The sequence below is a fragment of the Lynx canadensis genome, chromosome A2 (assembly GCF_007474595.2).
Source record: "Lynx canadensis isolate LIC74 chromosome A2, mLynCan4.pri.v2, whole genome shotgun sequence".
Taxonomy (NCBI): Eukaryota; Metazoa; Chordata; class Mammalia; order Carnivora; family Felidae; genus Lynx; species Lynx canadensis.
Window position 1 is genome coordinate 54,160,607 of NC_044304.2, and position 288,358 is coordinate 54,448,964.

Sequence of the window (288,358 nt, forward strand, 5' to 3'; positions counted from 1 at the left end):
ATATCCCATAGTCCTCTGAGGGGGTATAGTTAGGCCCCATCCCCCATAGTCCTCTGAAGTGGGTATAGTTAGGCCCCATCCCCCATAGTCTTCTGAGGTGGGTGTAGTTAGGGCCCTTCCCCCATAGTCCTCTGAGGGGGGGGTGTAGTTAGGCCCCATCCCCCATAGTCTTCTGAGGGGGGTGTAGTTAGGCCCCATTCCCCATAGTCCTCTCAGGTGGTACACCCACCTTAGGCCCATCTGAGGGATGGGGACGCTGAAGCCCAAGCACTGTTCTGGTGGCTCCAGAAGAGGCAGGGGACCCCCAGGGCAGGCTTGGCCCCATGTAGGGCCTGGGTGCCTCCTCCTTCCCTCTTCTCTCCAGGGCTGACCTCGACAGCCCCTGGTTGGGCTTTTCCCAGAGCTGAAGCCGGAAGCACAGGTCCCGAGTGTTTGTTCAGGCCAGGCTGGGGCTCCGGGCAGGCGAGGCGGAAACGGCCGCAAGATGTTTGTCCAAGTGGGGGCTCAGGCTCTGTTGCCAGGAGGAAGGGCCAGAGAACCAGAAGGGCCAAGTCAGCATGCCCTGTGGCCTGGGCGCTTGCCTCCAGGCTTCGCCCTCCTCACCCACAGGGGCTGAGCTGCACCCGGTAGGCACTTGGTGGATAAGCAATCATGCCCGAAGCAGCTGGGGCCTCCTTCAGCCAGGGGCTTAGGCCCGCACCCCAGTCCCCCTCATCTCCTCTTCTCCCCCCACCTCCCCCATCTATCCCTCAAGAAATGTGCTGGCTCCACCTCCCAAACATATCGGGAGTCTGACCCCTGCCCACTTGTCCTACCACCAGTTTCTAGCCAGGACCCTGCAGCAGCTTCCTCCCCGGTGACCCCTTCTCCTCTGGAGTCTATTCTTCCCTTAGCCTTGGCGCCAGAGGGATCCTATTAACATGTAAATCAGATCTTGTCTGTTCTTGCTAATCGTGCCTCACCCAGGCCCCCATGTCCTTGGGAGCAAAAGCCATCTGTTCTGTGCCAAATTATGAGCCCCCAAAATTCATGTGCTGAAGTCCTAACCCCCACCACCTCAGAATATGACTGAAATTGGAGCGAGGGCTAATTCCAGAGGTGGTGACTGAGTGAAAATGAGGTCATATGGGTGGGCCCTACGCTGAGAGGACTAGTGTCCTCATAAGAAGAGATTAGGATACAAATGTGGCCGCACACAGAGGAAAGACCGTGTGAGGACAGAGCAAGAAGGTGGCCATCTGCAGGCCAAGCAGAGAGACCTCACAAGAAACCAAACCTGCCAACACATTGATCTTGGACTTCTGGCCTCCAGGACTGTGAGAAAAGAAATTTCTGTGGGTGAGCTGTGGTACTTTATTAGGGCAGCTGGAGCCGACTAAAACGCCATCCAACCCCCTTGCCCCCCCCCCCCCCCCCGCCCCCAGTTCCATCTCTTGCTCTCCCCTTTGCTCTCTGCTCCAGCAGCACCTGCCTTCTCACTGGTACTCGCGTGCACAGAGAGTGTTCCCACGCCTTAGCGGGCCTTAGCCTTCCTGTTCTGGCTGCCTGTGTGCCCTCTCTCCACACCTCCCCACGGACTCCATTCCCTGCTCAAACACCCCCTTCAAAGACGCCCTCCCCAACCAGAGGGCTCTCCTGCCATACTGTGACCTTCACCAGAGCAAGGGTTGTGTGCCCTGTGCCAGACAGTGCTCAACACACAGTAGGTGTGTTGTTGAAGGTGAGCAGGCGCCTTTTAGCAACACTGCCCCATCTTCCAAAATTCCGGTCACAAGGGGCATCAGAAGCAGAGCCAAGCCTGCAGATGCCCCATGGACTCAGGGGGTGGCCCCCAGTGGTCCAGCCATGAGAGGCCCTGCCAGGTGCGTGGGCTTCTAAACCCGGCACCTGTGTTCATTTGCCTCTTTCCCCATTCGTCTATCAATGATTCTTCCAGAGGCGCTGCCGTAGACTGAATGTGTCCACCGCAGGTTCATATGTTAGATCGTAACTCCCAATGTGATATAGGAGATAGGGCCTTTGAGATGTGATTAGCTCACGGAGGAGGAGCACTCATGAATAGGATTAGTGCCCTTATAAAAGAGACACTAGGGGCACCTGGGTGGCTAGGTCGGTTAAGCATCCAACTCTTGATTTCGGCTCAGGTCACGATCTGTTTTTCTCTGTCCCTCCCTGGCTTGTGCGTGCTCTTTCAGAATAAATAAATAAACTTAAAAAAAGAGAAAGATAGAGACACCAGAAAATGTCCTTGTCCCTTCTGCTCTGTGAAGGCACATTGAGAAGGCAGCCATGTATGAACTAGGAAGTAGGCTTTCACCAGACACCAAATCTTCCCAGCTTCCAGAACTAATGTCTGTTGTTCATAAGGCACATAGTCCATGGTATCCTGTTATAGCAGCCTGAGTGGACCAAGACAGGCTCTTTATTTGAAAGGGAGGCTGAATGGCCAAACAGGTAGGACTCAGGTTGAACCCCAGTCCCCTCTCTCTTGACCTGGGGTACCAGCTCCTTCCCCTGTGGGCTGGCAGTCTGGGAATGACTGGAACACAGGAAGGTTCAAGGACTGAGGGGACAGCCATCAGTCCACTAAGGTGTGCACGTGGGCTGACTCTGGCCCCAGGGCCCATACCTGTACCTAAACAGTACTTGGAAGGCTGGGAAACCATTGGGACTTCCTTTCATTGGGACATACTAAAGGTGAGGGGTGCTCTGGGTGTTTGCTCTTTTGTTTAGTCAATAAACACTCTCTTGAGGGGTGCCTGGGTAGCTCAGTTGGTTAAGCATCTGCCTCTTGATTTTGGCTCAGGTCATGATCTCATGGTTTGTGAGTTCAAGCCCACTTCTGGCTCTAAGCTGACATCATGGAGCCTGCTTGAGATTGTCTCTCACCCCCTTTCTCTGCCCCTCCCCCATCAAAATAAATAACTTTTAAAAACTAAAAAACATGATTAAGATGATTCCACACCCACTGGAATGGCTGAAATTTACGACTGACACCAAGAGATGACAAGGGCTGGTGCAATGGGAACTCTCCTACACGGCTGGAAGTCTATGTGTGTGTGAAATGGTGTGGCCCCTCTAAAAACCCACTCAGTAGTTTCTTAAAAAGTCAAAGTAGAACTTATGCAACCTAACACACATCCATACAAAAACCTGTACACAGGGGCGCCTGGGTGGCTCAGTCAGTTAAGCCTCTGACTTCAGCTCGGGTCATGATCTCATGGTTCACGAGTTTGATCTCTGTGCCGACGGCTCAGAGCCTGGAGCCTGCCTCAGATTCTGTGTGTGCCTCTCTCTGTCCCTCCCCTACTCACACTGCCTCTCTCTCACACACCAAAATAAACATTTAAAAAAACCCAAAACCTGTACACAAATGTTTATAACAGCTCTATTAATAATTGCCCTCAACTGGAAGCCATCCAGATGCCCTGCAACTGGTGAACAGACAAACCAATGGAAGTATAAGCCCTACAATGGAATAAAAAGAAACACACTACTGATGGACGCAATAACATGGGGTGAATCTCAAACCCTGTTTCAAGTCTCCACGCTGTGTGATTCCAATTATATGACATTCTAGAGAAAGCAAAGCTGTAGGGACCGAAAAAAAAAAAAAAGTATCAGTGGCTGCCAGGGTCTGGGGTTGGGGTCAGGGATTGACTGGGAAGGGGCACCAGGGAATTTTCTGGGAAGCTGGGAATGTTCTATCTTGTTCTGGGAGTTGGTTACAGGATATATACGTGTAAAAACTCATCAAACTTCACCTTTGAGATCTATTTCCCTCTGTATAAATTGTATCTTCATTTTAAAACAAAAGGGGTGGGTGAAAACCAGGCCTCCAGGCGGGCACCGCTGGGGGCGGAGTCGGGTCGCGGGTAGACCCCAGTACAACGCTGTGGGAGGGACCAAGGGCTCGTCCCAGGGGAGGGCACGGGCACCAGGCTTTCCGCTCCACACCAGAGCTCTGGCTCTCAGCCGGTCCGAGCCCGGGTAAGGGGAGGCCTGAAGCAGCGCCACCTCCGCGCCCCCCGCGCCCCGTCTGCGTCCCGCCCGCCCAGGCCGAGAAAGGCCGGACGCTGGCCGGCCAGGGTGGGCGGGGGTCCATTGTCCGCACGTCCGCTCCAGCTCGCCCTCTGCCATTGTCCCCGAGGTGGGACCGTCTGCACGAGCCGGGGTCTGGCCTGTGGACGCGGAAAGGAAGCGGGCTGGGGGTGGGGTCTTAGGCTGCGCGCGAAGACTTCTCCAGCCCGCATGGACCTTCCTAGCTTGGAAGGGGACCCAGGCCAGGCTCTGCGGCCCGCCAGCCAGGGGTCGTCGCGAGCCCCGCAGCGCCCCTCGCTCCGCTCTTCCGGCTGCGCGCGATTAGTGCAGCACGCTCCCTAGAGGGCGGGGCCACCATTGCTGCCCCCCCCCCCACCTTGCCTACCCCCATTTCCCCGTTCGGGGGCCTTGAGCTCCTCAGAAACCACAGCTTCGGGAAAGGACACTCCCTCGCGGACGGTCACCTGGGAGCAAAGCTGGGACGAGGGATAAAGGAACCAGACCCAAACATTCCTGCCCTCGCCAAAGGCCCCGCTCTGTGCCAGGCACAGTGGACACATTGGGAAACCAGACAGGTCCTGTCCACAGGAGCCCCCATTCCAGTGGGGGAGTGGGGTGCGCAGCCACAAGGCAACGACAAATAGATGAATGCAAACCTGGGGAGACTCGTGCGGGAGGACTCATGTTCTGGGGGTCGGGGCGGAGGGCCGCGTGGGCGAAAGACCCAAGATGAGAGAAGGCGCGCAGTGGGTTTGAGGCCAGCGGGCCGAGGCACGTGGGGAGTAGGAGGTGAGGTCAGCGCCTTGCGGGAACCCAGACTTTAGGGGCGTGGCCAGATTTGAGGGTCCAATCTAATGAGTGGACGGTGGGGCTTGAACCAGCCGCTTGCTGAGAAAAGCACCTTTTTTTCTAGTCGTGCTCTATCTCTTGCCCTCTCCGGGCTCAGTTTCTCTACTTGTAGAAAGCATCTGATCTGGGTTGGAAGCTCTGAAATTCCGACTTCTTTCAAACCTCAAAGATTAATGTGACTTCACATTGTTTCGCACAAGAAATATGCATGCAGCTGTTCACAGAGGCAGACGGACTTAAACATGCTGAGAAATCAAACCGGCACAGCCAGGGACGCCCTAGTTGGGAGGCTGTCGCTGGCGTGTGGCTGGACCCAGGGACATTAGGAGCCACTGCCCGAGGCGGGGAGTTTAAAGGACTCGGACACGAAGGGTGCGTTCCCCGAAAAAACAACCAGGCGGCGACAGAGACCAGGCTTGCTGCATCAGTTTGTTTTGAAATCCTTTCAGTTACAGAGAAGTTGTGAGAATAGTATGGAGGACTCTTGGACTCCCTTCGTAACCCTGATTCACCAAATTTTAGCATTCTTACCCACTCTCTGAATATTCAAGTCCCGCTCCAAGCACCGGAGAGTAAGTTCCAGACGTGACGCCCTTGAACCCTATAACCTTCAGTGACTTCTTCCCAAGAACAAGGGCATTCGGTTACACAACAGTTTTCAAGATCAGGTGATTTAATCATGGTGCAATTCCATTACTTAACCTGCAAAACCTTATTCAAATCTTGCCAATTGTCTCAAAGGGGTCTTTTATAGCATGCTCCCTCTCCTTGCCCCAACCATGATCAGGATCCATTCTAGGACCACATTTAGTTGTTTGCTTTTATTTTAATTGAAATTTATCCACTAAGCTTTCCTGGGCTGAAGTAATTTGAGAAGATGGATATAGAGAGTTCCAGCCTCACCATTCTTAAGTGAATGACCCTAGGCATTGGAAGTGCCAGGTTCCAGGCAAAGCTCATGGGAGAGGCTGGAGGGGAGCAAAGAATGCATTCTGAGACGGAATCTTTCTTTTGTCCTTCTTGGCCTGACCCATTTTCCCAGGCCCTTGGTCATAGGGATCATCATCGTCACCCCAACACAGTCTTCAAATGGACCACTGACTCTTTGAGAATGCAGTTTGTTGCTTTGGGAAGGAAAGGCAAATGCCCGCAACCGAGGCCAACAAAAGGCCAGTTGGAAGTCCTGTTCTCTGTCTGGAGAGGAAGAATGGCTCAAAGGGCTCCAAAGACTGGGAGAGAAAGGCTCTTGCCAGTCAAGTAGCCCCCATGTTTTGCTTGCAACAAAATTGCAGGAGGGCCCAATCCTCTAGTCGGCAAATAGAGATTAAGCATAATTTTTTTTAGCTTTTACTATGGGAAAAGGGAAACACACACAAAAACAGAGGAACCAGTATAATGAATGCGTATTTACCTATCACCTGGTTGCAACAAAAAATAAGGCCTGATGATGGATTACTATTAATGTTGGCATAAAACGCAAAAGGAAGTTAAAATAATTTTAGAGTTACGTTACTCCAATACTACTCCTTCTTTTCTGTCGCCTATTTATGTGACAAGACCTCTGAGTGTTTATACCTGTAAAAATGAGAACACGAAGAGATGAAGCTGAACACTGTCTCATCATAGATATAAGGAATATTTGTCCACTGGTACACAAAACCAGGGTGATCTAATCAGCTCATTAAAAATACATTCAAGTAACATTTTGCTTAATAAATATTTATCAACACATAGTGTTTTGATCAGCTGCATAGTAATAATATTTGTAATGTTAACTTTCTGAAATAACATGAAAAAAATTTTTAATTTTATTTTAGAGAGGGTGAGTGGGGAAGAGGGGCAGAGGGAGGGAGGGAGGGAGAGAGAGAGAGAGAGAGAGAGAGAATCTTAAGCAGGTGTCACACTTAGCACAGAGCCCGATGCTGGTCTCAATCCCATGACTCTGGGATTATGACCTGAGCTGAAATCAAGAGTTGGACGCTCAACCAACTGATCCACCCTGGCACTCCCAAAATAACATTTGTTAAACACTTATGGCCACAGAACATTTTATTTAAAAATTTTTTAAAATATTTATTTATTTTTGAGAGCGAGAGACAGAACATGAGCAGGGGAGGGGCAGAGAGAGGGAGACAGAATCCGAAGCAGGCTCTACGTTCTGAGCTGTTAGCCTAGAGCCTGACGCGAACCACGAGATCATGACCTGAGCCAAAGTTGGACGCTTAACCCACTGAGCCACCCAGGCACCCCCACAGAACATTTAAAATTTTTGAAACTTCACTTTACTTTACAAACTTTTGAAACTACTTTATTTTGTAGTTTTGGTACAGAGAAGTAGGATCATGTGATCAGGTATAAGACTATGTTACCCGAGGCTGAAACTTTGTGGGGACTGTGGAACTGAATTCAAGTTTCAAAATATTCATTATTTTGAATAGTCAACATATTCAAAAATAATGAGGTAAGGGACACCTGGCTGGCTCAGTGGGAAGAGCACACAACTCTTGATCTCAATGTCATGAGTTGGAGGCCATGTTGGATGTAGAGATTACTAAAAAAAAAAAGGATAAGAAATTTAAAAAATGTTTAAAGAACAATGAAGTAAATAAAACTTCATAAATAAAGAAGAGCTTATTCATGTACTTTTTATGTGGGTGATTTTGGGTATCCAATCAGTATGCTCTTTAGATTCACTGGAAATATTACCAATAGTGATGAAACTATTTAATGCCAATATTTAATATATCCTGGGGCACCTGTGTATCTCAGTCGGTTGAGCATCCAACACTTGATTTGGGCTGAGGTCATGATCCCAGGGTCGTGGGATCGAGCCCCATGTCCAGCTCTGCACTGAGCGTGGAGCCTGCTTAAGATTCTCTCTCTCTCCCTCTGTCCCTCTCCCCTGCTCACACTCTCTAAAAATAAAATACATACATACATACTTAAAAATTAAATATCCTGGAAAGCACATTCTTTACGTCTGATTAAACTTTAAAACATTGTAGATGTCAACTTTAAATTGTGTGAGAGGGTGCACAATGTTTCCAAATTCCTTTGGGGAGGCCACTGTAAGTCAGTTTGCAGTTCTCCGATGGATGGCACCAGGGAGCTGGGTCTGAAGTGTGGGAACCCATTGCATACTGGCCTCCCTCCAGACTCAATTTCCTCTCGTATTTGTGCCATAACTGGGAGATTTCTAGTTCAATCACTGACCATTTCACCCTAGATACCTCCTTTTCCGGAGCTGGCAGCATCCTGAAGTGCCCTCATGGGTATGTGTTGTAGGATCCTGGGGCCCCAGCCATCATCTATCCATCGAGGGGCTGTGGGGTCCCTGAGGAGAGGAACACAGCCCCTCCCTGTTCCCCTCATAGACTTGGGAGTGCTGACAGATGTGTAAATGCACCACCAAACTCACTGTGTAGCTGTTACAGAGGCCCAGCCTAGCTGGTGCTAGAATGGATACTTAGAAAAGGGACTGAAGACCACTTTGCTGGTCTGTATGGGGGAGGTGGTAAGAGGAGAAGCGTTGGTCAAGGAGGACTTCTGAGAAGAGGCACTCTTGAAGGAAGGCTAGAAATTTCCTAAGTGGACAGAGGGACAGAGAACCAGTGGGAACAACATGTGCAAAGTTGTGGAGGTGACAGCAGGTGGCTGTAGCAAGTGGGAGCAGGGCTTCCAAATAATAGCAACACTAGTTTACATGATCGAGCCTGTACTATGTGTCAGATTCTGTTCTGTTTACTTTGATGCATTAACTCATGAACCCCTCATCACCTCATGAGCCTGGTGTATTATTATCTCCATTTTCCAGCTGCATCGAAGAGGCAGTGAGAAATGAAGTGATTTGCCTGAGGTCACAGGGAGTCGGACTTGGGCAGAAGGCAGGCTGCGGGCTCTGCCCACACCAAGTGACTTCACAGAGACTTTTCCCCGGAGACCCTGCTTCTGTTCTCTGTGCTGACCACCAGGCTTTGCAGGATGAACCAGGCCTTGAGTGTGACCTGCTGCACACTCCCAGAGTGGCAGAGATGCTGTCACCAGTCTGGGCTGAGCCTTGTGGAAAGCAGTGAGATGGCCCCGTGGTGAACCTGTGGCAATTCCTTGTGGCCCTGGTGTGTCTGTTGCACCTCAGGGCCCTTGGCCACCTCTGCTGTCAGCTGCCCACTGAGCAGAAGGCAGACAGGCAGGGACTGTGGCTCTGTTATGTGGCTCTCCTCTCCTGTTTCTCTTCTCCTCACTCCCTCCTGCTATCTAAAAATCAAGGCCTCACTTTGCCCATTGATTCCACCGTTTTCTACCTGGCTTATGTTGGGCAAGACTCCAAAATCTCCCTTGCTTCATTAGCAAGATACCTTATATATTAGATTGGGCCACATGAAATTGCTGAGTTTGTTGGGCAAAACTCAGTTGAGTATTGGAAATTTCACATAGTTCTGTCTACTTGCATCTAATAGGAATACTGGGAGGATTAAACAAGATGATACAAATAATAACTTAGCTCCTAGAATGGGATAGCACTGGACAAAGTCAGCTGTGTGTCCATGCAGGTGTCCTAGCAAAATGCTGTGCTGGTGTTAAGGGCACAGAAGGAAATGAGACGTGGTGTGTGTGTATGTGTGTAAGCTTATTTATTTTGAGAGAGAGAGCGTGAGTTGGAGGTGGGGTGGGCAGAGAGAGAGGGAAAGAGAGAAATCCTAAGCAGGTTCCACACTGTCAGCACAGAGCCCGATGCAGGGCTCAAACTCACGAAACTGAGATCATGACCTGAGCCAAAACCAAGAGTCAGACGTTTAACTGACTGACCCATTCAGATGCCCCAGAAGTGGTTTGTGTTTTAAGGGGCTTGTGGGAGACACATGAATAGACAGGTTAGATCAGGCCAAAAGGGGGGATTAGTTGGAATTATATTGGCACATCTGACATGTCAGACCATGGCGAGGATAGCGTGTGTTGACCACAGGAACAGCTGGGGCCCACACCCTCAGTGCGGTGGTGTGTGTTGTCTCCCCTGTCCTTGCTGGCCTGGGGTCTCCCTGCCAACAGCTCTCCCTTATGAACTTCACACTTACCTTCTTCTATGACACCAAAGCTAGGACTAACCCTGTCTCAGGTCCCAAGCCTGACAGTCCCAGACTCAGAATAATGGTGATTCTCATGCATACTGCATGGCTGAATCAGGGAGGTGTGGTTCTGTAAAGGTATCAGCAGGCAATCCCTTCTGGGTCAACCATCACGTCTGTCTCCTGGCTGCAAGTAAGAAAACCCAACTCAAACAGCCTAGCAATAAAGGAAATTTAGCGGCTCATGCCATTGTGAGGTTCAAGAGATGAAATGGCTTTAAGCATGGCTGCATCCAGGAGTCAAACTGGTTTCATAAGGAACTTATCTCCTGTCTTCATGTCTTGGCTTTGCCTTCCTCCCTCTTGACCTCATGTTTGTTAGACAGGCTGTGCTGGGGCAACTCTGGGCACACAGAACTTGTGTGGGTAGCAAAGCTGGGGGAAGAGTCCTTCTTTCCCAACACAGCCAGCAAGAGCCTCAGGGCCGACTCTGAACAGCCTGACTAGATCACTTGTCCATCTCTTGGGCCAGGGGTCATGTGGGGTTAGTCTACTCTAACTATGGGGAGCGAGAATGGGGTGAGTGTTTCATGAAAGCAGATTCAGTCACCAGGAGAAGGGGAGTGGTATGGTAAAACCACACATAAACCAAGAGAAGCCATTCAGTGACGCAGGTGCTGCAACAGAGACAGCCACAAAGGCAGGGACATCTGAATGTACGAGGGGGAGTCAGGACAGGCTTCACAGAGGAGTGGTGGCTTAAGACTTGGAAAAGTTACACACAGAATTACCATATGACCCAGGAATTCTACTCGTAGGTGTAGACACCAAAAGAACTGAAAACAGATACCCAAATAAGTACATGTACATACACGTTTATAGCAGGATTCTGAACAGCCAAAAGGTGGAAAAAACCCAAGTGGTCATTGGCTGATGAATGGATAAACAAATTGTGGTCTATTCATACAGCAGAATGTTATTCAGGCATAAAAAGGAATGAAGTGATGACACATTCTACAACATGAACTTAAAAAAAAATTTTTTTTTTTTAATTTTAGAGGGAGAGTGAGCAGGGGAGGGACAGAGAGAGAGAGAGAGAGAGAGAGAGAGAGAGGATACCAAGCAGGTTAGCAAGGAGCCCGACAAGGAGCTCGACCCCATGACCCTGGGATCATGACCTGAGCCTAAATCAAGAGTTGGGATGCTCAACCAACTGAGCCACCCAAGTGCCTAGTGAATGAACTTTTTAAACATCATGCTAACTGAAAGTAGCCAGGCACAAAAAGTCGCCTATTGGATGATTCTATTTCACCCCCACCCCACTCTGGTGGTTTATTCATTGTCCTGATGATTCCAGTTTAAATGAAACATCCAGCATAGGTAAATCCATAGAGACAGAGCCCAGAATGTGATTAGCAGAGGGTGGAAGGGGAATGGAGAGCTAGTGCTGAATGGCTCTGGGCTTTCTTTTTGGGGTGGTGAAACTTTTCAAACCGGACAGAGACAGTGGTTCCACAATACTGCAAATGTACCAAATGACGTTGAGTTGTTCCCTTTAAAACTCTGGTTAATTTTACTATGTGAATGTAATCTTAATAAAAAAGGAGCATTTGATCAGGAAAAAAAAGTCAAAATGGACAAATAATGCCTGCTCTCTTGTATTTACCTCAAATGGATCCAGTTTGAGGGCTTGGGGAGTGGAGGGCAAGTACAGGTGAGCAAGACTGACCGCAAGTCGGTGATTGTTGACTTGGGTTCATTGTACTATTCATTGTTTGCCTGTCTTTGAAAGTTTTCTTAATAAAGTTAAATAAAAGAATAAGAACTTGCTAGGTGACAAACAAGGACGGGGATGGTCACTCCAAGAAGAGGGAAAAGTGCATGCAAAGGTGCAGATGAGTGAAGAGGCACCAGGCATGGCCTGACGGGTGGGGCACCTGTGTGAGGACCTGGGACAACCAAGTCCCAGGTCACACAGCCAGTGAAAAACCAAGCTGCCTGCCTGCTTCCTTTTTTCCTTTCTCTTTATCTCTCTCCCTTCCTTCCTTTCTCCTTTTTCCTTTTTAAGAATAAAGTCTTGGGGCACCTGGGTGGCTCAGTCAGTTGGGCATCCAATTTCAGCTCAGGTCATGACCTCACAGCTTGTGGGTTCAAGCCCAGTGTTGGGCTCTGTGCCAACAGCTCAGAGCCTGGAACCTGCTTCGGATTCTGTGTCTTCCCCTCTCTCTGCCCCTCCCCTGTTTATGCTTTGTCTCTCTCTTTTCAAAACTAAATAAAAACATAAAAAAAAAAAAGTCTTAGGGCGCCTGGGTGGCTTAGTCGGTTAAGTGTCCGACTTCGGCTCAGGTCACGATCTCACGGTTGGTGGGATTGAGCTCCACCCCACCAACCTCCCCTTCTGTAGTCTGCCTGGGATTCTCTTTCGCCCTTTCTCTCTGCCCCTCCCCTGCCAAATAAATAAATAAACATTAAAAAATAAAATAAAATCTTGGTTTTAAGCAGAAAGAGTCTCAAAGTTGCTAGGTCAGCAGTTGCAAAGCTCAAGCACATATCTTCTCTTATGGGTGGGGCCTCATTCAGAACCCATTTAATCATACTTTGGACATAATTTTGAGTTGGGATATACGGAATCCCACCCCATGGTAGATGAAAAGCAATTTTTCAGAGGGGAAATGGAAGTCTTTTCAGTAATGCAAGCACGTGGGAAATAATGAAATGTGATGGCGGCAGCCTGGGTTGGGAGGTTATAGATAGGAAAGCTAATGAAAAAAGGTTATTAGAATAAAAATAGTCATCAAGGAAATGTAAATCAAAACCACAATGAGATACCACTTTACACACAGAGGAGGGGTATAATTAAGAAGTCAGATAATAACAAGGGCTGGTGAGCATGTGGAGACTGCTCGTAGGGATGTAAAATGATTCAGCCACTTTGGAAACAATCTGATAGCTTCTCAAAAGGTTAAACATAGTTACTATATGACCCAGCAATTCCACTCCTAGGGAAATGAAAACATATGTTCATTCAAAAACTTAGGTCTGAATGTTCATAGAAGCACTACTATCCACCAACTGATGAATAAGAATGTCGCATATTCATACAATGCAATATTTTTCAGCAATAAAAGGAATAAGGTAAAGAAGCATCTCAAAGGACAACACATTGTAGAATTCCATTTATATGAAATGTCCCGAGTAGGCAGATCTGTAGATAGAAAGTAGATTAGTGGTTGCTTTGTGCTGGGAAGAATGTGAGAGGAGGGTGACAGCTAAGGGGGGGCAGGGTTCCTTCTGGAGGTGATGAAACTGTTCTGGAATCAGTGATGCTGGCATGCAACTCTGTGAATATACTAAACACTATTGAATGGGTGTTTAAAACATGTTAAATGAGTGAATTGTATGGTGGTGTGAGTTCTATCTCAGTACATTAAAAGAAACTATTAAAAAAAGGTATAAAGGTAGTCTAGGATGTTTTAAGGCAGGAGCAAGAGTGTCACAAGTGTGCTCCTCTGGGCTGACAACCTGGTCATGGCGATAAAATGAATTTCAGCAGGAAGTGTGTCATATGTTTTGGAAGATACCTACTGAAAATGAGTAAGAGGAAAAAAAAAATTCCAGTGTTTAAAGCAGTGTGAGTCAGGGTCTCTATTAAAAGGAGGCTGTCGGGGACCGCCTGGGAGGCAGAATGATGCTTCAGGGAGTTATAACACTTGTGGGTTAAGTTTTAACATGCACAGATTACACATACTCTTTAATTGACTGAGAAAAAGATTCATTGGCAAATTCAAATTTTATGTAGAAATATTTTGGGAAGCAAATAAAGCAGTCTTGAAATGAAAAACTGGACTATATTATGATAGGGCATTTATTTATTTTAGGGTGTGTGAAATGGATTAAAACTTTGTTGATGTTTGAAATGCTTACATTTTGTGCTTGAAACATCAACTGTTAAAAACACATGTTTTTTAGGGATGCCTGGGTGGCTCAGTCGGTTAAGCATCCGACATTTGATTTCGGTTCAGGTCGTGTTCTCATGGTTGTGATATTGGGCCCCATGTTGGGCTCTGCAATGAACATGGAGCCTGTTTAAGATTCTCTCTCTCTGCCCTTCTCCCCTGCTTGCTCTCTCTCCCTAAAATAAAAAAATACATTTTTTAAAGGACATGAGAAAATTTTAAGCTGCCTGCAACGATTTCTCTCATAGCCCATTGTAGGTATGAACCTTTAATCATTACAATAAATGAAAAACTAAACGTGATAGAACAGATGTTCTTTCTGTTGAACGCTGGTTCTTGAGATGTCCTGATGCACTAAGAATTCTGACCAGTTGAACACAACTTGCAAATCTCATAAAGAGCAGCACGCTTTGAACATTGGCCCAATTATCATTTTAACGCTCCCATCAGTGTGCTATAGGTCAACACCATGATACTTTACATTTAATGTTTCTTTTAGATCACAAAATGTTTCAAACAGTAAAAGAGAACAGAACACCCATGTACCCACTGTCATGCAGACATTTTGTTACATTTGCTTCAAACCCGTCCCCTGGCTTCCTGCTCCTACCCCTCCTCCCCTATGCACAATCCTATTACGGTCATACCCAGATCTCAGCTACAAATCCGCACTTCATCCTGTCCCAATATTTAACCCTTTGAGTGATTACGGCTAATGCTCTCTAAGGAGATCGTGAGCTGGGCAAAAAGTGCTAAGAGTATCATTTTATTGACGAAAAGTAGGGTGACTTTATAGTAAGGACATGAGGGTCCAAAAAAAGTAAGTTATTTGCCTTCTCAAGGTTATACAAAGTCTGAAATCCACAAATCTTGACTCCTTGTCCAGTAAAATTGAATAGTAGAACTAGCATAGGCTTTTTTTTTTTTTAAATGCTTATTTTTGAGAGAGCGAGCACGAGTAGGGGAGGGGCAGAGAGGGAGACACAGAACCCCAAGCTGGCTCCAGGCTCCGAGCTGTCAGCACAGAGCCCAACAAGGGGCTCAAACTCCCAAACTGTGAGATCATGACCTGAACGAAGTTGGATGCTTAACTGATTGAGCCACCCAGGCGCCCTGAAATAGCATAGGCTTTAGAGAGGCAGAATCAGCTGAGTTCAAATCGTGACTTTGCCATCGATGAAATGACCTATTATTGAGGAAAAATCCAAGCTTCTTTGTCGGCAGCATGGAAATTATATCAGCTCCTCTTCAGAGCAGGTCTAAGAATTGAAAGTAAAACAAGCAGCACTGGGCCCGGCACGGGATAGGGATTCAATAGTGATTTTTGAATTCCTACTATTAGGGTGCTGGGTGGCTCAGTCAGTTAAGCATCTGACTCTTGATTTCAACTCCGGTCCTGATCTCATAGTTTGTGGGTTTGAGCCCTGCATTGAGCTCCGCACTGACAGTGTGGAGACTACTTGGGGTTCTCTCTCCCTCTCTTTGCCCTGCTTGCACGCTCTCTCTGAAAATAAAAAAACTTAAAAAAAAAATTCCACCTTTTAATGAGCACCTGTTAAGTGTCAGGCATCATTCCTGGCATTGAGGATATAGCCATGAACATTACAATGTCCCTGCCACTGTACTGAATAAGAAACCACCAGTAAAATCATTAGCCAACTGTATGTGCATCCATTTGCAAGTTTTTGTTCCCTATGGCCATGTTCTCTTTTTTGTTTGGGTTTTCTTGACACATACGGACTTTTCTGTTTCCCAAACCAACTTCAGAGCAAGGGCTGGCCAGGGACAGCCCACCTTCTGGCTACTGGGCCCATCAGGTGAGGATGGGAGACAGGCTGTAAATATGATTATAAACATAAGTAAAATCTTAAGTAGGCTTCATGCCCAGTGCAGAGCCCAACGTGGGGCTTGAACTCATAACCCTGAGATCAAGACCTGAGCTGAGGATCAAGAGTTGGATGCTTAACTGACTGAGCCACCCAGGTACTCCATACTGAAGAGAGCCAGATGAAAGAGGTCCCTCTCTTCAAGGACTTCTTGGTCTATTAATGATATTAATAACTGAGACCATTTGTGGAGCACTGATTTTGAGGTCAGGTGCTGGGTGAAACATTTTAGTCTCACCCATCTAAGGAATAGTGTTTTTGTTTTTTTTAAAAAGTAATCTCTAAGCCCAATGTGGGGCTTGAACTCATGACCCCGAGATTGAGTCACATGTTCTACCAACCAAGCCAGCCAGGTGCTCCTGCTGTACCTTTTAATAGAGTCTCAATACCTGCTCAGATGTCATCTTCTAAAGGAAAATTCGACTGGACAGCTTAAACTCAAATTCATAAAGGCAGAAGAACTAGATTTTGCCAAGTCATCTTGCTCTAGGATGGAAGCATTCTAATTCCAAAGGTAACAAGGATTTTTTAAAAAATAATAATTGAAGTCTGAGCTTCTCATACCCCCAATTCTCATACATCAACTAAAGTTTTAAAGCTCCTCCTATTAGAGGATCAAAAGGCAAACAACCAAACACCTCAGGCAGCATTTCTCAATCACTGACAGACTTGGACTGGTGTTATGAAAAGGAGCCACTTGTTCCCTTTGAAAGGACAAGGCTGGGTCCCATTTCTCAGGACCTTTGATGGCTTCTCTTGAAACTTTAGCAGGCAAGGCAGTCTGGATTTCTTACAACCAGGCCACTGCCCCAGCCCAGCCCCTGCTGTTTTTAACTTTGTTGCTGATTCACATTGTTCTAGGGAGCCTATACGTCCTGCAAGGCTCACATTCATTGCTTGAACCACTCGCCTTGGCCTTTTTCACCTCCATGGTTTTAATGATGTTTCTTCAACTTGGAACACCCTTCTCACTCATCTCTACTCATCCAGAATCATCATCTGTCAGCCCAGATACCACTGCCTCTTCCACTGAACTTTTCCCAACTGCCCTGTCAGAACTGCTTCTTCCTCTCCACTCCCACACATGGCTTCTGACTCTATTACAACATGTATTTCATTCTACCATGTTCCTTTTCTCTTGATTTAGCACATCTCCTTAGTCCAGGCTTGCACACAGTGGCTCTCAAATGCTGTTGGATGAACGAAGGGCTGAGCTGAACAGGCTGTATCAGCTACTGAGGTCACATCCCCTCTGGCAGTGGGACATCCTTTTGACCACCAGACCTGGAAATCTAGGCTTCAGGAAAGCCCAGTAGGTGGTCCAAACTGGGTCCAGAGCTCCTTCTAGGACAATGCTAAAGCAGAAAATGATCTATTATAACCTGGTATCAGAAACATTATCCACTCTTCATTTCTCCACAATGGACCTATTATTTTCACTTTAAAAAGTTTTGATATTTTTAACTTAAAAATAGACAAATACATTTCACATTTAAGAGATTCACATTTTACAGAAGTCAAGCATGAAAGCACCCCGTTCCCTCTTCCAGAAGGGACTACCTGGGGACAGCTTAATGTTCAGTTTCTTCTGTACACTTACATACATACATTTACACAAACACGAATATTTTCACATAAACAGGAGACAGTATACTATCCCACAACTGGTTTTTTAATTTTTTTTTTCTTTTAGAGAGAGAGAGAGAGAGAGAGAGAGAGAGAGAGAGAGAGAGAGAGAGAGAAAATCTTAAGCAGGCTCCACGCTCAGTGTGGACCCTGGGATCACAACCTGAGCCAAAATCAAGAGTCGGATGCTCAACCAACTGAGCCACTGAGGCAGTCCTAAATTTTTCATTTTCATTTAATGCACTGATTTACATACTTAATTCTGAATGCTTACTGGCCATTCATTTTTCTGTGAACTACTTCATAACCTTTGCCTATTTTTCTACTGAGCTGTTTTCTTCTTGGTTCATATTAACTCTTATACTCACACGCTGTAAACATTCATCTTTTGTTAAATATGTTGCAGACTATTTTCCAACACAATCCTTTACCATTTCCTAACACTAGCTTTGGGCAAGCCATTTAACCCAGGTTTCAGTTTCCTTACCTAGACAATGAGGACACTGCCTGTGTAAGACCGTAGGGAGAAGTGAGAGCTGCATGCCCAGTGCTAAGCATTTTGCCCGGCATTCAGTAAGTACTCAAACATGTGAGCTACTCTTCACTACCTAGACTTGAGGTCACAAGCTGATTAGGTGTTTAGCTTAGCCCATAGAGTTTAAAAATAGTACATTTGAATCCTTTAGGTGAGACATACATTTTCTAGTTGGCCACACCCTCACCTGTCTCCCCAGTTTGTTTTCACAACAGCTTCTCAGATTTGTTACCAGGCTTCCACTCTCCTAAGTTTTTAATGAAAATAAAACAGGCTTTGAAATTATGCATTGTACATTATGTAATTATTATAATCAGGCTTGCTCTGTGTACCAGTTATGCACTGCACAACACTGATATGTTGTTCACAGTGTAACCCACAGTGGGCAATGTACAACGTGCACTTCTGTACATGGCAGCCCAGTCCACATTTCAAGAAGTTTAAGGCATTCTTGCAGCAATTTAAAAAGCTTTCACAAGAGGCACTCTTTACTTTTACAACACACACTAGGTAGGATCAAGGTGGGAATGATACCTCTAGCATTTAGATAGGATAGGCACAGAGCTAGTAAGCCGGAAACATGGGCCCAAATATCTTGACATTCAGATTGTGGCTATAAAGAACCAAGTCATCAGGTCCCTGCTTGATACCCTGTCAGAGGTAAGATGAGAGCTTCTCGATTTCCAGAGGCTTTTCAGTGATCAAAAAGAAACCATATTAAAAATTACTACCTCCAGGGGCACCTGGCTGGCTTAGTCGGTAGAGCATGTGTCTATTGATCTCAGGGTGGTGAGTTCAAGCCCCATGCTGGGCATAGAAATTACTTAAAAAAAAAAAATGCTACCCGTATAACAAAACCATAGATGGGATTTGGCTAGGTTATAACCCCTTACATATATATAAAACTTCAAATGTTACATGTTTCACAAAGTGTGTTTATACACCCATCACAACACTAACAGAGCCTACTGAAGAATGCACAGGGATTAGGGAAGATATTCAATGGTATTATAATAGTATTGTAGGGTGACAGTTGGTAGCTATACTTGTGAGCATATAGCATAATGTATACAGGTGTCAAATCACAATGCACCTAAAGCTAATGTAACACTGTGTGTCAGCTATACACACAACTTTTTTTCAATTAAAAAAAAAATGGACAGGAATTATTATACCTATCTGGTCATCACATGAATTTGAGGGAGGGCATACTGCCTCTAAAAAACTACCTCCAAATAACTAAAAGGCAGTCTTACCTACCAGTTGAAAGGAACTGTGTCAAAGTGACAGTCTAAAATGTATGTAAAGTCCTGGGAGACAGTGACAGCCACCCAGCTATCAGTTATGGTCTCATAACGCATGCGTGCGTACACATAGCTTCTAACCCACAAACTGGTGGAAAGTTTTCAAACTGACAAACTTGTCAATGGAAACTGTAATAAATATGCAAAAATAAAGACCAAAATAAACCCGAGTCCAACCACCTCGTTAATAGCTGAGGTCTTTATTTCAATTTGTATGTACAGTAAAAGTGCTGCTGAGAATATGCAGCAACCAGACAAAACATAAATGTAATTCTCTCTCAACAATTAGCAGCTTAAGATCTATCAACTACAGTGTTAACGTTCACGCGTTCACAAGTGTCATTTCTGTACTTTTCAAATCGTGCAAGTGAGTTTTTATTCTTACACACTTTGATAAAACACACAGTCTAGTAGTCAATCCTACTGAGGGTATCACCTAGCATACACAACACACAGACAGAAATGTTAACTCTTAGAGCCACATTCAAAATCCCCAGTTTCATTTGGGGGTGGGAACCATAATTTTGCCTGTGTCAATTTGCTGATTATAATATTTGGTTTTGTTTTGGATGAATATTTTCCAAAGCTGAAAGGCAACTCCTTGCTGGAGCTCACTTGGAATTCAGCATTTCATCTGACTGTATCTCAAAGGAATAGGAAGTCAGAAACAAAACCAAATGCAGTGAAGACCACATAAAAATATGCTCATTATTAGGGCATGGCTAGCAAGGAAGGCTTGATCGCAGTGTTCTTCTTGGTTATCAGATTTTCAACTCAACTGGGTGAAGGGGGTACAGGGAAGAAAGAAGACCCGGTCAATGAAGTGTAAAATTTAACCTACTTTTGCTTCTTAAGGAGCCTGTGGAGTAGAAAGCCTTCCTTGCTAGGATGCACGGAGTATATACCAAGGAACTGAAATTGGAGCAGACAGAAGTGCCCTTCAATTGAACCATAAAAAAGGAAAAATGTTAGTTATTCTACAGCCTGAACAGAGTCACCCAGGCTACCACAGCCAGCCTCAAGCACCAGCACTAACAAGTAATCCAGGAATGCTTCATTTCAAAGGGAATGCGTGTAGTCTTTAAAAGAGAAGAAGTGTTAAAGCAAGGGGAAATTTCCACTCACAGAACAATTGTTAAACAACCAATGGAGTCAGGTTATAGAAGGGCTCGGAATAGATGAGAATCCGGGAACAGCCACAGTGCAAAGAAACACAAAGGCAACAGGTGTGGGCAGCGGGAAGTGGGGGAAGGCATAAAAACAGATGCATGGTTACAAATAGCATTAAATGCAGCTAACTGTTGGGCCTGGTGAAGAAATCAAGGGACAACACAGCTAGAAAGCTGTTACTGTGCCTGACCTAGCCTGTAGCTCCTTCCTAAGACAGTTTGAGAGGATCGTGGGCAGTTAGCACAGGCCTGCTTGGCTGGGAGCTCAGGGGTCTGTCCACAGGCGAAAACCTTCCTTTGATAGAAACTGTCCCAACACAAATGGGAGCAATATCAATCCATCTATCACAGTGTCTTCCAGTGCCCACAAAAAACTTAGTAGCCTCTACACAGTTTAGGGGACTCAAAGGTTCTTACAAAAACTGGAGGATTGTGGCTAAAGCCTCTTTTTGATAGCTTTGTGGGGCTCTCTTCCCTACTCTGAGTGATAAGCTAAAGCAGAAAGTTAGCAGAAACTATGCTAGTTCGACAAGGTCATGGTGTCCTTTGGCACTCCTGCCTGAAGTCACTGCAATATTTTTAGGCAAAGTTAACATTTAAAATACATAGGCATGGGAACAATTTGTTTTTGGCCTGAACATGAATTGGTTCCAATTATTTTTTAATAGAAAAATCATCCCTGTGGTCCCTGCTCTGGGCACTAATTTTGAGAGGTCAACAGAGCTAACAGGTTGTACTACAATCATCTGGGGATGGAGTGAAGATTGGGGTACCTGAGTTAAAATATCAAAATGGTTATGGAAACAACATGCTGACTCTGAGAAGGCCAGCCTGCCAAAGCCACAGGAGGCTGGAGCTGTCATGTAAACCATCCTCTCAGACAGAGAAGGCAATGCTAATCTAGTTCCAAAAGAATTTCCTCGTATGGGAAGAATAGGCAAAGCATGCTTTGCTACTCTTTTCAGGGCATATTATGTGCCCCTTGCTCATCACTTGGTTGCACAGAACTGAGGCCAAGAGGGAACAGCATTTGCGATTCAATACTATGAAGAGATTAACCAAGCTTTCCAGATATGTTCTAAAGGCCCAGTCCCATCCTGGTGGAACTGGTTATAGCATGGGGAAGAAGGCTCAGTTCTTTCTTCTAAATTGTCTATAAAAGTCCACTGAGCACAAGTACGTTAGTAAGTCAGTCTAGAGGACTAGGAAGCTGACAACATTTTACACCACAAACTTGGGTCCTTCAAACCTGACAGATCCTTTTCTGTTCTTTAGGGAGAATCACCTTCAGTTGATTCTCTCAGGCAGACAGAATAAAGCTTTGAAATTAAGGATGCTGGGGCCAAAATGCAGACAGAAGGTTCCACATCACTTTGGTTTCAGTAATTAGGGGGTGTTAAGAATAAATTAAGGAAACACGAGGAATTACGTATGACTCTCACAATATAGTCTCGATTTTTCCTAAAGATAACCCCAGCCCAAAGTCACTGGGTGAACATTTTCTTGGGGCAAAAAAATCTCTACCCTATCATGCTGGTTTGTGGAAACAGCCTCCTCCTCTCCCTGCACACCCTTTTCCTCTCCAACCAAGCCAAACCCATGAAGTGGTGGGGTGGGGGTGGCAGGACACCAAAAAGCAGCAGCCAGAGGAGGAAGTCTAAGCTGCATCTCAAATCAAGGGCATCAGAGGGGAGCATTTATAGCAAGTCTTCCTTTACTCAAACTGTTTCAAGACAAGAGGGAGCAGCACACTTAAATATCCACACATTTCTTCATTTAAAAACATCACTTCTTTATTTCAAAGGAAAAATAAAAGACCCTCCCAACCCTTTCCAAAAAAACCCAATAATAATAATAACAATAATAAAAAATCCTATTAGAAACCATAAGGAAGCACTGAGAGTTTGAGTATTACATTCTTCAAGTATGCTGTTCGGATTTTTTTTTTAAAGTTGGTGACTATACACATATTTAAAAAAACCTTAAAAGTGCGGCCAAGGGATTTTGCTTAAAATTAAGTATTTAGAGGGCTACTTCAAAATACTGTAGTAGGGCTTTGCAGTGATCCTTTGGGGCATGATGCTCTCACTTTTGTATCCTAGTAAAGGTTAAGGGACCAGGTTCAAAAGTGATCATACTTCCAGGGTTAGCATGAGTGGCCAACTTGGGTGAGAAAGCCAGGGAGAGATCCATGTGTTCATCCAAGGACAAGGACAATCCACCCTGAATCCAAAAATTCAGACATGGAATGTGGTAGGATTTCACAGTAAAGTTAGTCTGGGAGGGGGAGAGGTGATGAGCCCAGACGAGGCAGGGTGTTAGGTTTAACTGGTTTCCCTAATCAGGTTTTTGCATCTTTTTAGTGGGTTTTAGTGCAGTCCTTCAAGCCACAATTTAGAATGCCCTTCAGTGTGCTCCAGATTGTTGGTTCATATTAAAGGACTGTTTAAGATTTGCATCCCAAGGAAAATCATGCTACATAAAAATGATCCAAGATTTTTGCCCAAAAAACTTCTTGGATAAAATCTAAAAAATACTATTGCAATTGCGTCTCTTGAAGAAAAAAACATTATTCTAAATGTAAACAGATTCACTCAACTCTTTTGTTGTTGTAGAAAACTTCAGAGTAGGTAAGTTGCTGTCTAATTCTTCGCTGCATGCACTCGCCAGAGGGTAGGGGAGCACTGCCTTCTTGTGCCAGCATCATCTGGGGGAAGAAAAGAACCGTTCCACATAGCTGAAGAGGGCATCCCAGTGCTTCCAGAGAAAGGCAATGAAAACCACAAGGAATAAAGTGCTGAACGTCCTGTTGCGAGTCTTCATGAGAGGAACCACGCAGTTGGCTACCGTGGAGACAAAGACCAAAAGGACCGCCATGACTGCCAGAAGGATATTGATGAGTTTACCCAGAAGGTTCCGGGCAGTGGCATTCTCCAGCCCTTCCAGCTGTACCACCTGCTGCTGCTGCTGCTGCAGCTCCATCTTGGAGATGCGGGTCTGGCATGCCTCCAGGGCCTCCTGTGGGCCAGAACAGGGAATAGTTAAGCCTTCTGCTCATACGTACTCCGAGTAGCTGACATGCCCTTTGAGCAAGCCAGATGCTTCTTGAGCTATGCCGGTGATTTTAAATATGTAAGTCATTATTCAAGCAACTCTTATTCACCTGAACTGCTCTCCATTGCATTCTTTGTGGGATGGCTCACAGGAAGTAGTAGCCACACTTAGATTTGGTTTTAAACATTAAAAAATTTTTTTTTAATATTTATTTTTGAGACACACACACACACACACACACACACACACACACACACACACACAGAGTGCTAGTGGGGGAGGATCAGAGAGAGAGGGAGACACAGAATCTGAAGCAGGTTCCAGGCTCTGAGCTGTCAAGAGAGCCCGACGTGGGGTTCGAATTCACAAACCATGAGATCATGACCAAAGCCAAAGTTGGATGCTTAACTGACTGAGCCACCTGGGTGTCCCTGGTCTTAAACATTAAAAAAAAATTTTTTTTTTAATGTCTATTTACTTTTGAGAGAGACAGAGACAGAATGCGAGTGGGTTAGGGGCAGAGAGAGAGGGAGACACAAATCTGAAGCAGGATCCAGGCTCTGAGCTGTCAGCACAGAGCCCAAATGCGGGGCTCGAACTCACGAGCTGTGAGATCATGACCTGAGCTAAAGTCGGCTGCTCAACTAGCTGAGCCACCCAGGCGCCCTAGTCTTAAACATTTTAATGACAAGACTTCAAATATAAAATTGGCGCTTTTTTTTCCATTTAAAAATCACAAATTTAAGTTGCATAGTTGTGCCACATAAAACATTTCAAATAGGATACATAGTTCCTCTTGATACTTTCCTCAAATCCAGGTCTTAGTCGTAAAGTAACACTGTCAATTTAATGTGTTCATCCTTTCACTTATGTTTAAATGCATACATATTTAAGCCTAGGGAAACGTATGGAATTATTTTTTGACTTTCTATCTTAATATAAATAGTATCACAGTATGGCAACTAATTCATAACTTGTTCTTTTACTCAACAGTGTGGGTCCTGGTGATCCTTTCCCTGTCAATGTGTAGAGATGTACCTCATTCTTTTTAACTGCTATGTAGCATTTTACAGTAGGGTAGGTATTTCATAGTTTATTCAGCCAGTTCCCAACTGGAGAGATTTAGGTTATTTCCAACTTTTCTACCGTAACAACTATAATGTGAACATCCTCTGAACATCCTTGTACACACTATCTGGTGTTTTCCAAGTTAAGCAAACCACAGACATCAGTGTAAAGGGCACTCTGATCCATCTCCCTAAAAAGAGTACACTTCCCCCCTTTTAGGTTGATCTCTTTAAAAGAGGGCACTATGCTCAAGCAGTAGACCAAATATCTTAAGTAAAAGGTTCCTTTCAAGCATGAGTTTACATGAAATTTACCCACAACGTTCAGAGGACAGAACCTATCTCCTTAGCTAAGGTCAGGTATCCTGTAAAGTTCAGTAATGGTGGGAGCCCGAGGTTTTTCTGGTCTTGGTTTCAGTGCGTCCTGGTTTCCCAGGACTTGAGGTGAAGGCTAGGCAACTTCAGGCTGAAGCAAGCTAGTGAATGGACAGTCAATGAATACTACCCAGCCCAGAATGATCATGGGAAAAAAACTAAAACATGAACAGAATTCTGAAGTCTGGAGAAGTGGCAGCTGGGCAAATGATCTAGACATTCTCTTGATTCGTTTGGGCTGTAAAAAAGATTCCTGGACCACTTCCCTTCTCTAAGACGAGCTTATTTCAAGATGCTTTCATATGAAATCAGCAACTGTTCCCCTAGAAATACCTCCCAAGATAAGAAAAAGTTACATATTCTATTTCTTCACAGCATACACTAGAGGGCTAGTAACCTTAAACATTACTGCCTCATGTGTTATTCTCACAAACTGCTTGGCAATGTGCCTGTAAAAGGCTTGGGTTTGGCAACTAGGACAAAAGCCCTTTTTATAGAAGAAGACAGACAAGATGGCCATGAATCTTGTCAGAGCAGCTCCTGAAGCAGGAGCCAACAGATGTAATAATGCATGTAATCTTCTATATACTGAGACCTCAGAACATTTCCTAAGAACTCAAGCAAGCATACCACCCCTAAATGGTATAGACTTTTGAGAAATGTACCTCATTTCAAGAATAGGTAAATTACAGTTAATATAACCTCCTCCTGATATTCTATGTTCTGCATCTTTTTTCCTGAACTTTTCAAATACTATGGTAAAATACACCTAACATTAAATTTATCATTTAATTTTAATCATTTTAAAGTGTACAATTCAGGGTCATTTAGTAAATTGATAATGTTGTACAACCATCACTACTATCAAATTCTAGAACATTTTCATCACCCCCAAAAGAAATCCCCTATCCCTGTTATTCCCTTTCCCCACTCCCTGTAGCCCCTGTCAACCACTGATCTACTTTCTGTCTCCATAGCCTATTCTGGACATTTCATGTAAATGGAATCACGTAATATGTGGCCTTTTGTGACTGGCTTTTTTTCCCACTGAACTTAATGTTTTCTACATTTATCCATCAGTATTTCATTCCTTTTTCTTCTTCTTTTTTTTTTTTTTATTGTGGTAAAAGACATAGAACATAAAATCTACCACCTTAACCATTTTTAAGGGTACAGCTGAATGGTAGTAAATCCATTCATAATGTCATGCTGCCATCACCACCATCCATCTCCATAGCTCTTTTCATCTATACTCATTACACAAGCACCCCTCATTTCCTTCAATCCCAGCCCCTGCCAACCACCATTCTACTTTTTGTTAGTCTTATGCTTTTACATGTGATCCTTCATGCTAACCTGGATGTCCCGGGCCCGTTCATAGGACTGATATGCGATTTTCTCTTCCATGCTGGCCAATTCCTGCTTCAAGTTTAAGATTTCATTCTGGTGGAGCTCTGTTAGGTCATTTAGTTGTTCTTCTAATCGTTCACATCTAAGAATGGGGGAAAAGTTAGAATTTTATGCATTCTGTATTTTTCCTGGTATTACTATCACATCCCATCCCCCAAATCCTTTCTGCAAAGGAAGAAAACAAAAGCACAGAAAAATTAAGTCAGTGGCCTGGGCTAACAAGGCATGCTAGTGGGTTCAGTTCTCAGTCCCTGGAATGGACAGCTTGTCACAAGGCCGTATCATAGCAGCAACATGGTTTTTCCACAATCTTCTCAACACACAGTATTTGCAGCGATGCCAGCAGCCCTGGTTAGCTTTGAGCATATTCATAATAAATGAGGCAGTTCTTACTCTGCTCTGAGCAGCAGAGGGGAGAGGCAAAAAATAGAGGACAATTAAGCAGGTCTCATCACAAGATAAACAGCCCATAAATGGAAAATGACCTTCTAGCAGTCACCAGTAGCTTATTCTGATACTGGGTAAGTCGCTCACCTGGATATTCATGATTCAGGACCTATCATCCCCATGGCCAAGCACAGCGTCTAGGTCATCTTAGTCAACAAATACTTACTGAGAGTCTGATGTGTACCAGGTATACTGTGGTAAGCAACACAGAATGCCTACCTTCAGTAATTTACATGCTAAGGTGTGTGGTGGGGGAGGGAGGTGAGGCAGAAAAAACAAGACAATTGCAGGTATGGGTAAGTAAAACGTAGTCAGTAGGGGTATACGACAGAGTGCCTGATGGTAGGTTAAGCTGGAATGTCAGAGAAGAACTCTTTCCTGCTCGGCACTCTCCAGCAATGAGAGGTGAAACTTGAATGATGATATGAATGGACTTATAAAGATGTGGGGGGAGGAGTATCTCAAAGCAGAAGGAATAGTAGGTATCAAGTTCTCAAGATGGGAACTAGCTTGGCAGGTTTGGGGGACACAAAGCAGGCCTGTGTGGCTACAGCTGAGAAAAAAACAGAATGGAGGGAGATGAGGTTCCTTGGGAACAGGTCCTTTTCTTCATCTTGTATCTCTAGCACTTAGGACTACCTATGAGAAGGTTATTTATATAAAGATGGAACCTGGGCTGGGCACCTAAGGACCAGTAGGATTGAAACATGTTTAAAGGACAAGATCAAAGATTTTAGGTGGAAAAAGAACATGGGTAAAGGGCAGGAGGTAGAAATGTACAGGATAATTGGAATGATGGATCTATGTTGGAGAGAAAAGGGAAATCTGGCCGTAAAAGGTAGGCATGGGAGTTGGAATTCTGGAACAGATAGTAAATGGGCCCAAAGCAGATTGCTGATTGGGGAAGGGTGACATGAACACAGTGTTTTAGGAAAATGGGTTATGTAGAGGTGAAGAGGACAGACTGGGGTAGGTTGTGTCTGAAAATCCCAGGAACCAAACAAAGAGCTACGTCGGTAGAAGGACAGTTGAAAACTAACCATTAAAAAAGACTTGAAAGGTAACAAGAAATACATTCTAGGTTATGGTGAATAAAATGTAAGCTTCTCTGATAGGCAGAGGGCTCAGCCCAACAGAATACACTACCCCTGAATGCTACTTGGGCAAGCACACACCCAACATTAGCATAGAAGCCTCAGAGGGCTTTGTATTAAAAAAATAAAAATGCCCGAACTCAGACACTTAAAACTACCTTGCCCTTTCCTTATTTTTAACCCCATATATAGTACACAAACTTTTAAGGAATACACAGAAGTTTTCAGTTTAAGGTAACTCATGTTGCAGCATCACTGATATTCTCCCTTCCAATAATCTGTATCATACATAATTACATCCTAAACTCCATTCTTTCTCTAAGAAATGAGGATTTTTTTAAAAAAGGCACAGCCAACACTTTTTATTACTTATTTTTTAATTTATTAGTTTTTCCCCTTTTTTACTTTTTTTTCACCCTTTATTACTTATTATTTTATTACCCTTTTTATTCAGTATTACTGAATCCTACTGAGTTCTCCTTTACCTTGGATAGGCATTTGTATTGCTTGCTTTCACACCAAAATTCTGTTACTAATGTGATGGGACAGATCAGAAAGTGTTTCCAACCTTTACCTGTAACTAGGGCCAACATTCTCTGTGACTGCCTTTTCACTTCATCTGCTGCCCAAGGCATGTTTTCAGAAACAGGCACCACCTCCAGAACTGATTTTCTACCATATTTTAAGTCCACCAAGGGCCATGAGATTACGTTGATATACTATTGCCTTTACAGGCTCATCTTATCTTAGTTCACTGCTCTGTAGTGTTTTTAGTGTTTGATTATTTCATCGTTCTCTCTCCTCACCAGAGATGGGAAAGAGACTTTATAAAAGGAGTGCTCCAGGGGCGTCTGGGTGGCTCAATCGGTAAGCGTCCGACTTTGGCTCAGGTCATGATCTCACAGTTCATGGGTTCAAGCCCTGCCATTAGGCTCTGTGCTGACAGCTCAGAACCTAGAGCCTGCTTTGGAATCTGTGTCTCTCTCTCTCTGCCCCTCCCCTGCTTGCACTCTCTGTCTCTCAAAAAATGTAAACAAACAAAAAAAGGATTGCTGCAAAGTTACCAGTCCTTTGAGATTTAAGGGAAGGGCTGGGCCTAGCAGCAAATAACCCTCCTAAGCCAAAGAATGATGTTGGGTGGCAGGGAGGGGAGCATGGCCGTGGTGGCAACAAGTCTGCTGATAAAAACAGACCCATGTGACATCTTTTGGCATGTGTTTCGTAATTGTATAGTTCTTTAGGCCTTTCAGGAATGTTGGAGAATCTTATTTGATATTAAACATGGCTCACACATACCATTAGAACAGAATAAAAAGTAACAGCAGCAGCTGCCATTTATTCAGTGCCTACTATATATCCAAATTCATTTGTAAAACCCAAGAAGGCAGTAGGTATTATCTTCACTTTACAGATAAGGAAACAAAGCTCAGAGAGGTAAAGTGACTTGCCTAAGGGAATACAGAAATTAAGTAGGGAGCAAAGATTCGAATCCATGTTCTTTGATTTTAAACCCAAGTTCTTAACCTTTTACACTGTGATGCCACTTCGAAATGACTCAAGAAGCCCAGATGAGCTAAACTCCCTTTGTAGGTAAGAAATCTGAGTCAGGTCTATAGCTGATCCAAATTACATTGCCATACAGGAGCTAGACTCAGCTACAATGACATGATTGTTTGGAGCCTGATGTCAAGGTGGAGTCAATGGAAAGAGGAGTGTAATAAAAACGCTATAAACCCAGAGTCAAAAGAGAATAACAACAAATGCTGGGGAGGATGTAGAGAAATCTGAACTCTCACAGAGCTGGTGGGAATGTAAATGGTGCATCAGCTTTGGAAAACAGTTTGGCAGTTCCTTAAAAAGTTAAACACAGAATTACCATAAGACCCAGCAATTCCACTCCAGGTATACACTGAAGAGAGATGAAAACCTATTTCTACCTTCCTAGGTATACACAAACATTCACAACAACATTATTCTTCATGGCCAAAAAGTAGAAAGAACAAAATGTCCATCAACTGAATGGATAAAATGTGGTGTAACCACACAATGGAGTATTATTTGGAAATAAAAATTAAGTAATGACACATGCTACAATATGGATGAGTCTTGAAAACATTATTCTAAGTCAAAGATGCCAGTTATAATAAACACTGGGGAAAAGTGATTACAGGTATGACAGCCAGGAAAACTTGGGTTTGAGTCTTAGGTCTGCATCTCATAAGCTATATGGTCCTAGTTAGGTTAGCTCACTTTTCTGAGCAAGTTCCTTCACCTATAAAATGATGGTAATAATCTTAATCTTTTATACTCATTTGAGCATGGAGAGGTCATTAAAAAATGTCCAGTTTTCTCCTTTCTGTCTTCACAGTTTTACCAAGGAATATAATGGCCTTTTTGAAAATGTTTCTACTTATTTTTTTAATGTTTATTTACTTATTTTGGGAGAGAGAGAGTAAGCAAGCAGGGCAGGGGCACAGAGAGAGGAAGAGAGAGACAATCCCAAGCAGGCTCTGCGCAGTCAGTGTGGAGCTCAATGCGGGGCTTGAATCCATGAACCATGAGATTATGACCTGAGCTGAAATCAAAAGTCTGATGCCTAACCGACTGAGCCACCCAGGCATCCCTGAAAATGTTTCTACTTATTAAAGAAGGCATCACTTGAAAACATGCTCCCTGAAAGGAATTCATGCATAATTTGAAAACCTTTTTAGCCAGCCAAATATTTCCTGTGGTGACTGATTCATGGCCTTAATCTCATTTTAGGCTCATTGCAGTCCACATCAATAAATATCTCACACTCAATGTTACATGTCTCTAAGATTATCACTATTTCATGTACCTCCCTACCCCTCTAGAGTTGTTGAAAGATAAAAATAGGTTACCTTACTAGAAAGAATCTTAAACTCTGGGGGTTAGAAAAGATCTTAGAAATCTAGTTAAATCTCTTTCAATTGAGGAATTATTTCTATAACATCCCTGACAAGCAATCTCTCCTTGAATACCTCCAGTAGCAGGGTTTCATTAATCTTAAGGCATTTTTTCCCATTAGAGAAGTTCTTTTTAAAACTGAGCCAAAACCCCTAGCTACTTGTAATTCTCACCCCACAGTCTTTAGAGTCGCAAAAAGCAAGCTACTCCCATACCTGTATTACCCCTGATACCTCCATTCAGCAAGAGGAAATAGTTCCCGATATATTTGTATAGAACAAATCCCTGGTAAAGTCTTGACTGCTCTTGTATCTGTCAGTATTATTTGGTGGTGGGGTGGCGGGGGGCGGGGGGGAGGCGGTGTAAAAAAGGGCTAGTTTAATTAAATACAAGGAAGAGGCTAAACAGGGCAAGGAAAGTAGGGGCATCACACGGAAAGCACAAGTCACTCGTCAGTATTGTTTTTTTTTTTTTTTTTAATTTTTTTAATGTTTATTTATTTTTGAGACAGAGAGAGACAGAGTGTGAAGGGGGAAAGGTCAGAGAGAGAGGGAGACACAGAATTTGAAGCAGGCTCCAGACTCTGAGCTGTCAGCACAGAGCCTGACGTGGGGCTCAAACTCATAAATGGTAAGATCAAACCTGAGCTGAAGTCAGATGCCTAACCGAATGAGCCACTCAGGCGCCCCAAGTATCATTTTTAATTCATTCCGCTGACAGTGGTTTCTGTCAGTGCTCTTTCTTTCCACATGCTATTTGTAAAGATATGCTTGTCTTCTACTATCTTAATTCTGGGTGAAGATACAGTGGCCAAGACAGGGCAAGGCCAAGCCAGAGCTCACAGACTGCTGCTAGAGAATATCCCAGCCCCAAACCTGGGAACTGTCCTTGCTAGGGCAACATACACTTTTTTGTACAATATAAAAGGTCAGGTGAGAAGATGAGGTAAGAATCATGAGAGCCTTCTGGCTCCTGTGAACAGTCGGCGGTAGGAAGGCCACGGTGGTGGATGAAGGTTTAAGTTAGCCTATTCAGTCATTTCATCTACTGTTTAGGAGCCCCATATCTACACACCTAGTTGAAAAGCAAAATGCATTCACATTTATGTTTTATTTATCCTAATGTTTCTGGGAGCACCCATCATTTTTTTTTCAATATATGAAATTTATTGTCAAATTGGTTTCCATACACCACCCAGTGCTCATCCCAAAAGGTGCCCTCCTCAATACCCATCACCCACCCTCCCCTCCCTCCCACCCCCCCATCAACCCTCAGTTTGTTCTCAGTTTTTAAGAGTCTCTTATGCTTTGGCTCTCTCCCACTCTAACCTCTTTTTTTTTCCCTCCCCCTCCCCCATGGGTTTCTGTTAAGTTTCTCAGGATCCACATAAGAGTGAAAACATATGGTATCTGTCTTTCTCTGTATGGCTTATTTCACTTAGCATCACACTCTCCAGTTCCATCCACGTTGCTACAAAGGGCCATATTTCATTCTTTCTCATTGCCACGTAGTACTCCATTGTGTATATAAACCACAATTTCTTTATCTATTCATCAGTTGATGGACATTTAGGCTCTTTCCGTAATTTGGCTATTGTTGAGAGTGCTACTATAAACATTGGGGTACAAGTGCCCCTATGCATCAGTACTCCTGTATCCCTTGGGTAAATTCCTAGCAGTGGGAGCACCCATCATTGATTGAAGGGGACAAAGATAAAGTAAACAGAAATTTGCCAAGGGGCAAGTGACAGGCAGATTAGGGTACAAAATGTTTCTTCCTTCAAAGTTTTAATACTTTTTTTAGCTTTTAAGTAATTTCTATACCCAATGTGGGGCTTGAACTCAACTCTGAGATCAAGAGTCGTGTGCTCCACAAACTGAGCCAGCCAGGCGCTCCAACACTCTTTAATATTCCTTTGAAATGCAACCCTTGCATCCCACATTCTTTTCCAGAATTTTAGATCCAAATTAATGTAAGAAATTTAGATTTTTTAGTGTATGTATGTATGTATATACATATATATATATAAATATAAATAAATATATATATATATATTTTTTTTAAAGTCTGTACTTAAATTAGTACATGCTTTACTGACTTCTTTCACCCATTGAGGTCCTTCCGCCCTTGAAGCATATCCTTTAGTATTTCTTTCAGCAAAGGTTTCTGTGAATGGTAATCTTTGTCTACACATGTCTGAAAGTGTCTTAATTTCACTTTCTTAAAAAATAAATTAGGTGGACAGCATTCTAAGATCACAGTTATTCTTCCCTAGCACTTTGAAGGTATTGTTGCATTGTTTTCTGCCAGTATAAGTCTCTTATTTGTTTGGTCCATTTCACACTGAGTTTCTTTCATAAACTGGATTTCCTTGTGCCATACGCAACTTTTGTTTCAAAGTATTTTATGGAGTTCCCTCCTGCATGTATCTCTTTCAGGTTCCTCTTTGGGCTGTATGATTGATGGCTTGGGTTGTGATAAAATAGGTTTTGGATACTTTCACTTGTGAATAGCTAAGATGATTTATTAATAACACCTTAGGCTGCCCCTCACATTTTTATCTGTATGTAAGATAGAAATTCTGTAATTATATAACACTATATATAAATATGTAATACTGTATGTGAATCATAGAGTATATGCAAAAGTCCTCAGCACTTGTTCCCGACACTCTTTTTTTAAAAACATTTATTTCTTTATTTTGTGAGAGAGAGCCAGTGAGACAGCACCAGTGGGAAAGGGGCAGAGAGAGAGGGAGGGAGAAAGAGAATCCTAAGCAGGCTCTGTGTTGTCAGCACAGAACCTGAGGCGGGATTCAATCCCACAAACTGTGAGATGATGACCTGAGCCGAAATCAGTAGTTGGATGCCAAACCAACTGAACTACCCAGGCGCCCCTACCAACACTCTTGAACATTATTATAAGCCAATGTTTATCATACAATGGTCACCAACATGTCAAAGGTTCTGGAAGCCATTTTCTGACTGGATTTGGTTCATCTCATATTATATCTGAAGGCTCTCTGTCTTCACTCCTCCCACTTTGTGCCCTCTGTGTACTTCTGTTTATATGCAATCTGTATGCAATTTGTACCAGCTGATGGATCTGCTCAGACTGGGTTTTGGATTCAAACCCCGGCTCTGCAACTCACCAGTGTGGAAGAGGCAACCTACCTACTCCAAAGGGCAACTGTGAAGACTGAACAAGAGTTAGAGGTCAAATGCCCTACACAAAAAAGGAGCTCTGTGGGAAAGATCACAGATATACATTTGGTTTCATTTTGGTCTTATAATCCTCCCAGCTCCCTCCAACAATTCCTAGTGAGGAAGTTCAACAGGACTGCTTGTTGATTGCCATGCAGTCTCTCTCAAGTGCTCTGTGGCTCTACTGTTCAAGGCTTCCTATTTCTGATTTTTTTCTCTCCTCTAACCCTCCATTTCTTCATCTATCAACACATTCTCAATTTACATTTTTAGAAGTTTTCACTGTTCCAGGATATTCAGAGTTTTTCCTATGACATCACACAAAAGGGATTCTGGGTACACATTCTGTCCTTTTCAAGAAGAAGAAGAGAGGCACACGCCTCTCTTATTTCATCATCAGGAGGGCCAGCACAAACATACAAATGTGTTCCTGCTATCTCCCTGACTCAAGTTTGCCAGATAACCAAGTCCATTCACTGGACTATTCCAAGCTTTCCTTTAAATTGATGAAACTGTCCTACCTATCTTTCTTTCAAGACATCTGTTTTGTACGTGTGAGAGGGAAAGTATCTCAAGTAAGTTTCAACTGATCTTTGCAAATCCCTAAAAAGAGTCGAGTAGAAATGGTTAATCCTCACCATAACCTTGTAAAAAATAAAGTCCTTCAGAGATGGAACAATTTACTCATGGTTACATGAGAAATTAATAGCAAGATCTCCTCAAGCTGAGAGTCTTCCCAAGTATGAAAATATACTACTGTTCCCACAGACAGTACTTTATTAACAATTAGTTAAATAGCAAAGTAGCATTTGGGTAAGTAGAATGAGCTCCATGTCCCCACAGATGAAAACAGAACAACCAACAGGTTAGGAGACTTGCCAAGGTGACACAAAGCTGCAGAATTCAAGGGTGAAGCAAGACCCACAATGGGTCCACTTGAAACAGCTGCATTAATTCACCAACTAATAACTACTAGCAGTTGCTTCCCTCTTCAAGTCATAATAATTACCTGGAGAATGAGGACTTTCTGAAAGAACAGAAAAGTCACAGCTGTTAATATGTGGCTGAAATCCTATTTACACTTACAGTTTTTTCTAATTAAAATTTTTTCATGTTATTTATTTTTAATAAGAAACCTTTATTTATTTATTTACTTACTTATTTTTGAGAGAGAGAGCATGTGTGAGGAGTAGAGAGAGAGAATCCCACAAAATGCAGAAAGAGAGGGAGACAGAGTGTGGAGCCAGGAGTGGGACTCGAGCTCACCCGAAGGAGGTTCAAGCTCACCTGATGCAGGGCTGAAACTCACAAACTGTGAGATCATGACCTGAGCCAAAGTCAGATGCTTAACCGACAGGGCCACCCAGGCCCCCCTCATGTTTGTTTATTTTTTGAGGGAGAGAGAGAACACATGAGCAGGGGAGGGGCAGGGAGAGAGAGAGGGAAAGAGAGAATCCCAAGCAGGCTCTTCACTGTTAGTGCAGAGCCCATGATGGGGTTTGATCCCACAAACCATGAGATCATGACCTGAGCAGAAATCAAGAGTTGGATGCTTAACTGACTAAGCCACCCAGGCACCCTGCACAATTTTTTTTTTAAAGTAGGCTCTATCCTCAACGTGGGGCTCAAACTCATGACCCTGAGATCATGAGTCACATGCTCTATTAAGCCAGCCAGGTGCCTTTACACTCACACAGTTGTGTTTGGGTTACCATAGTTAAGCACCTCCGATCTGCAGGAAACATCAGGGAGGAAACCAAGAAAGCCATAAACTCTGGGGCTTTTGTAAAATGCTATGAACAAAGAGGTTGGCAAGATGCCCTGGGTGTCTTGGAATGCAGGTCTCCTAGGTTGCTTCAGCACCTTGAAAGAACTTTAATGGGCCTGTCACTGCTAAAACACTTTTGCTGATTTGTTCACCCAGGTCATGGAAGTTTGTTCCTCAGCTTTTTTCACAACCTCACAACCCACAATTTGAAAGCACAAACCTGATCAGGCATAGTAATTTGCAGTCAAACATTTTTCAGTGCCATCAGTCATTTTTATGTGGCTTACATAACCTATATGTGAAATTATGGTCTGAAATCAGGCTAACACAAAGAGCCCAGGAAAGATGATGTGGTGTCATTTTGGGTGGAGGAGTGCAAGCAGGGGAGGAATTTAGGGTTCAGTCTACATCTAGTTAATCACTGTAAGCATCAAAACATCAAAACACTAGCACCAGTAATAACAATAACTACACACCTCCACCTCCCCATGCCTTTTTATGTGTGGCATCTGCCTCTGATTCATGAAGACATTTCTACCTTAATCCTTACCTCCTTTGTCCCTAGGAGGTACTTTAATTTGTAATTAAGGAATGGGAGACTGAGAAAGATGCAGTAACTTCCCCTTGTTAGGTTAGTGAGGTGTACTGAGAATCTGAACCACTCAGTTCATACTTCCTCTTTTTAGAGTTTACTGTTGCCTTTTAAAAAACTTATTGTTCCTATACGACTAATCAAATGCAAAATCTAAACAACAACAAAAGAAAACATCTATTACTACAGTTCCCACTACTCTCATTATTAATATTATAATCTCTTTTGCTTTACTTGCTAGTGTTTACTTCCTACCAAAATCCTAAAACAAGGAACTTGGATCTCTAGGGAATTCATAGAAAGAACACCTCTGTCCTTTAATTAAATACTAATATCAAAGACTGAGGTGGAGAGGGTAAGGGAAGGTAAACTGTGTACAGCCTTTTATAAATGTGATTTTTTTAAAATCAAGAACTCTCTGTAAGGGATTTTAACCTCTTGATATGACACCAGTTAGAGCTCTCTGGACATGAAAGGAGAGGCAATTCTTGATCCAAGTGTATGATTTTGACTGGCCTGTGTTTTCCATGAGACTTCAGTTTAAACACAAAGAATGAGATTAATAATCTCATTTTGAGACTTTTTACTCAAAAGTTCTTCTGAAATCATGACTACAACTCAAAGAAAATTTCAATACGGTTTGAGTTCAACTATTAGCAAACAGAAAGCCTTAAGACTGTAAGATCTTTTTAAAATGTAGGTTATGTCATATTTTGGCAGATGAAATCCACCTCCCCCTGAAGTAAAATCTGCTCTATTTACAAAATATAAAAAACACATGTAGATTTTGTTGTAGGTAAACAATAAATAATATATAAATTGATAAAGTATTTCAGCCATTGGATTAGTACACACAGTAGTCATCTTCTTAGATCAAAGATAACCTGGTGCTCTTTTGGGTCAAATTCCTGATGAATGAGGAACTGGATGAGTGTCAGGCTGGGAATGCTTCACCTAGTGCATCACTGTTTGGGTGTGGCTCAAAAGTTCAGAGCCATCTCTGAGAGCTAGTGGTGCTTCTCTAGTTGGGCAACAGGTCACTAGGACAGGATGGCTGAAAATCTTGTAGAGCAGGTATTAAGAGAAACAGGAAGAACGAGGTCCCGGTGCTAACACCAACAGGGACCTGAGGTAGCTGCTGCCAGTGTTTGACCAGAAAAGAGACACATAGGTAGGGTAAGGGTATGACCTGTAGTGGCAACTTGAATACATTCGTGGCTGAATTAGGGAAAGTAGATGTCTTGTCCTCACTTTTTGTTACCTCATTTGTGTTGAAGACTGAAAAGAGGCTAGGGAACACTGAACTAGTCTTTAGTTGGAAAGTAAAAAGCATAGAATTAGTCCCCCAAACTTTCAGGGTAGGCAGTGCATTATCTTAAAGACAAGAAACAGCAGATGCCTAAGCATATAGGGAATAAATATAAAAGCTGGTGGGGCGGAGGTGGGTTTCTAGGCAATTTGGAAACTTGGTAATGACAGCTTTCCAACATCCTGGCACACCACAGACTATACTAGGTGCTTCCACATACATTATCTCCTTTAATAATCTCAACAACCATGTACAATAGATATCATTACCTTGTTTTTTTTTTGTTTTTTTTTTTTTAAACGTTTTTTATTTATTTTTGAGACAGGGAGAGACAGAGCATGAACAGGGGAGGGTCAGAGAGAGGGAGACACAGAATCCGAAACAGGCTCCAGGCTCTGAGCTGTCAGCACAGAGCCCGACGCGGGGCTCGAACTCACGGAGCGTGAGATCGTGACCTGAGCCGAAGTCGGCCGCTCAACCGACTGAGCCACCCAGGTGCCCCTCATTACCTTGTTTTTATAGAGAAAACTAAGTCTCAGATGAGTTACATACTGTCACACAGCTAACTAGTGTCAGAACTGGCAAGTGAATTCAGGCTTGTCCAACCTCAATTAATTACTGAAGTAAAATAATTTTTCCCTCCCTCTCTTCCTCTCTCCTTCCCTCCTATTCTTCCTCTATGACCTCTTCAGTGGCTAAACTGGGAAGAGCAGCACATCTGTAAATCTCCTTTATGGAAGGTCTTATTCTTCATAAGGACATATTTTAATTGGGCTTTTTTTCTTTATAATAGCTAATTTGATCCAATATTCTCAGTTTCAATTTCAACTTACTGTTCAAACCTAGTCTACATATACTCTGGAGACTCTCAGATCAATTTACAGTTGATATTGAGCTAACACCTGGAATATTGGAGCTAAAATCGGTGTCTCTGGTCATATCTTTCTCATGTCTAGTGATGGTAAAATGAAATTATATTTAACTGACCACTTGTTTAGTTAAAACTCCAATAGCCTGTGCTAATTGGGTTAGCCTAGCTACCCATGGTTCCACTGCATGTGATGACTGCTCACGGCGACTGCCTTCTTCTGTATTTTTGCTCTTATGATTCAGGGCAATTTAAAATGTCCCTGGGCTTAATACAAAGAGTCTGAGAAGCCAGTTTCCAAAGGACAGTAATCCTCTTAAAATAGAAGCTTTCAAAATGGTATTACTGCTTGTGAACACGAGAAGGGTTTTTAGCCTGCCCTACATGACACTGCCACATACTGGCAGTAGCTGAGTAGGGTTGCAGGCCAGATCTCCTAAGGAAAAAACTACAAAAGGAACCTGTAAAACTGTCAATGAATGGTTTCCTGGTTCTCCCCTATTTTCAATGCATTTTGCCACGGATCAACTTTTTCCTATGGTGGCTTATTAATATATTACATCCACCAGGGGAACAGAGCTAGTCTTCCAGTTTTTAGCAGAGTAAAATATACGTTAAGCCATTTTAATGTGTGACCCGGCAAAAGTCACTTTATCTTTCTGGGTCTCAGTGTAGTCATGTGTAAAATGAGATTAAACTAGATATCTAAGGGCCCCTTCTGTTTCTGAAGTACTACATGAACCCAGGTTCCACTAACAAACCTGTGATAATACTTTAATGGGATGCACAGGCTATGTGGACAAGAAGAATCTGAAGTTAGTGTAATTCCATCACCAAAAAAAATGTCTAAACCTTGTATCCTACTTTCCCAAAGTATATGCTCTCACTGATATCTGAGAGCCCAATGCAAAACTCAAAGACTAAACACCTAATTCCTGATCAAAGGTTGATGCGGAGTTCATATCTAAGCTTTGTTACAGTAGCTTCCTGGGCTGAGTGCATGTGGGTGCTGAAGACATACTCAGCATGGCATAGTTATGTGGGTGAAGAGAGAGAGACTGTACTCCACAGGCGTTTGAATGTTTTTGATTATTTCACAGTAAGTAGATGGCCTTGGGTAAAAATCTTAACTTGGCGCTATTCACAGGTAGAGAGCAATGGGAAGCAATTAAGTGAGTGACAATATTGAGAAGGGACTCTGCAAAGGAGGAAATAAGGTTGGAAGTGAAAGTTTCCTTAGGCAGGTTTCCCCTATTACCTACACTGCTGTAGAAAACTTTGAAGAGCTTTTGTATTCACAGAATTTTATAAAATGTGTTAGAAACAGTGACTCAGCTTTTAGTGAAACACACACTTTGACCTGGAAAAGGCCCCCCATACCTGATGCAGTCAATGCTTCCAAGAGCTAGACTATAGGCTAGTCTTTTAATCATATAGGATTCAGGGTGAGCTTGGGGAAAAAAAGAAATTGTCCTGGAATGAAAACAAGCACTGGCTTTGGAGTCAAGTAAAACTGGGCATGATTCCTGGCTTTACCACTTAGTGAGTAACCTTTTGGCAAAATTTAAAACTCCACTGGGCCTCACTTTCCTCATCTATAAAATGAGGATAATACAACGCACCTGAAGGGCTATTGTGAAGATTAGCAAATATATATAAACCATCTGGCATTATGTACACCATAGGAATTCAGTAAATGCCGTCAGTGACAGTGTATTCCTCCTCATTTAAGTAACAAGCAACAACTGTACATGGCCTCCCTCCTGTCAACTCATATATGAATAAAATAAAATATAGAAAATAAACAGAAATGCATCTAGTGCAGCCATGTACACTTTAATTGGTCACAGAAGAGTCCCTTGGGGGGCAGGGAGGAAGAGTCCCTTACGTCCATCCCTAGATAGCCTACTTCCTTCCTAGATAAAAAGCCAAACCTACATACAACAGAGCTGAAGTAGAAATTAGTAAAGACAGGCTGTTGCAGGCAGCTCAGTAATAATGTAGAGATACAGAAAGGAAAAAAAAATTTTTTTTATAAGAAGTAGACGAAAGAACTTTAAAGAGCAAGCTGTCTAGGACTACTTACTGCAGAGGCACATAACCCTACCACTCTCACTGACCTGAGAGTATCACAGAGCTAGAACACTACTGTTCTAGCTATTTCCAATCAAGTTAAGGTTCGGTGTGTTATTCTGTTAAAAGAAGGTAGAAAAATTCTCCCCAAATGCTTAAAACATGAAAAGTTTTGATGCTTAAGAATAAGCTTCAATGTGTGGGGAAAATTGACCTACCAGAAATAGTTCAAAGATCAACAAAATTAAGTGTACTTACTGGTTAAAAACATGTAACAGAGGAGAAAATTTTAACTGCTCTATACATGGAAATAGTGGTGCAACAAAATAGTTGAGTGAAACAGTTGTGACATTTCTGCTGCCTTTCCCTGGGGAAAAAAACAGGCTTTCTTTCTTCAAGATTCTGTTCTAAGGGATGCCTGGATGGCTCAGTTGGGTAAGCATCTGACTCTTGGTTTCAGCTCAGGTCATGATCTCACAGTTCATGAGTTCAAGCCCCACATCAGGCTCTGTGCTGACAGTGAGGAACCTGCTTTAGATTATCTCTCTCTCCCTCCTTCTCTGCCCCCCCTTCTGCTCATGATCTCTCAAAATAAATAAACTTTAAATTAAAAAAATTAATGAAACATACCATTCATTTGTTTATATTCATTTAATCTTCCCTTTATATATATATACACACATATGTATATATATATATATATACACACACATACATACATATGCATATATACATACATACGCATATATATATATACATACATACAGTATATATGTATGTATATATATATACATTGTGTGTGTGTGTGTGTGTGTGTGTGTGTATGGATTCTGTTTTAAGGAAAGACCATTCTAAAGCTGAAGTGATATGACAAAAGTCAGATTATACATTATACTATGTCTTCCCCTGGCCCTCCAAGTTTTACCTCTGGTTTTGAAAATTCTTAAGTTTTCTTTATGCTCTCTTTATTCCATAAAACTAATCACTTACTAACTACAAAGAACCCAAAGTGCAATGAAAGAAATGCACTTCTCATTACCTCACAAGTGGTTTGGACTTGATTCTTACAATGAGGTGATAATGACCAGGTAAAGTTTTGTCCTGTCTGAATTATTTATTTACTTTTTTAAAACATTTTTTTAAAAGTTTATTTATTTATTTTGAGAAAGATAGAGAACAAGCAGGGGAGGGGCAGAGAGAGAGGGAGACAGAGGATCTGAAGCAAGCTCTATGCTGACTGCAGAGAGCCTGATGTTGGGCTTGAAACCAAGAACTGTGAGATCATGACCTGAGCCACCCAGGTGCCCTTGAATTATTTTAAATGGATACAAAACTGGGCCTTGGGAGACCTGTTTTTCCTCTCTGATTTTCTCAAATTGGCCTACATCTGACTTGAAGACATAACAAGCTCTGTATGACTTTTAAGCTCTGAAAGAATTTAAAACCAGGAATGTTTAACCATCTGTTCAAAATAAAGGGATCAAAGCAGGCAACTGTGTTTTTGAGCAACTGACTGTGGGATGCCCAGGTCTCAATGTTCAGAGGGGTCTATTTTATTTTATTTAAAGTTCATTTATTTTGAGAGACAGAGACAGTGTGAGTGGGGGAGGGGCAGAGAGCAAGGGAGAGAGAGAGAGAGAGAGAGAGAGAGAGAGAGAGAGAGAGAGAGAATCCCAAGCAGGTTCTGCGCTGTCACAGCAGAGTCCAACTCGGGGCTCAGACTCACAAAACTATGAGATCATGACCTGAGCAGAAACCTAGATTTGGGGAGCCACCCAGGTGCCCCAGAGGGATCTATTTCAATAGCAGCAGTAGCAACTGCCACCTAACATCAATCAAGCACTCAGGGGACCAGGCACTGAGTTATGTGCTTTACAGAAATTTTTCCATTTAAATGTCACAATAAGCATATGAAAGGCTGCTATTATTCCTATGTTACAGATGAGGAAACCAAGACTGAGAACTTTAGAAACTTGCCCAGTTTTCAAGGTTAGCAAGTGGCAGACCTAGAATTTGAACTTGGAAGTTAGGTTTCACACTGTATAGGAGATCAGGTGTTTTATTTTTAGAGTATATTTGATTGTTAGACTGCTCACTTTAGATATTGTCTTTTAAGTATACAAAAGAATATATAAAACACAAATAATAGTAACATACTTGCTTTTAGAACTTTATTTCTCTCTCCCACACTCACCTTTCTTCTCCCTTAAAGTCTCAAGTTAGAAGTCAAGGACAGAAGAGCAAAGATAAGAGGCAGGACTGAATTACTGAATAGTATTTTTACCACCTGAAACCACCCTCAGCTGTAACTCCTCTCAGAGCTAAGTGATGGACATGAACAATTTATTACAAGCCTTAAAATTTTCTCATAAAAGCAAACTTAAAAAAGACAAAAAAAAAAACAACTTCTTTTTTTTTTTAAGAGGTGAAATGGACCTTAAGAGATCGTCTGTTCAACCCTTGGTATTAGAGTGGAAGAAATGAGGATTCTCTTGAGTTAGTATCTGGGATAGAACCAAAACTCAGGTCTTTCAAGACCTCCCCTGACCTGTGGCTTCTGTAAGACTGGCCCTTAATCTGTATCAATGAGGTGGCCTGTCTCTGCCTGACAGACTTTGGATCTGAATGAGTACTCCATGGGGGATATTTCTCTTTGCATGTGATGGAAACAAGGGGGAAAAACACGTATTTAGAGAACTGAGAGTGGTCTAATATGAATATGGATTGCAATATGGAACAGAAGACCAGCTTTTACCTTTAGCACAGATTATGACTCGAAGCAGTTAGCCCTTTGAGAATTCGCTAACTACTGTAGAACCGTTTGATGTTTAAGTCCACACCCATTCAAACACTTGCCAATTCATAACAAAGGTAATGGATGTTGTTTATCTGGATATATTTTCAGTCTACTCTCTCCACACCAAATGCTTACATAAGTGCATTTAAGGCCAAATATCTACAATGTTCATTACATTTTAGGCAGGCTATATCTTAGATTTTTCTTAGATTTCTTAGAGTTCAGAGGGTTGTAGATCTTTTGAATTCAATGTAGTACAATTGTAGGTTGCAATGATTTGTGGTTCTGTGATTATAAATAGGTGAAATGTCTTAGAAAGTGCAGGCTTCATGTGAAAGTCCTAAACTGGAACAGAATACTAGAGAGCTACAGTAATTGTCATGCTCTGACCAAAATGCTTCATTGGTGTATGATCTTAGGAGTGTCATTTAACTTTGCTGTGTCTCTATTTTGCTCTCATAGGAACTATGTGGATGCCATAGGACATATCTAAAGTGCTCTGGACACTACAAAAAAAAAAAAAGACACCCTTCTCAGACCTTTTAAAGCCACTTCCCCATATCCAAAGGGAGGGGAACTGCAAACAGAAATAATTTAGGATTTTAATGCCATATAACTTACCTATATCGCTCCTCCTGTAAGGCCTGCATTATTAATGAATAGTCTCTCTGATAATGTTCCTTGAGGGTCTCAAAGGATTCCTCCAGTCTGGCCTGGGTTTCCCGGATCTCCTGGATCTCATGTAGTAGTGCATCAAATCCTGAGCTCTGCATGTCCAGAGTGTTTGTTTTGGAGCTGGATGCTCCTACAGCAATGCCTCCAGTGGTGCTATTGGCTCCCACTGAGCCTGAAGTGGCACTAGAACAATCTTCCTCACTACCATATTTTGGGCTTGATTGAAAGTTTGAAATCACCCCCAAAGCCTTCCCCCCATCATCCACTTGCCCTTCCTCTAAAGAGTCCTTCAGGTTAGGGATGTTGTCTGCACTGCCAAATTTATTCCGGATTAGTGAAGCAATCTCTCTGGGTTTTGAGACTACGGCCCCTGCTGCTGAATGGGTTGCCTGGGAGAAGCTAGAAAGTCCACCTTTGACACTGTCCACCACACCTTCACTGAAGCCAGTCACCTTTGCTCCCACATCCTTCAGACCCTGGTGCATGTCCCTGAAGACATCCTTCGGCTGCCGGGGAATCCCATTCTGCTCCACCTCTCGGAGCTTCCTGTGGTAGTGCTCAAGCTTCTTTTGTAGCTGGAGGATGGTTTGGGCAGATTTCTGGTTCTTCTTCTCAAAGACCTGCTTGATGCGGGCAGCCTGCTGCTTGTCTGCACTGTTGGCAAGCTTCAAGTACTCAGCAACGTTGTCATCCCGGGCTGTTTGTGCAATCTTGATCTGTTCTGTGAGCTTCAGGATCTTCTGCTGCAGATGAGCAATAGCAGCCTTTGTGCGCTGAGGGTCTGGTGTTCCATCCACAGAGTCTGTGTGGATACTGCCATCAGTGCTGGAGGCCACTGCACTGGAAGTCTGGGCGAGGCTGCTTACTTCCAAACGCTCAATCTAGTGTAAAAATAAGAAGTGGATGTTAGAAGGAGCCCAAGAGGACTACCTCTCCGGAATCAATGGGCCAAATGTATTGAAAATTTACATACTCCCAGATCTCAGCACAGATAGTTGACCAAAGTCCTCCTGTCCTATACAAGCCCCATCTCCCTCTTGGGTACTGTCCTTATACAAGTATAGTTTGCTTTACACAAAACGGACATATGAAAAAAGATATGCACAAGATGTAAACTGGGGGTGTCTTCCTTTGTTAGAGAATTTATCACAATATTCAAAGCTCCCCTAGTGGATTTAAAGCATGATTTAATTTACATTCTCCACACATACTTTTGTGAAACAAGGTACATCTGCATTTCAATTTAATTATATGAAAAGCATTTTAGTATTCAGACATCACTAATTCCAATCCACGCTCTCAGATTATGGTCATCCAAAATGCTGGTGACAACAGGTATTTTACTGGCTAGATATAAAAGTCCTATTTATCACAGTGTCTTTTTATCCAAAGTATGTCAAGGTGATGGAATTATTCTCTCTATTCTGATAGGGACCCTCAATTGGTAGCTGGAAACAGGTGGTGGTAAGAAAGAGAAGTTACTACCAAAAGTGCCAAGGATAAATGTGGTATCCTGTTAGAGTTAATATCCCAGATCACAAGTAACTGTGATAAACTTGGGCAAGAGAAAGTGAATACTCAGGGAGAGGGACAGTGAGAGGTAAGAAATTAATCAAGTCAACAACTAAGTTCAGGTCTTCTGGAGTTCAAACTTTGTGAATTCTATCCAGTAAAAGGTTTTTTATTAGACAAGGGATTCCAAAACACACACAAAAACTATCCTTCATATGGGTGAGCAACCACTCAAAGGAGATAAAGAAGAAGGCAAGCTGCTCAGATTTGAGAACTGAAACTATCCAATTTCAAAGCTGTTAGCCAAAGCTGGGAGAGGTCAGGTTTCCCTAACTCAGGACATAAAAACAAAAACAAAACAAAACAAAAAACCTTGGGTGTGGCTTGTGGTACAGTAAAGTAGGGCTCATGCAAAAAGTCCTTAGAAATTGCTCTCTACTGAGCAGGAACAGAAATAAATAATAAAAGAACCATTTCAGGGTAATAAAATTCCCAGTATGAGTGTCAAATTACAAATTACCATCTTGGAGGTTAACATCATAACCCTTTACTTGGTCCCCAGCCCTAATCTGTAACCAGCCAACAATTTGATAGAAAGAACTGTAGGCTACCCTCTTATACCAAATGTTAAATATTCGTGAAATGCTGATAATTAGCTTGTCAATCTTTGTTTTATCTTGGTTATATCTCCTCAGTTTGCCATCTGAGCAGGAATTATGGTGCTCTAGAACTCTAAAAATATTAGTTCATTACTGGAAAGTTCATTACTGGAATTAATTTTTACTACTGATATGAATAAAAACTATTTCCTTTTTAGATGAACAAATGAGAAATAATGTGCATTTAAATAGAATCAAAAGATAATTTAAAACTGAAATGAATAGCAAAATGACATTATGTTCCCCTAATAACAAAAATGTCCAGAATAGTTAGGGACTAGCAAATAATTATTTTGTGTAACTTCCTCCATCGGCCCCATTCATTTTTAGGTGCAAGCTAACGAGCAGTGAAAGGGCCAGAGGGAAGCAGCAGAAAGGAGAATGAGCCAGAGTCCCAGATAACCACGTTGAAAAAAGTTGAAAATGGAGCTTAGAAACTCTCTCTTCAGTTGCACAGGGTTTCCAATGCATGATTTTCTTTCTGAATGGGATTTCAGATCCCATAACTATAGTACGTAATAGACTCTGATTGTGTACTTATGTTTAATAGCTTAAATCTACCACAGGAAAAGGAAAGCAAATATGAAATACCACTGACCCAAGACTACAAGCTTATGCATTGTCTAGTTTTCTTAGGTTCTTTGTTATCGGAATATCACCTCACATGTAGTCTCTTGTGTAAAGAAGTGCAGGTACAGAAAACAAGTTTAACTATTACTCAGGGAGGATAAATATTGATCATACTGGTGAAAATATGGCTTTGGGAATAAAATCAAGGTTTTATTATATCTCTAAATTTGAAAAAAAAACACAGTAACATTTCAATATAATTATTTATAAAATAGATCACAGTTTGGTTGTGATTTTATTTCCCTACACAATAACTAAAGAGGTAGACCAGACTCTTTAATCTGACTTCTGTCCTGAGCTGTCTGGGGCCACACTGTATCTTTCCAGTATATGACTCCCACTCAGAATTATCAATATGCCTGTAAGAGTGTATCTGACAGAACCTACTGTCCTCAGCCTTCAAAGAAAACTAACTCCACAGCTTCTGCAGGAGGGAAGCATAACAGTTGAAAGTATGAATCACTCAGTAACTCTTCCCAATATTGGCAGGCACTATCCTTAAAAAGGAAGGAGAGAGAAGAGGGAGAAATTGTGACAGGTGGAGAGGGGAAAAAAGAGGGGAGAAGAGAAGAGGAATGGAGAAGGAAAGAAAAAGATAAACTATAGATTTACAGGACAGGGGGTGTGAGTACTCTCTTAGTATCTTTTGAGCTATGAACAAAAGCCCTCAGAGGTAAGAGTACTTAGCTGGGAGTCACAAAGGCACCAACTGAAAAAGTGGTTCTCTTTTTCAAAAGCCTTTGCTGGCATATCAGGTATCCATATATAACAACATAAAATTAGATTCCACCTCATTCCAGACAGACAATTAAAATGCAAATGTGAAAAGCAAATTCTATTTTTTAATTTTTATTTTTTTAATGTTTATTTATTTTGAGAGAGAGTGCATGTGGGAGCATGAGTGGGGGAGGGGCAGAGAGAGAGGGAGAGAAAGAAAATCCCAAGCAGGCTCCGCGCTGTCAGCACAGAGCCCAACATGGGCTCAATCTCACAAACTCTGAGATAATGACCTGAGCTGAAATCAAGAGTCAGATGCTTAACCAACTGAGCCACCCAGGTGTCTCTAAAAGCAAATTTTAAACCTTTGAGAAGGCGGTATTGGAAAATAGGGAAGGACTTTCTTAAACATACATGAAAAGACACAAATCAGAAAAACAAAGTTATTTAATTTGGCTACGTTTAGTATAGTAGTGAAGCATGGTTTCTGGCATAAAACTGCTTGGGTTCAAATCCAGCTTTGCTACTTACTACTCATGTGACCTGGGGCAAGTTGCTTAAACTCTGCATCCATTTCATCAACCGTAAAATGGGAATAATACTAAGGCCCACTTCAGAAGACTGTTTTGAGAATGAAATGGGTAAATAAACATAAAAGCGCTCAAAAACAGTCCTGGACACAGAGTAAACAGTTACTACTGGCTATTATTTTTTCTATCATTCTAAGTAGTTCTTTTAAAAAAATCAAGTATTAAAAGATTCTAGAATATACTTCCTTTTAAGATCTTTCACATTTCAGGCATGATCATGGAATATACAGAGTCTGAACCAAAGGAATAATGTAATTCAAGGTACTACAGTACAAGTATAGTCATCTTTCTTGACTGTTGGTCTTGTGGCTAGGCAGCTGGCTACCTAATCTTGCAAAGCTCACAACAGGCCTATAAAGTAGACAACGTTATTACTAATTTACAAATGAAGTGACTGTGAGGTACTTCTTATTACCTTATCAAGTGGCAAGATTATTTATTCAATAGGGCTTCATGTGACCATAGGCTGAAGGGCTTTCATGAGTGATCATACCTACCAGTGTAGCAAGTCCTGGACACTTATGGCTGGGGACAGTATTAACTTGTACAGAGAAAATCTAGGAGCAAAAACCAGTCTGTTAAATTTATTTTGACTACTTATTGGAAGCTGGGCAAAGTGCTACACAGCTAGAGGTATGGTCAAAGGCTACAATTCATGATCTTACTGTTGCTATAACAAATAGATATGCTGCTTTGTTTGCACTTCGTTTCTTACTATTAATGCATTTGCCAGGGCGCCTGGGTTGGTTAAGCATCGGACTTGATTTTAGCTTAGGTCACGATCTAGCAATTCGTGGGATTGAGCCCTGCATTGGGATCTGTGCTGACAGTATGGAGCCTGCTTGAAATTCTCTCTTTCCCTCTCTCTCTGCCCCTGCCCTGCTCATGCTGTCTCTCTCTTAAAAATAAACATTAAAAAAAAAAAAAAAAAAAAAAAAGAATTCATTTGCTAGGGGGTGCCTGGCTGGCCCAGTCAGTAAGCCATGTGACTCTTGATCCCAGGGCTGTGGGTGTGAGCCCATGCTGCGTGTAGAGATTACTTAAAAATAAAATCTTAAAAAAATTAATTTGCCACACTTAAATGATCTTTTAACAGATTTTAGTTAATTGATCCGAAAACAGTTCAAGAGAAAATTTAAACAGTGATGCCTCAAAAGACCAATTAGTCAGGGGCAGAGTAGAGCTATCTTGGGGAGAATATTTGATAAAAGTTTTATAATGGCTTGCAATATTCATTTGCAAATACATTACAGATCTATCTACTTTCTCTGAGTATATGGAAGTGTCAGAATATGGGAGGACCCAGCTTTGAGAACAATCATGTATGAAGGAACATGGTGGAAAGAGCAAGGAGTAGAAAGACCTAGGTTCACACCTGGCTTTGCCACCTTACTAGCTAGGTGTCTTTGGGCTACCTACTTGTTCTCTTTGAGTCTAAGTTTTCTTATCTATTCAATGGGGTTATCATTCTCTTGTGAGATTATCTGAAAAAATGTTAAATATATGTGAAATCAGATTATGCCTGCCAAACATCGTGAGCATTCAAAAAGTTACCTTTTTCTATTCCTTACCTGGTTCATTACTCAAAGGTACATATTTGTAACTAGAAAAGATTCAGAAATCCCTGACTTGACATCACTGCCTTCAATAAAAGCCAACAGCCCCATCCTGTCTACTTAGCGGAATGAAGTCTTTATAGACTTCATAGACTTTATATCTGTGCTTTATAGAATACTGGCTCTCTTTCAGGAAATTTCTGCACACTACACAATCGACATCATTTCTGAGAAAATTAAGCAGGCATTTTAGAGTAAAAGAAGAAGGGTGGGAAGTGGAGAAGTCTTTGTAATTAATCTGAAAACAAATAGAATCTGGACTATTTTGGTTTTTCTGAAAGTGGATCTTTTCCAAGGCCGATTTCATCGAATGGGTTGTGCAGTGTAGCCTTTGCAAATTGAATACTTAGGCACCTGCAGATGCAGCTCCATTATTCTTCCAAAATTTTTCTCACAGGTATTGGGGCCACGGCTCTGACCCAAAACTGGAGTGTGTGGCTCAATTCAAGTGCACTTATATTTAGTGGGGGCAACAGGATAGAATATTGGATTGTTGAGAGACTACCCCGCACCCCAAATCCAATATAAACTGTAATCCCTAGAGATTCATAATCTTGGTCTTAAGAACCAGACAGAAATCGATCTTCTAATCAATGATAAACACAAAGATACTCTGGTTCATCATATAAATTTTTCTTTTTCTGCCAGGCAGGTTGTGTTGAGAAGGTACAACAGAGGAAAGAGTCCTGCCTTAGGAGCTATTGAATTCTGTATCATTATCTCCTGGAGGCTTGCCTTTGCCAACACCCCCAACACCTTATCCTTAACAAAAAGAAAAGAAACCTCAAGTCAATTAGCACTTTGTGCAGCAAGTATATATTTATTACAGGAAGACTTTTCACCTATCTCCAGCGTCTCACTGTAGAAATGACATGCCCTTCCCTTCTCACAGTAAGCACAACTCTGTTCAGCAATTCTGACTGACATTTAGTCTGCTATGCAATGAAGAGGAAATCTCAAGTGGGAGTAGTAGAAAATAAAAATGAACTAAAGTTCCACCAAACCCATAGCCAGCAAGCTTTTTCTCTAAGCGTTCCATTTTTACCTTGGAGCTAAAATCAAGATTCAACTTACAGCCTTAAAAACAGGCCTTTTTACCTGACACAAAGTTTTTTTTCTCACTTGATAAATAATCCTTGTACACAATGGAGTTTTTCCTGTAAGTTCTAGGGATCACTTTTTCATATTTTTATACAGAACTTTGGTTATATGGAATAGTCCTAGGTTCTACAGAGATGTGTCTAGACTACCACAGAGGGGAATAGTGGAAGCAAGTGAGTAGGGTTCCTGGAGCCCTGATTACCACTGCTTTCATCTATGTTATATGGGTATTCTGGGACAAGTTTGCTTAGAAAAATAAAATAATGTTTTATTGCTTAATACTCATGATAATAATCCTGGCCACTTCTAAAGTTGGTACTGTAGTTTAGTTTGTCCCAAACTTCCTTTTTGTGCATTAAGAACCACTTAAGGCCCTATGTGCTTTTTTACAACCAGCACTTTTTAGATCCTTTTTCTATAAATAACGAAGTTTTAAAGTAACTTCATGGGGAATACCGTGTATGTGACAATGAGTAGAGGACATGCTCACTGAAATGTGAATTCTGGTGGAGTCTGCACACTAGTTTTGTGGCTAAGGATCCTACTACGTGCCTCAGCAAATGACAAAAAAAAAAAATGTATCATGGATCACTTGAAAACAATGGAAACCTTAAATTTAAATCCACATAGGCTTAGGATCACACCTGTATAATCTGGTTCTTCTGACATGGCATGCTGTTTCACACCTCTGGGCTTCTGGCCATATAGTCGAGGGCATGTTCTTTCCTTTTCTGGCTAACTTCTATTCATCCTTCAAGAACCACTTCAGATGTAACCTCTTCCAGGGTATCTTTCCCAACAAACTCCCTCTCCCAGCTGGATTAATGGCTTTCTTCATATTCCCATGTACCTATACATATACTTCTCTCAATGTCCTTATCACATTATGTTGAAATGATCGGGTGGCTTGCTTCTACTGACCTAAGTTCCTGAGGCCAGGAAACAAGTTATATTCATCTTTGTACCCCAAAAAGCTAACACAATTTTTTGTGCAAAAAATCTAGGAAATGTTTAATATAAATGCTCACCAGCACTGCCTTAACGTGCTTCTATCTCTCATATGTCATACAGTGACTAAGCTTATGTTACTACAAATGGAACAAATGCCAGGATTTTTGTAAGAAAAATAGTTTCCAATAGATGATACTCATCCCTCCAAGGCTGCTGAGGAAAAATCAACTGTGTTGAATATCAATTTAGATTATTAACATCCTATCTGGTCTACCCTGCTCTAACCCAACCGCAAAATATCCATTACAGGATCTAGGATTGCTGCTCAGAATTGCTATGTCACAGGAGCACTGGTTTCCTGGCTTACGTGAAAGGCATCATTGAGGATTAGCACTGCCAGGCCTGATGTTTGGACTTAATAGATTCATATAAGTCTGGTCAGATGATTTATTGTCATTTTAACAAAGCTTTGCAGAATGTTTCCTGTGCACAGGGCCTATGTTAGGCAGTGGAAGTACCAAAAAAACAAAGAAAACACACTTAAGGAGCCTGCAATCCTAGTAGTCAATAGTATGCTCCTTTGTGATGGTTAAATGTTATTTTTGTAAGTACAGGTGCTTTGAGCTCGGAAGGAACCTGAGAGGTCAAACAGTTAAGAAAATTTATTTTACAGGTGAGTAACAGATTGTGAGAGAAAGCTCTCTCCCCGATAACTAAAAGAAAAAATAACATACACTGAAAGTGAGAGGTTCAACTTAACCAGGGGGTTTCAAGTTTCAGTTCATGTATGCCACTGGAAGTACCCAAACAGAGACTTCATGCCTGAATGTTAAAAATGTCACATGAGGATATACTGATTGACATTTGCTATAGATGATCCAAGTTTCCTTCTGAGATTATGATTTATTAAAAAGAAATAGTGACTTGGGCTATGGATTATTCAAAAACTATTGTCACAAGACTTCAGAATGATTAGTCTGAAGCACACAACTCGGCTAAGGCTAAAATTAGTTTCTATTTTCTGAGCATTCACTAGCCAGCGAAAGAAGAAGGTGACACAGAAATGTTTTCACTGCTGAGGATTTAAAAATACATGTAAAATCCATGTGTGGATTAGCCAATTTGTAAAACTTGCCACCAATGAGTTCCCCATTACAAGGTAATTCCCTACAAATACTTTTATAACACAAGTTTCCTTAAAACAAAAGATTTCTAAGTCTCAGCTTAATCCTATTTATTTCACTCAATTTTGATAAAATGCTAAAGCAATGGAAGAATGTGGAAAACCCCATAGGGTGTGTGATAACTGGGCTATCACTGAACTTTTCAGGCTTGTTCAGTAGCTTAAAGAATGGAGGCTCTAAGGAGGGGGTGTCCAAACCACACATCCCTAATCCCATTTCAGGGCTTAAATACTCTTCTTTCTCTTAAAATGGTCTTAAATACCATTTATTTGTTGACGAGTTCCAAATGTATGCCTTCAGCCCATACTGTGCTTAACTCTAGATCCAACTACCTACTTAATATCTCTTCTTGGATGTCTAATGGTCATTTCAAATTTACTATGTACAAAACTGAATTCCTGATATCCCCCAAAACCTGCTCTTCCTGCAGTCTTTCCCATCTCAGCCAATGGCTACTTCATTGATCCATATGCTCAGATCCAAAGCCTTGGAGTCAACTTTAAGTCCTCTTTCTCTCACATACTCTATCCAGTTAACAGCAACATTAATAATCATAGTTGCTAATACATAAAGTATTTACTATATGCCAGGCAAGGTTCTAAATCCTTTGTATGTTCAGTAAATTGTATAGTTCTTACAATGACACCACTATAGTTTAAAGCTAAGAAAACTAAAGCATAAAGCATAAATAATTTAAGTTGTTCAAGATCACAAAGTAAAGAAGGGGAAAAGCCAAATGTTTAAGCCCAGACAGTCTGGTTCCAGAGTCTAAGTTGTTACCCCCTACGTATATTACATTTCTCCAGCAAATGTTTTGGGCTCTACTTGCTAAAGAGACATAAAATCTCACCACATCTCACTGAATCTCCACTGCCACCACTCTGGTATAAGCCACAATTAACTCTCACCTGGACTATTGCAGTAAGTCTCTTAACTATCACTAGATTAATATTTTTATAATCAATAATCTGTACAGCAACTAGAGTGATCCTTTAAAAACATATCAGGTCATGGGACGCCTGGGTGGTTCAGTTGGGTACATGTCTGACTCTTGATTTCAGCTCAGGTCATGATCTCATGGTTCATGGAATTGAGCCCCGCATCAGGCTCTGCACTGAAAGACAGTATGGAGCTTGCTTGGGATTTTCTCCCTCTCTCTCTGTCTGCCCCTCTTCTGCTTACACACGTGCACACATACTCTCTCTAAAACAAACAAACAAAAAAACCACACATAAAAAAATATGAGGTCACAACAGTCTTTTACACCTAAAACTTTCCAGTGTTCCCTATGTGAGTCAGAGTTAAGGCCAAAGTCTTTACAATGGCCTGGACAACCATGACCTGGCACCTGCAGCACATCCATTACCTCCCTATCTGTATCTCCTACTATTCATCCCTTACTCCACTGCCACCAGCTACAATGGCCTCCTTGCTGTTTCTGGAATGTATCAGGCATGTACCTATTTCAAGGCTTTTCCATTTAGTGTTCCTCCTGCCTGTAATACTTTTCCCCACAAACCTGCACAGCTTATTCCATCATCTCCTTTAAGTCTTTCCTCCACTGTCACCTTAGTAGCATCCCTTAGGTGTCTCTGACATCCTGTATGGATGCTGGTCCTTCCTACCTTGGCCAATTTTTTCACAGGTGATAAGCAATAGCAAGATTTCAGTTTTTCTGATAAAGTACAAATAAAGTAAAATTACATAATGAAAATGACTAGTTCAGGGACTTTGCATATGAATGGAAGACTAGTTCTCCGACGTATCTAGGTATCTGTAGGGTAAAATGTAGGGACAGCCTAGAGAAAATCAGGAGTACATAGATGGAGAAAGGATATCATGGTGCTATGATATTAAGGAAGCAGATTATACAAAAGATTGAGGTTTCCTACCATTTAATTCATTTTGCAACTATTCTTTGTTTTCCTTATGTAAAGCACTGAATAAAGGTGAATCCCTGCTCTCAAGAAACATATAATCCAGTCAGTGAGACATGAAAATGATCAACTAAAATACAGGTCCAATTAAGTAAATGATGTAGCAGATATGAAGGCAAAGTACTTCTTGAGCATAGGAAGGAGTCACGGATTCAGAAGGAAAAGGGAACAGAGGAGGATTCTTGGAGGAGGTAAAAAAAAAAAAATGAGCCTTGAAGGAAGAAGTTAGAAGTTTTTGATATAAAGAGAAGTGATAAAGAAAGGCATTTCAAGATGACAATGCAGTATGAACAAAGGCCCAGAAGAAGGAAATATAGTAGCTTCTTTAAGATAATTGAGTAGTTTGTGAGGTTATATAAATAGGGCTCTGGCAGGAGATGAGATCCCAAGGTAGGTCTAAATCACTGTTTTGCACTTTATTCCAAAGGTACTTCCAAAGGCTTCTCAATGCTAATAGTAGCAAAATCTCCTTTGGAATCTAGACTTATAGATCCAAAAACCTACTTGACTATATTAAAATATGCATGTCCAAAACCAAACACCACAATTCCTCCTACAAACCTGGTTTTCTTATAGTGTTCTCTATCTCTATCTCTCACCTGGTTATAAAACAAGGCCAAGCCAAGGCCAAACTAAACCAAACCAAAGTCCAGGAACCATTCCTGACATCTTCTGCCTTCTACCTATATCCAATTCAACACCAAGTCCTATCTATTTTACTTTCCAAATTTCCATCAAATTATAATACTCTCCCATCTATCTCTACCACCACCACCTTAGGACAAACTCTTGTTATCTCTTTCCTGGATCACTGACTAATTTACCTGAATTCAATCAGGCTTTTCAGTTAAGCTGGAGAATTTTTTTTTTTTTTTTTTTAAGTGCTGAGGCGCCTGGCTGATTTAGTCTGTAGAACATGTGACTCTTAATCTCGGGGAAGTGAGTTTGAGCACCACATGACACAGATTTTTTTTTAAATAAGTTCTAAATCACCAAATGCTTAAATTCTTTTACGTAGCTTACCACAACTTTTTTGGGGGGAGGGGCAGAAAGAGAGGGAGAGAGAGAATCCTAAGCAGGCTCTGCACTATTAGCAGATAGTGGGGCTTGACGCTGGCTTGATCTCTTGAACCAGGAGATCATGACCTCATGAACCAGAAGATCATGACCTGAGCTGAAACCAAGATTCAAGTGCTTAACTGACTGAGCCAGGCAACCCCCACCTGCAGCTGCCAACTCTTAAAAGAACAAGTATCTGAATGTGGTCTATCAAGTCAGTCCTACATGATTTAAGCCCTGGATCTATTTCTCTAGCTTCATCTTACAGCATGCTTCCCCCACTCTAGTCAAACTGGTTTCAACCCCTGCAACTCATCCTTTCTTCTCACCACAGGGCCTTTACATATAGAATACTGCTTACTTGTCCTTTCTTCAACTCTCAGCCAGGAAGTTTGCTAGATGTTTGGGTATGTACTAACGAACAAAACAAAGCATCTCTGTTTTCTATGAGGCTTAATGTCTGAGTGGATAAGAATGGTAGAGATGAAATAACCAGTAATCAAATAATATAAATTATTGAGAAGTACTACGAAGAAGAAAAAAAAGGGTGCTATGAAAAAAGGAATAATGTAAGGGAGGGAAAACTACTTTAGATTGGGAAGTTATAGAAGAATTCTTTGAACAAGGGCATTTGATCTGAGGTCTCAAAGACAAAAAAGGAAGTTATTACTTTAACCAGGTCATAAATGAGGAAAGGTATTATTACCGTTTCATGTGCCAAGAGAATACAGAATTTGGAATTTTATCATAATCAAAGTAAAGAAACAGTTAAGAAAGCAATTCCAAAAAAGAGAGAGAGAGAAAAAAAAAGGATTTGTCCTTCACTTCTTAGAATTCACTTGGTTAATAGTTGAGACTATGTTACCAAAAAGTCTTAAGGAAGAAGAGGATGCTGAAGGAAGAAAAGATCAGTAAAAAGGAAGGGGGCCACCTGCCCAGTAACCTAATGAAGTATATGGATAATTGTATTTACAAGGCTTATATAACCAATGAGTCAGCAAAAAGTCAGATGTCAATGGATCTCTTCTGTGCCCACTCTAAGCAGCTAGGAAACTTGGCTCTCTCTGCTGGAAAGAAGAGGGGCCCAAGAACAAGATCTCAGGTTAGGCTAATAAAACAATCAACATATCTTCCAGCAATACTTACCTAAGTTAGGATGAGGAAAAGTAAACCTTCAGACTTAGAAAAACCTAAGACATAGGATCCAACTTAAAGTAGATTAGAGCAAAGTGATTCTGGTAGGATTTCATAGATCTAATGCAACTCATTTCTTTAACTTGTCATGAAATGCTTGTTAAAGATTCCAAAATCAAGACCCCCAAATCTGTTTTAAAAAAAAACCTCGATTTTAGGGGCGCCTGGGTGGCGCAGTCGGTTAAGCGTCCGACTTCAGCCAGGTCACGATCTCGCGGTCCGTGAGTTCGAGCCCCGCGTCGGGCTCTGGGCTGATGGCTCAGAGCCTGGAGCCTGTTTCCGATTCTGTGTCTCCCTCTCTCTCTGCCCCTCCCCCGTTCATGCTCTGTCTCTCTCTGTCCCAAAAATAAATAAACGTTGAAAAAAAAAAAATTTAAAAAAAAAAAAAACACCTCGATTTTAAAAAGCAAATGTCTTTATCATTCTTGGGGTCCATAAATATTTAAGAGTTACTTTCTACAACTATCTTTTCTCTAACAAAGGCTAATATGTATGAATGATAACAGAAAAAGTTTTCATAATGACAGAATTGAGTCTGGCAAAGAAAAACATACAAAATAGAACATAAAGGGATTAAATTATAGTACAGACAACGAGATACAGCACTAACCACCACTTGATATTGAACAGCAACGATAATGAACCAAGACAAACACCCACCAACGCACTGCTATGAAAATAGCAGACTCCTCATCCTGCCTTCCTCCACCTCCATACTTATGTTCTCAGGCTATTACTGTTCCAGAGGCAACAACTCGGTAAGACCAGGGAGCTTTTATTTTTTCTTTTCTACTTTAGGCCATAGGGAAAGCGGGGGGAAACAAAGGGGGGGGGTTTAATTATAACTGTTCAAAGAAAAGAAAGGATATCTGTTAGTCAGCATTCTTTGCTCTGGAAGTTCCTGGCTTCTGCCTGTTCATAGACATCTGAGAAAACTTGATGATTATCTCTGAAGGTCACAAATGAATGATTAAAAATAATATTTTCCCTTCTGGCTTCTTGGATCACCCCTTTCCATCACATATGATTCTGCAAAATGCGTTTGTTATTGCTAAGAGGCAATTCTATGTAGTTGATATAGAAAAATAAAAATAATAATTAAAAAACCCCAAGAAACCCTCCCCCCCAAAACACAAGCAATACATTTATCTTACCAAAACCCCCCGTCAGGCAGTCTGCTGATTTTGCTTGCCACAAAGCTCATCCTTCATTTGGGTACTGCGAGAGCAAGCTTGGATAGTGAAAACAAATCACAACCTCTCTTGACTATGTGCTCTTTCCATTTGTCCCAGCTTCCAAACTGCAGAGGAGCTGTGGCATAGTCTGTCACGGCTGCACATACTTCGTTTCCGAGAATAACGCTGTAAATGAGGACAGCTACCACTGGGAATGCATTCCCCCACCAAAGAGCCAGCCGAAATGAAGCTTCTAGTGCATCCCTGGGCTTCTCACCTTCACAGCCTCAGAGAAGTGCCTTTCACAGAACAGGCAGGTAGAGCCGCACCACATCAACATCCTTGCATAGCCAATCCTCCGCAGTGCCCACCTCAGCCTATGTACAGTTCCGGTTCTGTCTTGTACATCAACTCTTGGAGCTTTCTACATCTGGGAGCCTGGGAGGGCTCTGTGCTGAATAAACAGAAAGCTTCTGCCAAACAAGCATCGTGTGTGTGTGTGTGTGTGTGTGTGTGTGTGTGTGTGTGTGTGTGTTTGTGAGTGTGTGTGTGTGCGCGCGCGCGCGTGCGCTTTGCTAGAGCTGCTAATGCAAATGAATAGTTTTACTCTGAGAATGGAGATCACACAGTATCTGCCTCTTTTCTGGAGCTGTGAGCATCTTTTATAAAAAACAAAAGCATCAAACTGGTTGAATTTAAAGCTACAGAGCAGTAATTCACCATTCACATTTGTCTTCTAGTTTAAAACCAGATTAAGGTTTAGAGAATAGCTTAAAGAAGGTTAAAAACATTCTAAATAAATGTTTAGGGAGCCTGGTTCAATAATCATAATCATCATCATCATCATCATCATCATCATCATCATCAAAACAAATCTACCCATGTTTAGATAAAGGACTAGAAGACTGCCAAAACAATTTCTATGCTTTCCCGAAGTTTCTTCTCTTATTTTTCATTTTAGGTTCACAAAATAATTAAAATGAAAATTGACCAATTATTCACTATGGAGGAAAGGAAAAAAACGCTTCTGAATGAAAAGCGCTGGAGTTGTCTGAAGTCTATGCAACAGATTAAAACACCACAATCTTAAGCCCTGCATCACATACCATTTACTGAATACCTATGATACTGCATGAAAGAACTGAACAACTGAAAGAGATTGTTCCTGCACTGAATAAGTCACTTTGGGAGTTAGACCATCAGATCTGAGCTTTTATTTTTTCATTTGTAAAACCAGTTCTGGGGAACGTGCACAGGAAGAATTTTAATGATTATGAAGTACAGTGTAGCATGTACAATGTATAATATGTGGAAACATTTCTCTGAGGTTACTACACAGAAAGGCATCATAAGAAGACAATTTGAGAGTTCGGTGCCTAAAGCTGTGATAATTTCTGTACTTGCATGTAAGTATGGGGCTGGAAGCTCAGGCCAGCACAGTACTAAGAGGTCAAAGAAGGGCTTTCCATCAGCATTCACCAGCTTCATGTAACATTAGACATAGAACTCTGACCCTGACTCTCCAGAACAAAGTAATAAAGAATTTAATGGCTTAATACAAGTTTTGTCTTTGCTTAAAAATTAGGTTGTAAGGTTTCAACAGAGTAAATTTTTGTTTCTACAAAAACAAAAGAAAAACCAATCCTGCACAGCTAGCATCAACACTAGCTAGTGTCTGCTTAATTCTGTTTATTACCATTCTTAATATATCTTCTTTTGAGACAATCAGGTTCATTATAGAAAACTTTGAAAACACAAGTGGTCATTAAAGAAAGCAAAAATTATCTGTAATCTCACCACTCAGAGAAAATCCAAACCAAACACTGACGTAAGGCCCTTCTAGTCTCTTTCCCTAACACTGAGATTTTTGAAACATATGTTGAAAACAAAGTGCTATAAGATGAAAGCTGTCTTGTTGGATGAGCCACCGCATGGAAGACAGTAGCCCTGAAGTTGCCCGTTGTATATTTGTAGGAGTCATGATTTTACCACCCCCCCCCAAAAAAAAATCACTAAACAGTTTTTGAGGACCCATGAAGACGCCAATAGATTCACCAGAGTTGCCAGAGAAGTATACCTCATTGGCTATGTTAGCCTGGGTACATCTCTTCTTGGCGCTCAAAGTAAATCCCAAGGGGCAACAGAACTTCAATTTTGCTGACTTTCTGGTTTTCTCAATTTTTTTTTCCCTCTTGCTGATTTTGTTTTTGTTTCTGGCTAATGCACAGTTGATAAGTTATTCATCATTGATGGATATACCTACTGAGAATTGGATTTTTATGGTCCCACCATTTGGTGGTCTATGTAGTAGAATGACAGAGATCTATTTTCTGTTGAGTGAAAAACCAAAAGAGAATTCAGTTTGTTAGACTTTTCTTTTTGTCCACTAGTCTATTTTGAGCTCAATTAAGAATGTTGCACATAATATTAAAGGAGAATAGCTCTTAGAGATCTGAACTGATGAGGTTTTATGTTTACTTTTGACCCATGACTAAAGCTGTAAAACTGAAGCCACTGCTCTGTATGTAATTCAGAAAGAACCTGACCTCTTAAGTATGAAATGTTTTCCAATTTTTAGAGGATATTGATTAATTTGATTATAATATCTCTTAAATTAAGAAGTTCTGTTCTCATTGGTTTTGTAGAGCTCAATAAGCACTTATTTATCAAATTTTTAGAATTTCCAAGAAAATAAAGTGAACCTATAATACTCCAAATATGTTAGACAAAGAAAAAGAAATCCTATCTACAGAAACTACTAGTTCAGAAACATTTTAGGAGTCCAATTTCATATAATTAAGATAACTATTGTACAAATCAAGATGAGTTTTGTCAGTTAAGTGTAACACTGCATACATCTTAATTTACTTGGGTTTGTTTTCTCAGATAGAAGGTAATCTGAATTTCCTATAACAGACTTACTGATCAAATAAGCTAGTATTACTCTTCCTATATATTTGATATTTAAAAAATTGAAAATCTGTATTCATCTAAATTGAATAATAATGTTAACAAACTTTTTATATCAATGACAATGATGTGTTAGCTTAAATATCTCCAAGATCTACTGGGTATCTACCCAAAGAAAACAAAACCAGTAATGTGAAAAGGTAAGCACACTGCTATGTTCACTGTAGCATTATTTACAATAGCCAAAATACGGAAGCAACCTAAGTGTCTATCCATAGATGAATAGGATAAAGAAAATGTCGTGTGTGTATATACACACATATATGTGTGGGGGGAGGGGGAGAATACACACACACACACACACACACACACACACACACACACGGGGAGGGGGAGAATCCCAAGCAGGTTCCGTGATGCCAGTGTAGACACACACACACACATACATAAAAAAGAATGAGATCTTGCCATTTGTGACCACATGGATACTCCCAGAAGATATATGCTAAGTGAAATAAGTCAGAAAGACAAGTATCCTATGATTTCACTAATATGTGAAATTCAATAAAACAAAAAACAGAAAAAGATCCATAAATACAGACAACAAACTGATAGCGGACAGAGGGGAGGGTGTGGGAGGGGGATGGGAAAAATGGGTGAAGGGAAGTGGGAGGTGGAGGCTTCCAATTATGGAATGATTAAGTCACAAGGAAGAAAGATATAGCATAGGGAATATAGTCAATGGTACTGTAATAGCACTGTATGGGGACAGATGGTAGCTATACTGTGGTGAGCACAGCATAATACAGAGCTGTCAACTACTATGTTGTACACCTGAAACTAATGTAATATTGTATGTAAACAATATTTCAATAATAAATTTCTCCAAGATCTATGGTAATTTAAAATCTTCGACTAATGTTAAATCAAGCTAATTAATAAGTAATTCTTGGTGCCCAAATAATTTCTAAATAAAATAGAATACTAAATGTTATTAAGCATAATTCTAAGTTGATACATGTTTACTTCTTATTTGTATATGCTATTAGAATAGCTCTATCTTTGGGTCATGTTAATAAGCTGTTCATCTTGCCACTATAAGATAGTGTAAAAGAGAGGAGTGCAGCTATATAAAGTCTGCGATGTGTATTCATGAGTTTTACTACTCTACTAACATGCTTGTGTTTGATAGACAGTTCTAATTATCGCCCCCTTCTATCCAGTTTTCTCTCTGAAATGCAAGTTGTGTTGATATAGGTGGTTGGAACTAAATTAGCAACAATAGTGATAGAGAAATACAAATCCTTTTGCTTTTCAAGGAAAAAGAGCATTTTTGTCCCAAAGTAAAGTGGCTGTCTGTTCCAGAATTTGAAAAAAGGATAAATCTTAGACAGTGAATTTGACTTGCCATGGTTTATACTACTGGGATCTGAAAAAAAAGCCAGGAAATACGTTCAAATTTTGGCAAAATCTGATCACTTTTGATGAGCTCACTTCCTTGGCTTGGAGATTAAAGGCTTTATCTACAACATGAAAGATTATTTTTTATCTTCTGTGTTATTTGCATTGATAGCAGAATAACTTTCTGGCTTTACATTTGATTATTATTTTTTTTAAAGTTATTTATTTATTTTGAGAGAAACAGAGTGGGGGAGAGGGAGAGGGAGGAGGGAGAGGGAGAGGGAGAGGGAGGAGGGAGAGGGAGAGGGAGAGGGAGGAGGGAGGAGGGAGAGGGAGGAGGGAGAGGGAGGAGGGAGAGGGAGGGAAAGAATCCCAAGCAGGTTCTGTGATGCCAGTGCAGAGCCTGATGTGGGACTCCAACTCACAAACCATGAGATCATGACCTAAGCCGAAGTTGGAAGCTTAACAGACTAAGCCACCCAGGTGCCCCAACTGGCATAGATATTCAATACGAGTGACTAACTAGACAAGACAAAAGAGACTAAGGATTAAATCATCATTTTACCAGCAAAGTTATGTTCGGACCCTGACTGAGAAAACAGGCTCCTTAATTCAAATACTACCCAGAGATGTATCATGCATACTGTATATGAAGAAATTGTTTAATACTATTTTTTCATTGTTTTTCAGATTTCTCAATACTAATTAACGTTTACTTGAATATGCCCTTGATGAAAAGCAAAACTGAACACAACTTCATTAGAATGCAATATATGAAATAAATTTACATATTGCTGAATAAATAACAACATAATTTGGACAATAATAGACACAAAATAACATACTGAAGTTTAGAATTTACTGACAAGAAAGTATTTTTCCTTCAATAATACAAACCTATGATAGTACTTTTATTGTGTTCAACACTGTTGAGTATTGGGGGGATGCTGTAAATTTCATAGGGAAATAGATTTTATCCATCCAAAATTCCTGGGGAAAAGATGTCTTTTAAAAAGTTCTTTATTATTTCAAATAGTATTTCAACATTTCAAACATATATAAAAGTGAGGAAAATGAATCTTTTGCACTCTTCATCCAGCTTCAATTATTAACTCATGGCCCGCACTTTCCCTCCCCTGCAATTATTTGGAAGCAAATTCCAGACAAAAGATGTTCTTTATAAAAACCAAGGCTACTCATAAAAATGGAGAACAAACTGAGGGTTGCTGAAGGGGTTGTGGGAGGGGGGATGGGCTAAATAGGTAAGGGGCATTAAGGAATCTATTGACATCATTGCTTCACTATACTAATTTGGATGTAAATTTTAAAAAATAAAAAATAAAGTTAAATAAATTGCTTAACTGCAAAAACAAAAAACCAAACCAAAACAAAAACACCAAGGCTAATTCCAGAGGCTTTCCTATATTATTAAAGCTGTCAGATCTATAAATATTACTTTATTTTTTGGATAAAATGTCTAATGCTCTCTTTCCCTTTTACTCTTCACTATATTTTATTCATGAAGGATCTACTGGGGAATAACGTCCAAAGACCATGAAACTTGTTCCGCTCCTAGACTGATCTTGATGTTGACGCTTAATGACTGATTGGGTAAGTTTTTCCCTAAGTGGCAAAAGATGGGGAAAAGTAAAGTTGAGTCAAAGAAGAAAAATGATAAATCTAAGAAATCAATTATTAATTGTAGTCATAGATGGCAGAGAAGAGATTTGCAAGCAAGGCTCTGAAGTTAAAATGTGTTGCATCAAGGAGTCTCTTCTGCCCTCTTCCACCAGGCAACCAGTTCAGCTAGCATAAACTTCCTACTGGGATTCAATAAGAGGTAGATTTTTCTTAAACTCCAGCAGCTCTCCTTGTATAAAAGTAAACCTCTACAAACAGCAGTAGGTGGGGGAGCAATAAATAACAAAGCAAGAAACCGGAAAGGTGTTTAAAATCTCCTGAGATTAGTATGGTCATATGAACTTCTAAATAAGGCAAGTTACTTTCTTTTACTGCTTAGAATGAATTAGTTCAGAAAGGAAAGCAAGAGAGGCTTTTGCTGAATGTCCAAGCCAATATCAGAATTATGAGATTTTAGGAAGAATATAAGCACTGACCTTTAGAAACTAGCTAAATTACCTGTTTACTTGGGCTCTTCCTACCTCAAAGGAATCACGTACCATAATGTGATCTACCACATAAGGGGTTCAAAGTTGCTATGCTGTTTCACAACTGCAAAACATCATAAAGCCCTGATAGAGGTCAAGAAGGGCCAGGTAACCCCCAAGTACTGCTTGCAAAGAAACTGCAGAATCATACAGAAATTTATTTCGTAAAATGAAATAGTATAATGAAATAATATTTTTATGTCATGAGACACAGTATAGAATACTCCAACCTGAGGTCCACAAAAAGGTCAAGTTGTTTTCAGGATTTCCAAAGGACAAATGGAAAGTGTACATACACCCATGACAAAGTTATATGAGCAGATTACAATGAGAAACATTTAATTTTGTCTGGAATTATAACTACTTCAGGTAGTATCACTGCACTAGTGCTGTTCAGAAATGCTAACTGGCTCTACTTTTTTTTTTTTTAAGGGAAATAATATATGCTGTTTGTAAACAAATGTTTTAAAAATAGCAAGCTCACAAGGAGAACAAATATAAAGAGTCTTTGGTGGGACCAGGTTGATTTAAGTTTTAGTTCTAACCTGCAATGTTGAAAAACAAAACAAAACAAATCATTTAAATTAATTTAAAATTCATTCATTCATTTAAAATATAAAGTAAATCATTAGAATATACCCAAGCATATTCTATGTCTGGAAAACTACCATCTGGAGGCAATACATAGGTAATGTGTTGTTTTAGAAAATGCTTTACACCACAATGAATTTTCTTGCTATACTCCATGAATGTCAGAGGTGCCATAAGCCATCTCTTGAAAATCCTTACTTGATCTATTTTATACCTTCTAAATCCCAGGTGAACAACACATCATACTGAAGTCACAGGAATAAAAAAATTAAGCACATTTTACATATTCTCAAAAAATATGAAAATTGCTTGAAATGAAGAAAAATGGCATTCTATGGGCAATTTCAAGTCCATATAAGGAGAATCAATTGATTCTTTGTAAAATATTACTAGCCACAGATGGCAGAGTGGGGGTGGGGTGCGATGGGTGGGGAGGCAAATATGAAGCTATTACATTTTAAAGTAACCTGGTTCATTATTCTTTGCTATTTAATTTTCCACTACACTGTACAAAGCTCTAGTGGTTCCAAATATTCTTTAAGAATAGCCACATGATTCTAAATAAAGAGATATAACTGGGGCACCTGGGTGGCTCAGCTGGTTGAGCATCCAACTTAGGCTCAAGGTCATGATCTCACTGTTCATGAGTTCAAGCCCTGCATGGGGCTTTGTGCTGACAGCTCAGAGCCTGGAGCCTGCTTCAGATTTTGTGTCTCCCCCTCTCTCTGCCCTTCCCCTGCTCATGCTCACTTGCTCTCTCTCTCAAAAATAAATAAAAACATTAAAAAAAAAAAAAGGGAGAGGTAACCAAGAAAAAGAAGCAAGATGAATACAGATACTATAAATATTAAATGACTACTTATGAAAACATAACTCTTTCCAAACTTCTTCAAGTTTTATTACCAAAAAACAGTCAAATGGCCAATTTCTCATTCCTTTACCCTTTCTCTTAATAAACCATTAGCCTATAGTATTCTATGGTTAACATCATGAAGCTTAGACAACAGACCTTATTATATTAGTAAGATGGTGTTGGAAGGTTGTTGGTCTGCAGAGGAGATGGAATTGAGTCCCTGCACTGCCACCCATCAGTTGTGGACTCGTGTGATTTATGGAGCTTAAATGATTCAAGGCCTACTACCTATGAAACAGGACTGGCACTTGCAGGGTTGAGGGATGGAGATGAAAAACTAGAGAAAGCATAAATAGGATAGTTGAAGAGAACTGATGAACTGTCAAGGGGGAATGAAAAGACTATAAGCATAATATTCAGCAGTTAACAGCTGAACCGAGCATATACTTGATACTGTTAAATGAAGGAATAAATAAGTAAATCTTTGAGATTAGTTGAAATTTAGGACAAAACAGAAAAATTTTACTCTGTTGTAGATTAGATGATCTCAGAGTTAATATTCACTTGCTTTCTATTTCTCTCTGGGATATTAAGTTGTAAAGCATTCTGCTGTCTTTTTCAGTAGTTTTAAATTGAGTGGTCACAAGCTTAAAGAAGAGAGGTGAGAGACCAGAAGGAAGAACACTGAAGCATGGTAAAGACTGGAGTAAAGTGGAGGCAGAGGTAATGCAAAAGAAAAGGCCTGATGACTCTTCTGAAGAAGGAACCAATAGGATCTGTTGACTGTATATTAGAGATTAAAGAGAAGAATGAATCAAAGATGAGGCCCAAATTTCCAGCCTAAGAGAATGATGATGCATTTCCAACAGGGAAGATTAAAAGAACAGTTCTGGGGAAAGAAAATTATGAATCAAATTCAGATATTTTGAATTGCAATAAGGAAAAAACAGTCACTTATGTTTCCAAATGGTTGGAAAGAACGTAAAGCTGAAATTTTGATCCAAAAAAAGGAAAAAAAGATCTCCTAGAGATATTTCCATGACTGTCAATATTTAATAGAAGCCAAATATGAAACCAAATATTTATATGCTCTTCTATTCAAACGTATTTACGTTAAATGTGAACAGCATGTTCAAGTGAACAAGTCTGCCGAGGTGAAAGCAAACAGACTTTTCTGTTTGTTTTTTTTTTTCCAACGTTTATTTATTTTTGGGACAGAGAGAGACAGAGCATGAACGGGGGAGGGTCAGAGAGAGAGGGAGACACAGAATCGGAAACAGGCTCCAGGCTCCGAGCCATCAGCCCAGAGCCTGACGCGGGGCTCGAACTCACGGACCGCGAGATCGTGACCTGGCTGATGTCGGACGCTTAACCGACTGCGCCACCCAGGCGCCCCGCAAACAGACTTTTCTGAATTCCAAATTCATATCAGGCTTAGAGCAATCAAAATGGCTAAATGAGAATCTGTACCGTTTCTGAAAAATAGCACAAGCACAGGTTCACTACCAAAGTTAAAGCTAAGAAACAACTCACTCCTAGAGTTTCACTGAACTGGATCAATGTACACATAACAGATGTATACACAGTAGTAATAATGATTCTAATTATAAAGGAGAAAACGGAAGAAGATAAGGAAGGTAACACAGCTTCTTCTACTGGGGTCAATAAATACGTCCTAATATAGAGTGTATAGAGAATTAATGTCCCTTCGGATCCTAATTTACATACTAATGTTTCCTCAAAAGAAATTCCTAGCTGTTAAAAAAAAAAAAAAACAAAAACGGAATGGCACCAAATGAGAGCTGTGCAAACGGCATCAGTGTACTAAGGGCATATTACTACCCCTAATGTCTGTACAGCTGGGGTTCTCACTTTCTAATGAGGAAGGAAAAGGAGAAGAGGGAAGAGCAGAGGGAAATATGCCTGGGGACTGTGCTCCCAAGCAAGGTTACTCCTGACATTTTGGCCATCATGGCCTCCATGGGCTCCATGCACTAAACGCCAGCATCACTCATCCCCCCAAGTCTTTGTGTCAACGAAAATACCCTCTCATATTTCCAAAAGCTGGTGGGGAAGTGAGGGTTGGGGGGGGGGTGCGGTTGATAGGTTACTGGACATCTGAAATCTGACTATATTTTATAATTCAAGAGTTTTCACAAAAGATGGCTTATTTTTTAATTATCTGTAAGCCTTCAATCTTGATTTTACTTGTCAGAATCCAACAACAGATGCCATCATGTTCACTGGCCTGATTTCCTTGACTCAACCTATCTGCAATACTTTTTAAAAAATCTAATATAAAGATAAAATAAGTTGTTCCAAAGAAGAGAGAGGGAGCCCTGTTCTGAGGTTTCTGTATTCAGAATAATTAAGAGCACACAGACTTGTATAGTATTTGAATGGGTAAATTAACACAGGAGACCACTAAATTCTCAACAGTAAAATAAAGACCTATGGACACAGGTCAATAATCTTTAGTCCTAGTGAAACTACTCATAAAATAAAGCTCCCTAAAGACTATATAAGACCAATTCATTTATGATCATTTAAAAACAATAAGGGGGGATTACATATGGAAGGCCCAATATTCACTTCTGGTTCTCCAGGGCAAGGCAGACAGTGTAGGCTCAATAAATGTCTGTTGAATGTACCACTAAAAACTAAAACCATAAATCATATCACCTCAAACACATGCTTATATTATTTAAGTCTATAGCTAGTTGTGGCTGATTTCTGAAATGGACTCTTCCATTTCTTGTATTCAATGTTTTTACAGAATTACTTGATTGCTAAGCAGTATTTGTTTACAAATTGATTTTAATTGTCTAAGGGTGAGTTAGTTTGAGATTCTACAACCACATAAAAAATAGATACAAAAAAAATAATAAAAAGCTCACAGAATCCTAAATTAGAGTTGCAAGAAACCTTAAAAGATAGTCTATCCCAGGATTAAGTGAATTTGTTAGAAATGTCTGAGGGACAAATTTCTCATATAAGACTAAAGCAGTAAAAATGGAAGACTTTTGTCTTCAAGCCATTATTTAGAAAATTAACATGGAACTGTCTCTAGTTTGTTCCTGACTTCAGTAGCCACTCAGGAAATAAATATTTTCTATCTTTCCACGATGTGTTCTGACAAAATTAGTTTTATCTCCTTATGGTTTAATGAAAATTAACTTGTATAATATTTAAAATTAAAAATGAGAAAAGGCTAAAGCTTTGTAAGGTATTATAAAATTTGCAGACCGCTAATCTAGGGGGTTGAAAAGTCCTACTAAATTCCAATTCCTAATAACTAGTGTTGTCTTAATAACCTTAAGGGGAAAACTTTAATAAGACAAATTTGCCCAGAGTCAATCGACCACAATGTTCTTTTAGTGTCTCTTTGTAAAAAAAAAAATTGAGATGGGGATATTGTTAGGCATTTCATTTATTCTTCTCAACTATTAGGAACTCTGTTTTCTCTCAGGGTGTTTCATGTTGTAATTATATTAACAATAATCTGAAACAATATCCTAATATTTAGATAATATTAATAATTTTTGCGTTCTAGAATTTTAATTTCAAAGAATGACTAAGACATCCTGATTCTTCCAAGGTATTGCAATGTAACAGGAACGTTGTATGATTTAGGTTAATTAAGATCCCATCAGGCAGACTCTTTTTGGTGCGGTGTCTAAATCACTTTAAGTGTTAACGAGATTTGCTAGAGAACCTAGTCATAGCATTTAATTTAGTTCCTGTTTGCTTTCTCTTTAACTGAAAATGGTGTTAAGAACAGTTGCCCTTTCCATAAATTACACAAATGTGGTACAGCTCATCACATAAAGTGATGACTTCTGCTTTTCATTTGAGAATACCAAAGGTTCCAATTCTATGGTTCAAAGTTTTAATTATTCTTTTCAGCTGCTTGACATCTTCAACTCTGATTAACCATAGCAATCTCTTTAAGCCAAGGATTTAATGAAGAGGTTGAACAGGACAGGAAGTATCCTGCAGCAAACCATCAGAGACCATGTTCCAGGCTGATATTTATCAGTGTTAGTACTCTTTTCATTCTTTCATTAACTTACTCAGTTATGAATAATCAGTTATAATTTCTCCCCAAAGATATCAAGAAAAACTCCGTTAAAGGCACTGCTGAAATCTACATATGCTGTCTTCAGAGTATCTCTGATCTACTAGTATAGTAATCCTATTAAAAAAGGAAATAAACTTACCCAGGGATAACATAAATTTTGAAAATCTGTTGAATACCATAGTAATTAGGGCTTCTTTTATAAGGTACTTATTTATGCACTTCTGGTCTTTAATGGTAACAATCTAGTGCTAAGTAGACTGAAAATTTGTTTTTAAAAGAATTTATACTACCTAGAAAATATCTTTTTACACCTAATTTTACCTTAAGACTCTTAATGGTTTAAAAATTTTTGATCATCAAGTAAATGTTAAAAGTATACATACACACCTATTTCACTATATTTTTTTTACAAATTTGAAATTCCAATTTATTAATTGGTGGATCACAGAGATTAATCTCATATAATAAAAAGATATGCTGCTCTTACTTAAGGCAGATTTTGTTTCTTCAAAACAATATGCAAATTAAAGATTTACATATAGGGTAATATTTATTACATTTACTATTACACTGGACTTAAAAATGGTTATTAAAAAAAATGGTTAAGGAAATTATAAAATGAATGCTTTTCAAAGCAAACAATCACCCTACCCAAAGTAATAAGGCTTTGTCTAAATCTAGATTTTCCTATATACTATTAGTTCCAGTTTAAGTAAGGTAAAATCCCTCATTTACTGTCTATAAGCAGCTTGTAATTAAAGAATCAGGGGCACCTGGGTGGTTAAATTGGTTAAGAGTCGGACTTCAGCTCAGGTCATGCTCTCATTGGTGAGTTCGAGCCCTACATGGGGCTCTGTGCTGACAGCTCAGACAGAACCAGGAGCTTACTTCGGATTTTGTCTCTATCTGCCCCTCCCCCACTTGCAAGCGCACTCGCGTGCTCTCTCTCTCTCTCAAAAGTAAATAAACATAAAAAAAAAAAAAAGAATAATCAGTTAAGAAATTGCTTTTTAGGGGCTCCTGGCTGGCTCTGTTGGCAGAGCTCGTGACTCCTGATCTCAGTGTTGTGTGTTTGAGCCCTACATTGGGTGTAGAGACTACTTAAAAAAACAAAACAAAACAAAACAAAAAAAAACCCCACCCCAACACCCCTGCTTTTTAAATCTAGTAACTGCCTATAACACAGAATCTATGCAAAATTTGAGGCCTAAGTCTGTATTTCTGAGAGCCAAAGGAAAATTTTATTTTTTAAAACAAATCTATACATGTGTATTCATGTACAAGACATTCATCTGAGCCTCCTAAAATCTAAAGATCTTGAGAGGTTATCTTGTGAAACAGGTTTATATTATAGATGAGAAATAAAAGCTTTGGCATGTTAACTGAATCCCCCAGTTCCTACTTAGATGTGGTAGGGCTGGGACTATAAACCAGGTCTCTTGAGCCTCAGTCTCTCGATAACATCATTCTCCATTTTAGAAACAACAATGCAGTCTAGTGCCCTTGCCTCCAAGGTGAAAATTTTCACACTGATCAAAACTACAACTACGTGGTCAGTGAGAACCAATAAGATTTTTGCCTTACTCTAATCCTGCTTTCATGCTCCAAAAGAAGATACTGGGTATAGTTCTTCAGAACTTGTTCATTGTATGGGGTATGAACAGTTGCCACCTGGATGTCCTGCACTTGGCTTTTCTCTCTTTATCCAGCTCCAAAACTCAGAGGTAAAGTGGCACATAATTAATTCAGTGGAGAATAACAGTGAGTCAAGAGGCAAGCAATTTACCACAGCTCATACAAGGGAAAACATAAACAGGCAAAACTTGGATTGTTTCATAAAATGACCTATATTTGATGAAATATGTATGATAAAATGTATGCATCATGAATGTAAACGTAATGATGTAGAATCTAAAAGCAGCTTTAGTTTAAGAAGAAGGATGTAATAAAAGTTCTCTCTTCCACTGCTGCTCTCTTAAATTTTGTAACCTCACTGGCAGTTTTGTTCTTCAAAATGAAAATGGAACGCTCAGAAATTAAAAGAATTATCTGAAGACGCAGAGTTGTGGTAAACTTCCTCTGGATTACCCACTCCCCCATTTCATTCTCACATTCTTATCTGTGTAGTCTGTCTTTCTTCCTCCCTTCATTTATATTCAAGTTAGTTAACATACAGTGTAGTATTGGTTTTAGGAGTAGAACCCAGTGATTCATCATTTACATATAACACCCAGTGCTCGTCCCTGTGATCTTTACTTCTTAAAGATTTGTTTTCTAGTTAACAGCTTCCTACTGTTGCCAGTTCTGTTCCTAATAGCTCTTTTATGAGAATCATCTTGGAGTATTTGATCTTTCATCCTGAACACACCTCATCTATAGAGTGATGGACATTAACAGAATAAATGAAAAGACTTTATTTCTAGAAAACTTAAAATTCCCTTGAATTCACCTGATAACTGTCAAATAGGACAATATGGGATCCAGTTCCTTGATAAGAAAGAAGGCTGCACCATATTTGGGGGGAGGTGAGACATCAAAGATATTTAATGTTACTGAACTTCATGTGGGCATCAAAATGATTCCTTCCCATTTTAAAATGACAATACTGTAACACATTTACGTATATCTTGGTAAACTTCTCTGGGTATACTAATAACATAAATTCCATCAGTGTATCAGAGAGTGTATATATTTTACACTTTGGGAGAAATTACCAAATTACCCTTCAGAAAGATTGCAACCATTTGCACTACTACCAACAATATAGTTCTAGGTATCAAACTTTGGTATTTTGATTACTCTGGTAAGTGAAGATCTCATTTTAATTATCAATTGCATTCTTTGTATTAAGGATAAACTTGACCGTTGTTTGATATGTAATTTGACCATACGTATTCCTTTTTCTATGAGTTCTTTTGAATCTCCAAGAGAATCTTTCCCTGCTTGCAATCAGGACATAATATGCCTAGATTTTTGAAAAACAGACTACAGAGGAACCACTGGAAATAAAAAGTCAACTTGAGTTAGGCTTTTGCACTCTACAGAAATGATTGTCTATAAACTTACCCTCACAAGTTTCCACTGAACATAAAATACTTTCTTTCAGCCAAGTATCAATCTAAATAGTTGGTATTCTTTACTTATTCTCAGACTTCCAACAACCACTACACTTTTCATTAAGGGCAAATGAGAATTAAAGGACATAGTCTAATTATATTTCCTGGGTTTATACATCTCAAACTTTCCTACTTGTCTGAAAAGTAATCTGGATTGTTTCCCCCAAACTATTTTAAAATCAAAAATAAGCTCCTAAATATATCTAACAGAGTCAAATAGAGGATTAACAGAGGATTCCTTGTACTTTAGGTACTGAAGATGCACGTGCATGCAGTTCATACATACACACTCCCACCCCCTTCCCCCTACATATGGGGATTAGAACTATAAATGTGAAGCTGACAATTATAGTGATAGAGAAGGGAGTATCTCTGAGGTTGGCTTTTCTGCTTTTTTGACCTCAAGACTATATACTGAAGAGAAAATGTTTTCCCTCCTACCTTGAACCCTGTCCCCAGTCCACCTTACAACACACACACTCCTATCTATGTTCAAGGTAAAATTATATGAATTTAAGCCCAATTGAGCCTACTTTTAAAGGCCCACTGTTATTTAACTGCAATCAAATTACTGACATTACTTATTCCCAGGCTAAACATAATTTCCCTTCTCTAAACTTGTAAGCTGTATAATTTTTCTACTTTATATTACCTTCCTATTTTTAGTTATTTTTGCAAGTTTTTATATTTTCTAATAGAGACCATGAGTCCTTAAGTCAGAGATTGTGTCCTACACTTTGCTGAACTCCTTAGAGCACCCACCACAGTACTTTGTACTAAATGGCCAGTCACTGTTTCATTCTTTTATTAAAAGTGAGTTCATATTTATAAAGTGCTTTGAATACTGCCTGCACATGTAAGTTTACTAAATAAAATGAAAGAAATGAACCAATTTTCCCCCTCTACTGAATTTTTTCCGTCAACACGATTTTTCCCATCTCCTACCTTAAAGAAACTTTTGACCGCATTTCCTCTACCAGTTACTGCCCACTGCTCCCTATAGAAGTAAAACTATTAAAAAGGTCTAAAACTCAGTCTCCAAATTCCTCTCTTCCCATTCTCAAACTCACTTAATTGGTTTTATCTCATCATTCAACTAAAAACTTTTTGGCAAGATGACCAATCATCCCTACATTACTATATCCAAAGAGGATTTCTTAGTCCTCACCTTACTTCACCTATCAGCATCATTTGACAGAGCTGATGTTTCTCTTGTCCTGTGAAGAGTTTCTAAACTTGGATTCTAGGACACCAAACTCTCTTGATTTTCCCCATCTATCATGAGCCAGTTTTCCTCCTCTGCCTCTTCTCTCCTTTATTTATATTCAATCTCTCTCTTAATAGCTTCATCTAGTCTCTTGACTTTAAATACCATCTATTGTGATACTTCCTTCAATTTTATTTTCAGCGCAGACCTCCTAAATTCTGGACTCATACAGTCGTTTATCTATTCAACATTCGCACTTGGATGTCTAACAGACATCTCAAACTGAACTCTTGCTCTTCCCACAAAACCTGCCCCACCAGCAGACTTTCATCTGTTAATGTATTCTTCTAGCTGTTCAAGTTAAATCCTCGTAGTCATCAATTTCTCTCTTACATACCTTATATCCAATCCATCAGAAAATCCTGTTTGATCATACATTCAAAATCTAACCAATTCACATTATCTTCTGCTATTTTACTTTAGTCTGACCCATGATCATATCTTGTCTGGATTACTACAATGGCCTCCTCCCTGGCCTTCCTTGGCACCATATAATCTATTCTCAGTACTAAGTCAGAATGATCCTTTAAAAATATAGGGCACCTAAGTGACTCAGTCGGTCAGGCATCTGACTCTTGGTCTTAGCTCAGGTCATGATCTCAGGGTCTGTGAGTTTGAGCCCTGCATCAGGCTCTGTGCTGTCAGTGTGGACAGTGCTTGGGATTCTTTCTCTCTCCCTCTTTCTCTGGTCCTCCCCTGCTTGTACTTTCTCTCTCTCAAAATAAATAAACTTAAAAAAAAAAAAAAGTCAAATCATGTCACTTCTCTGCTTAAAATTCTTCAATGTATTCTCTTTACATTCAAAGAGAAAGCCAGTCTTTAAAAATGGCTTCAAGGGCATTTCTGATCTGATCTCTGTGTGGGAGATTAATAGCCACAAATTCATCCAATCTAGTATGCCATTCTTCTACAATTTGACTTCCTCATTCCTTCCATCAAAAAGTGGAATCTATTTCTCCATCCTGTGAAACTGAGTTTGGTCATGGACTTGCTTTGGCTAAATGAAACAACAAATGTGACAGAGCAGAGACCTGAAATGTGTTTGTACATTGGGACCTGCTCTCTCTTGCTGCACTGAGATCTCCAGTAGGCTTTACATTTCAGTTAATGACAATTCCATCCTCACAGCTGTTCAGGCTAAAATCTTTGTACCACATGAAGGCAGGCTCAACTGACATCCAGCACCAACTACAAGACATGTAAAGGAGGCCATCTTAGACCACCCAACCGTACTTGAGCTACCTAGTAACTTCCCGGCCAGATCCCACAAGAACGACCCAACTAATCCCAGCTGAAAGAGCTGACTCACAGAACTGTGAGCAAATAAAAAAGTTGTTTTAGGTCACTAAATTTTGGAATCATTTGTTATACAGCAATAGACAACTGAGAAGCTCTATTGCATCATTGACACCCCAATTCCTACCACTGCCCTCCCTTCTTGCTCTAGACATACCAACTTGTTTTCTATTCCTGATATATATCAGGAACACTCCTGCTTTTGTTTTGGCGGTACGCTGTACTGGGAATGCTCATTTCTCAGACAGATGTATGGCTAACCTGCTTACTTCTATGAAGTCTTTCCTCAAATATCTTTTTAAACGAGGCTTACAATTACTATCCTATTAAAAATAACAGTCTACCCCCAGCACTTTCGAGCTCACTTACTCACCTTTATTGTCTTTATAGTCCATCCTCTTTCTCTCAGGTTTATTATTTGTTGTTATCTTCCCCAACTAGATTGTAAGGTTTAGATGTGAGGGGAGTTTTATTTTATCTTTTAAAAATTCACTGTTTAATATAGTGACAGCCCAATGTAAATAACACTTATTTAAAAGGTAAAGCATCTATATATGGCCAAGTGATTACACATGTATGTTCTGAATTGCCACTGTAAATTATGGGCATTTGCATAGAAAACTCAGGCAATGTCAACATTGTCAAGGAGTTGTCTGGAATGTTTGTATTACATATATGACTTAAACATACAGATGTGTGGTGTTGCAGGGTTATTAGGAAAGGAAAAAGGGAATTATTCATCTTTAGAACTGGTCAACGTCTTGAGATATTTTTATCTCATTAAAAAAACAGATGTAAGTTCAATACTGTCCAGCTTTCTAAAATTCTCCATTTATTTCCTAGAGTCAGATATATTAATCCCTCTTGAGTCTTCCTTCAAAATATTCATTCTGTAGTTTAGAATGAACTCTTCACAAAGCATGTTGCAGTCTCATGCAAGGAGAATATATATACGAACCTCAATCCATAGCAGTTTGATATATCCAGACAGTCAGAATTACAGAAACGAAGCAAATACCTCATTTCTGAATATTTTAATCATTGTTTCAATGAGACTACTTAGTTCCCATAGTCGACAAATTGTTTGGTAAGTGAGAGGGAGACATGGGTAGAGAAGATAAGAAAACAGTTGCATCTACAATCATTTACTCAGGTACTCAATATATATATATATTTTTAGCAAGTTTTCTCTACTCATGAATTAATATAATAATGTAGAAAATTAACTAAAAATGTTTAAATTATGTTTTCTGTTCCCCTCCTCCCTTTTGATTATCAGTAAGTGGGGAAAGGAGTTAATTTCTGTTTTTACTATCAGTCTCTACCTCCTACCCTTTTAGGGCTCTAGTACGAATTCTATCTCACCACCCCATTCAACCCAGGCTAACATTCTTAATAACATAGATAAGTAAACTGACCTTTTATAACCCTAGAACAAACAGAGATGTGCCAGGGTTTTAAAATCCAAGATACAAAACAAACAGAAAAAAAGGGTAGAGAACAGAGCCACAAATCTCTTAATGAAGTCAGTATTTAAATTATTAACCATAAAGTGTAAGACAGTAATTTAATATCAAACCTCAGAGTGAAAAATCTGGATCTTAAATCCAATGGCTCAGGGCAAACAATATTAATGTACATTAACTTCAGAATCAGGTAAAACTATAAAAAATCTGTTTTGCTTTAGCATGAGCTCTTAGAAAATATCTATGTATCACTTATAAAACCAACTCAAATAATCATGGTAAAATCAAGCCATGGGCCAAGTTTTCTACTCAAGATTACAGATCAAATGTGAAAATGGTAGTTGTGTTGTATAAAGCTGGATAATCTTCCTATCCAGCTGTATCTCAGGGACCTGTTCTTCTGACCTGGAGACATAAACTTTAGAACTGAGATATGTGCACACTGCCTTACAATTCAGAAAACTGCCAAGTCTTTGGGAAAAAATACACTGAAAACAAGTAGCTGAGGGATAAGAACCTTTGTTTCTAATGTAATATTTCAAATGGCTCTAATCCAAATTCTTATTTTTTATGCATGCCTAGCATCTTCAAATTTAACCCAAGTTTTTCCCAAGCTAAAACCCTGCCAAAGGCAACAAAATTCTTTTGTTCATTGAAGGAAACACTTATTTTCTGATAACTATTTTGCCTGAGAGAGTGAGGATGACATTTACTCTGCACTGAACCAGTCCAGCACACGGGAGAGTCGGAATACTCCAGTATGATCTGAGCATGCCCACACAGCCAAAGAGTGCTCTGTGCATTCTGCCCAAATAGCTATGGGCAAAATGCACAACTAGGAAACACATAACATGCTTCTTGATTATTGCCATCTCACACAAGTCAGTCCAAAAATAGCAAATGCCCATGGCTGAGACCTACTGCTGAAAAATGCTGAGTTTTCAGCAGCTCAAAGCATTTCCTGTGTCTATTTAACCAGCCCCCACTTAAAGCTGTAGAATATAGGATTAAGGAAGAGGTTTAAAAAAAGAGACAGATACACACACATATACAACATACGGTTTCCGAGGAGACTGAGGGTTCCATGCTTGTAAGGGAGAAAGAGGAGGAATATGCCGAATAACCCTCGGGTTTCTCCCAGATTTGAACATGCTGTACTGTGGCATGAGGTCAGCAGAGACTGACTCCAGCCCTGTGAGGCTGAATTCTACCCTGACAAAGCAGTATCACTGTAATATGAAGCAAAAGGATCCAGGGCATGTTGGCAGCTGTACAGACTGGCTGTTCTAGAAAGTAATGGCAATTCCAAAACAAGAGATCTATGCTGTCACATGAGATAATCTTCAGCCCAGTTAAGCAATAAGCACCAAAAATACTTGAATCGCAAACACAGGCAGCTCAAAATATAAAAGGTAGGAAAGAACTTTTCTCCTTGAGCCTATTTTGCATCTGGAGGAAATGAACAGGAAGTGGGAAATTTGAAAAGCTACCGGTTAACTAGATTTGTATCACTAATAATACATTGATTTTGATCTGAGCTGAGGCACAGTCTTCTGGACACTGTGACCTAGCTGAGGAGCCCCAAAACTTCTCTGTGATTTTACAACAGAGCAGGGAAAATATCCTGAAAATATATTTTTGGTAATGGATAGATGCCAGAACTGAAGATATGGTAAATAACCTCATTTTTCACACATATCCAGAAGTCAAAGGTTGCTACAAACCTAATGCACATTTATTGTTTCTTTTTAGGTCACTAAGAATCTATACAAGTGTACTGTTAGAAATTCTTGCTTGAAGTAAGAGGAACACTAAAGAGTCTTACCAGGCAAAGGAGCCAGAACACGGAATTTCCGTCAAGAGAAAACATAAGGCAATGCACATGTAATCCTTTAAATTTTGTGGACTCCCTTACGTTATGAAAATTCTACTCTAGATCAGAAGTGACCCAATATTTTTAATAAATAAAATTTAGCCAGGAAACAGCAGTAAACACAGGACACAGAGATGAAAAAAATGGTATGAAAGAACTAACAGTAAAGTAAATTAAGTTCTTGAACAGTTCAGCATTAGAATAGAGTAAATGAAGTTAGAAGAATTTTTTTTTTAAGTAGAGATCAAGAGTGAGATCAAGAATCACATGCCATACTGACTGAGCTAGCCAGGTGCCCCATCAAGTTAAAATTTTAAGTAAGTTGAAATTTACCTTATGCCATACTACTGCCTAAAAAAAAGTCTTTCAAAGCTCTCTGTTACTTATACGAAAAAGTCCAAACAACCAAGTATGTTACACAATGATCCTGATGATCATCAGATCCCTGCCTCCTTTTCCCGTTCTGTATCTTCTGTGTTCCATTCATAGAACCGCCCATTACTGCCATTTTTTGGGCATAGAAACGGAAAAGTAGGGAGGTTAATAACTTGCTCAGAGTCAAATGGCTAAATGGTAGGGCTGGGATTAAACTAGACTGTACAATTCTGACTCCACACTCTTACCTACTAAGTAGTGACGTTTACAGTAAGAACTCTATCTTTGAGGAATCAGTAGAGACAGAACATGAGCACCTACAAAGATGTTCAGAAAAAGAGAGAAAAGTGAATCACTACAGGATGGAGAAAAGCTTCAAAGGAAGGGGTAGAACTTGAGCTGGGCTGTTCATTCAATTATCTGAGGCACTGTTCTGGAGAAACATCAAAGAACAAACCGATTATGCCTACATCCTAGCTGAGGAAAACAGCTAATAAACAAATGTAATAAAATATATAATATGTCCGTTGGCAATAAGTGCTATGAAGAAAAATAAAGCAGAATAAAGAGGACAGAGGATGAGGGACCTTCTCTAATAATATCTGACCAGAGATCTGAATGAAATCACGTGAATATCTGGGGAAAGGTGTTCCAGGGAGATACCAAGTTCAAGGGCCTTCAGACAGGAATGGTTTTGGTGTGCACGATGAGTGAACAAGGGAGAAAAGACAGAAAATAAGGACAGAGAGGCCTGGTGGATAAAAGCAGGGTGAGACTGTGTTATGTATGACATTGTAAGGAAGTCAATGGGAGTCTTGAGCAGAGTAAGGAAAGGTTTCAGGTTTAACAGGATCACTCTAAGAACAGACAACGCTGGAGTGAGTGAGGGCCAGAGGACATGTACGAAGAGTGCTTAGGAAGCTATTACAATAGTCCATGCAAGACGACTGAAGTCAAGTGCCTATGACATGTTATCTGACATCCATTGAGGGAGCAAGAAACAGGTATTAACAAATACATAATGGAAGTGGGATGGGGAGGAATAAGGAAGAAAGAAAGAAAGGAAAGGCTTTTCACTTACAAGATATATTAGCTTTAATTTTATAATTATTAGCTTACCAATATTAGATTTTAAAAGGACATATACATAATTTAATTATTTATAGATTTCCCAATTTTTTAAATTTTTTTTTTCAACGTTTATTTATTTTTGGGACAGAGAGAGACAGAGCATGAACGGGGGAGGGGCAGAGAGAGAGGGAGACACAGAATCGGAAACAGGCTCCAGGCTCTGAGCCATCAGCCCAGAGCCCGACGCGGGGCTCGAACTCACGGACCGCGAGATCGTGACCTGGCTGAAGTCGGACGCTTAACCGACTGCGCCACCCAGGCGCCCCTAGATTTCCCAATTTTTGATCAAGTTTTTTTCTCTATATTTGTACCCAAATACATAATAGGTAATTTTACCATTTCTAATAGAGTTTTCTCATTCATTAAACATTTTACTTGGGGCACCTGGGTGGCTCAGTCAGTTAAACATCCAACTTCAGCTGAGGTCATGATCTCATGATTCATGAGTTTGAGCCCCATGTTGGGCTCTGTGCTGGCAGTGCGGGGCCTGCTTCAGATTCTCTGTCTTCCTCTCTCTATGCCCCTGCCCTGCTTGCACTCTCTGCCTCAAAAATAAATAAACGTTAAAAAATATTAAAAACATTTTTTTACTTAAAGATGTAATCCAGTATCTTATTAAGTCTGGGAAACAAAAATATCATCAAATAGGGGAAAAACTGCTACTGGGTAGTTTCAAAATGGGTAGTTTTAAAATACTGGATATGTAGTTTCCCATACTAATAAGTTTTGCTTTAGGTCACTTTATAGAGACCTCTGAAAGAATAATTTACTTTGAACATGAGTTTTTGTTTTGGTGTCCAGACTGTCAAAGGAAATTTTGATTCCTATTGCAGGATATACAGGGAACAGTGCCCAGAGAGGTCATTATCAACTGAATAGGAATAATAGCATTTCTGAGTTCTGAGCTTCTTTATGATTTTAACACAAGGCCAACAGAAAATAAGTTTGTGAGGGCAATAAAACACTCCTTTGATGCATAGGTTTTAGTCTACTGCCGAAGCCAGGAGACATGAACTAATGTTTTTTATTTCCTCCTATGAACCAGAATAAGAATAGAAGGGGGCATCTGATAAATTATATAAACTTGTACAGATAAATACAGCACTATATAGCCACAGACTTTAGGCCAAAAGTGAATAGGCATTAGCAGGGGGACAAAAAGAGATCACCATTCATACCTCATCTACAGAGGAAATAGTGTGACTAACAAAGGGATGAAACTGTTACACCCCTTAATTACTCTCTCCAAAGTTCAAGACAAAATTTTCTAAGAGGAGGGATCCTGTATTAATTTATTCAGTAAGTATTACCATGTGCCAGGCCCTGTGTTTGGCATTTAGGGATGAAAAAAAATGAGTAAGATGAATAGGTCTTGCTTGCTACTGACTTTAGAGATCATTTATGTTTGTATTTTCTATTTCTCAACATTTTATAAAAACTCACACCCTGTTTAGTACCTTCTCATTCTATACTCAGTGTACTCTCCCCAGTCTGGAATCTTTCATTGTTTTGTTTCTATAATTTTATTTTGGACCTAAGAATCAATGCTGCTGTCCTCCTACCATCTTTTTCCAGCTTATGCATTCATTTCATAACCATCTCATTTCTTGTGTTTACCACTGCTTAAAAACAAAAGAATAAAGAAATTAGCAAAAACCAAAAACACCCTCAATTTCTGTAGGATATTTCTGAGTTAGTATTCCTACCTTATATCTTCATTATATAAAAACTTCATTGGAGGCTTTTTTTTTTTTTTTTTTTTTGGACAAATTACTTCTTTGGATGCTGTCTGAATATATGTTCCAAAAGTTTCCTTTCTAGACCCCAAATTAATCCCACAGTTATCTGCAGTGCTACATGAGCTCTTTTGTATGTTTTTCAAAATTGAGATATAGTCAAAACATATAACATTGTATTAGTTTTAGGCATACAACACAATGATTTGATACATGTATTGCACAATGATTACCACAATAAATTTAGTTAACATCCATAACCACACATGGTTACAAAAATTTTTTCCTTGTGATGAAAACTTTTGAGATCCACTCTTTCAGCATCTTTCATATGTGAGTGCTTTTGGATGGAAACCCATTCCATGCTGAGGGTCAATTAATGATAGAGTTATGGGGAAAAGTAATTGGGTACACAAAGAATGAATTCAAATCTCTGTCAAGATGTGGGTCTATAATTATCGATACTTATAGAAAAAGAACACATTTTCAACATGAGTGAAACAATCACAGTTTACGTTTTTTAAAAAAATGACAGGCAACTTGGGCGCACGTGGGTGGTTCAGTCAGTTAAGCATCTGACTTTGACTCAGGTCATAATCTTAGGGTTCATGAGTTCCAGACCTGTGTCAGGCTCTGTGCAGACTCGCACTCTGTCTCTCTTTTTCTCAAAAATAAACATTAAAATAATAATAATAATAATAACAGGCAATCTTCAATTACTCCAAGCACTCACCATCTGTGAGAGACAATAATTTGGAGGTTCCTAATGAGTCAACACTCCCGGTATTTATGCCCTGTGCAGTCCTCTTTCCACACGGACTCTGGGCTTGTCATGGGACGAACTGTAGCAAACGGTGCTTTAGCAAGCATGATGCAGAGACCTGCTTAGTGCTTGGAAATCGGAGACTATTATTCTGAACACTCCAAAGAACCCACTGGCCATGCTGCAAAAAAGCCCAATCAGCCACATACAGAGTAGTAAGAGTAGAAGAATCAAGGTCACTGGCCAAGAGCCACAGCTAAACTCTTGAGTCAGTGGCTAATACAGACTGCTAGCCACATGAGTGAAGCCATTTGGATGCTCTGGGCATCTCCAATATCCCAGCCAACACATGGAAAGCAGAACCACCTGGCTAGACCACAGAATCATGACATATAATAGTTACCACTATAACATGGACTTTTTAAACATGTGTACAGTTGTATGGATTTTAAAACATGAATAGATTTATGTAAATACCAGCACAATCAGGATAAAGAGCAGTTCCATCGTTGTAAAAGACTCCATTGTGAAAAATCCTCAACATCACTAGTCACTGGGGAAATGCAAATCAAAACCACAATGAGATACCACCTCACACCAGTCAGAAGGGCTAGTATGAAAAAGACAAGGAACAAGCGCTGGTGAGGATGTGGAGAAAAGGGAACCTTTGTGCACTATTGGGGGTGAAGGGGAAGGGATGTAAATTGATACAACCACTGTGGAAAATAGTATGGAGGTTCCTCAAAAAATGAAAAATAGAATTACCATATAATCTAGTAATTCCACTACTGGGTATTTACCCAAAGAAAACAAAAACACTAATTCAAACAGATATATGCAACCCTATGTTTACTGCAGCACTATTGACAACATCCAAGGTAGGGAAGCAACCCAAGTGTTCACTGATCAATAAACGAGTAAAGAAGATATGGTGTGTATGTGTATGTATGTATATATGTATATATATACATACATACACATACACACACAATGGAATATTACTCAGCCATAAAAAGAACAAAATCTTGCCATCTGTGACAACATGGATGGACCTAGAGGGTATTACGCTAAGTGAAATAAGTCAGACAAGGACAAATATCATATGATTTCACTTACGTGTGGAATGTAAAAAACAAAATGAATAAACAAAAAAAAAAAAATGAACGGCCCCTTAAAATACTCTTAGAGAACAACGTGGTGGTTGCCAGAGGGGAGGTGGTAGTGGGGAATGGGTGAAATAAAGAGTATTAAGACGTACAAACTTCCAGTTATAAAATAAATCACGGAGATGAAAAGTACAGCATAAGAAATATAACGTCGTATGTCAATTATACTTCAAAACTAAATACATACGTAAATAAATGACTCCTTTGTGTAGTCACACCTAACCCCACCACTAATGCATAATCCATTCTTTTCACCACGGTTTGTCTTTTTGAGAAAGTGATATAAACAGAATCATATAGTATATAACCTTTAAGATGATTTCTTTTACTCAGCATAATGCCTTTGACACTCATGCATCCAGAATGTTGTATGTATCAATGGTTCATTTCTTTTTACTACTGAGCAAGAGTCCACTGTATGGATGTACCACCATTTGTTTATCCATTCACTTGCTGAACTACATCTGGATGGTTTTCACTTCTTTGTAATTATGAATAGAGCTGCTCTAAAACCCTGGTGTGAAGGATTTTGCTGAGACAGAAGTTTATGTTACTACAGGTTAAAAACCTGGAATGAATTTGCTGGGTCACATGGTAAGTGTATATTTAACTTAAAAAGAAAACAAACTGTTTTCCAGAGTAGTAGTACCATTTTCCTTTCCTAAAACAAAGTATGAGGGTAATTGTCAGCATTCCTGTCAGTATCTGAAATTGTTAGTTTTTATTTTAGCCATTAGACTAATGGTATCTCATCATGGTTTAAATTTCCCTAATAGTTAATAATACTAAACATTTTTTTCATGTATTTATTTACCATTGTACATTCTCTTTGGTTTAAAAAAAAAAACAACAAACTAAGATATTCAACCATTTTTCAAATGGGTTGTTTGTTCTTTCCTGGTCATTTCTGGCAATTTTAAAAATATATTCTGAATATGTGGCCTGTGTCAGAAACGTGATTTACAAAATTTTCTCCTGGGCTGTAGCATGCCTTTTCATTCTCTTAATAGTGTTTTTCAACAATAAAAACAAAAAACAAAAACTTTTAATGTTGATGAATTCCTGTTTATCATTTTTTAATGTTATGAATTGGGCTTATGGTGTCATACCTAAGAACTTTTTGCCTCATCCCAGGTCAAAGATTTTATATGTATTCTAAAAGTTTTATGTTTTACATACAGATTTATGATCTATTTTGTGTTAATTTTTGCATAAGGCATGAGATCTAAGTACAGCTTCATATTTTTGTAGATGGATGCTGAATTTGTCCGTCTTTATTTAAAAAACACTATCCATTTTCCATTGAATTATCTTTGTATTTTAATAAAAAATGAATTGGAAGTATTTATGTGGTTTGATTTCTGCACTTTCTATTCTAATAATCTATGTATCTATCCTTTAGCCAATATGATACCATCTTGACTACTGTACCTTTATGAGAAGTTTTAAAAATGGGTAGGATAATTCACTCAACTTTATCCTTCTTTTCCAAAATTGGTTTGGCTATTTTAGTTTCTCTGCCTTTCCACATAAATTTGAGAATAAGTTTGTCTATAATTACAAAAAAAAACTTGCTGAGAGTTTTTACTGGAATTGTATTAAATCTATGGAACTAGAGAGAAATGACATTTTTAGGATGCTGAGTCTTCTAGTCCCTGAATATATCTATGTATTTATATCTGTATTCTTTCATCAATGTTTTACAATTTCAGCAAATAGATCCTACGTGTAATATGATTTTTATATTTATACTTAAGTATTTTTCTCTTGCTGCTTTTATAATTAGTAAATCCTTCCCAATTGTTCATTGCAAATACATAAAAGCTCAGTTGGTTTGTGTGGGTTGGCACTGTATCTTTGGATCATACTGAACTCATTTATTAGTAATTCTAGGAGGTTTTTTGTTTGTTTGTTTGTTTGTTTTTTGGTGTGTGTGGATTCCTTGGGATTGTCTATATAAGTAGTCATGCAGCTGTGAGTGGGGGCAGTTTTATTTCTCCCTTTTCTATCCATATGCCTTTTATTTCTTTTTCTTGTCTTATTGTACTGGCACCCACTTCAAGTACAATGTTAAACAGGGAGTGATCAGAGAGGACAACCTTGCCTTCTTCCCAATCTTAAAATTACAAGATTCAGGCTTATACCATAAAGTATAAAGTTAGCTGCAGTTTAAAAATTTTTTTGTTAGATGTCCTTTATCAGTTGAAGAAATTTCCTTCTACACCTAGTTTGCTGAGAGTGTTAAATAATGAATGCAGGGGGGCACCTAGGTGGCTCAGTCTGTTAAGTTTCCAACCCTTGGTTTCAGCTCAAATCATGATCTCATGGCTCATGAGGTTGAGCCCTACATCAGGCTCCATGCAGACAGCACAGAGCCTGCTTGGGATTCTCTCTTTCCCCCTCTGCCCCCCTCAAAATAAACAAATTTTAAAAAATAACGAACATTATTAAATTTTGTCAAATGCTTTTCTTGTATCAAGTGATAAAAGGTTTTGATTCTTTGGGTTGTCAACATTGTGAATTACATTGTTTTGATTTTCAAATACTGAACTAGTATTGCATACCTGATATAAACCACACTTAGACATGGCATATTATTTTTTACGTACATTGCTATGTTCAATTTGTTAGTGCTTTATGGAGTATTTTCTCATCTATGTTCATGAGGGATACTGGTCTGCTATTTTGTTTTCTTGTATAGCTTTTTCTCTAGTTTTGACATCAGGGTAATGCTGGCCTCATAAAATAAGAGTCCCTTTCTCTTCCATTTCCTGTAAGAGATCACACAGAGGTGGTATATTTCTTAAGTTTGTGGTAGAATTTGCCAGTGAAACTATGTGATTTCTTTCTCAGAATGTTTTTGTTTTTGTTTTATTTGAGAGAGTGAGTGAGCAGGGGAGAGGGACAACGGGAGAGACAGAGAATCTTAAGCTGGCTCCACACTCCACACAGAGCCCAATGCAGGGGCTCTGAATCCTTGACCTTGGGATCATGACCTGAGTCAAAATCAAGAGTGGGACGCTCAACAGACTGTGTCATCCAGAAATGAAATTTGTAGCTTAACTACAAGGAGCACCTGGGTGGCTCAGTCAGTTGGGCATCCCACTCTTGATTTTTGGCTCAGGTAATGATGTTGCAGTTTGTGAGTTCAAGCCCCGCATCGGGCTATTATGCACTGACAGCTCAGAGCCTGCTTGGGATTCATTCATTCTCTCTCTCTCTCTCTCTCTCTCTCTCTCTCTCTCTCTCACACACACACACACACACACACACACACACAAATAAACTATAAATTCCATTCTTTAATAGTCATAGAACTATTCAGGCTATCTTTTCAACTTAGGTGACTTTTGGTAGCCCATTGTTTTCAGAATTTGGTCTCCTTCGTTAAGTTGTTGATTTATGTGTTCAGAGTTGTTTATAGTTCCTTATAATCATCTCTTTTTTTTTAATGTTTATTTTTGAGGGGGGGAGGGAGGAAACGGGGAGGGAGAGAGAGAGGGCAAGGGAGAAAGAGAGAGAAAGAGAGAGAGAGACTGTGCAAGTAGTGAAGGGGCAGAAGGGAGGTGGACAGAGGATCCTAAGTGGGCTCTGTGGTGATAGCAGAGAACCCATTGCAGGGCTTTAACTCCTGAACCCTGAGATTGTGACCTGAGCCGAAGTCACTTAACCAACTGAGCCACCCAGGCACCATAGACAATGTCTTTATTTTAACCCTCATTCCTGAAGGACACTTTTGCTTTTGCTAGATATAAAACCTTAAGCAGATAACCACCACCACCACCCCCGCCCCCGGCACTTTGAAAATATAATTCCACTTCTTTCTGTCATCCAAGATTTCTGATGAGAAATCTGTAGTCCTTTGGAGAGCTGTTACCCTATAAGGACTGCATCATTTTTCTCTGGTTGCTTTCAAAATCTTTTCTTGTCTTCTGTTTTGGTGTCATGATAGTTTTAGTTATGATGTGTCCGGGTGTGAGTTTGTCTTTATTCTTTTTAGGATTTCCTGAACCTAAAGGTTTGAACTTGAATCTACAGGATTACGTTATTTGCCAAATTTGGAAAGTTTCTAGTCATTAGTTCTTCAAATATATTTTCTGTACCACTCCTTTACCTCTCCTGCTGGACTGTTAGACCTCTGTCATTGTCCCACAAGTCCCTAAGTTTCTCTTCAAGTTTTTCCTCAACACTCCCCCCCACCCCAATGGATAATTTCTACTTATCTATCTTCATGTTCATTGACTCTTTTCTCTATCATTTTCATTCTGCTATTGATCCCATCCAGTGAATTCTTTTTCATTTATTGTATTTTTCAGTTCTAAAATGTCCATTTGGTTCTTTACCTTCTTTATTTCTTTGTTGAGACTATCTTTCTGTTCATTCCAAGAATGTTTGCTCTTACTTGCTGGAACATTTTTATCATTGCTGCTTTAAAGTTTTTGTCATTGCTTAAGTCTGTGTTCTTGGTATGGCATCTTTTGACTGATTTTTTCCATGTGAACTGTTTTCCTATTTTTTTCAAATGCCAAGTATCCTGGACTTTTGGACATTATTATAAGATTCTAGGTCATCTTAAAATCCTATGGAGAATACGGATATTTTTCATTTAGTAGGCAATCAACCCAGTTTTCTTCAGGCGATAGTATCTGACCAGCCTTCTGTGTAGTTTCAATTCAGTTAAGTTTTCAGTCTTTGCAGGGCTATTTGGATCTGTCCCATATGTGTACTACTCTGTTCCCAATCTGGTACCTGAGCTGTGGTCTAACCCGTATTTCATTTATTAGAGAGCAGATATGCTGCTTGAGGTTGAATTTCTACATATATAGCATATGTGTAAGGCCAGGAGTTCATAACAAAATTTAAAGAGTTTATTTCCCAAGCTTCTCCCTTTTACAATCTCCCCAGTAATTTTTGGTTCACTAGGGTTCCCCTTCCTGTCATATAGCCAGAAAGCTTGGGCTTTATTTACTTCACTGTCACACAATTTCCAGAGTGCCTATGTCTGGAGCCAAGCAACTGAAGGGAAAAAAAAAAAAAAAAAAAGCAAATGGGGTCATTCTAACCTTCTTGGGACCAAAGCTCCACTGATTATAAGGAAAGATTCCCTACCCTCAGAGCTTTAGGCTCCTGCCAGACCCCAATCTGCTGCCACCACAGAACTGCTTGAGGCTCATGGCACAAGAGAACAGAGAAAAGAAAAAAGAAAAACAGAAGGCGTCTATACTTTCTCTGAGCATTAGAATATGCCTTTCTTATTCTCTGCACCAGAACTGATGGTTTCTGCTGGCGTTCTCTCTATTCACATTGATGCCCACTTCTGGGTTTTAGGCTGTGTTGGATTCAGGCATGGGAGAAATGATAAATTCACTCATACTTCCACAGTACTTCGGGATCTGCTTTTCTTTCCTAATCTGCCTGTTACAATCTACCTTTCAGTATCCTCAAACAGCAGCCCTATCCCAGGTTTTTAAAACTGCAGTCAGTGGGACAGACCAGGCAAAGTGTACTTGCTCCATCTTACCCAGTCCCTGGATCTTAAGCTACTAAGTTTGGAGGTCATTTATTACATAGCAGTAGATCACTGGAACACAATCCAACTCAAGAAGAAATCATTTAAGTGCAATGCACATGAAATAACACATTCTTTACATTTTTCTTTAGAAAAGTCACCAGATCATTATCAGGTAGCTGCTACCAATTCAGTAGTGGAATATTCTAGGCTTTCTTAATTTGGTTCCTAAGAAACAGATTCAGTTTCATTACTGGAGTAATCAAAAATGATAGCAATGACAAGAGTGGAAGCTTGTTACTTAGTAGAAGTGGGTTTATTCTGCTGTCAGATGTAATTTGTCAATAAAGGTCCTGACATCTTTCTTTCATGCACTGGCTGATCAGCGGTCACAAGAGCTAAGAGAATCATGGGAGGAAACTGGAATGACAAGGATAAATCTGGAAAGTGAAAATGCCTTATGAGAAATTTTTTCCCTCAAAGTTATTCTTGTACAGAATTCCTAAAAGGTTTTTTTATGGTCTTAAAAACAAAAGTAGTTCACCAGCAAGCAGCATTTCATTTAGAACAGCCTAATAAACTGCATAATCAAGCAATGATATTTCCTGAGGGAAAAATCTAGGTTGTCAATCAGCTCCACTGCCTTTTCATAAGCTTTGCCCAACATAAGCAAATCACTATGAAGAAACCAAAACTAGCTGTATCAAATACCACTTCGTATCCATAGACAGGCAAAAATTTCAAGTGTCTATAAAGATGAGGGATAATGGGAACTTCTGGACACTGTTGATTGGAGTTTAAATTGGTACAGTCACTCAGGGATGCCTGGGTGTCTCAGTCAGTTAAGCGTCTAACTTCAGCTCAGGTATGATCTCACAGTTTGTGAGTTCAAGCCTCTCATTGGGCTCTGCACTGACAGCTCAGAGCCTGGAGCCTACTTCAGATTCTGTGTCTCCCTCTCTCTCTCTCTGCCCCTTCCCCACTTGTGCTCATTTTCTCTCCCCGCCCCCCCCCCCACCAAATAAATAAACATTAAATTGGTACACTCTATATAGCAATTTGGCAATGTCTAGTTATATAAACATGAATACACCACACAACCCAGTAATTCCATTTCTAGGCATATATATACTAGAGAGATTCTCTTGTATGTGTGTGCAAGGAGACATTTTGAAGAACATTTATTGCAGCACTTATTTATGAAGCAATGAAATATTGGAAATTCCCAACAGAATACTGTGCAACAATTAAATAGAACAGAACTGTATTTACCCATGTGAGTAAATTTCAAAAGGATGACACTGAGTGAAAAAAGAAGTTACAGAATACTATATAGTATTTATGAATACATGCATATGTATGAAAAGTACATAAACATATGTTCATGAAAAATACTGAATTCAGAATAGTAGTTATGTTCAAAGAAGGGGCAATGGGGTGAAGAGTGGTATGCACAAAATTAAACTTTATTTAATACAGCCAAACAGCAAGTTTGAAAAAGCCTAGTAATGGTCCTTGAGTGTTTATTACATTATTCTCTTTATTTTTCTGCTTGTTTGAGATATTTATAATACAACAAGCAAAAAAGAAAAAAATATGAGAACATATATACCAGTTACAATGTAACCAGTTACATGAACACTCATGTTTAGTGAAAAAACATTCTGATAATACATTAGCCAAATACATATACATACAATAAAAACTGTGTTTAACAAGGCTAAGAGAACTAGAGGCTATGAAGTACATTTCAAACTATGCAAATCACAGAGACCAAATGTGAACATGTTTAAGAAAACTGATGATCAGGCTAACTTCTGTTATATCCTAAGTAAGGATCTCATGAGTCAAGGTTCTAACAAAAGCTGAGCTGTTGCTGTCTGTGATCTCTCTGCTTTCCCTAGCATCATCTGTTACAATACTGCAAAGCAGGTTATTTGGCACATGTAGTAGCTTGGTACTGATTCTACCCAAAGCTGGGAACTAGTAGAAGCTGGTCTACTACCTGGGGGTGCTTTTGGAACCTCTGGGAAGGGGAAGACTAGACTGAGTAGGGCCAAAAGACTTGGCTCTTCCCAACAGAATTCAAGTGGTATATTACAGCCAGAGCAGAAATGGGAGTTTCTGCTAGCTTTAATAGGACTTGGTAGAGAAGGGAACAGGGAATCTGTCTTTCTAACCCCGTAAATGACCCAGAAGTCTGCCAGGTCACCTAGACTGAGAATGCAGATCTCTTACAACACAGAGTGGGCAGGTAACATGCTCCAGAATCACTGTGTTCACTTGGTACCTATGAGCACAAATGCCAAACTATTCTACAGACTCCTCTGCATCTATAACTGGCAAGATATGTCTATAATTCCTAGGAAGACTGCCAGGATGCTACATTGTAGTCATTCAGGATAGAAAAGACTGTAGCAGTAATTTTAGTTATCACACTTTAGTTAGTTACTCCCTTATGCTAGTAGTATAATGTTGGGCAAAAAATAAGTCTAGACAGTTGAAACACTGTGATAAAATTTCTCCTCCTTTAAAAAAAAATGAAGGTTGGACCAAGTACCAATAACCATTCTTTTGTGTGTTTTTTTGTTTTGTTTTGTTTCTAGCTGTGAAACACATGGCTTTTGCCATATGCTTTTATTTTTTTCTTCCAAGGTTTTATTTAAATTCCAGCTAGTTAACATACAGTGCAATATTAGTTTCAAATGTAGACTTCAGTGATTGATCACTTACCTACAACACCCAGGGCGCATCACAAGTGCCCTCCTTAGTACCCATCACCTGATTAACCCATTCCAACACCTGCAACTCCACCCCTCCTAGCTCCCCCCACCCTGCTCACCTCCCCTCCAGTAATGTTCTCTATATGATAACCATCCTTTTGAAGTCCTAGCAGCCTCTTTTTTACTTTCAGTTGCAAAAAATTTCAAATATATAGAAAAAATAGAATGCTATAATGAACAGCCATATATCCACCACCTAGATCCAACAACTGTTAACTTTCTACCATACTTGCTTTGCCTTTACACACACATACACTGCTAAACTACTTAAATTGCATATGGTACTCCACATCAAAATACTTCAGCATTTCTATACAAAATTTAAGGTCATTTGCCCAAATACCTACAATATCTTTATCATGTCTACTAAATTTACCTTACCTAATATCATCTAATATCCAATGATATTAAAAGGTTAAAAACTGTACAAACTTCCTAAGTGAAATAAGTCAGAGAAAGACAAATAAGACATGATTTCACTCGTATATATTTAAGAAACGAAACAAATGAACAAAGAAAAAGACAACAACAACAAAAAAACCAGACTCAACTATAGAGAACAAACTGGTGGTTACCAGAGGGGAGGCTGCTGGGGGCGGGGATGAGTGAAAGAAATCAAGGGGATTAAGAGTACACTTATTGTGATGAGCACTGAGTATTGTATAGAACTGCTGAATTGCTATACTGTACACCTGAAACTATTACAGATTACTACTAATCTGTACTAATTATTACTAATTGTACATTAATTATACTGGAGTTAAAAAATATCATTTCTAAGAATTAAAATGTACAAGCTTCCACATGATAGAAACTATAGTTTTAATGACACTTTTTGAAAAATACACATGGGACATTTGGACTACTCACAACAGTTCCACTGTCATGAAGGATCTAAGCCCATAGGCTGGAAACCATTGGTCTATGATTCCAAAGTCTTAGGGAAGGAAAAAAATAAATAAATCAACTTCACAACTGTACTTCTTTTTCAAAAGAAATAATTTTTAATTTTCACATTTGGCTCCTCATTTCTAATACTGTATGTTTCAAAACACATGTCCCTGCTTAGGTGCTACATTAATTAAGAATACTGAGGCCTTGGGGCACCTTGGTAGCTCAGCTAGCTAAGCGTCTGACTCTTGATTTCAGCTCAGGTCATGATAACATTCACAATGTGGGTTTGAGCCTCAGGTCAGAGCCTGCTTAGGATTCTCTTTTCCTCTCTCTCTGCCCCTACCCCCCCCCCCCCCCGGCTTGGGCTCTCTTTCATAATAAAGGAACTTTAAACATTTTTTTTAACTTTGTTTATTTTGAGAGAGAGAGAGAGAGAGAGAGAGAGAGAGAGAATATGAATGAATGAGAATGAATGAATCCCAAGCAGACTCCAAAGCCCAATGGGAGGCTCGAGCTCACAAACTGTGAGATCATGACCTGAGCCAAAATCAAGAGTCAGACATTCAAGCAAGTGAGCCACCCAGGTACCCCAAAATAAATAAACATAAAAAAAAAGAATATTGAGGCCTGGAATGGATCTCTGTATTATTATTACATTCTGTTGCAGTACCAATTAGTAATTCAAAATCTACCTTCAAAAAAAATCTGAAATGACTTGTAAAATCATTATAAACTCAATAAAAATTGTAATTAAAGAACAAAAAATACATTAGAAGACAGGGAGACAGATAAATGAATTAGATACACAAAAACTAAGGCTAGGGGTACCTGCGTGGCTCAGCTGTTTAAGTGTCAGACTCTTGATTTTGGCTCAGGTCATGATCCTAGGTTGTGGGATCAGGCTGAGTGGGGCTCCGACTATGCGCTAGGCATGAAGCCTGCTTAAGATTCTCTCTCTGTCTCTCCCTGCTCTCCCTTCTGGTGTTCTCTCAAAAAAAAAAAAAAAAAAAAAAAAAAGAAAAAGAAAAAAAAGGAAAAAGGCTAGTTACTGCAATTGAATACTTCTGAATTTTCAGGCAACCACAGCAAAAATGAAAATACATTGTACCTTTTTCATTTGCTGTTATAAAAGCACTTAAGAATTTATCAGTATATTTAATTGGAGGCGAAATATGTATGTGAATTTTTTTTAATGCTTATTTTTGAGAGAGAGAGAGCACAAGTGAGAGAGGGGCAGAAAGAGAGGGAGAGAGAATCATAAGCAGGTTCCAGGGCCTGAGCTGTCAGCACACAGCCTGATGCGGGGTTTGAACCCATGAACTATGAGGTCATGATCTGAGCCGAATATGGACACTTAACCAACTGAGCCACCCAGGCACCCCGCATGTGAATTTGTATATAAGAAAACTGATTAACAAAATCTTTAACAATGATTTCTACAAAAAATGGAAAGGCATTCTTTGTATATGATTCTTATATCCATCTGTAACAAAAATCAAGGGCTTATTATAAAATCATAGTTCAGTGAGTGAGTTTCTATAAATTCAGGCCTGCAGCTTCCTAGTAATCTGACTCGATATTGGAAGAGGGCTGGGATAGTCTAAGGGACAGATGTGTGGCATTTCCCTTAGCATACTGTTGCCAAATATCAAGGATCTAATCTGGGTTTTTGACAGAAGTTGGTCAGCATACATTATGAGGTTGAGCTCACTGGTGAGTGGTCAGGCAATACACTTTATAACCTTCACGTATTAACAGCCTAAAAAAATTTTCCCCCTGATTCTGTTTCCTTCCACACCAAACAGGTTTAATGCCCTGTGTTCACAAGGTGTGAGAAGTCTGGCATCACCTTACTGCATAAATTAATGAATGGAGGAAAGAAGCCGGAAACCTAGGCAGTATAAGTTCAGATTCCATGCTCCTAAACACTACATAAGACCGGCAAGCTAGATTTTACAATCATATATTTACTTTCCTCTTCTACTCTCCATCATTTATTAAATGCACATGTGGTGACAAAATTAGCACACAGCATCAGCTTTTGCTAAAATAATGTTTCTCAACTCAACTGTCTTTTCTTCAGAATCCTAGCTTTGTCATTTCTGAGAAGCAAAGCAGTATAAATGAAAACTCAGGCCTTTGTGAACTCTGATACTCTTATTTCATCTTCAAGTGCTTCAGACTGTCTCACAGAGAGCATGGGCTCTGTATGTATTAGTTTTCTTCCCTATCCATACTTTCATCTCAAATCTATTCTCATAGACATCAATCACAATGAATTTCTACATAGAAATAAAAAGTTTGCAAATCAGAATTAGAGGTCAAAGTCCTTTGCTCCTTCCTGTGCTAGCTGATGATATCTCCAACAGCTCAACTCCATCAAAGAGAAGCATGTCTACTGCTCGCTAATTTAGTAGCAGCAGGATAACAACTAGAGCCTGAACTTTGTACTTGTTGTCAAGAAGATAATGGCACAGGATAAATCAAGGAACAAAAACTGTTCTGTTTTCTTGTACTCTTTTTATGGTCTATCTTATATTCGCAAATAATGTTTCTCATCTCAACCATGGGGAAAATAAGAAGTATGCAATGAGCTGAGAGATTAAAGCCACAAAGCACTTAAGAGTGCTTAGTTCCACAACATTTGGAGATTGGCCACAGACACTTTATTGGTAGGTGAGAAAAGTCTTCAAAGGGTATAAATAGGAGAATTAATTCTAAGAAGTAACCTCCTCATGGTTCAAAGCAGTCTATGCATCTCTATAAGCTGCAGTAGTATTGTAGCCTCTTGTACTTACCTCTTCCATCTTGATTTCATGACTTCACTAGTTGGTGTTCTGTCTTCCCTTTGTCTCCAGTTATATGTTATATAACTGTGCTTCACAATATCTAGCTCTCCTGGGATTTATATATTAGTCAAATGGAATACAGTATACCTTTGACCTTATTAACATATGGTGCTATTCCATCTTGCTTCTGAGATCACCTATCTGAGGACTCAACACCCCTTTGGAATTTTATCTTAACCTTCCGTATGCCTAATAATTTAAATCTCACTGGTCCTACTCTACTCCCTTCCCTTCCTCTACCCACCAGGACCTATAATCTTTCAAACTAAAATCAAGGTGGTATAAAGAAATCATGGATTAAATTAACTGTTCTGATTACTGACTGTACAACTTTCATAATCACTAAACATTAGTTTCTTCCTCATCAAGATAGGAATGTAGCACACCTTGAAGAACTATTTTGAGTACATACACACATACTATCAGCTACTACTTCTACTATGACATTGGATAATTTTCAAATTTCAAGCATAATCATCCCTTCTATGTATATGGCTCTTTACAAAAATTTACAAGGTAATTAATTTGACACAATCTCCATGTTACAAAAAAAAGGCTGAGGCTTACACAAACTCCTGAACCTGGTAGGACCTCAGTACATATCAGCTACTATTCCGAAGGTTAAGTGACTTATTTAAGGTTACATACTTAATATAGGTTAGGATTATCTCCAAGAAATTCTGACTCTTCACTAACATTCTTTTCCCTACTTTGCCATTTAGTTAATTATCTCTACTTCTGTGCTTCTGTATTCATGTGGACGAAATAAAATTATAAATTGTATATCTCATGTTCTCTGTTTTAATGACTTTTATTATTTGTTCCATATTGGCTATCTTTATGATATAAATTTATAGCTGTTTTTAAACTTCTTTTAAAGTTTCTCTATACATTTATTCTAATAACTGAAGGTTTCATGACTTATTTCAACAGAAAAGGTTGAGACCATAAGCTCATTTCTTAATCTACCACTACAACTTCACCCTCTAAATTCCATATTCAAACTTCTTGAAAGATATCTATTACTTAGGATTTCTGTCAGCCACAGGCAACTGACTCTGTGATCTAAATCACCTGACCACACACTCTTCACATAATTTACCTAGAAGCCAAATCAGAATGCTTTCATTTGTGCCATTTACATCTGTCCTTTGAAAGCAATGCTTAAGAATTATTTCCTTTGCCAAGACAACTCAATGGAGAAAAGAATAGTCTTTTCTAAGAAATGGTACCAGGATGAGTGACTATCAACAGGCAAAAGAATGAAGCTGGACCCTTCCTGACACCATATATAAAAATGAAATCAAAATGAATCAAAGATCTAAATAAAAGAACTAAAACTACAGAACTCTTAGAAGAAAATAGGAATATGAAGAAAATAAATCTTAGTGACAGTGGATTTAATCAATGATATCTTAGGACACCAAAATCATAAGGAACAAAAGAAAAAATACATAAAGTAGACATAGTCATAATTAGAAACTGCTGTGCTTCAAAGAACTCCACTAAGAAAGTGAAAAGACAACCCAGAGAATGAGAAAAAAATCTGCATATATCAGAGACTTGTACACATAATATATAAAGAACTATTACAACTCAATGTTAAAAAGCAAACCTAATTAAAAATAGACAAAGGACCTAAACAGACATTTCTCAAAAGAAGATACACAAATGGCCAATAAGCATCATTAGCCTTTAGGGAAATGTAAATCAAACCCAAAATAAGACATTATTACATACCCACTTAGCATGCCTATAATAAAGAAGATAACAACAAGAGTTGGTGAGAATGTGGAGAAATTAAAACTCACACATACTGTAAATGAATGAAAAATGATGCAGTACCTTTGGTAAACAGTCTGGCAGCTCCTCAAATGATTAAACATAGAGTTACCATATGATCTAGCAATTCTACTCCTAAGTATATTATTCCAAGAGAAATGAAGACATATGTCTACACAAAAACTTGTATACAAATATTTATACCATTAGATATTCAGTATTATTCATAAAATCAAGAAAAACTCAAATGTCCATCAACTGATGAATGGATAAAATGTAATATGTCATATTACTTGATCTATACTACAACATAGATCAATCTTGAAAATAGTGTGCTAAATGAAAGAAGCTAGTCACAAAGGACCACATACTAAATTAATCCATTTAAAATCAAATGCCTTTTGGGGCACCTGGGGGCTCAGCTGGTTGGGCATCCAGCTTTGGCTCAGGTCATGATCCCATAGTTCGTGGGTTCGAGCCCCATGTTGGGCTCTTGTGCTGACAGCTCAGAGCCTGAAGCATGCTTCGGATTCTGTCTCCCTCTCTCTCTGCCCCTCCCCCACTTGCGCGCGCGCGCGCGCTCTCAAAAATAAACAAACATTCTAAAAAATAAAATGAAATAAAATAAGTCTATGCTTCTCCTTGACCAGCTCATGAGAATAAAAATAAAATAATGTCTGTGTAAATCTATAGAGGCAGAAGCTAGATTAGTGGTTGCTTAGGGCTGGGGTAAATGGAGAAATTAGGCAGTGATGGCTAAGATAGGTATGTATGGTTTCTTTTGGGAGTAATAAAAATGTTCTAAAATTGATTATGGCAATAGTTGCAAAATTTTGTAACTATAGTAAAAGTCATGCAATTGTGCAGTTTCAATGGGTGAATTGTATGGTATGTGAATTATATTTTAAGAAGTTGTTAAAACCTGTTAAACTTATTTAAAAGCTGTTAAACCTTTAAAAATCACTCCTCCATGAAATATTTCTAACAGGACTTGTTCTCTCATCAACCACACCAACTCTTAAGATCCATACAAGTTTACTACATAGGTGTACTTGATTAGAGACAGAATGATATATACTAAAGTCGTAGCCAAGGAGAGAAGAAAATATAGATTGAATCCTGGTTTGGGCACCAATTACCCATGGAGAAAAGTTTCACTATGGCCCAGTGTCCTCACCTCTGAGGCCTCTTAGAAAAATTCTTGGCTGAATCAACTGAGAAAGATCTTCTTGTAATTTGTACAAATTTGAACTTAGGGAGCACTTAGGAATTCTAGGGGGCACCAGAATAAGGGATAAGGAATTATCTCCACTAAAAGACTCCAATAAAAGACTTCTGGAGACAAGTGTCACCTGTACTCCATGGTATTTGCTATAGTAAATCTGTGGAATAGACAGCTACTTCCCTATACATTTATATGAAGTATTCAGACAAAAAATTAAATCATAAAACGAGAAGCAAAACTGTAGTCACGTTACACAAATGAGCAGTATATGTGTGACTGATACCAGAATTAGAAATATTTATAAAGCTCAATTATTCTGCAATGCACCATGGATTCTTTTGGATAAAGAAACATCTCTTCACCATAAACAATGTATTACTATTTTCATTACAACTGCTACTATCAAAGCCACCAAAAGAATAGTGACCTTTTTTATGTATCAGGCTATTCATATACATTACTTCATTTAATCACTAAAATAACCTGCATTTTAGTTATTTATTGGCTTAATTTTTAAAGCTGAGGAAATTAAGGCTCAAAGAAGGTAAACCACTTGCTTATTACCTTTGCTATTCATCTGATCTTTGATGTTCTCATAGCCTGATCTACCTCAAATGACAAACCAAATCCCAAGGAAGATGCCTTTTTTTTTTTTTTTTTTAAATTCTACTTATCCTAAAGGAAAGCAAATACCTTGCTAGCTTCATTTTGGTTCCCATGTCTTTAGAGCCACATTGTGACAGTAGCTCAACAGAACTGGATGGCTTGTAAACTACATATAATACATGGTACCATCTCTGGGTACTGGGTCCTGTAGCTCTCTCACCTAGAATGCCCTCCTATGTTTCTCTATCCAAGATGACTGTTATCTTAAAGGCTCAAATGCCATTGCCCCCATGAAACTTTGAGTTCCCTTTATGGAAATTCTCTTCCTCTTCCCAACTCTCACAGTATTTCATGAATGAATAATAAAGCACCTGCTCTGAGCCACATCCTTTGTTGGGCACTGAGTTAGTTAGAGAGACTTACTGTATTTTTCAGACCAAGGAAATTAATTATATGTATGTTTTGGTCAGTGTACAAACACTGGCAAACAGGTTAATCTGTCTGCAAAATGCCCTGTCCTGCTAAAGAAAAAAATCCTGACTCATAGCTTCAAAAATAAAGATAACTGAAGGTGTGAGAAGCATTCTCGAGTTCAGCTTCTAAACTGTAAGAAAAATTTTAAAGGCACAATCTGGTTGTTATTTATTAACTTATTTTCCAATTCAAGTTTTAAAAATCACTGTTTCTTTTGTAAAACCCAAATCCAAGCTTTTGTGTTTTGATAGGTTTCAACTGCCAAGTTTCATTTGCTTAAAAAACAAAAACAATTACAGTCATAACAGCATGTAATGAAACCGATCACAGTATAACTTACTTCAGCTCAGGTCATGATCTCATGGTTCATGAGTTCAAGCCCCATGTTGGGGAGCTGGGAGCCTGGAGCCTGCTTCGGATTCTGTGTCTCCCTCTCTCTCTGCCCCTCTCCCACTTGTGCTCTGTTTCTCTGTCTCTGTCTCTCTCTCTCTCAAAAAAGAAAGTAAATAAATAAACCTTAACAAATTTTTGTTAAATAAAAGAAAAGCGTTTCTTGCAAATTATCCAAGTTTCTAGATTAGTTAATTTGACTAATACTGTGTTCCATGTACCAAGTTAAATGCAGAATGGGTGATTACACTGCTGATATTTAAATCTTACAATTTCACTTTGTAACTTTAACACTGGTAACAAGTAGGTGTCTGGTGGTCAGGGAAGATGTAGGAGGATGAAGAGCCTGGTTTATTGCAGGGAGTTTTTAGAAAATGAAGTACTCTTTTTATTTAATTTTTTTTTAACATTTATTTATTTTTGAGACAGAGAGAGATAGAGCATGAACGGGGGAGGGTCCGAGAGAGGGAGACACAGAATCTGAAACAGGCTCCAGGCTCCGAGCTGCCAACACAGAGCCCGACGGCGGGGCTCGAACTCACGGACCGCGAGATCGTGACCTGAGCCGAAGTCCAACTGACTGAGCCACCCAGGCGCCCCGTGAAAATGAAGTACTCTTAAGTTGAGAGACAACTCAGTTATCTTTAATACTTTCTAAAGAAAGTTGAGGCGCATGGGTGGTTCAGTTGGTTGGGCGTCTGACTCTTGGTTTCAGCTCAGGTCATAATCTCACAGTTTGTGGGTTTGGGCCCCACATGGGGCTCCACGCTGATGGCTCAGAGCCTGCCTGGGATTCTCTCTCTCCCTCTCTGCTCTCTCAAAATAAACTAAAAAACAAACAAACAAACAAACAAACAAACTTTCTAAAGAAAATAAAAATAGCATGTATATATCTCCTTCCTTATATCATTACCCAGATTTCCGTTTATCAAATATTTAATATATAATCTTAATATATTACCACATATAGAGTTTTACATATATTCAGTATAATCCTAGTAATAGCCCTAGGAGGAAGTTATTACTACTACTACCTCCAACTCAAAGATAAGCTGAGAGGATAAGAAACTTGTTCCAGGTAACAAATAGGTAATGAAGAAGGACTTTGAACCCAGCTTTTTAGCATATAGTATCTGTGAACTACTTTCATGATAATTTTTGTTAATTATTTAGAGTGCAGCAAGAATCAAGAGACTTCTCCACTATCACACAAAAATGAAGAAAACAAAACTTCTTAGAAAATATGCACTTCACTATCATGTGCTAAATCAAATTAAACTAGATTTCAAGGTACCAGCTACCGTTGTCAGAAGCACTATGCAATCTAGAAGGAAAATTCTTTTCTTGGAGTACCAAACAGCAAAGAGAAAAAAATTTCCCAACAGTTTTAAATATGCATTTAAGTTTTCTGAAACTCACTCTTCTCTTTGGCTTGTATGATGAAATTACAAAACATTTTGTTGTCATGTCCTGCACAAACTCCACACCTTCTCTTGTGGGCTCATATCAGAATAACACCAACAGAGTCCCAGCCATAGTGCTAAAGCAGAGAGCTTTACTCCGCAGCTCAACTTCTGCCAAGAGCAGTTTCACACTTCTCTAAGCCTAGTTGTTTCCACAAGAATCTTCCCCTTCAGAGCAAATGCCCCGATGGGAAACCCTGTATGTCTACCCCTGTGGTGTGTAGCCTCTAGGGCAGCGTTGCCAGACATTCTGGATCCTAAGGGTTTTAGGCTCTTTCTCTTTCTCCATTTCAGCAGCACAAAGCATGTCCTTGCTACCAAAGGAGAGAGAGACACTGCTGAATCTCTCTCCTTTTTGTCTATTTTTAAAGTCCCTGAAAAGGAGAAAAAGAAATTAAGTACTCTTAGAGAAGATTTTATAAATATACATGTAGCTTTAAAAACTTTTAATAATTTACAATATGCAGACTGATGATTACTGTGTGATATCAAGTACTAGACATCCTTGATCCTAAATTGATCCCACTAATAGACTCAATGATAAATAAGATAATCATATTTATATATATCCCAATAAAGATACTGGGAGGCTAAGGAAATTCAATGAAGTATTGCCAACCATCTTACAAGAGAAAATGGAAGAATATAGGGAATATATGAAATATATTCTCACTAGTTTTAAAATTAGAGGAAAGCACACCAGTTTTAATATTCTTACTTGTTTCCCTCACCTTCTTTTTGAGAATGAGGGAAGGAGAAGCAACAGTCTCTTGTGTTCAACATTACATCACCAGTACCCTGTGCAATGCCCGGTACAGAGCAGGCACTGGGTTGGAGATAATGGTAACGAAAGAGTAGAAAGAACACCTGCTTCTTTCTTACATGGTCTCTCACTTTGTAACCTAGGGCAAGCTTTTTAATCTGAGTCTCAATTTCCTCATCAGAATTATAAGAATAATCTTTACTTTGCATAAATGTAGTGAGAATGAAATGTATTAGTATTCCAGAGCTTTTTCTTGAAGGCACTCAATAAAATATTACTTCATATGTAAAACCTAATCTAAAACCTAAATTTAATTCTGTAATACATGCTCCATTAATGTTCCCTACAAAAGGATTCCTAAAATTGAATTTATAGAGGACCTTCAGATATCCATCCTTTTAAAAATATGATACAATGCTTCAACCTTTTTTGAATCACACAACCCCACTGAGGATGATGAAAACTATGCATTCTTTCTCCAGAAAAAAACATGCACACATACAGAGATTTACATATAACTCTAAGAAATTCATGAACCCAAGATAAAAATTCCCACATCTAACTTTTTGCTGTGGACACCAGGGAGCTCAGGACCTACAATGTAATCCAGCTTTATCAGGCAGACCATCTATGCTCTCCTTGTCCTTTCTTTAAAAACTTCTATTACATGCTCAAGGGAGTTTTTGTGTACATATCAGGTATATTTAAAAGATTGATCTTAGACTTTGTAACATATAACATTCAATTTATAAAGCTGCAAATTCAGAAACTGAAGCTTTTCCTTAAGCTTTTAGGATTGGCTTATAAATCACATGGTTCTTTCTGAAGCTTAGCAAATTCTGTCAATCGCTTTTAAGAGGTACATAAATAATATCCAGTCCCATGTATAAGGTGAAGTATCTTTGTATTTAAGCTACAATCTAAGTTAGGTTTATAATTTATATTTCATTATTTTTAAATTTAAAATTTTTGAAATAACCACAATATTCCAATCCAACATCACAAGGTTCATAGTCTTCTTCCTTTCCAAATTTGGAACTCTTTTCTCTTATAGTGAAAAACCTGGCTTCCATTATCCTCAATATATATTTACTTATTTAATAAAGTCCCTACCCTTCTGATCATACTGTTTTATTTATTTTTGAGACAGAGAGAGAGGGAGAGGGAGAGGGAGGGAGAGAGAGAGACAGAGAGGGAGGGAGGGGGAGGAGGAGGGGGAGGGGGAACGGGAGGGGGAGGGGGAGGGAGAAGAAGAATCCCAAGCAGGCTCCATGCTGTTAGTGAGGAGCCCAACACAGGCCTTGAACTCATAAACCATGAGATCATGACCTGAGCCAAATCAAGAGTCGGATGCTTAACCAACTGAGCAATCCAGGCCCCCCGAACCCCTACCCTTTTGTGTGTAACCCATCTCATATCTCTGCAATCACCTCCTCCCTGGGTGTGGGCACCCTCACCCCACTTGGGCTTGGACACCCTGTGCTAGGATACATCATTCCACCATGGATGCACTGTTCACCTTACTAGGACTCTGATATCTCCTGGGCTCTGAAGCACTGCAGTAACATCCTGATTCCCACCCAAACTCTGCAGTGGCTAGAACACTCTTTTCTCTTATAATAATAACTAGGAAGCAACCTTTAGACTGAATATTATCCTGCAAAGTCCTTGAAGTATCTGGGAAGAGGACTTGAAGAAAAATGAACTTTAAACAATTCTCACACGGCATGAGATTTGGAACTGTATTGTTTTGAATACTTAGGGAAATAGTCTTATGTGGCACTCCAAGCCAATGAACAGGTCACATTAGATACACCTAAAGATATTCTGAGCATATTACCTAAAGAGACCCAGTACTTTGTGGTAAACCCAAAGCCAAATTCCTCTCGAATCTGTATTAAAATAAATGGCCACACCATTATGCCATTCCTCTGGTATTGTGATTCAGTTCTTGCCTCCTACACACAAATAAACGGATGAGATTTGTTTACAAAAACAAAAGTGCTGGGGTGCCTGGCTAGCTCAGTTGGAGGAGCTTTGCAACTCTTGATCTCATAGTCATGAGTTCAAGTCCCATGCTGGGTGTAGATATGACTTAAAAAATACATAAATAGGGGCGCCTGGGTGGCTTGGTCGGTTAAGCGTCCGACTTCCGCTCAGGTCATGATCTCACGGTCCGTGAGTTCAAGCCCTGCGTTGGGCTCTGTGCTGACAGCTCAGAGCCTGGAGCCTGTTTCAGATTCTGTGTCTCCCTCTCTCTCTGCCCCTCCCCTGTTCATGCTCTGTCTTTCTCTGTCTCAAAAATAAATAAACGTTAAAAAAAAAAAAAAGAATAAAAAAATACATAAACTTAAAATTTTTTTTAAAAACAGAAGTGACAAACAGGAAGATATAATTTCATACAATGTTTTGTAAGTCACTATAACACCTAAGGTTTATTAAAATACCTACAATGGGGGCACATGGGCGGCTCAGTGGTTAAGCGTCTGACTTCGGCTCAGGTCATGATCTCACGGTCCGTGGATTTGAGACCCGCGTCAGGCTCTGTGCTGACAGCTCAGAGCCTGGAGCCTGTTTCAGATTCTGTGTCTCCCTCTCTCTCTGACCCTCCCCCGTTCATGCTCTCTGTCTCAAAAATAAATAAATGTTAAAAAAAAATTAAAAAAAATACTTACAATGTACCAAGACCTATATTCAAGGTGCTCTGTATGCCTAGCAAATTTGCATTTTTATAATAACCTAATTTGTTTCTTCTTACCAATAAGGAAACTGACGTTTAGAGAAATCAAAAGTTGCACTAAAAAGAAAAAAGTTACTCTACTTGTTCAAAATATAATAGTAAGCAATTTGGGTAAAAATCAAGCAAATTTGTTCAAGAATAAAAGACCTCTGGGAAGAGGTTCTCAAATATCAAATATGAATAATTTAAGTGCTGGTGCTATATTAAAAAAATCCCAAAGAAGAGCCAGTCTACTACTTATAGTTAATGGTATTAATGAGAATAAACTATTGTAGTCATAGTATAGGCATTAAATACAAAATCGTTCTAGCCAAATATGAATACAGAAAGCAGAATGGGGAAAAAAAAAAAGATTTGGGGCTCTGGGAACCTTAACACAGGTAGAACATGTTCAGTTTCATTTTGATCCTTCAAAAGAAAAAACAAGGTATCTTCACTGTCTGAGAGAAGAAAAACCATAAAATGCTTTAATATCAAGAGTTAGCTAATTTGGTTCTGGATCTCAGCTCATAACATAAAGCCATTCAGATTGATCCTGAATTTGGTTTGCCAAGGCTAAGTTTTAACTATCATTATAAAAGTTTTATTCTGGAGTAGTAAAACAAGAGAATAGGGAGAAAGGAATATTTAATATGTAGCATGATCTATTTAATGTTTTTCTGCATAGATAGGACAAATACTTTATCTTAACGAGGCAAATTCATGTCCCAGAAACATACACACATACGCACACAGGGACAGATTGAATCCTGCTAAGACCATCTCAGCTTGTTTTTCTTCTTCTTTTTTTAAAGACCATCTCAACCCTCTAATATGACAATTCTGTGATTCAAATATTCTGAGAACCTGGGTACCTGGGTGGCTCAGTGGGTTGAGCATGCTACTTCAGCTCAGGTCATGATCTCGAAGTTAGTGAGTCTGAGCCATGAGTTGGGCTCTGTGCTGACGGCTCAGAGCCTGGACCCTGCTTCGGGTTCTGTGTCTTCCTCTCTCTCCACCTGCCCCCAACTCGTGCTCTGTCTCTCCCTCTCTCAAAAATAAACAAATATTAAAAAATTTAAAAAATATAATCTGAGTACCTACTGGGTGCCTGGTTTTGAATCTTGCAAATGTTAAGTGCCTCTCTGTGAAGTTACTTCTTCAGCAGGACACAAGTACTACATTATGATGAAGGTTTTGAAGAAAATAAACTCCCTGTTTCAACAGACAGCTTCACTGACCCGTAATAGGTGTAGTTTCTTAGACAAGTCGTCATTGACTTAGAGGACTGTTTTCTCTTGGATACATTTCACATGTCTCAAAATCTTTAAAAATATTCATATCCTTTGAATCAGGTGTCCATGTTTTTAGAAGCTATTTCTATGGATATAGACCTTTGTACCATACTTCAATTTTTTATGTAAGAAGTAGGAAAAGAAATCCCAAACATTGTAATATATTTTCCATTCTCAACATTCAAGCTGAATTCTAAGACTCAAGCTGCCTGTCCTCTATTTACCCTTTAGGAGGGTGAGGCCTTAGTACCCCTTGTTCTAAAACTGAACTGCATTTGCATGTATGGGAGGGGGCAGTAGAAGATACTTATTTAACATGCATAATTTAAAAGTTTGCACAAATGTAGACAGAAGTTACTACTGACACTGTAAGACTACCTGAATCTTGGTCTCACAACACAGCAACCCTCTATTACCCAGCTGTAAGCAATTAAACCATGCCAGTTCTCTAGGTAGCATTCTGAAAGGAGGAATGATTCTATCAGCAAGAATGCTTTTTCCATGCTCCTTTGAGCTGTGTGACCCTATCTCTTTCCTTCATACTTGGATTTGGGATGTTAAACCCATCAACCATTATATCAATATCCCCATATTCACTGGCACAGAACTGTCAGTGATTCATTACACATATCCCTGCAGAGGATTTAAAAAACAAAACAAAAGCAAAAAAACAACCCAAAACAGTCATTCACCACCAGAGTCAATACCAGAACTATGTTCTCCTTGGGAGATTATTCTTTAAAGCTTTCATTCTGGATTGAATATATCCCAATTCTTCAGCCATTTTGAAATTATCAGTGAATGTTGACACGATAGATATGTTAATAAAGCTAATTTAATACATTACAACGATAAGCTCCAAATGTCAAAATGAGAAAAAAATCAATTTAAAAGAAAAAGTCACCTAAAACACACTATGAATTAGTAGCCAAAATTATCTCGTTAAAGAGGGGATGGTCTCACATTTTTTGTCAAATGATTACCTAAAAGTGTACAATTTTTCAAATAACTTAGATTTTTATCTGAAGTCCTAACGACATATAGCCAATCTTTCAAATTAGGACATGAAGAAAAAGTTATTTTAGGAAGGCAGGAACAAAGAAATCATGATCTCTAAGGCACTTGTTGTCTTTTATAATCCACATCAAAATGTGTATTCTAGAATTCAATTTTACTTTTAAAAAGCAACATACATTTGCAAAAGTGCTTAGCAAATTAAATCTAGCAATATATAAAAAAGATAATTAATACATTACAACTAAGTGGGATTCATTCCAGGAATGCTAGGCTGGCTCAACACATGAAAATCAATAATTGTTGTAATTCACCATACTCGTAAGGCTATATAAGAAAAACCAGATGTCATATCAAGAGATGCAGAAAAAGCTTTCGTTAGAATTCAACATGTATTCATGGCCTCCCAGCACACTAAGAACACAAAGAAACTTCCTTAAACTAAGAGGGGTATCTATGAAAATCCTATAGGTGGCATCATACTTAATGGTGAGAGAATGAATGCTTCCCCCCTAAGACCTGGAACAAAGTAAGAACGTCTTTTTTCACAATTCTAATTCAGCACTGTACTAAAAAGCTAATACAATAAAGAAAAAAAAAAGAACAGGCATACAGATTGGAGGAAAAGTGACGTAAGTATCTAGAAAACCCCAAAGAATCTACCAAAAATCCCCCCCAAACCAACAAAAATATACAACTTCCTTGAACTAAAAAAAGTTAAGTTTAAGTTTAGCAAGGTCACAGGATATATAGAAAACAGAAAACATATAGAAAATATAGAAAAGTCAACTCACTATTACTATGTCCCAGCAAAGAACTACTGCAATCTCACATTTATAAAAACAGTAACATTTACGGTAACACCAAGAAAATAAATGGTGTCAGAAAAAAAAATTTTTTTTTTTAAATTTTTTTTTTCAACGTTTTTTATTTATTTTTGGGACAGAGAGAGACAGAGCATGAACGGGGGAGGGGCAGAGAGAGAGGGAGACACAGAATCGGAAACAGGCTCCAGGCTCCGAGCCATCAGCCCAGAGCCCGATGCGGGGCTCGAAATCACAGACCGCGAGATAGTGACCTGGCTGAAGTCGGACGCTTAACTGACTGCGCCACCCAGGCGCCCCAGAAAAAATTTTTTTTTAAGAACGCTGATACATACTTTAGATCTTACACAAAAATTAATTCAAATGGCTCAGGGGCCTAAATATTAAATTCGATATAAAATATATATAGAAGGGGTGCCTGGGTGGCTCAGTCGGTTAAGTGTCCAACTTCGACTCAGATCATGATCTCGCAGTCTGTGAGTTTGAGCTCTGCATTGGGCTCTGTGCTGACAGCTCAGAGGCTAAGCCTGCCTTGGATTGTGTCTCTCTCTCTGCCTCTCCGCACTCATGCTCTGTCTCTCTCTCTCTCTCAAAAATACATAAACTTAAAAAAAAATTAAAATACATATATACAGGAAAAAAATCTATAGGACCTAAGGTTTTACATGCAGCACCCAAAGCACAAACCATTAAACAAAAAAACTGATAAATTAGACTTCAAAGTTAAAACTTCTTGCTTTACAAAAAGCATCTTCCAGTTGACCCAGAATTCAAAAGAAAATAATGTCACAGTGTTAGAGAACCACAGGCCATGAGATCATCAGAATCCTAGGGGGTTTTGGGTTGCAGAGCTGAACTATCTCATTTGTGAATTTAGTCCACATCCAATGAATTATCCTAACCCAACTGTCCAAAAATAAGACTGAAAATGTTTGGGGGCCTCTTATTTCTACTCTGAAAGTGAAATATATACATGTAGGAATCATCACCTACGTACAAGATTTTTTAAAAAACAAGTTTTTAATGTTTTTTTTTATTTATTTTTGAGACAGAGAGCATGAGCAGGGGAAGGGCAGAAAGAGAGGGAGACACAGAATCTGAAGCAGGCTCCAGGCTCTGAGCTGTCAGCATAGAGCCTGATGCGGGGCTCGAATTCACGAACCGCAAGACCATGACCTGAGCCAAGTCAGATGCTTAACCGACTGAGCCACCTGGGCGCCCCACCTATGTACAAGATTTTGAGAGGAATTTTCTTGGACTCTGATTCAGGCATATTCTAAACCAAATTTATTTGGAGTAATGTTCTCCTTAGATCTGCAGAAAGCTTAAACCTCTCCCACTAGAGTAAAGACTGAGAGCTAAAGATGGATTGCTGACTGCTTGAAATAAGGAGCAAAGGGAAAGACAGAAATGCAATAAATGTTCTCCTCATCCTTACTTACTTCTGTGTAAATGGCAAAATCAAGTCAAAATAAATCTTCTACTTGATAAAACCACTAATCCCTATGTAAGCTGGAACTGCTTGGTAGGTCTGAGAGTAGACTGATAGAAAGATAATGAGAAAGCAATGCTTTGATGTGTTGAGATTCCATGCCAGAGTGGTAACTAAATTCATTCATTCATTCATTCATCCATTCATTCACATACACAGTCATCCATGCATACATTTTAACTTTATGGCATTCGCTAAGGCTCTGTGCTAGTATCCATGGAGTATATAAAGATGATTATGTTGCTGGAAAGCTTTATGTAAACTAAAGCCTCATATAAGAAAATGTACACTTTAAAATATTTAGCATAATACCTGGCATATAATAAGCAATCAACAAATGTTGGCCACTATTATAAAAAAAAAAAACCATGGTTACATGATATAACAACATTCACTAGACAATTCTTATGATAATTTTAAGTTTATTTGTCTTGAGAGAGAGAGAGAGAGAAAGTGAGAGAGGGGCAGAGAGAGAGGAGGGAGAGAAATCCCAAGCAGGCTCCATGCTAATGTGGTGCCTGACATGGGGCTTGTTCTCACAACTGTGAGATCATGACCTAAGCCAAAAGCAAAAGTTGGACGCTCAACCAACTGAGCCACCCAGGGGGCCCCATGATAAATGTTTTTTAACAACAGCCTACAGAGATATAATTCACACATCATGCGGTTCATCTATTTAAAATGTACAATTCAACGGTTTTTAGCCGATTCACAGAAAAGTGCAACCATCACCACAATCAATTTTTGAACACTTTTATCACCTCAAAAATGAACCCTGCCTGAACCTTTAGCCATCACCTTCCTATTCTCCCAGCCTTCCCCATCCTAAGTAATACACAGAAGTAGTACACAGTTCTGTAGTACACACAAGTATTTCAATTGGATGCTTTTTAAAAGTGAAGCCTTCTTTTGAAAAGCAAATAATCACTCCTTAGTTTTACAAATGCATAAATATTTTAATTTGCTTGAGGTATGTTATAATAGATGCCAGGACACAGCTCTCCTTCATAATCCAGTTTGAAGATACTTTGTAACAAAATGAAATTTTATTTATTTTTAATTTTTTTAACGTTTATTTATTTTTGAGAGAGAGAGAGAGAGAGAGAGCACGAAGAGGAGAGGGAGACACAGAATCCGAAGCAGGATCCAGGCTCTGAGCTGTCAGCATAGAGCCCGACGCGGGGCTTGAACTCACAAATTGCAAGATCATGACCTGAGCCAGTTGGTCACTTAACAGACTGAGCCACCCAGGCGTCCCCAAAATAAAATTTTAAAAGTCCAAAATCCAAACAACTTCAGAAAATGATTTTTAAATGCCTATATATTTAGACATATGGACCTTAATGTGTCCATGAGTTTATTATTAAAAAACAACAAAAACAAAAACCAAGCTTAGTGAGAAAAGTGCCTAATGAGAAATTACTTAAGCAATGAGATGTAGGTATTTTGTTATCATTTATTATAAATCCCACTGATTAAATGTTTCTTCCTCCCTCTTATTGTATCCTACCCTGAGAAACTTAACCACCCACATTTTTTCTAACTCAAGAATAAGATTTGAGGGCTAAATTGCAAAGAAAAACATGGATCTAATTTAAGACTATATACCATAGTTCTAAATGAAATTAATCTATCTCACATGAGAAGATCAGGATAAAATATAACACTGCTATTTATTTAGTTCAAAGTATTTCTATTGTCACATTTAGAAGAGTCAGGCAGGCAAGGTTTCTTCATCCGTACAATAAAGGAGTTGGATTATGTAATCTTTAAGGTCTCTTCCATATCGAAGAAACTATGATTTTCTCTTTCGTCCTTTTGAAAGAAGGCATAAAGAGCTGTACCATGACTTGCCTAAGGCTAAACAGAAGCTTGTCAGTATGGCTAGGGTTAGATCCCAGATTCATCCCTGTATTCACTAGTGATATACAGAGAAGTCAGACTCAGTTCTAACAGAGTTCACAGTCTAGTAGGGGAGGAAAGGCAAGTGAATGGTAATGGACGTGAAAGAGTTTTAGGTACAGAGCCAGGAGAAGGTAAAGGGGTAAAAGCTGGGAATTTTGTCTTTTCTTCTTTTAAAGCCTTCACATCTCTGCCAAATCTGATTATCTTATAAAGCAATGTAGGCTAGAACTCATGTACTTATGTTCTTAAGATTACACCTGGAAACGATGTAAAGTTTCACATTTACTCTTGACCAGAGATAAAAATGAACCAAAAATAATTAAACCACTTTTCTCTTTTTATAGCACATACATGATACTGATTTAAAGAGGGGGGAAATTGCAATTTTATTTATTTTTTTCAACTGTTTACTTGTTCTGAGAGAGGGAGACAGCACGTGTGAGCAGGAGAGGGGCAGAAAGAGAGGGAGAGAGAGAATCCCAAACAAGCTCTGCACTGCCAGCACAGAGATGTATGCAGGGTTCAATCTTAGCAACTGTGAGATCATGACCTGAGCCAAAATCAAGAGTCAGATGCTTTACCAGCAGAGCCACTCAGGCATCCCCCAATTTTTTTCAGTGCTCTTCATTATTGATCACAAACTTTCCCTGGATCAAAGCAATGAAGAATATCTTATCTACTTTTTCCCTTAGCAATTAAAGATCTTTTTATAAGGTGATGATTACCTAAGGATTATTTTAGCCAAAATACTCTTTCTCATTTTATTATGTTTGTCATGAACTCAAATGAGCCTATTCTACACTGCACTTCTGGTGCCAAATGGAACTTTATTTCCCTTATATTATTAAGGGGAACATTCTGTCCTTGGCAAGCAAATACTTTTGTCTGAGGTTGTTAACTATTTGGGGCTCCAAGGGATTCTGTAATTATCTCAGGCCCAACTAAATGAAAGAGCAAAAAGTTAAAACTGTGGATGTATTTTCTGACGCCTTAAGGATATCAGTTTTATACAATATTTTTGAGAGAGGGCAAGTGAGCAAGGGGGAGAGAGAGTCAGAGAGGAAAAGAGAGAGAGAATCCCACGCAGGCTCCACACTATCAGAGCAGAGCTGAACTCACAAACCATGAGATCATGACCTGAGCTGAAGTCGGATGCTTAACCGACCAAGCCACATTGATACAATACTTTAAACACTATCAAAACATTCCTTAGCTACAGATTTTAATTATAAAACTTCATCAATTTAGAAAATTTAGAGTGAAAATTTTCCCACACCCATAGGAATCACACTCTGAATTTGAGTTCAGTGATACCACACAGTAAAAGTGAATTTGCAAATGTAATTGTACACTTGAAGAAAAAAGTGGAGTATGGTTAGATTGAAACTAAAATTAAATTTTTGGTCCCCTAAGCAGTCATAATTATCACTCTAATAAAAATGAAGAAATGTGGACAACAGAAATATCACTGGCACCACCTTTAGGAGGTTATACGAATCAATTAAGAAAACATATGTACTATTAGTTTTCTGTCAATGTGATACAACCAGACTACCAGAATGTAATGTATCAAAATCTCTGGATATCTGACGATCTTCTCTTTAGTACCTCCTTAATTTTAATGGTTCCCAACTAGAATGCTCTCAGAAATCAACCTGATCATAGTGAGAATCGTGGGAATAGCAGAGGAGAGGTATTGTAAGGTAGTATCTGATCCTTGCTTAAAGAATAGGTAAGATTTGGCTAACACGATTAGGGTGGGCTGGGAAGGGAAAGGGAGGATAAAGTGATCCAGGCTGTAAGAAAAATCCAAGTGAAAAACAGAAGCCTGCAGAGTAAACAAAGAAAAATTCAATGAAGCTCAATATTAGACTCATTGGCTAATGAAGTTAAGCTAACTGGTGCTAACTCATGAAACGGCTTAAGCAATAAGCTGAGGAATATGAATTTCACTCTAAATACAAAGGGAGCAGTTAAAGGCCGTATAGCAAGAGAAAAATGGTAAGAGAGATAGTTTAGAAAGATTTATGTGATGTATGGGCAAAACATTTGGGAAAGGCAAAATTGGAGACAGAGGCAGGCAATTGTTAAAAAGCTATTATAATTGTCTTGCAAGTGATGCTAGCCTGAACTAGGTTACTGACAATGCAAACAGATAAGAAAGTACAGACATAACAAGACGTTTTAATTACAGCAGTATAATAACTCAAGTGGAGAGACAAAGAACACAATATTAAGAACGCAAAAAATATTTACAATTTATTTAAAAGAAAAAAGGTTATTTTCTTTTCTATAAAAAGAGATCTACAAACATGTAGAAATTCACAGAAAAAAAATACAAACAGCCTATTAAACATATAAAAAGATACTCAACATTGTTCACAATAAAATAGATATAAATTAAAATGCCACAAAGAAACCATTACTCACCTATCAGAGTAACACAAATTGGTAAGGTGAGGAAACAGGCATTCTCAGATAAAGCTGGTGAGAATGCAATATAATGCAATCTCTTTGGAAGGAAGTGTCATATAATTTAACAAAGTTAGGGGTGCCTGGGTGGCTCAGTTGGTTGAGCGTCCGACTTCGGCTCAGGTCATGATCTCACATTTTGTGAGATCGAGCCCTGCATCAGGCTCTGTGCTGACAGCTCAGAGCCTGGAGCCTGCTTTGGATTCTGTGTCTCCCTCTCTGCCCCTAACCCACTCGCATTCTGTCTCTGTCTCTCTGAAAAATAAATAAACATTAAAAAAAAATTTAATTTAGCAAAGTTATTCTCACTTCTAGCAACTAAACCCAAAGACACATTGGTAAAGAATATGAAAGATACATAAAAAAGTCTATTCACTGCAGCATTTGTTATAGCAAAGCCCAGAAATAACTCAAACGTCCAAAAAGACAAAGCTGGTTGAATAAACTATAGTCTAATTCTGTAAGAGAATACCATACAGCTTTACAAAGGAATGAGGATTATCTTCTTATCTTGTTACTATAACATCAAGTTAAAAAAAAGTGTGTAAGAATAGTATACTGACATTCTTCTAAGAAATGTGCATGTTTATGTGAGTATGTGTGTATGTGTGAATTTGGGGGTAAATATATATACACTCATGTTTATGCTTTTTTAAAAAGGAAGGCAAAACTTCCCCATCCCCCTGCAAAAGTTACCTGTTGAGGGAAGAAATGGATAAGTGGAAAGGACAAAGAAAGAAACTAAATTGCTCTGAGTGTATACTGTTTTGCAGATCTGAATTTGGAACCATGTATGTGCTTTATTTAAGTACAAAATCAAATTAAACTGCAACGAAAAAAAAAATCCCTAAATGTAAAAAGTGAATGAAACAAGCCCATGTCAAGTTGGTAAATTAATAACACAGAAAAGATAATTATTTCAAGTGACTTTAAAACATTTTTACCTTAAAGACAAAAAGAACTACAAAGAAATATTACATTTTCAGTTGTCATATTGGCATAACACAGAAGCAATGAGCATATACTTAGTGCTCAAAATGGTACTATTTCCCACCAAAAGTAATCAGCTCATTGGAAGAGCATAACTGATTCTATGTCTGGAGAAGAAACATTTCTTGGCTTTTTTTTTTTTTTTTTTTTGGTTACATGAGGACTACTGGGGTCATGTCAAAAAGTCGACACGCCACTTTCAAGAATAACATTAGGGCACTGATCAGTTTATTATTTAGCCAGAAATATCAGTTTATTATGATGTATATATATTGAATATTCTTTCCATAACAATGTCAGTAGGCTGAATAAATCCTCATACTAAAAATACCATGAATGTTCTATTAATACACTATCTTTCTTACCACAGATCACTTTCAACAAATGTACATTAAGGGGCACCCAGGTGGCTCAGTCGGTTAAGCATCAGACTTCAGCTCAGGTCATGATCTCGCAGTTAGTGGGTTTGAGCCCCCCGTTGGGCTCTGTGCTGACAGCTCAGACCTTGGAACCAGCTTCAGATTCTGTATCTCCCTCTCTTTCTGCCCCTCCCCACTCACTCTGTCTCTCAAAAATAAACATTTAAAAAAGTAAAAAAAAAAAAAAAAAATACAAAAAACAACCATCTGAGGGCACGTGGGTAGTTCAGTCGGTTAAGTGCGTGGCTCTTGATTTCAGCTCAGGTCACGATCTCATGGTTCATGAGTTTGAGCCCTGTGTTGGGCTCTGTGCTGAAAGTGTGGAGCCTGCTTGGGATTCTCTCTCACCTTCTCTCTCTTACCCTGCCCTATTCTCTCTAAATAAATAAACTTAAGTTAAAAAAAACAAACAAACATTCTAGAGGGGCTCCTGGGTGGCTCACTCGGTTGAGCGTTGGGACTCTTGATTTCAACTCAGGTCATGATCTCACACTTGTGAGATGGAGCCCCATGTTGGGCTCCAGGCTCAGCATGGAGCCTACTTGGGATTCTCTCTCTGTCCCTCCCCTACTCACATGCACACACACTCTCTCAAAATATATAAATAAGCTTGAAAAAAAAGAACATAGAAGCTGTAAGCAAAATAAGTCAGAGAAAGACAAATACCAAATGATTCACTCATATGTGGAATTTAAGAAACAAAACAAACGAGCAAAGGTGGAAAGAAGAGAGAGAAAGAGGCAAACCAAGAAACAGACTCTTAACTATAGAGAACAAATGGATGGTTACAAGGGGGGAAGGTGGGTGGGGTAAAGTGTGAAATAGATGATGGGGATTAAAGAGTGCACTTGTGGAGCATCTGGGTGGCTCAGTTGGTTAAGCTTCTAACTCTTGATTTCAGCTCAGTTCATGATCTCATGGTCATGAAATCGAGCCCTGGGTCTGGCTCCTTGCCAAGCATGGAGCCTGCTTAATATCCTCTTCCACCCTCTCCCTCTACTGCTCCGTTTGTATTCTCTCTCTCAAAAAATATAAACAAATAGTACACTTGTGATGAGCACCAGGTGATGTATAGAAATGGTGAATCACTATATTGCATACCTGAACTTATTTTTTTTAATTAAAAAAAATTTTTCTTTTATGTTTATTTATTTTTGAGAGAGAGAGAAACACAGAGAGTGAGTGGGGCAGGGGCAGAGAGAGGGAGACACAGAATCCAAAGCAGGCTCCAGGCTGTGAGCTGTCAGTACAGAGCCCGATGTGGGGCTTGAACTCACAAACCATGAGATCACGACCTGAGCCGAAGTAGGACGCTCAACTGACTGAGCCACCCAGGCACCCCAACCTGAACTTATATTACACCACATGTTAACTAAAATTTAAATAAAAACTAAAAAAAAAAAAAAAAAGGGAATCTAGAACTGAAAATATAATGGTGAACATGGAAGATAGTGCCCCTACCTTTATGAAGCTTACCATCTAGTTAAACAATGGCAATTCAAAATATTGAGATTGTACCCTGGTAGTACTGACAGTACCCTGGAAGGTAGTAGAGGGTGCTAAGAGGATGTAAAACAGGGGAAACTAAGAGCTGGTGGATCAGAAAGTCTCTCTGAAGAAATGACATCTAAGCTGATACCCAAAGGACATCCACAAGCTTTTGTATGTTGTTTGCTTGCTGTGGATGAATAATGGGGAGTGGGCAAAAAGAGGGTTAGGAAAAGAGAGTAAGCATAACAACTAGAGCATGACTCACTGAGGATCAAATAATAATTCAGTGTGGCTGGTGGATAGCAAGGGTGGGAAAGGTGAAAGATGAGGCTAAAGTGGCAAGGAGAGGACATGTCATAAGCAATCTCTCAACAGATCATGTTAAGAGAGTTTCAACCTTATCCTGAGGGAGCCAATGAAGAATTTTCAGGAAAGAAGTGCCTTAATTAAATCTGTCTGCAGCAAGAAATACAAATCAAAACCACAATGAGATACTACCTCATACTTGTCAGAATGGCGAAAATCAACAACTGAGGAAAACAACAGATGTTGGGGAGGATGCAGAGAATGGGGAAACTTTTGCACTGTTGGTGGGAATGCAAACTGGTGCAACCACTCTGGAAAACAGTATGGTGGTTCCTCAAAAAATTAAAAAGATAACTATGCTATGACCCAGCAATTGTACTCCTAGGTATTTATCCAAAGGATACAAAAATGCTGATTTGAAGGGGCACATGAACCCCAATGTTTACAGCAGCATTATCAGCAATAGCCAAATTATGAAAAGAGCCCAAATGTCTATCAACTGATAACTGGATAAAGAAGATATGGTAGATATATAAAACACACACACACACACACACACACACACACACACACACCACAATGGACTACTACTTGGTGATCAAAAAGAATGAAATCTGGCCATTTGCAACTACATGGATGGAACTAGAGTGTATTATGCTAAGTGAAATATCAGAGACAGACAAATATCGTATGATTTCACTTATATGTGGAATTTAAGAAACAAAACAGATGAACATAGAGGAAGGGAAGGGAAAACAAGATAAAAATAGAGAGGGAGGCAAACCGTAAGAGACTTTTGGCTATAATGAACAAAGTGAGGGTTGCTGGAGGGGAGGTGGATGGGGGGATGAGCTAAATCAGTGATGGGTATTAAGGAGGGCACTCAATGGGATGAGCACTAGGTGTTATATGTAAGTGATGAATTACTGGGTTCTACTCCTGAAACCAATATTATGCTGTATGTTAACTAACTTGAATTTAACAAATAATTAAATAAACAAAACAAAACAAAACACTGTCTGCAGCATCCAGAATGGATCAGATAAGCATAATGATACAGAAGGAGACCAGTGAAAAGACTGAGGTAGAAATCCAGGTGTGATACTATGGATAGAGACATGTACGTTCAAATACAGAATCAATGGCCTTTACTGGTTGAGGTGGGAGAGATATGCAGGGAAAAAGAATTACAAATGGAAGATAGTGACTAGGTTTCTGTCCTAAGCAAATGGGTTCATAGAGAACCACTTAAAAAGAAATACTGGAAAGGAAGTAGGTTTGGGAAAAGAAAGGGGAGGGGAAGAGGGGGATCAGTTTGGACCATGTTAAACACTGGGTGATTCTGAAACCAGAAGAGATGTCAAATAGGCAACTGGCTTTTTATCATTTCCCACATTCAATCCATTACCAAATCCTGTCAGGTCCACCTTCAAAAAATACAGCACAAATCTGTCCACCTCTCTTCAATACCACTGTTAACCACCCTACTGCAAAGCATCATTATCTCCTTCCATGGTCTCCATATATCCACTTCTATTTTCCAGTCTTCATATGGTAGCCAGAGTGGTGTTTTAAAAAATATAAATCAGGGGGCACCTAGGTGGCTCAGTTGGTTGGGCATCCAGCTGCAGCTCAGGTCATGATGATCTCACAGTTTGTGAGTTCGAGCCCTGCATGGATGGGGCTCTGTGGTGTCAGTTCAGAGCCTGGAACTTGCTTCAGATTCTGTGTCTCCCTCTCTCTCTGCCCCTCCCCCACTGATGCTCTGTCTCTCAAAAAATGAATAACCGGTAAAAAAAATTTTTTTTTAATATAAATCAGGGGCACCTAGGTGGCTCAGTCAGTTAAATGTCCGACTTTGGCTCAGGTCATGATCTCACGGCTCTTGAGTTCGAGTCCCGCGTCAGGCTCTATGCTGATAGTTCAGAGCCTGGAGCCCACTTTGGATTCTGTGTCTCCCTCCCCCACTCTGTCTCTCTCCCTCCCCCCTGCTCATGCCCTGTCTGTCTGTCTCTCTCTCCTTCAAAATAAATAAACATTAAAAAAATTTGTTAAATATATAAATCAGATCATGTTAGTCTCTACTTTAACCCTTGAAGGGCTTCCTATGAATTTTAGAATAAAAACAAATGTACCACAGTCAAAAATTCTCTCCATGATATGTACCCTTTTTCATCTTTTATTAATTGCTCTCACTTAGCCTTACCTACACTGACCAAGTATTCCCCTGCTTTTAGGGGGGAAAATTTTTTTTATTTTTTTTTGGCATTAGGGAATTATCTCACTTTCCTTTATTCTCCTTTCCTCCTTTCAACAAACACACCAGTCTTGTTCCCTGCCTTAGGTCTCAAATATCACCTCCTCAGAGAAGTCTTCCCTAACCATGCTCTATCACATTACCTTGATTTACTGTCTTCATTGCACTTACTAGAACTGTAATCTTGTTTACTCCCGATAACATAAGCTCCATGAGAATTGAAACCTGTTTAATCTTTTTCACTGCTATACTTTGTGTAGATGGAATACAGTTGATAACTGTTTGAATTAATTAACAAATATATGAATAAAATAAATGGAACTGAAGGTCAGCTCAGAAGAAAAATCTTAACTGGAGATACTGATTTGGGCATCTTCCACACATGAATAACAAATAATGCCAATGAAACAGATATTTTCCATGGGAAGTATAGAGAATATAAGAGGGCTTAAAACAGAGCCTGGAGGAACATCAACATTTAAAGGATGAGCAGAGGAATAGGGGCACCCCAAAAGAAGCAAAAAGCAAGGGCCAGAGAAAAAGGAGAAAAACCAGCTAATATTCCCAAAGTGCTGGAGGCTGTAGAACATTCTTTATTAGAAAGGGAACTTGGCTTTAAGATAAAGTACGTACGTATTCAATGGAGTCAGATATACAGTCAACAAACATTTCTTAAGCGCTTACCATGTGCCAGAACTATGCTAAGGAGTTAGGAAACAGAGATATAATAAAATTAAACAAGAGAGGTGCCTGGGTGGCTCAGTTGGTTAAGCGTCCGACTTCGGCTCAGGTCATGATCTCATGGTTTGTGAGATGGAGCCCTGCATCAGGTTCTTTCACTGACAGCTCGGAGCCTAGAGCTTGCTTTGATTCTTTGCCTCTCTCTCTCTCTTCCTCTCCCCCCCCACCCCCCCCACCCCCGCACTTGCACGCATGCAAGCATGCGTGCTTCTCTCTCAAAAATAGTAAATAAACATTTATAAATTAAATAAAATTAAACAAGAAAATAGATGTAACACTATTCAATGACTACTCAAGAACTGACACAATCTTCTCTAAGTGTGCTATGGACAAGTCTCAATCAAATCTTAATTATCACAACTGCTGAGAAGATTAAATAAGATCTTGTTCATAAAGTGCTGAGTATAATATTTGCAACACAACAGGCACCCAATAAATCACAGCTGCCACTATTAAATGATCTTCCCTTCACTGATGAAAAAATGTACAAGAAAATGCCAGCACACTATAGCAATTTACAGTAATCTTCCCAGGGGAATAATCCAAATCTATTCTGAGAATACTAAATAAATAAGCAAAGGGATGGGAATTTTATGGGGAAACTACTGAGAGGAACCATCTCAAGGTTTTTTCCAAGGTTCCAGTTTGGTTTCAGCACAGACACAGAAGCATTTAAGTGACTTAAAAGTAGGTCAACAGACTCACAGACTTCAGTGCATAGCTATTTAGTTAGCTTCTCACCCCCCACAGAAAGGACTCAGAGAAATACCACATACCTGCCTTCCCCCTCAAAACACAGGCTCCTTGGGCTTATCTTATTCTAGAACAAGACTTCTTGACTTTCTAAAAGTCGACTGGTTAGAAGGAATAGTATCACAGTCCAATTGTATATCATTTTTTGTGATTTTATTTTGTCAGATTATATTCTTTAATTATCCCCATGAGAGTCAGAAGTTTGCCTGTTTTTAAATAAAGAATAAATGTACACTAAGCTGAAAGAACACAAATTCCTCTGAAACACTAAACAAGAAATTGCCAGAATACTTCTCACTTAAATTCCAATTGGGAACATGAGGCTGAAATACCACTGATCAATAGGAACCTTTATTTTGCGTACTATGCAATCCAACCCCCAACCCAAATGCCTCCTTCCTACCAGCACACACTACTTTCCATTGATTTCCCTCTACTTTAGTTGTTGCTTCAACTCTAGCAATCAAGGCTCCAGTGATATATTCTGGCCAAAGGAAAATTATTTTTCTTGTTTCTCTTTTGTTCTTCTCTAACAGACCACTAGTTATTTTGTCCAGACCATGTGGGCAGCAGGGCTACAAGGCCTTTTGCCAGTCATACATGCTTAGCAAGCAAAAAGTAAACAAGACACATTCTTCTAAGCTGAAATGTTCTAAAAGCAAACCACAGCCATTTAAGTTTCTTAATATTCTCAGGTAGTCTAGTTACTAGACAGAGTACATTAATAGACCTTGGTCTGGAATAAAAACTAACCAATTCAAAATTTAAACACAGATCTACGTTTTCCTTTAATATTAAGGCCAAAAGAGCATGGAATTGTAAAGTAAGACACATCCTAATTATATCACTATACGTTTGTGCTTGGGCCTCTGTAATGCTAAAGATACTTTTCCATTTTTGGCCTTTGGTCTAGGTGGAATTTCATAATATCTGATCCCTTTGAAATACAGCATAATTGCTAGAGATATACTCCTTTCTCAAGATAATATATATGGTCCTTTAAAAAAAGAAAAAACACAACAGCCTAACTCCACCCTGGGGGTTATGTTGTTTGTGGGTATTTTTTTCTTCTGAGACTCCAGCATCAAACAACCGTTTTTTGATTTGGTAATTTATTCAGAATTCAATGACTTACAGTACATCGTTCATCATAACATACAGAGACTACCCAGCAGCAATAAATCAACTAAGTGATTGGTCCTGTGCTCCCACAAATGAGTTGATAGTAGAAATTAAATGCCAAGATGTAGGGGCACCTGGGTGGCTCAGTCAGTTGAGCAACCAACTCTTGGTTTCGGCTCAGGTCATGATCTCCTAGTTTGCGAAATCTCGAGCCCTGTGTCGGGCTCTGCACTTACAACAGGAAGCCTGCTTGAGATTCTGTCTCTCTGCTCCTCCCCCATGCACTCAAGCTCCTGCATGCACTGGCACGTGTGCTTTCTCTCTCTCAAAATAAATAAACATTAAAAAAAAAAATTCCAAGATGTAATTTTCAGTTTTAAATTCCCTTGCTGACAAGGGAATTTTACTTTTAAGACATCACTGTGAAATTAAAAGATCTCATATTTTAACTTCATTTTCCACATAGTTGGCTAAAGCTAAGGAAGTCTCTTAAAATTATCTTTTCTATAAACAACCATCAAACAATCATTGGGTCCTTAACAATCTTAAATTCTTTCTCTTTCTCCAGGTTGCATTCTCATCACCTGTATTCACCATTTCACTAAAAATTCTCTTTCCAATACATTATCGTATTTTAAAGAGGTAAAAGGTATCATTTGTGGTACATTTTTGGTAGGGGGAGAAGGAATCAGGGAACCTTCTCCCCTCTAACCACCCCCTCCAGCTTTGAAATAGAATAAACATATCATGGTACATTTAACTTCCATAGTAGTTGGTTCTTTAATATCAAGGTAAATATCCTCAAATAGTGGTGGTTATGTAATTAAGTTATAAAACAAACATACTCAAAGTCTTCATGCTCAAAGATTTACCTCTCTGGGGGCGCCTGGGTGGCTCAGTCGGTTGAGCGTCCGACTTCAGCTCAGGTCACGATCTCACGGTCTGTGAGTTCGAGCCCCGCGTCAGGCTCTGGGCTGATGGCTCAGAGCCTGGAGCCTGCTTCAGATTCTGTCTCCCTGTCTCTCTGCCCCTCCGCCATTCATGCTCTGTCTCTGTCTCAAAAATAAATAAACATTAAAAAAAAAAAAAAAGATTTACCTCTCTGAATTCCTTTTAGACCTTAGAAGATCAAGCAGCCTCAAGAACAGGAAATATCATGAAGTCATATCTTTCCAAGTAAAATGCCAGTCATATCAACAATCTATATTTTCAACCAAAACAGAATAATGTGCAGTAAGGTAGGGCTCTTTCTGAAAAAAGAAGGTTTGATCACTTAATACTTTCAGGAGATCTAAGGACTATTTCTGGCTCCAATGATGATATATCTTACAAGTCAATTACTTTATCTCCCCAACCAGCAATAAGAAGATAATACCACTTTGGTACTTTTATCCTTTGCCTGTCATGCCAGAATAGTTTATTCAATATTTCTAGAACCAAAAAAACTTTGGTCTGAGTTCACTGCCTCCTTCAATTGCATTTCATTTCAATCCCCTTTTTCACTGCCAGGTTTTTCAAAGAAGCTGCCCACCACACTCACTAATTCCATTTCTCCATCCCATATTCTACTTTCTTATCACTCTGTTATCTAGCTTCCATTATGTTCTAGTGAAATTTCTCAGTAAGATTTTGTTTTGCCAGCGTAATGGGAAAAGCACTGAAAGGGTCAGCAAAGAAGTTGGATTCAAGCCCTCAATTTGACATTTATAAGCTCTGTATATTTAAACATTTCATTTCACATCACTCACTGAGCATCACTTTCCTCATTTGTAAAATGAATGGATTGGATGAAAATCTCTAGAGTCTCTACCTCTACTATATCTACAGATGTATGATTAAGTTCAGTCAATCTTCACTTTAATTTCTCTTTGGCATTTGACACTCAACATCACCTTCATTCCTTTAGTATCTGCTCAAAAGCCTTCCACTTGTGACTTTGTTACCTGTAAACTAACATCATAATCATGACCACTATCTAACCCCCAATTCTCTATTTCCAAATGCAAAACTTCACTTAGCTATTCAGTCTTCACCAAAGACATAATATACACAAACTCAAACTTACACCCAAACCAACAAAGTAACATCAGCTTGACCCAAATCTTCTATTTTCTTAACAATTAAATTCCTCATTACCCAGGGTCTTGGCTTAAAATCTGTCTTCCTTCTTCCATCTCAGTTTCAATGAATTCTGTTGATCTTTCTTCTAAATAATGGACATTCTCCCTTTTTAAATTTCATCATTCATGCCTGATTAAAAGGCTACTACTACCTGTTCTCTCAATCCTGGTCTGTTCACTCTCCATACTATCCAGTTTTCTTTTGCACTGTTCAACATGGTAACCACTTACTACAGGTGGTTATTTAAATCAAGAATTATATTAAATTTAAAATTCAGCTCCTCAGTCACAGTAGATGCAGTTACAGTGCTCAATAGCCACATGTGACTAGTGACTATTATACTGGACAGCACAGATATATTCTCATTCACACACAAAGTTCTATTGGAAGGAGCTATTATCTTAGACAAAATTTCTTAGCACACTATTTTACATCATAGGTTTCCTTCTACCTTAAGAACATGGGCTAGAGGGGCACCTGGGTAGCTCAGCTGGTTAAGCATCCGACACCTGATCTCAGGGTCATGAGTTCAAGCCCTTCATCAGGCTCTGTGCTGCATGTGAAGCCTACTTAAATTAAACAAACAAAAACAAACCTGGGCTAGATTTCTTTTTTTAAGCTTATTTATTTATTTTGAGAGAGAAAGAAAGAGTACAAGCAGGGGAGGGGCAGATAGAGAAGGAGAGAGAAAATCCCAAGCAGGCTCCAAGCTGTCAATGCAGAGCCTGACGCAGGACTCAATCCCATGAACCATAAGACCATTCCCTAGGCTGAAATCAAGAATCAGAGGATTGGGGTGCCTGGGTGGCTCAGTCGGTTAAGCGGCCGACTTCAGCTCAGGTCACGATCTCGCGGTCCGTGAGTTCGAGCCCCGCGTCGGGCTCTGGGCTGATGGCTCAGAGCCTGGAGCCTGCTTCCGATTCTGTGTCTCCCTCTCTCTCTGCCCCTCCCCCGTTCATGCTCTGTCTCTCTCTGTCTCAAAAATAAATAAAACGTTAAAAAAAAAAATAGAGAAAAAAAAAAAGAATCAGAGGATTAACTGACTGAGCCACCCAGGTGTCCCCAAACTCTTTGATTTTAGTCGAATTCAAAAGACATTAACAAAGAAATATCTCTTGTTTTGGCAGTATAAGTGCCAAACTTGTTTGGGATTCTCTCTCTCCCGCTCTCTCTCTACCCCTCTCCTGCTCATGCCTGTGTGCGCGCTCTCTCTCCCTCCCTCAAAATAAACTTAAAAAAATAAAATCAAAGAATTTTAAGAAACACTGAAGTCTTAATATATCTACAAAGTGGGACAACAATATTTGTCCTATCTACTTCGTAGGATCAAACTGAGTAAGAGGTATGGATAACTTGGATATTTTAAAAAGATTTCATTTATTAAAAAAATTTTCTTAATGTTTATTTTTGAGAGAGAGAGAAAAGGGGACAGAGGAGAGTTAGGAGGTTAATGCAATAAATAGATGAGAAAGAGAATGGTAGGAGAGACCAGAAATATGCAAATTGTAGACATATTAAAAAGTGGAGCTAAGAGGATCTGCTGATGCATTAGGAATGAGAATGAGGCATCAAATTAAAGATTTTAGACCTGAAGGATGGAGATGCCAATAAACAAGAAGGAGAAGACCAAGAAACCCAGGGAGGAGAGAGGAAACCAGGAGCTTAGTTTGGGACACAGTAAGTTTGACATACCTATTAGATATCCTAATGGAGATCTGAATACAGAGTTCAAGGAAAAGATCAGGACCGGGAATGTACATTTGAGAACTGTCAACATTTAGATGGTATTCAGCACCATTAGACTAAATAAAATCCCCAAGAAAGCAGTAAATTGTACTGAACCTAGGGTACAGCAGTATTAATTAAAATCAGGAAAGGAGAAGCGCCTCAGTGGCTCAATCAGTTAAGCATCTGACTTCAGCTCAGGTCGTGATCTTGCCATTTTGAGTTCAAGTCTCTCCTTGGGCTTTGTGCTGACAGCTCAGAGCCTGGAACCTGCTTGGGATTCTGTGTCTCCCTGTCTCTCTGCCCCTCCCCGCTCCCACTCTGTCTCTCTGTCTCTTTCAAAATTAAATAAACATTAAAAAAAAAATCTGAAATCAGGAAAGGGGACTAGGACTGAATGACTAGTGAGGTGGGGGAAAAACCCTGAGTGTGGTATCATGAAAGCCAACAGAAGAAAGTGTTTCACTGAGGATAGAGTCTCAAAGTGCCAAATATTGCTGAAAATCAAGATAATTAAGAATTGATCATTGGATTTAGTAACATAGGAGACATTGACAAAGCACATGCACTGATGAAATTACAATGCCTATATTTTGAAGTCTTCAAAGCTGTAGAATTAGAGTGGTACTGATAGAGGTAACAGTCTCTCTCACTGCTTACTCCTCCTTTGACTCTTATGGGGAACTACTTTTACTGGTATAAAAGGAGTTGGAAAAAAAGGGAGAGAAACATCTCTAGGGAATGTGTGTCGTCATCTTTTCTATACTCTTCTGGTGGTTGCTGAGTACCATTTGATTATCATATGAGTTGTGTATGTTATTTCTTTATTTGTTTTGAGGACAAAGGAAGGAAGCAGAAAACAACTCCCACTTATCAGCTAAAGCACTATTCCTAACAACTTTAATGATAAAAGCTAAAAAAATGTTTCAAAATCCCAACTTAGAAACCAGAATGGAAATTCCATTTACACTGTGTCCCTTAAACTATTTTACAGCAGCCTTTTTTGCCCTTGACTTGAGAAATAGGCAAGGTGGTCCTTGAAGCCACTATATTCACAACTGTACAAAGTCAGACACAAATATATTTTATTGTTAATGCAAACTAGGTTTGTCAAACCTAGTTATAGCTCAAATACTGTGTCACTAGTCTCTTCAGATGAATGAAGCATGAATCCTTTTTCTCAGCTTAAACTCTTAAAGGTGTCAGATACCTAACAGTCTCTATATTATCTAAATATCTAAATGTACTTGTTCACTTAATAACAGAGAAAGGGATTCTAAGTAGTGATGTTTATGCAGGAGTGTAAATGACAAAATCTGTAAGGGAAGAATTTTCTAAATCTCCAAGTCCAAGAAAAATGCAACCAGATCACAAAAAACTTTCCAAAAGTCAGTACAGCTCTAGCATTTATTTTGTGATAATTCTTTCGCACAACATATAGCACTTATTAAAGGTGGTAGGTTATCACCCCTTGACACAGAGCTTTATTTATAAAGAGGAGGTGGGGAGAGAATCCTCTATTTTCCAATATGTGCCCAAACAGAAAAAAAGGAAAGCTACTTTCATGGCCCTATTTAAAAGTACCTACAGTTGTAAAATGTGGTCTGGAATATTACCTTATATTTAACAGTTTTAAGTACTATTCCAAACATATTCATATCCATTGTTCATTTGTTCCTATGAGGTAATAAGAGTAAACATAATGCCATTATAAGATTCAGGAACTAAAGCACAGAGAAATTAAGTGATTTGCCTGAAATCACAAAGTATGGAAGAACTTTGGGTTTCTACTTCTTGGCTCTTTCCATCACATCGAAAAGATGAATTCAGAAAAGTGGATACCTGTAATTAAAGAACCAGAGTAAGGTGCCAATTTATTGCCATTTCTGATTTTTTGACTTGTCTATCTGGGGAAGAAGATAATAGTCACAGATATTCAACAAATATTTATTTGGTATCTACTACACGGCAAGTCTTATCAGACATGAGATTACTTTGCAGCAGAAAGGAGGCTCGATTAGAAGTAGCCATGGGGTGCCTGGGTGGCTCAGTTGGTTAAGCATCTGACTCTTGATACTGGCTCAGGTTGTGATCTTGCAGTTGTGGGATCAAGCCCCATGATGGGCTCCAGGCAGGGCCTGCTTGGGATTCTTTCTCTTTCTCTGCCCCTCTCCAACTCTCTCTCATGTTCTTGCTCTCAAAATAAATAAATAAACATTAAAAAAAAAAAAAGAAGAAGAAGAAGAAGTAGCCTAGATGATGATGGGTGGGGATGGTGGCAGTAAAATGGGAAGAGATGGAAGAAAATAGACAAGGAGACTAGTGACTTTTTTTTAACTGTTTTTCATAAATTTGCTCATGAAACAAATAATTATTTAGCACTTATCAGATATCAGATAGTATTCTATGTTTCTACACATAGAAGTGAACAAAATAGACAACCATCCTTATCATAAGGTTTATACCGGGGGTGGGGCACATAAAAGAAAAATATACAATGTATCATATGATACTAAATACAATGGAGGGAAAAAAGAAAAAAAACTGAAGAGATAAGGAGAGTTGGGGAAAAGGTGTGTGTTTGTAAGAAGCAGTTTCACTATTTTAAAGAGAACAGTAAAAACCTTGCTGAAAAGGTGACCTCTGAGCTGTGACCTCAAAGATGTACAAGAGAAATCTATACAGATACATATCTTCCTTGACCTATAATAGAGTTGCATCCCAATAAATCCCATCGTAAGTTGAAAATACTGTTAGGTGGAAAATGGATTTAATACACCTAAATTATCAAACTTCATAGCTTGGCTTAGCCTACCTTAACTGTACTCTGAACGTTTACATTAGCCTACAGTTGGTCAAAATCATCTAACACCAAGCCTATTTGATAATGAAGTGTTGAAGAGCTCATGTAACTTACTGGATATTGTATTGAAAGTGAAAAACAGAATGGCTTGTATGGGTACAGAATAGTTCTATCAGTTGTTTACCTTTGTAATTGTGTGACTGGGAGCTACAACTGCTGCCACTACCTACCATCACAAGAGAGTGTCATAGTACGTATTGCTAACCTGGGAAAAGATCAAGATTAAAAATTCCAAGTATCACTCATACTGAATGCATATGGCTTTCATACATCATAAAGTTGAAAAATCATAAGCTGAACCACTGTAAGTCAGGGACCACCTGTATTTGGATGAACAGCTTTATAGGTACAAGGAAAAGCAAATGCAAAGGAATGGAGGCAGAACTGTGGTACATTTGAAAAATAGCAAAGGGGTGCCTGGGTGGTTCAGTCGGTTAAGCATCCGACTTTGGCTCAGGTCACAATCTCACGGTTCGTGGGTTCGAGCCCCGCGTTGGGCTCTGTGCTGCCAGCTCAGAGCCTGGAGCCTGCTTTGGATTCTGTCTCCCTCTCCCTCTGCCCCTCCCCAGCGCACACACTGTCTCTCTCTCTCAAAAATAAATAAACATTAAAAAAAAAGTAGCAAAAAAGTAGTGGAGCTAGAGTGATATGTATACAGGAAATTAGTAGTAAGAAATGAAGTAGATGTTAATCTTTACATACAACCTACTATCTCCACTTACTAAGTTCCAAGGTCTAAGTTAGAATATACACAGAATGTACATTATATGCTCTAAAATTTCTTAAAGTCCTAATGGTTGGGGGTTATTGAATATGATGATCAATAACGTCATTTCATAAGACTCAAAATTCAAATAATCATTCACCACTAGCTACTGAGTAGAATGGATCAGATTTCCAACCATGTCCAAAGAGAATTTGTTGAGATCAAACTTTGTGGCTAGTTTCCTAAGTCTCAACACACATACATACTCTACATCAAAGAAAGAATGGGCAGTTATATTCAGGTGTTGTTTGTATCATTTCATTGTGTATCTTCAAATGATTAAAAAACAGGGAAAAATATTAGACAAGTACATTAAGAGCTTGCAGTTAAAATTCCACACAATAAGCAATAATATTAAATGACCCACATATATCATCTCAAGGATAGTTTTCTAGATTTGCCTCTCTGTTCACTCCACAGAAGTTAAGCCATTTACGCTAGCAATCGCATTACCCTGGTTTAATTTCTCCAGAAGAAATATAAACTAAACCTTAGATTTTGAAAGGATGTTCATATTAGAATTCCCTTAAAGCTGATACTGTATTGAAGTTTCCAGTAAAGACAAAGTGATAAGCTTCTTTTGATAAAACAAACGGAAATTTAATGGAAATATCCTGTGTTACCACAAGGCAAGTTCCATTTGCACAGTCTTCTTTTTAACTGATGCATTTTGCAATGGGATTCTGTTACAGGTCTGTGTATAGAGCAAAAGTTAAGTTCTAACTAACCCCAGGGTGTCCAAAAGAGCAAATTTTCCTTTTAATTTTCTCATGTAAGCCAAAATGATTAAGAACAAATCTGAATATTTCATATTATTTTTACATGCATCTTGTAAATACATATAACAAAATGTGTTTCCTATCTTTATACAGCATTCCCAAAATATGCTTTCAGAATAGTATGATTAAATTAGCCCAAAGAGGTTCATTTAAAGAATTCTTAAAGGGTTAGGGATTCTATACTACAAACTTATGTGTTACACAGGGAGGTTATCTTCAATTTGCATGGATGGTTAGGAGAAAGCACCAAGCCTAGAAGAATACCATCTTTTAACCATTAACCTTTAAGTTAACTATTAGCAATTGTTTTCACTGAAAAACAATGAGCTTGAAATTCATGTCTACATTTTGAACTTTTAACATATTTGACTAGAGCTATTATCTAAGAAAGTTATGTATGTGACAAATAGTTTTAAAAAGCGAGTCTACCTCCTACTCCCAACCCAAGTGTTCCCAGGCAATCACTGTTATCTATCCAAAAGACATACAAAATTATGTACATACAAAAAGGGAGGTGGGTACATGTGTGTGTATTTTAAGTCACAGTTTTAAGGAACAGTCACTTCTTTTCAAAAATACTTATAGAATGGGGTGCCTGCCTGGCTCGGTCAGGGGAGCATGCAACTCTTGATCCCAGGCCCATGAGCTTGAGCACCACGGTGGATACAGAGATACCTTAAACATAATATAGCTTGAAATCTGGAATTGTGAAGTGTCTATTTTTACTTTTCTTTTTCAGGATCACTTTGGCTATTCAAGGACTTTTGTGGTTCCACACAAATTTTAGGACTGCGTGTTCTAGCTCTGGGAAAAATGCCGGTAGCATTTTCATAGGGATTGTATAAAATGTGTAGATTGCTTTGGATACTATAGACATTTTAACAATGTTTGTTCTTCTAACCCACGAGCATGGAATTCTTTTTCCATTTCCTTGTGTACTCTTCAATGTCCTTCATAAGTGTTTTATAGTTTTCACAGGACAGATCATTTACCTCTTTAGTTACATGTCTCTTATTGCTCTTGGTGCGACTGCAAATGGGATCGATTCCTTGATTTCTTTTTCTGCTGCTCATTACTGGTGTAAAGAAATGCCAACAGCAATGTTTATAGCAACATTATCAACAATAGCCAAACTATGGAGAGAGCCCAAATGTCCATTGACTTATGAATGGATAAAGAAGATGTGGGGTGTGTGTGTGTGTGCGCCTGCGTGCGTGCTGGAATATTACTCAGCCATCAAAAAGAACGAGATCTTGGGGCGCCTGGGTGGCTCAGTCAGTTGAGCATCCGACTTCCGCTCAGGTCATGATCTCACAGCTTGTGAGTTCAAGCCCCGTGTTGGGCTCTGTGCTGATAGCTCAGAGCCTGGAGCCTGCTTCCTATTCTGCGTCTCCCTCTCTCTCTGCCCCTAACCCACTCACATTCTGTCTCTGTCTCTCAAAAATAAATAAACATTTAAAAAATTAAAAAAAAAAAAAGAACGAGATCTTGACATTTACAATAACATGGATGGAGCTAGAATGTATTGTGCTAAACAAAGTAAGTCAATCAGAGAAAGACAAATACCATGATTTCACTCATATGTATAATTTAAGACACAAAACAGATGAACATATGGAGGAAGAGAGAAAAGAGGGAAACCAACCACAAGAGACTCTTAATGATAGAGAACAAACTATGAGCTGATGGAGGGAGGTGGTTGGGTGATGGGCTAGATGGGTGGTGAGTACTAAGGAGGGCACTTGTTGTGATGAGCTCTGGATGTTGTATGTAAGTGATCAATCACTGAATTCTACTCCTGAAAACAGTACTGTACTGTATGTTAACTAAAATTTAACTTAAAATAAATAATAAAACTTAAAAAATACTTATGGAATGACAGAATAATGAAAATACCATCACCTTAAATTCTTAAATTAATACAGTACTTTACAGTTTTCAAAGCACTTTCAAGTATATCAGCTCATTGATCTTCAAAACTAGGAACTCTTGGTAAACATTTCTACCTCAAAGAATCACTTAATTGAGTCATTTACTATATCCATCTTTCTCAGGAAAATAAAACTCAAATCAACACCAAATGATAGTTGTTGTATACTTAAAAAACAAAAAAAGTTGAGGCATCTGGGTGGCTCAGCCGGTTAAGCATACGACTCTTGGTTTCGGCTCAGGCCATGATTTTATGGTTTCATTGAGTTTGAGTCCCGCATCTGGCTCTGTCCTGACAGTGCAAAGCCTGCTTGGGATTCTCTCTCTCTCTCTCTCTCTCTCTCTCTCTCTCTCTCTCTCTCTCTCTCTCTCTCTCTGCCCCTCCCCTGCTCACGCTGCCTCTGTCTCTCTGAAAAACAAATAAACTTAACAAAATATATTTTTTAAAAAAAGCAACACACTTGCAAGGAGATTAACTCTCTTCTGTCAGTAGCATATTCCACTGTCCCACATCCACAGCCTATAATTTACCATAGTTTTTAAAATTTAAAGAGTTGCCATGCATATATTTCTAAATTAGTTTCTCTGTTTTAGCTGATTATTGCCAATATATTTGAATAGGAGAGCCATTCTCTATACCTTACCTATTCCCACTGCAACCACAATATACAGAATTGATCTCACTAAAGATCTCACTTTACTAACAGAAAAGCAGTATCAGTCTTCCTAGTTTGGTTATGTAATGCATCAGAATGATCCTTCAATGCTGATGACACCACTACTTGATTTAAGTCTCCTAAAAGTGGGTTAATAATTCACAGGAAAATATAGCATTTAACTGCTGGCTAATAAAAAATACCAACATTGTATTTCCCAGTATGAAACCAGTTTGAAGTAACAGAGATAAAATTAAATAAAAATGGCCAAAAAAAAAAAAAAAAAAGAGAGAGATGTTGTGCACATTTCCATGACTTAAAAACATCCATCCAGTACAGACTCCCTTGCCTATGTGTCTGGGGTTTCAAACTGCATATAGTACCACACTGTACTCATACAGTACTTAACATTAAAAGGGTTCTTTTAAAAGATAGTTTTTTTTTTTTTTAATTTTTTTTTTTCAACGTTTATTTATTTTTGGGACAGAGAGAGACAGAGCATGAACGGGGGAGGGGCAGAGAGAGAGGGAGACACAGAATCGGAAACAGGCTCCAGGCTCCGAGCCGTCAGCCCAGAGCCTGACGCGGGGCTCGAACTCACGGACCGCGAGATCGTGACCTGGCTGAAGTCGGACGCTTAACCGACTGCGCCACCCAGGCGCCCCTAAAAGATAGTTTTTTAAAAAACTGGGTAAAATCTGTATAAAATTTACCACTTTAGCCTTCAAAATAGTTTTTAAATGTTTGAGAGAGAATGCACACAGGCACACAAGTGGGGAAAGGTCAGAGAAAGAGGGAGACACAGAATCTGAAGCAGGCTCCAAGCTGTCAGTGCAGAGCCTGACATGGGGCTCGAACCTGCAAACCATGAGATTATGACCTAAACTGAAGTTGGACACTCAACCAACTGAGCCACCCAGGAGCCTCGGCCTTTAAAATACTTTTAAAAGACCCTAATTAATATGGAAATGGAAGATCGTTCTTCCTTTTGATAAGAATATGTTGAGTCATATATAGTATCATCAAGTCCTAAACCCAAAAGAAATCAGATAGAAATTCAAAAGAAACTACTTTTGAAAAAAGAATGTTTTTATTAAGAATTCAAATTAGCATCAATACGTCCTGAAATCTTAGGTTTCTTATGTGGATACAAAACTGATATCAAGTAATAGAACACTACCAAATGTAGGAAAGAATAACAATTTTAGACAATAATATTTTCAAGTGCTCTGCAAGTCTGGATTAAATAATTTCAACAAATCTATGGGAGAACAGGAGGAAAAAACCCATATTAATCTCTTCACAGGCCAAACCAAGATATAACGGTATGATTTTTTATCTTCTAAGTTTTTCACCATATAAGAAATTTTAATATAGAAAGAGAAAGCACTCAAACCAAGTAGGAAAATAAATGTGGTATGAATTGAAAAAAGAATCAAGTCATCATTAATTTGTTGTTATTTTAATTATCTTTGACATGGAAAGTACATCCTGTGTTGCTATACCTGTCCTAAAGAACTTAAGCCTCCCATAAAAATGTGAAAATAAATGTGAACCCCAAACTGAGATAACTATTTACATCCATATCTAGAAACGTAAAGCCCAAGTTATTATCTTAGAACAAAGTGTATAGCATTTATCTTTCATTTTAGAAGGGTCAGGAAACATATGTTCATATTTTCTTACGTATGCATAAACAAATAGGGGAAGGATAAATAAGAAACTGGTTGCCTAGGGTGACAGGGATGTAAACCAGCTGAAAAGACACAGTTGGAAGCAATATTTCACAGGTAAGTTTTAATTTTTGAACTTATGAAAATCATTACCATTCAAAAGTAAAATAAAAGGGGAGCCTGGATGACTCCGTCAGGTGAAGTATTCAACTACGGCTCAGGCCATGATCTTGTTCGTGAGTTCAAGCCCTGTGTCAGGCTTTGTGATGACAGCTCAGAGCCTGGAGCCTGCTTCAGGTTGTCTCCCTCTCTCTATGCCCCTCCCCCACTTGCACTCTGTCTCGCTCTCAAAAATAAGTGAACATTAAAAACTTTTTTTAAAAAAGTAAAATAAAAGGGTGTAAGATTTCACTAGAATAGTCTATCTTAAAACCATTTTTCAAAGCCTCCTCAGCTTTTATCATACCTTCTAAAAAACTGAAGCTTCTGGAAAAAAATAATTTTCTATTACCGATTTAGCACAGAGGCTGATACGGGGCTTGAACTCACTAGCTACGAGGTCATGATCTGAGCCAAGATCAAGAGTCTGATGCTTAACACACTGCCATCCAGCTGCCCATCTATTACTGATTTAAAAGATTGGAGAGCGGTGGTTAGAGCCAGAGTGACTTAAGACCTTCTGATTGTATAACTCACCGTATTTCATCTCTTAAACATTATTATAGAAACTCAGGAGTAACTTTTTCTTCTTAATAGAAGTTTTTTAAAAGGCAGTACAGTCTAAAGGTTCACATAAATGCATGCAGTTGAGCTACAAACTATATATAATTAATTATTAAATCAACTATCTTGTTCAAATCAATGTTTTTCTAGCCAAAGGAAAATACTTCAATTGCAGGAAACACTTACCAAGTTTGATAAATTTAAATCCCATCAGATACTAATTTCAACTGCAGGGGAAAGAGCTGCTCTAAGGAAGTTACCTAAGTTACTAACTACACTGTTTTCTATCACCATGTATAAACATATGGAGAAACATCAGTGACCATGACAGTAGACTGACTAAAACACCAGAAGTTTAGGGAGATAGTTGGTAGGTAGATACAGAATCGGTTTGGAATTAGACCTAAATTTGAACCTGACTCCACCTCCCGCTGATCTGGGCAAATGCTTTAGCTTCTCCAAACCGATTTCTTTAATGACAAAATGAAGTTGATACCACCTAACTTGAAGTTTCATTAGGAGAATTACATGGTTAAGTCCACATTGGCAGGTTCCAGACTATTTTGACTAGCTCATGTAGAGGACTTAGGGCAAAAAGAAAAAGCTTTCCTTAGTGAATATTTTTGAAGTCACATGTGAGAAAACTATGCAGAAAGAAAATAATCTAGGGTGCCTGGATGGCTCAGTTAAAGCATCCAAACTTCTGATTTCAGCTCAGGTCACGATCTCATGGTTTGTCAGTTTGAGCCCCGAGTAGGGCTCTGGGCTGACAGTGCTGATGGAGCCTGCTTGGGATTCTGTCTGTCTGTCTGTCTCTGTCTCTCCGCCCCTCCCCTAATCGTGTTCTCTCAAAATAAACTCAAAAAAATTATTTAAAAAAAAAAGAAAAGAGTCTAAAGGGTAAAGAAAAAACTTTTCTGGGAGTCAGGTAACTGGGATCTAGTCAAAAAGAGTAAGAGAGCATCCTTTTTAAAAATGAAGATTTTTACTTCATCTATATCTTAGTTTACTTCCTCCTTTTACAAATTCAGATGTGAACATCCATTAGCCTAGAGGAATCATCTAGGGAAAATATCCAGTGTAAGTAAATATGGTTATCAAACTTAAGATAAAAAGAATCTAAATAGGTTTAAAATCACTGCAAATATTTATAAGTACTTTTTTTCAAAAATTTTCCAACAGAATTTATAGATGATCACATGAGTACTTCTTTTTGTTAAAATAGGAAATTGCTTTTTAAAATATGAGATCATCTTAAGACAACTGTATACCTGTGGAAGATTATTTCTTATTGGCAAAAATACTCATTACTAAAGTTGGAATCATATGAAATTGCCATTACTCAACTGTTTCTGACCTACAACAACCTAATTTCACTTTCAGTGTTCAATGTGCACCAAAAATACCATACACTGGGTTAAGACAGGTCCTGTGATCGCAGGTAACATGGGTTTAACTGAAAAGACAGAACAGAGGTACAGTGCATTCACTGCAATTAAAAAAAAACACTATTGGGGCGCCTGGGTGGCTTGGTCGGTTAAGCGTCCGACTTCGGCTCAGGTCATGATCTCACGTGTGAGTTCAAGCCCCGTGTCGGGCTCTGTGCTGACAGCTCAGAGCCTGGAGCCTGTTTCGGATTCTGTGTCTCCCTCTCTCTCTGCCCCTCCCTGTTCATGCTCTGTCTCTCTCTGTCTCAAAAATAAATAAACGTTTAAAAAAAAAAAAAAGAACACTATTGACCTAAGTATTAATTTCTCTTTCGTATATCAGCACCCATGTAGACTGAAACGATTAAGAATATTTCTTCATATTCATTATTGAACATATACTATATATTAAAGGCATGTGATAGAAAACAAATTTCCTTAGATTTGATCCTAATCATTTAGTGTAGGGCCTAAAAACCACCTTAAAGTGGAGGAGCGCGGTGTTAAAAAAAAAAAAAAAAAAGGAATTGAAAGAGGTAGTTACCTCTCTGAATGTTTTTTATATAATGTGCCTTTTATTTCTTCATGTTACAGAGAAGATGTGCTCCTAATTCTACCCAAAAAGTGTCTTTTCTATAAATCACAGCCAGGCATAAAGCGTATATTATATAGTATAGTGTGAGAAGAGTACGGTTCAAAAAGTAATTGGGAGAGAAATATTAGTAGCAAAATACCTAGAATGAATTTATTTTCTAATTAGAAAATTATCACCTGGCTCTGAACTATTTCAGACACTCTTGTGCAGAAAAATCACTGTCCTGAGAACCTACACATCTGTTTTTTAAATGTAGTACAAAATTTGGAAATATACAAACTAAACGTTGTTCAAAGAGAAACAAAAAGTGATTCTTTTTATTGTTTACAAGAAACCTGGAGGCTTTTTGGCCCACTACCCCCAACACACATACCTAGAAACCTAGAATTAGGGGAAGAGAAGCAAGGGAAATGTATTTTACTACTCATAAAAAGTCCCTTGTTAGGCTTGGCGATCCAAGAAAAGAGATGAAATTTGACATGCGATGGACCCAAGAACCTTGCTCATTTTTGCCTGAATGCACACATTCTACACTGAGGTCACCTGTGAGGAACTGAAAGGTTTTCCCTTAAGATAATAACACATTTCAGGATTTAACAATTCTAACAACCAAGAAAGTGAAGAATGTCTACTGATTTACTATTTGTTTAAGCTTCTGTCTGCAGGGAATGATCTGTGACACAATTCAACCACCAAGTGCTACATTTTAAAAACAGACTCAACAACAGAATGATTTTTGAAATAAAGCTCAACTCTCAGCACACCTCTTTCCAAACTAGATTCTGCACTAGCTAAACAGAGAACTCCATGACTGACTGGTCCAGAGAGGGTTGACCACGGCCAGGGCTGATTCAGAAAATCGGCAGTCCCTCTTCCAAGAGAGCTTTGCCTGTTGTTGTTGTTGTTTTTTAAGTTTGTTCTCCTTAGGTTAATAGAACTTTTCCCTCAAAACGGCACAAATGAAACCTGCTTTTCAAGCAGAACTCTGTAAAAATTTGATTTGTGAGCCCACTGGTTACTGCTTTTCACACACTCCTTCATTAAGTATGTGGGTTTCTTAACTGCTCATTTTAGTATTTTCACACAGGTCTTGGCTTCCTGCACTGTTTTATGGAAGTTGTCCTCGTTTTATACTAAATTTCGTACAACCGGACGGATTCCACAGACCAATAAGGCTTTCTCATCTTGGTCAACAAGCTGCTAGATTAATTGCTAATTAAAGATGCATTTTTTTTTATCCACTATTCTCTTTCACGCACACCCTCTTGGAAACTGTACCTCAGAAGCAAACTGTAACTTCCTCCAAATTCAGGGAGGACAGCTCTGGTTTTAGGAGAACAAAATCTGGAGTTGCCAGCGCAGTCAGCCTGAAACCTTTGTGTCTGTCAGAGGAAAGAACAAAAGGCAGCGCTTCCTCCCCCTGCCCCTCCTTAGCTCTGGAGGAAGGCAGGCTTGACAGAACAGTTCTAGAGAAAAAGGAAACCACGCCGAACCTAGGGAGAGTTTCCCCTAAACAAACACACAAAGCTACCCAAGCTACCCACCTTGGATAGCTGCCTCCTGAGGCTAAAGCGTTGAACCATGGTCACCCTGAGTAATCTTCAGACAAAGCAATCCACGAAGGGAAGGGTTTGTTTTTTTTAAATAACAGCTTCCTGGAAAACTCGGTGGCGAAACATTCTGAAGACTGTCACAGAAGTCCAAAGATTTTCCCTGGGAGTCTTAGCAAACTTGGAACCACTTCATTGTTCCATCGGGAGATACCGCAAAGCCTACGTCGGAGAGGGCGGGCGGACGGCGGCAGGGAGGGGCGGAATCCTGGAGCTGCTTCGCCCAGTGCCAAGCTCGGCGAGCACACTTCCTGTGAGTCAGCCGTGAGGGGTCCAGACACAAGGACCACCCCTTCGCTTCCCACCAAATCCTTAGCCCGGGATGCCGCTGCGGTGCCACCTGAGACTCCGGCGGGGGCGGGGACGGCAAAGGGGGGGGGGGGGGGGGGGGGGGCGTGCGGACCTGATGTTCTGGTCTGTGTGGCGGGGAGGAGTGGCGCGCCGGGGTTAGGAAGCATCTGCCTCAAGCAGAAACCTGGCAACTGCGACAATTCCCCCCACCGTCCAGCCCTCCCGGCGGAGGAGGTACCCCGCAAAGAGCGACACCCCCTTCTCAACCTCCACCTCAGGTAACCTGCTGGGTGAACCAGTGGGATGAAAGGAGGTGGCAAAAAGCCCCGGACTGTAGCAGCGCTGCTTCGGAGACTCCTCCCAGCTGGGCTCGGCAGCTGTCCGGCTTTGTCTAAGGTAATTGGTCGAGCCTTTCCTCTTATTCACGGGGAGGAGTCCCGCCTCGGGAAGGAATGTCAGGTGCAGAAAGGCATACTTCGTGGGTGACTTCAACTTCATTACAGAGTGACTTCAACTTCCTTACGAGCAAAACAAACGAAGGCTGCCTCCTGAGGTAACTGCATTCTCCCATAAGAACAATGTAATTTTTTAAAATCTACACACATAACAAAACGAACAGCTCAGAGTGAATAAATGTAGGTAGAGGTATGAAAATGGCAATCCTGAGGGCAGATGCAAAGATAAAAAATATTTTGCTATCGTTCGCCAGTCTCTTCCTATTTGATTCTGCTTCCAGATAATCAACGTAAGGATAGATTCATTTTAGTGAAAATTTCTGCTCCTCTCTGAATTATTACTCTTGAATGATTTTAAAAATGGACCAGAACAGAACTTGTTGGCATATATTAATTTTCCCTGCTCCAGTGATTCTCAATTCCCTGCAAACGGCATAACACCTTATGCTACATGTAGCCTTTGTTGGAATGAACCTACTATGTGCAGTCCCTGGGTTAGGCATTTCAACTCTTCAGATAAGTAAAGCAGGAATATTCTAAAGCCTCAGTATTATCATGAGGAAACCATATAGTGTTACTACCTTTTTTTTCCCCTTTGGGCAAGAAAAGTAAAAAATGAATTTGAAAAGCCAGATCTTAATACAATGGTTATTCACAACTATGCCCTTGTCATAGACTACCAGTTTCCAAATATCACCAAATATAATGTACAATTTTTAAAACTTCGCCTCAAATATCACATACATATTTCATAATACCTTAGGAAGAGTAGAAAAGATGTACCAGAGTCAAACAAGTAACAGGATGCCACAACTCCAAAAAAGTCACTGTAACCAAAATATATACATAAAAATTATATTCCAAAAACCTTAAATGGAAAAGGGTTGAACATATTTAAACTTTTTCTGAAATTCCAAAGCTAGGAAAACTTTGTGACTGAAAGCAAAGACTCCTTTATATGTAATGCTCAGAGTATGCAATGTAACCTAATATTTAAACTGACTGAAATGTAAGTACAAGTGGAAAGTAGGCTGATAGAAAACCTGAGTTCTGTGTCGTTTTTTGTTTTGTGTGTTTTTAAATGGTGTGAGTACCAGTACCTCCATTTTTTTTCCCCCTATACAAAATGAAACTGAGTACTCAAAAAACTCCTGGGAATGCAGGAAGACCTAATGAGATACTGGGGTGGAAATAATGAAGTTCCTTACAGAAAGACATACTGTCTCAAAGATAAACATGAGGTGTTTCTGATATAATCAACTAGAATCCCAGATAATTGCTAGACTGCAAAGAATTGCAAGATTCTTTCTAACCCGCACCTCCAAGGGGAGGTGGAAAGGGGAAAAGTAATTACAGAAAACTGTCAAAAGTCTACGCATCCAGGTACACAAAAAATATCAATCATGAATTGAACAGGATATAAATCCTCAAAGGTCCCAGATACACATAAAAAGACTTACAGACTAAAAGAATGGTGTCTTCATTCGACGAGGAACTTATTTTTTGCCTAATAAAATAAAGATAAACCTCTAATTAATTGTTCAAATGCAACAAGACCTGTTAAAAAACATTTGAGTGTATGAATGCAATCCAGTCCTTAATAAAACAACAAAAAACTGAAAAGATCTTCAATAAACATAACTGTTCGGGGGAAAATCTCTGCATATGATCTATTTTGAGGTGTCTGGCAGCATTTTAGATGAAAATAGCAGACCAACATCAAAGATTATGAAAGAAGAGCTAGAAAGACAAAATGTATGACCTAGACAAAAAGCAACAGTTCTGCAATAATTCTCTTATTACTCCAAGACCTGAATAAACAATGTAATTTTCAGTAAGCTGTGACTGAAAATCCCCATCTCCTATACTCTATGTGGAAACACACAGGAACTGTCCATGGGGTTCTTAATCAATCTTTTCTGGATCACACACTTTTGTGGATCTCTTCAAAGCTATGAACTCAGTCACTGGAATGACATACATGAAATTCATGAATGAACAGACACAGTGTTTTTGACACAATTCCAAATGATCCATGGATTCCCCTAAAGCTTGTCCACACATCCATTTTAAGAACTCTTGTTTCCATCATAACTAAAAATGAGATGAACATCAATCACTAAGCAATCCTGTCTTCTACTTTCCACCATAGGTAAGAGTTCTAAGTAGGTTTCAGAAACAGAAAAAAAGTCTGCCTTTGACATGCTGGCCCCAGCTCTCATTCATTACATTTTCCATATGTGTTTGTCAAACAATAATAATCTACTTCCAAAGCCACAGTCTTTATGAAATGGTATTTTATTTTCGTTTTTAGCATCTTTATAGAAAAACCAAGAAAAATATTTTATTCTCCTTGTTTTATGTATCATATATAACCCCACAATTATCTTACTACTACACTTCAACCTGCTGTGTATGTATAAACCTACCTACATATGCTTGTTTTTACCAAACTAGGACTATACTGTTTTCTGATTTGCTTTATCACTAAAAAAAAAAATCCAAAACAATCAGCAACCAAAAACATACAAAATACCTTGGATGAATACTTATAAAACTTAAATAATCATCCCAATTTAGTTGGTTTCCATATTCAAAACACTTGCCCCTCCTTTTGCAACTTCATTCTTAAAATTCTAAACCCATTTTTTAAATAAATTGATATTAAAGTTGTATACTACTGAATTCCATGTAATACAAACTACACTTTTGCAGAGAAGTAAACTAAAGTTCAAAGAGGTTTTCAAATTTGACCCTAAAATCAGAGTTGGTATTTGAGTCAGAACTAGAACCCCAATACAAATTTCATTGTGTTGCTTTTTTCCATTACATCATGCTTCCTCCTTTTTTTAATAAACTAAAACGCACTAAAAATGAACACTACTTAATATATTCATATGGTACACTTTTTTAGGAAACTGAATAATTATTCTATTTAAAAAATGTGAACCTTTATGGGGCGCCTGGGTGGCGCAGTCGGTTAAGCGTCCGACATCAGCCAGGTCACGATCTCGCGGTCCGTGAGTTCGAGCCCCGCATCAGGCTCTGGGCTGATGGCTCGGAGCCTGGAGCCTGTTTCCGATTCTGTGTCTCCCTCTCTCTCTGCCCCTCCCCCGTTCATGCTCTGTCTCTCTCTGTCCCAAAAATAAATAAAAAACGTTGAAAAAAAAAATTTAAAAAAAAAAAATGTGAACCTTTATACCTTAAGTTAAATGAGTTTCCCTAAAGCCTGGCACAACTTAATATGCTTACAGTTTCTTTCCCTATCTCCTTAGTGTCCATTCTTATAATAGTGTTATATAAAATAAGTTATATTGTTCAAACATTGTGCGCTTTAACCAGCGTCCTGTAATAACCCAGTAGAAGTAACAGTGCCAGCTACCAGTCAATAAAACTAAGCCTAAATTTAAGAGGCGAAATTTCAATATGCAACACCATGTCATTTCAGAAAGCCCCCTTTCATTCATGCACTAAACCAGTTATGACACCCTTTACTTTTATGGAGGTCTTAGTAAGCAAACAGAAAACCTAAACAATTGTCATAAACATGGCAAGTGCTATAATAGCAAGAACAGTAATGACACACGGAAGGAGTAATGAACCTTTATGGGACAAAAAAAGTCTTAAATCTGGAGTCTTTAAGGTTGGAGAGGAATTTTGCCAACAGACAAAAAAGGAGAAGGGCATCCCATGCAGAAAAACAAAACAAAACAAAAAACTCCACAAGTTAACCCAGAGGTGTGATTCAAGTGGTTAGTAAAACTTAGTTTTTCGCATTAATAAGGCAACATGTTAGCCTACAGCATTCAGCATATTTTTTTTGTTTGCTTGGCCTAAAGTGTAGACTGTAATAAAATTAAGTTATTCCTCCTTTCTAAATTTCATTTTGGGGTTTACCATTTTTTCTATAAACTGCCCAAATGGGAATAGCCCATCATTAACAAATAATAATGTGATAGGTTCACTCTTTATGTAAAGTTATGACTCTTAGTTACTGTCTGCATTTAAGGCAAAGAGGAAGGAAATCTACTTCCAAAAAATTTAGTAAATCATGCTGCCAGTTTTGGACACACTGTGGTAATTCAACCCCCTTAAATGATACAAGATTTGTATCTTGCAAAAATTAATTTCACTTGGCAATCCCACACTAGATAACAATACAGATACCACATTTCATCTACACAGATTAAGTAACTTGTGTAGTTATTTATAAAAGCCCCAAGCCACTGTCATAACTCTGAAAGTGGTAAGAAGTTAAAAGATGTTGATGATCAAAAAATTTGAATACCTCTTGTATTCAATTCCATTAACTACCTCATGGCGATGACTGAATTTAAAGAGCAGCCAACCACATCAAAAAGCATTTTTATTTTGATGAACTGAACATGGCTCTTTCAAATAGGCTAAATTAAGGTTGCCTCCTTTTCTATCAGCAATATTTTAGGGTTTGCATTTATTTCCTCCAAAAAAATTCACGCCATGCATCACCTGCAGTAAATATATACAAGGCAAAGGGAGAGAAGAAAAGGTAGAAGAGTGAGAAAGCAAAGAGTTTATTATGTGCCAAACAACTAACAACCAAGTGCCAAACAACTAACAGGGCTATTATTTACTATGTTGCAAAGAGCACTCAGTAAGATCATATGTACAGAATAATTAAACACTACAGAAACAAGTCCTTCAAACAGTTTACAAGGTGTTCCAACTGCTGGTCCCTGCTTTCCCTCTCCAGACATCTCACACTACTTTCAACTTGATAACTCCAAATCTCAACTTAGATGTCTTTCCTCTAGGAAAGCATTCTCTTCAACCTTCACCAACCCTGTTATCCACCTCATCGGTTGATTCGTCCTTACTACACTGTAGAGTAATCCTCCCTTATCTGTGGAGGATACATCCAAGACCTTCAGTGGATGCCTAAAACCATGGATAAGTACTGAACCTTATACATGCTGTGTATTTTCCTAAACTACATACTTATGATAAAATTTAATGTATAAATTAGGCACAGCTAGAAATTAACAACAATAGGGGCACATGGATGGCTCAGTCAGTTAAGCATCTGCCTCGTGATTTCAGGTCAGGTCACAATCTTAAGATTCGTGAGATCAAGCCCTGTGTTGGGCTCTGCTCTGACAGTATGGAGCCTGCTTAGGATTCTCTCTCTCTCTCCCTCCCTACGCCTACCCTACTCGTGCTTTTTCTCTCTCTCACACACACACAAAATAACAATAGCCAGTAATAAAATAGAATAATTATAACTATATACTGTAATAAAAATTATGTGAATGTGCTCTTTCAAAATATATTATTGTACCTTCCTTTTGTGATGATGTGAGATGATAAAATGTATACATGATGAGATGAAATGAAGTGAATGATGTAGACATTGCATTAAGCTACTACTGACCTTCTGACCATATGTCAGAAGGATCATCTGGTTCTGGGCTGCAGTAAAAAGCAAAGCCATGGATAAGGGGGACTGCTGTATTACATCTGTTTGTCTGCATCTGCCTCATCAAAACAGAAGTTTCTTAGGGGCAAGGACCCTAATATGCTCATAGGGGTATTCTGGCAGCTATTAGGTCCTTAAATATTTATTGAATAAATGGCTTAAAAATATAAGGCAGTGTTCAATGGCTCTACACAACTTCAAAAGTTTCTAAGACATTCTGGGTCTCCCACTCTGTCCCTCAACCATCTCCCATACCCCCAAAGTCCCTGATATTTCCACCTAATTAAATTCTACTTACTCTTCTATTCCACTTTTGTAAGAATTAATTTTATTAACCATTTGTCAATTGCTTATCTCCCATTTATGAAAGACTTTATAATTTAGTATTTTTGAATAAAATATTTCCTGTGAAAATTCAGAAAATAGAGTAAAATATAAAAAGTAGGAAAACTTTGTTCAAAATATCACCATACAGAAGTAACTACTACTAATGTTTTGATTGATTTTCATCTGGGATTTTTCTTGATCTTTAAATATGTAAGTAATTTATGAATGCTTAATTGTTGTAACCACTGTTATTCATTTATCCTTCCTTTACAATGAGGTTATATACTATTTACCTATAAAAAAAAAAGTATGCTCTATTGGGGTGCCTGGGTGGCTCAGTCAGTTAAACATCTGGTCATGATCTTATGGTTCATGAGATAAGAGCCCTGCATTGGGCTTTGTGCTGACAGTGCAGAGCCTGCTTGGATTCTTTCTCTCCTCTTCCCTCTACCTCTCTCCCCACCCTTGTGCTCATGCACGCACACTTGCTCTCTCTCAAATAAATAAAAAACATTTAAAAAAATTATGCAGTATTATCTTCAGGTTAGCTTGGTTTCTTAACTAATATCATAGTACACATATTATTTAAAACTTCCTTTGCTATGGTCTGAATGTTTGCGTCCTCCCAGAATCTATAATGTTGAAATCCTAAAGCCCAATGTGATATTAAGAGGTGGTGCCTCTGGGAGGTACTACACTCATCGGGTGGGGTTAATGTTCTTGTAAAAGAGATCCCATAGAGCTCCCTAGCCCCTTCCAACATGTGAGGACACAACGAATAGTCTGCAACCTGGGAGAGGGTCCTCATGCTACACTAGCACCCTGATCTCAGACTTCCAGCTTCCAGAACAGTGAGAAATAAAATTCGATTGTTTATAAACTACCCAGGCTGGTATTTTGTCACAGTGGCCTAAACAAACTAAAATATCAGCTTTTAAAAGTTCAACAATTTACTCAGAAAATTTTGTTGGAATATATGGATCTCTACTATTGCTACATATTATTTCATAGTAGACACAGAATAGTTTAGTTTATTATTCTCTTTTTCTTGATGACCATTTAGATTATTTCTCATTTTTGCTAGTACAAACAATACTGCCTGTACATGCCCACTTCTGGACATGTGGTATGTTTTCTCCAAAACAGATACTAAGATATGATCCTACCCATTCAAGGTCCAGCCCAAACTCTATAGAAGCAAACCCTGTCCATTTTAGCTCACCGTCATTTCTGCTTCTGCAGAACTCATAGTGATAGTTCTTATACTTTTGTATTTGCTACTTAGGTCCTATACCGTTATTTAGTTTTTTAAGCGTTAAGCATAGAATTATATCTTATATACATCTATATACATGTATTATATCTTATATACATTTTGTATGCCAACTACATAGTATCTTAGAGTAAACAATAAATATTTGTGGAGTGCCCTGAAAACCTTAAAAGAAACCTTAATCTTGTCTGGGAGGATAGATATGTAACTGTTCCATTACCTTATTTCTTTATTTCAATATAAAAGATCACATAAACTTTAATGTTTAAATATTACTGCTTTAGACCTCATTTTCTCCATCTGTAGACCTTACAAAGGAGAAAACCAAATGCCTTACCCAAGTCCAAAATACTGCAACTCCCTTTTAATTTCATGTCTTATGAAGAGAACCATTATCTGGCAGAATTTATACTTCAAAAAGTGATACTAGGGAGAATGACAACAAATTGGCAGACTAGTAAATATAGGCCTTCCTTCTCCCATAAAGGCACTGAGTTAACAATACATGGACCAAAATACTGGGATGAACTCTAGAGAATAGGTAAAAGCTATAGCACCCATACATGATAACATGATAAACAAGACATGATAATAGTAAAACGTGTAGGAAAACTTATAGTGTTTGGTGCACCCATTCATGCTACTTCCCCTGCACAGCATAGTGTGGAAGACCCAGGAAAAAACCCCCCATGCCAAGGTTTTTCCTTCAGGAACAAAAACAGACTAAATGTCCTATATTCTGGCTTGCCTGAGGGCTGCCTGAAGGACTGGTTTCTGTTTTGCCTGACTCAAAGCACTGCAAAGACTGGAAACAGAGCTGGAAGATGCTGCAAATAACACGAAAGCAGCACCCTAGAGTTGCATTTCTGCAGGCAAATGCCAGGGTGGGCTAAAATCACAAAAGGTTTGGGAAGTCCTAGAACCTCCAGTCAGGCTAATTAGTGAAGATATTCCTATGCAGAAATCTGGTATACAAAGACTGGGATAGGCAGCTGTTTTTCAAATGCCTATATCCCAGCCAAAAACAAAACAAAGTACACACACACACACACACACACACACACACACACACAGAAACAGATATACTTGGCCCAATTAAAGGAACAAAATAAAACTCCAGAAACAGACCTTACAGACCTACTTAAAGTACCACACATCTATAAGGTATCAGAGAAAAAATTTTAAATAAATCATAAAAATGCTCAAAGAACTAAAAGAGAACACAAACAACTAAAAGAAAACAGGAAAATGAGAATATCAGCAAAGAGACAGAAACTACAAAAAGACACATTCTGGAGCTGAAAAGTACAAAAAACTAAACGGGAAATTTCACTAGAAGGGCTCAACATCAGAACTGAACAGGCAGAAGAATCGTTGAACTTGAAGGCAGGTCATCTGAAATTGGAGTCAGAGGAGCAAAAAATATATAGAAAAATGAAAAGAACCTAAGGAACTTATAAGAGGGAAACTACTAAGTTGACCAAGCTTTGCCATTATGGGAATGTCACAGATAGGAGAGAGAAGAAAGGGACAGAGAGCCTCATTTGAAAAAAAAGTAGCTGATAACTTCTTAAATCTGAGGAAAGAAATAGACTCACAGATTAAAGAAGCTCAAGATGCTCCAACTAGGATAACTCCAAAGAAAACTACACTGAGACACATTTTAATCAAACTTTATCTAAAGTCAAAGACAATCTTAAAAGCAGCAAAAGCAATTAAATTCATCACATACAAGGAAGCTTCCATAAGATTGTAAGATTACTCAGCAGACACTATACAGGCCAGAAGGAATGAGATGATATATTTAAAATGCTGAAAGAAAAAACCAAAACAAACAAAAAAAGCTTTCAACCAAGCATTCTGTATCAAGCAAAAAAAAAAGGGTGGGGCGGAGTTAAGACTTTCCCCAATAGGGGCGCAAGGGTGGCTCAGTCAGTTAAGGGACTGAGTCTTGATTTTGGCTCAGGTCATGATCTTGCAGCTCATGAGTTCAAGCCCGTGTCCTTTTCTTCTGTCCCTTTCTTCTCTCTGCACAGACAGTGCAAGAGTCTGCTTGGCTCTCTCTCTGCCCCTGCCCCACTCGTGCTTTCTCTCACTCAAAATAAATAAACTTAAAAAAAAAAAAAGACTTTCCCAAATAAATTATAGCTGAGAGACTAAACTAATAAACTAAAGCTGAGGAATTAAAATGATAAACTGAAACTAGTGCATTGCAATTAGATCTGTTCTACAAGATATGCCAGAGAAAGTCCTTCAAGTTGAAATGAAAGGACAGTAGACAGCAACATAAAACCGCATAAAAATATAATGGTCTCTGGTAAAGGTAAATACATGAACAAATATAGTAACATGTACACTCTAAATCTGGTGCATAGAATTTTAATGACAAAAACATAAAATTGTGTAAGTCTATGTTAATGGGTATACAATATGTAAATATGTAATTTGTGACATTAATAACATGAAGCAGAGGGTGGAGTTGTAAAGTAGTTTCTGTATGTGATTTAAATAGTTTATGGGAATGTAAGCTGGTGCAGCCACTCTGGAAAACAGTATGGAGGTTCCTCAAAAAACTAAAAATAGAACTACCCTACGACCCAGCAAATGCACTACTAGGCATTTATCTAAGGGATACAGGTGTGCTGTTTCAAAGGGACACATGCACCCCCGTGTTTATAGCAGCACTATCAACAACAGCCAAAGTGTGGAAAGAGCCCAAATGTCCATCGATGGATGAATGGATAAAGAAGACGTATACACACACACACACACACACACACACACACACACACACACACACACTTGGCAATCAAAAAGAATGAAATCTTGCCATTTGCAACTATGTGGATGGAACTAGAGGGTATTATGCTAAGTGAAATTAGTCAGAGGAAGACAAAAATCATATGACTTCACTCATATGAGGACTTTAAGAGATAAAACAGATGAACATGAGGGAAGGGAAACAAAAATAATATAAAAACAGGGAGGGGAACAAAACGTAAGAGACTCATAAATATGGAGAACAAACTGAGGGTTACAGCAGGGGTTGTGGGGGGGGGGATGGGCTAAATGGGTAAGGGGCACTAAGGAATCTACTCCTGAAATCGCACTATATGCTAACTAATTTGGATGTAAATTTAAAATAATAAAAAATAAAATTAAATAAAAAAAAATTAATAGTTAAAAAAACAGTGCTATCGGGGCACCTGGGTGGCTCAGTCAGTTGGGTGTCCGACTTTAGCTCAGGTCATGATCTCACAGCTCCTGAGTTTGAGCCCCACGTCAGGCTCTGTGCTGATGGCTCAGAGCCTGGAGACTGCTTTGGATTTTGTGTCTCCCTCTCTCTTTCTCCCCTCCTCCACTCATGCTCTGTCTCTGTCTCAAAAATAAATAATCATTAAAAAAATTTTTTTAAATAAAAATAAAAAACAATGCTATCACTTTAAGATGTTTTTAATTAAGACGTAATTAAGATGTAATTGCAATGATCACTGCAAAGAAAGTACCTACAGATTATAAACTAAAGGAAATAAGAAAGATATCAAAGCATTCTGCTTTCTGTGGTTTCAGTTACCTGTGGTCAACTGCAGTATGGAAGCAAATGATCCTCCCTCATGTCAGAAGATCAACAGTAGCTTAATGCTATGTCTCAATGCCTATGTCATTCACCTCACTTCATTTCATGGCACAGGCATTTGATTATCTCACATTAGCATGAGAACAAGGGTGAGAGTACAATAACAATAAAGGCTTTTTGAAAGACAGACCACATTCGCACAACTTTTATTATAGTATATTGTTATAATTGTTCTACTTTATTGTTGTTGTTAATCTCTTACTGTGCCTAATTTACAAATTAGTTTTTATCATAGGTATGTATGTATAGGAAAAAACATAGTATATACAGGGTTCAGTACTATGCACAGTATCAGGCATCCACCAGGGGTCTTGGAATGTATCCTCCACGGATAAGGATTGGGGGGAACAATATTTATAAAAAATAAAACACAAAGGAAAGCAGTGAGAAAGTAAGGGAGGGACAAAAAAAGCTGGAAGATATACAAAAAACAATTAACAAAACAATAATTTTAAGTCCTTCCCTATCGATAATTACTTTAAATGTAAATGGATCTACACAAAACCTGAACACAGGTGTGCTTATATATCTGCATATGTATATCGGTAAACAGATGTATACAGCAGCTTTATTCATAACTGCCAAAACTTGGAAGCAATCCAGATGTCCTTCATTAGGTAAATGGATAAACTGTGCTATATGCAAACAACAGAATATTATTCAGTGATAAAAAGAGATGAGCTACCAAGCCATGAAGACTCATGGAGAAATCTTAAAATGCATATTACTAAGTAAAAGAGGACAATCTGAAAAATTGCATACCATACAATTCCAACTATATTACATTCTGGCAAAGGCAAAATGATGAAGACAGTAAAAAAAAAAAAATCAGTAGTTGCCAGAAGCTGGAGGTGGGGGGTGAGGGAAGGGATAAAGAGGCAGAATACAGGATTTTTAAGGCAGTGAAAATACTGATACTTTAATAGTGGATGCATGTCATTATACATTTGCCCAAACCTACAGAATATATAAGACCAAGAATGAGCCCTAATGCAAAAAATGGGCTTTGGGTGATTATGATATGTCTGTGTAAGTTCAACAATTGTAACAGATGTATGACTCCAGTGGGGGATGTTAATAATGGAGGCTATGCATGTGTAGGAGCTGGGGTCATCTGGGAAATCTCTGTAACTTCCTCTAAAATTTGCTGTGAACCTGAAACCGCTCTAAAAAAAATGAAATCTTTTTAAAAGATGCAAATGGATTAAGCTCCCCAATCAAAAGATCTGACTGAATTAAAACCACAGGATCTAACTATATGCTGTCTACAAGAGTCTCAATTTAGAGCTAAGAACAAACACAGGCTAAGAATGAAAGGTTGGAAAACAGCCCATAAAAATGGTAACCAAAAGACAGGAGAAATGGTTTTATGAATATCAGACAAAACAGACTTTAAATCAAAATCTGTTGCAAGAGACAAAAGAGGGCATGATAAACCAAAAACATCTAACAGTTATAAATATTTATGCACCAAACCTCAGAACTCCTAAATATATGAAGCAAATGGAAAGAATTGAAAGGAAAATAGCAACACAACAGACTTCGATACTCCATTTTCAAAAATGGATAAAATAATGAGACAGAAGATCAATAAGAAAATATGATTTCAATAACACTATAGACTAATTAAAACTAACAGACATATACAGAACACTCCACCCAACAACAGCAAAATATACATGCCTCTCAAGTGCACATGGAACATTCTTCAGGACAGACCACAGGTTAGGACACAAAACAAGTCTTAACAAATTAACAAAGTTATCTTTTCTGCTCACAATGGAATGAAATACAAGGAAAACCAGAAAGTCTACACTTGTGTGGAAATTAAACAACACACTCTTTTTTTTTTTTCAACGTTTATTTATTTTTGGGACAGAGAGAGACAGAGCATGAACGGGGGAGGGGCAGAGAGAGAGGGAGACACAGAATCGGAAACCAGGCTCCAGGCTCTGAGCCATCAGCCCAGAGCCCAACGCGGGGCTCGAACTCACGGACCGCGAGATCGTGACCTGGCTGAAGTCAGACGCTTAACCGACTGCGCCACCCAGGCGCCCCAAACAACACACTCTTAACCAATGGGTAAAAGAAGTCACAAAGTAAATTAGAAATACCTAAAGACAAATGGAAATGAAAATACATATCAAAACTTATGAAGTACTTATGAGCAAAGGCAATGCTAAGAAGGCACACTAGAGCAGTAAATGAGTACATTTAAAAAGAAGAGAGACCTCAAATCAATAACCTAACCGTACACCTGAAGAAACTAGAAAAACTAAATGCAAAGCTATAAGAAAATAATAGATTTTAAATCAAAATCTGTTGTAAGAGACAAAGGAGGACATAATGATAAACCAAAAACATTAGAGCAGAAATAAAGAATAGAACAAAGGGAAAAAAATCAGTGAAACTAAGAGTTGCTTTTTTTGACAGGATCAACAAAGTTAACAAAGCTTTAAACTGGATTAACTACATGAGAGAGAGCAACAGCAAACGAGGGTGCACACACAAGCAAAAGAACTCAATGAAAATCAGAAACGAAATCAAGGACAGTATAACTAATGCCACAGAAAAAAAGGATTTTAAGAGAATACCATGAACAACTATTAGGCCAACAAAATGGTTAACTTAGGAAAATATGCATAAATTTCTACAAATACACAACATAACCAAAGCTGAATTATCTTGAAGAAATAGAAAATCTTAACAGATCAGTAACAGTAAAAGAGAATGAATCATTAATTTAAAAACTCTCAAGAAAGAAAAGCCCAGGACCAACCAGATGGCATCAATGGAGCATTCTACCAAATCTTAAAGAAAATTACCACGAATCCTCCTGACACTCCTCAAAAAAAGTTTACAAAGAGGGAACACTTTCAAGTTCATTCTGTAAGTTCAGAATTACCCTTATCAAGGGGCTCCTGGGTGGCTTCAGTAGGTTAAGCTTATGACTTGGCTCATGTCACCATCTCACAATTCATGAGTGGTTTATGAGTTCCAGCCCCGCGTCGGGCTCTGTGCTGGTAGTTCAGAGCCTAGAGCCTGCTTTGGATTCTGTGTTTCCCTCTCTCTCTGCTCTTCCCTCTCTCAGACTCTGTCTCTCTCTCTCTCTCAAAAACAAACAAACATTAAAAAAAATTAAAAAAGAATTACCTTATCCCAAAGCTAGACAAAGACACTACACAAAAACTGCAACCCATACCAATATTCCTAATGAACATCAATGTAAAATTCCTCAGCAAAATACTAGCAAAGTGAATTCAACAGCACATTAAAAGGTATATACACTAAAACCAAGTGAGATTTAATCCTGGAAAGTCAAGATCAACATATGAAAAGTGATTAATGTAATATGCCACAGTAACAGAAAGAAGGAAAAAATCATGTATCATCTCAACTGATGCAGAAAAAGCATTTGACAAGACTCAATACACTTTCATGATAAAAATGCTCAAAAACTAGTATTAAAAGGAAACTACCTCAACATTTTAAAAAGCCATTAATGGAAAGCCCACAGCTGACATCATACCCAATGATGAAAGACTGAAAACTCTAAGATCAGAAATAAGGCAAGGATGCCTGCTCTTGCCACTTCTATTCAACATACTACTGGAAGTCCTAGCTGGAGAAATTAAGCAAGGAAAAGGAATGGAAATGAATAGACACTCAAATTAGGAAGGTGAAAAGTAAAATTATGTCTGTTCACAGGTAACATGAACTTATATACAGAAAACCCTAATAAAAAGAAGTTGGGATTTTCACAGAGATGTTAACACTAATAAATGAATTCAGCAAAGTTGGAGAATACAAAAGCCACACACAAAAAATCAGTTGTGTTTCTACAACTAACAATGAATAACCTGAAGAAATTAAGAAAATAATTCCATTTGAAATAGTATCAAAATATTTAGGAATAAGCCTAAACAAAAAGAAATGAGTATACACTGCAAAGTACAAAACACTGCAGAAGCAAACTTAAAAAGACACAAGTAAAAGGAAAGATATCCTAGGGGCGCCTGGGTGGCGCAGTCGGTTAAGCGTCCGACTTCAGCCAGGTCACGATCTTGTGGTCCGTGAGTTCGAGCCCCGCGTCGGGCTCTGGGCTGATCGCTCAGAGCCTGGAGCCTGTTTCCGATTCTGTGTCTCCCTCTCTCTCTGACCCACCCCCGTTCATGCTCTGTCTCTCTCTGTCTCAAAAATAAATAAACGTTAAAAAAAAAATTAAAAAAAAAAAAAGGAAAGATATCCTATATTCATGAATTGGAACACTTAACACTGTCAAGGAGTACACACTACTCCAATCAGTATACAGACTCAACAAAATCACTACCAGTATCTCCATGGCATTTTTTTGCAGAAATAGAAAACTCCATCCTAAAATTCATATGTAATCTCAGAGGACATGAAATAGACAAAACAATTTTGAAAAAGAACAGAAAACTCATTCTTCCTGATTTCAAAACACTTTACAAAGCTACAGTAATCAGAACATGGTGAGACTGGAATAAAGACAAAGATCAATAGAAAAGAACAGAGAATACAGAAATAAACCTTTGCATATATGGTCAAATGATTTTTAATACAGGTGCTAAACCCACTCAATGGAATAAAGGATAGTCTCTTCAGCAAACTGTGCTGGGAAAACTAGATAATCACATGCAAGAGAGAAATTGTACCTTCATCTTATACCACATACAAAATTTAACTCAAAGGACACAAAAGGCAAAAATAGACTAATGAACTATATTAAACTTAAAAACCTTCATGTAAGGGAAACAATCAACAGAGCAAACAGGAAACCTCCAGAATGGGAGAAAATGTTTGCAAATCATGTATCTAATTAAGGAGTTAACTACGTAAAAAACTGCTACAACAACAAAAAGCAACTGATTAAGAAATAGACAAAGAAACATTTAGAGAAGAACTAATACCGATTCTTCTGAGACTGTTCCAAAAAAACAGAAATGGAAGGAAAACTTCCAAAATCATTCTGTGAGGCCATTGCCTTGATTCCAAAACCAGACAAAGACCCCACTAAAAAGGAGAATTACAGACCAATATCCCTGATGAACATGGATGTAGAAATTCTCAACAAGATACTAACAAATCAAACCCAACACTATAGTAAAAGAATTATTCACGATGATCAAGAGGGATTTATTCCCGGGCTGCAGAAGTGGCTCAATATCCACAAATCAATCAATGTGATACACCATATTAATAAAAGAAAGGATAAGAACCATATGATCCTCTCAATAGATGCAGAAAAAGCATTTGATAAAACACAGCATCCTTTCTTGATAAAAACCGACAAGAAAGTAGGGATAGAAGGATCATACCTCGAGATCATAAAGGACTTATAAGAAAGACCCACAGCTAATATAGTCCTCAATGGGGAAAAATAGAGAGCTTTTCCCCTAAGGTGAGGAACAGAACAGGGGTTGTCCACTCTCACCACAGTTGTTCAACATAGTACTGGAAGTCCTAGCCTCAGCAAACAGACAACAAAAATAAATAAAGGGCATCCAAATCAGCAAATAAAAAGTAAAACTTTCACTCTTCACAGATGACATGATACTCTGTGGAAAACCGAAAGACTCTACCAAAAAACTGCTAAAACTGTACATGAATTCAGCAAAGTTACAGCATATAAAATCAATGTACAGAAATCGGTTGCATTTCTATTCAATAATGAAGCAGCAGAAAGAGAAATCAAGGAATTGATCCCATTTACAATGGCACCAAAAACCATAAAATACCTAAGAATAAACCTAACCAAAGAGGTAAAAGATGCGTATGCTGAAAACTATAGAAAGCTTATGAAAGAAATTGAAGAAGACACAAAGAAATGGAAAAACATTCCACGCTCATGGATTGGAAGAAAAAATCGTTAAAATGTCTATACTACCCAAAGCAGTCTACACATTCAATGCAATCCCTATCAAAATAACACCAGCATTCTTCACAGAGCTAGAACAAATAATTCTAAAATTTGTATGGAACCAAAAAAGACCCTGAATAGTCAAAGTAATGTTGAAAAAGAAAAACAAAGTGGGAGGCATCACAATCCCGGACTTCAGGATGTATTGTAATACAGCTGTTGTAGTAATACAGCTGTAATACAGCTTTGTAAAGCTGTAATCATCAAGACAGGATGGTACTGGCACAAAAACAGACCCATAGATCAATGAAACAGAATATAGAATCCAAAATGGACCCACAACTATATGGTCAACAAATTTTCAACAGAGCAGGAAACAATATCCAATGGAAAAAAAGACAGTCTCTTCAACAAAGGGTGTTGGGAAAATTGGACAGCAACATACAGAAGAATGAAACTGGACCACTCTCTTACAGCATACACAAAAATAAACTCAAAATGTCAGGCAGGAAACCACCAAAATCCTAGAGGAGAACACAGACAGCAACCTCTTTGACCTTGGCCAGAGCAAGTTCTCACTAGACACGTGGCCAGAGGCAAGGAAAACAAAAGCAAAAATGAAGTACTGGAACTTCATCAAGATAAAAAGATTCTCCACTGCAAAGGGGAAACAATCAACAATACTAAAAGGCAGCCTACAGAGTGGGAGAAGATATCTGCAAACGACATACTGGATAAAGGGCTAGTATTCAAAATCTATAAAGAACTTACCAAACTCAATACCCCAAAAAATAAATAATCCAGTTATGAAATGGGCAGAAGACATGAACAGACATTTCTCCAAAGAAGACCTACAAATGGCTAAAAGACACATGAAAAAAATGCTCCACATTACTCATCATCAGGGAAATACAAATCAAAACCACAATGAGACACACCTATCAGAAAGGCTAAAGTTAACAACTCAGGAAACAACAGACACTGGTGAGGATGCAGAGAAAGAGTAACCCTCTGACACTGTTGGTGTAAATGCAAACTGGTGCAGCCACTCAGGAAAACATGGAGGTTCCTCAAAAAGTTAAAAATAGAACTACCCTAGGATCCATCAATTGCACTACTAGATATTTATCCAAAGGATACAAAAATGCTGATTTGAAGGGGCACATGCACCCCAATATTTATAATGGCACTATCAACAATAGCCAAATTATGCAAAGAGCCCAAATGTCCATCAATTGATGAATGGATAAAGATGTGGTATATATATACAATGGATTATTACCCCACAATCAAAAAGAATGAAATCTTGCCATTTGCAACAACGTGGATGGGCCCACAGTGTATTATGCTAAACAAAATCAATCAGAGAAAGACAAATACCTTCTGATTTCATTCATACATGCAATTTAAGAAACCAAACAGATGAACATAAGAGAAGGGAAAGAAAAATAAATTAAGATAAAAACAGAGGGAAGCAAACCAAAAGAGACTCTTAACTACAGAAAACAAACTAACAATTGCTGGAGTGGGTGTGGGGATTGGAAAAATGGATGATGGGCATTGAAGAGGGCACTTGTGATGAACACTGGGTGTTATATATAAGTAATGAATCATAAAATTCTACTCCTTAAACCAATATGACACTACATATTAACTAACTTAAATTTAAATTAAGTCTTCAATGGTGCACCTGGGTGGCTCAGTTGGTTAAGCATCTGATTTCAGCTCAGGTCATGATCTCATGGTTTGTGAGTTCCAGCCCCGGGTCCAGCTCTGTGCTGACAGCTCTCTTTCTCTCTCAAAAACAAATAAACATTAAAATAAAATTTTCTTAGGAGCATCTGGGTGGCCCATTCAGTTGAGTGTCCGATTTCGACTTGGGTCATGATTTCATGGTTCATAGGTTTGAGCCCCACATCAGGCTCTGTACTGACAGCTCAGAGCCTAGGGCCTGCTTCAGATTCTGTCTCCCTCTCTCTCTGCCCCTCCCCTGCTCACACTCTGTCTCTGTGTCTCTTAAAAATGACTAAAACTGTTAAAAAATTAAAAAAATTTTTTTCTTAAATAAAATTTAAATTTAAAAAAAAGGGCAAAGGACTTAAATAATTATTTCTCCAAACATATAAATGGTCTGTAAGCATATGCAAAGATGATCAAAATCACTAATCAGAGAAATGCAAATCAAAACCACAATGAGGTATCACCTCCTACCCACTAGGATGATAACTTATAAAATAACAGAATATAAGTGTTACTAAGTATGTGGAGAAATTGGGATGTTTGTGTATTGTTGAGGGGATTATAAAATAGTAGAACTGCACCATTAGAATAATAGTGGAAAATGGTATGGCAGTTCCTCAAAAAATTAAAAATAGAAGTATCATAACCCAGCAATCCTACTTCTGATTATATGCCCAAAAGAACTGAAAGTCAGGTCTCTAAGAAATATTTGCACACCTGTGTTGATAACAGCATAATTCACGACAGCTAAGATGTGGAAGCAAACCAAATATCCATCAAAAAGATGAATGGAAAAACAAAAATGTGGTTATAAATCAAAAGAATATTACCGAGTATTTAAAAGGAAGGCTATCCTGTCACATGCTACAAGATAGAGAAACCTTGGGGACATTATGCTCAGTGAAATAAGCCAGTCAGAAAAAGAAAAAAATGCATGATTCTACTTATAGAGGCATCTAGAGTATTCAAATTCATAGAAAGAGAAAGTAAAATAGTGGTTACCAGTGGCTGGGGAAAGGAGGGAAAAAGGAGAGTTGTTTCATGGATATAGTTTCAGATTTGCAAGATGAAAGACTTCTGGAGATCTGTTTGGCAACAAGGCGAATATACTTAATACTACTAAATTATACACTTAGAGTTATGTGTTTTTTACAATTTTTTTTTTAAACACGAAGCTAATTGTATTTCTATTTCCAAATATGCCCCTTGATTCTGCACTTTTGTTTCCTTAAACTCCTCCTTCCTTTTCTTGCATTTAGTCATGGAGATCAACCAACAGATGTCTTTTTCCAGAAAAATGGGATCTTCTCTAAATAATAGGACATTCTCTCCAGATAGAAATGAAGAGTTTTGACAATAACACATCACTGCAGAGCTTTAAATACCCAGTACCAAAAAAAAACAAAAAACAAACTTATTGTCAAGAATCCTTACAAATGAACAGCTCCTTTCTGGTTTGTTCTTTAGAATACCTTATTATTTATAATCACACAATATTAAAAAATTATTCTTTAAAAAATAATCAACTTCTTCAGTCCTCATTTAAATTTTATTGTTCATACTTGGCATTTTATAAAGAACAATTACATTAAAAATAACTGCAACATTAAATGAAATAATTCTGAGGTTTTTGTTCTCTCAAGTGGTACCCCACACAATTGTTTACAATGCCCAGAGCGTGTTGAATATGACAGTACCGCAGTCGGAGAGACAAAGGAACAACTCTTCCCTCAAGACTAAAGAAACCTCTCTAGCAGTGAAAAATGAGAACACAGGTTAAAAGAAAAGACCCAAGACCATAGATATGAATGGTGAGCAAACCAAGAAACAAGAGAAGGTTGTTTAGGATTGTTATGTCTTTCCTTTTTCTTTTTCTTAAGTTTTATGTACGCAATCTCTACACACAATGTGGGCTCAAACTTACGACCCTGAGATTAAGTCACACGTTCTACCGACTGAGCCAGCCAAGCACCCCTTGTTATGTCTTTCTATTGAGAGGACCATTTTAGCATTATGAAATATCATTCTTTACCTTTAGTAATACTTCTTGCCTTAATATCTAACTTATTTGATATTAACATGGCTTAATCACCTTTCTTTCAGCTAGTGTTTGTATGGTATTATTAGTGTTTTCTGGCCATTTTAGTTCCATCTTACTATTTATTTTGCATTATCTCCTATGTTCTTTATTCTTCTTTTCCTGCTTCTTTTCTATTAATCAACTATTTTTAATATTCCATTTTATTTCTTCTTTTAGTTTGTTTTACATCTTTGTGTTTTTCTTTTAGTGGTTACTGAGAAAATAATACACATTCTTGACTTGCTACAGTCTAGTTTAACCACATTCCAAACAATACAAGACCTTAACAACAATCTGACCCATTAACCCTCCTCCAACCTTTTTGCTATTGTTGTTGATTTTATTTCTTAATCTTTTAAACCTTTCAACATCATATTATAATTTTTTTTATTTTTTTAATGTTTATTTACCTTTAAGAGAGAAGACAGAGTGCAAGCAGGCAAGGGGCAGAAAGAGAGGGAGACACAGAATCCAAAGTAGGGTCCAAGCTCTGAGCTGTCAGCACAGAATCCAACATGGAGCTCGAACCCATGAACCTGTGCTGAAGTTGGACATTTAACCAACTGAACCACCCAGGCGCCCCAACAGTAATATTATAATTTTAAAGCTCAGCTATTAACTAAGGAAATATAGATGCAAATTATATACAAGTAAACAAAATTAAGCAATACTATTCCAGCTATATTGATATTTGCTGAAATTCTCTACAGATATGTAGTTTGGCAGCCAGGTCTTCAGGGAATGTGTTAGTGTCCAAATTCATATGCACTGTGTATCAAATCAGCACACCATGGAATTTATAGCCTCTGGCCTCGGTAGTGTGAAATTTCTATAACACCAAAGGAACCCTGACGTAGCTCTTGAATCTAGAAGTTACACTAACTGGGGACCTCAAGTCTCCCTCTTACGTAATATTAGGCTGTCATTTTATTTCATCCTTTCCTCCTACCGGAATGTTTCCAAGAATGCTGTAAGATCAAATTCCTACACTGGACAGAAGGGGCTGTTAACCTGTTAAGATCCTTTAACGCTGTTACATTGAATTCCACAAAATTACAATTTTTGTAAGCCAAAACTTCTTTCTCAACTATTGGCAATATCATATGGTCCAAAGTAATATTTAAGTGTAAGACTTAACAAGACCCAGGGTTTAGTTTAACTTAATCAAGACTTCCTTCACCCAAATCAAGATTTGTAAGAATAGTTTTAATTTCTAAAATCAAATTTCAAGAAGATTATTCTGCCTATAACATTCTAGGCCAATGAAAAGAGAATAAAGTTCATATTTAGCTACTTAGTAAAGAGAATTTGAGGCAGAAGATAACTACAAAGGTGATTTTGCTATAGAAATGCTGTCCTTTTAGGGGCTACTAGGAAGAAACAGATGGATTCCAGTCTTTGTCTTTTCTATTTCACAATAGTGGCTCTCTATATTTTTCTTTTTTCTTTTGTAATTTAAAATGTGTGTAAGCATGTCTATAGGATAAATTCCTAAAAGTGGAATTATTAGACAAAAGGAATTATACATTGTTAGTTTCAGGTGTATACCATGATTTGATATTTGCATGTATTACAAAATGATCACAGCAAGTCTAGTTAAACATGTTACCATAAATTTTTTTCTTTGTGATGACAGCTTTTAAAATCTACTCTTAGCAACTTTCAAATATGCAATACAGTATTTTTAATTATAGTAACCATGTTGTACATTACATCCCCATGATTTATTTGTATCTTTTGGTCCCCTTCACCAATCCCCAATCCCTTACCTCAGGGAACCATCAACTTGTTTGTTATCTATATTCATGAGCTTGGGGTGTTTTTTTGTTTGTTTTTTGCTGTTCCTGTTTTTTGAGTTTCTACATGTAAGTGAGATCATACAGTATTTGTCTTTCTCTGACTTATTTCACTTAGCATAATGCCCTCAAGGTCCATCCATGTTGGTGCAAATACCAAGATTTCATTATTTTTTATGGTTGAATAATATTCCATGTATCATACATATCAAATACACAAGTACACATACCACATTTTCTTTATCCATTCAGTCACTGACAGACACTTAGACTGTTTCCGTATCTTGGCTTTTGTTAATTTCAAAAAAAAAAAAAAAAAGATGAAACTTTTTGTGACTTGTAATTTGGGGACAAAGAAGACTTTAGAGGGCATATCTATATCAAAGTCCCTCAAATTTCTATCCTAATAAAAGTTTCTCCAGAGGGGAATGGATTAAACATGAAAGAAACACTAACTTTGGCTTTATATTAAAATTAAATAATAAAAGGTAAACATTCACAAAGGCAGAGAGAACTAGAGAGGAGGCAGCAGTAGATAAGAGATGTCAATAAAAATTTGGAAGGTAAAAAAAAACAGGTGGTCCGGTAATAAATGACTTAGCTTCCAGCTTTTTTCCAGTTAGGTAAGGCTTGGCAGGGTAGTGGGTAGTATGGGGAAATCAACAAGAAGCAAGCCAATTTATGCTAAAACTACAGAAAGGTCAGAACTGAACAAAAGTATTAGGGGCTCCTTTAAAAGCCTGGGTGGCTCAGTCGGTTAAAAGTCCAACTTCGGCTCAGGTCATGATCTCACGGTTCATGGGTTTGAGCCCCACGTCGGGCTGTGTACTGACAGCTCAGAACCTGGAGCCTGCTTAGGATTCTGTGTCTCCCTCTGTCTGCACCCTCCCCTTCTCGCCCCCCCCCCCCCCCCCCAAAAAAAGGGCATAGAGTTGAACCTGGAAACAGAAGAATTGGTTAAAAGTATTTATAATGAGCAGTCAGATAAGCACATCACTCTTCTAACACACAGGTGATCAGCCCAGAGGTTTACTTTCTGGTGAAACTGAAACAAGGGACCAGAAGGATTCCAGAATGACAGACTCTAGACAGAACTGAGGACTGGGGTGAGGGACCATTCTGAGGACAGAAGGATTCAAACTGATAGATGACAATTTCAGTCCTCTTCCCTGTCTCCCAAAACACACGTAGCCAGGTATATTGCCACTGCCATCATCCACTCACCCTCAAAGGCAAGAGTTTGAACAATTCCTCTGGAAAAACCAACTGAAGACAAGACCCAAGACACTGACAACTAGAAGAGCTTACAATAAAGTGGGTCTCTGCCAAATTACTGTATAGTAAAAACCATCAACCCAAGAAAGCCTTCACAAAGGAGAGCTTCCCAGAGTATTTTAATGCCTCTCTCAAATAAGGAAAAACCATGAATGACTAGACTTTTAAGAAAAGCCTCTATTAAAGAAGACAGAGACTAAAACACCCAGAAAAAAAGAAAACTCCAAAGAGAGGCAATATAGGAAGCAAAAGAAATTATCCTCAGAGACAAAGAAATCTATAAAAGAAGAACAAGATGTAATGGGGGAAAAAGTATTCAGGGGTGCCTGGGTGGCTCAGTTGGCTGAGCACCCAACATCAGCTCAGGTCATGATTTTACAGTTTGTGAGTTTGAGCCCCACATTGGGCTTGCTGTTGTCAGTGCAGAGCCCATTTCGGATCTCCTGTTCCCTTCTCTGTCTCTCCCCTGCTCCTGCTTACACTGGCTCTCTCAAAAATAAATGTTTAAAAATAAATAAATATTAAAAATGTTTTTAATAAAGAAAAAAGAAAAAGTATTCACAGAAGAGGAAAAAATACTTAGAAAATAAGATGGGGAAAAAAATACTTAATAGAAGGATTAGGAAATAAGTTTTAAGGAAATTTCCCAGAAATCAGAATGTGACAGAAAATAAAGAAAGAAAAATGCAAACAAAACCAAGGAATGTAACAGGAGATCCAATTTTCGACCAACAAAAAGAATACAAACTTAAGTTGGGAAAAAGATTAAACAGTGTAAGTGAACTACAGCTATATGCAATACATGGATCAACCGCAGACACATTATTTTTGCAAAAAAGCAAGTCATACAAGACTCTCTAAACTAATACCATTTTAAAAACCCCAACAAGTACCACTAAACAATAGTTTTGTTTAGTGTCACATACATACATAATTAACTACCTTTTAAAACGTAAAAGTGAATGAAATACAAGATTTTGGACAGTGGGAGAATCACATATAGTTTCAAGAGCATAGTGATGGTAACATTCCCATTTTTAAGTTGTGTAGTCAGTTCATAGGTCATTTGTTTATTATTAGTTTTTTTTTTTATATAAGAAAGCAGCACCTTTTTTTTAAAAATTTATTTATTTATTTTGAGAAAGAGAGCAGGAAAGGCAGAGAGAGAGGGAAAAAGAGAGAATCCCAAGCAGGCTCTGCACTGTCAGCACAGAGTCTGAGACGGGGCTTGAACTCATGAACCATGAGATCATGACCTGAGCAGAAACCAAGAGTTGGCCACTTAACTGACTGAGCCACCCAGGCACCCCTTAAGTTTTTTTTAGGTATGAATAAAATATTACATAATAATTTTTTAATACAATAAAACTTTTTAAACAAAATCAAGTTTTCCAGTCAGATAAGTGTGTGGCAAGTTAGTGGGAGATATGGGGAAAAAACATTTTTGGTTAAGATGGAACAAAAATTAATACAAGATAGTTTTCTAAAACAAGTACTTTCAGATCTTTTTTTGAGTTCTCCAGATCAAAAGGACCCACAACTATCTAGCCCAACAAAAACCAACAAAACTCACACCAAGAACATCTTTGTAAAACCCAGGACAATAAAGGCTTTTTAAAATTCTAGAGAAAAAAAAAAAGATGTTATCCAAAGGATCAAGAATCAGTATGGCATCAGATTTTTCAGAGCAATACTAACAACTAAGACACAATGCTTAAAAATTCTATGGGGAAATTATATACAACATAAAATCCCACACCAAGTCAATGAAGTATCATAGTAAATGAAGGATTAAATAAAGGAATTTTGAAATGGGCACAACTTCTAAAAAATGATCTCTTATGCATCCTTTTTCACAAGGTTCCTGGAGAATATGCTCCATGAAAAATAATAAGCCAATCAAGAAGACAACATTAAATCAGAGAAACAGGGAATCTGTTATTAACAGATGAAGGAGTCCCAGGACAAAAGGTGTGCAACAGTCTTTGAAAGCAATCCATTCAAACTGGAGAAGTAAGGGCATCAAGAAAAAGATGAAAACTAGGAAGAATACACAACGTTTCTGAAAGTATCGAGAGGACTTGTAGTTCTTTCAGAATCTGGAAATGACCCAATTACAGCTAGAAAGAACAATCAAAATGGAAGCAATTAACTCCAGGGACAACAAAAAAATTATATAGAAAGGAAAAAAATGTAACCATGTTCTACTTATAAGGTTCAAGCTGTTGGAAGGGAGCAAAATGTGCCACCCTGCAATATGTCTCTTTGGCATGTGGATGATTCTAGGTTGATTATTTTTAAGAATAAGAAGGCTCACAAAGAAATTTTGACTTTCCACCTAAATGCCTGAAAGTATTTAGAGGGCCTGCTCCAGGAAGGAAGCTATCACCTTAGATAACTACAGTATAATCTGAACTTGGCATGGTAGACAGGGAGGAATTTAGCGAAGTCTGTTAATATTCCTCTCTATACCCCATTGTTTCTGTATGATCCAGCAAACATTTGTTTACCATTTAATGTTTTTCATTTTCCTGTGAACTGTCTTCTTCTCCCTTGAAGTCTCAGCCCCTACCCACTTCTTAGCTCTACAGGACATATAAGCCTCAACTGCCTAACTGCCCATGAGTCTCATTCTTATGGAGCCCATATACATATGTAATTAAATATGATTTTCTGTTAATCTGACTCATGTCAATTTAATTATTTATTTATTTATTTTTAAAGTTTATTTATTTTCAGAGAGACAGAGGAAGCTTGAGCAGGGGAGGAGGAGAGAGAGAGAGAGAGAGAGAGCAAATCCCAAGCAGGCTCTGCACTGTCAGGACAGACAGAGCCTGACGCGGGGCTCAAACCCACAAAACTGTGAGATCATCACCTGAGCCGAAATCAAGAGTCAGATGCTTAACTGACTGAGCCACCCAGGTGCCCCTCAATTTAATTCTTATTAACTCCAAAAGAACATTGAAAGAGAAAGGAAAAACGTCCCATCCCCTATAGTTTTGGTATAGTTGGCAGGATCTTCACTAGCTGGAAAACTTCTTCCTCCTGAGACTGCTGCAGATGAAGAATCCTGGGATCTCTGACAAAAGCCCGCAGAAGGTTAAGATTTCTTACCAGTCAGCCTCCTAGACTCTGTCCGTGGGGTCTGGCAGAAGTGAAAACAGTGAAAGCCCTTTGTTTCTTTCCTTTCTAAATTTACATTAGGAGAAAATATTTGTGGAAAATACTTGGGCATAATAACTCTAGTACAGTTGGTAATGAATATTCTTGATTTCTTGAAGGATTCTTGAAGGATCCTTGACTGATCCTTCAACTCCCAGAGATGGTCACTGTTTTTGTCTCAGTGGTGCCATTTGTCATAAGGAGTAAAAACCATAGGATAGAACACAGGCATATACCCTATAGGGCTGTTCAAGCCGGCCTCAGAGACTGGTGAGTTGACAGTTCTCGCCAGACCATCATCTGTTTAAACAAACTTTGCTGTGGGTCCCCTAAGTAAAAACTAGATGAGGTTTTTCATTTCATCTTGTTATATAAATGTCCTGAAGAGCGCCTGGGTGGCGCAGTCGGTTAAGCGTCCGACTTCAGCCAGGTCACGATCTCGCGGTCCATGAGTTCGAGCCCCGCGTCGGGCTCTGGACTGATGGCTCAGAGCCTGGAGCCTGTTTCCGATTCTGTGTCTCCCTCTCTCTCTGCCCCTCCCCCGTTCATGCTCTGTCTCTCTCTGTCCCAAAAATAAATAAACGTTGAAAAAAAAATTAAAAAAAATAAAAATAAAAATAAATAAATGTCCTGAAAGTCTGGCTTTGTGACCAATGAGAATATTCTCTCTGGTCTCCTCCATCTGGAAGGTGTACTTGGTGGGGTACACCTTGGGGGCCAACTAGACCAGGGTTCCCAGACTTGAAGTCACAAACAGCACTTTGTCCGGCCATGACAGTTTTCAGGGAAGTTGATCATAAAGAGTCCCAGACCATAAGGAGCCTTTGTCATCTCAACCTTCATTGCTTCATTAGTGCTGGAAAAGTCCTATTCCAGTATTACCTGTCTGGTGTTACAGATTAGGGGGTTTTTGACTAGAAGCATCTCGTGTTCCTGTGAGAGACGGGAGATACCGTTTTCACTACACCATCCTTACTGCCTGTGCAAAGAAGGCCTCTGCTCTCTTAGACTATCTTTGAGAGTGAACTTTCTGGACCTTGTGAGCGCTGCATATTTTAAACTCTCTTCAGAGATGCTTCTTGCATATTTGGTTGAGTCATAAGAAGGCTTACTGGTTTGAGTCACTAATAAAATTAATAGATCCTATTCAGCAATGGCCAGATGATCAATCTTTTGAATAGGAAAAAATTTATATTTAACAACTTTTAGAGAGCTCTCATCCTAAACAGCTGTCCTACTGGCACCTGTGGAAAGATCAAATTAAAAACTGCATACAAAGATATACAACAGCTTAGCGTTAGGGACTCCTTTTTATAAGATAAATGAATAGAAATTACACCAAAAACTAAAATCTACATCCAGGGGTGCCTGGGTGGCTCAGTTAGTTAAGCATCTGACTTCGGCCCAGGTCATGATCTCATGGTTCATGGGTTCTAGCCCTGCCCCCCACCTCCATGCCAGTCAGGCTTCTGTGCTGACAGACAGCTGGAGCCTGGAGCCTGCTTCCGATTCTGTGTCTCCCTCTCTCTCTGCCCCTTCCCTGCTTGTGCTCTCTCTCTCAAAAATAAACAAAGATTTAAAAAAAAATTTTTTTTAATTGACATCCAACATAAATTCCCCCCCTTAAAATCCAAAGAATTAAACGTGGCACCTTCTGGCACACTTGGTAATTTTATGTCTGAGAACTACAGACCCAGAAACTGTAGGTATGTTAAAAAAGGAAAAAAAAAAAAAAAGAAAAGAAAAAAAGGCAGCAAAATCTTACTAAGATGGTTTTGAGTCCTAACAGCATGGCTTGGCTTTCTGCCTACCCAGGACAGGCCAGGCTATGGATTCTTTCTTTTGGCTATCTGTGGGAGTGACTAGATCTTAAGAAGGTAGTAACCTTTGCATGCTCTTTGAAGATGCCTGCCCCTTAAGTCCATGAAGTTGTTCAGTACTACCAGAAATATCTAGTTTGTCTCAGCTAAAAACTGACAAGATATTTAAAAAGATTTTAAGTAGCTCTATGGTTAAAGTTGCTCAGAAATTAGAAGCTTATATTCAAAGCCTGACAGGAACTTTTTTTTCATTCACCTCCACTAAGCTAAAATAAAACTATGCACCCAAAGGGAAAAGAGCAATTTGTAGATAATGTAATTGGATGTGCAGATCAGCCCCTTGATATCATTTAGGCTGCAACCCAATTCTTTGGGAAAAAAAAAAAAATGAGAGCAGCTGTCCTAATCTTACAAATATTTCCAAACCTAAAAAAAGCTCTACAGGCGATCCAAAATCCATCAATTCCTTTTTACCAATTCTAAAACCTCCCTTCCCTACTTATCTCAAACTTGTAAATTACTAGCCTCAGTAAACCAAAGTCCTTCTAGGAGGAATTCACCACCTTTCTCCAACTCTTAAAGGTGTAACTCTTGCCCTGTCTTTGAAATGTAAACAATCCAGGAGTTATCTAAAACAATGCCCATACTCTCCGAAGAATAAGGGGGGAGAAAACAAAGAGGTAAAGATGACTTTTAAAAAATACAAACTGCAAAAAGGGCTCTTTTGTCCAAACTTTAGACCACAGACTCCTTAAGATTACTTCCAGGGACAAATACAAATCTTAAACGTATTCTCCACAAGGGCGCCTGGGGGCTCAGTCCGACTTCAGCTCAGGTCATGATTTCACAGTTCATGGGTTCAACCCCCGCCCCACCCACCCCACCCCGTCAGGCTCTGTGCTGACATCTCAGAGCCTGTGTCTCAGATTCTGTGTCTCCCTCTCCGCCCCTCCCCACTCACATGCTTCTCTTTCTCTAAAATAAGTAAACATTTAAAATAAAAATTTTTAAGTCTTCTCCACAAACACTAAAAGACTTTACCCATCTGAGCAAGTAAACTTTATTCCAACTGTTACTTATAAACTAGTGAGTTTTATATAGTCTAAAATAAAATCTCTGTGTTTGTCCATATATACATCTATGTAAGTACATTATAGATAGGATATACAGATATTTCCCTACCTCTGGAAGGTATTCCCAAAATTAATTTGCAAAAGAGCTCCATGTAACTGACTTAAAAATAAGCGCTTATATAAGTTCACTCTAAACTCTCAGAAGTATAGAAACTAACCCAAATGCTTTCTTTCTAAGTTCATACGATCTGAGAAAACTCTTTGGTTAAAAAAAAAAAAAAAAAAAAAAAAGGTAGTTTAATTTTCTTGGTTTAATTAATGCAGACATGTCTTTAGGGTTATCAACATTAAATGTAATATTTTTACTCTACCTAGGTTCACTAATCAAGTTCATGTTATATCTCTTGAAAAAATATGTCAATAAGAAAAATGCTTGGGATGATAGCTGCCTTTGTCTAATGTCTCAAGAAGTTTTTGTGAATAATGTAACCATCATTACTGGAGCCCCTTGGTGGCTCAGTCAGTCAAGCGTCTGACTTCTGTTCAGGTCATGATCTCACGGTTTGTGAGTCCAAGCCCTGAGCCCTGCGTCAGGCTCTGTGCTGACAGCTCAGAGACTGGAGCCTGCTTCAGATTCTGTGTCTCACTCTCTCTCTCTCTCTCTCTCTGCCCCTCCCCCACTTGTGCTCTGTCCCTGTCTCTCTGTCTCAAGAATAAACATTTAAAAAAATTTAACAAAACAACTTAAAATATATTTAAAAAAACTCATTGTTGAAAGCAAATAATTTAGATATATATATGTGAGATAGGAATTTTTAGGCAAGCTTCTTAGCAACAACTATATTTTATGGTATATGTACTTAAAAACAGTTTCCAAAATATTTTTGGTAACCTGAAACTTTAGAGTTTTGCTAAGTTAAATGATAGAAATTCACTGAATATCTAGATTATCTCCAAATAAAATTAAATAATGGAACATTAATTACTGAACATAGGTTTATCTTCTTTTACCTTCCTTATTACAGAGAAACTAAAAGATAAATTTGGGTCTGTTAGTATACATTTTGTGCTTTATTGACAATGCAGTATGAAGAAGCATTAAGTTCCTAGAAATTGTGAAATGTATTCATAAATTTGCCAATCTAAAGAATGCTGGTATAACAGTTCATAATTGCTCACTACAGGCATACCCAGAGATACTGTAATCTCAATTCCAGACCATGAATAAAGTGAACACCTCAATAAAGTGAATCAAAGGAATTTTCTGGTTTCCCAGATATAAAATTTATGTTTACACATATTGTAACTTATTGAGGCACCTGGGTGGCTCAGTTGATTAAGCGGCCAACTCTTGATCCCAGCTCAGGTTGTGATCTCGTGGTTTGTGGGATTAAGCCCTGCGTCAAGCTCTGCACTGACAGTGCAGAGTCTGCTTGGGATTCTCTTCCTCTCTCAAAAGTAAACAAGCAAGCTTAAAAAAAGGCTTTTTTGAAGGGAGGGTGCCAAGGTGGCTCAAAACGCGATCTTGCAGATCTTGAGTGTTAGCCCCACATTGGGCTCTGTGCTGGTGGTGCAGAGCTTGCTTCGGATTCTTTCTCTCTGCCCCTTCCCCACTTGCCCCCCCCCTCTCTGAGAATAAATACACTTAAAAAAAAAAAGTTAAAAAAAATACTACAGCTTATTAAGTGTTCAAAAGCATTTTATCTTAAAAAAAACAATGTACATAACTTAATTTAAAAATACTTTATTGCTAAACTCTGCTAACCATCATCTGAACTTGCAGTGAGTTGTAATCTTTTTGCTGCTAGAGGCTCTTGTCTCAATGTTGATGGCTGCTGACTGATCTTGGTGGCTGTGGCAATTTCTTAAAAGTAGACAACAGTTGGGGCGCCTGGGTGGCGCAGTCGGTTAAGCGTCCGACTTCAGCCAGGTCACAATCTCGCGGTCCGGGAGTTCGAGCCCCACGTCAGGCTCTGGGCTGATGGCTCAGAGCCTGGAGTCTGTTTCCGATTCTGTGTCTCCCTCTCTCTCTGCCCCTCCCCCGTTCATGCTCTGTCTCTCTCTGTCCCAAAAAAATAAATAAACGTTGAAAAAAAAATTAAAAAAAAAAAAAAAATAAAAGTAGACAACAGTGAAGTTTGTCACAACTGACTCTTCCTTTCATGAACCATTTCTCTGTAGCATGTGACACTATTTGATAGCATTTTACCCACAGCAGAACTTCTGTCCTTGATTGTCATTTCAACAATCTTCACAGCATCTCCACCAAGAAACTACTTTCTTTGCTCATCCATAAGAAGCAATTCCTCATCTGTTCAAGTTTGATCATGAGATTCCAGCAATTCCGTCACATCTTCAGGCTCCACTTCTAATTCTGGTTCTCTTGCTATTTCCACCACAGCTGCAGTTACTTCCACCCCTCAAGTCTTGAATCCCTCAGAGTCACCAATGAGGGTTGTATTCAATTTCTTCCAAACTCCTGTTCATGTTAATGTTTTGACCTCTTCCCATGAATCACGAATGTCCTTAATGGCATCTAGAATGGTGAATCTTTTCCAGAAGGCTTTCAATTTACTTTGCCTAGATCCATCAGAGGATGGATCTCTATGGCAGCTATAGCCTTATGAAATGTATTTCTTAAACAGTAAGTCTTGAAATCAAAATGACTGATCCGTGGACTGCAGAATGGATGGATGCCGTGTTACCAGGCAAAAAAAACAATATTAATCTTGCTGTACATCTCCATCAGAGTTCTTGAGTGACCAGGTACACTGTCAATGAGCAGTAATATTTTAAAAGAAATCTTCTTTTCTGAGCAGTAGGTCTCAACAGTGGGCTTAAAATACTCAGTAAACCATGTTATAAACAGATGTGCTGTCATCCAGGCTTTGTTGTTCCATTTCTAAAGCACAGGAAGGATAGACATAGTATTCTTAAGGGCCCTAGAATTTTCAAATAGGAAAGGAGCACTGGCTTCAACTTAAAAGTCACCAACTGCATTAGGTCCTACCAAGAAAGTCAGTCTTTGAAGCACTTTTGATGCTTTGAAGCCAGGCACTGACTTCTCTCTAGTTACGAGAGTCCTAGATGGCATCTTCTTCCAATATAAGGCTGTTTCATGTACACTGGAAATTTATAGTTTAGTGCAGCCATCTTCATTAACTATCTGAGCTAGAACTCCTGGATAACTTGTTGTAGCTTGGACTTGGTACTTAACACTTTAATATTATAGAGACAGCTTCTTTCTTTAACCCTCATGAACCAACCTTTGCTAGCTTCAAACTTTTCTTCTGCAGCTTCTTCATTTCTCACAGCCTTCACAGAATTGAAGAGAGACAGGGCCATGATCTGGACTAGGTCCTGCCTTACAGGAATGATCTTCTACCTAGACCACTAAAATTTTCTCCATATCAGCAATAAGACGGTTTCATTTTCTTACCATTTGTGTGTTTGCTGTAGTAGTACTTTTAATTTCCTTCAAGAACTCCTCCTTTGCATTCACAACTTGGCTAATTGGTGCAAGAGACCTAGCTTTCATTCTACCTTGACTCTTGACAAACCTTCCTCACTAAGCTGAGTCATTTCTAGCTTCGGATTTCAAGTGAGAGATGTGTGACTCCCTCTTTAGCTTCAACACTTAGAGGCCATTGAAGGGTCATTAATTGGCCTCATTTCATTAATGTTGTGTCTCAGAGAATAGGAAGGCCCGAGGAGAGGGAGAAAGACCAGGGATCTGCTGGTCAATGGAGGAATTAGAACACCAACATTACTCTGGCTTATATGAGCATGATTTATGGTGCTTCAAAACATCAAAGATCACTAATCACAGATCACCATAACAAATATAGTAATAATTAAAAAGTTTGAAATATTGTGAGAATTACCAAAACATGACACAGAGACATGAAGTGAGCAAATGTTGGAGAAATGGGGTTGATAGATTTGCTGAACACAATTCAATTCATTTAAAAAAAAAAAAAAAAGCAGTATCTGCAAAGTATAATAAAGCAAAGCACAAAAAAATGAGGTATGCCTATACTTATTTTACTGGAAATTAAAATTTCTAAGGGCTAAGAATTCTAACTAATGTATGTAGTTAAAGCTACTAAAAATAATAAAGGAAACAAGTCTATATACAAGGAAAGTAGCATGTGTTTTCAAGAAAAGGTATGAAATATGGAGGTACTTTTAAGGGAAAGAAAGAAAATTTGTCCTACAGTAAAACTAGTTATGAGACAGGAAATTATAAAATATGAATGTAAAAAACAAAGTTGTAGGTTTGTAAAAAAGGAATATTTGAAGAGAAATTTTAATGAGAGGTCAAGCTGGTTAAAATTAAAATGAATTTATTTAACAATGAGTTTTATATCAAAAGTATACTGGTGTGAAATCAGAATTTGATTTTTCTCTTATAAAAGGACAAAGTTGGGGTGCCAGGGTGGCTCAGTCGATTAAGGGTCCAACTCTTGATTTCAGCTCAGGTCATGATCTCATGGGCTCAAGCCCTGCATGGGGCCCTGCAATGACAGCATGGAACCTGCTTGGAATTCTCCCTCTCCCTCTCTCTCTGCCCCTCCCCCGACTTGCACACACACATGCACCTGTGCTCTCTCTCAAAAATAAATAAAAAAATTTTAAAAAGGGCGAAGTTTTCTTGGTCTGCTCTCAATAACAAGAAATTATAAAGGGATTTTCTTTACCCTTAAAGTAATCTGCCCACTAGAAAACAGAATTCCTGTGTTTTATCAAAATATTGCCCTATGCTTCATGTTGCTTAATCAGTTTTTGATTACTTAAGAAAACTGAATATTATATATTCTCAATATTAAAAGGGTTAAGTGTTTCCTTTATGCAGCCAGTGAACTTTCTATATTTGCCTGCTAAGTCTTAATTGCCACTTGGATAAATAGATAACTATGTACTGTTCCATAGTGACCCATTTTTAAAGTTTTTTGATATCTTTTGACAAAGTTCCCCCAAATCAAGGAACCTCAAAATAGCTTTGGAAGAGCTCAAAATAGCTTTGGAATTTTTCAAAAGGCCCCTGAAAAACAAATGCAAAAAAATAGCATCTTTTTTTATAAGGAGACAGAGAACAAATTAGGCTTATTTGAGGGTGCCTGTATGGCACAGTCAATTGAGCATCTGACTCTTCAGTTCAGTTCAGGTCATGATCTCACAGTCATGAGATCGAAACCCCACCCCTACCCCTACCCCACTCTGAGCATGGAGGCTGCTTGCGATTCTCTTCCTGCCCCTTCCTCCCCCACTTGAATGTGTGCAGGCGTGCACACTCTCTGTCAAAAAATAGAAATTAAAAAAATTTTAATTAAAAAATTTTTTTAATAAACTAGGCTTATTTGATGTTATTACATGGGAAGCATTTGTCAAGTAAGTGATGATAAATCTTATATTGTATGGGTAAATATTATTAATAGAAGTGTTCTAAAAACTATATAAAATTTCTAAAATCCTGATATGTCCTGGTATACTATTTTCAATCATAATTCTAGTTATTATCTTAAAATGTTGTATGTCACAGAAATAACCAATTTCCTTGTCAACTCCATTGTAATAAACTCTAATCAGGTCGTTAACCACTGACATTTTTAAGTCTTTTATCATTTACATAGTTATGTTTTTACTCAGATACTTTTACAAAAGTGTTCCTGAAAAATGCTTTATATTCAAGGAGATTCATGGAAAAGACTCTAGAACACAGGTTTCTGATAACTTGAAGATCATAAAATTGGACTGAGTAAAAATTTCCAGAACTATCAGGAAAACTGGATTCAAGCAAAAGAATTAGTTATATGGGACTAAATAAACGGAGGAGAATAACTATAATTTTTATAACTTTTTGTTTGAATATTGTTGGCTCTTTATTCTTGTTTCCCAGATATAAGGAAACCTTTCCTCTGAAGCCAAATATAAACTTACAGCAATTAGGTAAATTATATCTTTATAAGCATGTTTGAGACATTTATATATTTCTCTGTACCTGATCCCTCCAGAATTTAGAAACTCTCAGTGAATATTCTTATTTTTATGGCAATATATTTATTTGCTTAATTTCAAGAAGAATCTGTTCTCCTTATAACAAAAGACAATTGTAAACACTGGTTATATTACCAAAACTTTGATTGGAATGTCGTATTTGAGAGAAAGATGCAGACTCAGATATGACCAGACAGCTTTAAGGAACCAAGGAGGACTATAGACACAATAAAGCCCCTTGGAAAAACTGGCCTGGTACCTTGCTTACAAGGTTCTTAGCAGCCTTCCCAGGTGAATAAAAAAAGGTCACTTCCTGGAAGGTACAGGAACCTCAACATGTTTTGGGGACATTGAAAAGCGAGGAATTATATTGTAGGCAAGGTCTAATGGCAAGTATTTGGCTTGGTTTCTTAGCCTTTGGAGGCTGTTAAAAGTCCAATCTGAAGTTCCCTTTATACACAGTTTCACCAAAGCAGATTTAAAAGAGTCTATGGGGGGGGGGTGGCAGGGAAGGGGGCGCAGCGCCTGGGTGGCTCAGTCGGTTGGACAGCCGACTTCAGCTTAGGTCATGATCTCGTGGTCCATGAGCTCAAGCCCCGTGTCAGGCTCTGTGCTGACAGCTGAGAGCCTGGAGCCTGCTTCGGATTCTGTGTACCCCGTCTCTATCTCTCCCCCACTCATGCTCTGTGTCACTCTGTCTCTCAAAAATAAATGTTAATTTTTTTTTTTTTAAAGAAAAAAAGAGTCTATATGGGGTACCTGGGTGGCTCAGTTGGTTAAGCATCCAACTTTTGATACTGGTTCAGGTCCTGATCTTGCAGTCATAAGATCCAGCCCTGTGTCAGGCTCCACACTCTGATTCCCTCTCCCTCTGCCCCTCCCCGCTCTCTCAAACATTTAAAAAATTAGTAATAAAATATAAGAGCCTATATGATCAATTGCTATTCTTGCTGCATTTATGCAAATAACCAGGCCAATTTACTAAAACTAGACTTATTTCGCAAACAAATTACTTTTAACTTGGCTATCTTTGGTAGAAATGAGAGTGGTTATAGAGAGAAAAAAATGTTTCAATAGCACACCTTTGTGGATATTAGATTCTAATACTGTTCATTCTAAATTGACTAGATCTTGAATTCTTCTAGTTTCTCCAATGTCTGGCTACAACTCTCCAAACTAATGTTTTTAATTTTTCTCCGACCCTTCTGAGTTAGAATCATTGAAAACTAAAACTGCCCTTCCTAAAGTCTTCCAGACTGAACAACTTGATGTAAACCTCAGAGAATTCACCCTAATAATTCATGTTTAGACAATCTTTGTACATGTTCCTATACCAGCCACTGACAAAGTTTGCCTGAAGACACAATGACATAATTAGAGACATTTAAAAGATGCTTCAACCCTGACATCTAGAAATCTTCTCAACTGATTATCCTCAAAACTTACAAATTGGCTAATTGTTCCAATCATTAACTATTGTTCTTCTTTTCTTCCTATAGAAATGTCTTATTAAGTACCTGATTGCAGGTATAACACAAGCCTACCTCTGGAAGTCTACCTGCATTACTACCTCCTGAAATGAGTTTAACTGAACTTACCTATTGTCAAGACTGTGACTGATCCACTGAGATGAAACTATCTACCAAGTCAATTTCAGGACTGTAGGGGAGCACAATCTGCTACACCAAAATGTGTCTCTCTAGCATGTGAATGATTCTAGGCTGATTATTTTTAAGAATCAGAAGGCTCATCGGCTCAGTCAGTTAAGCATCCAACTCTTGGTGTTGGCTCAGGTCATGATCTCACAGTTCTTGAGATCAAGCCCCACAACGGGTTCTGTGCTACAGCGTGGAGCCTGCGTGGGATTTCTCCCTCCCTCTCTCTCTGCCCCTCACCAGGGCTTGCTCTCTCTTTCTTTCAAAAAATACACAAACAAAAAAAAGGAATCAGAAGGGTTACAAAGAAACTTTGACCTTCCCCCTAAATGCCTAAAAGAATTTAGATAGAGAACCTGCTCCAAGAAGGGAGCTATCACCACAGCTAACTATAGTATAACCTGAACTTGGGAGTGGCAGACAGAAAAGAACTTCGCAAAGTCTGTTAAAATTCCTCTCTATGCCAAAAAAAAAAAAAAAAAAAAAGAAAGAAAAGGGGGCGCCTGGGTGGCTCAGTCGGTTAAGCGGCCGACTTCGGCTCAGGTCACGATCTCGCGGTCCGTGAGTTCGAGCCCCGCGTCGGGCTCTGTGCTGACTGCTCAGAGCCTGGAGCCTGTTTCAGATTCTGTGTCTCCCTCTCTCTCTGACCCTCCCCTGTTCATGCTCTGTCTCTCTCTGTCTCAAAAATAAATAAACGTTAAAAAAAAAAATTCCTCTCTATGCCCCACTGTTTCTGTATGATCCAGCAAACATTTGTTTACCAAACATTCACTCTTTTTCATCTTCCTAGGAAGATTCCTTTCATCTTTCCTTTGAAGTCTCAGCCCCATACCCAACTTCTCTTTAGCTCTGGATAGCATATAAGCCTCAAATGCCTGACTTCCTGTGGGTCTCATATTCTTACGGAGCCCCATAGTTAGGTAATCAAATATGATTTTCTCCTGTTAATCTGCCTTATACCAAAAGGACCTCAAAGGACAGAGGAAAAATTTCCATCCCCCAACCTTGTAAAAATATTTACATTGGCATATGTAAACAGTATCAAAATTTAACTAAAATTTTAATAAAATGTGGGCAGAGAGAAAAGAACTTAATCATCATCTTCTTATAGGCAATCAACAGATACTATCTACAAGAGAAAAAAAAGACATAAGCATGCTATTTAGAAAATACTGAAATAAATTCCAGGATAAAAATGATTGCCTGAGGAAAAAAAAGAAATAGAATATAGAGTTCTGGTTATTAGAACCCTGTAGTGGTTTCTTTTTTTTTTTAATGTTTTATGCGATAAACATAAAGGTTAAAATAAAGTTTCCCTGTGCTACATATGGTGAAGAAAACATTTGTTTTTGAGAACTCTGAAAATCTGAAAAATGGTAGTATATCAGTCTACGGAAACTCCTTCACAAAAAATTTAAGCAGATTTATAAGCAGGTAGAATGTTTTATAGTTCTAATTACATTGAAAAGCAAAGAGATGACTTTTAAATTCTTGGTTTCAACAATTCTCTGAAAGACTAAGGACAAAGAAACATATCTGAAATAATATTAATTTCTTAATTTCATTTGTTCCTGTAGCTTACTGTTGATCTAAGGTCACAATTCAGTCTTCCTTTGTGAAAATGCTTTTCAGAGTTTCCAGCTGTAATTTCAAAAGCAGTACTAGGACAATACAGAATTGTAAAGCTACAGACAATGAATGATAAGAGAAATAAACTAATGGGAAGAAAAAAATCACAAGGGTTCCAATCTTTAAGGAGAGAGAAAGTCTCTCTTTTTCCTTAAGAAAAATAGACTTAAAACATTCAATCAAAAAGAATGGCTTTGACATTTTCACACTTAGCATATAATATTGTGATCTGTAATATTTTGTGGTCTTCTATCCACAGTTCTTGGCTAATAGATCCCAAAACTCTTGGAATTTCCTGCATATTAACAGCAAAGGGAGCATCTTTTGTTATAATATTCGGTCTTTTGTCCTTAGATCCTGAAATAGCTTCAGAGCATAAAGGTGAAATGAGTGTTGTATTACTCATAACAACCTCCTCACCCTGTTCAACCACACTTGATTTTTTTTTTTAAGTTTATTTTTGAGAGAGGGAGAGAGAGAGAGAGAACGAACGAACTCAGGAGGGGCAGAGAGAGAGGGGAGAGAGAATCCCAAGCAGGCTCTGCGCTGTCAGCGTGGACTCGAACCCATAGCGAGATGATGACCTGAGCCGAAATCAAGAGTCAGATGCGTAACCAACTGAGCCAGCCAGGCGCCCACCAACCATACCTGATTTTATGTTAAGGAGGTGTCTTGTGGAATGCCTCCACTTAACTTAGGATGGGAGCTGGTTGCCAGAGGAACCAACCATGTGCTCAGACTTGGAACTTTCAGCCCCACACTCCCTCATCTGTAAGGAGGGCTTGGAGATTGTGATCTGATCAACCATATCTATATAATCAAGCTTCCACAAAAATCCCTAACCCATGGGGTTCTGAGAATTTCTAGGTTGGTGAACACATGGGAAGTCCTGGGAGAGTGACACACCCAGAAGGCATGGAAGCTCTGCCCCTCTTCACACATAACTGCCCTTTGCATCTCTTGGCCATTCTGGAGTTATACCCTTTTATAATAAACCTCTAATACAGTAAGTAAAATATTTTCATGAGTTCTCCGAGCCACTCTAGCAAATTTATGGAACCCAAGGAGCAGGCGGTGGGATCATTTGATCTGTAGTCAGCTGGTCAAAACCTGGACTTGCCAGTGGCAGCTAAACAGAGAGGGGAAGCAGTCTTGTGGGTCTATGCCCTTAAACTGTGGGATATGAAGCTATCTTCTCAGATAGGGTCATTATTGCATTAAACTGTAGGACACCCAGCAGATACTGCAGAGAAGTGCTTGGTGTGGGGGGAAAAAACCCACACATCTGTTAATCAGAAGTGAAGTGTACTGTGTACTATAGTAAAGAAGAGACATACAGGAGTGTCTTTTCTTTATATAAAACATCAATTGCTTTTGCAAAGATTTTTTTTCTTTTTGCCAGTTTCAATGGCAGCTATTTTTTTTAAACCTAATTATTAGGTAAATCCCACTAAAAAAGGAAAAAATAACTATTTGGTTAAACCGCATATTTGGTAAACTTAGTCTGTATGTGACAAAGTGTGACTCATCTAAATAAGAAAACTGTTTATTCAATTGATTTTATTTAGTAAAATACTAGAACTACAAATCCTTATAATGATGAAAACAAGAAGCAAAAGTCAAGCTTGTCTTGGATTTCTGTACCAATCCAAAAATCTCTGCACCCAAATGCAACAAAAGATGACATAGAAGTAGGAGCAAAAAAAAATTTTTAAAAAAGGATATACATCCCAAACCAGTATGTAGACCGAAGGCAGGTAATTTATACTATGGCCTAAATTCTCCTGAGCTATATATAATCAGATCATAAAACCTTTATTCCCATTCTCACAAAGCTAAACTTCTAACAACAGAAAATAGCCTGGATTCCATCTTTCTACCAAGAAACTCAAGCAAGATCACCTTATTTGCAAAGGCCCTCTGGAGGAACATTCCTAAGAAGAATATATTAACCTCACGAGTATTTATCTGTTTAAACTTAATTTGATTCAATGTTTGGTATAACTCATCACAAATCTTCTAAAGACAATTTGTGACACCCAAGGAATATGGAAAATGGAAAGAAATTTATCAAAGAAATATTTCCACTAATAAACAATCAGTTGCAATAACAAAATGGGTAGATTGTTTTCTTCAGCTGTTCTGCATTTTTGTAGCAGACAACAGTTCCAAGCAGTATAAAACGTAGACACTGTTCTTTAACCCAGAAGAATGTATAGTTGTGTCCTGCACAATCTACAATCGTTTGAAAACAAGTTAAATGTTGTTGGAAAACCTCCAGTGAGCTAAAGCCAGAAAACAATGTTTAAGATATTCTACTTCTACACTAAAAGATGGTGGTTATTTGTGTATTTGCATAGCTGCTTAACATGAGGCTTTTATTAATAAACCAAGTGTATGCTCCCTAAGATTGTATCATATTCTAATAAGCTTCTATTTCACTAAAATTGTAGAAAACATCTCCCAAAGAACATCCCACAGGCCATCCAATGGCCTTTCATTTTGTGTCTTTTATACTTTTAAAAAAAAGTGCTACTAAGATGGAAATCTGCTCAACAAATGCAGGATTAGAAATTTAAAAAAAAAATCTCAAGTTCTAATGATGCTAGACACTCTTAGATGCATTGAAGCACAAGGGCTTCTGCCTCTCTGTGAGCAATGACACAGAACAGGGTATTACATCAACCAGGAAAGAAGAAAATCACCACCACAACAAAGAAACTTAAGTAGGTGCTCTGTAGCACTATAGTCACATCCACAATACTCAAATCAAGTACAGTGAAAAAGCTGTAAGCTTATTGCTGGCTTATCTTTGCTAGCTGGATTTCACAAAACCATCCCCTCACCATAAAGAAAAAAGAAAAAGGGCAGATGGATGCTAAAGTTTTGTTTTGAAGGCAATACAATTTTGAGCTTAAGAAAGTGAAGCTACTCAATTACATCGCAGAACAAATTATTCTTTAAAAAAAATTTTTTTTTAATGTTTACTTATTTTTGAGAGAGAGACAGAGCACAGTGGGGAAGGGTCAGAGGAAGAAGGAGACACAGAATCCAAAGCAGGCTCCAGGCTCCAAGCCGTCAGCCCAGAGCCAGACACAGGGCTCAAACTCACGAACCGTGAGATCATGACCTGAGCTGAATTTGGATGCCTAACCAACTGAGCCACCCAGGCGCCCCCAAAATTACTTATTCTTAGTGAAACAGTACTTATAGATTTATTTTAGTAACTTACAGATTTTAGAGGGACTGTGATACTATACACTTTAAAATAATGGTTCATCCTTAACTTGCTTTCATGTTTTCTCCCTGCCTCTCTCCTTTTATTTGGTATACTAAAGCAGAGTAAAACTCTGTTGATAAAGTTCATTGTTGGAATTCCTTACTTACAGATTTATTCTCCTATATAGTCAGGATATTACAAGAAAACTTAAAACTTTTTCCTATGTGGAGATAGCTTGTGAAGCAGAAACCATAAAAAAAATTTTTTTTAAGTTTATTTATTTCGAGAGAGAGAAAGAGAGAGAGAGAAATGGAGAGAGCACGAGCGGGGTAGGGGCAGAGAGAGGGAGAAAGAGAATCTCAAGCAGGCTCCAGGCTCCAAGCTATCAGGACAGAGCTTGGCACTCATAAATCATGAGATCAAGACCTGAGCCAAAATCAAGAGTTGGAAGCTTAACTGAGTGAGCCACCCAAGCACCCCAGAAATCATCAAATTAAAAAAAAAATTTTAATGTTTATTTATTTTTGAGAGAGAGATAGAGCGTGAGCAGGGGAGGGACAGAGAGAGAGGGAGACACAGAATCCGAAGCAGGCTCCAGGCTCTGAGCTGTCAGCACAGAGCCCAACATGGGGCTCAAATCCACAAACTGTGAGATCAAGACCTGAGCCAAAGTCAGACACTCAACCGACTGAGTCACCCAGGCACCCCATCAAATTTCTAAAGACAGCAGAAGTTCTGAGCAGGTTTGGGTGAAGAAGTTGAACAATTTCCTGTTTAGTCCTGTTCCAGATTCACAGCCTAAGTTTCCTACAGTGTTTTAAATGTAAGTGCTCCACCTATGAATTCCTATCTATAGTCATAGAATTCAGGAGTATCAGAGGTTGTTTAGTCCAACTCTCAACTGGAGTCATGGATATGTCCTACAACATGCATGATGTGTGTGTGGTTCTCCAGCTTTTGCCTGATCTTCCCCAGGCAACCTACCTCAAAACTGACAGTTCTGTTGTAAAATCTGTTCTTATATTATGGTTAGCATCACATTCCTAAGGTATATATAAATGCTTTTCATATACATGCACCTGAGTATGTATGCAAGACAATCCAATGGACTGTGGTAAGAAAACATTGTAACTTCCGTTTGTACTTTTATCTCATCATTTTTTAAAAAAATTTTGTTAATATTTATTTATTTTTGACACAGAGAGAGACAGAGCATGAGTGGGGGAGGGGCAAAGAGAGAGGGAGACCCAGAATTCAAAGCAGGCTCCAGGCCCTGAGCTGTCAGCACAGAGCCTGACACGGGGCCCGAACTCACGGACTGCGAGATCATGACCTGAGCCAAAGTAGGACGCTCAACCGACTGAGCCACCCAGGCGCCCCTATCTCATCCTTTTAATTTAATTTTTATATTATATGATGTATGTAATTTATAGAAACAATTTTATTTGTACAATTTAAAACATAAAAATACTGGAGATATGCTAAAGGTGTGGGTGGGCAAAATAATTTGGAAGCCACTCACTACTCTTGACAGTTAATGGCCTTTCTTTTATTATTTTAACATTAGGTCGTGGAATTACCATTTGCACCAACACGAATAGACCCAGTGGATATTATGCTAAGTGAAGTAAGACTGACAGAAAGACAAATACCATATGATTTAATTCTATGTAGAATCTAAAAAACAAAACAAACAAAACAGCAACTGGTTCACAGATACAGAAAAACTATAGGCTACCAGAGGGGAAGGGGTTGAGGGTAGGCAAACCAGATGAAGGGGATTAAGAGGTACAATCCCCTCTATAGGGCTATAGGGAATATAGCCAATAATATTATATATACATACATATATAGTATTATATATATTATATTATATTATACTATATTATACTATACTATATATATATTATAGTACTATACTATACTATATATATATTATAGTATTATTATATATATATATTATAATAACTCTGCATGATGACAGATGGTAACTAGACTTATTATAGGGATCATTTCATTATGTATGAAAATATCAAACCTCTATGATGTGCATCTAAAACTAATAGGATATCATATGTCAATCATACTTCAATAAAAACAAAAGAATTAGTCCCATAACCTGGCTGGTAATTAAAAATAAGACGGTGGAATTATATTAGGAATAACCAAGAAAACCGTGTTTAAAACACACTGCAGGCAGTAAGAAGCATTGGTGTAATGCAGAACAATTGGCATGTTATTTCAACTAACATACTTTCAGCAATACCAGAAGGTATCAGCAGAGGGCCTTTAGAAATCATAAATAAAGCTTTCTAGTGACATCTTTCTCAAGTAAGCCAGGAAATTAATTAATTCCCTGCTACTGATACTTGCTAAAAAGATTTATGTTCAAATTAAATTGTCAACATCTGATTAAGACTCTGGCTCAGAAATCAAATATGAGAATTTCTCTCCAACTCAAAAAATTCACATCCAAACCAGGAAAGCAATATCCAAATGTCAAATATTGCTTTCAAGATTGCAACTCTGCACTGTAGAATGAAATTTTTCTAACAGCCTCAATGAAAGTGCTAATACTACTTTTAAAAAATATAGGGGCACCTGGGTGGCTCAGTCGGTTAAGTGCCTACTTCAGCTCAGGTCATGATCTTGCAGTCTGTGGGATCAAGCCCTGTGGCAAGCTCTGGAGCCTTCTGTGTTTCCCTCTCTCTCTGTCCCTCCCCTGCTCGCCTTGTCCCTCTCTCTCAAAAATAAATACAAAAAAAAAATTTTTTTAGGGGCACCTCGGTGGCTCAGTCAGTTGAGCATCCGTCCAACTTCGGCTCAGGTCATGACCTCACAGTTAGTGGGTTTGAGCTCTGTGTCAGGCTCCGTGCTGACAGCTCAGAGCCTGGAGCCTGCTTCAGATTCTGTGTCTCCCTCTCTCTGTCTGCCCCTCCCCTGTTTACACTCTCTCTCTCTCTCTCTCTAAAATAAACAAGCATTAAAAAAAAATTTAATTTTTTTAATCTATGTGAAGTATAGAAACATCATAACACAAATATGCTAGAGAAACAACATTTTCTATCTTACCATCCTAAAAAGAAATAAATGGCTAACAACAACTACAATAACTTTTTTTTCTTAGGCCCCTACAGACCCAGACCACTCCTCTGTCATCACATCTGATTTCCTGGGAGATAATTTATTGCAATCCCAGAGACTTCTTTTACCTTAGTAAGCTGAATTTCGAGCTAGAAATTCTTTTTTTTTTTTTTTTTTTTAAGACAAAACCTCTTTGGATTTCAAGTATCACCAGACATTAAAGAAAACACCTTATGAAAAAGAACTGAGCACTGATTAAAAAACAAATGTACCTGAAGATCTAAGTATAATAAATGACTGGATTTTTTAAAATGTCACAAAAATACAGCCATACATTAAATAATACTACAAATATAAAATAAGACAAATTAGGTGCTGAAGGTAGGAAATATTAAGTGACATTCTCCACCCTTAATACTGTATTAAAAGAAGATATAATTTGAAAGCATTTTACTCTTAAAAGCAAATATTTTAGAAACAGGTAAGTTTTTCAAAAAAGTGTTCTTTTCTAACATTCTCAAAATTACTAAGCATCTGTATTTTTAAAGCACTATCTATAAAAATTTCAATTGTGCTGAATTAAATTCTACGAATTTCACCAAATGAAAATTAAAGTTATGAAAAAAAGTCACATTGTAAAAAGGAAAAACAATTTCAAAATGGAGTTGTGTACATTGAAAGAACAGAACAGCACCTTAGAATTAGGGAAGTGATAGCTCAGCTCTAGTCCCTGCTAAATACATATCTGGATATTGTGTTCTGCACACCACCATTTAAGAAGAATACAGAAGAACTGGAATAATCAAGAGCTGATGGACCAATATGACTAAATATTCCAAATTATGATGTGCAAGAACAGCCCCATGCTTGCTTCAGCAGCATATATACAAAAGTGGAACAATACAAGTGATTAGCATGGCCCATGCACAAGGATGACATTGAAATTTGTGAAGCATTCCCTATTTGTCATGGACCTCTGAGGTCCTTAGTGAATTGCTGAAACCACAAATTTAGATCTGTGACTGTCAAGAATTTACTTGATGTGTAGTTTTCCAATGGAGCCCAGGAAGACTCCAAATTCATCTAGCATCCCAAGAATCCCCATAATCTCATACCTAGGAAGTACTTTTAAGCCATTCTTTTAGGCCAACCTTCTTCTTGAACTTATCTACTCTAGGCTTATATGTGATTATTCTTGGCAAGACCCACAACAACAGAGTAGTGGTCAAAGCATGACTTTTGGAGCTATGCATGGTTCTGACATCCAGTAAATTTCTAACCAATTGTGTGAACTTGGTAAGTCACTTCAACCTCAATCTTCTGTTTTCCTCACTTATAAAACAGAGACAGTAATATTTCACAGTACAGTGTTTATAGTAAAGATTCATTATTGCATTCTAGCATTTAGAATGCCTGGATCAATAAATATTTGTTGAATTAAGAAATAGAAAGAGAGCCTGCATGGCTCATTAGGTTAAGAGTCCGACTCTTGATTTCGGCTCAGGTCATGATCTCTGGGTTCATGAGTTTGAGTCCCATGTTGGGCTCTGCACTGACAGCATGGAGCCTGCTCAGGATTCTTGCCACCCCCCCGCCCCCCGCAAAATAAATAAATAAGCATTTAAAAAAGAAAGAAAGAAAAAAAATATCCTAAAGACTAGAGATTATTAGCCTAGAGAAGGGATTATTCAGAAACACACATTATGAAAGAAATTCATGCCTGCAGAGGCATTACATACTGTGACTGGCCCTAACTGAAGCAATGCAATTTAATACAGATTCCAGTTTAATATGTTAGATTTGTCTAACAGAGGCATGCCTGGTAGAATGGGCTTCTTTGGGAGATTTTGAGAAGCCAGATAACCACTTGGGAAGAATGTTACAGAGACGAATAAAATGACTATAGAAGTCCCTTCCAACCTAAGATATTGTGTTAATGAAAGGTTCAAAAAGATAAGTGGAACTTTCTTTCGTACAATGCTCCAGAATTCTTGTCTTACCCCTCAGATAGTTGTAGCAACTTGGCAGGAGAAGCAACACCAAAAACACAGAATTAAAAAGAATCATTGCTACTGTCACATTATCTGCCAATTAGATTACCTGAAGCAAAGATAAATAAATAACCTTGCATTTCCTACTTTCAGGTACTGTTCAGAGGTTAGACTCTGCAGGTGGTGACTTCTGGAATTACAACAATTTCACTGTGGCCTTTTGACAGTGGATATGGAAAGTAATGGGAAACTTCTATTCTTCTATCTAAATTTCTACTTTATTCATTTCTACTATAAGAGTTAATTATCAAGCTTCAAATATTACTTTAGATTTCTAAGACCAATTGATTTTTTGTTTTTTTTTTTCCCCTTAGGTGTTTTAGGAAAATTAGTCTCCTTAGATGGATCTTCCAAAGACTTGGAAGGTTAACCAACTTTTTGGCAGTCTAGGTCCTTCTAAGATCTTCTATACCCTCTGCCTTTATATTACACTGCTCACATTAAGTACATGATAAAAACGTACACTATTGAGCCATATGTGCTATAATCAAATGAGCAAAAAAATTAGACTTAGCCATGTACTAGCTCTCTGGTCTTAGACAAGTTTGAAATTTTGCCTAGCCCTAATTACTTTATTTGTGAAAAAAACAAAACAAAACCAGGAGATCAGACCTACTTCAAAAAGCTGACATGCAATATAAATTACATTATATACATGAAAAAGGTCTTGTATAGATACTTGATAAGCTGAGTACAATCCTAAATAATACTATTAAATTCATTTCCACAAAACATTCTTGCAAATATCACGGACAACCATGTGGAAAAGATTCTCAATCACTGAATGAGTCACTGAAATTCAGTATTCTCAGGGCAGGTTTCTTGGTATTTTAAAGCAATAAGAAAGATGATGGAGGGATGGTTCTTACCTTCATCCCCCTTTCTTAGCTATAATTCTCCAACATTATTTTGTGGTTAACGTGAGACTACAATCATGAGTTCTCTTTTCTACCCTACCCCCAACCTCACAATGCAGAAATAGCTCCATAGAGACTGTATGGTTAACTGGTTATCTCAGTAAATAGAAAAGGCCTTATTTTAGGGTCCTGTAAATAATTAATTACTCTACTTTCTTATTTTTTTTTTTTTAGATATATGAGAATCCAGAATGTCACTGCTCGTATTTTAACGATGAACAGTATTAAGATAACTCTAAGGAATCATTATAATTTTATTTCTATTGCTACTCATCTGAAAAAGAAGACAAGAATTATTTAAAAGTAATAACATAAGAAATCCAACAGGTAGGGGGTGCTTGGGTGGTTCAGTTGGTTAAGCATCAGACTCTTAATTTCAGCTCAGGTAAACATCTCCCAGGTTCCTGAGATCGAGGCTGTGTGAGTCAGGCTCCGCAATGACAGAACGGAGCCTGCTTGGGAGTCTATCTCTCTTCTCTCTCTGCCCCTCCCCCTGTTCACACTCTCTCTCTTTCTCAAAATAAATAAATAAGCATTAAAAAAAAAAAAAAAAAAAGAAACCGAAAAGGTAGTAATGAAATCAGTTTTTGTCACTGCTCTTAGATTTCTGCCCTCATTCAAACAAGCTGATCTAGTCACCAATATCTTGAAAAAGAAAAAACTTTCTTTTCACCTTTTCCTTTCTCCTGCTTGACAGAACTGTTATTCTTCAATTTTCTGACATGATCAACAGGATAAAAAGGCAAAAACCCTAAACACAGAATCAGAAGGAATCCAGGGATCTGGAGCTGGTATCACTCATTAGCTGTATAACCTCAAGCAAGTTTTAAGATCTTCAGACCTGTAAAAATGAACTGTAAAATGAGGAGTTTGATTAGGACTGTCCCTAAAGCTTAGCAGTCTATGAGTCTTGCTAATCACTTAGCAACAGAGAGAAGGATCTATTGGCTGGAAATTAATGTGTCACAAGTGGCTCATTTTGTAACCCAAAGTTTCTGAATTCTTAACTTCCTCAGTATTACAATTGTGCAATCTGAGTCAGGGCTCCTTACCCCAGTAAGATGTTACTATGATAAAATAAAATATATTTGTCAGATCTTAATAAATATTTTACTTGAAGAATGCCTGGCTGGCTCAGCTGGTTGAGTGTCCAACTCCTGATTTCAACTCCGGTCATGGTCCCAGGATTGTGAGATTGAGCCCTGTGTCAGGCTCTGTGCTGAGCTTGGAGCCTGCTTGGGATTCCCTCTCTCTCTCCCTCGGCTCCTCTCCCCCACTCATGCACATGTACTCTCTCCCTCCCCTCCTCCCTCTCTCAAATTAATTAAATATTTGACTTGATCTTTGGCAGCAGGTATAAATATTTTTATAATATCTAAACCAATAAATCCTTGCTAATTCTTTTTGCAAAGAGACTTGTCATAAGATTAATTTTTAAAATCAAACATCTTTTATATATCTAAAATGATTCTACTTAGGAAAAGGGTATTTTCAAAGTCCATCTATATATAAAATGAGAGACACAAATCAATGCAAATATAAAGTATGAAAACTCCAAAGTGAAATATAGTCTGCTCCCGCTGACTCACAAGATCACAGGTCAGAACAATGTAACATCAAAATAAGTCAATTGCTATGACTTCTGAAAAAAAACTCCAATCTGTTCTAGTGATTACCTTATATAATTCATGATCCTGGTCTGTCCTTCTATCTACTTACCTACCTATGAGTCTTTGAGAGCTAATAGTCACAAGGGAAGACAGTTCAACAATTCAAACAAAAAGAGTAGTGGATTTTAGATGCCAAATTTCTGTTCCCTCACAACTAACATTCAAAACTATATTGCCTCGTGAATATAAAGGAAAAGCAGAAGTGAGGTCACATATTCCTTTAAAGGTCTAATTATTTTGTAATGTAAAGGCAAAAGAGGTTAGATTTAACTTAAAGAGTGAACACAACTTTGTATTATGTTGAGCCTTCATCACAAAAGCTGCTGTTCCAAACATAGGAATGTAACTCAGATTAAAACAAATGAACAAAAAAACTTTTAGAAGGGACCCTATGATGATAACTTTGCAAAATCAAATTTACTAAGTTCAAGAACACCTTACCTGTACCTTCATTCTTATGACAACCATATTAAATGTCAACCTAAGATCGCTATGGATAATCAAAACATCTTTTGGGCCACTACATAAAATACTATAATAAAGGAAACATACACATTTTGAACCTCTAAATGAGGGTTAATAAATCTAAAAGTTCTTTATTTTGGCAACTAAGTTATGCTCTGTAAAGTACCTTTAACAGAAAACAACTCAAAAGCCAAATACATCTCCATCTCTGATTTAACCCCACTTTTCCAAGCTCATAGTATTCCCTTGACAGGAAATAAAATATTCCCTTTGCCTGATACTAAATACATAGAAAACAGCAATATCAATTGGTGTTCAGCAAAAACTGTAATGTTCCAGAATCACTGAATTCTACCCCTGAAACCAATGCTAAACTATATGTTAACTAATAACTTGAATTTAAATAAAATCTTGGACAAAAAAAGATTAAAAAAGAAAAAAATTATAATTTTTCAGCTGCTTTGTGGGAAAATGGGCACTGTCTTACAACTTCTCCCAAACAAATCTTCAGGTTTTAAATTTTGTTTGCCATTAATTTTTTTCTAGCCATCATTAAATCCTACCTACTCTTCTATTATCTATTTCATTTCCACAATTATCATTTCAGTTCAATATTTACAAAGAGCACCTACTACTATATCACAGTCACTGTACTCAATCTAGCTCATATCGTAATGATCTCCTGTTACTTCTCAAGTCATGCTGTATTTATTAACATCCTGTCAGTAGGACAGTTATCCCCTCATCTCCACCTACTGATCCTGGCCTAGGGGCACCACCTGGTGGTCAGTAACAAGAACTACTCCTCCCACCACCTCATTCCTTCCCCTCTGGGAGAATAATATTCCTTTCAGGTTTTATTCAACTAATTCAATCTTAGAAATCTCCCTTTCATATGAACACAGCTGGATGCTATCCTGCTGTGATTTACCAAGGAGGCAGAATCCCTTACTTATATACCCTGCTCTAAATCCACAAGCTCTAAATCTATATTAATATTTTAATAACTTTAAGAATGAGATTGGGAATGAGAAAGAATGGGTGAGCTAATTCAAAGATGAACTCCAGACAGCAGCAGGCACTGAGCTCTCTGTGCCTCTTCCAGAGATGGCCTTGGTTGGGAAGTCCTTTGGGCAGTCTCTGTCCCCATTCCACCTGTGGAAATATGGGCCAAGAGGGACAGCATTCTAAAGCTCTTTCTGCTCCTGAGGTGCCAGCCTGGAGACAAAGAAAGCAGCTGGGGCAGTGCTACATGGGGCCTTCAGTACAGAGGAAAGGTGACAGGCAATGCCTTTCCCTTGTCCTTTGCCCACAGCGATCCAATTCTTTTGCATGGAAAATCCATACGTAAACCTGGAAACCATGATTCTATCAAGTTGGCTTAGCCTTTTCAGTGTGAAATCCTCCCAATACTTGGGCTCTTAGCCACCAAAGAGAGGGAATTACCAGGAAGAGTAACCCTACTTCCCCCTTCTACGCTGCCTGCTTGCCCAACCCTTTCCTCTTTTCTCTATTTCCCATATCGAGCCAGGCATTACAAAAAAATTCTCCTCTCTGCCCATACAATACTGTAAATAACCCACAAAACTTCCCTAACAGCAGCCTAATAAAGGTATTTTTTTTAATTTTTTTTAACGTTTATTTTTGACAGAGAGAGAGAGAGAGAGAGAGCGCGCGCATGCGCGCTAGGGAGGGGCAGAGAGAGAGAGAGGGAGACACAGAATCTGGAGCAGGCTCCAGGCTCTGAGCTGTCAGCCCAGAGCCTGACGCGGGGCTCGAACTCACGAACCATGAGATCATGACCTGGGCCGAAGTCGGACACTTAACTGAGCCACCCAGGTGCCCTAGGTATACACTTTTTCTAAATTCACCCATAAACAGGAAAATGATACAGTGAGCTCTGAAGTGATATTAACCTTAACAGAGAACTGGGATGCTAGCTTCAGACTTTCCCTTCATAAGCTTCCTAAGTTTGCATCTACCTTCTCATTCCTCTTTAATTAAGCTTACTCTTTTCTCAGAATTATATATATAATTTATTATATATTTATTAATAATTTATATTATCATTTATTGTTACTGTTTTATAAAATAAAGTGTATTTAAATAGCACTGATTAGTATTTTTTCACTATTTAGTTACCACTGTAATTGTGAAATAGGGTATAATATTTCACCTAGATTTTGTAGGAATGGAATTTTGGGGCCAGTCTGGGAATCTACAAACCATTTCTAACAATGAAACTCAAAATGACTTTTCCCATAGAAATAAATCATTAAATGTTGGTAAATGCTTACGCTACATGACAGTAGCTCAGCTCCACTGAGTTCTGATACCTTAGCTATTTTTTTTCCTCTTTTATTCCATCTTGAACATAACTATTAAAAAATATACATTTTCGGGGTGGCTGGGTGGCTCAGTCGGTTAAGCATCCGACTTCAGCTCAGGTCATGATCTCATGGTTCGTGGGTTCGAGCCCCGTGTTGGGTTCTGTGCTGACAGCTCGGAGCCTGAAGCTTACTTCGAATTCTGTGTCTCCCTCTCTCTCTGCCCCTCCCCTGCTTGCGCTGTCTCTGTCTCTCAAAAATAATAAATGTAAAAAAAAAAAAAAATTTTTTTTAAATATACATTTTCAACATGCAAACCTCCTTTCAAAAATCTATAGTGAGGGCTTCCTGCTTCTAATCACATCATTAGAATTATTTAGTTTCACATTTATAATGCTAAATCAAAGCTCTCTCCCCCCAAACTGACATTTTAAAAATCAGCTACACATAATCGTGCACTCTTCCAATCTTATCTCTCATTACTTCCTCTAAATGTTTTACCAGTCCTCATACTGGTTAGGCCCTAGGGTTCTATGTGGGAAATAAAGATAACTAATACATGGTCCTAGCTCTCTAGAGACTCACAATTGGGGTTTGGTTTTATTCTTTTCCCCTTCTTCTTTAAAGCACATCTGAGCTATTTTGAAACTTGAAATCTGCATGTATCGTGTTGTCCTAGGATGAAGATTTACCCTTACTGTGCCTCATACTCCTAAGACATCCTCCAAGGAGCACACGCTCTATAAAGCCCCTGTCAATAACAGGACCCCATACTTAGCTCTCCCTTCTCTGAACTTCTACCGCCCTTAACTCAGTAACAACTGATTATATTTTGTTCTCTTATTAACGATTTTAGCCACAAAGATGAGTTGTAAGTATGCTGTAGATATTGATCACCCTCAGACCTCCAGGTGGGCAAGCAGAACCTAGAGTGACTAGATCAACTACCCTGGCTATGAACATGTCATCACTTTACCCCGGTGTGCTGGACAGATGTTTAAATTTTCTGTGTGTGTCATGAAAAAGACTGAGAAGCCCAAGTTTAACTTGTGGCATTTTCAAATTAGAAGTAACAATAAATATTACTCAGTACAATGACCTCGTGCAAAATGAAGAAAATGAAACCTATGGAGTTTAATTTGTTTAAGGTCACACTGATATTTAATAAGAGCAATAAGACATTCTTAGAATCTAAAACCACAGGCCTCTGACTTCTGGACTTGATTACACCACATCACCCTGCTTCTTTAATTGCCACTTATGTAAATCTGGCCACCCCAAGACTGTAAGGTCTTTGAGAATAAGGCTATAACACAATTTATAACTCGTTTCTCTCAAAGTGCTAATCTCCAAGTCAGGGGTACTTAAGAGATAGCTGTACTGGTGAAATAAAAAGGCTTTATTACAAAGAAATGGCCCACTTAATGAAAAATAACTTCAATTTTCATATTCAGAAATTTGTCTGAGTCATGTACGTACATAAGTTGAATTTGAGAAAGTGGACAAATACACTTGGGGAGAAAAGGTTACCTGAAACTATACCTTAGACTAGGCAATTGACACGACTATTCTAAAAGCCACATACAAGCATCTAAGTTTATTAAAAACAAGATAACTGGCCCAAAAGGGAGTCACTTATGCTAAGCCCCACATTACCCAACTGAGAATCTAATTACAGTTTTACCTCTCCCAGAAAGGGACTCATAAACCAACCAATCAGGAATTACCTGATCAGTATTAGTCAGGTAATCTGCCTGATGACCCCCTGCCACCCCCTAAGGAAAAGTAATGTAATCAATTTGCTTTTTTGCCTAGTATAACTTCCTTGTTTCTGTTCCTTTCTGTCTATAAATATAAAATCTTTCACTTTGTACAGCTCTTTAGAGCTCCTTTCTATTTGTCACACACTAGATGTTGCCCAAGTCACTGAATTGTTGAATAAAGGCATCAAGAACTTTAATTTTACTCTGTTGAATTTTTTAACAATGCAAAAAGTATTAACATTTAAATCATACAACATAAATTTAATCCACGTAAATCAAATTCTAGGAATTGTTCCAAGTATTGTTCCTCACCCATCTGGCACACACAGACAAGAGGTTATGACTTATGGCTTTGATGTGCATCGATCATCGCCCATTAAAATGCCAAAAAAGAAAACAATTTCAGTACAATTTCTTTAACTATAGGCTTTTGGGACCTTTTCTTTTGCTCTTCCCTCTGCCAGGCCTATTCTTTCCCCAGATATCTCTTGGCTTCCTCCTATCCTTCAGGTCTGTGCCCATGTATCAATGAGGTCTTCCTTGACCACTCTGCTTAAAATTTCCTGCCCTAGAATTCACTTCCTTTCACAACTGTCCTATTGTGTACAGATTTCTCACACTATCCAAAATACAGCATTCATATGAAAATTTCTGTAAGTTGAAATGGCATAAAGCAAAGAAGCAATTACCATTAATTTATATGAAAAAAGTTTTGATCATTCGCAGAAAAAAAAATAACCTTAGGCTTTTCTGATACCCTAGGACACATCTTGCTAACAGATGCACAAAATAAATTGAGATAAAGCACAGTTGCTCACAGATCCAGTTCAAGGCTATGACAGCTTGATGCTGAGATGCTAAATGTAGTTCCCAAGAAAGGAGCTTGGCAGTGCTACTTTTGCTGCTAGAGTTGTGCCCTCTGTAACTGCTCACTCCAAAACAAATGCTGAGTGCCACTGTCACTTTTTGCCTTTTTTCATAAAAGCAAAAATCCTCTTCAAATTTTTTTCAGTTAGTCAAAATAAACACTAACACAAAAGCAAAAGCTTAATGTTAACTTTTGAGAAGTGGGAGATAACTGTATTTTATTTGCACATTTTATTTACCTCCTCTTACTATATAGTAAACTTGACAAGGGAAAATATTCTTTACTTATTTTATTCACTCATATATTCTCAGCACCTAAATCTGGAGTGGGCAAAGTATGGGCCATGGCCTGATACTGTCCACTACAGCCAAACCCAGGTATGCTGATTGGTTTACATATTGTGGGAGGCTGCTTTCATGCTACAATGCATTGTTGAGTAGTGACAAAGACCAGATGGTCAAAAATATTTACTACCACTATTTACAGAAAAAGTTTGTAGAGCACTGGCCAAAAACAACATTAGGTCAAACACTCAATAAACATTTACTGAACACAAATGTATGAAAAACAAACAATGGCAAAAAATATTTCTGATCCCTCAGTATTTTAATAAGATATAAAAGAAGAGAAAATAAACTGAGACATCATCATGGAAGCTCTCAGTGCCCTCGCCAGCTCTGTACTTTCATCTGTACAATTTTTCATATTCTATATCATAGATTCAAAGAACAAAGTTGGCAAGAGCACTAAAAATCAGACAGTTGAGTAACTTGCCTAAAATACCTCAGCTAGTAAATGGCAAATCCAGGACAGAAGCCTTTTTCTTTTTAAACTGTTCTCCACTATAATCAAGCAAACTTTAAGGTGACAATTATTTTCCACTCTTCTATTTGAGGATGAGATATAAAATCTGACAATTAATATTACAAGTAATCTGAGTGTTTAAAAGTTTGACTCACCACAAAACAATGATTATAGTAGATAAAAACTTGAGGGAACCCAACTAAATGAGCCTATTCTGAATCTGAAGGCCTCCTTTCTCCCCCATAATTCTACTATTTCCCCCTTGATGTTATCACTCTATTTTTAAACATTAACAGTAACCTAATACCATGGCACATTTATATACTACATTGAAATTTCAAAGCATTTACTTAATGATAATCTCAATTTATACCATAAACTGTACACTTGACTTCTGGACCACTATGAATCTCACCATTGCTTTGAAACACAGCCTATCTCTAGCCTATAGTGAAAACACACATTCAATAGCCATCTTCTCAAGTCTCATTCTTTCACTGGGTCTTCTATTGCAATAACCTAATAGTTTTTCGAAGATATTTTATGCTGTTGTATAACATTTACCTCATGGCTCATTATTCCTTTCTTCATAGAGAAGCCCTTTCTTAATAATCAACTCCGTTTGCCTTCTAGGGAAACTCTACTTGGGACCTTCAAAGTGACCACTGTTATTTTCTTGCTTTGAGTTCTCTCACTGCTCTATTTAAGACTGCTAAGACCCTGGTTTCAGCCATCATCATTTCTTGCCTAGATTCTACAGCAGACTCCTAACTTGCACCCTAGATTCCTTGTAGTCTATTCACATGGCAGCCAAAGTGATTCTTTAAAAAATAAGATTATAACTCTTATGCTTGAAATACCAATGGCTCCCCATCTTGTTCAATCTTTACAATGTCTATGAAGCTCTACCTGATCTGACCATCGTGACCTCTCTGACCTCATCTCTTACTACTGTCCTGCGCTCACTCACTGGCCTCTTTACTATTCCTTTAACATTCAGGCAGACTCTCACCCTGAGGTTACTTCATCTGCCTTGAATATTTATCAACCCCCAGGTAGCCCACCACATGAGTAACTCCTTCATCTCAAATCTTCACTCAAATGTCACCTCCTCAATGAGGCTTACTCTTATCATCCCACTTTACACCTCCCCTTCATACAGTCTTGATCTCTGTTCTCTCATTTTAATTTTTTTGCACAATACTTCCTCATCTCACAACATAACATGTAATTCATTTGTTGTATTTATTGTATTCAATCTCTTTCAATCAAAGTAAACTCCAAAATGGTAGAAATCTCTGACTGTTTTGTTTTCTGATGTATCCAAACTACCTAGGACACTGTCTGGTACATAGTAGGTATTTAATAAATACCGATGAATGACTGAATAAAAGCTTACTCTGTTTCAAAGATTTAGCCATGCGCATTTTCTTTTTTTTTATTATTATTTTTTTTAACGTTTATTTATTTCTGAGACAAAGAGAAACAGAGCATGAATGGGGGAGGGTCAGAGAGAAAGAGGGAGACACAGAATCCAAAACAGGATCCAGGCTCTAAGCGGTCAGCACAGAGCCCGACGCAGGGCTCGAACTCACGACCGTGAGATCATGACCCGAGCTGAAGTCGGACGCTCAACCGACTGAGCCACCCAGGCGCCCCAACCATGTGCATTTTCAAACTCACTAATTAGACTTCCTGTCTTGCTCCGCATGTCTATTTACTACTCACTAATTCACTGAACACATAAACCAAGGACAGAAGTATTGGGCACAGGGAATTCAAATGTGAATAAGATACCTTGTCCTCAGGGCACCTGGGTGGCTCAGTCAGTTAAGCGTCTGACTTCTGCTCTGGTCATGATCTCATAGTTCATGGGTTTGAGCCTGTTTGGGATTCTCTCCCTCTATCTCTCTCTCTGCCCCTCCCCCACTTGTGCCCACACACACACACACACACACACACACACACACACACACTCTCTCTCTCTCTCTCTCTCTCTCTAAATAAAATAAATAAACTTAAGGAAAAAAAAAAGATACCCTTCCCTCAGGTAACTCTTGTCTTCACTTCTACCATCAATTCCTTGATCTAAACTACTGTCCTCTCTCACTTGGACTGCTATGATAGCCCTCTGGCTCACTTACCTGTATTCAGTCTGAACCTACTCCAATCCATTCTATAAGCACAGTCGTATTCTCTAATCACAAAGTTGATATAGTGCTCCCCCCCCACACACCTTGTTTAAATGCTTTGATGCTACTCATCCCTCTTAAGTGAGAGAAAAACACCTTAATATTATCTGCAAACATTTGTATGAACTGCACCTATCCATCTCTCCAGCCTTATCCAGTATGCACTTGCATATGTACATACACAAGTATATATACCTGCCATTCTATCATTCATACTCAGCAAACCTCCCCGCCTTCTTAGGGCCTTTGTACCTGCAGTTCAGCTATCTCAAATAAACCTCAGCTTATCCTTACAAGCTCTGTTACCTCCTCAGGAAAGCCATACCCTGACTTCCTTGACTAGGTCAAATTTCTCTATGATAGACTCTAGTAGCACATGTCACAGTTGAAAACTTAATTTGTTTGAATGTTTAATATGCGTCCCCATCTGATTATAAACTCCATGAGAGTAAGAATCACATCTGCTTTTGCTCATCATAATATCTGCAGTGCCTAGCACATATTAGATAATATATATTTGCTGAATAAATGATTAAAACATAAACCAAAATATGGAAATATGAAAACTTTAGAGGAAGAATAAAAAGGGTGGGAAACAAATGCTAGGTTCTGTATGTGACAGGGAATGGCATGAGGTAAAGAAGTCCACATGGGCTAGAAGGCCTTGCATGCAATTTTAAGGAAATTTCTTTACTCCTCATGTAATCGTGGAGCCAGTGAAGGACTTTTAAGCAGTGGAAATGGCACCATTTGCTTTGTTTTAGATAGCCCTCACAAGCTACATGCAGCATGAAAAAAGGATTTGAAAGAGCAATGAGACAGTTGAAGGCCCAAACCAGGGCACTGACTTAGGAATGGACAATAGGGACAAACTTGGGGATCATGTGATTGAGGAGTAAAAGAGATCAGAATAACGCTAAGGTTGACAACGTGGGTGACTGGTGGCTCCAGAAAGTCAGATCTAGTGATTCTCAAACTCATGGGACTTATTGCACTAGAATCATCTGAGGCCTTGATTAAAAACAGGGTTTTGGAAGGGCGCCTGGGTGGCTTGGTCGGTTAAGCGTCCGACTTCAGGACTTTGGCTCAGGTCATGATCTCACGGCCCGTGAGTTCGAGCCCCGCGTTGGGCTCTGTGCTGACCGCTCAGAGCCTGCAGCCTGTTTCAGATTCTGTGTCTCCCTCTGTCTCTGCCCCTCCCCTGTTCATGCTCTGTTTCTCTCTGTCTCAAAAATAAATAAACGTTGAAAAAAAAATTAAAAAACAAAACAAAACACAGGGTTTTGGGGGCACCTGGGTGGCTCAGTCAGTTCAACATCCGACTTTTGGTCTCGGCTTAGGTCATGGTCTCAAAGTTTATGAGTTCAAGCCCCACATCAGGCTCTGCACTAACGTGTGGAGCCTGCTTGGGATTCTCTCTCCCCTCCACCTCTCTACCCTCCCCTGCTTTCTCTCTCTCTGAAAATACATAAAAACATTAAAAAAACAAACAAAAACAAAAACACAGTTTTCTAAGCTCCATATCAGACCTTCTAAATCAGAAATTCTGAGAATAGGGCATAAAAATTGTATTTTCAACTAGTGTCCTAAATGATTTCTTTTGCATTCATACAAGTTTGGAAACAACAGAGACAGGAAACATACTAGAAGATAAAAAGGTTTATGAGAGATTATGATGAATTTAATTTTGGAAATGATGAGTTTGAATCACCTATGCAGATAACCAACAGACAGTGAGATAACTAATTCCGAAGATCACAGGACTGGCCCAGTTGGAGACCAATATTTGGTAGAAACTGAAAGTATGACAGCATTTAAGTTCACAGAAGAGTGAAAAGAGTGGTATGGCTATGGTTAAAACTCCAAAGGACACAACATTTAAGATGCAGAGAAAAGGATTTGCTCATTATTCAAAAAATACCTTAAAATGCTATTTCTGCAGGAAATATTTGTATGCAAAATGTTGTCCTACTAGGTGTTGGGAGGGATATCAAAACTAAGATGTGGCACCTCTTGCAAGCCCTGTGGACAGTTCTAGGCCTTCTCTCAATACATCAGCCAAAATGTCAGAGGTCTTATTCAAGTCCATAAGATTCCTTGTAAGAGTGTATGTTTACTAGAAAACACTAATTTGTTTCATTCCCAAAAGTCTTTAACTTAGAGGAGATCCTCAGTCTTCATTACCCACATCAACAACCTAAAGTCCTTCTTCCTTCAAAGCTTTCCCAGATCCTCTGGACAGAATTAATTACTCCTTCCCTAAATACACATTTTTATATTGCTTGTGGCACTTATCATATTGTATCCTGTATTACATGTGGAGGCGGCAGAGTATTACAGAAAGGGGACCAGCCTACAGAAATCAAAAGCTTCACTCCTTATTTACAAGTTGTGTGACCCTGAAATCATTTATGTTTCCTACTTTGTGAATTAATGACAATAAGGACCTTCATTACCATCTCATAGAATTACTAAGAAGATCAAGTGAGATACTTCATGTCAAAGTGCTTTATTAAAATTCCTAAGTTACTTTTTTCTTCTATGGGTACATATTCTCTTTCCTGCTAGTTCTAAAAATCTTAAGAGCTGGGATCAAGTGTTATGTACCTATATATCCACTACAGCATTTTTCAGAACATCTTACATGTAACAGACACTCAGAAGTTTGGTCAAATATGTTGAACAGATGATATGAAAGAAAAAAAGAGAGACAAGTTATACCCTACCTCATTCCAAAAAAGACCTGAGGCAGCTGACACGATGTTTCTTTGACCACTGTCCTAACTATCCTGCCAGTAAATGCATTTGCCTTGTTTGTATCATTCCGCTTTCTGAAATAATCCTTTCTCCTACACCCACACACACACACATCTAAATCTTATTTCTCTTACAAGACCCAAATCAAAGCGCCCACCTCCACTTCCTCCGCTAAGCTTTGTATTCACTCCAAACCAGAAGGATCTTTCATCTTCTCAACTTATCCATACCATTTATCATACAGATAACTTTTATACTGTTTGCTGTATCTCCAACTAGACTGTAAGTTCACTGAGTCTAGGATCTGAAAGTTTTCAAATCCTCGGGAGAACTTTAAAGGTGAATAGTAGGTGTAATAGAAAAAGTCTTTAGTAGCCATTTTTAAAAATCTAAAGGATTTCAGAAAGATCTAAAATAAGACCATCTTATGTATGAAATGCTACCCTGACTTTTCATAAATTGAGTGCCAATTACTGATTGTTTCTGTATTATACATACAAATGAAGCTAATATTTTAAAGTACAGAAGGAAAAAGTACATCATTTGTATCTCCCAAATACTCAGACCAATGTCCAGCACATTAAAATGGAGAGACCATCTGGTATGGTAGGTAAAAGCAGTTTTTGAATGAAATAATGCCTAGAATACAGATGTTATTAAAACATATCTAATCAAAATGTAAATGCCTGCATTTAGTATTTAAGTTCTGAAACACTCTAGTTGTGCAACATGCTGGCAGTGAAACCATGGGCATACTTAACTTCTCTATGCCTCTGCTGCTTCATGCAGAAAAAAATAGGGCTGTTTTAGAATTAATGAGAAAACTATATAATGTGTTTAAATATATTGCCTGCTACATAATAAGCACACAATGAATGTAGCTATCATTATCACCACTCCCAAATATTTCTTGATTAATAAATATTTCAGGGGTGCCTGGGTGACTTAGTTAGTTGAGTGTTTAACTCTTGATTTCGGCTCAGGTCACAATCTCACAGTTGTGGGATTGAGCCCTGCGCTGGGACACATGGAGCCTGCTTAAGATTCTCTCTCTCTCTCCCTCTGCACCTCTCTCCCACACTCATATGTATGCACTCTCTCTCTCAAATTAAAATTTAAAAAATAAAAATAAATATTTCATATATTCTACATAAAGGAAATTTAAATATTTTGATTTCTCTATCTCCAACTCAATATAAAAAAGTTACCATAAATTATGGTATTACAACAAAATATGTTGTAATATTACTCAATCAGTAAAAATCTAAAAAAGAATATTTATGGATATCTAAAAATGCTCAAGGCAGAATTTTAATAAAAAAGGATACAAAATTGTCCATTTAGTAAGATTCTAGTTTTATTTTTAAATGTTAATCTTAAAAGAACTAAATTTAAATGTTCTATGTATTTTGCATATTTAAGTAAGTAGTATATAGAGAAAACATGCCAAAATATTCGCAATACTTATTTTTGTTTTTTCCTTCTTTTACTCTGTATGTTCAATGTTTTCTACATTAAGCATGCTTCTTTCAAATTCAAAACATTTAACTTTATAACTTTCAAATCACAAAGCACTTACAGAAAAAAACTGCTTTTGTGAATTTGAAGATGACCCTTTAAATGATGTAACTGCAGGACACTGGATATGTCAACAAAATTTTTATGTGGGAAAAAGACAGACACTGGTAAATCCAAAAAGGAAGGGAACAAGAACCTTTGTGTTCAACATGTCATGATTGTTCCAACCAGGTCTCATTTCCATCATTAGGTCAAAGCCATGCTTTGTACATATTAGGCACAAATAAATACCTGCCAAATCTGAATTTAAAAAAGGAATCTAGCTTAAAGGCCAAGAACCTACTTTTAAAACTAGACTTGTTAAGTGGCAGATGGCTAAGGCAGAAGCAGCTGGCTTTCAAAACACAATGGCTACATTGGAAAATCAACTCAACATTTGTCTTAGGGTTATGTTTGTACATGCATACATGTACATGCAAGTCTGTAATAATGCTGTTAACTTAAATGGGACACATATATCAATGTACTCAAACAATTACCACCAGTATTAAAACATTTCATCCTCAACACAAAAATAGAGGCACCCATATTTGGAATTTGAAACAATCTCTCATACTAAGATACAATAAAATAGAAGCCCTCCAAACTAATTTCCACTTAATTAACCAACCTGCCATATCATTCTCAAACTTCATTTTCTCTGAAAGCCACGCAGATTTTATCCTCACAGGATAATCAGTGTTCATGGCTGGTACACTATGGTGCACTCCCATATACACTTAAGCGGCTACATCAGTTTGTTAAGTTATATTCATTTATAACTAAATAATTTAATTAAATACTACATAAACCAATCAGATGAGCATAAAAGGGTTTGTTATTTCTATGAAAACACAGGTGCTTTGGAAAGACTCAAGAAAAGCACATTGCTTTTTTAAAAACGAATTTAAGGGGCGCCTGGGTGGCTCAGTCGGTTGGGCGGCCGACTTTGGCTCAGGTCATGATCTCACGGTCCGTGAGTTCGAGCCCCGCATCGGGCTCTGTGCTGACAGCTCAGAGCCTGGAGCCTGTTTCGGATTCTTTGTCTCCCTCTCTCTGACCCTCTCCCGTTCATGCTCTGTCTCTCTCTGCCTCAAAAATAAATAAACGTTAAAAAAAAAAAAAAAAACGAATTTAAAGTGGGCAAAGCCTTTCAAGAGATTAAAATCTAAGAGGCTGTCCCACACTGCTTCACAAGTGTCACCAGGTTATCACTCCACTTTATAAAAACTTAAAAACTAGAAATTATAATCTATGCAATGAGTGCAAGAAAGGTACAAAAGTCCAATCAGTAGGTTTATATTTTAAAATTTTAAGGCCTTGGTTTTAAGTTAAAGTAAAATACTCAAAATACATACATACCATGTTTTGATAATAAAAACTTCAACTGACTTTTGATTAAGTGACAAACTATTATATTGGCTAATATAATATAAACCCAATTATATTGGCTAAGAAGGTAAGTAGAGTACTTTAGGTTCCACCAATTTGTTGTTCACAAAGAGAATGTAGCCTAAACTTCTAAGAAGCAAATAAAAATCTAGTCAAATTTTATAAATCACAACTAATGTTACTGCATTCTGATTTTACACATGAATAACATGAGCTTTATCTCCCAGACTGGTGATTATAAATAAAATTATTAAAACTATAAGAAGTCCATTCTTCAGCAAGTGTTAACTAAGCAAATAGCAAACTGTCTGAATGAATGACTATTCTGCTAATTCTGAACAATTGTCAGATCACTTAAATGTCTAGAAATAATTAACATCAATTTTTAGAAATAATCTTCTTTTTAAAATCACCAGCCAATCTTTACCAACTGCATAAAAAATAAATATTACCAATCTTTTCATGCCATTAGAGAAATACAAATTAAAAACCCCAATGCAATACCACTCACAAACTAGAATGGCTAAATTTAAAAATGATGACAATACCAAATATTGATGAGGATGTGAAGAAACTAAAATTTTCATACACTGCTGACAGAAATGCAAAATGGCACAGTCACTTTGTAAGTTAAACATGCATCGTGGGGCGCCTGGGTGGCGCAGTCGGTTGGGCGTCCGACTTCAGCCAGGTCGCGATCTCGCGGTCCGTGAGTTCGAGCCCCGCGTCGGGCTCTGGGCTGATGGCTCAGAGCCTGGAGCCTGTTTCCAATTCTGTGTCTCCCTCTCTCTCTGCCCCTCCCCCGTTCGTGCTCTGTCTCTCTCTGTCCCAAAAATAAATAAACGTTAAAAAAAAAAAAAAATTTAAAAAAAAAAAACAAAAAAACATGCATCGTGATAAATATATACGTGGTCTTCATTTCAGGTTCCTGGCACAGAGCTCCTGAAACCCTTGGATTTCTGGAGTGTGTGCTAATTGGATGACTAGTAGCCCCAGGATAGCTTTAGGATAGATGCAGAGTGCCAGAAAGACCAAGGCTCAATTAGAGAAGTGGAACTTTCATCCCCACCTCTCAACCTCCTGGAAAGGGAGAGGTTTTGGAAATGAGGTAATCACCAATGGCCAGTGATTTAACCAACTGTACATGCATAATGAAGCTGCCACAAAACTCCCTAAATGACATGGTTCAGAGAGCTTCCACGTTGGTGGACACTATGTGTTGGGAGGGTGGTGTACCTAGAGAGACACAAAAGCTGTGCATCACCAAACCTCCCCATCTACCTTGCCCTAGGCAGCTGTTGTACTTTGGTGGTCCTGAATTGTATCCTTTATAATAAACCAATAAATGTAAGTAAAGTGCCTTTCTGGGTTCTGTGAGCCATTCTAGTAAATAACCAAACCTGAACAGGGAGTTGTAGAATAAATAGTTGGTTGGTCAGAAGCACAGGTGGGAACCTGAGACTTCCAACTGACATCTGAAGTGGAACCAAGTCCTTTAACAGTGAGATCTACATTAACTCTAACGAGTTACTGTCAGAATTTAATTGAATTGTAGGACACCCAGTTGGTGTCAGAACTGGTTGTCAGCATGGGGAAAAAAAAAAAAAAACATACATTGGGCGTCAAAAGTGTTTTTGAGTTAAAACAAGGCAGACACATTTACCATATGAATCAGAGAAATGAAAACATTAAGTCCTACATACAAAAGTTTATAGCAGTTTTATTAATAGCGAGAAAATGGAAATAATCCAAATGTCCATCAACCAGGGAACAAATAAACAAATAGATACACATCAGAATACTACTCAGCAAGGAAAAGGAATGATGCAACAACTGATTCTCCAAAGCAGTATGCTAAATGAAAGAAGCCAAACACAAAAGACTACATACTGTATAATACCACTTATAATAAATTCTAGAAAAGGCAAAACAATAGTAATAGAAAGTAGATCAGTGGTAGCCAGAGGCCAAGGATTAGAGAAAATAGAACAGACTACAGCAAAGGGGCATAAGAAATCAGCGCGGGGTGATGGCAATGTTCCACATCATGACTACTGTTTTATGACCACACCTTTTTAAAACTAATCAACTGTATATTTAAAATTGGTGGGTTTGCATGGACACCTCACTGGCTCAGTCAGAAGAGTGTGCAACTCTTCATCTCAGGGTCGTGAGTTCGAGCCCCACATTGGGTATAGAGAATACTTAAATAAGTAAAAACAAAACAAAACTTAAAAAAAAATAATTGGTGGGTTTTCATAAAAATCCTAGAAGGTAGTAATTTCTCTGACATCAGTGGGAGTAACATTTTTTTAGGTATGTCTCCTGAGGCAAGGGAAACAAAAGCAAAAACAAACTATTGGGACACTTCATCAAAACAAAAAACTTCTGCATAGCAAAGGAAACAATCAACAAAAAACTAAAAGACAATCTACTGAATGGGAAATGACATATCCAGTAAAGGGTTAGTACCCAAAATATCTGTAAAGAACTTATATAACCAAAAATACAAATAATCCAATTAACAATGCAAAGACATGAACAGACATTTCTCTAAAGAAGACATATAGATGGCCAATAAACACAGGGAAAGATGCTCAACATCATTCATCATCAGGGAAATGCAAATCAAAGCCACAATGAGATATCACCTCACACCTGTCAGAATGTCTAAAATCAAAAACACTAAAGAATTGGTGAGAATGTGGAGAAAAAGGAACTCTTGTTTACTGTTGGTAGAAATACAAATTGGTGCAGCCACTGTGGAAAACAGTAGAGGTTCCTCAAGAAATTAATAATAGAACCACAACGGCATCCAGTAATTGCACTACTGGGTATTTACCCAAAGAATACAAAAAACACTAATTTGAATACATATATGCACCTGTATATTTACTGCATTATTTACAATAGCCACATTATGAAAGCAATCCAAGTAACCAATGACAGATGAATGGACAAAGAAAATATGGTACATATACACAATGGAATACTATTCAGTCATTAAAAAGAATGAAATCTTGCCATTTGCAACAACATGGATTGATCTAGAGAATACAATGCTAAGTGAAATAAGTCAGAGAAAGACAAATATTGTATCATTTCATTCACATGTGGAATTTAAGAAACAAGATGAATGATTAAAGGAAAAAAAAAGGACAAACCAAAAGAACACTCGTAACCATAGACAACAAACAGATGGTTACCAGAGGGGAGGTGGGTGGGGGGGGTTGAATGAAACAGATGAAGGGGATTAAGAGTACATTTATCTTGATGAGTAGTATTAATATATGGAATTGTTGAAATAACTATATTGTACACCTGAAACTAACACTATACTGTTAACTACACAGGGATTAAAATAAAACAATGAAGTAAAATCGGTGGATTTTTCTGTAAATACATGTATTAAAGAAACAATTATTAAAAATGTTCCCCCCCTGGCTCTCTATGAAGTTTTCTAAAGCAATATAAACACACACAATATGCTTTACTTACAATTTTTTTCTTTTTTTTTTTGAGAGTGGGGGGAGGGTGCACATGAAAGGGCAGAGGGGCATGGCGGGGTAGAGAGAGAGATCCACACCCAATGCAGGTCTCAATCTTGACCCTGAGCTAAGATCATGACCTGAGCCAAAATCAAGAGTCAGATGCTTAAGTGACTGAGCCACCCAGGCGCCCCTAATTTTTAACATAAAAGTCTATAATCACAGAATCACGAGTAAAAAAAAAAATTTCTTAGTGTTCTCTGGTACAGATTAAGACAAATTATATAGTTGCACTGTTAGTTATTGTCAACTAGATTGTATAATCAATGACCAAATGTCCTTTTTATTTCAAAGATAACTATTATGGGGGCGCCTGGGTGGCTAAGTAGGTTAAGTGTCTGACTTGGGCTAAGGCCATGATCTCATGGTTCAGTTCATGAATTCGAGCCCCGCTTCAGATTCTATGTCTCCCTCTCTCTCTGACCCTCCCCCGCTCACACTCTCTCTCAAAAATAAACATTTAAAAAAAAAAAAGGTAACTATTATGCACATAAATTTATATTATTTTCCTCATTTATACCTTTAATTTTAATGATGTGAATCATTATTCTGATGATTGCTATTCTGGTGAATATGTTATTCAGACAGGCTTAACTTCTTAAAATGATCTACTGTCTATTACTCATTTGTTTCTAATGTCACATTTAGATGGAGAGGTTTAAAGGTTCTAGATTCAATATTTATATTTCCAGGCTAAATATTCAGCAAAATAAATTTGCCTGTGCCAGAAGCAGACACAGTATAAAAGTGAGACTGATTAATCATTGAAACTTAGGGAATACATAAAAATAAATCCAAAACACAGCAAGATGGTGACTTATAGGGCAGACCTGGCCCACAAATATGTTCAGTTTGGCTTCTATACTAACAGGTTAAAAATCAGGAAATGACTAAACTCATTTTCAAATTTCTCAAATCAGAAGACCTGGCAAGACTGGGCTCACAGTCCCAAATCACAACCATCAGCTAAAGCTAAGAAGACATTGCCCCTTTAGACAGGACTTGTACTCTCCACTTTGTCCTAGCCCCATAACATGACTTCACTCATTGTTACTACCTGCCTGGCTACATGTACCTAAGTTTTCAAACCTTACCAGAACTATTTCTACTATGTGCCTTAACTAAGTTATTTTCATAAAACTAAGTTTTATGAAAAGAGCTCCCCTTAAATTTGTTAAGCCTAGTTCTCCCATCCAGGCAAACCTAAAAAACCTGTTTATTAAGAGTAAATTATAAGAATGCATGCACTTTATGACAGAATGCAAAATGTATACTGAATGCTGATGATGTGGCACAGTATATGAAAATTATAACCAATTTGGTATATTCCCATGCTAAGCAGAAAAACCCAGATTCTAGAACTTTCGTGCCTTCATTAATGTAAGAAAGTCAATTCATGTGCAAAACCAAAACAAGAATCATCTTTGCTCCTCTACCATAAAACTGAGCCCTTAACACACAAAAGGCACATGAAAGATACTGAAGGTTTTAGCAAAAGGGTAAAATAAACAGAACATAGCAATATGTTAGGAAGCAAATAGGAATATAATTATAGGGATCCATTCATTAGCTAGAGTGAGTATTACTCATCCCATGTATTTAATGGGAAAAAAAAAACTATTTTTTGCCACAACTTTGAGGTCCTTGCTATCTCTTTTTAGCTACCAAAAAGAAGTTTGGAGAGTCTTAGATATAAAGAACAGTAAGTTAACAGAAAAAGGAAATCTGGCAGACTTACCCGCTCTATAGTTGCCTCATCCCCTGGCAGACATGCAGCAGCAGCAGCACAAGCTATTTCCATCATAGCAGAGCTGGTTGGAGCATCAGTTGTAGATGAAGACCTGGGTCGGCCCGACTGCATAACAGTTGCCATCTCCTGGCCAGATTTCCTGTTGATTTGGGGGCTTCCCTTTGGGGCCTCTGGCTTGCCCCGCCTACTATGTAAGCTTGTCCCTCTCTTCATCTTGGGTGGCACTCGAATCTGCTGCAGGACACGATTCAGAGCTGTGGGGTGGGTGGGGACACCATCAATCTCAGCACATGCGTTCTGGCTTTCCAGATCCATTTCAGGTTCTGGATCTGCCTGAATTTGTTGCACATCGTGTGGAGACACTGATGACCTCCTGCGCTGGTGCTGGAAGAGATGCTTCAAGCCTTGGCCAATCACATTAATGTTCTCCAAAGCATTGTGGGTCATTTTAGACAGCTTCTGTTCTGATTCTGTCTGCTTTCTGGCCTCGGCATCTTGGGATTTGCCTCCAGGATCAGGGTCCTCATATAACTGTTCACTGCCCGAAGGCTCCATCAGTAGATTTAATATGCTTATTTGCAAACTCAAAAAATTTTAAACACACCAAGACTGTCAAATTAGGTAGGCATTTGCTTCAACAGTAACTACACATGCAGCTGTGAGACGGAGGCTTCATGCCTATCTAATGCTTAAAAAAAAAAGAAGAAGAAAAGCAAAGAAAGAAAGAAAAGAGCATCTTATTATAAGTCCATGCAGAATTTTCAGTGTTAAAGAAAAAAACATGCCACTAGCCAAACAAACAGGCAATATCATTAAGCAATCTTTAATCAGAAGATTAAAAGACAGTTTTCTAGATAATGGGTAATGATTATTTTCTAGAATAGGAAAAAAGCTAAAAATAAGTACACAGCAAATGAAAATAGCAATGTTAAAAAAAAAAATCCCTACAGGTTTCAACATATGAAGAACTGAATACCAGAGGAGTCATCTTGGAATGGAAACCATAATAATAGTTTACAGAACAGCCATTACTTGGAAATCAAGAAGGAACAGACCATTCATACGTACAGTCTAGATAAGGCAATTTAATTCCTTTCAGTCACAACCACAGTTAATTGTCCATATGCTGAAACTCAGCAAAGTAAATTCAAAGAATAATAGTGAGAAGTGGACATCCCAATCTAACTGTGGATTTTAATGGAAAAGAGAAATTTCTTGTTACCAATCATATTCATCAGTCACTGGTAAACAGGGGTGTTTATTGAGAAGAAAATGGAAACAAAAATCTTGCAAGTTGAATTCTCCGCTGAACACAAAGGACCATCTGGCACCATATGAGCAAATGATCCAGGCAGAATCTGTCTCTACAGAAACTAGAGCTTTTCCCTGTACCAACTATCAAGAAGAGAGCTTCAGAGTCACTCCAGAGGTGGGGAACAAGAAGCAAGACAGTTTACATTTCAAATGGACAAGTGTTGAACAGCTGGGAGTTGGTCCCCACCCCCACCCTACCCTATGAAAAAGAGATTCAAAGAAATCCCTTTCTTTGAATAGTGTCATCTCTGACAGAAGCTTCTCACATATCCACACAAATTAAAAGCAACGAAGTAACACAGTAACTGGGTAGACGGAAGAGTAGAGAAAAAGAAAGGTTAAAATGCAATCACACACCAATATTAAATGCAGGAAATTAAAAGGAAGCTGAAACTAAGAGATGTAAAGTCAGCAAAACTGCCATGGTTATGGAAATCACATGCAAAAAAAAAAAAAGGAAAGGAGATGGTAGGGATGAGATTTAATGAAAAGAAACAGTACTTTTGTATTGAGGTTCTGCAAATATATGTTTGTATTAATGCACAGAACCTGAGGACAAAATATGATATAGGATGTTCTTTATTTCCCTATTTTCCTTCAATTTTTTGTTCAATGAGCTTTAAAACTCCCTACACTACACCAAGTACTTTGAACAGCCTAAGTCACTACTAGTAAGGCCCTATGGGGGTCATGTTCTGGGGATATGGAGACTCCTTGCCACCAAGTAGCAATCTAGAAGGCATAAACTAGCTGGAATGTAAGAGTTAACTGTGAACTAAAGGATACTAGAGTTCAGAGGGGTAGGAATGCAAACCCTCTAGTTTTCTTCTTGGTAACTACTCTCAGAAGGAAGACCTTCTTACCGTGTATATGGCACTGTCATTGTGGCTCTGCTGTCCATATTCTTTCATACTTATTTACTCATCTCCTGACCTCTTCATGACTCAGAGGCATAAACATCACGACAGACTTAAAGACATTTATCTCTCACCAGTACCTTCCCACTTTCTAAATACCACAAAATTCTTTGCTCCTAAATTAGGCAAATGAGTAGCAGTCATGAGAACAGGAAATTTCACTGCTTTTTGCTTAAACTCTTTGTGGTCATGCTGAAATCCTGCCATACCACCGGGGCCTCTTGCCCTTTTCCTGATTGCACATTGCTTTTGTTTTTCCTCTTCCCATTGAGGGCGCTCAGAATGAAACCCTTAATCCTTATTAGTTAATGACAGTCTTGGCCTTTACTGGAGTTTTCTGGGGCTCCTTGAGGACAAAAATATTGCTAATATTGCCAGTAGTACATATATTTAATTATACTCATCTTCACTCATGAGTTTGTGGAGCACACTAATAGTTATTGAATTATTTCCACCCTACAAAGCATTGAGCCCCTCAGAGAAGAAGGGCTATGTAACCAAGATACTCCAGTAACTAATCTGGGCAATTGAGACCCTGAGAAGATGGGAAGATGTGAAAGCAGCAGACTAATAAGGTAGTAATTTACCTTTCTCCTTATTTGTATTCCATTAGCTAAATAATACAACTGATTTTTTTGTTGTATCTGGAAGCAAAAGATAGAAGTTTCTCCCATGAGAGTAAAAGATACCACAATAAAGGAATGGTGTCAAAGTTAGCTGGAAAACCAAATAAATAACGTACTTTACTTGTCCTATATATAAAGATGTTACCTGTAAACCTGTTTCTTTGGGCAGTGTTATAAGCTAATCAAATGGCCATCTGATAATTAAAAAAAAAGGGGGGGGAAACATAATACATTTTTAACATAACTTCATTTGAGATTTCACTAGCATCTGTACATCATCTTTATTTTCAAACAACTGGAAATGATGACTGATTACAAATAAAAAAATAACAGCATTCCTAAGAAAACCTAGAAACAGAGTGTCAATTTCCAAGCCAAAGCTTGCACAGGCTATCTATACAGCTGCAAAGGTTATATACTACAACAGTAATAAATTCTGGGATTTCTAAAGGCAAGACATACCTTAATCATACTAAGCAGAGGCCTATTTAGCATGGAACCCTAAAAAACCAAAATTAAGCTTTAAACATCAAGTTCTAATATAAGAATTTTTAAAAACAACCTGTTGCACTGACTCTAAAATGGACTAGTATTTATACTTGTATCTATTATCTGCATTACTGCTGTGATAACAATACAAACAAAAAATATGGTCAAAATTTTGAAGCTTGTTAAAATTTTCTGTAGGTCAACAGACAATCTTTAAGGCTACCTTTTGATATACACCAAATATGATGGAAGGTCAAATACTGTGTCCAAAATACCAAAGACAGTGATGGTATACTGCTGACAGTAAGAATGCAAGCACTAAACAAATTCAATAATGTCAAAATTTTTTAGGACTCCCTTATTTTCTCCTTTAAGACAGCAAATTCAAATGAGTAACCCTGCTCAGTTTATAAAACTCTCCAAACAATATATTGAGATGCCTGGTTTAACACAAGTTCAATCATAAAGTATCATAAGATAGAAATGTTGGCTTCACTTTCATTCACTCAGCTTCTCTGAAAAGTAAAGTTTTTATAAGTAAACCAGAAGAAGTAAAGAAAGAGAAAAAGGAGTAGAAGGATGTAAGGAAAAAGAGGGGAAAGAATACAAAGTAAGGAAAAGAGAAGGAAAAGGTAGCTATCTACAGACCAGGTATTTCAGAGAACTTTGTTAAATTCTCCGAAATTTTAACAATTTTTCTAGAAAGACATAATACACCATTACTTCACGTTCAAGAAACAATCTACTCTGAATTAAAATCAGAAATAAGTTTAAAAGTTATGTTTTAAAACTCTGGCAAATGTTTAGGAGGGTGCTCTGGAAAACCATTCAAATTATATATAAATTATCTTTATTTCTTTTTTTCTTTACTTTTTTTTTCTTTTCTGATAGATATGGTGACCAAAGCCTTTTGGCTTGGCTATCAACCAAGTTATTTCACTAACCATAAAGAGTTGTATACTTGCCTTTATCACTCTTCTTCAAGCACTTCTAAGGTGTACAGGAATCCTTTCAGGAAAAGCTGAAAGTGAACATTAAGAATTACAAAGTTAAAAACTTAGATGGGTAGCTTATCTATTACATACACACAGAAAAAAACTGAGTTTATATGTTTATGTTAATATTTATCTTTCACTGGTAGGAGTAGGGTAATTTTTTCTAATATTTTTCAGTGTCTTCTAATTTTTCACAAATGTTATGAAGAAAAATTATAATCAACAAAGAAGATATTTTTGAAAAAAGTGCTAACTTGTTAGTACTTAAGGAAGTGCACATGTAATAAATAGCAATGAATATTTTTACACTCTCATACTGAATTAGGAATGGCTATTAATTTTAAACTTAAAATGAAATGCAAAGCAAGCACATAAAGACAATATTATAAGCAAATATTTTTTCAAGTAGTTCGCAATTCTAGATCTGTAATATTGCATTCAAAGCTAACTCTTAAAAACTGTATCTACCATGTACAATTGAGAATCAAGATGCACGAAAATCGAAATTTTTGTCGAAAACGACCTTCTGACAGCCATTACCAGAGAAACTATTTAATTAAACAAGTATTGGGGGAGCATTTGTTTTATGCTCAGCATTATACAGACCAAGTGAAAGCATATTACCCTGCCCTTGAGGAACTCACAATCTGGGACGGAAAGTCAGATTCATGTACTTAAAACGAAAGGAAACTAGCACAAAACCATATTATTAAGCTAAAATGTGTGAAGAAAACTGCAATTAATATTAGAAGATCAGTTAAGAACAGATTTGTTCAGGAAAGCTTCATGAAACTTTTAACTGAGCTTTGAAGGATGAGAAAATGGATGAATAAGCAGGAAGATATGGACCAAGATTTCCATCTAGAAGAGCAGTAAACACAATATGTTTGGGGGCCAGTAAAGATGCTAGATGACTCTACTGGTCTATATACATTCCTAAGGCAACTGAAGAATGGGGTGGCTCGTGGGTAGATGTGAGAGAGGACTTCCTATCACATAGTCTTTTGTACCTTTTGAATTCTGTGCCTTACGACTATTATTACATATTGAAAAATAAACATATTTTTAAAAAGGAAGGAATCACATGTTTTAATCTCTGGGGTAAACATTTAAAAAGCAGTAAAACAATACATAATTACTATGATAATAGAAAGGAAATACAAATTAAAATGCCCAAATGAATGCAAAAAGGAGGGTAGATCACAGAACAAGTAGAACTTAATATAAAAGCAAAACATAAGGTGTCAAATAGAAGCTCAAATATTCCAGTAACTACACTAATATAATCAGACCAAAAGACAAAAATTATTGCACTAATAAAGAACAAAACTCAACTATTATGGTGTTCACAAAAATCACTCCTAAAATAAAAAGAAAACAGTTAAAAATAGGGGCGCCTGGGTGGCTCAGTCGGTTGAGCATCAGACTTCGGCTCAGGTCATAATTTCAAGGCTCGTGAGTTCAAGCCCTGCACTGGGCTCTGTGCTAACAGCTCAGAGGCTGGAGCCTGTTTTGGACTCTGTGCCTCCCCCTCTCTCTGCCCCTCCTCCGCTCCCACTCCGTCTCTCTCTCTCTCAAAAATAAACAAACATTAAAAAAAAGGCGGGGAGGCACCTGGTTGGCTCAGTTGGTTAAGCGCCTGACTCTTGGTTTCAGCTCAAGTCACAATCTCACAGTTTCATGAGTTTGAGTCCCACTTCGGTCTTGGGATTCTTTCTCCCTCCCTCCCTCCCTCTCTCTTTCTCTCTCTGCCCCTCCCCTGCTCACACTGTCTTGGTCTCTCTCAAAAATAAATAAACTTAAAAAAAAAAAAAAGAAAAAACAGTTAAAAAGTATAGGAAGGTCATACAGACATAAACTAAAAGAAAGCCTCTCTAGCCATATTAATAGTACTCAAAGTAGACTTTAATGCAAAAAGCATTTATAGGTGTATAATTCATAGAATTCAAGTATAACTCATGAGTAAGATATAACACTTTAAGATTCGTACGCACGTAATAACATAGCCTTCAAATATATAAAGTTAAAGTTGGAAAAATTACAAATAGTGAAAAATATCCATAATCATAATGGGGAAACTTTTAACAACTCTGAGTAGCTGACCAATGACTCAGAAAGAGATTAGAAAAGGATAAAAATATAGATTTAAATAGCATGATTAACCAGACCTACACTACCCAATAACTGAAGAATAAATATCAAGCACAGAGATCTTTTACCAAAATTGATCATATGCTGAGCCCTAAGGTAAGTCTCACAAGTTACTCTGTGACCACAGTGTGGATTCCTAATGTTCAGAGAGTGAAAAGAATCACACTCTTCCTACCCGAACCCCATTTTCTCTTGATCTAACCTCTAGCAATACAGCAGAGACGGGAAGTTGGGCCACACGGGTGAAGGCGGGAAGGAAATACAGGCTTCCAGTTATGGAATAAGTCATGGAAATAAAAGGCACAGCATAAGGATACAGTCAATGTAACAAAGGAACATCGATGTAAAGACACAGATGGTAGTTATACTTGAGGTGAATGAACATAGCATAATACATAAGCTTGTCATATCACTAAGCTGTATACCTGAAACTAATGTAACACTGTTATGTCAACTATACTCAAAAAAACATACATACATAAATTTTTAACATACAGCAGGGATAGAGCAACACAGAGGCTGGACAAATACCCAAAACCCGGAAAAAGGGAAAGCTTTCTCTCCAACTAAAGGAAATATAGTCCCAAGAACATGGGAGAATTCCATTGCAGTTAGGAGGATTTAAAATATAATTTTGACAAACTGCTTAAGACTGAATGTGGGCTAACATGAGGCTGGAAAGCCCCTGGGGGCTTCAATCATAAGAGTTCTCACCCTGATGTACGCTTTTTTCCAGGAACTTCAAAACAATCTCTAATGCAGGGGCGTGGATCTGAGAATATGCAGAAAAAGCTCCTCATCCTTGCCCTCACCCATACCTATGAAGCTTGAAGAGTAGAATAGCCAATGCCAATCAGCCGAGATCTATTTCCCCCATCTCCCTATGGAACAAAAGGCTTAATCTGCAAAGAAAAATTCATCAAATACCCAGAGGACACTGGTAGAATCCCACTAGAGCTGAAGGAAAGAAAAAGAGACTGAGGATACTGACACACAATTTTCACTCTCTGTAAAGTAACAATAACCTTAATGCAGGGTGAGAGAGGTTTGAAAAACCTTAACTTTAAAAACCTTATGTTTTAGGGGTAACTGGGTGGCTCAATCAGTTAAGCAAATGACTTTGGCTCAGGTCATGATCTCCTGGTTGGTGACTTAAAGCCCCAAGTCAGGATCTGTGCTGATAGCTCAGAGCCTGGAGACTGCTTCAGATTCTGTGTCTCCCTCTCTCTCGCCCTCCCCCACTCACACTCTCTTTCTCTCAAAAATAAACATGAAAAAAATTTTTTAATTAAAAAAATTTTAATAAAAAAATAAGTAAAATCCTTAGGTTTTAAAAATTAATCTAGACACTACAGGTGGGTAAAAAGAAAGAAGAGGAGAAACTCTACCCAAGGAAGTGGAATGTAAAGTTTTGTGAAGCCCACATCTACAAGACCCAGATTCTAACATCTGCCTAAATCTGAGGCTTAACAGACCATCAAGAATTCCTCTTATCCTCCATTACCACACTAACAAGCTCCAAATAAAAATAACAGTGGAATATAGCTGCAAGAGACAGACTCTGAGAAACAGTATAGAGGGAAAATCCAAAGCTAAGCATGGAGATAAGGGATGCTAGGAGACAAAGGACACTAGAAAAACTTGAAGTCTCTGGGTTCCCATGGCAAGAACAAATATCAACTCTGGTAACCATGGCAATAATAAACTTCAAATATAGCCCAACCCCTAACAAATTAACACAAATTCCACCTTAAATGAGAGCAGAAAAAGGGATGCCTGGGTGGCTTAAGTGAGCATCTGGACTCTTGATTTTGGCTCAGGCCATGATGCCAGGGTCTAGCAGAAATTTGCAGTCTTCTTCAAGCATATAAAATATTTACTTCAGTATCTCCTATCCTATACAATATGTTCAGCTTTCAACAAAAAAATTATGAAGTATGCCAAAAACACAGCTTGAAGAAACAACGCAATCATCAGAACTAGATTCAGATATGACAGATTTTGGACCTAGAAGGGAATTTATAAATTCAGAGACATGGAAATTATAAGAAAGGATCAAGTGGAAATTCTAGAAATAAAAACAGTAACAAAGAACAAAAGTTTATTAGTAGACTTGAAACAGCTGAAAAAAGAATCAGTGAACTTGAAGATAAGCTAACAGAAATTACCCAAATTGAAAAGTAAAGAAGAAAAAACAGTAGGAAAATAAAACAGGAGAGAACATCTGAGAGCTGTGGGAAAATCAAACAATGTAACATACACATACTTAGAATGGCAGGAGACAGAAAGAATGGAGAAGAAGTATTAGAATGCCCAAGAACTAAGCAAAATTAGTGACAAGGCACCAAACTACAGACTTAAGAAACTCCAAAAACAAATAAGATAAATATATCCTCCCCCACCAAAATACACATGCCTGGGCCTATCATATTTAAATTGCTGAAAGGCAAAGAGAAAATCTTGAAGATAGCAAGAGAGGGGAAAACATATTGCATACAGAGGAACAAAAATAAGGATTATAATAAACTTTGTCAGAAACGTTGCCAAGTAAGAAGACAATGGAGTGACAACTTAAAAATGCTGAAAGAAAAAAACTGCCCAGCCAGTACTCTATATCAAGTAAAAATATTCTTCATAAGGAGAAATAAAGACTCTCTCAGACAAACAAAAACAAAGAATTCATTGTCAGCAGACCCACCATACAAGAAATATTAAAGGAAATTCTTCAGGCAGAATGGATACAGGTGAAAAGCTTGGATCCACCCAAAAAAATGAATAAACGAAAGTACAATAAAGTCTTTCCTCTTTCAGATTTTTAAAAAAAATTTTTTAACGTTTATTCATTTTTGAGAGATGGAGAGAGACAGAGCATGAGTGGTGGAGGGGCAGAGAGAGAGGGAGACACAGAATCGGTAGCAGGCTCCAGGCTCTGAGCTGTCAGCAAAGAGCCTGATGTGAGGCTTGAACCCACGGGCCACGAGATCATGATCTGAGCTGAAGTCAGACGCTTAATTGACTGAGCCACCCTGGCACCCCTCTCTTTCAGATTTTTAATTACTCTAAAATACAATTGTTTGAAGCAGTGAACAACGTACTGGTTATTTATAGCATATGTAATAAAATATATTAACAACAGTGACAGTGAAAGGAAGAATTAGGAACATAAAATATTAAGATACATGCACTACATGTGAAGTGGTATAATTTGAAGGTATACTAAAATTATTTTAAAACATATACTGTAAATCCAAAGACAACAACTAAAAACCATTTTAGGTGAGTACAAATAAGTCAACAGGGAGGATATAATACTAATAAAAAGCTCAATTCACACTACAGAAGGCAAAGGAAAAAAGAAATGCAACAAATATAAACAGCTAGCAAGATGGTAAGTTTTAATCTAACTAATTATTACTAAATAGTTATTAATAATAACTAATTAATAATTAAATAATTACCTTAATAATATGGTCTAAAAAAACACCAGTTAAAAGACAAATTGTTAGACTGGATAAAAAAGCATGATCAAGCTAAAAGCCATCTACAAAAAGTCCACTAAATATAAAGATTAAGGAGCACCTGGGTGGCCAGTCGGTTAAGCATCCAACTTTGGATCTCATGGTTCATGAGTTCGAGCCCCATGTCAGGCTCTGTGCTGACAGCTCAGAACCTGGAGCCTGCTTCAGATTCTGTGTCTCCTTCTCTCTCTGCCCTCCCCCACTCACACTCTGTCTCTCTCTCTCTCTCTCAAAAATAAATAGACATTAAAAAAAACCTTTTTTTTAATATATAAAGATTTAGATAGGAAAAGGTAAAACAATAGAAAAAGATACCATACACTCACCAAAAGAAAGTACAGCCAAATCAATTTCAAAGCAGACTTCAGAATCAGAAAGACTGTCTAGGATAAGAAGGCCACTACATAATGATAAATGGGTCAATTCTCCAAGAAGAATGTAACAATCATAAATACACATGCACTCTAAAATAAGAGCTTTAGGGGCGCCTTGGTGACTCAGTCAGTTGAGCATCCATCCGACTCTTGATTTCAGCTCAGGTCATGGTCCTGGGGTGGTGGGATTGTGCGCCAAATTGAATTCCATGCTAAGCATGGAGCCTGTTTGCATTGGTGTCTCTCTCTCTCTCTCTCTCTCTCCCCCCCCCCCACCCTCCCTCCTGCCTTCTGCCCATTTCCCTCACTTGTGCTCTCTCTCTGGAATTAAAAAAAAAAAAAACAAAAAACAAACTATTAAAATAAGAACTTTAAAATACATGAGGTAAAAACTGATGGATCTAACAAGAGAAACAGACAAATCTACAATTATAGTTAAAGAGTTCTGGGGTGCCTGATGGCTCAGTGTGAACGTCTGACTCCTGATTTTGTCTCAGGGTCATGAGGTCATAAAGTCAAGCCCTGCATTGGGCTCCACACTAAGCTTGAAGCCTACTTGGGATTCTTTCTCTCTTCTCCTCTCCCCTCTCTCTCTAAATAAAATAAAATAAATAAATAAATAAATAAATAAAAAGACTTTCAACTCAGTAACTGTTAAAACAAGTAGGCAGAAAATCAGGAAGGAGACCTCAATAGTACTACCACCTAACTTACATGACATTTGCAAAACACTTTACCCAATAACTGGTAAATATACATTCTTTTCAAGTGCACTTGGAACCCTCACAAAGACATATTATATTCTGGGCCATAAAATAAATCTCAACACTATTTTTTTGTGCTCGCTTCAGAAGCACATATACTAAAATTGGAACAATACAGAGACTATCATGGCCCCTGTGCGAGGGTGACACGCAAATTCGTAAAGCATTCAGTATTTTTACAAAACAGAAGAGACTCATAAATATGGAGAACAAACTGAGGGTTACTGGAGGGGTTGCGGGAGGGGGGATGGGCTAAATGGGTAAGGGGTACTAAGGAATCTACTCCAGAAGTCATGGTTGCACACTATATGCTAACTAATTTGGATGTAAATTTTAAAAAATAAAAAATAAAATTTAAAAAAATAAAATATTGTTTTTTATGATGTAAAGTACATTCTCAGATCACAATGAAATTACATTAAAATCAATTAGCAAAAGATCTGGGAAAGTTGCCCCAAATACTTGGATATTAAACAATATACTCCTAAATAACCCATGGGTAAAAGAGGAAGCCTAGAAAAAAACAAATATTTTCAAATAAGTGAAAATGGAACATCAAAACTTGTGGGATGTTAAAACAGTGCCCAGAGAAAAATTTATAGTTTTAAATGCATATACAGTAAAACCTTGGATTGCGAGTAACTTGCTCTGTGAGTGTTCTGCAAGACGAGCAAACATTTCTAATAAATTTTAACTTAATGAGTGATGTCTTGTAATACAAGTAGTATGTGACACCGAACATCACATGATTACATGATCACAACTGAGCCAATGGTTCTTCTCTCTCCCGCTGTCTCTCTCTGCAGGATTGTGGATGATTGTCTCCCATGCTCAGATGCTCCGTCTCAGGCCACAGCGTTTGGCAGAAATCAGGGTTTTTCAGAAGGTTGGAAGGTACCCACAACTGGCACTAGTGTATTTTTTTGTCACTTCAAAGCACCTATGGACAGTCCTTTGCTTTTCCATACAAGAGTAAGCTTAGGAATGCTTTGCTTCATTCTAGGTCAGGCTGCCTGCAGACATAGACCCTTTCCTCTGCTGCCTTGTTGCCAGTTACATTAAATACAGCATCTGACAGCAGTTTATTAATACTGTACTGTAGTCAACATCTTTGTGAGTGTATACAATGGCCCCCATGCAGAAAAAGATTCCATTGGGCCAAAAGATAGCAGTGATTCCATTAGTGATAGTGAACCCTCCTCCTCTCACACCAGTCAGGAAGGTTTTCAAAGGTAAGTGCAGGCTAATTTATTCTTCTTTATATTTTGTATTTTCCCTACTATTTTATATTATATTACAGTATTGTAATCATTTTTATATGAATATTTTTGGGTTGTAGAATGAATCATCTGAGTTTCCATTATTTCTTATGGGGAAATTCACTTTGATACACAAGAGCTCTGGATTACAAGCATGTCTCCGTGATGAATTATGTTCACAAACCAAGGTTTTACTGTATTAAAAAAGACCTAAAATCAATAATTTAAGCTTCTACTTTAAGAAACTTAGAAGATCAAATTAAATCTAAATCAAAGTGAAAGTGAAAGAAAAAAAATAATAAAAATTAGGGCAGAAATCAATGAAACTGAGAACAGAAACACAATGGAGAAAAATAAATGAAAGCAAAAGCTGGTTCTTTGAAAAGATCAATAAAATTAATGAACTAGTTGTAGCCAGGCTAACCAAGAAATGGGAAAGACACAAATTACCACTAACTGGAATAAAAGAGAGGGGACATTAACACTGACACAACAGATATTAAAAGGGTAATAAATACAACAAACCCCTCTACGCCCATAATTTTGATAGTTTAGATGAAATGAACCAATTCCTTCAAAGGTGTCACAAACTACAAAACCTATACAAGGAGAAATAGATAACCTGGATAACTCTGTATCTAAATAAAGTGAATTTGTAGTAGTAACCCCTCAAAAAAAGGGAAACTCCAGACCCAGATGGTTTTACTGATTAATTCTACCAACTATTTCAGGAAGAAATAATGATTCTGCAAAATCTCATAGAAGAGGGAACATTTCATTTCATGAGGCCAACATTACTCTAATACTAAAATAAAACAAAGACATTACCAAAAAAAAAAAAAAATTACAGATCAATACTCTTAAGTGAACATATATATATGAAAACCAAAAAAAAATATTAGCCCCAGGGATGCAAAGCTGACTCAACAGTAAAAAAAGCAATCAATGTTAATTCACAGTATCAGACTAAGTAAGAAAGCCGTATGATCATAACAGATACAGAAAAGGCATTCAAGTAAATTCAACATTTATGACACTCTCAAAAAAATTAAGAGAAGGGAAATCCCTTAGCCTAATACAGACTATCTATGAAAAATCTACAAAAATTTAGAAAAATAACATAGGTGGAAATAACATTGCCATGAATTTTAGGAGTGAATGAAGATACAGGAATATACATGCAGAATGTGGACTACTTGTCATTTAGCATCCACACAGAGCTTATATTAGGCATGAATATATATACAGAAAATGTTTGAAACCTACAAATCCTATAATGCAGATAGAGGAATAAATTCACTAGGTTTTGGGTTTTTTTTTTTTTAATTTTTTTTTTTTTAACGTTTTTTATTTATTTTTGGGACAGAGAGAGACAGAGCATGAACGGGGGAGGGGCAGAGAGAGAGAGGGAGACACAGAATCGGAAACAGGCTCCAGGCTCCGAGCCATCAGCCCAGAGCCCGACGCGGGGCTCGAACTCACGGACCGTGAGATCGTGACCTGGCTGAAGTCGGACGCTTAACCGACTGCGCCACCCAGGCGCCCCCCTATTTTTTAAACTTCATTTTCAGGAACGTACAAATCAAATCCAGGGTTTGCATTGGTAGTTTTTACCTTGTCTTTCTGCCTCTCCCCTCTTCTCTTACCATTCCTGAAAGGTATCCACAAGAACATCCTTGGTTCATTCTGCCTTAGTTCTAATACAACTTGTGAACTTATAACCACCTGCATCTTTTGATCTGCATCCCAAAATCTGGTCTAAGAAGGAAACTGATGAAGAAGTGAATCCTCTACTTTAGCATTCTGACTTAACTCATGAACTAATAAAAATGAAAGCTCTTAACCATCAAAATACTCCCTCTTTGATGACACCTATGATCTGAAAATTAGACCCCTTTTTATTCTGAAGACATAGCCTGGTCCCCGCAGAAAAGAAAAATGGAGAGAGGGGAGGATATATATGAGGCTAGTTATTCAGCATACGTAAAGGATAGCTGTTTTAAAAACAAGCCTAGATTATGAATCACAGTGCATTAAGAATGCTCTAGAGGGGCGCCTGGGTGGCGCAGTCGGTTAAGCGTCCGACTTCAGCCAGGTCACGATCTCACGGTCCGTGAGTTCGAGCCCCGCGTCGGGCTCTGGGCTGATGGCTCAGAGCCTGGAGCCTGTTTCCGATTCTGTGTCTCCCTCTCTCTCTGCCCCTCCCCCGTTCATGCTCTGTCTCTCTCTGTCCCAAAAATAAATAAACGTGAAAAAAAAAAATTAAAAAAAAAAAAAAAAAAAGAATGCTCTAGAACTCCTATATGGGTCAGGTCTTAAATCCCATTTTGTGTTGTGTGTGGGTTAAAGATGTACAAATAAGCAAGTACGAAACACAGAAAAACCATATTAATAGAAGAAAAAAGGGAGAGAGAATATCTTGATGAAAAAGTATAGATAATCTATAATTAACCTGTCTACAGATATTCCCACCAACTCCCAAAAAGATTACTCTTTACTCCCATGGGTAATTACAATCTCAAGAAGAAGGGGAGGAAAGGAAAGATATCTGGGTTTTCTAAGAAGCCTATAATCCTCAAATACTTTTTGAAATAAAGATGCACAAGTAAATACTATAAAGTATAAACCAGGTATCTATTATCAAAAGTGAATAGTTAATAACCAATAAAGGGAATGAGGCAAATCCTTCCAAATGAAGCTGAAAGAGGGAGCATTTAATCACCTAGTTAAGCAGTTTTGACAAGAGTTCTCAGAAGAGGCCAGAGAAATGTCCCCGAAGAGTCTAAGAATGTACAATGGCAAGAGTCCTGAAATAGCAGGGAAAATATCTTGAAAAACCTTCAAAAGAAAAACATCATGTGACCTGTGAGGAAAGGTGGGGGCGGGAAGGTCGGTGTCTCCCAAATACTTCAGTGTAAGGGCAGGCAAAAGGGGGGAAAAAGTTTTCTCATGTATGTTCTTTTCAAACTAAGAATAAAATTCTTTAAGTTTCCTCCTATGGCAATTCTTTCTCTCTCCAAACATATCCAAAAGAAACTTAAATATCATATACTTCAAGCTATTTTTCATTTTTCATCACATACAACAACTAATGCTTTGAATGCTGTCAGCTACATCATACTTGGTTTTACAAGGGACTTCCTTCTGAGACCCAAGCATAGAAAGGACTATCAAAATAAAATTCCTGACTTTGAACAGCAGAGGAATAAGTAACAGAATAAATGAACCAACTGAAGACAATTCCTATTAAGATCATTGAAAATCAAGAAAGAGCCAAAATAGATTCCACAAACCTTCTGGTATAATACATTTATACATTAAATCTTGAAAAAGTTTATCTTTTTTAAAAAAAATCCTAATTTCAAATTTCTTACATCAAGTATTCACAATTTGTCATTTGAAAGAAACAGGAAAAAACACGATAATCATATAACATGTTACATTTCAATACACCCTGAGTATGTCAAATTTTGTTCACCTGCCCCAAAGCTAATCCTAAATATCTCCAGAATAAATAAATGAACACAAAGTTTAGAAATAAAATCTAATCATGTTTTTCAGATTTTAAAAACGTCTCCAATTTATGCTCTTTCTCCTTCACTGTAGGTCATTTGAGATGGTTTCAATGGTAACACATACCTTATGCATTGCTACACTGAAAATTTATTCAACCGTTCTATTCTTGAAGTCATTATTTCTTCCCATGCTTCTATTTTGTAAGGGGCAACATTTTTCAGCCACCTCCTAAGGGAATTCGTGATTCAGCAACATCTTTTCCCAACCCAGTCATTCACACTCAAAACAAAATTTTCTGTTGACCTCCACGTTTCATACAGCACTACTGACCAAATGAATAGGTAAGAAACTCAAGAGTTAATAAAGAAATGAGAAAGACACATTAAGTTCAATAGACATTTATCACTTTGAATAATGCCTTCTCCTCAGTTTTATCAAACTTGCTTGTGTATACTCTGTAAATATGGCCAAAGAAAGAGGACCTTACTAAAAGCATGGTGACTACAAAGAACAGGTAGGTACAGTGACTTCTTAAGCTGTTTAGTCAATGAATGAACATACAAACATGAAAATGTAAAACACTAAGAAAACAGTGTCACATTAAAGCAAGAAGCAGGGTCAATGAAAGAATGTCTGGTGATTCAGGGATTCCTTTCAGAGACTGTATTTTATCTCAGCTTTCTTCTTACTGCCTGACTTTAAAAAAATATTATACGCTTACAAAAATGTTTACAAATCTCTAGCACTTTCAATTCTAAGAAACTGTTTCTCCTAATGAAGAATACTTCCAGAAGAATGATTTTCCTAAAAGGGGTCACATGTGTTTATGTATCTGTATGTTATTAAACAGATTCTCCAGGGCTAACGGACATTCAAAGGGATGTTTCTTTTTTAAATCCTGGACAAGACTGTCTTATTAACAATGAGAGAAATTCAGCAGTGTTAAGACCCTGATCTTTGGAGTGAGCCAGTTATTTAAAGACACTTACTAGCTGTTTATCTTTCTGTAAAATCTTAGATGTTAAGTCTCAGTTCCCTCATTGGTAAAATGGCAATGAGACCTACTTCCTAGAGTTGTGAGAATTACATAAAATAATGCACAGAACATATTTTTCACAGTCCCTGGAATTAATTGTTCCCTAATGATATCTACTAATAACAATAGAAAGAATAAAAGAAAAAAAATAAAAACACAGAGCTCTCTCCTTTTCCTGTAATAATTACATTACCCTCACTCCCTCCCCAGCATTTCTCCTTGCCCTCAACCCAACAATAAGAAACTACACAAGTAAATTAGAAATACCTAAATATGATAACCAAAAAGTTACAAATTAAGAATTATAAGTTTCTGATTCACCACATACCAATTATATTTCCATAATCTTTATTCTATTTCACATCTCACTAATACCTTAACCAGATAAAATTCAACTCTGGCAATTCAATTCTCTTTTTAATCTAAAAAGTATTTATATATTCAGTGAACTACAGAAGTCAGTCTTCAAGAATGTTCAGGAAAACAGGAATAGTATTTTCAGTAGTGAGTGTAGAACATTCTAAATGCTCAAAACATTATTTAAGTTTATTTAGTTATTTTGGAGAGAGAGAGAGAGAGAGAGAGAGAGAGAGAGAGAGAGAGAGAGAGATTGATTGAGCGAGCAGGTGAGGGGCAGACAGAGAGGGAGAGAATCCCAAGCAGGCTCCGCACTATCAGTGAGGAGCCCGACTCGGGGTTCAAACTCACAAAACATGAGATCATGACCTGAGCCGAAATCAAGAGTTGGACACTTAACAGACTGAGCCACCCATGCGCCCCTAGGCGCTTCTATTCCGTTAGGTTTTAGCAACATCATCAAAAAGTACCAAGTTCTTACCAAGTGTGCCAGGACTCGTAAAGTCCAGTAAAACACAGCACAGAAACTAAAAAAACCTAACATGAAAAGAACAATGTTATAATAAGAACAAAAATAATTGACAGGCCTCAAATGATTTATCTGCTAAGCATTATATTTGAAAGCATGGAAGAAATGAATATCATGTTACTAACTCCACCATTCTGCTAGTCCATTACAGCTTTAGGGTATAACAGATATAAAATAAACTGCACCTATTTAACATGTACAATTTGATAAATTAACAAAACATTTATATCCATAAAACTGTCAACATAATCAAGATAACAGACATTTCCATCAGTCCCAAAAGTTTGTTCATGCCCACTGTGTAATCTTGTCACTCCTATCCTCCTCTCCTGTCAACTATCTTCTGTGATTACAGAGTAGTTTTCTAGAACTTAAATATAGTATATCTGCTTTATTTTATTTATAAGTCTGACTTCTTTCATTTAGCCTAATTATTTGAAGAGCCATCCACGTTGTTAAGTATCAGTAATTCTTTCCTTTTAACTGCTCAGCAGTTAAAAGAGAGGGAGACATACAACCCAAAGCAGGCTCCAGGCTCTGAGATGTCAGCACAGAGCCCAACAAGGGGCTTGAACTCATGAACCACGAGGTCATGACCTGAGCCAAAGTCAGACACTTAACCAACTGAGTCAACCAGTGCCCCTATATTTTTTTATTTGAGAGAGAGAGAGCATATATGAGAGCAGAGGGAGGCACAGAGAGAGAGACAGAAAACCTCAAGCAGGCTCCACATTCAGCACAGAGCCCAACATGGGGCTTGATCCCACAACCCTGGGATCATGACCTGAGCCAAAACCAAGAGTTGGATGCTCAACTGCTTGAGCCACCCAGGTGCCACCATATTGCTTTCATTTCTCTTGGATAAATACTTAAGAAGTGAAATGGGTGGGTCATATGGCAAGTTTACACTTAAATTTTAGAGTAACTGCCCAGCTGTTCCAGTTCACATTCCCAACAGCATATGAGAATTCTACTTGGTCTGCATTCTTACTAACACCGGACCAATCTTTATAATTATAGCCATTCTAGTATAACAGTACATTATTATGGTTTTAGTTAACACTTTTCTAATGATTTATGAAGTTAAGCATCTTTGCACATGCATATTAGGCATCCATTTATCTTCTTTGATGAACTTTCTATTCAAGTTTTTGTGAGGTTTTTTGCCCTTTTTTTTACAAGGTTGTTTGTCTTACTGGGTTGCAAGAGTTCTTTATATACTCTGGATACATATCCTCTGTCAAATACGTTTTGCAAATATTTTCTCCCAGTCTGAGGGCATGCCTTTTCATTTTGTTTTTTATTTATTTTTTAGTGAGCTATATCCGACAAACAACATTATATTAGGTTCAGGTATACAACATAATAATTTGATGTAAGTATATTTTGCAAAATGATAACCATAACATATCACCTCACACAGTTACAAATGTCTTTTTCATTTCCTTAACAGTGAATTTCAAAGACAAAAAGATTAGGGGCGCCTGGGTGGCTCAGTTGGTTGAGGGGCCAACTCTTGGTTTCTGCTCAGGCAATGATCTCACAGTTTGTGGGTTTGAGCCCTGCATCAGGCTCTGCGCTAGCAGAGCAAAGCCTGCTTGGAATTCTGTCTCCCTCTCTCTCTCTCAAAATAAATAAATTTTTTTTTTATTTTTTTTTCAACGTTTATTTATTTTTTTTGGGACAGAGAGAGACAGAGAATGAACGGGGGAGGGCCAAAAGAGAGGGAGACACAGAATCGGAAACAGGCTCCAGGCTCTGAGCCATCAGCCCAGAGCCTGACGCGGGGCTCGAACTCACAGACCGCGAGATCGTGACCTGGCTGAAGTCAGACGCTTAACCGACTGCGCCACCCAGGCGCCCCATAAATAAATATTTTTTTAAAAAATACTCAAAAAGATTTTAAATTTGAGGACATCCAATTTAGTAATTTTCCCCCTTCATGCTTTTTGTGTCTTAAAAAACCCTTGCTAGCCCAAGTTCATTAAGATTTTCTCTGGTACTGAAAGACAAATACCATATGTTTTCACTCTTATGTGGATCTGGAGAAACTTAACAGAAGACCATGGGGGAGGGGAAGGGAAAAAAAAAAAAAAAGAGAGGGAGAGAGCCAAACCATAAGAGACTCTTAAAAACTGAGAATAGGGGCGCCTGGGTGGCGCAGTCGGTTGAGCGTCCGACTTCAGCCAGGTCACGATCTCGCGGTCCGGGAGTTCGAGCCCCGCGTCAGGCTCTGGGCTGATGGCTCAGAGCCTGGAGCCTGTTTCCGATTCTGTGTCTCCCTCTCTCTCTGCCCCTCGCCCGTTCACGCTCTGTCTCTCTCTGTCCCAAAAATAAATAAACGTTGGAAAAAAAAAATTAAAAAAAAAAAAACTGAGAATAAACTGAGGGTTGATGGGGGGTGGGTGATGGGCATTGAGGAGGGCACCTGTTGGGATGAGCCCTGGGTGTTGTATGGAAACCAATTTGACAATAAATTTCATTTAAAAAAAAAAAAGATTTTCTCTGGTACTTCTAGAAGTTTTATGATTTCAGGTCATACATTTAGGTCTACAGTCCATTTGAAGTTAATTTTTACATGAGTGAATATTCACAGAATTAAAATGACTCCACTTCCATTCTATACAACCCTTTCCCCTAAAACAAGTCCCTGGCTTAGATTCCATAGTTCTTCATTATTAACATTCCCTTATACACATATTCAATTTCTTAGGCCTTCTTCTCCTTCCCTCAACCAGCAACACCCCAATCTTGGATAATTTACCTATTTCACATACAAAGTGACAAGAAAAGTCATGTTTCCATGCTGACCCAATGACACTGTAAATTCATGTCCACTAATCTCAAATGGGCATTTGATTCTGTAATTCTCTAGTATATTCACTCCCGCATTCTTACAGAGGACTGTTTCACACTTCTTAACTCTCTTCAAATCTAACATCCCTTCTTCTATCCTTAGTCCCTTAATGGCCTACCTTCCTGTGTCATTGAAAAAAATAAGCACTTAGACAAACCTAAACCACATCTACTTCTCCACCAGCATCTGAATCCATACCATCAGCACTCCCTACTGCTAGTAAGGATTAAATGGTGGTATTCCCACCATGGTCAACTTCTCTACTTATATGCCTATTCAAACATAAACTATAAGCAACTCTTTCTTCACTCTAATCAATTTCTCCCAATCTATACTGGATTATTCCCATAAGCATACAAACGTTATACAATTTTTCCCACTTTAAGAAAACATCTCTTGACCCTATATCCACCTTCCAGCTAAAGCCCCATTTCTCCCCAAACTAATCCCCTCCAAAACCCCTGCCCCCTGCCCCTCCCCAAAAAACAATATAGTGATTTGGATTATCTGATGCTGCACTAGGATATGATGAGTAGGAGTCAGTAAACCGGGATTAAGTCTCATCTTGGCCATTAGTTTGCAACATATCCTTAAGCAAAGCAATTAATCTGAGCTTCAATTTCCTCTTGTATAAAACGGAGATACTGGACAAAAATTCATCTCTAAATATCCCTAGAAAACCAATTTGACAATAAATTTCATATATAAAAAAAATAAAAAAAATAACATTTTTAATAATTAAAAAAAATAAAATAAAATAAAAAATAAATAAATATCCCTAGAATATTCTGTATATATCAGCATCTGAAACATCTTTAATGAAAAGGAAAATACATCAGTTGTGCAGCTGAAAAGCTATGAAAAAGATACTCCCTAGCCTAAAGAGGAAGAAACCATGAAAAAGTTAACCAAATAACTCAAAGTACAAACTTTACCATAAGAAAGAATACAAATCATTATTGATCACAGGAAAGTGAAACAACTGACCTCCCAAATTATCATCTGCTAGTTCTTCAAAGTATTTTACTTCTTCCAAGGGAACCAAAAGAATTGATGTGGATAAGAACATCCAGCAAAGCAAGTAACTACAGGAACTTTTTCAGAACGACATTAGAAAAATGCAGTTATCCTACCTGTTGTAAAAAAAATTTCTGTTCAAAACAAGGAATAAAAGTCCTAACAGATCTCACCATCAAACTTACCACCAATTAGAACAGCCATGTGTTTTCCTAAAAAGTCAAACCTACAGTTTTCTTAGGCACTCCAAAGAGGAACATCAAACTGGAGAAAAGAAGAAGCTCCAAAAAAAATAAATTGCACATACAATTTAAATATTCTGGGTAGGGGCGCCTGGGTGGCGCAGTCGGTTAAGCGTCCGACTTCAGCCAGGTCACGATCTCGCGGTCCGTGAGTTCGAGCCCCGCGTCGGGCTCTGGGCTGATGGCTCAGAGCCTGGAGCCTGTTTCCGATTCTGTGTCTCCCTCTCTCTCTGCCCCTCCCCCGTTCATGCTCTGTCTCTCTCTGTCCCAAAAATAAATAAATGTTGAAAAAAAAAATTTTTTATAAATATTCTGGGTAAACAGAAATGTTCAAACATTGAGAAGTTTTTTGCCCTTTTTTTTACAGGGCAAAACGTGAACTAAAAGAACTAAAAAATGAACTCCAAAATTGAAGAAAATTACATGCATAATTTTACAAAATCATGTATTTTAGGGTAAGAGAGTCTTAATAATTACCAGTTTAAATGCTTTCCCTACAAGCTCATACTTCCCTAAAGCCCAAAGAACTTAAGTGATTTGCCTGAGGTCATACTACTAAGTGTCTCCTGCCACATCAAAAACCCAGGTCTCGGGACACGTGGGTGGCTCAGTCGGTTAAGTGTCCGTCCGACTTTGGCTCAGGTCATGATCTCACAGTTCATGGGTTCAAGCCCTGCATTGGGCTCTGTGCTGATGGCTCAGAGCCTGGAGCCTGCTTCAGATTCTGTCTCTCCCTCTCTCTCTGTCCCTCCCACACTTGCACTCTGTCTCCCTCTCTCAAAAAAAAATATACATTAACAACAACAACAACCCCGGCCTCAAGAGAGGATTCTGGGAAGATGGCAGAGTAGGAAGCACCAGGAATGGCTACCCACCTAGATGACAACTGCAAGAGCAGAATCTGTCTGATGTAACTATTTTGGAATTCTGGAGTCTATTTACGGCTTGCAAATCCAGGGGAAGGCTTACACGATAAATCCAATCAGTTTCAACTCAGCACAGTAGTAGTAGCTACCCAGCCCCTACCCAGCCACATGAAGGGCAGCTGTGCAAAGTTCCTACAGCAGCCTGCACAAACCTTGTGGGAGCTAGGGTGGGAGGCGGAAATAAACAAACAAACAAACAAACTCTGTCCTCCAAATATCAGAGGTCTGTGCCCTGGTCACTGACTATTGTTTCTGATCACAGAGGTGGCAAAGAAGCAGGTGCCATTGTTGTTGCACTTCCCCCACCCCCAAGCTATCACAAGGCCCTCCCCTCTTCAGCAATAGTGACTTCCAGGGCATTTAAAAAGCTAGCATCCTCTTCCCTCCTCTTTCATTTTTCTATTTTTCCTCTACTGGGAAACAGACTCTAAAACCTAAGACATTCAAAATCAACTGCATACACAGGTAAAATCAGAAAGTGACTGCACATTCCTAGGGAAAAGCACAGGATCAGAAAAGACCTGAGAAGACCTTAAGTTTACACCTCAGACTGACCCTCGGCATGGAGGCAGCATGCAAAGAGAAAAAAATAATAACAAAAACAGCAAACTCTAGGGAGGCAGGAGAACTTGATATCCAGAATTACCACACTATTTGATTCAAATGTCCAGTTTTCAGGGCACCGCTCAGGGCACCGAGTAACCGGTTAACTTTTGATTTCGGCTCAGGTCATGATCTCAAAGTTCATAGGATCAAGCCCCAAGTTAGGCTCTGCACGAGAGTGCAGAGTCTGTTTGGGATTCTCTTTCTCCCTCGCTCAGGCTATCAAAATGAATAAATTTTTAAAAAAATAATAAAAATAAAAATAAAATAAAATGATTAACACTTAAAGAATTAAAATCTCTAGACACTTTAAAAAATGCTCAGTGAGAAATGTGAAATCAGGGCGTTTGGATGAAAAACCCTTTTCCACCACACAAAACAAGAAGACAGACATCTTCCCCATGAATTCTGGCAAGGTCAATTCCCACCCTTATTCACAAAATTCTTGGAGAGCTTCCTTGGCCTAAAAGAAACCCACGCTATTTCACAGTGACTGAGTAAAGCCTGGGTATGGATATGGTTACTTAGGGGACTTGCCTATTTTGATGGTAAGCAAACAGTTCCTTATGGTGTTTCAACAATTCTTAGTCATAAAAAACAGTGGGTATTATAATTCATGACAAAACAAAAGAAGCAAGTAAAGACATCTTGTCATAAACAGAGGCTAAAGTATCAGAAATTATTAACAATTTAGGAAAAGATAAATATTTATAAAGAAATTATGAGAGCTAAAGAGGAAGAAACTCATTATTCAGTTTCCAAAATGGCCAAATGACTTAGCATGAAAATTTAGTAACAAACCTAATTCATTTTTCAAAATTATTAATCTTTTCAACCAAGTTCAACAAGACTGCCAAAGCAAAGAATCTAGAACTAAAATTTTATTCTCCTGAGAAACTGTATATTCTGCTAAAACAACTACATCAACCTTTCACTTTATGATTTTTCTCACATAAATTTTTCTTAAATTTTGGGATCTATGACCGAAAAAGGCTCAACAAGCAATAAAAAACGATTAGTAGTCTCATTACATTGCGGGTACAACCATTACGGATAAGTTTGGCAGTTTCTCATAAATGTAAATATTCAGGGGCACTTGGGTGGCTCAAATGGGTTAAGCAGACCACTCTTGATTTCAGCTCAAGTCATGATCTCACAGTTCATGAGATAGAGCCCTGTGTCTGGCTCCACAATGACAGCACAAAGCCTGCTTGGGGTTCTCTCTCTCCTCTCTCTCTCTGCCCCTCCCCCCACTCACATGCACTTTCTCTCAAAAATAAACATTAAAAAAATTTTTTTAATTAAACATGCAGTTTTCATATCTTCCAGCAGTCTCACTCCCTGGCATTTATCCCAGAGAATGAAAACATATGTTCACATAAAAACTTATGCATGAAATGTTCATGGCAATATTATTGATAATACACCAAACTGGTAACATGAATGCCCCTCTCCATAGACAAATGTTTAAACAAACTGTGGTACATCCATACTACGGAATAGTCATCAGTAATAAAAAGGGAGGAGCAATTGATATTGATACATGTAACAACTTAGATAGATCTCAAGGTCATTATATGTTTAGTAAATAAAAAAAGCCAATCTCAAAAAGTTATATACCAAATGACTCCATTTATACAATATCCTCAAAATAACAAAACTACAGAGATGGAGAACTGATTACTGGTTGTCAGAGGACAGGGACAAGGACCAGATGGAGGTAGTTTCTCAAAATAATGTTCTGAATTTATGCAATAAACATTAACTGCCCTTGGACTTTCAAGTTTTTAACTCCAGCCCTGTCTCCAGTGAAATTATCTGCTAACTTTCCCCCCTCAACTAGCTGATTCACTAAATTAGCAACAGCTAGTAAGGCAAAACATGCCAATAAGGTACTTCCATCTCTCAGTCATTAAGACATCCTTGCAGAAAGTTTAAGAAGAGTAAGAAACGAAGTTAAGATTCAGAACCCACAGCAACTCCAATGTTAGCTGGTTAACAGAAAATCTAGCTATCAGTACTGAACATGCAAAGGCTATGTACAGGAGCCCAAGAATGGCACAGTGATAATGTGTGTTAGCTAAAAAATAAAGTCAAATGGACTAAACATTACTGCATTTTGATTCTAAACCTTGTTAACTGATTAAAAGGCACAACTTACTTGAATAACTTTTGAAGGAGAAATACTACCATATTAAATGCACACAATTTCAAAAACTTAAAATGCAAAAAAGCATTCCTTTTAAAACTGAGAAACCAGGGGATTTAGAAAACACCACCAGTGTGCCTAACCAATGCCTTTCATTTGTTCCAATTTTTCTAAATCCAATTTGTTCTGATTTTTCTAAATCAGAATTGGGACTAAAACAGTACTCCTGGACCTTTACTTATCCCAAAATTTATCAGGTGTTTCTAGAGGTAATTAAAGATAAAGTATAGTAATCTATTGCTGAAAGCTTACAGAAGTAATTATTTTTTGCAAAAATGTGGTAAGAATATAAGCCTGAGCTCTACCCAAAAGGAAAAGTTTCAAAGTACTGCAGCACCAACCATCATTAAGTAATTTTCTAACCTTCGATTTCCTCATGTATTACCATAGTACTTATCCTCAAAGAATCATTGTGAAGATTAAATGTAAAATACTTAGGGGTGCCTGGGTGGCTCAGCCAGTTAAGCGTCCAACTTCTCAGGTCATCATCTCATGGCTCGTGAGTTTGAGCCCTGTACCAGGGTCAGTGCTGACAGCTCAGAGACTGCTTCAGATTCTCTCTGCCCATTCCCCACTCATGCTCGCGGGCATGCACGCACCCTCTCTCAAAAATAAACATTTTTTAATAAAAAAAATAAGTGTAAAACTTAGAACAGGGTCTGACATGTATGAACACACTAAAATGGAGTCAGGAGACCAGCAGGAGAAGCTCTCATCCCCAAACACTGCTAGTCAATTGCAGACCCAATAGGAAGAAAGTTACTATGCAAATCCATACTATTTTAGCCACTGCTTTACTTTCCCAGCAGAATGAAGAAAGGTTTTCCTCCTCCCATCAATAGCCCAGCCAATGAGACTCAGCCAATGAAAAGCCACTACACTCTGAACTCCCAATGGACTTTTTTTTTTTTTTCCTGAGACCGGGGGGGGGGGGGGGGGGGGGGGGGGGGCCTGAAGGGGAGGGGCAGGGGGAGAGGGAGAGAATCCTAAGCAGGTTCTACCCTCATCTCACCACCAAGAGATCATGGCCTGAGCTGTAATCAAGAGTTGAATGCTTAACAGACTCAACCACCCAGGTGCTCCAGAACTTTGTTTATAACAGCCCTCCCAATTTCCCCCTTTCCTCTAAAAGGGCAGTTGCAATTCTCTATTCTCAAATAAACCTATTTTTGCTGGTAAAGTAACTGAATTTTCTTTTTAAGGTTAACATACAGAATAAGCATAACTAAGTATTAGATTCAATTTTTTTTTTTTTTTTATTTTAGGAAATGCCAGGCACCTATATAGGCAGTGAGAGCAGCAACCTGGCTCCTGCTAGGAAAGCTACAGCAGGTGTTGCTCATTTCCCTTGGCACAACAACCTTAACTTCTTTCTTGCTACCCACATTTTTTTTTTCTTAATCTGAGAAGAAAAGGAAATCACCAGTCTAACCTAATCAGAAATTAATAGGAAGCTGGAAGAATCAGTAAATTGAAGACAAAAGACAATAGGAAACTACTGTTTTTTATAGATTTAGAGATCTCTTTTTATGACATCACCTCATATTTGTATATCACATTGTAGTTTCAAACTCCTTCTTAACACTATCTCATTTGATCCTCACAACAATCCTGTGAGGCACTTGCTGTTACTTCACATTTTACAGATAAGGAAAATGAGGCTTAAGTGACATGCTGAAGGTCACAGAGCCAGCAAGTGGAAGAGCTGGAAATCGAACCTCTCAACTGCTTTACCACAGCTCTCTCTCTAAATGGGGATAAGTTCTACAATGCTAACATTACAGCTTTTTGAACAGTATCTTCCATGATAATCTCAGCAAATCATAATGAAAATTTAGAATAAATCAAAGAATCATAGGACCTTAAGGATTATTTTAATGTAATCTCTCATTCTACACATGCTTTTACAAAAAGAAAATGTTTTTTAGTACTCAAGATCAAAAAAAAAAAATTTGTTTAATGTTCTCATGTTTCAAAACCTGCAACATTTGTGGAGATTAAGGGGCTGAGAAAAAGAATAAAAGGATTAAAACATACAAATTCCAAGTTACCCTCCGTTTCCCTGACTACCTCTTGGTTTCTAACATATTTGTTGGGGCGGGGGGGACTCTTCTTGACAGGCACAGTTCAAATTTAAGATTTCTTTCTGAGAGTCCACATAAAAACTTGTATACAAATGCTTACAGCAGCATTATTCATAACAGCAAAAAAAGAGAATCAATCAAAATGTCCACTATTAAACAAATGTCCATGCATAAAATGAACTATTATTTGGTAATGAAAAAGAACTGAAACATGCTACAGAATGGATAAACTATGAAAACACTCTAAGTGAAAGAAGCTAGTCAGAAAAGACAACATTTTGTAGAAGTTCATTTATATGAAATGTTCAGAATAGGCAAATCCTTGGAGACAGAGCTGCCTAGGACAGGCAGAGAAAATGCAAATACCCTGGAATTAGTTGTACAATTCTATGAATATACTAAAAATCACTGAGGTGTACACTTTAAATGGGTGAATTCTAAAGTATGTGAAATATACCTCAATGAAGCTAATAAAACAAAATGTTATGAAAGGAAAAATGGGTCAGGCTATGTGCTGACAGCTCAGAGCCTGGAGCCTGCTACAGACTCTGTGTCTCCCTCTCTCTCTGCCCCTCCCCAGCTCATGCTCTGTCTCTGTCTCTCAAAAATAAAAATAAGCGTTCAAAGAAAAATTAAAGAAAAAAAAGCCATCTGACTGGGTGGCTCAGTCATTTATTAAGTGTCCAACTTCGGCTCAGGTCATGATCTTACTGTTCATGGATTCGAGCCCCACTTCAGGCTATGTGCTGACAGCTCAGAGCCTGGAGCCTGCTTTGGATTCTGTGTCTCCCTCTCTCTGTGCCTCTCCCTAGCTAATGCTCTGTATCTCTCAAAAATAAAAATAAACGTTAAAAAATTTTTTTTAATTTAAAAAAAAAAAGGAAAAATGGGTACCTGGTATACAGAAACTCTCTATTATCTTTGCTTAACTTTTCCACAAATCTAAAACTTCTAAAATAAAATATAGATATATAAATTAATAAACAAGATTACATAATAAATAGCTACAGTACCAGGTGCAGGCTAAGGTAGCACCACAAAACTTCAGAAAGATTCACGCACAGTGCCTCAGATAAAAAAGTACTGAATAAATATTAGATGTAAAAAATGAGGCTAGGCCTTGTTCACAGAGTTACACAATAGCACAGGTAGAAGAAGAACAGAGCAGACCTAGAACAAGCTCATCACTCATTTGGCCAAACACATTCCTTTTCCCACCTACACAGAACTTTCCAAATAAATTTCCTTTCAGACAACCCAAAAACTTACAGGAAAAAATCTACACAGAAAAGAAAATGCCGGTAAACAACACTGTCACCTTATCAATGTGAAACTACTCCCTCTTCACCCTGGATTAGGTTTTTTTAGAAAAACATTTTAACATAATCATGCCTTATCTATTTCTAAAGGTTAAAGACCTTATCCTCTACAGATCAGACCTTACTATAGAGTTCAAGACTCAAATTACTGATGAAACATAAAGTATGTCAAGATTTGTTCTTACTGGCTTCTTAAAATCAATAATAAAGCAAAGTGTTCAAAAAAAGGATACTGAGTGGAAAGGGGCATAAAGAAACTTTCTAAAGGGAGGAAAATATTCTACAACTTAATCAGATTAGTATTTATAATTATATGTATATATAATTAATGTAAAGATATATATTTATATATATTATATATAAAACATACATTATATGATGTAAAATTCACTGAGCTATGTATACCTCTTAGATTTGTGCATTAACTAGAAATTATGCATTTTTAAAAATGGAATTAAAAAAATAGTATTCCAAAGAATTATCTCATTATCCCAAAGCATATGATATAGTAAGAGTCAAATTTTTGTCTTCTTTTAGTAAAAATAATCAAGCACACAGAAGTAAAACAATCTTCCTTGGTATCTCAAAATCAAGAAGAAAAACAGGTCTTCCAACTCTGTTATATCATCAATCTAACCTTTGTGCCTCAAAGACAATGAGATTGAATCTTGAGATTCTTCTGAGAGTGAGAAAAGAGAAGAGGGTAGATAGAACCAATTCTAATTACATCAACATACTCACCATCCCCAAATGCCATATCCTTATTCTTCAATGAGAAAATTATTTTAATTTTTTTAAACGTTTATTTATTTTTGAAAGAGACAGACAGAAAGTGGGAGAGGGGCAGACGGAATCTGAAGCAGGCTCTAGGCTCTGAGCTCTCAGCACAGAGCCTGATGCAAGGAGCAAACCCATGAACAATGAGATCATGATCTGAGCCGAAGTCAGATGCTTAACTGACTGAGCCACCCAAGAGCCCCAGAAAATTATTTGTAATTGTTTTTTAAGTTTATTTATTCATTTTGAGAGAGACAGGGTGAGTGGGGGAGGGGCAGAGAGAGACAAAGACAATCCCAAGCAAGCTTCACACTGCCAGCATGGAGCCCAATGCAGGGCGTGAACACACAAAACATGAGATCATGACCAGAGCCAAAACCAAGAGTCAGACACTCAACCAACTGAGCCACCCAGGAGCCCTGAAAAAAAATTTTTTTAAGTAAATTCTACATCCAAGGTGGGGCTCGAACTCATGACCCTGAGATCAAGTATCACAAGTTCTACCAAGTGAGCTAGCCAGGCACTCCAAGATAAAATTATTTTTATCCAGAATTGGTTGTGAAATAATGCAAAGAACGCAAAAGAAGTTCTCAGGTTCACACTCCCTCTAAAAACTATCACAATGCTACCTCATGCTTCATTCTATAGTTTTTCCAAGGAAGTTATAAGGCAACCATACTCTCTTGCCTTAAGTTTTGTCCATTTACGTGTCTACTGTAAGAAAGTGAAGAGTATACAGATAGGCCTCAATGGACTGAGATAAAGTATGGCTCTTATTTCACAGTCACAAAATTTTAGCGTTGGACCACATCTGAGCTGCCAATTAGCCATTTAATGAATAAACTAAATCCTAAAACAGTTACGGGACTTGCCTAAGATTTCACAGCTGGTAAGAGGCAGAGTCAAAGCTGAATCCAGCCTTCTATTCACCATACTACACCTATATCTCTGCCCAGTTAAAAGCTGCATACTATCTTACCTAAAGTGGTAATTACACTCTGGGTAAAAATGGTTCATATTATCCAAATTCTCATACCCATCTGCCTCACCACACTAATATTTTAATTAATTTATAATCAGAATTGTAACTGCCAACCAGTTATACAGTACCTTCTTTTATCAGCAGTAAAATCCCCTTAGTAAACCGATTTAATACCAAAAGGTTATTTGGCACATAAGTAATCATGGCATACAGAGAAGGATAGTTTTAAAGAATACATGCAGCAAATTCTTCATGGCAAACCACCTTATTTCGCCAAAGACATTCATATAGTCATTTATCCAATCAGCAAACACTGAATTGCCAACTAGATGGCAGGTACTATATTAGGCCTAAGGAAAACAAAGACATAGATACAAGGGACTCTGGTTTAGGTAGGCAGACAACAACAACAGATTGTGGTAAGAGCTATGGTGGAACAGCCAAGGTCCCAGAGGAGGAACACCTACTCCAATCTGGAGGGTCAGGGAAGTCAGACCAGCTTCTTACTCTCCCAAGCATTAAATTAACATTTGCTCTAGAAGCTCAGGCTTCTCATTCTTGAAATCCATGATTTTAAACCCAGGCCTCTTACTGACATAAAAGTCTTCAAAATCTATGTCTGAGTCAAAAGAAAAACAGCATTACAATATTATCCTATTTATTTAAAACTGTTATAGTCAGTTATAGTCACTGTTACATAACTGCATTTGTATATATTTTCAAAGAGACATGTATGGAAGGATATTTATAAAAACTTTTATGGTAATCATTCCTGTAGGATAGGATCTCAGATTGTTTCAATGTTTTGACACTTTATCTGAATTAATTTTAAGAATTCTCCTACAGGGGTGCCTGGATGGCTCAGTCAGTTAAGCGTCCGACTTTGGCTCAGGTCATGATCTTGCAGTCCATCAGTTCGAGCCCCATGCCAGGTTCTATACTGACAGCCCAGAGCCTGGAGCCTGCTTCAGATTCTGTGCCTCCCTCTTGCTCTGCCTTTCTCCCTCTCGCTCTGCTCCTACAGGAGTGCCTGGCTGGCTCAGTTAGCAGAGCATGCAACTCTTCATCTCAGAGTCGTGGGTTTGAGCCCCACACTGGGTGGAGAGATTACTTAAAATAATTAATTTTTAAAAATACTCCTATAATTTTTTATTCTACCATAACCAAAGTAGGTGGGACAGAGCAAGCACACAGATAAAAGCTGAATAAACTATTACTGTACTTATATCAACCTGTCTCCCCTATTCAGAGTATTATTTGTCACATGAGGGACACTAATACCACATACTTGAGATCTTTTATTTACACTAAGAAGGGCCACTTCTGGGAAAGTTTCTGGAAAAACAAGAAAGGTAGATGGGGACCAAAAATAAATGGGCTATAATCACAATGCTAAAGGTGTTTAGACTTCATTCTGTGGGTGACAGAAAAACACTGAGGGGGTTTTGACCTAAAGATTAACAATCAACTTTTTTTTTTCAACTCCATTCTTTAAACCAGGTATCTGTGGTAGCAACTGTGATACATAAACAGGAAACGACATAAAGACAAAGAGATGTGTTAAAACGTTGTGACTATGTTTAAAAAAAAAAAAAAGACAAATGCAAATTTTTAGCAGCAGTATCTCTGATGGATAAGACTATAGGCAGTCTCCTACTTTCAGTGTTATACATTTCTATAATACCTGCACTTCTTAAAATAAGCATGTATTAGATTTATAACCAGAAAAAAATAAGAATGGCTATCACAATAGCTCAAAGGGGATGCAGGGAAAATGATGAAAGTTTGGATTACAGGTTCTATAAGAGCAAGAAACTGATCTTACTTACCACTCCCTAGTACCTTGTACTGTGCCTAGCACATATTAGGTGCTCAATAAATGTGACAGAAGAGTGAATGAGTGAACAAATGAACATCCTAAAGGCTCAACGAAGAAGAAACATTTCAGAAGTAAAATACACATTTGTTTATCAACATAAAAGCCAGAACAGGAAAAAATTAAAGATATCCTCAAGTTTTATGGACTAGTTGGCTAAGTGAATAATGAACCATTAATCAAGATAAGAAAAACTAGAGGAAGTATAGGTATACAGGAATGCAAAGAGATCATGGCAAAATGCCAATGAATTTGGTAGAAGGCATTAAGTTTCAGGAACCAGTAGGGAGTATAGGCTGAAGATGGAGATTTGGGAATCACCCATACAAACTTACATCAGAGATCAGAGCTACCACATACTCGTTATGGATTCTCATGTTCGTAATCAACAGGAGAATAGGATAGGCAGATCAAAATAAAATACGTGCACTATTCTGGGGGCCCTGGTACCCTGATTTTTTGCCCCACTGATATGTATGTATGTATGTATATATGTATTTTGAGAGAGAGAGAGTGCAAAAGGGGAAGGGGTAGACAGAGGGGAAGGGGAGACAGAGGGGTAGACAGTGGGGCTCAAACTCAGGAACCATGAGATCATGACCTGAGCCAAGATCAAGAATCAGACACTTAACCGACTGAGCCATCCAGGCTCCCCTGCCTCACTGATTTTTAAACTTAGATTATTAAATAAATACACCTTAGGTGTTATCGAGTCTTAATCTCTCATTTGCTTCCCAATAGGATACAAAGACCCACAGCTATACTTTATATTGTTATCATTTGCTACAAACAGAATTCTGGGCTCACAAATCCAGGACAGATCAGAAATTCAATACACATGGCATTATTCACTATAAACATATAAAATTTATATACTGGTTTTATTAAATATTATCTACTGATAAACTATTGTAAAGTAATAGTTTGTCACTGACTTTATTTTTGAATACTTTTTCATCTTATTTCCAGGATTACAACATGACACTTTCAACTATCCTTACCTATGCAAATCTCTTCCCCCTCCAGTTCATTCTACCTATGAAATAGGGACTTCCCCATTTCCTTTGTTTCAGCTCTACCTCTAGAAATCCACTCTTCCCATCTCAAACTGACCATACTCAAAACTAAGTTCAAAAGGCCAACAAATGGGTTAGACTAGTCTCATAAATGCAGAAACATACAATATAAGACTAATTTGTCCCCATGCTTTTACATGTTATCTTTCATGCCTGTAGTGTTATTTCCTTTTTCCAACATTTATCTAAATAGAGGCCATAGGTCATATCTTAACCATTTCAGCATTCACCTATTCTCTTCTTTCTTTGAATTTCCATAATACAAATTGAGTGGCCTTCAAAAGTTAGTTATGTTTTCCTCTATCTACATTGAAAAATAAGCCTTTTAGGGTGCCTGGATGGCTCAGTTGGTTAGGCATCTGACTTTGGCTCAGGTCTTGACCTCATTGTTTGTGAGTTCAAGCCCCACATGGGGCTCTGTGCTGACATCTCAGAGCCCAGAGCCTGCTTCAGATTCTGTGTCTCCCTCCCTCTCTGCCTCTCCCCACTCACGCTCTGTGTCTGTTTCTCTCTCAAAAAATAAACATTAAAAAATTTTTTTGCTTTAAAAAGCAAGCTTCTTGAAGAGAGATTCCCTATCAATAGTGAGGATACAGTTGGCATTCAATGAATACTTACTAACAAAATGGAAGCTCTGAATTTGTATCTTACATTTTTGGCTTCCTAATCCTCCTGTGCCTCCACATTGTCATATACCAGAAATAAAATGTATTCTTTTTTTCATTTTACTAACAGATATTAGACTAACTTAAATCTAGATTTATTTCACTTTTAAGTTTTTTTTATTTATTTTGAGAGCAAGAGAGAGAAAGAGAACAAGAGAGGGGCAGATAGAGAGGGAGAGAGAATACCAAGCAGGCTCCGTGCTGTCAGCACAGAGCCCGACTCAGGGCTCAAACTCACAGACCTCGAGATCATGACCTGAGTCAAAACCAAAAGTCAGATGCTTAACCGACTGAGCCACCCAGGCACCCTAAATTTATTTTACTTTTTAAATATTTTCTTAAATGTTTACTTATTTTTGAGAGAGGGAGGGAGGGAGGGAGGGAGGGAGGGAGGGAGGGAGGGAGAATGAGAATGAATTGGGGAAAGGCAGAGAGAGAGGGAGACACAGAATCCAAAGCAGGCTCCAGGGTCTGAGCCAGCAGCAGGGAGCCTGATGCGGGGCTCGAACCCATGAACCATGAGATTGTGACCTGAGCCGAAAATGAAGGCTTAAACAACTGAGCCACCCTGGAGACCCAGATTCTAACAATTTTAAAGATGAGGAATGAGACTCTAATTAGGTCATACAGGTAGTTGGAAGCAAAGGCTAGAACCAAGGCTTCTAACTTCTAGAAAAGGTATTTATTGAGTGACTGATACACATGGAGAATTCTGTGAGGCACTGTATTAGATCAGTGCCCACTCTTGTGTACCAAGACACTTCCCAATGATGTTCAAAAATATTTAAAACATTAATTAAAGCTTACATTCTAAGGAAATTTCTGTATTAGGAGAAGACACTGTCCACATTTCTAAAAAATATGTTAAAAATAAGCAGGCAGAGGGGGGAAAAATCTTTAAAGTAGGAAAGAATTTAGAATTTCAAACAATTTACTCTTCCTGTCCTGGCTGTTGTTTACTGTTAAAAAGAGTAAGACCATCAAAAGACATCTCTACCCAAATTTCATGACCTAATAGTTTAAGAAAAATAAGCCTTATTCCTGTTAGCAAATGATCTGCTTTTGTCACATCACACTAAAGCATTAGCTCTGTCACAGGATTAGAGTACAGTCATCTGAGGACAAAAGTCCAGGCAGAAAAAGAAACCATAATGCAATTTGATAAAGACCCTTCAGGAATATGGCAGTCAGCTGTTTCAATAGCACCTTTCATCTAAGGATCTCAAAACAAATATTATTTACATTATCAAGAATCAAAACAGTGGCACCATGGCTCAATAAACTAACATATCAATGACCTATAGGGAATTCAATACTGATGTTCTGAAACTCAGCCCTCGGTTCTAAAAAACAAGACCTAGTTACAACTCGGGGGTTAGGGGCACCAACATCCCATGCAGTCAAAAATCTGCATTTAACTTTTGACTCCCTAAGAACTTAACCACTAACAGCCTACTATTGACTGGAAGGCTTACCAATAACATGAACTGTGATTAACACATATTTTGTCTGTTATATGCATTATATACTGTATTCTTACAGTAAGCTAGAGAAATGGAAATATTAAGAAAATCATAAGAAAAAATACATTTATAATACTGTCATGTTTTTATCAAAAAAATCCATGTATCAGTGGACCTGCATAAGTTCACACCCATGCTGTTCCAGGCTCAAGTGTATTTGGATTTTGTCCCTAATTCCTGGCACAGAACTCCTAAAACCCTTGGAATTTCAAGAGTGATAGGAGCACTCTTGTTATTCATAACAAGTCTCTTTTAACCACAAAGCAATTTGTGCTAACAAGGTGACTCTTGGTGGACCCTTACATAGCTAAAGATGGGAACCGGTTGTGAGAGGGACCAATCCACATGATTAGAGGGTTGAAACTTTCAGGCCCTGCCCCCATTATGGGGAAAGGGAGAGTAAACCACCAAGGCCAATGATTTAACCAGTCATTCCTAGGTAAAAGAAACTTCTAAAAAAAACCCTGAACAACAGGGTTTAGAGAGCTTCTGGATAAGTGAACACATGGAGGTACTGGGAGGATGGTGTGCCCAGAGACAGCAGGGAAGTTCCCCATACCTTGCCCAATGCATCCTCTCCACTGTTTCTGAGTTGCCCTCTTTATAATAAGCCTATAAGCGTAGGTAAAGTGCTCTTCCTGAGTTCTGTGAGTCATCTCAGCAAATTATTGAATCTAAGGAGAGGTCATGGAAACCCCAGAATTTTTTGCAAAGTTGGAAAGGAGTACAGGTGGCCCCGGACTTGCAACTGGTGACTAAAGTGGGGACAGTCTTAGGAACAGAGCCCTCTAACTTGAAGGATCTGACACTAACTCCAGGTAGACAGTGTTAGAACTGAATTCAATTGTTGGACTGGTATCACAAAATTGGACAATTGGTGGTGGTATGGAAAAACCTACACTACACAAGTAGTTAATTCCACTCTATAAAGTTAAAAAAAAAAAAAAGATAAGTGGATTTGTTGATACCATCTCCCAGCTTACTTTGCTGCACACGTATAAATAAAAGACCCCAAAATTTAAGCAATATTGTCAGAACAGTTTCTACTGATATAGTTGGTAATAATTTTATGCCATCTGGGGTGCCTGGCTGGTTCAGTGGGTGGAGCACGCAACTCTTGATCTTGGGGTTGTGATTTCGAGCCCCATGTTAGATGCAGAGACTACTTAAAAAAATAAAATCTTTAAAAAATAATAATTTTTTGCCATCTTTGTGCCAGGCATTAACCTTAGGTCAAATTATTTCCAATGTATGCAATTCTGAAAGGTAGATATTGCCCCTGATAACATATGAGAAAATTGAATCTCATCATTAAATTTCCCACTGCACGCAGCAAGTAGCAGAGTACTAAATCTAGTTATAAAACACAAACCCCTGCCTTCTTCTATGGCAACCCTTACTTTTTATAATGTGGTATAAAATTATAAACTCTCTAACAATCCTAAAGAACATTATGCCTGTCTTAAGGGTGTGTGCCAGGCTTGAGGGTTTTGAGTAACAGCACAGGCCCCATACCTGTTGGTGTTCACATGAAGCAGTATCCTAGGCACCTAGGCATCCTAGTAAAGAAAAGCCAAAGAGCAAAATAATGCCGTGACTCTTTGTGGAGCCAAACCTTCCCCCAGCTTTATCAGTCTTCAAGCAAGTTCTCCACCAGCCACTTTGCTGAACATCCTCACAACAAAGCTGCCCTCAGGAACTGATCATAAGTCCAAGCAATTCCTAGGACTCCTAGAATGTATGTATGCCAATCTCCAGTTTCAGACCTAGCTTGCCCAAAAGAAGACTATTATGGAAAATTTATTATAAGTATCCATAACACAACTGTGAGTCCTGAGAGGGAATGCAAAGAAGTCTTCTCCCCAGCATTATCTCACAGTCTGTTGTTAAATCACCTGCCCCAATTCAGTAAATGAAATGTGGAAGGAAGAGGAGAAGAGAGGGAGGGAGGGAGGGAGGGGAGAGAGACAAGCAGACAGACTAGCCTTAAGAATTGCTATCAAAAACATAATACTGACAGTCCATATACAGATCTAGTATTCTAGTTTTCTACTTTATACACTTTTTAAGAACTGCCTTTTTTGGCATTGTATTCTCTTGCTGGTTGGAAAATATTTTATTTTTTTCTTCCCCAATTATCAAGGAACTAAAGTCAATAAGACTTTTCACTACCTTCTGTTACCAATATGAGCACAAAAAAGAGAGTCTAGAGATTAGCAAATCTTAAGAGCTGGGAGGGACAAGAAAGAGATCATGTAGTTTAAACTCTTACAGGAACACTTATATCTCCAAAACACAATCATCCAAGCTATACTTGAATATCTCTAATGACAGAGACCTCATAATTTTGTCTATTCCACTATGGGACATACCTTATTGTGCAAAAGGTCTTTTCCATAGTGGGATGAAATTCACCTCCAAATTACCTTCTACCCATGGTCTGTCCTCTGGAGCAAGAGAGATGATCAGTCAGCTCCCTTTTGCTTAAAACAACTCTTAAATTTATTTAGATAGTTAAGTTTCCAAGTATTATCTTCTGTGGCAAAACAGCTCCTGATTCTTCAACCGCTCTTCATTAGATACAGTATCTAGGGAACTCATTATTCTTGGTCATAATCATATGGACAATTTAGATTATCACTGTCTCACTGAAGTGTAAAATCCGTAAGTGGACACAATACATATAATCAGATGGTACAAGAACAAAGGGACTATTACTTCCCTTAATTTACCACTGTACGTCTATAAATGTTCATCAATGTTAGCCTCTTTTCACAACCACATTATACAATTAACTACCTTAGAGGATGGTGGCTTTCAAATGAAAAATCTATTTTAGGCAGATCATTTCTGTTAAAGAGTAAACTTTACATTTCTATCACACCTATCTTATCACTTTCATACTTGATCCTGCTTAGATTGCCTTGGTTTTCTTTGATGCAACACATCAGATAACACTCCCAGTTTTAGCATCATTTACAAAATTTTTGGTAAGCATGCATATTGTACCATTTTTTAAGATCTAGATCTATAATGCTTAGCAAAAGAAGAACTTACAAGCCTGTATAATCACACTGTGCTGTTTTGAGAGACAGCAAGCAAGCACAAGGAGAGAATCTTAAGCAGCGTGGAGCCCAACATGGGGCTCAATCTCATGACTCATGAAAGATGAGATCATGACCTGAGCCAAAACCAAGAATCGGACACTTAACAGATTGAGCCACACAGGCAGCCCCACACTGTGCTTTATAACAAACAAATAAGCAAACCAGATTTAAAAGACCAACAAACTGGGAAGAGACATTTGCAACACATACAGTAATACACTGATTTCATTACACATTTCCTACAAATTCATAAAGGGAAAAAAGCAATCAATTAATCAATGAAAAAAGAACCAACGTCTAACATTAACAACCAGATCACAGAAAAACAAAGATAAAATTCAACTTCACTCATAAAGAGCAACGTAAATTTGTGTGATTAAAATTTTTAATTTTAAATTGAATTCCAGTTAACATTCACTTTATTAGTACACTTTATTAGTTTCAAGTGTACAATACAGTGATTCAACATTTCCATACATCACCCAGTGCTCATCCCAAGTGCCCTCCTTAATTCCCATTATCTATTTCACTCATCCCTCCACCCACCTCTCCTCTGGTAACCATCAATTTATTCTTGATAGTTAAGAGTTTATTTCTTGGTTTGTCTCTTTTTTGTTCCTTTGCTCATTTGTTTCTTAAATTTCACATGAGTGAAATCATATGGTATTTGTCTTTCTCTGACTTATTTCACTTAGCATAATACTCTCTAGCTCCATCCATGTTGTTGCAAATGACAAGATTTTGTTCTTTTTTATGGTTGAATAATATTCCATTGTATATACATACACCATTTTTTATCCATTCATCTACTGATGGACACTTGGGTTGCTTCCATAATTTAACTACTGTAATAATTCTGCTATAAACATAGGGGTACAGGTATTCCTCTGAATAAATGTTTTTATATTTTTTGGATAAAAACCCAGTAGTGTGATTACTGGATCATAAGGTAGTTTCTACTTCCTTTTTTTTTTTTCTTTGTAAGTAATCTCTCTACTCAACACATGGCTCAAACTCACGGTCAAGAGTTTCATCCTCTACTAACAGAACCAGCCAGTCACCCCTCTATTTTTAACTTTTTTAAGGAGCCTCCATACTGTTTTCCACAGTGGCTGCACCAGTTTGCATTCCCACCAACAGTGCATTAGGATTCCTTTTTCTCCACATCCTTGCCAATACCTGTTGTTTCCTGTGTTTTTGATTTGAGCCATTATGACAGGTGTGAGGTAAAGAGCAATGTAAATTCAATCTGTAATGTAATAACATTTTTTACCTATCAGAGTGACAAAGATCAAAGTGTTGATAACATATCTAATTTGTAAGACGTGGAAACAAGTACCCCACAGATTGCTGATGGGAATACATATTAACTCCAACTCTTTAGAGCACAATTTGGAATTATCTATAAAAATTTTAAATAAACCTACCTTTTCTTTGGAGCATGGATATTCATTGCAACATTTGTAATAGCAAAAGTAGTAGACACTTAGCTGTCAACCTACAGCCATTTCTCCCTTCTTTCAGAACTCCTATCTGTTCAGGGTGGTAATGTACCCAACCCCAAGAGATGAGCCATGATTAGTTGAAACCCACTATGGCTATCATATTCTCTTTACCAGATAATCACTTCCTCAGACACTCCAGGGGTCCGGGGCAGCAAGCAGTATGACCTTCACTGAAATGTAAGGAGACACTGCATATGGCGTTGCTACTCAAAACCACAGCATCTGCATCACGTGGGAGCACATCACTGATACAAATTCTCAGACCCCACTCTAAACCTATGGATCAGAATCTCTGTCAGTGGATTCCAGGAATTTGTATTTTAACACATTCCCTAGGTCAGTCTTACCCACACTCTTAAAGTTCATGAAGCACTGTTTAAGACTTCTGGGAATTATTTTCTCCCATTTTTTTTTTTTTTAACATTTATTTATTTTTGAGACAGAGAGAGACAGAGCATGAACGGGGGAGGGGCAGAGAGAGAGGGAGACACAGAAACGGAAGCAGGCTCCAGGCTCTGAGCCATCAGCCCAGAGCCTGACGCGGGGCCCAAACTCACGGACCACGAGATCGTGACCTGAGCTGAAGTCGGACGCTTAACCGACTGAGCCACCCAGGTGCCCCTATTTTCTCCCCATTTAAAATGACTAAGCCTTCCCATTAGAAAAATATTTTGAGGGCACCTAGGTGGCTCAGTCAGTTGAGGGTCTGACCCTTGATCTCAGGTGAGGTCATGATCTCACAATTTGTGAGATCAAGTCCTGCATGGGGCTCTGCACTGACAGCACGGTGCCTGCTTGTGGTTCTCTCTCTCCCTCTCTCTCTGCCCCTCCCCCACTCACTCGCTCTCATTTTCTCTCTCTCTCAAAATAAATAAACAGACATTAAAAAAAAAAAAATTTGCCTTCCATTACCCGTCTTTGAATGCAGTTAGTAGTGCTGCTTGGAGCTAAGGCAGCCATCTTACAACCATAAGGCTACAGCAGAGAAACTGAAAAAACAATATACTAAAAGTAATAGAGTTAAGATAGGGGAAAACCTGGGTTTAATAAATATTACCAAGCAACCACACTAGCCCTGAACCACCTATTTCTTTGTTTCTATTTATATGAGACAACTTAAGAGTCTTTACTGTTTAGTTACTTTTAGATACTGTTACTATTATTTACAGTTGAATATATCCTAAGTGATACACTTTATATCTATCAATGGAAACCAATGGAGCTTAAATTCTACTGGAAATAGAGTAATTTGTGTCATTGTTTAATAGCAGCATAGTATTCCATGTTATGTATTTACCATCATTTTATTTCTTTGTGGTTCCCATGTGCATGCACAGCATTAAGACAATCAGTACTAGTCTGAGACAACTAACAAGTTTTGGCCCCAATCTGCTACTTCATTCCAACTAGGACATAAGCTCCACTCAGGCAGTAACCTTAACGCACTGCATCTTAAGCACTTACAACAGAACCAAACATATATGAAAATATTTGATAAATATTTTTAAATAAACAAATGTAGAAAAAGAGGTCTTCCATAAATGCTAAAACTAAGTTATATCTAAGCTTAACTTGTCTACTTTGGTTGTTTGCACAGATCTTCAGGTTGAGGATGCTACAAAGATTGAAAACTTCTACCATGAAATAGATAGCAGTGTGAAGAGGTTCTCACAGTCCCTTTCAATAGTCCAATTAGTATTTAAGGTGTCTTTCAGCTCTGTAACCTAGGAAATAAGAATAGCTAAGAGCAAATTGTTTCCTAACCAATCCTCATATTTCTTCTTTTCTATCTGCTTTTCTATCTTCTTTTTCTAACTGCTAAGAACGATTTAAAACCTTGACGGCATGAAACAAAAATCCAGGAACTAAGTTGTTTAGGACACCCTAAAGATTTCAAGGTACATTTTTCAGTATCACTTTGAATGAGCAATTAATCAAGCCAGTTGCTAATAGTACTTAAACATCTTATATCTTCTCCTATCCCAGACATTTATCTAGAGTTGCAGATTTTTACCTAAATACAACCTCATCAGGGTTTAGGACTGTTTTGCTATTGGAAAGGCAACATTTCCAATCAGATTTTTATCTCCCACTGCCTCACTGAAACTATGCTTACCAAGGTTACCAATAACTTTCACACCGCTAAATCAAATGGTTATTTCTCAACCATCATCTTAATTGTTTAGTATTTAACACAGTTAATAACAACTCCCTACTCCTTGAAACACTTTCCTTGTTTGGCTTCCAGATACCCTCTCACCTGGTTTCTTCCTATTTCTCTGGCTGGTGCTAAGTCTCCTTTGACTGTTCCTTTTCACCTTCCTCCAAAGATCTCTAAACTCTGGTCCACTCCAGAGTTAATTAAGTTCTTCAACCTCTTCTTACTTCTATCTCTTCTCACTCCCTTGGACCTCATCCAGCTCCCTGGCTTAAATACAATCTTTTTGACAGTAACCTCCGGTGGTACACCTCTAGCAGATCCTCTCTCTTGAATTCCAGACTCATAAACCAGCTACCTACTCAACATCTCTACCAAGTCTAGTAAGCATCTATAATATATGTCCAAAACTGAGCTCCTGTACTTTCCTTCCAAACGTGTTACTCCTTCAGTCTTCCCCATCTGAATAAATGGTGTCCTTAAGGAACTTAGAGCAAAAACCCTGGAATTGTTCTTAACTCCTTCCTTTCTTTCTATCAGTAAAACATCCAATCTATCAGTAAAACTAGTTGACTCTACTTGAAAATCAGACCATGTGTCATCACATACACTGCCACCCCACAATGCAAACTGGCGTCTTCTCTCATTTGAATTATAGCAGTAGCCTCCTAACTGGTGTTCCTTCCTTTACCCTTGCCCAATCATTCACCACCAGCCTATTACCAATACAGCAGCCAGAGGCATGATGTTAAAATAGAAATTGGATCATGTCGAACCACTACCCAAAACCCTCCAAAGATTTCCAATTTCACTTAGCATGAAAGCTAAAGACCTACAAAGGACCAACAGCACAAGCAGTAGCTGGGAGCTTGTTAGAAATGATCCCCACCATGGGTAGCCTGGGTAGGTCAGTCAGTTAAGCATCCAACCTCAGCTCAGGTCATGATCTCACAGCTGGTGAGTTCAAGCCTTGCATGGGGCTCTGTGTTGATAGCTCAGAGACTGGGGCCTGTTTTAGATTCTGTGTCTCCCTCTCTCTCTGCCCCTCCCCCCACTTGAGCATGCTCTCTCTCTCTCTCAAAAATAAACATGAAAAAAAAAGAAATGAACCCCACTTCAAACCTACAAAATAGAAACTGAATTTTAACAAAAACAACCTACATAAGCCATATGCACAGTAAAGTCTGAAACGTATTTCTCTAAGGCACCACAAGATAAGCATCTACCCTCCCCAATTCTTACCATTTCCCAGGCAAGCTTCAGTCTCAGGACCTATCACTTGTCATCTGCTATGTCTAGAATGCTCTTCTCTCATTTATCTGCATGACTTGCTGTTTCACATCTTTCAAGCCTTTACTCAAACGTTCCCATCTCTGTGAGCCATTTGCGACCACTCAATCCTTCCCCTTGATATGCCCTATTTCCTCTCTCTTGCTTGTACTTTTCTCATTAGAACTTGTCATTAGAAGTTATCTTGTTTACTCTATCTCCCCATATAAAACGCAAAAGAAGCTCTATGAAAGCAGAAATTGTTTTTCTTCCCCAGTACCCAGAATCCAGTAAGCCCTCAACAAATATTTTAAATGCATAAAACAATAAAACAAATGAGATTTCTCTTCAAAACACTATCCAACAGATTTTGTAAAGTAGTTTCTTACTATACAAACTGACATTTTCTTAGCGTCACATTCAACAAATCCACTTTTTAAAATACACTTAGCACCAGGGAGCCTTGGGTGGCTCAGTCGGTTAAGCATCCAACTTCAACTCAGGTCATAATCTCATGGTACATGAGCTCAAGCCCCTCATCGGGTTCTGCGCTGCCAGTGGAGAGCCTGCTTGGGATTTTCTCTCTATCTGCCCCTGTCCCACTCACGTGCTCTAAATAAATAAATAAATAAATAAATAAATAAATAAATAAATCTTTTAGAAAAATAAAAAATAAATAAAATCTACTTAGCACCTACCATGTAATTAGGCACTATAAACACTACTGTTCATACATTAAGTATGGAGATTTAAAATATCCAATTCATGACAGAGGTATACCATCAAAAAAGTCTGCAGAAATAAAAACTGCATCTTTGAGTGAAGAGAACAAGTATGTCTACAGCTCTCTGCAACACAGTAACAAGACTTTACACTGGTAAAATAGTCTTCCACACAAATTTTCTCACCTGTCCCTCAACAATCCCATGAGGCTTGTGTAAAGCAAGTAATGATAAGCTCACTTTAGAGATAAGAAAACAAATATACTCTCACTCAAAGCATGGCAGTAACAATGCCAAAACTGGGACTGAAGTCTCTCAATTTTCTGATATCACACCTCCCCTTGCAACTGATATTGAAGCAGACTACAAAACCATACAGCCATATATTATGCTGAAGATACTAAGCTTTCCCAGTGTCTTTGCAGAATGAGAACAAACTCAGTTCATCAGAATCACAATCTCAACTTGAGGAATAAGAATTCGAATGGATTCCTATTACTTATAAGTCTAACCCAGAGTCCAATGACATTCAGGAAGAATGTAAGAAATGAGCTGCTATGGGGCGCCTGGGTGGCGCAGTCGGTTAAGCGTCCGACTTCAGCCAGGTCACGATCTCGCGGTCCGTGAGTTCGAGCCCCGCGTCAGGCTCTGGGCTGATGGCTCGGAGCCTGGAGCCTGTTTCCGATTCTGTGTCTCCCTCTCTCTCTGCCCCTCCCCCGTTCATGCTCTGTCTCTCTCTGTCCCAAAAATAAATAAACGTTGAAAAAAAAAAAAAAATTAAAAAAAAAAAAAAAAAGAAAAAAAAAATTTTTTTTTTTTTTTAAAAAAAAAGAAATGAGCTGCTATATCACACATCAAGGAAGTTCTTATTAAGTTATGACAATTGCTTTAAAAAAAGAGAATGGGAGAAAGGAAGATGTAACAAGTGAATGAATGAGAACAAAGTTCTATAGAGGAAAGAGTCAAAGTTAAGTCATTATTGTCTGAGTGCCTAAGTGATGCAGTTTTGCAATAAAAGGAAAAACACATAACTCCTCAAAATCCCAGCACAATAGCTTTCCTTTCTTTGCACAGATGAGGATGAAAGTGTTTCCCAAAAAGCTATTTTTGAAAAAGATACAGAAACAGAAAATCCACATGAATAGAGATCCAACCTGGAAGAATGGAGACTGTGTCTTCTATATCTTGTGATTAAGAGTAGCTGCTCACCAAGTGTCAGCATCTGAAGACTGTGCTAACTGTGGGTGTGTCCTCAAGAGAATAATACCTGCTGGGACAGAGGAGCAAGAGAAGGAGAAATACTACTAAATGCAAATGACTGGCTGGCAAACAGTTACCAGTTGTCAGTCTGAAAAATTTTTTAAGTTGGTATTAGTAACATTAAAAGATCACACGGTGGTAATACAAGTGGCCAAGCCCAGGTGGCACTGGGATTACCAATGACAGCTGCAATCAAAGGTACACTTCAGCAGGTAATCCAGCTCTCTAATATTAAATAAGCAGTATAGTAAAACAAGATATAAAAATCTATTTCATGCTTTTTATAGCAAGATGACGATCATATAATACAACCAAACCAACACAGAAAACTATTAGGTAGTTTGGCAAACATACCAGGCACTCTGGTGCCTTATAAAACAAATATTATAGAGATGTCTATGTCAGAAAGAAATACAAAAATAAATAAATAAATAAGATGCAAAAAATACATAGGTAGGTCTGGCAGAAAAACAAAGTTAATGTGGAAAACAAGAGACAAAGTTAATTTAACACATAGTGTGGCTTTATGTACCCTTTAGACAGCTTACAGAATTAGGAATCTTTTATTTTGGCAGCAAATTAAGACAGTATTTCTTGATACCTGCCATGTCACTGCATTTCTATCAAGCTACAAATTATAGTATAGTAGGCTGAAACGAAATACACTTTATCGGATTAACAGGAGATAACCCAATGCAGAAGAAAAGATTTGGGAATGTAAAGACATAATAACAGAAATTATCCAAAATGAAACCCAGAATATAAGGAAACTGGGGAAAAAAAGGACACAGCATCGATGAGCTATGGGACAAACTCAAGGAATCAAATAATCTAATAATAATATATGTGTAATTAGAATCTCGGTGGGGGAAGATTTGAAAAAATAATACCTAAAATTTTCTAAATTTGACGAAAATTATAAACCTACAGATCCAAAAGCTCAAGAAACACGAAGAAATGTAAAACTCTGCCAAATCTATTTCCTTAAAACCAGAGATAAGGAAAAAAAATCTTAAAAGCAGCCAGGGGAATACAGAATGGAGAAAAATATCTGCAAATCATATACTTAATAAGTAATCAATATCAAGATTATACAAAGGATGCCCACAACTCAACAAGCGTGCACACGCGCGCGCGCACACACACACACACACACACACACACACACACAAAATTCAGGGGCGCCTGGGTGGCTTAGTCGGTTGAGTGACCAACTTCGGCTCAGGTCATGATCTCGCGGTTTGTCGGTTCGAGCCCCACGTCGGGCTCTGTGCTGAGAGCTCAGAGCCTGGAGCCTGTTTCAGATTCTGTGTCTCCTTCTCTCTCTGCCCCTCCCCCACTCATGCTCTGTCTGTCTCAGAAATAAACGTAAAAAAATTTAAAAAATATATTGTAATTTAAAAAAAAAAAACAATTCAAAAATAGACAAAGGACCTGAATAGACATTTTTACAAAGAAGATATATAAATGGACAATCAGCACATGAAAATGTTCAACATAACTTATTAAGGAAATGCAAATCAAAACCACAATGAGATACCACCTCATGCTCATTAGGATGGCCACTATAAAAACCACACACACATATACACACACACACACAACTTGAGACACCTGGGTGGCTCAGCTGGTTAAGCATCCAACTCTTGATCTCGGCTTAGCTCTTGATTTCAAGGACCTGAATTCAGACCTGTGTTGGGCTTCATGCTGGGCATCGAGCCTACTTTAAAATTAATTCATTTATTCATTATTAAAAATGCTAGCAAGAATGTGGAAAAACTGGGACACCTGATGCACTGTTGGTGGGAATGTAAAACAATACACTGTGATGGCAGTTCCTCAAAATTTAAACATATAATTATAATATGATCCAGCAATTCCACTTCTGGGTACATACCCAAAAGAACTAAAAGCAAGATCACAAACAGATATTTGTACACTCATGTTCACAGCAGCTCTATTCATAATAGCTAATGTGGAAACAACCCAAATTTCTACTGACAGAAAAATGGATGGTGAAATGTCATCTATTCATACAATGGAATATTCAGCCTTAAAAAGGAAAGAAATTCTGACACATATTACAACATGGATGAACCCTCATAACATTATGCTAAATGAAATAACCCAGTCACAAAAAGATAAACACTGTATGATTCCACTTCTATGAAGTACCCAAAGCAGTCAAAATCACAGACAGAAAATAGAATGGTGGTTACCAGGGACCTGGAATGGAGAGTTATTTTTTATATTTTTTTTTTATTTTTAATGTTTGTTTAATCTTGAGACAGAGAGAGACAGACAGAACGTGAGCCGGGAAAGGGCAGAGAGAGAGGAAGTCACAGAATCCGAAGCAGGCTCCAGGCTCTGAGCTGTTAGCACAGAGCCCGATGTGGGACTCGAACTCACAAACTGAGATCATGACCTGAGTTGAAGTCAGATGCTTAACCGACTGAGCCACCCAGGCGCCCGAGAGTTATTTTTTAATAGGTACGGTTTCAGTTCTGCAACATGAAGACTCCTGGAGAAAGACGGTTTGGATGGTTGCACAAATGATATGAATGTACTTAATACCACTGAACAGTACCTTCAAAAATGGTTAACATGGCAAATTTTATGTTACCTGTATTACACCAGAAATTTTAAAAACTGAAAGAAAAATAAACTGTAGCCAAAAGAAGACAACCACATATTATGCACAGAGGCATGAAGAATGATAGCTAACTTCTCACTGCAAACAATGTGGGCCAGATGACAGTAAGACATCTTTAAAATAGTTAAAGAAAAATATTGTCAACCCAGAATTCTATATGTAGTGAAAATAGCTTCTGTAAATCAAGGCAAATTAAAGACTTCTTCAGACATACAAAAGCTAAAAAATTCATCACCAGCAAAGCTGCACTACAAGAAATGCTAAAGAAGTCCTTCAGAGGGAAGTGTACACTAGAAATCTGGAACTACACAAAAAAATAAAGAACATTAGAAATAGTAAACAGAATATAGATACAGTACTTATAAAGTACTTGATTAATAGAACTAATTTCCTAACACAACATCCCTGTAGAGAAAGTCAATATTATCTTTTCTACAACAAATTGTCCCAAGGCACAAGTTATTTGTCCAGTATTAGTGAGTTTTTAGACAAGGGAAATTAAAATATTCTTGGTTCCAGCCCAGTGTTCTATTACACAAACTTTTGAAGGGCTTGCCTATAAAGACACTCTTGGGATAAAGTATGAAAATGGTTAATATATAATTTATCTATATTCCATTGTCTTCACGGAACCTCAAAGTCACTTAGAAGCTTACAAAGCCAATGTTCCTTGCTTTCAGGAAGTATGAAAAACATTAGACTTCAATGAATTGGTCAGGCTACCCTAAACTGGCAAAAGAACACTTCTGCCAAGTCTTCCTGAGGAAAATGAATTTATCAAAGCAAAGGTGTTGAAGCAATAACTGCAAAACAAAGCATCAGGGTTGGGTGCTAAAATAGGAAAAAGAAAACACTAATATTTAATGCCACTCTAATATAGTCTAAACCTCAGAGGGAATGTGGTTAATAAAAATAAAACCTCTATAATACCACTGATGCCAAATAGATTACAGAATGGGAATCCTGCCTACTATCCTTCTGAATATAGAATGTTAAAAACAATTCATATACTCAAGAGATTCCTTTAGACCACAAGCAGATCTTATTATCCAGCTTCACAATGAGTGACTACTTGCTACACAGAAATATAACTAAATGGTACACAACATAAATCAGGATGTTCCTCTAACAGAATTCTAGGGAAGGCTACCCACTGTTGCCCCAATGGGACCAAAATTCTTTATTCTGTAAAGACAACAGGAAAATTATGTGATTTCACTATTCACTGATGAATACCATGCCAAGAGAAAGTAGCACTGTAAGCACTTTACACCAAATGAGCCATTGGGTAACTTTCCCTTTAATATGAAAATAAAATTTATCAAAAGAAATGCATTAGTTAAAACATGTTCAAACAAAAACTTACACATGAATGTTCAGAGCAACATGATTCATAACAGCCAAAAACAAGTCAAATGTCCATCAACTGATAAATGAAAATGTGTTATGTCCATAAAATGGATTATTCATCCACAAAAAAGGAATTAAGTACTGAAATATGCTATAACATGGATAAATATTAAAAACATTATTAAATAAGAGAAACCAAAAACAAAAGACCATACATTATATAATTCCACTTAAATTAAATATACAAAACAGGCAAACCTGTAGGGACAAAAATCAGTCTAGGGATTGCCAGGGGATGGGAAGAGGAACTGCTTAATGAATATGAGGTTTCTTTTTGGGTTAATGAAACTGTTCTGGAATTAGATAGTAGTGGTGGTTGTACAACATAGTGAATGTACTTAAAAGCCTCTGAACTGCACATTTTAAATGGTTAAAATGATGAATTCTGTGTTATATGACTTTTAGCTCAATAGGAAAAAAAAGTTTGAGTGTTGGTTGTCTAGTACTTGTATCTCCCACTACTTAACAAAATGCTGCGTTCATAAAAATCATTCAAAAATACTTCTTTAAATTTAAAATATTGACATTCTAGAAAAGGCGAAACTGTAGAGACAATAAACAGATCAATGGTTGCCCAGGGGCTGGTATCAGAGGAGTTGAATAGGTGATGGATAAATTTTTTAGAGCACTGAAACTATTCTATAGGATACTGTAATGGTTAACATAAGAGATTAAAAATTTGTCAAAACCCATTCTGTGTCACAGCACAGAGAATAAGCCTTAATGTGTGCAAATTTTAAAATAATCCCTTAAGAAGTAAAGGGATCTCAGCATAGAATGCAGAATGTGACAAAACAATTGAAATCTATTATAGGGGTGCCTGGGTGGTTCAGTGAGTTAAGCGTCTAACTTTGTTTTGGCTCAGATCATGATCTAGCGGTTGGGAAGTTCAAGCCCCACATCAGGCTGAGCTGTTAGCACTGACAGCCTGCAGCACTGAGACTGTGTCTCCCTCTCTCTCTGCCTCTCTCTCTCTCAACAATAAACATTAAAAAAAAATTCAAATCTATTATAAACATGAAACAACCTCCCAAAGTAGGTGGAGGAATAAGGTGCTGACCAAGTAATGCTGGAAATGAGTGGAGTCTATAAGACTAAAGGCAAAAGGAACTATCCATAAGCACTGTGCTCTAGTTAATAAAGTTATTTCCCACAGGTATACATATTAAAAAAATTCTGAAACCAAATGTATACTGGAATTGAAGAATTAAGTAAATGGATAGTGGAGGTTAGAATGATCCATGTGGTAAGGAATTAGAATTGGAAATACCTGTATGAATTCATGTTCAGCTTAATATAGAGACAAATGGTTACATATAGAAATACTTATAGATGTGTATATTAACAGCTTAATTTATACACATGAATCTCCTTTCTCTGTCATTCAGATGGCCTAGAAGCAACAATACTCAAGTAGCTACTAGCACATCTCGCACTCAAAATCTTAGTTTCTAATACCATTTTCCCATAAAAGGAACTAGGGCTCCTTGGAAAATTGGCTGACTATAGGAACTAGAACATGATATATAAAAGAGGAGTCTGAAGCATTTTTTGTTGCCAGAAAGAAAGTGCTCCTTCACACATAATCATGTGAGTACATCAAAGGGAAGGGATATAGAAATCAAGTGAAAGAGTTCCCAATGCCCAAAGTTCAAACAACAGAAGCAACAAAATTTATGTAGATACTCCACCCTTGAGGTAGAGTGTAACTCATAACTCATTAAGTATAGGCTACACATAGTAACTTTCTTCCAGAATATGGACAGAAAGAGAAGAACAAAAAGGTTAACTTTATAGTTTAGAAAACAAACACTACCTCAAGCTGGGTGATCAAAGTTAACATCAACACCAGCAAGTGATATCACTAGTATGTACTTCTGGTTTGTGATGAGAATGACACTTTACCTCTGTGGTCTTTCCAAAATCACAGTACATTAGTCTAACCATTAGAAAAGCATCACACAAATTCCAACTGAAGGAGAGTCTACAAAAATACCTAATCCGTTATCTTCAAAATTGCCAAGGTCATTAAAAACAAGGAAAGTCTGAGAAATCATCAGAACCAAGAGGAGCTAAAGAGACAAGACTATTAAATGTAACATGGCATCCTGAATGGGATCCCTGAATGGGATCCTAGAACAAAAAAAAGGAATATTAAAAGAAAAACTGTAGAACTTAGTAATAATGGATCAATAATGGTTCATTACTTGTGACAAATGTACCACACTAATATGTTAATAATAAGGGAAACTAGATAGACAGGAACTCTCTGTACTATCTTCATAATAATGAAGTAAATATAACACTTCTAAAAAAAAGTTTATTTTAAAAGGTTTTTTTGCGTTTTTTTTTTTTTTTTGAGAGAGAGAAAGTGCAAGCGGGGGAAGGGCAAAGAGAGAGGGAGACACAGAATATGAAGCAGGCTCCAGGCTCTGAAATGACAGCACAGAGCACAACATGGGGCTCAAACTCACAAACCGTGAGATCCTGACCTGAGCTGACGTCAGACACTTATGATCTACTGCATGCCTGAAATTTTCCTCAGTGCATCAGGACACAAGATACATGAAACAAGGTGCTGGCCTTGAAGACGCTTATTGTCTCACTGTGAAGTAAGAAAAATGCTTGTGAACAAGTATAAATTTTAAAAAATATTAAATTGAGAAGTGTAGCTAAAAGTATATATATTAGGAATATAGAGAAGGTCTGGAATTATGAAGGTAGACTTCATCAAGGAGACGAAAGATGAGTTTGTACCTTAAAATGTAATTCAGGGTACCAAAGTAAAAATAAACAACAATAAACTGGTGTACTCATAAGAACAAGAGGGTAAAGAAATTAAAAAAATATTAAAAGAAATGAAAGACATGAAGTTTAGCCCTGAAAAGTAAAGACCTGAGTGGGAGACAACAGCAGTGTTCAAATACTTTGAGTCATGTGGCAGAACAGAGTTACAACATATAGCCATTTAACTTACTAGCTGACCTCTGGTAAAATGTGACCAACACTCAAGGACATAGAGAATGACAGCTGTTTGGTAAAGCCACAACAGGAAATGCCAATTTGGAAAGACAGGAAGCAGGTGGCCAAGTTCTTCTCTGCAACTTTTCAAAGGACAGTGTGCATGTGAGCCCACTGAAGCAAAAACTTTAAATCTGGCAAACATTTATTGACCACTTACCATGTGCCAGGTGCTTCTATATATATATTATCTCATTTAATATTCACAACATATTTATAAACATTAATATAATAGAGGCTTAATGTAAAAATACAATAAAATAAACTCTGCAAGGAAGCAGAAACACATTAAAATTTGCCACCATCTACCACTCTCTGATACGGATTTGACAGCTGTTTTAAAAAGCAAAACTATTTGAAGGCCTGGATATCTACATAATAATTTCCTCTTGCACCTTCCTTCAGTAATGCACAGTGGCTCTCAGTTTGCAAAGTGCCCAAGAATTATATATTGCTATATACACAAAAACATGTATACAATACTTTTTAAGCAATTTACGGGATTTTCAAATATAGTTTTCATTTTATGTGATTTTTGTTTCAAGTCCTGGCTTTAGAACTGATCCCTGGGAATGAGGTGCAACCCACTGTAGGCTTACGCCATAGTCACTGTAAGGCGGCATCAGGGAAAAAAGGTAGAAAGGGTGAATCCTATTACAACATGAAGAACATTCTAACAATTAGAACTATCCAAAAATGGCATAGGCTATCTCAAAGTAATGAATTTACAATCATCAAAGGTTTCAAACAGAAGCTGAAAAACCACTGAGAACATTTTAGAAGAGAGCAACTGGGTAGGAAGTTAAGATCTCTTCCAAGTCTTAGATTCTATTATGGGTAGACTTTTAAAACCTGACAGAATAGGGCAACCTACTTAAAAACAAAATGAGCAGAGTCACGAAGGCAAGAATGACATGATATGTAAAGTTCAATGCTGGGGAACATAGGACCAGTTCATTTCCACTTGCAGATCTTTGTACTTGCTGTTTCATTTGCCAGTAAAATTCTTCCATCTTTTAGGCCACAAATGAAATATCTACTCCTTAGTGAGGCCTCCCCACCAACCCCACCAGTCATTCACTTGTCACATCTTATCTTCTTCATAGCTGATATCAGGAATCAGCAAACTTTTTCTATAAAGGGCCACACTAGAGCCTACAGGCCAATATCCAGCTTGTCCTATGTTTTAATATGAGCCCCCCCCCAAAAAAATGAAAAAGAATATTTTGTGACATGGGAAAATTACATGAAATTCAAATTTCAATGTACAAAGTTGTTTGGGTTTTTTTGTTTATTTGAGAGAGAGAGAGAATGTGCATGCATGGGTGAGGGAGGGGCAGAAAAGAGAGGGAGAGAAAGAGAATCCCAAGCAGGTTCCACATTGTCAGCTCAGAATCCTACTCAGGGCTCAATCCCAGGAACCATGAGATCATGACCTGAGCCAAAATCACTAGTGGAAAGCTTAACCGACTGAGCCACCAAGGCACTCCTACCAAGTTTAATTAGAACACAGAAACACTTGTTTATGTACTGTCTGTGGCTACTTTGCACTACAACAACAGAGTTGAGTAGTTGCAACAAAAAGTGTATGGCCCATAAAGCCTAAAATACTTTCCGGTCTTTAACAGAAAAAGTTTGCTAATTGCTGATTTACAGCATTACCCAAAATTATCCTGTCTACTTGTTTGTTATCCTCATTCTCACACAAACCGAAAAAAGCCCAATAACAAGGACCTTGTCTATTTTGTTCCCCACCACTGCCCAGTATTTAGAAAAACTTCTGGAACAAAATAAGGACTCAATAAATATTCTATGAAGAAATAAATCATAAATGTGATTTTGAGGAATTCATAAATGTCATTTTGAGGAATTTAAACTTAAGCCCTTAGCCATTATAGGTTTTGTGCATATATGACTCTCGCAGAAAAGGGGAAATATTCTAGTGGAGAGAAGGAACAAACAGCTTAAAGAAATGGTGGTCACCAACTAGTCCAGGTCATTGGGTTTCTTCATCAAATTGTACAGGTTTTTTTGTGCTTATAAAAGATTCCCTCAACTACTGGAAGGTGTAACAACATTCTGTCAGCGGACTGCACCTCTGTTTACCTTAAGATGCAAAGCCTCTGAGAAATCTAATTTCCTATACATAGTATACAACATCCACACTATGCCAAATCTTAATGTTCATAATTATAACAGATCTCAATCACGTGCTAATGAAATTCTAATATCTAAATTTTTCCTACGCCGATCAGCAATCTATTCTGTAAGCAACTGAAAACTCTTTAGAAATTAAAAGGTTACCACCCACAGACCAGAAGCAGCTTTTTAATCTTTCTATACTAGCCAGAGAGTGGGTGTGTGATTTCAAAAAAAAAAGAAAAATACAAGCCAATTCTGTTGGTAGAGGACAAGGTATTGTTACGTTAAAATCCCACCTAAAAGCATCGTGTGTTACAGGACACTAGTAAAACTACCACCTACTCACAATTCTGGTCTCACTGTTTTAATCTACAAATGGAGGAAAACAACATACCTACCCCCTGCAGGAATCTTGTCATTAACATTTTCATAAGGTTCTTTCCTCCAGGCTTTGCAACAATTTCTATACACAGGTACTTCAAAGACAAGGATTCGGTTTAACGAATCTCTTCCAAAATTTAAGATACTGGTCAAAAGACGTAAACATATCAAAGTTTGGTTGTAAAGCAGCTACATGCTTTTTAAGCCCTGGATTTTTTTTATTTTTATTTTTATTTTTTAGAATTAACTAATTTAGGAATTCAGACCTTTCCTAGAGATGCCTATGAGTATGTCAGACTTATAGCAACCATTTTGGATTAGACTGTGTGTTCTTCCTTTCTTCTGTGACAAGTCAGGATGAAAAGGCAGACTTGCAAAAGCGGTGACTAGAATCTACCAGGACTCGTGGATGGTGTCATCAAAGAAAAGGGAGAAATCAGCCAACAGCTCAAGTGGGCTGCTTCAAGAAACTCAGCTGCAGATTCACCTGGGAGAGCCTCATCATCAATGTTGTTAAGGCAGGAACCAAACCACCAATTGGACCAACACTACACACACCTTTGCTTCAAATGAAAAAAGCAGGGGTTTGCAAGCTATAAACGGATATCTGCCCTTTAGGGAAGGTGCAACTCACTGAGCCCCCTTTTCTCTTCCTAAATGGATTAATAAAAGGCACTCAGAGGCCAAGCCCAGCCAGCCTAGTCTCACGGCCCACCTTGCAGCACCTATTCTCCCTTTCCCAGTACAGCGGGCTCCTCCCCCCTCCCCCAAACGACAAGTTCAAAATCAAAACAAAAGGTGCAAAACTGGTTTCAGGTGGCAACAGCTGGGCCCCAGTGGCCAACTTCTGGGGACACCAGGACGAGCGAGGGCTCATAGGACCCCAGACCCCCACCAGAGTCTACTCCCAAACAGTCCCTCAGGCCTCGGCCCAACTCCTCACACTCCCCTCCCTCCCCTTGGCCCTGGAAAGGTGGGGGCTGGAAAGGGGGGGGGGGCTGGAAAGGGGGGCGAAGAGAGGGGGTGGGGAGGGAAGCCCCAGGGTCGAAGTGACAGCGGAACGAGCTGGGAAGGAAAAAGGCCCGGCGGGATGCTGGAGGACGAGTCTTAGGCCCGGAGCTCCAGCCCCGAACGGAGGCGACCGAGGGTCCGAGCCGCGCCAGGCCGCGAGCGGGAGGCCGGGCCCGCGTCGGCCGCGCCTCTGGGCCACGCTCCCCTCACGACTCTCCACACCCGCGGCGGAAGGGCCGTGAGGGGCCGCGGCCGCCGCCAGCGTCCGGGGCGGGAGCACTCACTCACCGGTGCGGAGGGGAGGGGCAGCCGGCGTCTCCGCCAGCGCCGTGGCTCGAGCTCAAGCGCCGGCTCCTGCCGCTGCGGCCGCCTCGCTCGGTCCATCCCCCCCAACCACCCCCCTCCCGGCCCTCCCCCCGCGCCGCCTCAGCCGCCGCAGCCGCCGCTGCAGCCGCCACAGCCTCCTCAGCCCCGGCGCGGGAGCGCGAACCGGCGCGAGGGGGCGAGAGCGCGCGCGCCCGCCGCCACCGCCCACAACCTCCGCCCCCAGCTGGCCGCGCAAGCGCGAGGCGGCGACGGGCGCGCGCACGCTGCAAGGGGTGGGGACGGCCCCCGGAAGGCGTGGCCCCGCCCTCCCACCCACGCGGTTGCTGGGCCGGAGAGCAGAACCTTGGCAGGTGATCCTGTGCTAGTTCGGATGGGTTCCTCCGGGCGTAAGGTCTAGAAACTAAGGCCCTCTGGTCTGACCCCTTTTTCTAGGGAGCGAGGGCCCAGAGCTACACAGGCTTGAGCAGACTTACAGCCGCCGTTTCGGATCACACACCTGTTCTTCCTACCTTGATTGAAATGCCTTCCTCCCTTCTCCGATCTAGCAGGTTTTCGTCCGCTGCTGGGAAAAAGACCGAGACTGTTAATATTTGCCGTCTGGTAATACCACTGAAGGGACCACAAGCGGCCATCAGCCTATGCCTTTATTATTCCATTTTTCTAATTCATTTTATTTGTTCATCACTTATGTATTGAGGCTTCCGTGTGGTAGGCCCTGTTCCACTTGCAGGGGGTACATTATGGAAATAAAAGAGTCCCTAGCCACACGAAATTAGGTCTGGTGAAGAAGGACAACGTTAAAGGGAGAATCACAAAACGTTACAACTTGTAATTAGTAAGATCTCTTCCGGGAGGTACGTGGTGTTAAGAAAACCTGGGAGGGTGGGGTAGGAATTTAGTCAAGGATATGCAGGCTGGAATCCAAAGGCTGACTTGAAAGAAGTTAACAAGGTACAACACGTGAGAACTTGGCATGGCCAGAATGGTGTGCTGAAAGACCCCTGAATGTGGAGTTGAGCGCGGAAAGATGTATACAGTAACTGGGGCAAGGATTTGAGAATCTGGGGAAGCCATTGAGGATTTTTCATCATTTCTATTTTTAAATCATCACTTCTGGAGGGGGCTCAGAGTTGGGACAGAGGGGCCAGTTAGGCTGCTGTAACAGTCAAGGCAAGGTAAACTGGTGGTGGTTGAGAAGAGCACCTCCTAGGCACAGGGCTTGATGATAGTTTGGATGAAGAATGAAGGCCAGAGAGGTGGCAAGTTTATCTTAGATGGGGGGATGCATTTATAGATCTCAGGAGCACTGAAGGAGGCCCCAGAGGAAACTAAAAATGGATTATAAACATGAAAGCTAAAACTACAAGTAAATTTCTAGAAGAAAACAAAAAAAATATTTAGCGGTCTCAAGATAGGCAAAGATTTCTTAGGGCACAAAAAGAAATAGTTCGTAATTTGAACTTCATCAAATTAAAAAATCTTTATTCTTTGAAAGACACCATTAAGAAAATGAAAAGGCAAGCGACAGATGGGAGGGAGAATTTGCAATACAATATATCTGACAATAGACTTGTATCCAGAATATATAAAGAACTCTTATAACTGAGTAATAAAAAGACAATAAACAACCCAATTAAACAATAAGCAAAGGTTTTAGTAAACATTTCACCAAAGGAAAAAAACAACAATAAACAACAAAAAGATGCTCCACATCTTTATTCATCCAGGAATTTGCTAATTAAAACCACCATGATCTCCCACTACACTCTCATTAGAATAGCTAGAATTAAAAAGTCTGATGACCCAGCAATCCCACTCCTACACATTTCTTTAAATGTACTTAAGCTCCAAATAAAGACAAAAAGGTCATACTTCCCCCTAACATGCTATAACTAACCTGCGTACAACTGAAAACATATACTTTCCCTAAAAGAGAATACAAAGTCCTTAGGTGATGTTCCCTTTCCACTTTTGACATCCTGTAACTTAATACTGCAATATAGAGTTAACTATTGTTAATACATCTCCATTGTGTAGTAGCAATTACATTTCCCCCTTGGTAATCAGGATCAGTCACCCTAGCCAATACAGGAACTCCCTTCTTACATTAATTTCTGGTGTAAAACAGTAACTGGAAGCCTGTATCTCCCACTCCGCTTCACTCATTTTGCCCATCCTGCCCCCCACCCTTCTCTCTTGCAACCACCAGTTTGTTCTCCATATTTATGGGTCTGTTTCTTTTTTGTTCGTTCATTCATTCATTTTTTATTTTGTCTAGATGCCACATATAAGTGAAATCATATATCTGTCTTTCTCTGTGTGATTTATTTCATTTATATAAGAAACCTCCTTCTGGCTCTCCTGGGTGGCTCAATAAGTTTAGCGTCTGACTCTTGATTTCAGCTTAAGTCATGATCTCATGGTTTGTGGGTTGGAGCCTTGTTGGGCTCTGCACTTACAGCTGACAGAAAGGGATTCTCTTTCTCCCTTTCTCTCTTACCCGCTTTCTCTCTCTCTCTCTCAAAAATAAAATAAGTAAACATAAAAAAAAAAAAAAAAACCCTCCCTTCTTTGCCTGTTGATTCAGAGGCATGAGATACCCAAAGTGACCAGGTGACAATCTCCACTTCCAGTTCAAAAGAATCATTGTTAGCAGCACTACCAAATTGTGGAAAGAGCCCAAATGTCTTTTGGCTGATAAATGGATAAAGATGTGAGGTATGGAATATTACTCAGCAATCAAAAAAAATGAAATCTTGCCATTTGCAAGAACGTGGATGGAACTATAGTGTAATATGCTAAGTGAAATAAGTCAATCAAAGAAAGATAAATATATGACCTCACTCATGTGGAATTTAAGAAATAAAACAGATGGATATAGGGGAAGGGAAGGAGAAATAAGATAAAAACAAAGAGGGAGGCAACCCATAAAAGACTCTTAAATACAGAGAACTGAGGGTTGCTGGAGGGGTGTTGGTTGGGGGGATGGGCTAAATAGGTGATGGACATTAAGGAGGGCACTTGTCAGGGTGAGCACTGGGTGTTACATGTAAGTGATGAGTCACTAAATTCTACTCCTAAAACCATTATTACACCATATGTTAACTAACTTGGATTTAAATAAAATGCAAAAAATAAAATTCTTTTGAAAAGTGAAAAAAAAAAGAAAAAATCATTGTTGGGTCTTCTGGTGGAAGCATTCTTCCCTTTGGAGCCAAGACCTCCAGACCAACAGAGCTTCTGGCCATTTCTCCTTCAAGACAAAATGAGGAAGCAGGTGCACTGCTCAAAGTCTGCCAACCAGGAGGCTTTTCCTTCACTATTATTCTTCAAGATTATCCCAGAAAAGAGCTATAGTACTATAGCAGTCCATTTTCACCCAGTGCCTGCATATTGTGCAGAACCTTTGTACACAAGGCTATAAACCAAGACTACCCTTTCTCTTCCCCAGTCAACTGGTCATAGGGATGCCCCAATGGTTTGTATCTGTGGGCTGAGAGAGAAAAGATACTGTAGCAAGAGACCAAGGACATTTGGGCCACTTCTTCATACAACATACTCATACCTTCAGTAACCATACCATTTGTGATTGCCATTTATGCACAACTTTATAATTTGGTGAGTCAGATAACACCTAGTTCATGATGGGCAGCTCAGATCACATGGTAACTTGATAGCCATGGTCAAGCATTCAGTCTGTTCTAGGGCTCAGTAGTAAGCCAAAAACTATTTCTCAAAAGGAGAGTAGTTATATGTAGACGATGGCAGTGTTTTGCTCCAAAACCCTAAGGTTCTGCACTGTAATTCATGGGGCCTGCCAGACTCTAACCAGCGTTTCTATTAGCCACTTGCAGAATGAGGCTCTGAGTTTGGTTTTCAGAAATCTTGGCACTAAGGTTTTATTTCGAGGCAGATTCAGAAGCTTTCAAGTCATCTATGCATAGTTTGAGCTCAACCTTTTCTTTCCCCACTTTCTTCAGTACAGTTAGGAGCAACCAGCCAATCCCATTATATTCCTAATTTGACTACAATATTCTAAGGTGGAAAATACATGGCCACTAACGACCTCGCTTGACATAGGTATTTGATTAGGAGTACCCAATGCCTCATCATGCCATGGACTACCAGTACCCTCTTTACCACTGGAAATAGTCATTAGTGCCTTTAAATCTAACCAGGTTAGGGATGCCTGGGTGTCTCAGTCCGGTTAAACGACCAACTCTTGATTTTGGCTCAGGTCACCATCTCACAGTTCATGAGTTTGAGCCCCACATGGGGCTCTGTGCTGACAGCACGGAGCCTGCTTGAGGTTCTCTCTCTTCCTGTCTCTCTCTGCCCCTACCCTGCTTGCACTGTCTCTATTCTCTCAAATAAATAAATAAATAAATAAATAAATAAATAAATAAATAAACAAACAAACAAACATTTAAATCTAACCAGGTTAGAGAACCAATCCAGAAAACTCATCTTAAGATTCTGTTCATTTAGAACCACTTTCAATACCAAAATCTGTATCCATCAGAGTTCAGAGAAGCAGGACAAGTAGAAGACAAGAAATAAGAGATTTATTTCAATAAATTGATTTATGCAATTGGGGGTGGGGAAAAGGGCTATTTAAGCACATTTAAAATTCATAGGGCAGGCTATCAGGAAGGGCCGACTGGAACTTTCAGGCTAAGACAGAAACTGTTGTCCCAAGGCAATATATCTTCTTCAGGAGAAACTCAACTCTGTTTTTAATGACTTCCCATGATTGAATCAGGCCAAACCAAATTATCTAGGATGATCTCCCTTTCTTAAAGTCAACTGATTAAGGATTTTAACTATCTATACAAAAATGCCTTCATAGCAACACTTAGATTACTGTTGACTAGTGTAAAATAACTGGAGACTAGAGTAAAGCCAAATGGACACTTCAAAAAGACTATCATATAACCAAGAGAAATGAAAACATATATCCACACCAAGAATATTTATAGCAGCTCTACTCGCAGTATCAAAACACTGGAAACAACTCAAATACCCATCAACAGGTAAATGGATGAACAAATTTGGTATATCTATACAACGGAATACTACTCAGCAGTTAAAAGGGATGAATTACCAATACACCCGACTATGTGGATGAATCCCGAAAACATTATACTGAGCAACAGAAGCTGAAGACAAAAGAATACGTATTGTATAATTCCACATAAAATTCTAGAAAATGCAAACTAATCTATAGTGAGAGCACTATAGACCCGGGGAACTTTCCCGGGTCCAGATATGGAGAAAGAGAGATGAGGGGTGAATGAGTACAAAGAAACTTTTGGAGGTGATCAGAATAATCTGAATCTTGATTATGGCAGTGGTTTCATGGGTATATACCTATGTCAAAGTTCATCTGAGTGTGTACTATAAACAATTGCAGTTTATTGTATGTATAGTATGTCTTAATAAAATTGTGATCAAAAAGAATTCATTAAGGGAGCCTGTCTGGCTCAGTCAGTAGAGCACGGGACTCTTGATCTCCAGGTTATAAGTTTGAGCCCCAAACTTGGAGTGTAGAGATTACTTAAAAAACAAAATCTTAAAAAAAAAATTCATTTGATATAATTCATAGCAGATTAGAAACAGCAGAACAGAAGATTAGTGAACTAAAAGATACAATCAAAAGAATACAGGGGCGCCTGGGTGGCGCAGTCGGTTAAGCGTCCGACTTCAGCCAGGTCACGATCTCACGGTCTGTGAGTTCGAGCCCCGCGTCGGGCTCTGGGCTGATGGCTCAGAGCCTGGAGCCTGTTTCCGATTCTGTGTCTCCCTCTCTCTCTGCCCCTCCCCCGTTCATGCTCTGTCTCTCTCTGTCCCAAAAATAAATAAACGTTGAAAAAAAAATTAAAAAAAAAAAGAATACATATTAAAGCACAGAAAAGGAAAAGAAGAGAAAACACAGAAAAAAACATCAGAGGTACATGGGACACAGTGAAAAATAGTGCTGCAGAATACTGTATAAAATGGGAAGAAATATTGGTGTGCTCCTATTGAAAACATTATACAAATGATTCTGCTCTTGGTGAGGTAATATCTAACATTCAAACACTTACCCAATTACTTTTCACAGTGCGGAAATTGGAATATTATCCATTTGGCAACATTTGGTAACATCATGGAAGAGTATTTATGCAAAATCAAATAACACCAAAAAAACATGGCACATTACTCAGGGGATGAATATAAAACCCATTTGTTAAAATGTTAGCAGGTGTTATAAAAGATATACTTGGGGATAAGGTGAGAAGTGCTAAACATTAACTCATTATTTTAGGTTCAATACCTAATGTATGTAACACAGATAATAATTATGATTCAACTTGTAGATTTCTAAACTCAAATACTTTCCTTTAAAGATTTTATTTATTTATTTTTGAAATGTCTATTTATTTTGAGACAGAGAGGAAGAGCAGGGGAGGGGCAGAGAGAGAGGGGAACACAGGATCCAAAGCAGCCTCCACACTGACAGCAGAGAGAGCCTGATGCAGGATTGGAAGTCACGAACCATGAGATCATGACCCAAGCCAAAGTTGGACGCTTAACTGACTGAGCCACCCGAGCACTCCTAAAGATTTTATTTTAAGTAATCTCTACACCAACCATGGGACTTGAACTCACAACACGGATATCAAGAGTCTCATGTTCCACCGACTGAGCCAGCCAAGCACCCCCACTTTAAATTTTTAATAAAATACTTACAAACACTGAACTTGACAAAAATCATTTGAGAAACAAGAAATATGACAATGATGCAACTATATGGGGAAAATGTAGCATTGTACTAGTTCTTCGAAAAAAATGATACACCGTTGTATATATTTTTAAAGCATTCTTTAAACTTCATTGTGAACAGTGCAGTCAAACTCTCCTTTGACATTACTGAATTTAAAAATACCTTCCAAAAACTATATGACTGCTTTTCAGTTTCAGTTAAACACTTGGGTATATTGAAAAACATTGAATATAAATGTGAAACCACTGTTAAATATATGATGGGGAAATTGAATTGATACTATCATGCCAGTAAAAACTCAGTTACAAACAGTGTGCAATGATCTTTTTTATGATGATATTAATAAAGAACACAGGTCCTGAAATACCAGCTGATGTTCTGCTTTGAAACATATCCTTGTCTAACTTTGTTAGCTTAGTACTGACTTGGTATGATGCTTTAGGTAAAATGAATGGTTTAAATAAAATGATACAGAAAATTCAATGCACAAAAAAACATAATTTTGGATGTACATAATGCTCTCAAAAACCTGAAAGGGATTAAGAAGTTCTTCAAAGAAAAACTAAATGAGAATGCTTACAAAAAAATAGATTATTTAAAAAACAGATTGTTGGGGCACCTGGGTGGCTCAGTTGGTTAGGGTGTGACTTTGGCTCAGGTCATGATCTCACAGCTCGTGAGTTTGAGCCCCGTGTCGGGCTCTGTGCTGGCAGCGCAGAGCCTGGAGCCCGCTTCAGATTCTGTGTCTCCCTCTCTCTGTCTGCCCCTCCCCTGCTTGTGCTCTCTCTCTCTCTCTCAAAAACAAATAAATAAAAATTTAAGAGAAGCAAAAACAAAAAATAGACCATTGGTGCACCTGGGTGGCCCAGTCAGTTAAGCATCCAACTCTTGATTTTGGCTCAGATCAAGATCTTGTGGTTTGTGAATTCAAGCCCCACATTGGGCTCTGCACTGAGAGTACAGAGCATACTTCATATCCTCTGTCTCCCTCTCTCTCTGCCCCTCCCTCACTGGCACTCTCTCTTTCTCTCAAAAAAAAATTTTTTTTTTCAAAAAATAGATTATTATTGGGGCGCCTGGTGGTTCAGTTGGTTAAGTGTCTGACTCGGCTAGGGTCATGACCTCGCAGTTCACAGTTTGTGAGTTCAAGCCCCACATGGAGCTCTGTGCTCACAGTTCAAAGCCTGGAGTCTGCTTGGGATTCTGTGTCTCCCTCACTCTCTGCCCCTCCCCAGCTCATGCTCTGTCTCTCTCCCTCTCTCAAAAATAAATAAAACATTAAAAAATTAGAAATGTCTTTCTCTTAAAAAAAAATAGATGATTGATTTTTAAAATAAGTTGCAGAGCCTCTTGACTTTGGTTTCAATCTCTTCAATATAGAAAATACTAAAAAAGGAGATTTCAGTTGTAAATCCTTCAAGCTACCTATGATCCAAACCCAAATTTTCAAATAAATTTCTTTTTGGGATCTCTGGGTGGCCCAGTTAGTTAAGCATCTGACTTCAGCTCAGGTCATGATCTCACAGCTTATGAGTTCAAGCCCCACATCGGGCTCTGTGCTGACAGCTCAGAGCCTGGAGCCTCTTCAGATTCTGTGTCTTTCTCTCTCTCTCTGCCCCTTCCCCACTCACACTCTGTCTGTCAAAAATAAATAAACATTAAAAAAATTAAAATAAATTTCTTTTTTATCCTGCATTTGAAACTGCAATGTCATTTTTAAAATAAAAATGTATGCTACTGAACGAAAATAATGACCTTGTTCAGTCTTTAAATCCTTACTATTCATGTGGTCCTTGGACCAGCAGAATCAGCATCACCTGGGGGATTGTTAAAAATGCAGAACCTTAGGGGCGCCTGGGTGGCTCAGTTGGTTAAGCGGCCGACTTCGGCTCAGGTCATGATCTCGCGGTCCATGAGTTCAAGCCCCGCATCGGGCTCTGTGCTGACAGCTCAGAGCCTGGAGCCTGTTTCAGATTCTGTGTCTCCCTCTCTCTGACCCTCCCCCGTTCACGATCTGTCTCTCTTTGTCTCAAAAATAAATAAACGTTAAAAAAAAAAGATTAAAAAAAAAAAAAAGCAGAACCTTAGCCCTATCCCAGATCAGCTTAGTCAAAGTCTTTATTTTAGGCAATCTGGCGATCTGAAGTAAGCACTGGACTAAGTGACATGTAATTTGAAGAATGGCAGTGAGCATGAATTGCAACAACTGTTAAAAACTGATAGTTAGGAGGAGGGGAAGATGGCTGCGTAGGAGGACGCTGGGCTCACCTCGCGTCCTGCTGATCACTTAGATTCCACCTACACCTGCCTAAATAACCCAGAAAACCGCCAGAGGATTAGCAGAACGGAGTCACCGGACCCAAGTGCAGACGAGAGGCCCACGGAAGAGGGTAGGAAGGGCGGTGAGGCGGTGCGAGCTCCACGGACTGGCGGGAGGGAGCTGGGGCGGAGGGGCGGCTCGCCAGCCAAGCAGAGCCCCCGAGTCCGGCTTGCAAAAGCGGAGGGGCCTGACAGACTGTGTTCCGACAGCAAGCGCGACTTAGCGTCTGGGAGGTCATAAGTTAACAGCTCTGCTCGGAAAGCGGGAAGGCTGGAGGACAAAGAGAGGGTGAGCTGCGGAGCCCCCGGACGACAGAGCTCAGTTTGGCGGGGAACAAAGGCGCTCGCCAGCGCCATCTCCCCCGCCCATCCCCCAGCCAAAATCCCAAAGGGAACCGGTTCCGGCCAGGGAAATTGCTCGCTCCGCGCAAACACCCAACTCTGTGCTTCTGTGGAGCCAAACCTCCGGCAGCGGATCTGACTCCCTCCGGCTGCCACAGGGCCCCTCCTGAAGTGGATCACCTAAGGAGAAGCGAGCTAAGCCTGCCCCCCCCCCCCCCGCCGCCGTGCACCTTGCCTTCCCACCCCAGCTAATACGCCAGATCCCCAGCATCACAAGCCTGGCAGTGTGCAAGTAGCCCAAACGGGCCACGCCACCCCACAGTGAATCCCGCCCCTAGGAGAGGGGAAGAGAAGGCACACACCAGTCTGACTGTGGCCCCAGCGGTGGGCTGGGGGCAGACATCAGGACTGACTGCGTCCCCGCCCACCAACTCCAGTTATACACCACAGCACAGGGGAAGTGCCCTGCAGGTCCTCACCACACCAGGGACTATCCAAAATGACCAAGCGGAAGAATTCCCCTCAGAAGAATCTCCAGGAAATAACAACAGCTAATGAGCTGATCAAAAAGGATTTAAATAATATAACAGAAAGTGAATTTAGAATAATAGTCATAAAATTAATCGCTGGGCTGGAAAACAGCATACAGGACAGCAGAGAATCTCTTGCTACAGAGATCAAGGGACTAAGGAACAGTCACGAGGAGCTGAAAAACGCTTTAAAGGAAATGCAAAACAAAATGCAAACCACCACGGCTCGGATGGAAGAGGCAGAGGAGAGAATAGGTGAACTAGAAGATAAAGTTATGGAAAAAGAGGAAGCTGAGAAAAAGAGAGATAAAAAAATCCAGGAGTATGAGGGGAAAATTAGAGAACTAAGTGATACACTAAAAAGAAATAATATACGCATAATTGGTATCCCAGAGGAGGAAGAGAGAGGGAAAGGTGCTGAAGGGGTACTTGAAGAAATTATAGCTGAGAACTTCCCTGAACTGGGGAAGGAAAAAGGCATTGAAATCCAAGAGGCACAGAGAACTCCCTTCAGACGTAACTTGAATCGATCTTCTGCACGACATATCATAGTGAAACTGGCAAAATACAAGGATAAAGAGAAAATTCTGAAAGCAGCAAGGGGTAAACGTGCCCTCACATATAAAGGGAGACCTATAAGACTCGTGACTGATCTCTCTTTTGAAACTTGGCAGGCCAGAAAGAATTGGCACGAGATTTTCAGGGTGCTAGACAGCAAAAATATGCAGCCGAGAATCCTTTATCCAGCAAGTCTGTCATTTAGAATAGAAGGAGAGATAAAGGTCTTCCCAAACAAACAAAAACTGAAGGAATTTGTCACCACTAAACCAGCCCTACAAGAAATCCTAAGGGGGACCCTGTGAGACAAAGTACCAGAGACATCACTACAAGCATAAAACGTACAGACATCACAATGACTCTAAACCCGTATCTTTCTATAATAACACTGAATGTAAATGGATTAAATGCGCCAACCAAAAGACATAGGGTATCAGAATGGATAAAAAAACAAGACCCATCTATTTGCTGTCTACAAGAGACTCATTTTAGACCTGAGGACACCTTTAGATTCAGAGTGAGGGGATGGAGAACTATTTATCATGCTACTGGAAGCCAAAAGAAAGCTGGAGTAGCCATACTTATATCAGACAAACTAGACTTTAAATTAAAGGCTGTAACAAGAGATGAAGAAGGACATTATATAATAGTTACAGGGTCTATCCATCAGGAAGAGCTAACAATTATAAATGTCTATGCGCCGAATACCGGAGCCCCCAAATATATAAAACAATTACTCATAAACAGAAGCAACCTTATTGATAAGAATGTGGTAATTGCTGGGGACTTTAACACCCCACTTACAGAAATGGATAGATCATCTAGACACACGGTCAATAAAGAAACAAGGGCCCTGAATGAGACATTGCATCAGATGGACTTGACAGATATATTTAGAACTCTGCATCCCAAAGCAACAGAATATACTTTCTTCTCGAGTGCACATGGAACATTCTCCAAGATAGATCATATACTGGGTCACAAAACAGCCCTTCATAAGTTTACAAGAATTGAAATTATACCATGCATACTTTCAGACCACAATGCTATGAAGCTTGAAATCAACCACAGGAAAAAGTCTGGAAAACCTCCAAAAGCATGGAGGTTAAAGAACACCCTACTAACGAATGAGTGGGTCAACCAGGCAATTAGAGAAGAAATCAAAAAATATATGGAAACAAACAAAAATGAAAATACAACAATCCAAACGCTTTGGGACGCAGCGAAGGCAGTCCTGAGAGGAAAATACATTGCAATCCAGGCCTATCTCAAGAAACAAGAAAAATCCCAAATACAAAATCTAACAGCACACCTAAAGGAAATAGAAGCAGAACAGCAAAGGCAGCCTAAACCCAGCAGAAGAAGAGAAATAATAAAGATCAGAGCAGAAATAAACAATATAGAATCTAAAAAAACTGTAGAGCAGATCAACGAAACCAAGAGTTGGTTTTTTGAAAAAATAAACAAAATTGACAAACCTCTAGCCAGGCTTCTCAAAAAGAAAAGGGAGATGACCCAAATAGATAAAATCATGAATGAAAACGGAATTATTACAACCAATCCCTCAGAGATACAAACAATTATCAGGGAATACTATGAAAAATTATATGCCAACAAATTGGACAACCTGGAAGAAATGGACACATTCCTGAACACCCACACTCTTCCAAAACTCAATCAGGAGGAAATAGAAAGCTTGAACAGACCCATAACCAGCGAAGAAATTGAATCGGTTATCAAAAATCTCCCAACAAATAAGAGTCCAGGACCAGATGGCTTCCCAGGGGAGTTCTACCAGACATTTAAAGCAGAGATAATACCTATCCTTCTCAAGCTATTCCAAGAAATAGAAAGGGAAGGAAAACTTCCAGACTCATTCTATGAAGCCAGTATTACTTTGATTCCTAAACCAGACAGAGACCCAGTAAAAAAAGAGAACTACAGGCCAATATCCCTGATGAATATGGATGCAAAAATTCTCAATAAGATACTAGCAAATCGAATTCAACAGCATATAAAAAAAATTATTCACCATGATCAAGTGGGATTCATTCCTGGGATGCAGGGCTGGTTCAACATTCGCAAATCAATCAACGTGATACATCACATTAACAAAAAAAAAGAGAAGAACCATATGATCCTGTCAATCGATGCAGAAAAGGCCTTTGACAAAATCCAGCACCCTTTCTTAATAAAAACCCTTGAGAAAGTCGGGATAGAAGGAACATACTTAAAGATCATAAAAGCCATTTATGAAAAGCCCACAGCTAACATCATCCTCAACGGGGAAAAACTGAGAGCTTTTTCCCTGAGATCAGGAACACGACAGGGATGCCCACTCTCACCGCTGTTGTTTAACATAGTGCTGGAAGTTCTAGCATCAGCAATCAGACAACAAAAGGAAATCAAAGGCATCAAAATTGGCAAAGATGAAGTCAAGCTTTCGCTTTTTGCAGATGACATGATATTATACATGGAAAATCCGATAGACTCCACCAAAAGTCTGCTAGAACTGATACATGAATTCAGCAAAGTTGCAGGATACAAAATCAATGTACAGAAATCAGTTGCATTCTTATACACTAACAATGAAGCAACAGAAAGACAAATAAAGAAAATGATCCCATTCACAATTGCACCAAGAAGCATAAAATACCTAGGAATAAATCTAACCAAAGATGTAAAGGATCTGTATGCTGAAAACTATAGAAAGCTTATGAAGGTCATTGAAGAAGATTTAAAGAAATGGAAAGACATTCCCTGCTCATGGATTGGAAAAATAAATATTGTCAAAATGTCAATACTACCCAAAGCTATCTACACATTCAATGCAATCCCAATCAAAATTGCACCAGCATTCTTCTCGAAATTAGAACAAGCAATCCTAAAATTCATATGGAACCACAAAAGGCCCCGAATAGCCAAAGGAATTTTGAAGAAGAAGACCAAAGCAGGAGGCATCACAATCCCAGACTTTAGCCTCTACTACAAAGCTGTCATCATCAAGACAGCATGGTATTGGCACAAAAACAGACACACAGACCAATGGAATAGAATAGAAACCCCAGAACTAGACCCACAAACGTACGGCCAACTCATCTTTGACAAAGCAGGAAAGAACATCCAATGGAAAAAAGACAGCCTCTTTAACAAATGGTGCTGGGAAAACTGGACAGCAACATGCAGAAGGTTGAAACTAGACCACTTTCTCACACCATTTACAAAAATAAACTCAAAATGGATAAAGGACCTAAATGTGAGACAGGAAACCATCAAAACCTTAGAGGAGAAAGCAGGAAAAGACCTCTCTGACCTCAGCCGTAGCAATCTCTTACTCGACACATCCCCAAAGGCAAGGGAATTAAAAGCAAAAGTGAATTACTGGGACCTTATGAAGATAAAAAGCTTCTGCACAGCAAAGGAAACAACCAACAAAACTAAAAGGCAACCAACGGAATGGGAAAAGATATTTGCAAATGACATATCGGACAAAGAGCTAGTATCTAAAATCTATAAAGAGCTCACCAAACTCCACACCCGAAAAACAAATAACCCAGTGAAGAAATGGGCAGAAAACATGAATAGACACTTCTCTAAAGAAGACATCCAGATGGCCAACAGGCACATGAAAAGATGTTCAGCGTCGCTCCTCATCAGGGAAATACAAATCAAAACCACACTCAGGTATCACCTCACGCCAGTCAGAGTGGCCAAAATGAACAAATCAGGAGACTATAGATGCTGGAGAGGATGTGGAGAAACGGGAACCCTCTTGCACTGTTGGTGGGAATGCAAATTGATGCAGCCGCTCTGGAAAGCAGTGTGGAGGTTCCTCAGAAAATTAAAAATAGACCTACCCTATGACCCAGCAATAGCACTGCTAGGAATTTATCCAAGGGATACAGGAGTACTGATGCATAGGGGCACTTGTACCCCAATGTTCATAGCAGCACTGTCAACAATAGCCAAATTATGGAAAGAGCCTAAATGTCCATCAACTGATGAATGGATAAAGAAATTGTGGTATATATACACAATGGAGTACTATGTGGCAATGAGAAAAAATGAAATATGGCCTTTTGTAGCAACGTGGATGGAACTGGAGAGTGTAATGCTAAGTGAAATAAGCCATACAGAGAAAGACAGATACCATATGGTTTCACTCTTGTGTGGATCCTGAGAAACTTAACAGGAACCCATGGGGGAGGGGAAGGAAAAAAAAAAAAAAAAGAGGTTAGAGTGGGAGAGAGCCAAAGCATAAGAGACTCTTAAAAACTGAGAACAAACTGAGGGTTGATGGGGGGTGGGAGGGAGGGGAGGGTGGGTGATGGGTATTGAGGAGGGCACCTTTTGGGATGAGCACTGGGTGTTGTATGGAAACCAATTTGTCAATAAATTTCATATATATAAAAAAAAAAAGAATAAAGATATTTGAAAACAAAAAAAAAAAAAACAAAAAAAAAACAAAAAAAACAAACAAAAAAAACCTGATAGTTAAAATTAACTAATGGATATTAGTTAGCGATAGTATTGATAGGAAATGAATGCAGAGGAACTGAAAACCTTAAGTTGTTTGGTAAAATTCTGTGTAACTTCCGTTGAAGTATTGCAGTATCTTTGTAGCAATAACATCACATTTCCAAAGATGCCTCCATATGTGTCTTCTTTCAGGATGTGTTTAACTCTGCTAATGTAGGTAACAAGTAAAGAATGTACCTTCACAAAATTAAAACTTAGTAAAAACTAGTTACGGTCTAGAGTGATCAAAAAGGCTGTCACATCTAGTGTCCATGATACATAAAGAGAGAGAGAGAGAAAGTAAAGATTGAAATTGTCATAAGAAATTTCATTTCCATGAAAGCAGGCTAAGTCACTGTTTTATGGCAAATTGTCATATGCTAGTAACTCTGAATTTCTAATTCTTGTGCTAGTTTCTCTCTCTTACCTCAGGATCTTTGATTGTGCTGTTTCCTGTGCCCGGTACACCTTCTCTCAGACTCTGCTGACTTCTCATGTCACAGCTAAAATGTCATTTCCTTAGAGAGAACTTCTCTGACCCCACAGACAAGGTCAGCTTCTCCCAACACACACCAGGGAAAGCATCCTGAACTTCCCCTTTATTAGCCCGATATACACGTAATTTCCCTTAAACACCTGCTCTCCTCTCTGGACTGTGACTTCCATGATGCAGGGACTTTGTCTCTATTGTTCTGAACCCACTGACCTTCCACGTATCTCTTTAGGTTCTCAATAAATGTTTATTGGATTAGTAAATGACGGAAGGGCAACTCTATTAATATTAAATGAAATATGGCCCTGCCTTATATTTGTACAACCCTTTACTCTATTTAGCACATTTATTCCTGTTGCCCTAACTTGAGCCTCCAAAGACCCAGATCTACCCAGTTAGCCTCTCAGCCCTTAAATGTATAGGAGATCTCCTACTTCTTAGATATGAACTTAGACGGAGATGGAGTGCCCGCCTCCAGTTTTAACTCTGCCACTTCAGACCCATGTCTCGGGCAAGGTATCTCGCGTCTCTGTGCCCCAGCACCTTTATCTATACTTAACCCAGAGGTATACTCTGAGCAGTAAATGAATATACACATGTAAAGCTCTTGGAACACCACCTGGCACCTAACAGTTAACTATTGTTACAGGAGTACCACGAAGATCAAGAGTGTTGGGGCCAATATATTATGTTGAATGAAAAAGCAGCCAGACACAAAAGTCCACATACTGTATGATTCCATTACATGAAGTTCAAGGACAGGCAAAACTACCTAAGATGATAGAGATGGGTCACAATGGGGGGGGGTGGTGCAGCATATTGACTAGGAAGGGGTACATAGCAGTCTTCTTGGATGCTTATAATGTTCTGGATCTGGATCTGAATGGTGGTTATACAAGTGTGTATGTATGTAGAAATGTATTCTTTAAAAAAAATTGTTTTTGTTAATGTTTTATTTATTTTTGAGAGACAGAGAGAGACAGAGCATGAGCAGGGGAGGGGCAGAGAGGGAGGGAGAGACAGAATCCGAAGTAGGCTTCAGGCTCTGAGCTATCAATACAGAGCCCAACGCAGGGCTTGAACCCATAAACCATGAGATCATTACCTGAGCTCAAGTGGGACATTTAACTGACTGAGCCACTCAGGTGCCCCTGTAGAAATGTATTCTTAAGATTCTTTATGTAATTTATACCTCATTTTAAGATTTAGGCAGAAGTAAGGGATTGTGACCAATCTCCTTTCATCTTGGCATGGAGGGCTTCCCCTAGCCTCTTCTCTGTCTCCCACCCATAACTTAAGAGGTGAGACTCAATGAGTTTTAATCCCTTTCCCTTTCTTTCTTTCTTTCTTTCTTTCTTTCTTTCTTTCTTTCTCTCTTTCTTTTTATTTTTTAAAAGTTTATTTATCTATTGTGTGAGAGAGAGCCCATGAGCAGGGGAGGGGCAGAAAGAGAGAATCCCAAGCAGGCTCTGCACCATTATCCCAGAGTCCAATGCAGGGATCAAATTCACAAGCCATGAGTTCATGACCTGAGCTGAAATCAAGAGTCAGACGCTCAACTGACTGAGCCTCCCAGGCACCACTCCCCTTGTTTCTTTCTGTTGACAATAAACCATATATTCCTTCCACTGACCTGGCCTTAATCCTGAGGGGGTAGGAGAATGCCACATTCCAAGAGCCTAGCAGGTAAGGTAGAGATGAGTACCAATGGTTCTATCAATAGTGTGAAAACCATGGCCCTCCCTGGGACTCAGACAGAGCCAGTGGGACAAGTCCTTGGTGCCAACTCCCATGGTCTTCATTCCATCCAAGCAGAGCCAATAATACATTTAGTTCCAGGGGAATGGAACTCTGACAGCTTTCCTACTGGGGTCTTATGATTGGAATTGCTAGTGGTTGGGATCTGAACCCAAATGAGTTGGGATCTCATTTGGTTGGGAGATCCCAACCAAAATGGTCTATTTTAGTTTCAAGTCATTAAAATCCAAAACATACAGGCTTCACAAAATCACAGCAACTTATTAGAAGGATGCTGGTGTGTTTATAGAACGTATCCATGGAAAAGGCAGGGTCTCAGGGGTGCCTGGGTGGTTCAGTTGGTTGAGTGACCTACTTGATTTTAGCTCCAGTCACAATCCCAAGGTCATAGGGATGCACAGCCTGCTTGGGATTCTCTCTCTCTCTCTCCCTCTTCTCTCTCCAGATCACGTGCTCTCTTTCTCTCTATCTGAAAGACAAAGAAAAAGGAAAGAAAAGAGCCTCAGAGATACCTGGATCCTAGAGTAGGTTCTTCCTCTATGCTTCTCTTAGCTTTATTCTATCAGACCAGCTTTCTCCTCATGATGGAGAATGTGGCTGCCATCAGTTTCTGAGCCCCACACATCATAACCTCACACTAGAAAGCCTAGATCATGCTTACCATAAATCCAGTCCAGAAAAATCTTAGGGTAAGGTTCTTATTGGCCCATTTTGAGTCCAGTGCCCACCACTAGACCAATCACACGTGGCCATGAGGGTGGGACATTGTGACTGGAAAGACCCAGCAGAACCACACGATGGTTAGAAAGTAGAAACGAACAGGTCTTCCAAGGAAGGTATTGTCCTTAGAAGAAGAAGAAGGGGTACTGAGCAGGGCAGACAACACAATAGGTGTCATAACGGTGGAGTAGAAAGGAACACAACTAAATCCATGAGGCCTGGCCTGTTTACTCCTCTAATTATGCATAACCTTCTCAGTACCTATTGTGCAGAATCCAGACGTGAGGCCAGCAGGGCATCCAGTTGGCCCAGCAAACAGTCAGAGGAGGCACCAAAGAAACATCCGTCCTCTCAAGGCAGGACACTCAGCTCTACCAACAGGTCAGGTGCAAGAAAGCAGTAAATCCCTTTCCGTCTCTGGGCCTCAGTGTCTACTGTAAAATGGGAGTGATTGAGCTAGCAGATCAGAGAGACAGCAGAATCCCTGAAGGCCAAACAGGCTGAATTTATTTATTTGTTTGTTTGTTTGTTTATAAGATTTACTTATTTATTTTGAGGGAGAGAGAACACGAAGGAGGGGCAGAGAGAGAAGGAGAGAGAGAATCCCAAGCAGGCTCCTTGGTGTCACTGCGGAGCCCAACACAGGGCTCAATCTCATGACAGTGAGATCATGACCTGAGCTGAAATCAAGAGTCAGACACTTAACTAACTAAGCTACCCAGGTGACCCTAAACGTCTGAATTTAAATCTCAGTTCAACCCTTAGCAGCTGGGTGCTCTTAGGGATTTTGTTGTTGTTGTTGTTGTTACTTTTTATTTTGAAAACAACCTCAAAATTACAGAACATTTGCAAGAATAATCAAAGACTACTGCTTACCGTTAACCACGATCTGTCTTTCTGAACCACGTGAAAATACCTTGCACACACCATGTCCATTTACTCTTCACAGTTCACGGTTTCCTAAGAACAGGGATTTTCTCTTATGTAACCACAATATAGTTACAGAATTCAGTAAATTTAACATTGATACAATACAGAGCCTGAGCGGGGGAGGGGCAGAGAGAGCCACGCAGAATCTGAAGCAGGCTCCAGGCTCTGAGCTGTCAGCACAGAGCCCAACTCAAGTCTCGAAACCATGAAACGCAAGATCATGACCTGAGTTGAAGTCGGACGTTTAACCGACTCAGCCACCCAGGTGCCCCCTGATGCAATACTTCTTAAACAACAGTCCATAATCCAATGTTGCTAGTTGTCTCAGTGTCTCTATAGCTTTCTTTTTCCCCTTCACTACCAAGTTCAGTTATCATGTCTCTTTAGCCTTCTTGAAGTCTGGAATGATCCCTTAGTCTTTCCTTATTTTTAAGAATACAGGCCAATTGTTTTACAGAAAGTCTCTCAATGTGGGTTTTTTCAGATGTCTCCTCATAATTAAGATCAGGTAATGCATCCCCGATCAGGATATTCTATCAGTGCTATTGTATCCTTTTAAGGGCATCACATATAGAGGCATGTGATATCAGACCAAATCTTACTGGTGATGTTTGTATTGATCACCCAATGTCTTGTCTGCTTTCTCCATTGACTCGTTTCTATTTTTCCCTTCGCATTAGGCAAGTTGTGGGGAGATACTTTAAAAGCATGCAAATGCTTTTTTAAAAGGTGGGGCGCCTGTGTGGTTCAGTTGGTTGAGTGTCTGACTTCAGCTCAAGTCATGATCTCAAGAATGGCGGATTCGAGTCCTGCATCAGGCTCTGTGCTGACAGCTCAGAGCTTGGAGCCTGCTTCAGATTCTGTGTGTGTGTGTCTCTCTCTCTGCCCCTCCTCCACTCACACTTTGTCTCTCTCTCTCTCTCTCTCAAAATAAACAAACAAACAAACAAACAAACAAACATTAAAAGTATGCAAATGTCCTATTCCTCCCAAATTTTCCTCTCTTGATTCAGCATCAGTTGAGGATATTTGCCCAATCAGCCTTTACTATGATTGCTATAAAATGGTCATTTTTCTAATTTCACCTCTTCTTCCATATTGAAATTCTAATGTATTCCCCCCCCCCCGTTTACTTGTTTTCTATTTCTTGTCAGTATGGACTCATTGATTCTGATTTCATTCAATGGGTTATAATCTATTACTGTCTATTTTTCACTTGTGGTAAAATATGTGTAACATAAAATTTACCATCTCAATCATTTTTAAGTGTCAAGTTCAGTGGCATTAACTACATTCACATTGTTGTGCAACCATCACCACCATCCACCTCCAGAATGTTCTCATCTTCTCAAATTGAAGCTCCGTGTCCATTAAACAATAACTCTCCATTCCCACATCCCTCTACCCCTTGGCAACTACCACTCTATTTTCCTTCTCTATGATTGTTTTTATTTAAGATTTTATTTTTAAGTAACCTCTAAACCCATTGTGGGGCTCAAACCCCAAACCCCAAGATCAACAGTCTCAGGTTCTACCAACTGAGCCAACTAGGCGCCCCAGCTCTATGATTTTGACTATTTTAGGTACCTCATGGAAGTGTAATCATATGGTATTCATATTTTTGTGACTGGCTTATTTCACTTAGCCAAACGTCCTCGAGGTCAACTATGTTGTAGCATGTGTCAGAATTGCCTTCCTTTTCAAAGCAATAATATTCCATTGTTTGTATATGATACATTTTGTTTATCAATTCATGTGTCCATGGGCACTTAGATTGCTTCCATGCTTTAGCTATTGTGAATAATGCCACTACGAACGTAGGTGCACAAATATTTCTTTCAGATCCTGCTTTTAATTCTTTGGGGTATATACCCAGAAGCGGTGTTGCTGGATCATGTGGTAATTCTGAGTTTAATGTTTGAGGAACTGCCATACTGTTTTCCACAACACCCTCACCATTTGACATTCCCACCAGCAATGAAACAAAGGTTTCAATTTTTCCACATCCTCATCAACACTTGTCATTTTCTGGGTTTTTTTCCTTATACTAGCTATCCTAATGGATGTGAAATTGCATTTCTCTAAAAATTTTTTAATGTTTATTCATTTCTGAAAGGGAGACAGAGCATGAGCCAGGGAGGGGAAGAGTGAGAGGGAGACATAGAACTCAAAGCAGGCTCCAGGCTCTGAGCTGTTAGCACATAGCCCGCCTTGGGGCTCGAACCCACGAATGTGAGATCATAACCTGAGACAAAGTTGGATGCTTAACCAACAGAGCCACCCAGGCACCCCTGAAGTTGCATTTCTCTAATGACCAATAATGTTAAGCATCTTTTCAGGTGCTTGTTGAACATCTATATATCTTCTTTGGATAAGTGTCTATTCAAGTTTTTTGTCCATTTTTTTGAAGTAATCTCTATGCCCAATGTAGGGCTTGAACTTACCACCCTGAGATCAACAGTTGCATGCTCCACTGACTGAGCCAGCCAGGTGCCCCAAATCAAGTATATTAGTTGTTTTTTTTTTTTTTAAAG

The 288,358-nt window shown here is 38.6% G+C and overlaps 1 protein-coding gene and 2 non-coding genes across 5 annotated transcripts; 2 read left to right on the forward strand and 1 right to left on the reverse strand.

Moving 5' to 3' along the window:
- Window positions 1-19,440: 19,440 nt before the first annotated feature.
- TMCC1 (transmembrane and coiled-coil domain family 1) lies at window positions 19,441-210,611 on the reverse strand. Of its 3 annotated transcripts, none has more exons than XM_030307464.1 (4): window positions 209,912-210,611; window positions 44,036-44,970; window positions 26,282-26,417; window positions 19,441-23,447 (listed from the first exon to the last, which is right to left on the reverse strand). In XM_030307464.1, the coding sequence occupies exons 1-4, from the start codon at window positions 210,476-210,478 to the stop codon at window positions 23,133-23,135; spliced, it is 1,953 nt and encodes a 650-aa protein (XP_030163324.1). In that variant the 5' UTR covers window positions 210,479-210,611; the 3' UTR covers window positions 19,441-23,132. The 3 variants fall into 3 exon arrangements, with proteins under 3 accessions (XP_030163324.1, XP_030163325.1, XP_030163326.1); XM_030307465.2 differs by lacking the exon at window positions 209,912-210,611 and adding an exon at window positions 139,947-140,159; XM_030307466.1 differs by lacking the exon at window positions 209,912-210,611 and adding an exon at window positions 78,623-78,664.
- Window positions 186,726-186,829, forward strand: LOC115509474. Its single transcript, XR_003967375.1, has one exon. It is a non-coding gene; the product is annotated as a U6 spliceosomal RNA (small nuclear RNA).
- A 10,534-nt stretch (window positions 210,612-221,145) lies between the features above and the next one.
- Window positions 221,146-221,249, forward strand: LOC115509467. Its single transcript, XR_003967368.1, has one exon. It is a non-coding gene; the product is annotated as a U6 spliceosomal RNA (small nuclear RNA).
- The last annotated feature ends 67,109 nt before the right edge of the window (window positions 221,250-288,358 follow it).

What these genes read in the sequence shown, in the direction of transcription:
- TMCC1 (XM_030307464.1), bottom strand. Translation starts at nt 210,478, where the DNA reads ATGGAGCCTTCGGGCAGTGAACAGTTATATGAGGACCCTGATCCTGGA. An exon ending in ATGAGGCAACTATAGAGCGG is followed by an intron (nt 44,971 to 209,911) that starts GTAAGTCTGCCA and finishes TTTTTACACTAG; the next exon opens with ATTGAGCGTTTGGAAGTAAG. An exon ending in AACGGGCCCGGGACATCCAG is followed by an intron (nt 23,448 to 26,281) that starts GTTAGCATGAAG and finishes TCTGGCCCACAG; the next exon opens with GAGGCCCTGGAGGCATGCCA.